General features: G+C 33.3%; 3 protein-coding genes and 1 pseudogene across 19 annotated transcripts; 1 reads left to right on the plus strand and 3 right to left on the minus strand.

Annotated features, from left to right (window-relative positions):
- Nucleotides 1-6883: 6883 nt before the first annotated feature.
- Nucleotides 6884-100954, minus strand: Pfas (phosphoribosylformylglycinamidine synthase). Of its 8 annotated transcripts, none has more exons than XM_076503650.1 (23): nt 100775-100954; nt 87941-88243; nt 78817-78970; nt 75387-75537; nt 69571-69679; nt 55958-56098; nt 52218-52342; nt 50636-50764; nt 47758-48018; nt 40635-40865; nt 38103-38419; nt 36289-36420; nt 36014-36118; nt 32106-32231; nt 31728-31908; nt 27662-27745; nt 25526-25681; nt 19129-19394; nt 16409-16610; nt 11037-11243; nt 10591-10734; nt 8428-8583; nt 6884-7400 (listed from the first exon to the last, which is right to left on the minus strand). In XM_076503650.1, exons 1-23 carry the CDS (start codon nt 100813-100815, stop codon nt 7096-7098), a joined length of 4026 nt encoding a protein of 1341 aa, XP_076359765.1. In that variant the 5' UTR covers nt 100816-100954; the 3' UTR covers nt 6884-7095. The 8 variants fall into 8 exon arrangements, with proteins under 8 accessions (XP_076359765.1, XP_076359766.1, XP_076359764.1 ...); XM_076503651.1 differs by lacking the exon at nt 100775-100954 and adding an exon at nt 93331-93480; XM_076503649.1 differs by lacking the exon at nt 100775-100954 and adding an exon at nt 93220-93330.
- A 77-nt stretch (nt 100955-101031) lies between these two features.
- Nucleotides 101032-177186, plus strand: LOC143252064 (MAP/microtubule affinity-regulating kinase 3-like). 10 transcript variants are annotated; one of them, XM_076503659.1, is made up of 19 exons: nt 101032-101181; nt 116013-116189; nt 118672-118824; nt 122931-122984; nt 124717-124765; nt 127461-127526; nt 141225-141295; nt 142876-142932; nt 144188-144323; nt 148467-148567; nt 151649-151768; nt 152188-152287; nt 156890-157002; nt 159732-159888; nt 167131-167310; nt 169645-169819; nt 173173-173289; nt 174666-174896; nt 175314-177186. In XM_076503659.1, exons 2-19 carry the CDS (start codon nt 116130-116132, stop codon nt 175636-175638), a joined length of 2265 nt encoding a protein of 754 aa, XP_076359774.1. In that variant the 5' UTR covers nt 101032-101181; nt 116013-116129; the 3' UTR covers nt 175639-177186. The 10 variants fall into 10 exon arrangements, with proteins under 10 accessions (XP_076359774.1, XP_076359778.1, XP_076359773.1 ...); XM_076503658.1 differs by lacking the exon at nt 101032-101181 and adding an exon at nt 101272-101598; XM_076503660.1 differs by lacking the exon at nt 101032-101181 and adding an exon at nt 101281-101598 and having other exon boundaries at nt 116055-116189.
- Nucleotides 177187-215203: 38017 nt separating this feature from the next.
- Nucleotides 215204-221833, minus strand: LOC143254496 (globin D, coelomic-like). Its single transcript, XM_076509668.1, has 3 exons — nt 221535-221833; nt 218620-218845; nt 215204-216167 (listed from the first exon to the last, which is right to left on the minus strand). The coding sequence occupies exons 1-3, from the start codon at nt 221735-221737 to the stop codon at nt 215979-215981; spliced, it is 618 nt and encodes a 205-aa protein (XP_076365783.1). The 5' UTR covers nt 221738-221833; the 3' UTR covers nt 215204-215978.
- A 59494-nt stretch (nt 221834-281327) lies between these two features.
- LOC143254666 (U2 spliceosomal RNA) lies at nt 281328-281445 on the minus strand (annotated as a pseudogene).
- Nucleotides 281446-288358: the final 6913 nt, after the last annotated feature.

The following is a 288358-nucleotide window of genomic DNA, read 5'->3' on the forward strand; positions in this document are numbered from 1 at the left end:
TATACAAACTTACAAGTCTTTTCTTCATTTTACAATTTCTCACTACTTACTACACTTAAATTTCAATTCTAATAAAAGTCGCTAGGTTTGTTAGTAGCTTTACTTAAAATTTATCGCTATCTACCCTGTAGTTAAATATTATAAAACGTTGGATATTTGACATGGCAATATTCCCTCAGGTCATGAAAGAGACCAATGAAGTCTTGTTGAAATCCCTGAGTCCTAACACAGTGTGGTTGGGGTAAACTTGTTGCCACCTGCCGGTAATACTGGAAGCAGTTTTTCAAAGAGACTAATGCAGTTTTGCAGACAACCTAAGAGATAGCGTGGTTGGTGTCAACCAAAATTCACTATTATGGTGTATACATAGCTGCAAGATTACAGTATGGTTTAAGCTAACCTTATAAATATTAAACTCATCCAATATGACAGTGGAAGCTTTATCTATTCTCTTGACCATATTGACAAAACTTTCAAGGCGGGTCCAACGTCTCTTGATCTTGACTTTGTCCCCACCCCATAACAAATTTCTTTGGGCATGCTTAACATCAAGTGGCTCTTCAGTAACTTACGTTTTCAGATGTTCAATGTTTAAAATCGTTTTCTCCAATGATCTCTTCACGAGAGGCCTTTCATTATTCGACAGTACACCCTATAGAATAACTACACCGTCTTGATAAGTACCTATCTCCGCCATAAAGTGATTTCTAACGGTTTTAAATTACGTTTAAATCCACCAAATTACAATAACAGCTTCAACTACTACACTATCAAAACGATTTTATTGTTCAGTTCCTTTAAACGTATGCACTCAACCTGAACTACTGTGTGCCAGTGAAGAGACACAGTTACTGCTCAACTTCATCATACATGTTAGGATCTTTATGAACTCTATAATTTCCGTATCGTCTCTACTATCTACAGGTCTGTACATGAATCTAATAGGATATATTGCAACTCTCTTAAAAGTACTAAAGAAATGAAATTATGTAAGCTAGGTATTAAAACACATGATAGTTGTTCAACCAAAATTGTCTTGAAGAAAGTTCTAATTTAGTTCTCAATATTCCTGCTGACTTATCACTGTATGACACAGAAAAATATGGTCCTCAACAAAGATTTTAATTTCGTTGCAACAAGGTCTAATGACATATTCACCCTTTTTGAAATCTTAAGGAAATTTTACTGTAATTTAAAACTATAGGCTCATTTTTCAAAATCACATCTTTTTACAAACGCATATTTGAGTCCTTACATAAATCCTTTACGTGAAGAAACTCATCAATACATCAAAGATAACCAACCTTCAGTTGTGGATCAACAATCCTACTTACACCAAGTAACTACCTTTGAAAGTATTGGTAACCATTTAATTTCAATATGACGTTCACCACATATCAGTTCATCTCCTAATCATGACCTCCATTGTGATTTCAAGAAATACAAGAAAATAAACTTAAAGTGGACAGCATCGATTGGAACATTCACTAGCTTAGAATATTTTGTTCCAAAATATCATAATGATACCGACAAATTGGATTTACTAAGTAAACCTAAGCACAGTATCCTAACCCCTGATGAACACAAAACCTTACTAACAATTTCAAAGCGACAAAAAGTAATTTTTAAACCTACTGATAAAGGTGGCGCTATAGTGGAATGACACAAAGATCTCTACTTTGCTGTAGCTGGAAAACAACTTTATAGCATTAATTTTTATCGTCTAACTAGTGATCTAACTACATTGTTAAATTTGAATATTAAAACTACCATTAACAACTTGATTAATATAGGTAATCTGCCATCAAGTGTTACTAATCTAACTTTTAGTTAACCCAGAACCTTAGATTTTTAACTCCTCTTTAAAATTCATAAACCAGGAAACCCTGGTCACCCAATTACTTCTGCCTTAACTGTCCCACTGAATTAATTTCATCTTTTCTTGATGACGTCCTTAAGCCCATCGGCTTATCTCTTCCTAGTTAATAAAAGACACGACGCATGCACTCCAAACATACAACAGTTTTAAATTCTCTAGTAGTGAACAGTGGCTACTTACAATGGACATAGAAACACTGTACATATTAATTCCCCATAACGATGGATCTGTGTTTTTCACTAACTCCTCTCCACCTCTTATGCCTCATCGAATTTGTATGAACCACGAATGGATTCTCCCTTAATGGCAGATTTTATTAACAAACGAAATGTGTTGTTATGGATACTAAAATGGGTTCTTCTTGTGCTTCACTGTTGGTCACATAGATCATCAGATTTTCACCACTTATCAAGGAACACCACCTACTCTTTACAAACGTTATGCTGATGACATTGATGGTGCTACCAACACACCTTTGTCCAACTTAAATCATTTTTTATATTTTGTTTCCTCCTTCCATCCAGTGATTACCTTCATATGGACAGATAATTGAATGAGTGGCCATTATCATTATAAGAGGTCAACACTTCACAAGAACTTAAGAGAATCAGTTAATTCCCTTAAAATAAATGAAAGTTTTACTTTTCTCTTGGATGAAGTGCAAGAACAACCTTGAAAAATCAGTTCCTTTTTGTCCATAAATCTTTACCTTACAATACATATTGCAGATTTTCTCAGTGCTTTTGCTGAAGCTCTAATCAACTTTGTTGCTCTTAGAATGGTATTAATTGTCTGCTTTAATAATTATATACATGAATATAACGTATTTTCTACTTGCTATACCAAAAATGTCAGTCCATAAGTATTCCTTGCCATCCTTGGGAGGTTCTATTCCAGTCATTAAATAAGTAATTAAGATGGAATTTTTATGTTTGAATATATGTCACTTTAATGTTTATATACAGTTACTGTGTGTTGGACCATGAGTTTTTTTTTCACAACAATCCTCCACTAGTAAACATGGTGTCCCCTCTTCTTGTCGGTGAAGACTTTGTACTGTGATCAAAGAAACGTTTGTAGAAATAATGCAAAATTTATTCCCTTTCAAATATCATTAATAATACGTTAAAAATCGTCCCTTTTCCTCTACAAAAATATGTCTAATTGTATTGATGAATTTAGTGTATAATACAAGACGTTTCTTGTTATGGTTTTTTTATCATTAAGACTTTTATGTACAAGACTTAAATTTCAGTACAGCTGAGAAATTCTGGTAAAATTTTCAGTGCATTGAATACAGGGAACACTTAAAAAAAGCATCTTAAATTGCTGTATTTGTAGCAAATACAGTTGATCATAAGGCAATTGATTTTTTCGTTTAATAGCCACAGTTTGACTGAATGAAGTGAGGGGTCTCTGATCCTGGTTGGCAATATAAGAAATGCAACAGTGGTGTTTCTTCCACAGTCTTACGATGTAATGATGGTACCCACATAGCTTGTCTTCAAAATCATCAAGCATATGTTTCATAACCGAAGTGTGTTGACATATGAATATGCTGTGCCTTTGCTTGAAGAGGTAGCGCCACCTTGGAGGTAACTTATAAGGTGTTACTGGGATCCAAACCTTTCATGATATAAAGGGCTTTGAAATGAGCTTCCACAGTGCTGACTATGCATCCTCTTACTTGACAATAGACAACATATTCCAAAAGTTGTTTCTCAATCAAACTGTAGGTATTGAGCCTTCTTTTCACATCCAAGTGAACTGACTTGCTTATCCTGGGACTTCAGCTTGTCCTTTGACTTTTGCCAAAGTCACATTTATCTCATTAGCATAAAATTTCAATGCTACCATGTTGTTATTGTTTTCAACAACAGTTATAGCTTTAAATTTGAAAGCTACCATGTACTTTGCTTGTTTCACTGCTATTTTAATGGTTGAAATGTATAAATCAAGACAGCAGTACCAAGAACCCTGTCTTGTACACTGCTATCACTCTCTATAATACAGATATTAACTCAGGCAATGCACAATTTTCACAGCTTTCAACCTTATATGTTAAAAGAGACAAAAACTAGGAAGTAAGATCTACTTGTCACATACTCCATTTCACAAATTGCCAAAAGTTCTTTTTGATGTTTCATAATATATTATTTATAACCAATATGTTTCTGATAAAAGTTAGCAAACAGAATTACAAACAAAATTCACTTCATTAATTTGTGTGTAACCCTGTGTGCTAACTCTTTTATCAGAATTGATTTCACTCATGAATTACAAACCACAAATTACTAAAGGTGAATTACATCTTTTTTCACCTTACATTGTCATTTCCTCTCCAGAAATTCATTGTGTGTCTACAAAATGACGTATTATTTTATGCTGTTTTCTGTACAGAGCATTGTCCATTTCTTAGTTCAGTTCAAATCTCTTCTCCATGGGAATTACATCAACAAGCTTAGCATTTTCAAAAGCTCTTATTTCATAGTTAGAAGACCAGAAAAATTACAAGTTATATAGAACTGTTATACAGTTAGAAAAAACAATAGATAATGTATACAAGAAAAAATGTTTAATGTTTATTTAGGTTTTAGATATTACACATGTAAGAGTTAATTTTTTTCAGATGAGTATTATTAATCTTAACATGAAAATAGCTTCATATCCAAAACACTCAACACTTGTTCATATTCAGAGACAAGAGTTCAGTCAGAATATTTCATTCACAATTCTGATTTTTTTCTAAAAAATATTGTGTAATGTTTACTAAAAACTTGAAATATTTTGTGAAGATAAACAATAAAGGCAACTTACAGATACTCTGAAGGGCAGTTTGGGGTTATATGATTGATCAAATCGTTCGAGCCCATAGTGAGAGAGTTAAGACAATTTAAGCTATAAGGTAGGTGGGTTTTTTAAATTGATCTTACAAAACCAAAACAGTCCTGTCCTCTTTGAGTACTTAACTAAATGTCAGTATCTGATTGTAAGCAGCCAATGCAGCTTTGTTGTGACTGGCTGGGATTTCATGCTGTTTTTTCAAATTTTGTGCAAAGCTACATGAGGGCTATCTGCACTAGCCATCCCTAAGTTAGCAGTATAAGACAAGAGGGAAGACAGCTAGTCATTACTATCCATTACTCTTTCACCAATGAATGGTGGGATTGACTGTTACATTATAATGGCCCCATAGCTGAAAGGTCAAGCATATTTAGTGTGACGGAGATTTGAACCCATAACATTCAGGTTACAAATCGAGCACCCTAACTGTGACAACAGGGGGTCAATGATAAGTTAGGGGTTAACGAGTTACAGTACTAAAATTCAGGGGTCAATCCCCCACAGAGAACAAAGGGCAGATTGTACTAAAAAGACCTCATCACATAGGAAGAAAATGTTTCAGAACAAACTTCATGTACTGCATCATAGCAAGCTGTTGCAGAGGATCATAACCAATGAATATCAGTTGTAAATGAATTTTTGAGAATGTTTATTTGTTGGTCATGATTGCAAACATGGCAAGTGTTGAGACAAACTCGCTTTTAGCAAGTTCACAGATACTCTTGACATTCTGACAATGTTTAGTTGCTAACTGCAAATGCAAAAATGTAATTACTCCAACAAACTTGTCATCCAACATCAAAGAGTTACTTTGATTGTACTATTGCAAAAGTCAGTGACTATTATTTATGGTGATTAAGCAAATTCAACTACCTGTTAATGAAAATTACAGTGCACATTATATTTGAGAGGGATATGCAGAAAATCATAGTTGTTGTTATATTAAATATCTATCCTCAGTCTGCCTAAGTTTTAATAGGAGCTTTAAGAGAATTGAATGTTTAAGTATTTATCTCAGTGTATATTTAAGGTAAACATTTGTGATGAATGTCATTTTTGAGGAGAATACAATTAGCACACCTAAAAACAATACAGATCCATTAGATACTTGTTCAAATGTGCATAAGATGAAAATTTTGTGAATCCATATGAAAACCAAACCTATCAAGATCATCACAAATTAACAACAGAACAAAAGTGTTACCGATTCATCTTAACACACAAGTTTAATTTATATATTAAAATAATATAATGCTTAATTTCATTTAACTTAGGTGGTGCCTTTCTGACAGTACAGTTCATTCACATTATCAAAACATAAGAACTGTACAGTTCATCTACATTATCAAAACATAAAAACTGTACAGTTCATCTACATTATCAAAACATAAGAACTGTACAGTTCATCTACATTATCAAAACATAAAAACTGTACAGTTCATCTACATTATCAAAACATAAGAACTGTACAGTTCATCTACATTATCAAAACATAAAAACTGTACAGTTCATCTACATTATCAAAACATAAGAACTGTACAGTTCATCTACATTATCAAAACATAAGAACTGTACAGTTCATCTACATTATCAAAACATAAGAACTGTACAGTTCATCTACATTATCAAAACATAAGAACTTGTCAGTCCATCCACATTATCAAAACATAAGAACTGTTTTTCATTCATTTTATTTTAAATGAGTACATAAGAAACTGCGTTCATATTTTAAGAATGTAGATGATTAAATCAGTATTTAATGCTAAAGTTTAGTGAACTCAATAATTACTTCTGCAGCTGAAACAGTGTAGCATATGGTAGTGCTGTGTAATTATTTTGTGTTGTTCATTACCTAGGCTATAAATATTATACCAAGCACTTTAAGCCATAAGATTACCACTTCTCCCAAGTAAATGACTTTCTGTTGCTGATAGATAAACACTAATTTGGTTACTCAAAATATAAACAAATAACTTCCAGTAAACAAGATATGAAAAACACTTCCCTGATGAAAACCTAAATAATCAGTTATTTTGAAAGTGTTCTAGAATTAGAATTATTAATCCACTTATAATGTGGTAATTTGGATATTTTTGGTAATTTTAAAAAAATATATAAAAAAGTAATTGATTGTGAAGTGAAAATACTACAGACACCATCTAACAATCAATCTTCAAGTATTTATTTTTATGAGGTAGCAGATGAATAATAGATAAAAATTACACAGAAACTACATACAATATCCATATTAATCCATATTGCATGTCAATACACAGTTTGTTCAAAAAGTGACAAAATTAAAAAATAATAAGGTGTGAAACTAACAGTATTATACATAAACACTTAACAAATTTGTAAACTACTCAAACGATTCAATTATCCACACACCAGTCAAAAGCATTCTGAAACATTCTTAACCATGGAGAAACTTTAATGTTCTTCCAATCTTCTGGCATCCAGGCCCATTGCCAAGGAAAGATACAACGCTCAGGATGGGGCATCATGACAAGATGACGACCATCCTGAGAACACAGTCCAGCTATCCCTCTTTCACTTCCATTGGGGTTTAGTGGATACTGTGTTGTTGGTTGTCCATGATCATCTACGTATCTCACAGCAACTAAATTATTAGCTTCTACATCAGCAGAGATGCCATCTTCTTTAAAGATGAATCGTCCTATAAGTAAACCTAACTTTTATCATAAAATAGTGGTATTTTGCATATGACTGAATATATAAAACATTGTAGAATTGAGTGTTCTTACACATGGTTTTGGTTAGTTTTATTCTGAATTTTGCACAAAGCTACACAGAGGGTTATCTGCACTAGCCGTCCCTAATTTAGCAGTGTGAGGCCAGAGGGAAGGCAGCTAGTCATCACCATCTACTGCTAACTCTTAAACTACTCTTTAACCAATGAATAGTGGGATTAACCACACATTATAACACCCTCATGGCTGAAAGGAGGAACATGTTTGGTGTGATGGGAATTCAAACCCGTGACCCTCAGATTACAAGTCAAGTGCCTTAACCACCTGACCATGTCAAGCCACATGGTTTTGAATAATTGATGTGTTGTTTTATTACACTCTAGCTATTTCAGCAAAATTCTGAACATCACTTTACACAAGAAAGATACACAATTATTCTGTTACACTATCCTAAATTGTGTTACATTTCTATAAGATACATCTCAGATGGTTTGTAATTTTGCCTTCTTTAGGAAAAAGCTCACTGAAACATTTTCCAATTTATTAGGTATTGTAGTGTCTTAACCCTGTTTGCTGTTTTTACAACAAACTTCCAAGGAAATTTCTACAGAAGTTGAGGGAAATTGAATAAAATAACAAAATAACCTCATCACATTGAAACTAAAAGAAACAATCACTGAAAATATTTTTTTATATATCTCTGGTTCATTTACCATAAAAAATGATTAATTTAAAATTAACGTTTGGATATCACTACTAAGGTTCAAAACAGATTTTGAATCATTTATATATCGAATATTTAATACTAATTAAACAAACAGAACTTTCAGTTACAAATAATTCCTTTTTTTTTCTTATCAATCTTGTAAACTACCAATAAAAGAAAATTTCTAAAAATAAACAATTTAACTTTAAACCACTGATGAAACTTGATTTGTGAAACTGATAAACTTAATTTATTTTTACGTCTTTCCAGTGAAACTATAAACATACCTTCACCATGAGCAACCCACACCCCCAACACAGAACCTTCCATTCCTTTAAGCATGATACTTGAGCTTTCCTCAATTCGAACAGTTACAAAACGGGACTCAAACCTCTCTGAGAGATTATGAGTCAGAAGAGTTCCTCCAACAGTTTTTCCATTTTCTGCACAAAGTCACATACTGATGAGTTTCTTAAAACAGATGTAGGCGTTTTTAAAGTAGTTATTAGTTTATTTCTGAAATACTACAAACATTAGACATGGGAAACTTGTTGAATTTAATATTGTCATTAAACGTTCTCAAACTAGATTATGTTTGATAAAACATTTTGGGAGCTTAGAAAAAATGTTTTTCTACAGTAAGTATCTTTAAATATGGTAGTACTTAAGAGTAGGGATCACGACAAAGCAAAACAATAACCATAAAACTTGGAAATTTATACCACCTTTAAAATGTCTGCACATTAACAATGACTATTTCACAGTATTGGCTGAGCAAAACTAAATCTTATTGTACTTATAAAGCTACATAAACCTCCATATATATGTTTATGGGGTGAAACAAAATTTCACTATTTCAATGAATGTTATTCTAAGTAAGTAAGTAAGTGACATTTCTAGACAAGCATACAAAAAGTGATGAATCTTATCATTCTAATTCTTTCATGGAACTCTTCTACCTGGTATACCAAAGATTCTTGTTCCATATATATGAAATGGACAATGTATTAATTTAGACATACGGTTAGATTTGAGGGAAGTTGGAGATCCTAATAAGTAATAAAATCAAATTGGGTATACGTGCATCTCACACTTGATATTGCTGGTATGCAGGACTAAAGCTAATAAAGTTCAAAAAACATGTTGATTTTGTTTTTTTTTTCATTTTATCAATGATTTGATTTAGGGATTGATACATACTTCCCTAAACTAGCTAACATAGAAAGTTTTAACACTACAAAAAGTATTGAAACAAAAAAGCCAAAGCTATAAAAAGCAAGTTATAGTTTTTAAGTGAAAAACCACATATCACCAGATGCGAGAAGGTTGGTAGGAATGTTTTTCATAGGGAGAAGGTACCTGTTTGAAATCTACTTTTATTTTGAAATGTACAGTTCAAACCATGTAGACTTTCCTCTAAATACTGAAAGCCAAAATATCCACACTGAAGCCAAATGAATGCCAAAGTTGTGAAATCGTAGCAGAGCCAAGGGAACACGTAAAGAAAAAGTACTGCCCTGACTTTTGATGTAAGCCACAACAAACAAAAAATGGTGGTGCATGTGTGTGTTTGTATATATATATATATGTATGTATGTATAGAAACAGCAGAAACTCAAAAAAAGCATAATGAATGGCTCAAAGTGCTTACACATAGATGTGAACTATTGCTCTGTGAAGAGACTGAGAAATAGAGTGATGCAATTCCAAACAGTATCCACCTAATGAGAATAGCATCTCTAAAAAGATAAGGATCTGCATTATGAGGAAGAAATGAAGATCCCTCTGCAATAAATTCTGAAATCAACAAAAAATGGATACATCTGAGAGAAGAAAGAAACAGTTTTATTGCCTAACAATGGGTCAAAGGCCAGAGGCAAAGAAGGAACAATGATTCACTGGAGTGTCACCTGTGAGCATGACTTCAAAGACATGACATCATAAAGTGAAGCAGTCACCTCCAAAGCAAAAAAGACGTCTTGAAGGGAACTCTCACGTAATTTCACATGTTTAACACAGAATGCATAAGACAGAAAGTATAGGTTATAAAGATTTCTTATTGTATGTGAAATATGTCACATACAATATAGGAGAGTGCACTGCTTTGAGTCACATGATTGTTGACAGTGTGAAAGGAACTAAAAAAGAAATGATTTCAGAATTTGGAGGTTGAACTGGTTGAACATGTAAAAAATTAGTTCTTAATAAAATTATTAAATCCCTAATTGAAATTTCTAACAACTTCTCTGTTATATCTAACAAAATTAGCTTCACTGCTTTATTTCCCTCAAGACTCTTACTTCTAACATAACATCAAAATTTATATACAAAAAATAGATTTAACTTCAAACTTGTGGCATATTTAACAATTTTAACTAAAATAAATTACTACAGTGCTTTCTCTTATACACTCATGGTAAAAAGCATTAGATAGAATCATAAAAACTTGCCATCCTTAGTTGGACTAATCCATCCCAGCCAAGCCATCAACTGGCAGCCATTACAGACTCCAAGGCTAAAAGTATCACACTGGTTGTAAAAAGCTGTAAATTGGCTGTTAAGCTCCTTATGAAATATAAGGCTTCCTGCCCATCCTGTTGAGAAAAAACCAAAAGCACTGCTATATAAACAAAAAATGTATTATTCAAAACAGAAAACGAAAACATTAATTAATATAATAATACAAAACACATAAGTATTACCAACAAAAAGTCACATACTACAATTTCACTGGCTCAATATAGATATCTTAAGCATTCTAGTTTTTGATTTTTTTAATGAAGAAATAATAACTTTATGTTATTTGTAGAAATTTGATTTTTATAGAAAACTAAACTCTCAAATCATGTGTAATTCTAATCAAACTTTGAGCTAATTTAAATTCAATAAAATCTACCTTTAGCTGAACCAAGAACATCTGCAAAGCTAAAACCACCTGGAAAAACCAACCCACGAAACTTGTTTAGAGAGATATCCCCTCTTAGTAGGTCTGTCATAGTTACGTCCCACACATCAAATCCAACCATATATAGGGCTGCTACCATCTCACGATCTCCATTAGTACCTTCTTCCCGAATAACTGCTACTTGAGGATTTGATGTTACTAAAATACAATAAGAAATTAATCTGTTATTGTGACACAAACTCCAAACAGCTGAAGTACTGTTAGTTCAGTAGGCTCATTAAGTTTACACACATTACCAATAAACTTCAAATCAGCTCTTAATATAATGAAGAAAATATATATAAAACTAAACTACTTTTGATAGTTTTATATACTTTTTAAACAGATCCTTGAAAAGTTTCATGCCGATTTTAGAGAAGAAAATACTCGCTTCTTGACAAATTAAGTGAGATGAACGCTACTTTCATGTCAGATTTTGTATTTGCTTTTCACAGACAATGAACAACTCAATACTGTTTTGTAGATTCCAAAAGAAAGCTCAAACTTATACAGATTTTGTATTGTCTTCAGGTTAATAATAAGTTCATACTTTCTTTATAACAAGTGTTGGGTAAACTGAACATGTTGCATGTATCAGAACAAACTTAACAACTGTTTTGCAAGTTTCACAGTAGTTTATGCCTGTGTAACAGTTTAAACTACAAATACTCAAAAGTATTATCCTGCATATCTTTAACACTGTCATTACAGATTGAAGATAAAAGTTTACTCTTTTTGATAGGTTCTGTAAAAGAATAATAGTTTCACTTAATATTCCATATACGCTCATTGCTATTGAGGTTTTGTGAAATCTTATACTTGCTTTATAACAGATTCCACATAAACTCTGAGATCTGTTTGGGATTCAGTATAAATTCTTTTACAGGAAAGTTCTCAATAAAGTTGAAATTGTTCATGTAATCTTTATAGGAATTTATAATTCTACTTTGAAGGGTAGTGATAGGGTTAAATTATTTCTACACGTGCACGAACTAGTTAACTGTTAACTTTATTCATTCAGATCTGGCTTTGATTTGGAAATCACAAATGTATTTTTTAAATGTAAACTTCCTAGATGAAATGTGCAGCGAAATTATATTCAAGAAATAAATGATCATGTTTGCTCAATTTGTTGTTCACCACTGAATGCTCCATTATGTACTTTTCTACCCATCCAGCAGTTGAACGTATACATCTAGAACTACACATACGAGATTTAAATTTGTATACTACATTGGATGATGTTCTTAACTATGAAATTTTATTGTTATACCTTAAAATATGTTGTATTCTATTTTAAGGTTTAAAAACTACTCTTAAGTACGTTTGTTGACAAGTTCTATAAAAGAGCATACACGAGTACATTTACATTTAACACATTTAACTGTATATGGTAATTTTATAGATGCTGTCTATTTTGGACCACTTGGTTTTATTCATTTAAAATATTTTTGTTTTACCTGCACAACTATATATCATATTATTAACCATATTACTTGGGAAATTATTTTTATTGAAGAACATTTTAATATCTACTAGATTCTTATGATAAGAATAACACACGGTATAAAACTGTTAAGAAAACGTTTTCTTACAACAAACCTGCTGTTAACATTAAATATCAACAAAATGTTCTTCACACCTTACTATAAATTTTATATTTTTATGTCTATTATTAAGATATAAAAACTGTTCAGTACGTTAATAATCATTGAAGACGACAAAAGTATCACCAAGAAGCCTTGAATAGTATAAAAACTTGAAAACTGATAGATGATTCTCCAACCATTATATATACATAACGGTAAAGGAACAAATTAGCAAGTGATGGTGCTAGCTTTGGTTTCATTGCAACTTCATCAGTTTGATCACAAATATAATGTGGTTAGATAAAAAATGAGATTCCTTGAAGTGAAATCTCCATATTCCCTGAAAACTATATAGTGAAAACCATATAACACCTTCATCTAAAACATTACTTGTGTAGTCTCTTCTAGAGGAACATTAGTTTAAAATAATGTCAGACAGAAACTTAAACATTCTTAACAAATTATAACTTTATATTTTGTCAAAATATATAATAATGTCTATTTTTCTAAACACTTAACACAGAAACCAACCAATACATGATTGTATGCTTCTATACTAGAAACTTAATCTAACCAAACAATATTCTTTATGCCCTTTATGAAAATTCCATAAAAAATGTCTGATGGTCTAATCTTTAAATATTTTTGTGTTAATAATTACTTTCTTTGGTTTAACACTGTTATGATGGGTCACAGGTCACAGGCCATGCCATCTTGTTTGTTGACTTGGATTCAAAATTTTACTATTTTATGAATTTATGTCAGTGTGTTTGGAGTCAAAATATTAACGATAATTCAAACTTTAATATAAAATACAAGTTAATTTCTTAATCCAAAAGTAAAAATTAAAATTACACATCTAAATACACATTTTAGTGAGCTACATGGTATGTTGAATACAACACTGTCTAAAATTAATATTTGTGATATCAAAATACTAAGTCTATAGTTTTGTGCAAATTAGAAACTCAAATTACATAAATTATTAAGCTATATGTACAACAAGAACCTCATTATTTCTATTTTTCTGAGATATGGTTTATTTACTGAATCACACACAGTGGCTCCATTCACCTCTTTCCATTTTTGGAAATGGTCCCTTATGTACATTTTCTTCAATATACAACATGTGAATAACCAATCAAGTTTGGAATGTCCCAAGAGTGGTTTTCTTAGCTATTTTAATCATTCAATCCAAGATTTCAATGAGGTATGTTGTGTCTTTGGTCTACTCAAAGTTTCATATGTTTTTAAAATCTAAATACATCTCAGTTATTAAGCTAAATAAATTATAGTGGAATTCTATGGAATCAGTGTAAGTTATTTAAGATTTCTTGGTTATTCAACCTAAAAAAAAAATTTTTTTTATATCTTCCATGTACAAAATTCAGCAGCAACTGAGTACAAAAGTCATAGTGAAAAGAGATAATTGTTTGCTTTACTTCTTGTTTTATGTTCTATATTTTAAGACAAATAAGTTTAAAATTTATTTCTAAATAGTAATGATCTACATATATAATGCATAATTGAAATGTGACTGTATATTACAAAATACTAGTCCACTAACGTACAGCCACGACAGGAAAAACTAAAGGTCAGTTTCATATTACTGGATACATAACGTGAGTGCACATGCACTGCATCATTGCAAGTTATGTTAACTTGGCACAAGAGGAAGATCAATATAATAAAAAGAATAAATATACAGTGTTATAAGACTTAAGCTACTTAGATTAAACATTTTTATTTTCACATTATAATATGCAGTTATTCTAGCACAAAAAACACATAATTTATATTTATTTTGTAATTTTATCATTATATTTATGAGGTTGGTAATGTGACAGACCCCACATAAGAATATTGAAAATAACATGAAATGTAGTCTTACTGAAAACAAACATTTGAGATGTATTTAGGGAGGTTTTAGATATTATGCAAATAATATCTGAGGTTTTGGGGAAAGAAGAATAGTTTGTTTTTTTTTCAATCATAACATGAAATAACTTTTCACCCAGACTAGTAATGAAACAGACTCAATATTTTCACAATGAAACCTTTAGAAAAGTATTTCACTAAAAACCTATTTTTTTTATACAAAACGCTCATAATATTTACTAAAAATCTACCAAAGTTTTTGAAGATACACATGCTGTATCAAAAGTTATAGTGCAAATACTTAACACGTGCAAATATGCAGATGAAATCATGTGTATTATACCAAGCCCATAGTGAAAGGGTTAATGCATACTTCTGCAAGTTCATAGGATCCTTTTTCAATTTAATAAACTAAAAACTATTATTGAAAATATGGTAATTTTTGAACTACAGTAAATTTTATACAGTTTGTTTGTTATAAAATTTGTGCAAAGCTGCATGAAGACTTGTCTGCATTAGTTACCCCTAATTTAGAAGTCAAAGACTAAAGGGATTGCACTAAAATAAATAACACTGAATGTTCCAAAACAGTGTCAATAATATTGACACATATAGGCAAACACATAATAAATGTAAAAAAATAATGTATGCAAGCTATTTTTTCAGAATTATGTATATACTACTTTTAAAAGTGATTTGTAAACATTAAGATAGAATACTCCAGTTATCCAAGTATAAAGACAAATCTTCATAATTAAAAACATCCAACTAATTATTTTAAATCTTCTATATGTAATTCAAGATGTGCAGTTTTAACAAAAGAAAGTTAGAGAAACACATAAGAACACATTGAATTTTGTAGTGAAAAAATTATTCATATATGTTTATATTCTCAGTGAATGTGATTTAGTTATATATCAGATTCTTCAAAAGTTCTCACTGAAGGTGACAAGAAGCGTACACACTAAAGAGACAACGCTGATTGACAATTAAGCATTCTAATATGCTGAACCTCTTTTTGTAATGTCTAGATAAGTTTGACACTATATTTATGAATTCCAGGTTACATTACACTCACTTTTTGATAAGATATAGACAAGGTTTGACAAAATATAATACTTGATATTTCTTATCACTGTGTATGATGATTTTATATAAGTTCATACTTGCTTTTTAATAGCCAATCACATGCATGGTATTACTTTCCACATTTTAGATGACACAATATAATATTTTCACAATGAGTTGATAGATTATATTTAAGAAAGGTAATAATAAGCTTACACTATTGTTGAAATTAAGGGTAAGTTTCATTTTCTCTCTCAGAATTTCTACTTATGCCTTTACTGTTGTATTTTCTAGATAAGCTAGGTTCTACCCAAGTTTAACAACTTTTATACTTTGTAAACTTTGGATAAACTTATAGTTGCTTTTGTTGTTTTTTGACGTTCTAAAAAAAAGCCTGGCATTGTTATTGTGTGTTTTAGTTTCTAAAACTATAATTTTGCATTTTAAATCAACAACACAATTTCCTTTTGTTTCAGTTCAGTAATTGTTTATTATGACAAGAAAGCTTTCCAAAATAACAAATATAAGATCTTTCAACATCTCATTGAAATTTTATAATTCATTTGACCAAATTTGGATTTCATTTCTGTGTTTCAAAATATTTAAATTCAGTTCTTACAAAATATGGGGTAAGAACACTCAGACATGAAAATTTTACACTTGTTAAGTAAGCCTTAAAAGTATAAGCAGTAAATTCAGCTTTAAATTCCATCAATTCGTTAGCTAAGATATTCATGGTCACTTAACCAAAGCAAATAAAACTTAAATATAATGATTAGTTTTACTAACTTTGGTATGGTTTTCTTTGAACAGGTTCAAAAGTTTTTTTATATGGTGGGCAGGTTCTTGTAGCTAACCCAGTCTTCTCTTGATTCACACAGTCTGGGTTTGTCTGCCTCAGCTCCAAATGAAAACTGGTTTCTTCCCAAATATCTCGAAGCAATGTCATCTCGTCTTGAAATATTTGAATTCCATTCACAGAAAATGACACCTGCAAGATTAAGAACCATCATGAATCTATTAAGTTTGCCTCTCGTTAATAAAATGTAATGAAAGAGGGGACAACATTACAAGTAACAATGACATCTTTTACTTCTCCCACAACAAAGTTGGTTGAATCAACCGACCTCATAACCACTTTTGTAGTTGTTATAGTTTCCATACTATAAAGTTTAGTACACTTTGTGTATCTTCACAAAGACTTTGGTAGACTTTTAGTAAACACTAGAACTATTTTGCACACAAAAATCAGATTTCAAATGAAGTATCTTTACTAGATAATTATTTGAAAAATATGTATAGCACTTCTTTTTACTCTACTAGTTTGAGTGCTAAGTTACGATTAAAAAATGTTTTGTTTTAAAAAATCTCAAATTTTATGTGTGTAATCACTAAAACCTTCTAAATATGTTTTGAATCTTTTTAGTAAAACTATCTTTTATCTGTTATTTTTCTACCCTGACTTTATATAAAATTGGTCAATTTGAAGTAAATTCGAAATGTATTTAAATTACCATTTTTTCTTCCTAGAATAATTTCAAATTGTAATATGAAACTACATTTGTAGTCTTAAATAGCTTCAAACAGTATATATCTAATTATACTTAAATTTTGTTTTACTGCCCTTTTAACCCTTTTTAATTATTACTTGTTCCATTAAAAGTTGTAAATGACTTGCTGAATACGTAAGCTCATGTTAGGCTATTGAATTACACTACATAAGAGCTGTTCAGGAATATACCTCGTGAAAATATTTTATGATATTATTATTTGTTTTTCCTAACCTAACCTTGAGAAACATAAAATGATTCTCATAAAGCCTTGAACTGAAAGCAAAATTGAAAATACTCTTTACAGATAACAATTTAATATAATACATTATTTAACAGATACCTAGGCTTTCTGCTGGTTATAAATAATATAGTATTGAATGTTAGAGAAAACTACTGGCAACTTCTCAAAAAGAGGATGTGACAGGTGGGCGTGGCAATATGGGTCTAACTTTCTCTTTCAAATAGAATTGAAGTCTATAAAAATTGTGCTTTGCCAAAGTGATGACAATATTATAGAAAGTACTTTACATTAAATATTGTACTCCTTAGAAAGATGGTAAATAAATTAGAAAAGAGGAGATGCCTAGAGAGAAAATGTCACACTCGGGGAAATTCTAGATTTTAATATTGCCTTATAAAAATAAGAACTTAAAATATATATACTATTGGTAATATTTTATAATATTTTCATTGATAAATCATTAAAAGACAGTATTTTGATTAGATTTTGAATGTAACTCACTTAAACCATGACATGCATAGAGAAAGATGTTCAAGGACAGAGAGTGAAAATAGTGAACAGCCATTAAACGATAAAGTCTTTCACAGACAGACAACTCTCTTAGGAATCTAAAAGTGATTATGCTATAAATTATAATTGGAATAATATGATACATAAAAAACTTCAAAAAAACTCCAAACTAATTGCAAACATCTGTGATTAAATGTACTTTATTGAATAAATTTCAGCCTGTAAATATGTATTTATTTATCCATTTTTTATTTTCTTCATAATTACATCTGAAAAAAATGAATCAGTCATTATCCATTTGGTTTTCCAATAAGTATTAAATTTTCTCACCGAATTTTACAACACAAAGTGGATAATACACAGATGACTAGAATCCATCTTATAAATTGGTTGTTTTGGGTTACGGCCAGTTCTTTGTTAAATTTTGCATAAATTGATAACTCTTGCTAATAAAAATTTACTTTGTTACATATTTTTGCATATCTCTCCTCAGTCTGAAATTATCAGATTGTCTTTGATGCAAGTTTGTAAATGTTTAGGAGTGATTTTTATTCTCTGCTCTTGTACATTCTTATTCATCTTTTTTAACAAGTGTGGGACACAAAACTATTAGATTACTTGTATTCGTGTAATCAATATAAATTATATCAAATACGTAACATGGTGAATAAAATTTAATATCTATCATCAGTTGAAATGTTTCTTCTGTAATCAGTTTGTATTGTTTTTTTGAATTTCTCGAGGGCTATCTGCACTAACCGTCCTTAATTTAGGAGTGTAAGACTAAAGGAAAGGAGCTAGTCATCACCACCAACCACCAACTCTTGAGCTACTCTTTTACCAACAAACAGTGGGATTGACCGTCACATTTTAACACCCCCACAGCTAAAAGGGTGAGCAGGTTTGGTGTGACAGGGATTTGAACTGAGATGCAGGCAATAAATATGTATTAAAATTATATAATGTCTATTAAAGCTAAGTCCATGAAAGTTTGTAAGTGATTTTTATGATTTCTACAGTCAATATATCATTTTAAAATTGAAAAAAACGAAAAAAGGAGTTAGTATATGTTTGAACACATGTGGTGAAAGTTTCATTTTTAGGTACAGAAGCTCACTAGCATTTTCAGCCTTGTGCAAGAAGTTAATTTTAACAAAACATGTGCACAAGCAGTCTCTGCTTTCTCAGTAAACTTGAAGACTCACCTCAGATTCTGGTCCAAAACCTTGTGACTGACCAATTACTTGACAAGGAATGCCCTTTGACTGGTAAGCTTCAAGAACATAACTTAGATCTGAGTATCGAGTTTCTATTATCCAACCAACTTCTTCTCCAAACAAGAGAGAAACTGGTGACACAGAAATATTCTTGATATCTACCTTAATACCACAGTTGCCAGCAAAGGCCATCTCTAACAAGCATGTGATAAGTCCCCCATCACTAACATCATGGCCTGCTGTAAGCACAGCATCTGAAAATAGAGTTGCAAAACTGTATAAATTTTTAAACTACTACAAAAAACTTCTTTACATGCACACATACCTTTTAATATAGATGATAATTGAATAATAAACCTACTTGGACATAGAAATTTTCTAGACTTGTATGCTGAAATTTCTAGGATAAACTTACAAACACCATAAATTGCTCATTAATTAAAAATGTCTATATGAAAAACAGTCAGAAAGAGAAGCCTAAAAATATAAAATGCACAAGAAGGCAATATTTCACAAGAAAAAATAAAAGTTATAATTTTCCTATATTTAAAACATAATTCTGATAGGTGCTTCCATTCTCAGCTATTCTCATTCACTGCTGTTCCCTATATGCAAACTTCTTTACACATGCAGCAAGCCTTACACTACCCCTCCCACTATTGGAAACAAGTGATTCCAATGTGCCTCTGATGTAAATCATCATGTACCATCTCTATACCAACAGGAGCATTATATACTCCCATGACATATGTAACTCCCTCTATGCACATCTACCAAACTATCATTTTGAAGTTTTGCAGAAGATGGGGAGGAAGAATGGGAAATGTGAGCAGGGAGGGAAAGTATCAAAAATACATAGGAAATTATAACTTCTGATATGGTACTTTCCTCCTCTCATAAGATTAGCTAGAATTCCATACAGACTAGGAGGAGAAAGGAACAAACACTCCCCCTCCCAAAAAAAAAAAAAATGTCCAAAAGATAACTCTATAATGAGAGTCAGACTGAAAGATCTGAAGAGGGGAACCACACCACTCATGACCAGGTATACTCTTTGCCCATCCATAAACAGTGGATAAAATGGGCAGAAAAGGATAGGTTCACATCCAAGTGGAATACAATTGAAGAAGGATAAGTATCTGAACCTTTAGATAGGTATACACATGTCAATCCCCTGAAGCAGAAAAGTGGATAAACAGAGGATGAGCCCTACAGTATAGAATGACTAGAGTCCAGTGGACCATACTTAGTAAGTCTACTAAGTCCAAAACCCATGGGGCTGGGAACCAACATCCATGCATGGGTAGAATGAGGATCATATCATCTTTCCCTCAAACCCCTTGGAACAAAGGATATCTAGAACCACTCCTCCAATCTCAGGTATGACATACATATTATTTGAGGAATATCTCGATCTGGGAACCTGACTTTTGGTGTCAAAAGGATAGTTATGTAAACAAAATCTACTCCTCCAACAGGGAAACTGATTGGAATCATTCAATAAGCAATAATGTCTTCTCGCAAAGGCACACGAGGGATGGCAAAAGGAAAGAACTGGAACAAATTTCCTTACTCCCACTGTGACCCACAACACACAAGGAGCACAACTGAGACAGGAAGGTTGATAACCTTGAACCTGAGTAAGGGCTTATGTTGATTTGTTCACTATAAATCCAAAGCCCAGCTGCAAGGCAACAAAATCCACACATCGTCTACACCAGCATAACACCACCACACTACTCTGCATTGAACAGTATTGTTTTTTGTTTTTTTGGCAAACACATTCAGCAGGGTGCTTCCACAGTCAACCACCCTAGCAGCTTAAAACTGATAAAGATTCCTACAGTTCACCTGAGACAATACTATGGGTGATCATAAAACCCTACTCTGAAAAACAAACCATCCTGATTTATTCAATCAAGGTATGTCAGAGATGAGAAATTATCCCTTCTGTTTTACCTGTGAAAGTCCATGGGTGGTACAGTTCAAAATGGGCAAGTTTATGTAGCAACACTGCAAAGTTATTCACCTTTAACAATCTTGTGAAACACCCCATCTCAATAGCAAGCATTGCAAAGCCATGAAATGCAAAGCAAGAGTCATCTTGACTGTATAGTGAAGAATTTGAATTCTAGAATACTTAGCCAGACACTACTCATCAGACAGCTGGATGCATGTAATGAAATGAGGAAGGAAGATCCCCAAAATAATAAAAAAAGCATTAATACAGACTTACCCAGTCTTACACTCACACTGAAGCTTGAAGAATAGTCACAGATGGAAGATGAAAACCCAAGGAGGCTAAAACCACACTTTCATGTTAATAATGGGAGATGAATGTGTTAGGTGTGATCCATATACCCAATTGCAGGAATTCCTCCAATTTTTAGTGAAGATGAAAAGTAAGAGAATAGGTGAAGTGTCAAATTTGATGAGATGTTACTCTGAACAAATTTTGTGGGAAGTGGAAAATGAGGAATAAGCCAACTGAATCAAACTACAAACCCAACTTGTGAGAGTAAAAGGGGAAAGATCTCTTGATGAAAAAAACTGCTATGAAATAAAGAGTCAGGAACAGGAATTGAAGAAGGAAGACTTCTGGCAATATGGCATTGAAGAGCGTGCACCAGACATAGAAGTCTTTGTAGAGCCAATAGAGTAGTTCCAACATATGAAAACAGAGGGATATTAACCATGTGCTAGCTTTGAACTGTTGAATAGAATCTTCACCAGACAATGTCTAGTTAGAAGGAGAAAGTGATCTGAAGACAAATGGATGGTTAGAAGCTCAAGGATGTTGATATGCAAGAACTGTTCACAAACAGACCAATGACCTGGTACTAATTGGTGATTAACCCATGAACTCCAGCCCTGAAGGGCTGTGTCCATAAATAGATATAAATTTGGTCAAGAAGTAGAAAGTGCCAATGTACAAGTCGTGTCCAACCACCAAAGCAGATCATCCATTAGGAAAGGAGAAAGCGTAATAGGAGCAGCTAAGGGATCTTGAGCAAGATTTCATTGATCATGTAGATTTCACTATAGGGAATACATATTTGTATGACCAAGGGGGACCAGTCGTGTCACAAAAGACCACATGCCTAAAAGTAACTGAACCTAATGTGCAGAAAGTGAGGGAGAGGACAGGGCATGGTTAACTAAGAATTCCATGGTAGAAAGTTGAAGGTTAGGCCTGACTGAGGCAAGTGTTGAAAAAGATGCCCAAATTAACAACATATTGGGCAGGATAGAGATTGTACCTCTCTAATATGATTAACAAGCCCATCCAAGCAACCATTTGGAGGAGCTGAAAAGTATGACTATCCAACCCCAGTTCAGAATGGTCCAGAAGAAGACAGTTGTCTATATAATAATGAAAATGCAGCCCCAGGGCATGAAAATGAAGAACAAAAGCCCTGACAATATGACACAAAACAAAGTTAAAAAGCAGGCTTGAAACTGCTACACCACCTTATAATGGTTGTGATGAGAATATGCAACTAAGCATTGATGACATCCACCTTAGTCATCCATAAACCTGCAGAAAATGTCCACTGGGTGGTGAGAGAGAACTCCATGGTAAAACAGGGAAGGTGAACAAAGTAATTGTGGTGGGACAAATCAATGACAGGCCTCCATTACCCACTTTTCACGGGAACAATAAATAGTAGGGATAAAAACCCAGTGGTCAATAGGGAACAGGTTTGATGCCTTTTGAATGAGAAGTTCTTGAACTGCCTCTGACAGACACTGATAAACAACAGGATTCCAAGAAGGAGGGAAGGAAATGGGTACAGAAGCCAAGGAAGCTGGGGCAAGAAACGGAATCTTGAATCCTTCCAAGAAAACATCAGAAACGGGGTGCCAGTGATGGAGAAAGGCCACAAGTCAAGCCCCTACTGAACAAGAGCCCACCGGGTAGTCAACTGTATTGTTGGCAACATGACGTATGTCATCGACAAAAATGATGACCTGTAGCACTTCGAGAAGGTGAGGCAAGTAAGGATTGGAAGGTAAGGACACAGTACCATAACAGGAGCCACACCAGATGGGAAAGATAAACTGTTGTTAGACCAATATCACCTGAGATTCCAACAACTTTGAGATTGTTTCAAAAATGATTTGCCATAAAAATAAGGCCATTCGTAAATCCTGGAGATGAGGTGTAGATAATATGGACCCTCAGTAAGACAGCATCCAAATCCAGAAGGTCCCAACAACAGAAAAAACATATATTGAATGCCAGAGCCAAATACAACAAATCAACCAACATGGAAGCAAGGAGGGAGAAAATGTCCCTGGAAAATCTCTCAGGATTCCTGTAAAGAACCTCAGATAGGAGATGAATAGTAGAAAAATACAAAAAAATTGTGAGGGTAAGATGCAAGTGATAAAACTGGGCATGGGTTAAACTGATAGGAGATTCAGGGCCAACCACCAAATAGGTAAAACAGTTGTTGGTTGAGATAAGGATAGTTTTTGCAATGATACATGAGGACAGACTAATTTGCAAACCATAAAGAATGAGGCATGCTAACACCACTGATTAACTGGGGCAAATTGTTTATCATGGGCCTGAATGTCAGGGGAAGGGAGGAAAAGCCTATGAGAGTTGGGAAGAATGTTCATTTAGTAAGGAAGGATGTGGGTCATAAGAAATAGGAGCAAGGAATAAAACATCCACTTTTGGAGTATACTATGCTCCTGCAGGTGAGAAACATGATGGAATCAAGTGATGCATGCATAAAGATAAAGGAAGCATATAGGGGGCAGAAATAAACAATATTTAATCTTGTAAAAGTAGGGAAGTACCATATCAAACTCGGGTATTGTAATATATTCTTGTATACACCTGTACTTTACCAGACTTGCATCATATCTGTAAAGTGGTGTATAATAGATGGAAAATATCAAGCTGACAATATATTTCACTCTTTTGGTAGCTTTCCTTAGCTTTAAGTATATTTTGCATAGTGACAAATTTAAATTCATATTCCTTATGCCTAAACTTATGCTCTCACAATGTAAGAGGTGTTTTGACTGAAAATTATCACATTATAAAATTTTGTTGATTAGTGAATACATATGTATATGTAAAAATGGCTGGTATGGATTGAGAAAATTTTTATGAAGAGGAGCGAACAACATTTCGGCCTTCTTCAGTCATTGTCATCGAAGAAGGTCGAAACATTGTTCACTCCTCTATATAGGGCTTTCTCTACCCATGCCAGCCTTTTTACATATATATTTTTCTCTACAAGTGGGTTTTCTCGTCATTACAGATTAGTAAATACATATTTTCAGCAATGTACAATATAGTAGTAGTTAAAGGTAAAACAACCAAATTAACGTTTGTTTTTTTTTCACTCAAAATGCCTTGCATGAAAATTGATAATTAAATTTTAATCTAAAATTATTGATTTATTTTTTTAACCCTATCTCAGAACTAGTTTATTGTCTGACACTATATATAAAATTAGAGAAAAATAATCTTTTATCCTCAACTCTTTAAACCTGGAATTATTTTCATGATTTCCTAGTAATTATCACCATACCTTACAGAATTCTAATTTTCTTAATTTTGTTTTCCCTTCAGCATCATGGATGCCCATGTAAATCATTTTTGAGTAAACATTTGATGTAACTGTTGAATATGAAAAATTGGGATTTTTGGATAGATGCTGTCAGTGTCCACTCAAGTTTAAGGAGTTAAAAAATTCATCTATTGAACTTGGTTGTGCTCAAAAGTTATTCAGAGCCAAATGAATAATGTGCATACATTACAAAGAGAAATATATGTGTATATATAATGTTTTGCAAATACAAGTCTATGTAAACTCAGGCATCGTCAAACACAATGATTACTTCTGTTCACTGAGCCCACAATTAAACCAGTAATTTAATGAGTCAAAATCTGTCAATTTGCTTAATGTAAGTACTAAACTATGACAGTGTGATAATTCTCCTTTGGTGCTTGGTAACATCAATAAGAAGGCCCAACATCATCAATGTTCTTTGGTTAAGAATGAAAAACATTGCTAGAAGCAAGGGTATCAAATGATGACTTAGAGCAGAATGGTCATAGAAGCTTTTAGTAGTTTGCCTGTTACTCATAATTAAGACAACTTGTTATTAATTGTATTTATTATTTCAGAGTTTAAGCAGCTTTTCTGGTAAAAGTTATATAATATCAGGTTTTATATGGGCACACTTTCAATATTAAGGTGAAAAATCTTAAAGTATTTCCATACAACATCCTAATATTGGCATGTTCTCCATTATTAATTATTCTTAAGATCATAACATGCTTATAAAGTATTGACCATATCTAAAAATAAATGTATTACAAGTCTAAAACATGGTTATAAATATGCAACTAAATTACCTTTGATGAGGTCTTGCGTGACAGAAAAACCATCTTTTAGCAGCTGTGGACTTTCCAAATCTGCAACTTCTTCTCCTAGTTGATTGAAACACTGTGCCAAAGCTGTTCCTCCCAGTCGACCATTTCTTCTGGACAAATTGATGTATACAAGATGTCCTAGTACATAAAGCATTTACTGAGCTTAAAATACCTTGAAACCACTTCATTATAAACCAAGATTTTGAAGTTTCCTGGGGATAAATTTGTGTGCATTGTAAATATTAAAATAATTTGATTTTATGAAAAAAATATGTTATTTCTACAGTAACAATTATTTCACAAACTATTGCTCATTGTAAAACTAAATAAGAAAATGCATAAATGAATGGATTATTTTAAGCATGAATATACACTTATGAGATGTGGTGGGCCACTTGGTAAGTCAACATCCCAGGATGTGGTATTATTCAGTTCAGCAACATTCCTGAATGTGATTGTGGTTAGCCAATATTCCAGAATGTATCATTACACAGACAAAATTAATTAGAACATAGTAGAGATAATTTTATAAAACATGCATGACAATAACATTTTTGTTGTTGTCAGCATCTGAATTTATTTTGTAACAGCTTCATAATCTCTGTTAATGACTATTGATATTCATCTAAGTGTGCTCATTTTAAACTGTTAGAACAGAGGACAAAACACTACATAACATGATTGTCACTTTTCTTCACACTACTAGATGTTTCATGAATGAACTTCTTAATGAGATTTATAAATCCAATCTGATAGACAACACAAGGCCTTACTTCATTTATTTTTAGTTAGCTGATTTCGATTATGATACTTAGGAATGATTAAGGCTCAATTATAACACCTTCCTAAGCATATAATTAAAACAAACAAAACAAAACAAAAACCAAAAACGAATCTACACAACCATCCAATAACCTACAAAATAAGTTTATATAACTTAAGATCATGCGTGGTTATAGAAGCAAGATCTATAGACTAAAAAGTCATGATTACCAAGTTCCAAAGACAAGACCATAAAATGACATACACTATTTGCAAGACTCCAAAGCAAGATTATCAGATTTTAAATCAAACAATAAAAATGTATGTACAGCCTACTGAAGCTAAAATCCTCTAAACAACACAGTTAAAAGTCTGAGAAGCTTTGTAAGAATTTCAACATCTTATGAGTAACCCATGTAAGAGGTATATTATTGATGTTATTTTTTAAATTAAGAAATTTAGTAATATTGATACATATTAATAATTTCTTATCTATTCGACACACAAACATATACAAAGTTTCACTTTTAGGAAGTCGACATTTTAAAATAAAGTACATATGTATTAAAAAGTGTAAAAAACATGTACATTGACTTCCAAGTCAAACATCAATAACAACATATAGAACAATGGCAATATGACACGTGCCAAAATATTCTAAAATAGGCTTAACAAAGACAAGCTTCTTCTAGTTTATCAGTAGCCTTGAGAGTTCACAGAAAAAATAAAAATATCAAACTCACTTAATTTACTCCAAATCTGTTCAATGTATACAAAAATTATAAAATCCACATAATTAAAAACACTGTAGAAACAAACATTAAACTAAATTTTACTTTGTTTTATTTCTTAATAGACTGTATATTCATTAGATACATGTTCTCTCCAGCCAGAACATATGCAATGACAACCAAATAATAGATAGTTGACAGTCTCAAAAGCAAAAGTAACAGTACATTTTGGTGAAAGTTAGACTAATTAACCAATATTTGTAAACCATAAAGTTCTACCTACTGATTTTCTGAGTACTGTTTTTAGTTTGATGTGGCTCTATCATTTATTGAAACTGGTATCATTTCAACCACACTTTAAAAACACATGTTCATTTGAGACAAAGTTTGGAAGGCTGGACAATAAAAACACTGTGTTCGAGGAACGTAAAATAAAAACTGCAATTGGAGAAATTATTTTCAATATCTTAACAAGATTTTACCCAGTTTGAAAGAAGTTAGGTGATTCTTTTATGCATTAACTGGAAAAGTTTAATTCTGTAAGAATGAAAATAATTCCACTTATAATTATATATTTATAGAAGATTTTTTTGACTAATTTTCAACTGTTGTTTAAAACCCTTACCACATCCATCTGGACATTTAAGATCTGGTGTCACAATGGCAGTAATATCAGGACATGGAGCATATGCAGAGATTACAATAGATCCTGTTAACAAAAGAAAATAAACCTTTATACTCTGCTACCATGTCTTTTTTGTTTTGAAACTTAAATTTTATCTAAAGAAAGTGGTCTGATAGCAAAATATGAAATATTATATCAATTCATTTTATATAGATGTTTAATTCTTGAATACTTTAAGTTCAAAAACAGTGTTTTAAAGTTTTCTATTTAACTGCAACAATGCCCTTTGAACTAAATCAATGATATTCAAAGCATTTTTAAAAATTAATATTAGCATTGCTTCTGAAGCTGAAAAAGCAATAATTTCCTTCATAAGCTATCAATGTTAGCTACACCTCCAAAAATACTTCTCTTGTTACAAACCCAAGATAAAAATAAGTTCCTCATGATCAACAGATAAAAATTATTTTGACATAAATTTATGTTATTTACAAGTTATATTTTCCATACTTCCTACAACGTTCCTTCAGTAAATTATTTTGATTTCACCAATTTTTGTACCGTTATTACTTAAGAATCTTAGTATATTTATGATACATTTTGTTTAAGACATTTAATAATAAAAGTGTTTCTTCTTCAAAGTTTCCCAATGTAACCATTAGGTGTAGAAAATATTATGCTTCAATGTTTTACATGATACATCCATCTGGATATGTACAATTTTATTTTTGCCAAGTGCTTCTGCTGTAGCCTCCTGGTGCATTAAAAGTGCATTGTTAAATATTTTTATCAGACTATTATGGGTCAAATCAGTGAGTTTGGTTAATATTTTCCTTACTTGAAGATGTATTTCTGACAAATACTCAATTCTGCACATAAAATAGCTTCTTTTCTTTTGAACTTGCATGTCCTGCCAGAGATTTAAAAGCCAACAGGCTTGTGAAAACTCCCACTTAATTTCAGGGGAAACCATGTGAATTTGCATCACTGCATGATGATGAAAAAATGCAGCAAAACCCTCCATCAAGTTACATGTAACCATGCTTTCCTCTAGATTCACACTCATGAGTCCAAACTATATGATGAGGCAACAAAGAAATTGATATCGTAAAGTGCAGAGGATGGGTGGGAGTGTGTGAAAAGTAAGTGTCTATCAGAAATACAGTTTGAGATAAAGAAAATGTTGAATTCTAAAATCAATTTTCATCTCCACACACACAATAGCTAGAATCCCATGTTGAACTGGTGGAGAGGCCAATGCAAAGGTTACCTAGAAGAGATCCTTTCAATCATCCAAAGAGAAAGCTCATGGAGTATATCAGACCCAATGGAAAGGGTTCCACATGAGGACATACTCGTGATAAATCTCATCTCGTCTTAACCAGGGTGTATTTCTTACCCACGTGTGAGAATAGAAGAGACAGAAAAGCCATAATCATATTGCAAAGATGGGTGGAATAGGTACACAACCATTCAAGTACTCATATGCAAGTTGTCACACAGATAATAAGTGTGTTCCCCAGCAGTAAGTCTGTGATTCATAATACTAAAATCAGGGTTTCGATTCCCTTCAGTGGACACAGCAGACAGCCCAATGTGCCTTTGTTTTTAGAAAACATACACACACTTATATATATGTAGTGAGGTTGTAGCTCATTAGGGCCATATCTTGTGTACTCATCTCCTCTACTGGTAGACTTGACCAGCTGTGGGAGAAAGGCACTATCTTCACCTCCTCTACAATTAAACACTTCAGACCCCAAGCAGCTGTGTGAGAAGAACAATGTATAGAATCATGTTCATATGGATATTTTATAAACTTCTACTTGACTTTATCAGTCATTACAGGCCCTTTGCTCTTTGTCTTCTGTGGGCACAGGGTATCCAAGTGATACATCATTGGTGTATACGGTGTTGCCATCTCAACTCTACTGTCAGTCCCGACATGTCACATGCTAGCTGAGGAAAGAGGGCACTGTATTATATACATGAACAGTCATCCATTAGTCTCTTTACCTGCTATATATACCAGCTGATAAAGTGGGGTTGTTGTTGTTGAACTTTGGCTGCAAGAGGAGGTTTTCTAAGGTGGATATATAAAAGGAGTTTAGTGAGTTTTACAATCAGTACAGTTGTGTGAGGTGACCTGCTCTACATTCCAGTGCCAATCTAGCCTCACTTTTCACTGTAAAGGAACTACTTGTTCTAGCCCCTACGGATAAGTCCCAATAAGTGAGGATTCTCTTTAGTCCACCACCCCAACAGGTAGGAACTGGTTGGGGGAAATCATGTTGAGGAGACCTAGAGAATGTGCCCAGATCCCCATTGTTCCTTCTGCTCAGAAAGATCTTTTAATGAAAACAATGTGTTAGAAACCCTAACTTTTAAAGTTGGTAAGCACCAGCCAAACAATTAGACAGAAACACTGCATTAGTGCTGTTTTTTTTTTTCCTTGATAGTCTATAAAGTGTTACAGGGTGGATTAGAGATGAACAGTAATATATATATATATATAAGTATCATGAGAAAATCTCAAGTGAACTTGCAGAACACCTAATCTCACAGTGAGCACTTGAACAGAGAAGGTGGATGATACGAGTAGCTTCTATATCCAACAAAAGAGGAACCAAGTAAGAGAAGAAATTGCAATATAAGTGGAATGGCCCATAAAAGCAAAAATATAGAAAGGAGATATCACAGGAATCAAGAAGAGCTTTCAACATATGGAGAAGGGAGGATAGGCACTGAGGAAGGTTATTAAGAAAGTCATAAAGATGAGGAAAATGAGGACTTAAAAAGGGAAACAATAAATAACAAAACTGACCATCAAACTAACAAAATGACTTCAAAGACTGGGAGTCTAAGAATGGGAAATATAAATAGAGAACATAAGAGCCAGTTAGGTGGAGAAGACAAGGTACAAACTGCAGGTGCAAAGTTGAACATGGAAGGAAATAGCATATATAGAGGTAACAAGAAAGAGAGGAAATGCAACAAAATAATGATGATATGGTTTATGTAAAAAGTGAATAAAAGGAAACAAAAAACAATGGATCAAGAGAAATAACTAAGTATCTCAGAAATAAGATGAAGAAAGTCAGAGGGTGAATTAATTAGGTATATTAGTTCCTAGTGTTCAAATTCATCTTTAGATTCAGGCTCAAAATAATGAGAGTAGGAGTGAAAGAGACAGGAGTATAATGAACTCCTCTCCACAAATGAAGATGGCCATTAAATCTTCCAAAAAATAAAAAAATTCCACCAGAAATGACAACGATTTGTTCTGTGTAATAATATTCTTCCCTTATAACAGCATTGGAAGCATTTACATTAAACTGTTAATTTACATTGAATATAATAAACTCAATTAAGTGAAAATTGAAAAAGACATTTGTTTACAACAGTACAGAGGAAAAGAATGGAATTCATGAGTGCCTTTGCATGGACATGTGTCACACTCTTACTGGTGGAGGATTCTGTTGCATGATTATATTATCATGCAGTAGTGTGCATTTATGTTGTTTCGTGAGAGATTATGGTGTAAGTTTTCACAGGGCTAGAGGCTTGCAAATCTCTTGCAGATCATGTGAACTCAAGGGAAACTATTCTGTGCAAAGAGGAGAGTATTTGTTTTGGAAGTTTTATATATCAGAGTTTCTTGGATTTTCTCAAACTTAACTGATATATAAGTCTAGTGAAGTAAAGATATTTTGAGCAACAACACTCTGGATGTCTTAAGAGCTCTACTACATAAATCCATGCTGTTACACTTATCCAATGAAAATTATGTTCTGAATAATGTTTTGTCTCTCATCTGCCTCAATGAGTATTTACTGCTAAGATCAAACACACTTTAATGGTTTTTTGAGCAATTTTTTATGTTATACTTATGTAGTGCTTACAAATTATCTTAAACATATTTGCCTGTATATAACTATAATTTTAATAGTTCTTTGAAGAATTCTCTGATAATGGACTTTTAAATTAAATTGCTGAAATCAGCTCCATGCTAACTCACTTGTTTCCTATTTTAATAATTTAAGGCAATAGTTTGTGACATATTAACCTGGTGCTTTGATAGTTTCAGTGCCCAATCTTGCTGCCATGCTCAGTGAATCTTTTCCTCCATCTATGGCAATTCCTAATTTTGACATTGTTTCACACATGGCTTGGCAAGCTTCATATAAAGCAGCACCTTCTCCTGAGAGTTTAGCAGCCCACATCCAATTGGCACTACATTTCACATCCTGCAAACATTATGAAAGTATGAAATAATAAACTAGATGTATATATATATTTTTTAACACTAATGTAAACTTGAATATGAAATAACATTTGCTCATATAATTAACATTTAACACTTATTAACACAAGTAAATGATCACATGACAGCTATCTAACACATTGCTAACAATTTAACTATTTAAGTTTTCTTAAAATTTACTTGAAGTGATGTAATCCTGGCAAACATTAAGTTTGTGACTGCTTCTGCTACAGACATTCTTGCACCAACTGCTGGATTTATAAGCCCTTTGATTGGTTGTTCTCCTATTGAAGTAGCTCCACCAACCTGAAAATGAGATCAATTATGCCTCGTAGAGTGAAAATAAATATTCAAGTAAATTTAACTAACTAAAACAAGTTTCATATCAGAAGCGTACTGTTAATTCAATGAACATTTTGTATATACCCTTCTTTAAAACAAAACCTTGAAGTGTAAGTGGCTCGAACTTTATTAATAAAGAAAATTCCAAGATCCTAGCTTCAACAAACATCTCGGATCACTTTTAAATGTATGAAAAAAAACAAACCTAGTCTAATGGAACATAATAAGTTCAATGGTTAAAAGTACTCCCACATAGGAAGAATTCAAATGCTGTCATTTTCTATTACATTTCACATTTGTTAACTTCAACTAACTAAACCAAAAACTTTTTTTTTCTAATGAAGTTTCAGGTATAACTTTTTTCCTCAATATTTTTTTTATGTTTGAGTTACCTCACTGTAATATCCTTCTTTGGTTTGATTATTTTCCAATCACACTTAAACCAGAAATCCAAATTTAGAATGTTTTTAGTAGCACCTCTTAATGAGCTTTAGGATTTTGCTTGTATTTTTATACATCTTGATTGTGAATGAACTAAAATAACATCATTAATAAATCCAGCACATTAAATCTTACAGTTGTACAATTTTTGTAAAAATACAAGTTTTTGTCTCGTTAAACAAAGGCCTCTACAGACAGATTGTATGCAACTAATCCTTCAGTTGAATGATTTGAATGTTGTCCCTCAGCAACAATGTAAACACAAAAAATGTTCTATGTACCATTTTTATCTCCATTAATAAATCCTGGTAGGACATTAGACAACATCATTTTGAGCATTAAAATTGAAAGTACAACAGCTACATAATAAAGAAAGAATTATTTGATTACTGTAACTTAAGTAAAATGTAAATACAGAAACATGACCTACACATTTTTATCTTCTTTACGATACCTCTCTTTAGTACTTCTAAATATAAGTTCGGAAGATTTATCAGCTTTAATAAATGTTAGTGAAAATAATAAAACATTTATAAATTGGATCATAAAACAGGACAGTTATTCTGGGCAAGATGCAATATTTAAATCAAGTTGATATCTCTGAGTGCCTGAACTAGATTTGTGAAGCTTGATAGAAAGATTTTACTAACAGTATAGAAATAAAATATCCAATGAAATTAACAATAGATAATGTGTTAATAGAGGCACAACCATCAAGGAGTTATTCAACAATTTTCTATGACCTTAAAAATACATGAAGGACCCATATTTAAATATTGCAACTTGAAAACTTGATAAATCATGATTACAAGTTAACATGATAACACATTTGAATTTGCTAATAAAATTCAAAATTTAAAGTTTCATTGTAAATTTGATTTGCTAGTTTTAAATCAATCTATGTATACCGTCATTTCTTCAGAAGAAACAATACAGTTAGATGTACAGGTAATTTTCAATAATATTTCAAATGAGTTTTACACATTCCTAAATCTGCATTTTGAAGTTAATAAGTTTCATAACAAACACCACACATTTCTACTTTAATGGAATTCTTTACAATCAGATTGTTTGTATAGCTATGGGTTCTTTAGTGGCTCCTTCTCTACCTAAGCTTTTCTCTGTTTTCATGAAAAATAATGGTTGGATTATTGTCCAATCTTTTAAACTACTATATTTTTAGGGGTATGTGGATGATTTCTTTATCTTACAGCAAAGCCACATTGGTCTACCATTTGTGTCAACCATGTGGAATTGAACTATGGATTTTTGTGCTGCAAGTCTACAGACTTATCATTGTTCCACCTGGAGATGTACATATATTACACTTTTACTATTTTCAAGGACCAACATTATGTTCCTTAAATTTTGGACCATGTTAGTAGCAAGCATAACATCACTAAACTTACTGCTGAACATCAGCATGATCATAAACCTGTAATTTTGGACACATCAGCTCATAATTGTGGTGGTAAGTTTGAAAATAAGAAACATCAGAAACTAAGTATATAATCATAACCTATTTAAACAATCAAAATAGTAATAAACTATCAAAATATGAAGTTCCTAAATTTCTAGTTTCTATAATTCTTCCTCAGAAGGGTCATAACTATTACATGACCCCATCTGGGGAATGGTATGATTATAAAAATACATACTGTAACTCTGTTAAAACAACAACTATGCACCATACTTCACAGAGTGAATTCACATTTATGATTTTAATTCATTTTAAACATATAACACAAAACGTAAAGATAATAAGGGACCTGTTAGTCCACCTAGGCCATTGTGTCTGCTATACTGAACTCTAAAATAAAACACTAAGCCAGCCTTTATCAATTAGTTACTTATCAAACTTTCTCTACGATATCTTAAATAACTGCACTTTTCAAAACTGACACCAACCCATTCAATAGGCCAATCACCCTGTTAAAAAAATATAACTGTCTTAGCTAAATATGACTCCAAACCTGCCTAAACCTGTATGTACCTCTTAGTTTTACAATTATCCTCACTAGATACAAAAAAATATGATGTATCAACACTACACAATCTCATAAACAATCTTAAAAATATGAAAACCTTTTCATCCAAATATACTCCTAGTCATCCTCCCCTAAACTCACTCAAACAATTCAATGTCCTTTCTAAGGAAAACCCAAAACTAAAAACAGTACTCCAAGTGTGGCCTAACCAATGACCCATATAATGACATTATAACCTCTTTCGCCTTGTATTCAGTATTCCGATACATACAACCATGCCAAGAGCAAAATCATATTGCTTGAATTGTTTAAGAGACCAATCAACCAGAAGACCAAAATCCTTTTTTTCCCAATAACACTTCTCAAGTTACTCCCATAATTCAAACAGTAATGTCCCAAATGCATTACCTTGCCTTTATTATAATGAAAAGCCATCTGTCATTTATTTACCAAATTCATCAAATATTCCAAATCAATCTGTGAAGTGTCGACATTCCTTTCTCAGCCAGCAATACCCAAAACATTAATATTATCAGCAAATTTGAATAATTTACTGACCATTCCTTTTTATTTATGTCATCGTTGTAATTCAAAATGTCAAAGATACTGAGCCCTGACGTACCCCACTAGTGACCTTATTCCAGTTGACTGAAAACCATTTTATAACAACTCTCTGCTTTATTGTATACAACCAGTATTCCATCAACTGAGACAACCTATCTCCCCCTAGCTACAAAGATAACTTTTTTAACAAATCTTTTAACTGGCACCTTATAAAATGCTTTCTAAAAATCCAGATACACCAAATCCACACCCATATCCTCATCTACATAGTCAGTAATCTCTTTAAATAATGTCAAAAGATTAGTAATGCAAGTCTCTCTTCCAGCAAAACCGTGCTAACTATCCAACAATCAGACTTTTTCCATTGAAACCATCATACATAATTTATCAGTTTACTTGTTCATATAGCAAGCAAGGCTATGTCATTTTTTAAAATAAGAAAGCTGTTGATGCAACCAAAAGAACATGCAAACATATCAATGGAAAATAAATCAAATATACTGAATAACATCCTAAGTTCGTGTGAGATTATCATCCATTCAAATTATTTTAAAATCTTATCAAGAGCTAATGATGAACAAAACCATCTGTATAAAAGAAACTCATAAACTGAGGCTGAAACTCAATTACTTCAGCAAATCTTTCAAATTGTTATCTTATAAAGCCAGTAATTATTACAAAAATCGTATGGTGCAATACCATATGACAAAAATACACCTATACAGTATTCAGCTTATGAAATATTGAACTTACTAAATCAAAATAGGATAATGCTACAACAGCTACATCAGCCAATGGAGTATGAAGTGGTCCAACGCACTGTTGTTGAGCTACCAATCCAGTCACACTTCGATCAACCTAAATTTAAAAAAGAAAACAATAATCAAGATTCCATTTCATGAATGTCATGCACTTCTCGTGTGGTTTTATAAATTTCTTTTGATTTAGTTAATTTTGACAAAGAGAATATAATTTACTTTCAAAGGTTTACTGAGTAACTGTAGGATCTAAAGAAAGGCTATAAGTACCTTGTTTGTTAGGTATCGCTTACTGGCCACAGAAGGGAGCCGTAAGACTCGTTCCAGAGCTAGTCGGACAGTTAAGTTTTCGGGTAATGTAAGGGGATGACAGAGTGGTGTCACTTTTTTATCATAGTATACCTGAAGCATGAAATGATTCAAAATAAATTAATCATCCACAATAAACTCACTCAGAACTATAACTGTCTTACATAACTAATAATAATGGAAATTATTTTTTCTCAATTATAAAAAATAAGCTATCTAAAAATTAGTTATTCCTAAGAAGTTTTCAGCTGGATGTTTTTTGAAACTACAAAGCTCTACAAAATTATTTTAATAAAAGTGAATTTTTAAATAATTACAAAGGCATTTATATACTCTTCAAAAAAAGAAACGCAAAAGGCAAAATATGAGACAAATTGTTAACAAGTTTATTCCGGGTAGTTCTGTATGACATGTGTGAAACTTTGCACATTCACTGCTGAACCTCCAAAGTGTGCAAAGGCGAAGTCCACGCTCACTAGTTGAAGTTTAACATCACTCAACGTCAATAACGAGTGTGCCCCCCGTGAGCATCAATAACTGCTTGGCATCTCCTGCCCATGGAAGCGATGAGATGACGAATCACATCCTGTGGAATGGCTGTCCACTCAGCCTGCAAAGCTGCTGCAAGCTAAGGTAGAGTCTGCGGTTGAGGTTGTCTCCGTCGCAGACATCGGTCCAACTCGTCCCAAAGATGTTCGATGAGGTTTAAATCTGGTGATCTGGAGGGCCAGGGAAGAACGTTGATGTTGTGGTGTCTCAAGAAGACAGTGGTGAGTCAGGCTGTGTGAGGACGGGCGTTGTCATGTTGAAAAACGTCGTTGATGTTCACCATGATGGGTTGCACATGGGGCCTAAGAATCTCGTCGACGCATCGTTGAGCCGTAACATTCCCTCGAATGTGCAAAAGGTCTGTTCTGGCATTGTAGGTGATGGCAGCCCACATCATGACGCTGCCACCACCAAATCTGTCAACATCCTGCACACGAGGTCTGCCAGATCGTGGACGGTCACAAGTTGATCCATGTTGTTGGTGATGATTCCATAGCCTTGTGATGGTGCTTGGGTGGACATTCACAGCTCTGACAACATCTGATTGAGATTTGCCTGCTTCCAAGCGACCAATGGTGTTGTTGAATTGTGCTTCAGTCAGTCTTGGCGTAACTGTATTGCGTGTCGGTGGCTTAACATTGAGCTATGGAAACCGAGAACCCGTCACTTTTATAGGGATTTTGGACATGTTGCACTTGCAGAACATGAAGATCTCTCAAACAAATTTATTGGACATGCATGCGTTTTGGCAAAAAATCTGATGTTTTCCTCCGTTTTCAAAGTGCACAACTTTTATTGTCATTTTGGTCTGACAATCAGTGCCTTAACACGTGTAACATCACATACTCTGAGCTTGTAACGTTATTACATATATTTCTCTTTAAAATAACAAAAATATCCCTTTTGTGTTTCTTGTTTTGAAGAGTATATATTTAAAAAAAAAAGAGAAAGTATAATCTTGTGTGTCCTGCATGCAATATTAAGCAGTAAATACAATTGCATTCATGAATTTGTAAAATAAATGAATCCTGTAACTATTCAAAGCAAATCCACTTTATTGGATATGTTAAATTTGGAATCAAATATACATTTGTATATATGGGTAATATAATATGTAATAATTAATACTGAATGCAACTTTTTAAACATAGAAACAAAAACGAAATAATGTACTTCTAGGGTTTCTGCAAAATGTTATGACTTAAGTGTATAATTCAGTAACTTACCTTTCTTGGCATCTTCCCCAACACTAACTCTAAATCCAAGTCAACTGGTTGTCTTCCTACTTTATTACCACAAGATGTTTCAGACAAAACAATTCTACCATCTCCTGTGACTTCTCCTACAAAGCTCACAGGGCATTTTTCCCGACATCCAATCTTCACTAGTATCATTTGTTCTTTGCTATTTATTAAAATAGCATCACTCTCCTGATATTCTGCTCCCCATAATTCCAAAGTGTTTATGGTGGGATCACCAAGCTGAAACTGTGATATGTGGATAATAGCACCAGCTGGTTCCACAATTTCTTTCAAAACATTTCCTACAAAAAAAATATTCTAGTGAACATTCTGCACAGTGGTGAATTCCACTAGGTGATTAGAATAAAATACAATACTTAATTGTGATGTACACTTCCTACATATTGATACTAATATGTAACAGAATATTAAATAATAAATGTGAAGGTTATTTATTTATGATTGAGCTGAAAGATATTTCATTGCTTTACAATTTAAACACCCAGTTATAATTCTTGTAATTAAATGTTACACAATTGGTTAGTTAAGATGATGAGGTATTAACTCTATCACTACAAGCTTGGTCAAACTGACTAATTTTATGACCCTAAATTGACCTGTAAAGTTTCCACAACATAGTTCCTAACATATTTTGTGTATCTTAAAGAAATTTAGCAAGCTCTCAGTTATCATTATGAGCCATTTGTAGGCCTAAAAAATCAGAATTCTTAACTATGTATTTTCACTAAATCTTTCTTAGGAAGTATATCGTGTCAAAGTATTGACTGCTCTGAGTGCAAAATAATTTTCACATTAAGATTAAAAACACTTTTCTTTGCATAATCTTGAAAACCTTCTAAATAAATTTCAAATGTCTTTTTTCAGAAAAACTTTATATTTTCAGCCCTAACTCTTTACAAGGTTGCTCAGTGTGAACAACACTGTAACTAAAAGATAAAAAAAACAAATATAAATTACTCTTTATTTTTGTAGAATGTACAATTTCAAATTGTAATATGAAACTACATTTGTTTATTCTAAATAGCTTAGATCTTGTAGCAGTATACATCTGTTTACACTTACATTCTGTTGTTTTATTGTTCTCTGAGCCACGTCTACATGAGTTGTGAATCAATTGGCAAACACGTAAAAATGTTTATTACTATTATTATTCTTTATTTACAATTATTAAAGGAACTTAAATGTCAGGTAAGATTTTGTAAAATAAAGAACAAACTTTCCCGGATATTTTTTTTCAGCTGTTTATTGTTAATGACTTTTTATACTAGTGGTAGTACTGTACTAAACATTTTTTTTATTTAATTAAATAATGTGCCAAAAAACACAAAATCATAATGTACAAAATGCAGACAATGTTCTATAAATATCACAAATTTTCTAGCTTTTTAATTATGCACCAGTGATCATTGACACTTCATCTAAACTTGTCAATGTATTTCCCATGGAAATCAGTCTTGAACTGAAAGTAAAACTTACATTTCTCTTCATGAAAAATAATGTAACATAATACATCATTTGATAAATACCTTGGCTTTCTATTGATTACAGATAATACAGTATTAAACATCAGAAAGAACTATTCTGTATTATTATAACCAATAGAACTACTGGCAACTTCTGAGAGAAAGGATGCAACAGGTTAGTGTGGGAAAATGCAGTCTGATTTTATAGTTTATTGCTCTTTAGATAAATAAAATTCAAAGCTATAAAATTTATGTTTTGTCTGAACAATGACAATATTATAATGAGTAATTTATATTTAATGTTGTACCTCTTAGAAAGGTGGTAAATAAATTAGAGAGAAGTGGATACCTATGGAGAAAGTGCAAGAATTCTGATACTAAAGGAAATTCAGAATTTTTAAAAAAATATTTCCTTATGAAGTTAAAAACTTTAAAACTTGTATAATATTGAAATTTAGGTTATTAGCTACATATTATGCTAAAGTTATTTGAATACCATGATAAAAAGTGGTTTAATTAAAGTTTGAATTTAACTCACTAATATCTCATAATATGTGCAGAAAAAGATGCCTCCAGCAAAAGTGTTAAATTATTAACATGTACAGTCACAATGGGTATTCAGAGAAAAACAACAAAAGCACACACACACTGGTTATGATTCAATGGCAGCCAATATCTATTCCTTGCTAGAGAAATCATATGTTTTTACAGAACAAGTTCATACATCACTTACATAAAGGACAGAGTGAAAATCATGATGTACTCTTTGAAGTCTGTATTCCCACATACTATATTTTATCCAATATGGAACACAATATGTAATAGTAGTAACTTTTTATGGAGATTAAAGAATAAATATTCAATTAAGATAACAAATTGATATGGTTTCCAAACAAGTTTTTTAAGTCTAGTTTAAATTTTAAGTGTAGTACATTACTGTTGATATACACTACTTCTAAATGGATGGATCACTCACTGAACAATGTCTACATAAGACATGTAAGGTAACCAGAAGATAAGTCTTCAAACTAACCATTTCCTCCAGCACCTTGATCATGAATGCTAAGTATAGGGTTTTTGTCATGTCTTTCAATACATGCTCTGATGACACGATTTAATTTCTGTTCCATCTCTGCATCTCCTCGCTGCACAGCACCAAAGTCCAGTTCTGCTTTTTGATCTCCTTGAACATGGATGGAAGATGCTGCACCACCACCAACACCAATCCTATATACTGGGCCACCAATTTTAACCACAGTCATACCTAAAACAGCCACCATATAGAACAATAAAAAGTTGTGAAAGTTAACATTTTGGGACAACATTGGACATACTAGTTCACCTCAGCTGTTCCACACTGAAAACTAAATTAAATTATAAAACAAAACAAAAACCTTAAAGCCAGCACTATCATCCACACATTTATCAAGCTTTTTCAAAAATTCATTTAAATTTACTGCATCTACAAAGTCTGAAGGCAACACATTCTAAAGGTCAACCATCCTATTAGAAAAAAAAAACTCTCTTAGCTGAAGACAAAATTTATAACAGTATCCCCTAAACCTACTGTTCTCGCCGTTAAATATAAAAAAGATGATGTATCAATACTATCAATTCCCTTTACAATCTTAAACATCTCAATCAGATCCCCTTAACTCTTCTTTTCTATATATATAGAAACAGTTTGAGAGATTTCAGCCTCTCCTCATATGACAACCCCTCCATCTCAGGCACCATTCTAGTAATCCTTCTCTGAGCCATTTCCAACAATGTGATGTCCTTTTAGAAGTAAGAAGCTCAAGACTGAACACAATACTCCAAATGCTACCTAATCAGTGACCCGTACAATGACATTGTAAATTCTTTTGACATGTATTCAGTATTTGTGTACATACAACCTAAAATCCTATTTGCTCTACAACTAGCAATGGCACACTGCTCAGATGGCTTAAGAAACTGATTAACTACTGCACCAAGATCATTTTCTTACACAACACCATTAAGGTTATCTCCATCCAAATTATACTTATAATTCAAATCACGATAACCTGCATGCAAAATAATGCAATTATCATAATTAAAACCAAAGCTGCCATTAAGTTGCCCAACTCACTAAATGATCTAAATTGTTTTGTAAAGAAGCAGCATCCTTTTCACAGCCAGCAACACTCAAGACCTTAATATAAGTAATTTATTGACCATTCCTTCATCTATGTTATTGACACAAATAAAAAAGAGTAAAGGTCCTGAGACTGAGCCCTAAGTTACCCCACTTGTGACATTAATCAGTTTGACTGAACTCCACATGTAAACAAAAACTGTGCTTTCTTCCATGAAGCTGCTCTTCTATCCAATTTTCTAACTTATCCCCCATATCTACAGAGATAATTTTTCAAGTATTTCATGTGGTACTGTGTAAAATACTTTGAGAAAACCCAGATATACAAAATCTAAGCCCTTATCCTCATCTACATAAACAGTAACCTTTTCAAAAAATGTCAAATGGTTTATAAGGCAAGATTTTCCCTTAGTAAAACCACGATGGCAATCCAATAACATTATAAATTACTTTGCAAAACATGTTTTAACAGACTTTCCATTAAGAAGAGGTAGAAGGGAGACAAAAGTAGGAAAAAAGGGGCAGCTATATGATCAGAAAGGTGGACATCCCACATGCAATGATAAGATATTGATGTCATATCCTGAGTAAAAAACAGTTTCTGAGGGTGGATCAGAAGGGATGAAAAGAGGAAGTCATGGATGAATCTCCAGGAAATGGAGAAATAGAAACCAGATTTGGATAGCCTGTGATGGCCCATCAAATGGACTCCTTAAGGTGTTCCAAAACTAAGAGAGACTCTGAGGGAGGAGATGGAAAAGAGGTCATTCATAAAAGAAAGAATTAGACCAAGTTAGACAGCCAAGGATGATGAATGAGACACGGGAGACCACAAAAGAGGAAGTTAGCAAAGTGGGATGTGGAATGGCATTGAAGGGAGGAAGAATTATGAGAAAGCACAATAACAAAAGACCAGTGGATAATAAGACAGTTCATAACAATGTCAAATGCCCCGAAAATGTGATGGTTTATGAATATATTCAAATCTAACAGGCCCAGAAATATATATGAGCACTATCTTCTATATGTATATGTGAAAATAAGATGGAAAATTATATAATAAAATACATGTTATGGAATAAGTAACCACATCTTAACATTGACTATAAGCAATATGGTGTGCAGTAAACAATTATGTGTAAACCATATCTTCTTATGAAATAGTAACTAACCAGATCTAATCATTGCAGTCTATGTGGGCATATGAAAAAGTAAAGAATTTGGACAAAACATTACTTACTGTGTGATCATATTAAGAAGGGATATTACAATTTATGTGTTACGTTTCACAGATAAATGTTCAAAACCCTATTCTCTAATGCTATATGAAGAACCAAATAGTTAGATCTAATCATTATAGATTATGTGTACGTGTGAAGATGTAAAGACACAGAACTAAACATGAACATCTGAGTATGCATGTAAGAGAAGTATTAGACTGAAGTATCATCATCTAGCATGTGTACATATTAAGAAGTAATTAACTATGGCTAAGCAACACCTACTAAGTGTACATGTTAAGAAGGTAATGAAACATTACTGAACAGCATATTCTGTGTAATAAGTAATGAACTAAATAAAACTGAACATAAGACCTATGTATAAATATTAAGAATAAGTAACTATATCTAAGGATAAGACTAAGCACCATCTACCTTACACATATATATGAAGAAATAAGGGCACACATATGAAGAAGTAGAGAACTAGGTGTAAACATTACCTTCTATATGGACATGTTATGGAGTAGTAAACCAGAACAAAATATCAATGAATATATGTTACATGTAAAAGGGAAACAAACTGTAATTAAACATTAAAATCTATGTTTACATGGTAAGGAATAAATAAATATGACCAATCATCAATGTCTATTAAGGATTAAACAGCTAAAAATATAAATGTCAAAACAATATCTTGGAATAAACAAATATGACCAAGCATTAAGTCCCAATAATATAAACAACATGTGATAACATCTACATGTTATCTATATAAGGAAGGATTAAAACAGCTAAAAATAATAAATAAGTCATAAACAATATCTTGTGTGTGAACATATTAAGAAGCAATAAACAATGCCCAAGCATTAAGTCCCATGAGTTGTGTGTCATGAAAAATAAACAACACATAAATGATAACATCTACATGTTATCTATTAAGGAAGGAAGGATGAAGTTCAAAACAGCAGGAGAAAATTCATCCATTGTAGAAATGTAAGATGTGGCACAAACAGGTAAGGGAGAAGGAAGGAAACCACAGGTGTAAGGCAGGCAGGAAAACTTGAGAGATATTTAGTAGGTACAGAAGTATTGGGTAGAACTCCATTTTATTCTCAACTATCTGTGAGAGGAAATGTGTAGCAAGAATGGAAGAAAGTCCAGGCAGTAGTAAGGACACCATTGCATGTTTAACAATGTTACTTTTCTTTTCAATGTAATTGGTATTTTTCAATTTGAGCTGCACCTTTTGCAGTGCAAAATTACTGTTAAAACCTCAAGAGGCAAAGAACTTTGTAAGTTATTGATAATTAGGAGTAATATTTGAACTCACATCAAAATAACAGTAATTTTCATTAATAGGTTGAAACTACAAGGTCAAGTTTCTGAAATAAATTACCTCAAGTCTCAGGAAAACCAAAAACTTTCAGCATGACTGTGTCAAGAAAAAGAATGATGGTTTTCATGTATGAATGAAGAGTGACATTTTTGCAGAGTGGTGTGCTGCATTCCAACTGGTAAATATGATCATGCAGTAATGTAATTTCATGTTTATACATGAAATTTTGCAAAGCTGGCAGAATAGTACAATTTGAAGAGAAAAATAGGTAATTTATGCACCAAGGTGAGTCATAGTATCAAGTTTAATATTTTTTTTTCATGATAGAAAAACATCTAAAGGCCTTACAACAATATAAAGTTGAAACAAGCCAAACCTCTGAGAAGAACCTTCTAAACAAAAGTTTAACCTGACAAGTAATCTGATTTTCACTTTGAATAGTTACCCATTTAGTTATTGGTCAAGGAAACTGCACTTTCAGTTTTCATGTTGATACAACTTTATCCCTAATGATCAAAAGTTTTGCCTTTCTACAATGAAATAAGGCTGGTTTGCATGATGCCCTCTTCCTCACCACTACTTTACTCTTTATATTCTCCTTTCCACTTCTTTGTTTCTCTTATTTTTCTCAAGGTAAATTACATATTAGTAGTATGCACTTTGGGTTTTGGTTATCTCCATCTTATCTACCCTTTCGATATGTCTAGTATGTTCAATGCTGACTTTCACGGCCACCACACTTCAAATCTTGTAAATCTTCTGTTTACATCTGTTGATACACAAGCCTCTTGCTACATCAAGCTTTCCGTGAGACAGCAGTAGAATAATTTTCACTACTTTCCAGATGTGAAGAAATTTATTCTCTTCAGCCCTTCTCTCATGAAATGATGCATCTAATCTTTTATTTATTTTTTGGTCAAATATACTGAGGCTTCCATCACTGGTTGATTCAACTACAATTGCATTTAAGTTGTTAGTAACCTCACATTTAGAGGGATGAAAGCTTCACATCAATAAACATTTGAAAAACCACTGATGACAAGGAACCCACTTGAAATAAAAATGTATCTTAGAATGGCTGGCATGGGTATTAACACTTTTATTGATAAGCAAAGAACATATGTTAACCTGAAGATAACCTATGAAGTTTGAAACGTTGTTCTCTGCTTGTGTGTCTGTATATTACACATGAATAATGAAGTAGTAATTTAGGAAGCAATTTCTTAGAACATGCTACAAGAATAATTTTGCAGTAATCTCAAGAAAGACTTTTTATTAGCTTTGTCCAATTTCTGTAAGTCATCAAGAAAGCTCTTGCCAACAAAATCAATCTACATTTTGTAGCTTAAACACGTTATGATCTTCATCAGATTTAACGTTAACATATCTTTTGTTGAGTCCAATTTTCCAATCAATCTAGGATTCAGGTACAATTTTAGCACACTGCTTGTCTGATTTCATGCCATCATTTGCAAATATCAACATCAATTTGTCCTTCTGGGAATCTAAAAATAAAGGCTAGACTTGTTATTACAGTGAGAGAACAGAACTATTTTTCAAGTAAAAATGGCACCTTGAAATACTGCTTTAGTATTATTGAAAACTGTCTTTGAATGAATTATTTTTCTTCTCAAACTAAATGAATTTAGGTCTCCAAAATTTAATAAAAATCCATTTTATTATTCTGTAGAACATCATTAAGATATTCATCAAACAGAAGAGCACATTCATCTTTCATCCTGTCTGCTTACAGAGCTGATGTAAAGTGAGAGACCAAAGCATACCAAATAAGCTTATAATATGCAAAAAAAAACTCCCTGGCAATATTACTGCTTAGAAATATTCTTTGGAATAGTTCGTTGATAGCAGCATTCAATCTGTAATTATTATCTCTCTCTCTCTCTCTCTGTACTTTGCAAAGTTTCCAAAGAGTTCCTGCAGTTTAAGTGTCTTCCTTAGAATTAATATGTTAATAGCATACAGCTTGACAATTAAATGCTTCTGATGTTGAAGATTAGAATGAAATCAACTAGAATAAATGTTTCTGAACAATTTGTGAAATTTAAATTTCAAAAGTTAACTATAGGGAGAATGGAAGAAGATTTATATTTTAAAAAATAGTTCATTCATTCAGTCTGTTAAAATGTAACTTAATCATATTTAGAAAATGAAATTAAAACAAACCTGAGACTGGTTAATTGTAAAGAAATTCATAACACTAGAGATATTAATTCCTGTTGTTACAAGGTGCAATTTTCAGCTTCAATCCTGCCTCATGACTAGTGTACTACAAGCACACTTCCTCAAAGAAACTTCAAATCAAGTATTTTTGAACAAACAAGGTATCACCAAACAACAGTTTTTAGCACATGACATGACAACATGTATTTATAACACTTTATGAAGTGAGCTTTGCTGGAAATACTAAGTTACTAAGCTTAATGGATGGTGTTGTTACTCTATTAAACTTAGCACAAGACTTATATTGTTAAATCCTTCCAACACCTTCCTGCTTCATTGTCAAATCAACTAGTGCTATTTACAAGATCTGAATGATATTACATTTGTAATGTACTTTTCCTCTAAAGCTACATTTAAATTCTCTTTCCTTTTCCTTTTGAAAAATAGCTATTTTGCACAAAGTAATTATAGATAGAATTCCATATATACATATCACCAAAAGTACTGTAACAGCACATTTCTAAATAGTATTAGAGGGTAGTATTAAGGTATGAGCCTGTTTTAGCTGGTTTCATTACATGCTTAAACAAAAGTTATGAGAATGAACAAATGAACTGATCTTGTATATTTTGGAGTATTGACTGAGGGACAAAAGAGACAGAAATTCAACTCTCACTGCAATAAGGGATGTCTTGTAAGTGCAGCAACCTATTTCATCAAACATGTTTGACAACAAACATCATTATCAGAGACAAAGCCCTGTTTATTGCCAATGTTAAAATCACTCCCTACAAAACAAGGTCCCAATACCAAAATACAGTAGGGCTATTCTCAAGTTGTGCTATTTCAATAATGGTTAGTAACATATGTATATTACAACTTAGTAATAACACAATGTCACGCGTTTTCAAGTGAATTTTAGGTGGAAGCTTCACAAAGCTACTGGCATGCAAATCTCTTAGTCAAAAAAAAACTTCAACAGAAAAATAGCTAAAAATAATTTGTGTATGGAGGCAAGTGATTGAATCAGAAGAAACTATTATTGTAATAAAAACTTAAGCAGAATTTCTGGTACTAAGTATGTTTCAGAAACATAATTGATGATAAAAGTAATTCCTAAATGTTTTGAATAAACCTATGTAATCCAAACTTTGCTATTTAACAATGTTATACAAACAGTGATCTTCCATCTTGAAAATGTTATCAGCCTTATAATGTCTTAAAAAATAACCTAGGGTATCAAAACATTTAATTAAAATAACATAACTTATTAGTAAACACTAATCACTTTAAATACCTTTTTCTGCAACCAATTTTTGGACACACTTTTCATTAATACTTCCAATACCACCAGAAAACATGATAGGTTTCACCCACTCCCGTCGCTGACCATCAGGAAGTTTCATTCCAAAAGACCTTGCAAAACCCAACAAAACAGGTTCCCCAAACTTGTTACCATAATCTGATGCTCCATTACTGGCTTCAACAACTATTTCCACAGGAAGAGCAAAGTTTCTAGGATATTCAAATGTATCATCTTCCCAGGGAAGTTTGTAGCCTTTTTAACGGTAGATAAAATATGATAATGAGCAGTGGAAACAAAATTAACACTATTATCTATGGGCTTCAGAGAGAAAATAGCAATCAGTTGAATTAATAAATATATTAGCATATAGCTGTATGACAGTTCATATTCACATAGACATGATGTTTACTCACCACACCCTATTTCCATTAAGAATTTTTTTTATCAGAAAATTAATTTTTAACAAAAACAAAATATTCCACTAATACCATACTTTTCAAGCTCTTAATCAAAAATACTAAAACTTGTATTCTACCAAAAGCTTTAGATAAACCTATAGGCAAGCATATTTTTCTGATATTAATTTTCAAGATAAATATATTTTTCAGAATTTACACTACAATAATAAATGTATCTGGTATGTAGTTAATGAATGTAAATAATTAGAAATACATTCTATAAAGTTTCATCAATACATTAAATATTTTCAGTACTAATGATTTAAAAAAGCTTTTAATAAAATAATTAAAAAAGGACACTATCTTATCTCAGCCCTTTCACCACAAACGTCTTTTTCTGTGCACCTCAAGAGGTTTTAATGTTATATTGGAAATTTGATTAAACTATTTTATTTAATGATACAGCAATAAATATAGCATAAAAATGTAGCTAATAATCCATATTTTAATTGTTTATAAGTTTTAAATTCTTAAGGCAATATAAAATGAAACCTAGGATTTTCCATAGTGTGAGAATTGTAATACTTGCTCTCTAGGCATCTCCTATTCTCTAATATATTTACTGTGAAGTTTTGATAAAAGTTTCGCTCAACACTATTTATCTATTTTGTATCATGCAATGTTTTAAGAGTCTTCAGCCCAAAACGATAATTTGTATTAGTTAGAAGCAGCCTTGGCCAAATCACCTTTGTGGAATGAGAACCTTACGCATTTAAAAATAGTACCAGTTGTAACTTCAGATTTCTTTCAGATCCCATTATATGCAGTTTTATCCGAATATATAACAATGTTCTATGGCTTACTGTTTAACCAATGATATAATCTTTTGAATGTATTTTCATGTATGAGTGTTGGATCCCAATTATAAACTGATTCAAATGCTGAACATAGTAATACAGTATTGTATAAATAAGGGGTTCATACGTACGCTGGATCAGATCCACGTGACATTGAGACTGTTACAAAAAATAGTGTCATTATTAAGAAGCAGACATGAGAAACTTAAGATATGAATTGTCCCTGTTTTTTGTATTCAAACTACAACTGTATTTACCCCAAAGTGGGTGAGCAACTGTTTAAGTTTTGTTGATCATAAACAAAACTACTGATTTTTGTGGGAATTTCCCCAATTCACCGCATCCGTTTGGATATATAATAGAACTTGCAATTTTGTTCATAAACAATAGTTTAGTGTTCAGTGAATCATAATTTGAAAAGTATGTGTCGATGCTATTCTGAATTCTTCAGAGATTGACATGTTTTCAATTCAATTCTGCATTCATGTCTACTGCACTTTGATAAGTTTTATGCGGTCTTTATGTGTTTTATATATGAGCTACAGGAAGATATGTTGTTCTCACTAACCAGATCAAGTCGTGTATCATGCTACTAAAACGTTTTGTCATATTGTATACATATAATTGTTATTTTTCTTCATTATAGTTGATGGTTGCTTATTACTTAGCACTTGCTATTTAATAAAAAGATCAGTAATACAACACTTGGGTTAAGTTATTGGATCAGAATACATCACACAAGACAGTGGGCAATTACAATTACTACCCCTCCAAGAAGTATGAAAGAAGCCCATAGGTCTCTCTGGCACTCAAAACTGTATTATTTATAATCAACAGAAAGCCAAGATTTTCATCTATCTTTCTGTAAAAAGAATTGTCACTTTGCTTTCAGTTAAAACTTGATTCTCATGGGAAATGCATCAATAAGTTTAGATGAAGTTTAAACAACTCTCATTGCTTATTTAGAAAGCCAGAAAAATTGTGACAGTTATGGGAAATTGTCTGTTTTTTGCATGATTATTCTGTGCTCTTTGATGCATTATTTAATTAAATAAAAATTTTAGTGCAGTGCTGCCATTAGTATAAAAAAAAACATAATTAAAGTGTCATCAACAGTAAAGAAAAAAATGATGATATAGGTAAGTACTTTTTTCTTGATTTTGTATTAAATGTTATATTATGCAAATTATAATTAAAAGAAAATGGACCTCCTAACACACCTATCCTACAACTTCTATACATAATGGAAGGTTCATTTGTTAATAAATTCAATGCTACATAATGGAATATCCATGCTAGTTCCACCAAAAATAATAAAATCCTACTTATATTATAAATGAAAGCACAAAACTTCTATTTACTAAAGACAAAAAAATACATTAAATTATCGAGCTTTATATTAACTCTTTTTAACTAGAACCATCTACTGGAAATGCAAAACTCAAAATTGTGCTTATCTTTCTGTTTAAAGCTAAAAAAATATATCTTAAGTACATATTAAAATGAACAAAAGGTTAACATTACTAACTGATATGGTATAAAATACGGACAATATAGAGACTTTCAAAATTCCAAATGTACAGTCCAAATATGTACGTATAAAGTTGAACCTACCAGGAATATTAAGATTTCCAAAACAATATGCAGCTGTTCCAGCAATCACACGAGCACCTCTTCCTGCAGCGTGAACATCTCTTATTCTGCCACCAGTACCAGTAGCAGCTCCACTGAATGGAGCAACTCCTGCAAAAAATAAACTTATTCATATTCATTAAATGTATGTAAAAAATGTCTTCTATATCCAAATTATAGCTCCAATCACTAACTAGTTTTCATTCAATTTTACCTAACAATGGAAAACTGAAATGATACTGGAAACTACAATGAAAAGAAATTGAAATTCTAAAAAAAAAAATTTTCTATAAATGTATTGTCACAGTTGAATGTTTTACTTTCAGTGAATGAAAACAACACATTAATATTTGCAAATACAAACTTTAGAATATCATTATGATGTACCTACTTTCACTGTCAAGTGGTAGAACTGTTAGATATTTATTTTATTGCAAGCAAAATCAAAACATTCTATAACAGCTTATTAACTATCTAGTTTACCAATGGCCAAGAAAATCTTTATTAAAGATCCATAGTTCATAATGAAGATTGCAAGGAATTGCACAAAACACAAGTAGAACATTCAGGTAAAAATCACCTTAATCAATAATGATTCACTTAAAAAGAGTACTTTAAAACATATACTATTTACTGCTAAGACTGTAGGGACACAAAAAGCACGTATGATAAACTTACACAAAAAAGAAAATCCACTCAAAACTGCCCATTTATAATTTCTATTATTATTATTATTCTCTTGTCAGCCTACAACAAAACTGACTTGGTGTATTGCACCGAAACCTTGCAGAATATTAAATAAGGTACTAAAAGGATTGTAGGGGTACTGAAAAGTCAACTTATTTCTTGTATATTTTGCATAAGCTCATAAGCACCACAAGTCTAGTGTAAATAATGCTATCATTACTTCTTGAATATAGTTTGTTTGTTTGTTTTTACAAATATCTGGTTTTCCTTGAAAAAAAACTTAAGTAGAGTGTGAAACAAGAAGTACTAGTCAGTAACATGACTAACATGTACACACTCAATGCTTTGAACATTATACAGCTGGATTCTGTGGGGTGTGAACTTTTTCTATGGGTAATATTTTATATGTGAGGGTTGTGTTTTAGCCTAAGCATACATTTACACATTACAATGCATTATATATAAAAAAAAATACCTTAACATTTTATATCTTTCATCTGGGATTGTATTTGGTGGAGTTAATATAGGGATTTGTAGTTTGAGTACATTAATTCCCCAGTATCTTATGTTTCTTTTACAACTCTTATTTGCAGCTTTTCAAATTCCCAATTTTTAAAAATTATTTTGCTTAATAAAAAGCTACTATGTATTAAAACCTATTTAAAAAATGAAATTATTCTGTTTTATGGTATATATCTAAAATACAATATACAGGAAGGAGAAAAGTCAAGATTATTACATATATGACCCATAAAATAAATATATAACCTTTTTTTTTTGGTAATTTCATGGGCGATCTTTAAGTTTCACTTTTTCCTTCCTATAAACAATATTTCGAACAAATACAAAAATCAAACAACAAAAATAAAAATTTCACCTGTTGGAAAGTTATGAGTTTCTGCTGTAAAAATGATATGATGTTTTTCAGATCTGGTTTGAAAGACACTGGATTCAGTAGAATCAGAAGGAAATAATTCTGTGACTTTGTAACCCAAAATGGCACTACATAGAAAAACAACAACAATGATTTAGTTTATCCATCTATCCTAAAATGAACAAACCAATACCTTGACATTAAATTAAAAACTGAAAAACAAAATTAATTTATAAATTAATAAAATTAACAAAATGAATACTTCTGCCTGCTGTATATCCATCTAACTACTTTGCAGGGTGTGGATGGATCTTCACTAAAGTTGGTAAGGAAGTTCACTAGATCCATGCAGGGTATGTACAAATTTTCAGAATTACATTGCCCATGTGCTTGCATTGTGAAACATTATATTATTTATTTCACCTAATCTAATCTAACCTAACTTAAAAGGATCCCTATTTATATATTTTAGTTATTTTTATAATAATAACTAATAAATAAACATGAAAAATAAAGTGTTTATTCAACATTTTTTCTTGCCTTTGATTGTCAAGGACATTTAAGCCTACTTTTTATACTAACGATAGTAATATACTAAATAATTTTTATTTAATTAAATAATGCACCAAAGAAAAGACTAATACCATGCAAGATACAGACAATTTCTCTGACCTCTCACAATTTTTTTGGCTTTCTGGCTATGCAACAAGAGCCATTATAAATTCATCCAAGCTAGTTATTAAGTTTCTCATGGAAATGTTGTTTGTACTCTGAGTGAGACAGACTATTACCTGTTCAGAATACAGTATTATGCAATATTTCATTTGACAAATGAAACCTTAGATTTCTATCAATTAAATGTAATAAATAACTAAAAGTAAGAAAGAACTATGAACATATCCTAAAAGAAAAAATCTGAAAGGTAGGTGTGAAAGTACGGGTCTACTTTCTAACTGATAGCTCTATAATCAAACAAAAGTGAAGGCTACAAAAATTATGGTTTATCTGAGCATTGACAATTTTATAGTTAGTGATATACACCTGATCTCATACCTTTGGAAAGAATAGAGGATAAAAAATAGAAGGTACATAAAGAAAATATTTATCATGTCCCAGTGGGGAAACTTCAGGATTTTTAAAAATATTTACTTACACAATCAGAAACTGATTACTTGTATACTACTGAAATATGGAATATTAGCCAAAATGTTATACTATATTAATTTGATGTAACATAAACAAAAAATAGTTTAATAATTGTTTAAATGTAAAACGTTAAACCTTTGTGTCATACATAGTAAATGAAACCTAGGATGAGAGGGTGAAGTCCTGCATGTGTAAAGAGTGTGAGTATCCAATTACTTATTCCTTCCTCACCATTCTTATAATATTGGATCCCAATAAGTGGCCACAGTTGCCTTACAGAGAAAACCCAAAAGTCTGTATCAGACCAGGATAATTTAAAGTGCTTAGGTCATCTACTCTGACACAGTAAGTGCCCACTGTGTCATGTATAGTAAAGGACACTCAGGTTGAAAGAGTTAATACATTATATAATGTGCAATATAAATGCAAAACAAATTCTATAGTGTGACTATTTGTAGTGATTTTTGCTCAAAAAATATTTTAACATATTTTTTTATATACAAGCCTCTAAGTCACAACCTTTCATAATGAGATAATAACAACAATCATAATAAAAAGGAACTAATACATGTTTTTAAAAAGGAAATTCAGGACTGTTAGAAGTTATATTTTTAATTAAACATTCCTGTTTTTGAACTATCACAAAATAACAAAGAAATATATATATACATATATACACACACACACATGTATGTATAAATTTCAGCTAGCAGCAACAACCTTAGACTGAAAGTAGTACTTAAAAAGAAATAACATTCTTACCACTTAGTGGCATCTTCACTGAGAAAATTCCTCACAAGGAATGTTCACCTTTTGAAAGTAAAATCATTTCCTTTCATTGAATTTGTATACATTCCTTTCACTGAAATTTCTCCCAAGTAAAGTTTGAAAAGACAATTTTTTTATTCATTCCTACACTTGTAAAAGAAACTGAGACAGGATAGACTTAACCTGGTAAATATGAATTCTTAGTTATATTATATATTAATAAATTTATAATTATGAAGAAACAGTATGTACATGAACAATGTACAAACGAGTTTACATACAATCAGGAAACAAGAATTGAGATAAGAAAAATTATACAATACAATATGAAAAGGAACTGAAGAGTATAGACAAAAAACTTAAAGAAATATAGAAAAATATATAATAGTGTAAACAAAAACGTTAGAGTACAAAAACCAAAAAACAATACACAAAAATAACTGGAAAAGCTTCATATTTTATTTCATATTGTTTCTACCACAATATTGATTGTTACTAAATCACAGTTTAAGTGAAACAACAGGAAATATGATGAATCGTGTCAATTTCTTCTTCCTCTGCACTGATTTCAAATGAGAGCTCCAAGTTACAGTTAGTTTCAACTGCTATCATTTGCACTTTTGATTTTATTTTTTATATTGCTCTCTTTTGTAGTTGTACCCCTTCAAGTAGTTACTGACAATTGAAAAGCCAAAAAAACAAAATGAAGGTCCATTAGCTGTTTCTTATAGAGCTAAAATAAACATCATATGATTGTGAGGTTGACTTTAAAGTGTCCTGTTACATAAAATCAAAGTAAGTGATCTTAGACATTTTACTTTTCTGAAGTTTTATTATGCTAATCTGAAAAGTTTAAATTTCTTACCTTTAAATTACTTTTGTCAAAAAATATATAACAATAATAAATATACATAGACACATTGAAAAAAAAGACTTATAATACTCACTGATGCTTAGGGTCGCTTGTGCTCCATTAGACATCAAGTCTCACAAATTTGAGTGACCACAAAACAAATCATGTAGCTTTCAAATATGCACTTTAGATGAGTATGTCTTAGAATTACTAAAATTTATCCAGCTTTCAATGTAACCTGTAAATAGTTTAATATGATTCTGTTTGGCTTTCTAAGTAGCAATATAATGTACATGCAGCTAAAGACTTTGGTCAAGTGAATACTAAAGCTGCCAAAACTGAGCAACTGATAGCTAGCTTTGTATGCAGTAAATACCATTCTTCCCACTGGTTTTAATCATGTCTATGAGCCATATAATGTTAATTAATAACTAGCATCAAAAGTTAAAGTCAAAGTGAAGTGCCTTCTTATAAATCAAGAAAATGGGAGGTGCAGCTTTTAGATTCTTACTTGTAATTATGTATAATGTGTGATTCTAACTGGTTAGAAACTGCAGCAGTCTATTCTTGATGTTACAAAATTCTGAAAGAAGTCTGAGGTCAGACTTTTCATGTGACACCAAAAGGAGGAATGACAATTATTAATTTTTTTTTTTTAAATTAAGAAGATAAAACTCAGCTAATTAAAAAAGTTGAATTATAAACTTTGCTTCAATGCCAAGTTTATTGACAAACATTGATAACAATGACTTAACTGAATTTTGACTGTAACATTGTAAAAAATGTTATGACATGTGCACTTTGACCTGATTGTAACAGAAGAGTTAGTACAAAGAAGAACAGAGAACTGCACAAAAAGAACACAGTACAGTCCTGTAACAAAAAAACAAATAAATGGAGAGATGATAAGAAGTAGGTACATTAAATATTTATAAAAAACAAGGAAATACATTTTTGTTGAAACTTTAAGTTATACCTGCTATTGTCTGAAAACTTGATAATATTATTATCATTGCTAGATAGCTGAGTTTCCATTACTGTATCAATCAGTGACTTTTCTATCACATGTCCATCGATAACTAGTTGTCCTTTAAAGAACCAATGTCGGCTGTGCTCACTGAAGTGGAAATATAAAAGAAAACTGGTTACAAAAACATCATTCAAATTATATCTTCTATCTCTACACAACTACACATAATATTACAAAAATCACACACAGGCAAATATCTTGAATAACAGAAAATTTATCCAACCATAAATCTAAGATATTACATTCACTGTATTATTAAATTAAAAAAAAGAAGTTTGTTTTTCTTTCATTCATAAATCAAGTACAGAAAGGTAAAATATGGAATAATAAAAATATGATAACTGTTTCAGTCTGGGTTCCATATTTAACACAGTTTGAAAACTGCATCCAATAAATGCAGTTTCTGATTTAAAAAAAAAAACACAAACTAAAATGTTTCTAAAAATATTTAAAAACTGAAAACAAATTACTAAATACAAACTTCTAACACTAAAGTGATAATAAACACAAACAGACTATAAGCACATGTATTTAATTCTGAATGCAAAATCTTAAAACAGTAAAGCTGTTACAAAACACTATATAAGTGTTTAAATTTTTATGTTCCTTTTATTTTTAATACAGGTATTAAAATATGCAAAATATTTGTACCAACGTATCTTAACCAAGGTTTACAACAAATGAGCCTCAATAGAAAACCTTTTATAGCTCTAAGAGCTTTCATTATGAAAGTAACAACTGGATATATTTTTATACCTGGATTACACACAGATTTTGTGTTTATACACACCAACACATTTCTCATCTTTCAAGCAAAAGTATCTTCACAGTTCTTCACCTTATAATAATGTAAACTATAATATACCCACATTATGCCCAAGTATAAACTGTCTGAATGAGTAAATATCATCCTCACAGGAAACAAGAATAAGCTATTCAATATCAAATATACTATGATGTGAATGTGCTTTGTAGTCACTAAAAGTAAAACCTAAACATAACATAGGTGAAGTGAGGAATGTCACTGGCCACTAAGTTTATTTATTATATCTGCTACTGTTTAGCTGTTTAGGTTACTGATGAGGACTGGAATTCTCCAAAACTAGTACAACTCAATAACACACACTGATCAATGTGTAGACTGAACTGGACCTCTCTTGAGCTCAGACTTTGAATTTAAACAGTTTTTGGACTTAAGTTTATTTATTTATTTTAAGCTAGTTCACCCTACACCAAGTATACCTTCTGACTATTCCTACATTACTTTAATCAATCTTAACATTGTGGGCATTTTCCATCACACCTGACATGTATTACAATGAGATTTGAAATCTATATCAGGCTTACTCACTTCTGTTCTTTCAACCCTGCTTATGTAACTTCCTTAAAATGCATAGTTCTTTTTATCACATTTTTCATACAGTGTACCTGGTTGCTGTCATGGAAACACACTTGTTTTCTTATGTCTGATTAAAAATGTACTCATTACCTTAACACTTGATTCCCAAATCAAAAAACTCTGTTTTCAGTCTTATAATGGACATTTCTTACTTAGTTCTTATACGTAATTCCCTGTAATCTGCCACTGAACATCAATTTTGAAGTTTTTCAAAAGGAAAATGGTACATCATTTATATCAGTTTTTTGTCAATCCATATCAGCTTACATACTTGTATATAGTAAAATTGGTCTTTTTGTGACAGAAGTCCATGAAGACAATACACACTCTCATGTTTTCTCTACTAATCAGAATAGTTACTAGTTACATTCCCAACAGTAACATTTGACCCTGAAAATTTAGAGTAATTGAATATCACAGCTTACGTTTTTACCATTGGTAAGTATCACACCTAAATGTATATGACATTAAATATTTATGAGCAACGTGTAGATGCACACACATGGATACAAAGTCAGTTTCAAATGATGAACAATATGAATGAATCAAAACACTAAAAACAGAGCTATCACACAACATATGAGTAAAGGACAAAGGATATGATCCAAATGTTATGACTCTGAGACAAAATAAACTGGGGTTACTGGTCTGTAAAATAGTATTTGAAGATACTTTGCAACCGATATTTTCACTACTTCTGATAATAGAATGTTTAGATGTTGAAGTATTCAGCAGGTAATGAATTTTCAAAAAATGTTGGTTGGTTGGTTGGTTGGTTGGTTGATTTGGTGTTTTATGCACAAAGCAGCTAGGCTATCTGTGCCAAACATCCAGTATAAAGTTAAAATTAAAGTAAAATTGGGAAATTTATAGAATGAAATTAAGGTAAACAAAGTTAAAAAAAAGCATAAAATCAATGTTTACATCTAGTCTACAGCATTAAGAGAAAAACTACAGTAATACAAGTTGTAGAGGACTATTTGTAGCATAACTGTAATTACCATAACTAGTCAGAAAGACTAACAGGAAAGTACAAAAAACCACCATCAGTCACCTAAAGTTGGCCTTTCCAGTCCTGGTTCTGAGTTATCTGATTTTACGGCCATTTTCTAATTCCAAATCAAACTAGATGGACTTTGATTCTTAAAATGAAATCTCATTAAAAAAGGTCTAATGTATGAATTAAAAAACTTAAATGGCATTAAAATGATTAATGGCCTTTACAAAACTAAAAACATTTCCAAGGTGGACAGTGTCACCATCACCAATAACACTGTCTACCATTATGGACAAACCTTGGGACAGAATATGGTGAAAATGGCACCATTGTTGAGAGTCATAATGACAGCAAGAAAGTAATATTGTGGTTTAATGTGACCTGAGTATCACACAGACCAATCAGTGGTGTATCAGTTCTAGATAAAAGAAAACAATGAGTTATAAAACTGTGATCAATGTGTAGTCCAGTTAGAACAATTTCCTCTTTCCAATCCTTACAGAAGCAAGATGGCCAAAGTCTAATATGGGGTTCTATTTGGAAAAGCTTGTTGTACATTGCTCATTCCAAGTCGACTATCAACTGGCATGGAGCCGAGCCTTGAATACAGGACCATAGTCCATGTATGGAACAGGCACAGCAGTGATAGTGCCAGAGCAAATAGATTTTGCTGTGGCATCAGCGAGCTCATTCCCACAAATACCAACATGGCCCAGTATCCAGAAAAACTGGATAAAAGTAGATGTTAAAGATAATTGGGCCATTTGGTGTTGAATATTGGTGAGAACAGGGTGTGAACTAATGTGAAGTGATTCCAGGGCAAGAGAAATGGCATACAGTTCAGCAGTGAACACAGAAGATGTAGAGGGGATTATGCGCATAACCACCAAACCACAACAAACCATGGCAGAGCACACACAGTCACCTGATTTCGAGCCATTTGTATAAATAGGAGTGCAAGGATGGTTCAAAAAATGTTCAGCAAATGACAGACAGTATTTCCAATCAGGAGTGTTTGCTTTTCTCAGATGACTTAAAAATAGGTCACATATGGGGAACGTGAGAAGCCATGGTGGGATGGGCTGACCGACGGATACAGCAATGTTATCCAAGGACAGACCCAATTCATCTAACTGTGCCTGGATACAATGGCCAAAAGGAGCAATGGTAAACTGTCTGGTCTGCAAAAGTATGGGTCACCAAGGAAGGAAAATGCAAACCCAGAGGGGATACTTTTGTAAGGAACAAAGTTTCAAAGCATATAGTAAAGACAACTACAAATGGCAGAAGTGTAAAGAAAGTTCATGAGACTATGTATAAGCTCTGAACTAGGGAAGTGCAGAAAGCCCCAGTGCAGAGCCAAAGTCCTTGATGATGAATGGGGTACAGCATCTTTAAGGCCAAGGTCCTGGCAGAGCCATATACCAGTGATCCATAGTCGAGTTTCGATCAAATAAGAGCATGCTATATTTTTAGCATAGAATGTCAATCTGCTACCAAAGTGGTGGAAGAGAGGACATGGACGATGTTCAATGCTCTTGTACATTTGACCTGTAGCTGCTTGATGTGCAGTATAAAGGTCAGCTAATGGTCACAAATAAGTACCAAGAACTTTGTCTCAGGGACCACAAGCAGCACAACTTCATCAATATGGAATTCAGGATCAGGGTAAATATCCTGTTGGTGGAAAAAGTGCATGCAAATGGTTTAGAGAGAGAGAAGTTAAAGCTATTTGCTGTGGTCCACTTCAGTAAATGATTGAGGGCAGTCTGTACCTGCCACTCGACTAACATGAGATGTAAAAATTGTCGACAAAGAACCCATTTGCAACAGTAAGAGGGAGTTGTTCAGTGATGGCATTAACCTTTATACTGAAAAGTGTGACACTCAAAACACAGCCCTGAGGGACTCCAAATTTCTATAGTAAAGAAGGGGAAAGTGTCAAACCCATACAGACTTGGAATCGCCTGTCCATTAAAAAAAATTAATAAAAACGGGCAAATAGCCACATAACCCACATGTATGGAGGTCTCGCAAAATGCCATACCTCCATGTTGTATAATAAGCCTTCTCAATGTCAAAGAATATTGATATAAGATGTTGTTGTTTGAGAAAGGCTTCTCTGATTGACGTTTCAAGTCGAATCACATGGTCCATGATGGAGCACTGTGGTCAGAACACACACTAGGTGGGTGAGAGGAGATTGTTTGGTTTGAGAAACTGAACAAGACAAGCATTAATCATCCTCTCTAAGGTCTCACAGAAACAGCTCGTCAAAGCAATTGAGCAGTAGTTAGAAGGAATCTTGGGATCCTTCCCAGGCTTAGAAAAAGGTAGGACAAGAGCCTAGTGCCAGACATCAGGAAAAACATTCTTCTGCCAGATCCAGTTAAAAAAAGCAGAAGAATATATATGTAAAAGTTCACAAAAAAACCTGTGAACTTGATGATGACCAAAGATAGTCAAAATGTTGTTCCCTCCTCTACGTAAAAAATTTTCTCAACCCAAACGAAGAGTTTTTACATATATACTTTTCTCTACATCACTGAAACCCAAGGTTTGTATAATAACCAGAGAATACTGAAAACAATATGGTAAAGTCCTAGGGTAACTGTATTAGCTGTTGTCATGGTGATGATGACAGATGGTAGTGATGCAAAGTGTTAGTCAAGCTTGAGACCCAACCAGAATATCCACAGGTGCAAAGGATATATTGTCTACAGTCCAATCTTTTGAACAATCATCTGTGTCATTTAGTTCCTATTCTGCAGTAAATTGCATTTATTTTAAATTTTGAATTCAACACTATGTCCTGTCTCTTTCAATCCACCAATGAAAATCACTACACCTGTATCTCTACGTACCAAGTTCTCAAATGCCCAATTGTTGCAGATACCAAGTAACTGTACACTTGGGTTTTTAAAGCATAATATAGTATTTATTTTTATACTGTTTTAAAGAATTGTGGACATAGCAGGTTACTCTTCAAACAAACAAGTGATCTGCTGATGGAAATGCCTGTCTCACTTTTCCTCAGTGACATTTATATTGAGAACTTGAAACCAAAACATTACAGACAAGTATCCTACTATCCAAGATATAGAAAACTTAGACAATACCTTTGTAATTTGGTCACAAAGAAAAACAACCATTCATCCAGACTTTCACAAATATCCAAATTTCATCAACCCAGACATAAAACTCATCATGCACATAAAATATAATATAATCCTGTTTTCTGGACTTCTTCATTCACAGACAAGATGATCACTTCATCAATATAGTACATAAAAAAAAAAACATATATTCAAATAGTTACTTGCATGATGAATTCACAGGCTATTAAACAAAGAATCATTATAATTATGTTTCACAAAGCCAGAAAAATTTGCTTTGGATACTAAACTGAAGGAGAACTTTGCTTCATGGGAAAAAGTTTTAAAAACAATGGTTACTCATTTCAGCTTTTAAGAAAAACATGAGTTCACAGCACTAACAACACGACCAATACAACACCAAAATAATTTACCATACATCCCTTAGTAAGGAGGAAAAAAAAAGGAATATTAGCAACCTGTTCAGCCTAAGTTTTTTGAAGTGTGGAAAAACTCTTCAAGGGTTCCTACAGAAAATGAAATAACCCATCAATAAATTAAAACAAAAAAAATTAATCTTTAAACTATCATGTTCATGCTGAACTACACATACTGGAAAAAGACAGAAGTTTGTTTGCACTTAACTCTTCTGCTGAATGGCATTAGTAACATAGGGTTTGGTTGGATCCCAACCAGAAAAAAAAAATAAAATAAAATATGACTTATTATTATAGCAAAATCATAATTATGTATGCTTGTAAATTAAGTATCTTGTGACTGATTCCATGGTATGGTTAATGTCAGTAGAGTAATAATGAAGTTATTACAAATAGATTGTTCATATTTTATTTAATAAACACCATCTAAACATTAACATTTTTCTCACAGTGAAAATGTATTTCCAATATGTACTTCCTCTCTCACAAAGCTAACTAGCTGTTTGTCTGCTCTCTAAATGCTGCTAAAACATTTTTGCAATCAGCACAACAGTCTATATATCCATGATGACAAGAAACACACTTGAAGTAAAAATGTTTTATCAAGACAGTTGATATGGATATTATTTTAATTAAAGTTTTAAAGTACAGAATAATATTTTGACCTCTTTAGGTCATCTTCAGCCTGAAAAAAGATGACATGAGAAGGTAAAAATATTGTTCTGTACTTTACTTTAATTAAAGTTTTAATATCTAAACCAGCCATCTTGATAATACAGTATATATACCCCATCAATTTCATTTCTGGACATGCACATACCATGTTACTACTCTTCACCACAGTATTGTGTTACCTATGCTGGTGCAGCTGGCTCCCTCTACTGTTACTACTCAATCATCTCTTCTGAAAATACAGAGAGAGTGGGAAATGCAAGAAGTAAGAAATAACCTATTGGAATTACATTTTCAGTACAATAAAAATGTTAACTTCTGATACAGTCTTTATAAAAAGCTGGAATCCCACATTGTAAGTACACAAATATCAAACCAAGTGGAAAGCAACTGCCCAGAATGAACGGACATGCTCAGTGATGAAAAACAATGTTCATCTGTGGACTAAGTACCACACAATACCTGGAATAGGTATACTCTTCATCCAGGAGGCAGGAAATTAATCTAAAATGGGTGGAAAAGAAATATAATTGCACAAGCGCAATATGTTTTGAGAGGCACAAGCTGTAGCAACTTATAAAAAATAGCAACAATATTGTGGTGAGAACATGTTGACTGTGCTATATACGTACATACACATTCATCAATCCCAACTGTAAGTAAACAGAATGCCATACGTCAGTTTAAGCAACCAGAATTTCGAAGAGAAACTATGTTTTCAGTCAAAATTGGAAAAATTCTCAAAACAACCACAGAAGCAATCCAAAAAGTATGACAAACCAAACCCATCATAACAAGATCATGGCATTGATCTGTAAAAGCAGAATAATATCTGTAATCAGTATTATGAGCAAAATAATTCATAACTGTAAATGCAGGGAAAGAGACATCCTGCAAAAAACAGGAAATATTCATCTAACCGTAGTAACAGAGCACTAGTCCTGTTATCAGTGTTACAAGGCAGATGAAGTCCCTCAAACTCAATCATAGAAGCAGAGAAAAAACCTCATGCAGCCAGAAATAACAAGAAGAGAGACATCTACTGCACACAACCATATGAACAGGGAATTGTCATACCAAACCTAGAAGATCACAGGAAATGGAAGAGTTTCAGAGAATAAAAGGTCAGGAACACGAACCCCAAAAGTAGGCAATATGTGTCACATGTTAACATAAAGATTTAATAAAACAAAGAAGCCAATCAGAATAGAAGTGCAGGGGAAAATGGAAGGTAAGAAAATAGGCAGGAAAGCCAAGCCACCTAAATCGATAGCATAGGCCTTACGAAGGAAGGACAAGTTAGGGTAGAGGATGACATTGGAGGAAAAAAAGATAAAACCCTGGTTAAGAATCCAAGTTCAGAAGTTAAACAATCGTCTATGGTAAATTGATACAGAAAATGGTCCAATGAATCAGGAATAGAAAGATGCAACACAGGTAGTCAGTCCCAGGGCTAAGACAACGTACATAATAAAGCCATGCACAAAGACACAGAGTGGGAACATCTGGAGAATGAGGAACCACTCTGTAAGAACCTTGTTGGGAGAAGATAAATGATTGACAATCAGATTTAGGGAGCCAGGAATCTGGCAAGCTAAGACCAAAATGTGGTGACTGCAGACCCAGAAAAAGATATCCAGAACCTGAATGTACAGAGACCTAGAACTAGTATTTCCCCTAGCTCAATGATACATGTGATCACCATGAAGATGTCAGAATGTGCCATAACCATCACCACCCAAAGGAGGTGGGACAAAGCTCTACAAACTACAAAAGGCTGATTGAAATACAGCACCCCCACTATGGTCTGCACTAAGCCAGAGATTTGAGGAGAACTTCCACTGATTAAAGAGTATCCACCAAAGGGAACTCGCATGAGCCCAACCAATGGAAATGACAGCTTCCAAGGAACTGCTCACTCCAAACCTGAAGATTAAAAGGAGAATGTTGAGTTCAAATAAGGTTGGAAAGAAGAAATCTCCCAAAATAATGAAGTATCAAAAGGAGGGAAAAATGAGCTTCCAAACTGTAATCAGGAATCTCATCCATTCTGCATCCCTAAAAAGCAAAGGAGAATGGTTTCTGGATTTTGAATTGGAGGAAGCCAGCAAAAGCCAGTCATGCATTGAAGAAAGAGTGGAAAGATTCATAGCGAAAATGTTGGGCAAGAGTTTGTACTCCCCAATAAAACACTTAAAGAGCCAAGGTTAGTCCAAAAGGTAAAGCCATGCAGTGGAAAAACTTGACTTATAGCAATAAATAATTATTGACAAAGGGGGAACTATGTTGAAGAACTCTGAATTGTAGATTACTATGAGAAAATGAAATTTCTAGGATCACGAATGTAAGAAAAAGAGCCAAAGCCAAGTTCAGCCCTACAAATGGAAAAGAAAGAACCACATCAGCAATGTAACAAAGCAACAATTTTAAGTTCTTTACTGAGGAAAATTAGGATAATAAGACACATAGATGAAATGTAGAAAAAAATTCAGATACAGGGTGTTTGGAAAGTCACTGTACACTTATATATTTATTAACAGACATGTTTCAATATAGAATACAGGAGGTAAATATGAATGACAATTACAAACAATGTTGAAAGTGACCCCTGTTGGCATCAATACAGGCTTGGATCCTTCTTATTTTGTTTCTAAACACTGCTATCAGTTGCTGGCTTGAAATAGACTGAATTAATACTGATTACAAAACTGCACAGTGACTTTTTGAACACTCTGTAGAACAATGTATTAGATATTATTAGAAATAATGATATGTAATATCCACGTTTAGTTAAAAAAGTACCGAGAAGTATGAAATGGACAAACTATCATAATTTATCTATTCCACAAAGTTCATAATAATAACAAACTTTCAAACTGATGAAAATTACATAGAAAACACGTGAACAACCAATATCTAATGCACAATCTCTCAAAATTAGCTACAACAACCGATGAAAATGGAAAAATGAATTAGATGTTTTTAGTAGTAATGATATATAAATGATACACAATATAAACATACTTAGATAAAGTACTTATTAATAAAAACTAATGAACCCAGAAAAGTTGACAAGTCTACAAATTATATAATATTAAAAAACACAAAAAATGATTAAATATAGCAAAAAAAAAAAAATAATCAACATCTGACATACATCCCATGAAAAGTATCTTAGATGACAAAGTACTGTAAATATCTAAATTACTAAAGTCAGAGCACTGGCATATGGAATAAGTAATTTTCCTGTGTATAAATAAGGGCAAAACCATACAAATAGCATATGAACTAGGCTGACCATTAGTATATCAACCAAATGTGAAGTGTACATGCTGGAAAACTTTACAGAGATCTCCTATGAGAACTGGGAGTAATAGGAATAAAGGAGGAGAAGAAAAATTATCCATTAAGGCAAAAGCAACTGGTGAAAGACTACACTAAAACAACCAGGTGTGTGACATCAGCAACCACCTGATCATCTCTATCATCAAATTTTACAGAATGAATGATGTCATCAAACACTTCCAGATACAGTCACATATAGTATAATATATATAAAAGTATATAGGAAAGAAATCTATCACAGATCTCTAACCAACAAGAAAAATATATTATACAGTTTACAATTTTGTCCCATATTTTCTTTTTTAGTAGTATCTATATTGTAATTTAAATATATGGGTGTGTTGGGCTAAGGATTCTTCTATAGTAGGTATCTGTAACTTGTTGGCAATAAATTCAACAATAAACAAACAGCACGTACTCCACTTGTTTTTAAAATAATATATGTATATATATTTGAAACAAGTTAAGCATATGTACAAAAATTCTTTACACTACTGGGATCATACTCATATCTTTAACATTATACAGTTCTCTTCTTCTTGTCAAAAGTATATTTAACTTAAGCTAATTCAGCTGCTTTAGAATTCAGTTGACAAGCCAAAATATTTTTTCTCTATTTTTATCACAATAGTATTTGTGTATGATTCACTTACAATGTCATTTGAGTTACTGTAGTTGTATCCTGAACTTCCAATAATCATCCACCTTTTGTCAAAATCCACACAGGGGGGGGTTCAATTAGTATAGAACACCCTTTGAAAAGACAAATTATTCTCCTTATTTCTTTCAAACTGTTAATCTCAATGTAACATATCAACTGTTAGATCATTCACTTCTGTGATGATTAAGTTTTCTAACTTTTCTATGCCCCAAACTTCTCTTTCTGCTCATCTGATCACAACTACTTATACATCTATCACTTAGGTCTAATAGAAATCTCCATAGCTTACACATCAGTGGATTGCAAATACAACATTTGATTGCCTCAACATCAATAAACTACAAACACAAAATTAACTAACTGATAATACTACCTACAGTAAACAGTCTTTTATATCTGACAAATTTCAACTTTGAACTGAAAAAGCCAGAGTACAAAATATTATCAATTCTAGAAACAAGGCAGAAGCAGTTTATAAAAAAACCAAAACCCAAGTGTGTGCTGGATTTAATTTTGAATTAAGATAATTCCATACAGAATTTATTGAATAAAAATTAAGATGAATAAAAAAAGAAGGTCAAAACAGTACCACAATATGACGGACGACACAAGCAACAAATAAGTGTCCACTTCTGATGTAACATAACAAGAGTAAGTGCTGTGTAACAAGTTTTCTACATCATATGCTGCTATAAGTTAGAATACCTGGGCTCACATTAAGTTTGCCAGTGTGTATACTTTTTAAGTTTTTTTTTTAACATGAACCATTTACTGCATCACATTTAGATAATCAAAGTCTCCACAAAATTCTAATTCTACCAATATCATACTTGTTAAAAATTATCATTTATAGTATGTCTGCAACAATTAATTTTGAATAAAATAACCTGCTCATTATGGATACTGTAACAGTTAGGTTTGTTTTTTGAATATCACACAAAGCTACTCGAGGGCTATCTGCACTAGCCATCCATAATTTAGCAGTGTAAGACTAAAGGGAAGGCAGCTAGTCATCATCACCAACTACCAACTCTTGGGCTACTCTTTTACCAATGAATAGTGGGATTGACCATCATATTATAAAGTCCCCACAGCTGAAAGGGCAAGCATGGTTGGTGCGACTGGGATTCGAACCTGCAACCCTCAAATTACGAGTCAAACAACTTAACCCACCTGGTCATGCTGTGTCATACCAGTTACAAAGGAGATTTAAAGATGTATTCTTGGAATTTGAGTACTGGTATCTCAGTTGGTAAGATTTGTCTCAACATACTAGCATGGACCCAGAGTTTTAGTCTTAAGTCTGTCAGGGTATATTTTGACATTTTAACATTATATTGGCATCTAACAAGAGCTCTGCCATTCCTGAGATTACTTGATGAGGGTAGATGGTAAATTACACTATATGTTTAGTGCCTGACTCAGCTATTTGTAGATGTTAGATACTGTTTCCAGGTTGGAAGTGCTATTTTGTGGATTGGCAACTAAAGATGTTGGGTTGTGTGTAATATGTCTGGACTCTAGGAAAAGCTTTATCTGTGTGTGTATGTATTGAGGAAATTGGGACTCATAACAATCAGGTAGAAAGTTGTCTTGCTCAGAACGTGAACCCAAGTAGCTCAAAAGGTAAGGAAATTAGTTCCATAACATCAGTGAGCCGAAGGTCCCGAGCTATAAATGTCTTGATGCACTATCAAACCTGAGATAAATATGATAAAAATAACCAGAAAATTTTGTATAATATAGGTAGAAAACACTCACATCTGACTAGCAGAAATAAACACAATGAATATAGTCTGTTATGCATGTTTTAAGTAGGTCTTCACTGCTGCTGTAATAATGTATACTTTGATATTATTTGAAATAATGCAAGATCAAGAACTGCTTAAGGTATTTTTCAATAATACTTACACTGCTATAATATATAAAGGTGTTTTCATAAATCTATAATGCAGCAATGTGGATGAATAAGCAGACACAATGCAATAAGGTATTAAAAAATAAGCAAAACTAAGTATATGCATTTAGAATCACATTTCACTGAGTGACACACCATAGAATTAATTTAATGAAAACACCTAACGAAATCTTTAAACTGCTAGTTATTTATATTTTTGAATAATATTTGTTACTATTCAGATTTACCTCTATTTTAACCTTTGCCAATATTTGTAGACAATAATTATATAAAAAGGAGATATAACAGTACAGCTTATTATTTTAATGAAAATTTAATGGAGCAAGTTATAAAGTCATACAGTACGATAGTACAGCATGCACTCAATTCGTATATATACCAGTATGATGTTATATTGGAAAATAGCATATATTTTGTAATATATTATGACTTATTTATTTTTCCAAATTATTTTTTATGCACAAAAGTTCTAATGAGTCTATGACTTTATTGATTTTTGGTTTGAAATACCATCAATATTGATATTATTCCCACTAATTACAAAAAGTCCTCTATGTAATTTTGGTTTAAAAAATTAGCAAGTTCACCACACATTTTCAAGCAGTTCTTTGAAATATTGTAGGAGGGTAAAACAAATAATTATTTGATATAATGCCATGTGTGTTAAACTGTTTGATTAAAGTTTCTTCTAAGAGATGTACAAGTTATATTAGGATATCCTAGAATATTTCTGTAAGGTCTAGTATGATAAGTTTGACTGTGAATTTTACCTGAAAACCTAGTTCTTTGTAAAGCTATATATCTTACAATCACATAACCTTGTTGTTAGTAATTAGTATAAAATTACTTTATACATTTTATATGATTTATACTGGTTGAGGATAGGAAGAATGTAAAAAAAAAACATTTTTAAATTCAAATAACTCAAGCATTTTATTAATAAAAGTACCACTAAAATTAAGCAAATTAATGAAACTTAATTTCCTTATAAGCTCATTTAACTGTCATTAACAATATAAAGTTGTATCAAATCACCTGTTAGACTGAGCAAGATCAAAGCATTCTACTGTAGTAGGGTTCCTTTTCAAATGGTCACGAAAAAGACTTGTGTAGTGATTTAAGTCCCAATCATCAAAACCAAGACCTAAGAAACAACAGAAAAACATGAAATTTGATATTAAAGCAAGGAACAATGTCGTATTAAAATGTTTTCAAATTAACCACTTTGTGAAAGTTAACATTTTCTTAACTCAAAAATGTAGTTCCAATAATAATTTCTTCTGCTCACGCTACAGCTATTACATGACTGGTAGGATTTCCTTTCTTTGCCCACCTAAGAATTGATCCAATTTTTTTTCTCGCTTCTTCCAGTTTTTTATTCTCAACTTAATTGCCCTTGGTGATATCTGTCGAGTGATATTCTCCATGTATGTCAATGTACCCTCTATCTTGGTACTGCATATAAGCACCTCATTCAAATAATATCATCACTTTTTTGAGACTGACCCAATCTGCAATCTCTGGCACTGGCTCTGAGTGGGGAAGAAAGGTAGGAAAATGTGATGGGAGATAAGTATTATTGGAAATACATTTTTGATTTAAGAAAATGTTAACTCCCAAACAATACTCACTTCTCTCACACTACAGCTAGAGTCACAAACTGATAAGTTAAAAAGGCTAGTGAGGGAATTATCAACATGGAATGTGTCTGCATAAATCATGGGCATGTCAGTGGAAGACTAGCTCTTCACTGGAGGAAGCACATTAGATCCAGAACCTAATTTATGTACTGCAGATGGAATTTGACATGATTCATCATCAATACTGGTCAGGTCCCAACCAGATAGCTGAGGTTATACTGCACATGGTTTGAATTATAGGGCCATGGACCCTAAATCACACATTGGTGATTACAGCATTTCCACCACAGTGTACATACTTGTGACTAGATCCCAATCTGTGGTAATAAAGTGATGAATTCCAAGCCACTAGAATCATGATGAAAAGGTAAACAACAATGAAGTGGGCAAACCTTCTCCTCAACCTGAAGAAGTCCAAAAGAAAACACTCCAAACTTGGAATAATGAAATCCTCTATGACATAATCAACCTGAAGAAACAGAAATCAACGGGTCTGGAATTACCAACACTCATCCTAACTCCCCAACCACATGGCTGTGGAAAGTTTTGCTTGTCCCTAGAATTATGGAGAGGACATGGAACAAGCTGTGCTCAAAGAAAGATCCAGGATGGGACCACTCTGAATTCAGAATTACAAAAAGATAATGGACTTTCCTTCACAAACAATGCACTGTACTAATATTGATCCAAAAGAAGGACCACACTAAACCCAACCAGACAGCTGAGAGTTAAATATGAACCAATATCATGACTCTGCTTCCACACAGATGGGTACCCCTCCTACTAATATCTTGGAAAAAACACCCAAGTAGGAGGGCCCTCAACTTTTCCCTCTTCTCCAAAAGTGGAGGAAATTCCCTCAAATAGGTTAGAGAATTAACTGATGTCTATCACTGCAGTAGCTAGAAGTTGGGTGTAGTAAGGACATCCTAGCTGCTCAAATAGGATATGGGAAGAATTTGCATTGGAGAGTACTAAAGAATAATGCTCTGGAAACAGGGGCAATAGGTGAACCAAGTTCCCTAAATTTTTAAAAGGAAACTTATCCCTATTTCTTCAATCTAATGATCAGCAGGGAGAGAGGAAACCCTTTTATGCTTCACTCATAATAACCCATGAGTGGCTGTTCAGTACAGTACAGTAATACCAACTAGTCTGCCTCTAACTAGTCTTATGGAACATCTCATTTCTATAGAGCATGTTGCAACCCATATAAAGTATATTGTGTTAGTAGTTCCTAGTGTGGATTTGGTTCAGTAAAAGCACACCTGGCTGAGCAAAATTTGCCTGAAGTGGGGAATCAAAGAGGAGATGAATTTCTGAATGAGGTGGCAGCAGAGGAACACCTATCATAATATTTTTCTAATATAACCAGCATTCAAGATTGAAAATGTTTATCCTGAATATGAAGACTTGGGAAATCTCTGTTCACAATCCACTAGTTGTGTATAGACCACTGAGGGATAAGGGATTCAAGTATTGCCCATATCCCAAAAAAGAGAAAGAACTATCCATGGAGTGGGAGAAGGAAAGGTGAATAAAAGATGGACCACCTGTTCCATAGTGTGGAGCCATATGGGAGTCAGCTGAGCCTGACCGAAACACATGCTGAAAAAGACATCCAGATGAATAATATTTTGTGGTGGAATGAAAACAAATGTTTTAGCTCTGATAAGAAAGCGTATTTTATTGCTTCTGAAAGTGGAATTTGAGTGTGACATTCTACCAACTCACAAAATGTGCCAGCAACAGCCAGTCATATAACTAATGGAGTAAGCACAAGTCTAGAGAATGGAGATGATGAGAAAAGGTTCATACAATTCAGCAGAGCAAAAATGGTGCCAATACAAGTCCAAAGGGCAGAGCCGTGAACTGCAACACACAACCTTTGTGCATAAAATATAAACATTGACGAGATAATTCCACTATGGGAATATGCAGATAAGTGTCAGTGATATAAAATTTGGTCAATCACAATACTGGTAAAAAAAAAAAAAAAGCCAACAAAGAGTGAGGAATGACCCAATTGGGGACATCAAAGGATTTAGGAACTGATGTAGATGAGAAAGATCAATGATCAGACACAAAACTCTTGCCTTCATGAGAACAACAAAAAGAGAATAAAATCTGGAAAAATGGAATGATTTTCTCCAATACCTTCTTGACTAACAAATCGCTGATAACCCTGGAACAAAATTCTGAAATATGAGGATCTTCTGGAAGCAGAAACACTAAAGGTTTGGTAAATAATAGTGTTCCAAGACCCCAAAGATGTACAGTAACACCATCACCATTGGCAGCAATCTTAATGAATGGAGGAACCTTGTGAATATGGACTTAATCCAATCTGGATACCAAACGACCAAGAGGCTGATGTCAAACTCTGAGATGCTAGAATAAGGGCAGAACTATGAGTCCCTATAGGAGCTGAGGAAAGTTGAAAAGCCAATGACATGGATAAATGCAAATTGGTATATCATCTCTTGATTCTAAGGAATTTGGAACACCTGCAAAAATTGAGGGTAAGAAAAAAGCAGCCTCACATAACTCATGAATAACAGCATACCAGCCAAGAGACTAGAAAAGGTATAGAAGCTGACAATCATACCAAGGAAAGAGCTAACAATGACCCCAACACATCGTCAAATAGATGTGGCAATCACTGAAAGGCTTCCAACAAAATGTGAAAGGATGATAAATATCTTAGCACCACAATTAAGATCAGATGAATCCTACAAAAAGTGTGATCTATTCAAATTGGTCACACACTCCATTCTGGGAACTCAAGTTTCCAGGAGCAAGTCTATTCCTTTACAATCAGGTGGTGGTAAACTAAGACATGGTAATCCAACAAATATGGCAAATGAGGCATAGCTGTTCCTCCATGTGACTGGACAGTAGATCTTCAAACATGAACAACAACATCAAGTGATGGAGAGAGAACTAAGTATTCACTCTCAGTCCTGTTTGCCATCAAGGAAAGCATAGACACAAAAGCAACTGGGAAAAAGGCATTATAAAACACTACACACTCAATTTGTCAACTGAGGAAAAGGAGGTGAAGGTAGCTGATCCTAATTTGCCCAGAATAAATTAAGGCACTGGAAAAAGTGATCACAATAAAAATTCTTTCCACAATGTCCAGGATTGTCCATAAATGCAGCTTCACAGCTTCCAAAAGTAACACTTCCAGAATGAATATATGTCTCCACCTCACCAAAGAAAAGGTACTGGACAGCCTCAACCACGAGTAGCTTCACCTACCCTATCTTCCAACTGTTGAGTGAAGCTTGACATCAGAAGTTGGATAACAGAGACTCAATTTGCCTTGCTCTGGAAACAGTAATCCATGAAATTCATGTCATACATCAGCTTGCCAAACAAAATTTTCTTTTTTTAATGAATAACAACTAGGTAACACAAAGAACACTCAAGCACTTCCAATGGTCATAGTACATAAATCCATTCATGAATGTTTTGTCAAGAAAAAGATACTATTATCTGAATGAGGTGCTTATGTACAGTACTAGAATAGAGTGCAATGATGTGGATGGAGAGTGTCATGAGATAGATACTGTCAAGGATAACTGAATGAGGAGTAAAAGAATGGAGCACATGAGAAAAAAATCAGCACAATCCTTAGGAAGGAAACCCTAGCAATCAAGTAATGGCTGTAGTGTGAGAAAAGGTATGCTTTGGAAAATACTATTTTCTTTTTTGAATAAAACATTTTTAAAAACTAAATAACATTAATGCAAAGCTACAATACCTAATTACTACATTGTAAATACCCATTTTCATAAGGAGCTTAAGCAAAAAAATGTTGAAATCAACTGACAGCACAGATTGAAAACATCAGTTTCAGGCTTGGGACACGTGCCCACAAAGCATTAAGTTTATTGCTACTTTGTTGAAGAGTGAACAAAGCACAAAACATTATGTATCTTAGCTTTCTATAGTAATGTATGTGTTGCATTATGTTTGTGCATTTAAAAAAAAAAGTGTTGGATTGTCTTACATGTTTATTTGAAATAAGAAATGTCTCATTTCAAGAATTAACTTTCATTTGCATTATAGATGACAATATACTAAGATCATTTTCTTTTAATGTGTAATGTACCAGTTTATGTAGAGTAACATAAACTGAACAGTTGTCTTCAAGTCACATGATTGATGAAGCCAATAAATTAAGAGTCAAGCCAATAATTCCTGCAAGGGTATAAGGATCCCACTCTAGTCTAAGTCATTGCAAACTGGGAAGAAAAGCAGGAAATAGCAATCACAGTTGAATGTGGGCCAATTAACCATAAAAGCTCTTTGATGTGATCAGATTAACCACAAAGAAACAAATATAACAAGAAAAATATACATATATAATACTGTAGAAGCCAAACATCTAAATTACATGGCAGGATAATGTGACAAGATTCAATGTGAGCTCTACCTTTACACTTAAAATCTTAGAATTTTATGTTACTTCAAATTATTAATTCCACATTTCTTGTGCAAAATTCAGTGTACTCAATATCTAAAGTATCTAATATTCAGTTTATGGATATTTCTGCTGTTATTTACTTAAAAAAATATTTTAAACTCAAATCATCTAACTCTGTGGTTTTTCTAGAAATTTACAAAAACGTTTCCCTTGCAATATTTCATTGTTATTAAAAAATTATATAAATATACAAAATCCTGTACATTTTATACTAATTCCCCAGAATCACTCGAATGGGACATCCATATCTTAATTTCAAAACAATATTATTACTACAAATTTACACTTCAGTACTTCCTTCAATAAGAAAAATTTGAAAACCAGTGCCATCGTTTTTTAATATAACCAAAAAAACTTATGTCCTAATACTATTCCACATCTTAGACTATTTATTGACAAAAAAAGATTTTATTTTAAATAGTAAAATATAAATTTTATTTTTCATGAAATTATTTTACATTAACTAATCTATCTAGTCTTTCTTCAGAGTTTTATTAATGAATGTTAAGAGTTTGTTTGTTAGTTTTAGAGGTAAGTCATATTGCAATATCTGCTGTGTCCACTGCAAGGAATCAAACTCCAGATTCTAGTAGAGCAAGTCCATAGACTTATCAATGTGTCACTCGAAAACCATTGGTAAGAAAAAGATTAACATGTATCAATAACAAGTACAATTATTTACTATGAGATAACACAATTACTGAAATCAAATATACCTAACTCTTGATTAGTTTCTTCCAGAGCCTTTTGTCCTTTCTCAAGAACATTGACTTCAGTCCATGGATGTGGAGTCACTTTCATGTCAAAACTCCTGACTGGCTCTAAATATCTACATTCTGTCATGCGATCATGCAATGCATCACACATCTGCCAATAATCAGAAAATGTTTATCAGACATGCATTTTTTCTTTGTATTAGTTTTCTTTATACTATGCATGTGATGAAGTATTTTCTCACTTTAGAATTATAACAATTCTAATGTCCTTTATTTTACTTCAGGATATATGTAACTTAAAAACATCTTAGATGTTATATAATATAAAAATTTAAAAATAATATTTCATAAGTCTAAAATCATAAGAATTATCCAATACTTTGAAACAGGTTTAAGCGTGTAGAACTTGAAGTAACCTTAGGCAAGACTTGATAACTAAAAAAAAAAAAAAAACAAAACAAATACTAAAATGGAATACGTCAAATACATTTCAAAGTAAAGATAAAAAAATAAAATTAAATTAAACAATTCCCAATATTAGGATTTCTCTAATAAAGGTAACAAAAATCTCAATTATCCAATTTTATCCAATATTTCATTATAAATGTACTTATTAGTGACAAAAGCAAAATCTAATAAAACACATGACAAACTGATGAAAGTTGTCAATCAACAGCATGACTTTATGATAAGGTTGAAAAGTGGGCTTTTTTGAGGAGAAACAATGCAGTTGTTTGAGTTGTTAAAAAAATGACTTATGACAGTTGACAGAGCACATACTTGGTGTACAAGAGGTCTTGGGTTCAATCTTACTTGCGGGAGATGCATAAATTGGTTTACTATGTACATGTACATCAGGTAGTACCATCCCATTATTTATTAAATATATTAAGAAAAAGGTTGTAAAAAGTCTTTCAACAAACCAAGAAGTAAGAGAATGAAAAATTAAGTAAAACCACACAATCACCAACTGTTTGTACATGCACTAGCTAACAAATAACTTATAGTTAAAAACTTTTACATGTATAGCATTATGGAACCACAACTACTGCAAACTATCCTTGTTGTATAATAAGTTCTTTAAAATTCTAAAGCATTTATATCAAAATGCACATAAACTCTAGAGTCAAATATATTTAATAAATAATTTCCAATAGTTAGATACAACTTACAAAATAAAATGACAAAAGCAAAACCTTATCAAGCTGCAGCCATTCTTGTGTGTTGTTATTTTAATGTACAATTAGCTTAACACGGTTAGGTTTTTAATAGTTTATAATATCATAACAGCAGTCTCAGAAGTAACATTTCAAAAACATTTTGAAACCAGTCTATGTATTTTGGGATAAAAGTACAACAGAAATAAATTAACATTTTAATTAATAGTCCATTATAACTAATTTTAAGGTTCATCCAAATTGAATGCAAGTCAACAAACGTAATGACGTGGCCTTTGACCCATGACCCATAGTAAAAGGGTTAAAGGCCATGCCATTACATTTAACTTGCATTCAAAGTTTCATTGAACGACTATTTTATGAATTTATGTCAATTATTTTGGAATCAAATTGTAGATTACAATTTAAGCTTTAATTTCAAGTTAATTTCTTAATTTAAAAATAAATATTAAAATAACACATTTAGATATATATGTACAATATATGGCATGTGAATAACCAATCAGCAGCTTAAAATGTCCTCAGAGTGGTTTCTTCATTCATTTTACTCTTTTAAAAGGCTACCAAGTTCTTTCGAGCCAAGATTTCAATGAAGTTGGTTGTGTCTCTATTTAGTCTGTGCAAAGTTTAATTTTTTTAAATCTAAATACATCCTAGTTACTAAGCTTAATAAATTATAGTGAAATTCTATGGTACTAGTGTAGGTATTTATGATTTTATTCAACTGTACATATAAAACTTGAAAAAATTTTGTTTGATATATTCACCACATGCGAAATTTTAAAAGGCTTAGCAACCTATGATCATCAATGATAAGTACAAAGTTTGTGACAAGAAGTCATAATTCTTTGCTTAACTTCTTGATTTATTTTAAAAAAATAAGTTCAATAATTTATTTCTAAAAGTAATAATCTATGTACACATATACAGGGTGTTCAGAAAGTCACTGTGCACTTATATATTTATTAACAGACATGTTTCAATATAGAATACAGGAGGTAAATATGAATGACAATTATAAACAATGTTGAAAGTGACCCCTGTTTGCATCAATACAGGCCTGGATCCTTCTTATTTTGTTTCTAAAAACTGCTATCAGTTGCTGGCTTGAAATAGACTGAATAAAATATGATTACAAAACTGCACAGTGACTTTCCAAACACCCTGTATCATTTAAAATAATTGAAATTTGACTATATAGTACAAAATACTAGTCCACTAAAACACAGCTAAGACAGGGAAGACTATGAGGTCAGTTATATGTTACTGAATACATAACATGAATGCACTTGTACCACGTCAATGCAAGTTATGTAGTGCTGGCTAGATATGACTGGAAGGTCAATATAATAAATATATATGTAAGTATATAGCATTATGAGGCTTAAGCTACTCAGACTAAACATTTGTATTTTTGTACTATAATATATAGCCATTCTAGCAGGAAGAAAGCATAATTTGTGTTTATTTACTAATTTGTTATGATGATTGTGAGGTTGGACAGGTCACAGACCCCACATAATTAGAGTATTGAAAATAACATAAAATATAAAGTATTACTGAAAACAAACATTTAAAATGTATTTAAAAGGTTTTAGAGATTACAGAAATATTTGAGATAAAGAATTTTTTTTAATCATAACATGAAATCATTTTGCACTCAGACTAGCAATGACAAAAGACTATTTTCACAAACAAATCTTTGGTAAAAGTACTTCATTAAAAAATGTAATTTTCTGTATACAAAATACATGTAATCTTTACTAAAAGTCTATCAAAGTTTATGAAGATAGACATGCTATATCAAAAGTTATGATGCAAATACTTAACCTGTGCAAATATGTAGATGACCTTGTATATATTATACCAAACCTCTACGAAAAGGTTAAACAAATGGTATACAGTCATGTCACTGAAAGCGAAGTTATATTATGCAGTAGATAAATATAGTTTTACATTAAATATCTTGACATTAATGCAAAAGAAAAGCTTAGTTACAAAAAATATGTGTTTATAACGTCTTATGAATGCAAAGTTTACTGTTGTTCTTCATACAGACTAAAGTAATTAGGGATCCAATTTTTCTAATTATCATAAATTCTCCACAGATCTGTTTACATGTTTAAGCCCAACATAAGTGTGAGTGTGGTGAACAATTCCATGCAGATTTTACAGATTCTACTTTATTTTAAAACATTTGTTTAAGATTTGAAACTACTGAATAATTAGTATTAGTTTGATATAATGTTAACCTGTTTTATATCTTCCGATGATAGACAAGAGTCTGCTAAAGGTTGATAGGAAACAAGGTAATGAGTGGATCGTTCAATCCTTACAACACTGGTCAATCCAACAGCATGGCATATAGAAACGGCATTTGTTGAGAAGGGAGTTGAGAAGTTCAGCCTATATAATTTGTAAAGTATTGTATTAAAAAATACAAACGTACAAAAGTTATACAACTTCAGATATATTTGTACTTTAAGTTCATTTGATCATAATTTTTATCATAATTATAAACATGAAAATGTTTCATTTCCTTTGTGTTTTGCATTTTACTTATTTAACCATTAACTGAATGGTAATATTTTGTACCACACATAGAAGCAGAGATTGGACACTGAGCACATACCACTGACTATGTACATCTTTTATAATTTCTTCACCATCTGCTCACTCACAAACATCAGATTTGGATTTGAAGTTATTTCAAAACAGCTTCTTAAGACAAATAAAGGTTAAAAAATGTTGCAGTTAATGTATTCCAAGTGGCAGACTTCTTCCATGATAAAAAAAAGAGAAAAATGAAAGCTGGTTAGTGGCAGGATATACAAAACAAAAGTATGCAGGTTAATGAGATGTAATTAGCCAGAATAAGTGCATGATTTACCAGAATTCAACACCCTAGCATAACCCTTAAAGTTTCTTGTTTTTTACTTTCAACTATTTGAGCATGAATGTAGAAGATACAGTTTTGATGTATAGTAACTTATACATACTACTATTTGGAAAGTTTTCTTTATTAGTAATGTAATAATATCAATTATTGCACTGGGATTGTTATAATTTTTCAAATTATCTGTCAACACTAAAATTCAGAATGTTTATTTAATTCAGAAAGCTTGGAGAATTTCTCAGAGAGTGGGTAAGATCATGAAAGGCAGTTTTGTTAATCCAAGTATAAAAATGCCATTTTAGTGCTCAAGGTATGAAAAACCTTTCTTTCTCTATAAAAAAAACACAGTAACTGGAAAAGGCATTATGCTGGGTATGTAATAATAATGAAATGTTTAAAAAAAGTTGAGTAATTAAACTAGGAGCTAAGAAACCAAGGCCTCATGAAATACTGTATGCAGTTTTATTACTTTGTAAGTACATCAGCTAGTAAAACTGATACAAAAATGAACTGCTAAACCATAAGGTCATAGCTCATTTAAGAAGATCTAAAAATAAAAAGGCTCTTAAAAGTTTGAATTTATTTTACAAAAAAAAACATAGTTTAAATGTTTCAAGTCTAAGCAGCATGAATAATCTGCCTACGAGTGATCTATTTAGCTCATACAAATGAAGAAAATGTTCAAAATAAAAAGTAAACAGAAGTGGATGTACAAGCTCTAGCAACTCAGATCCAGACCTATTCATACCTTTTCTGTTTGTTTAAATTATTAAAAATGTATTTGACTGGATACTGCTAAAATTTAAGGACATAAAGGCATCAAATGGTTTCTCTAGTTTATTCCATCTGCTATAAAATAAAATAAAGATAATTTAAATTTACTACACCCACTACATCTGAAAGCAATTCATTTCAAAGTTTAATTACCCCATTATCACTAAACATGGTATGCTTGGTAAAAAGGAATGAACAAAGACAAAATGGCTGTCTCATTTAATCTATTACTCTATGATGCTTACAAATACTTGCTAAAGTGGAGATATAGACTTATTTCAGTGTTTCACAGCCTGTGAGTCTCCCAATACCATTAAAAAGTGTTGCTAAAGTGGAGAACTGTGAACTAGATAAATAGCGAAAGTGCATATCTTCCTTTTTTCTTTTCCCATACCAGACACAAAATCTGTGAAGGTTTTGCAAAGGCTTTAGCACAACAGAAAAGCATTTTAAAGTACCTGGGAACAGGCTATCAATAAACATGGTAGAACTTGTTGTAAGCTACAAACATCATAATTCTGGTGTAAATGATGTTATCATTACTCCTTGAAGTTAGCTTTCTACAAAAAATGTTATTTTAAAAAACTTAAGTATAGGGTGAAACAAGAATTATCAACCAATAATAAATGAGCTTTAAATAACCACAGCATGCAGAATACTCAATGCTTTGCACACTACATAAACAAGTCTTTAGAGAGCTAACTCTTATATTACGTGTGAAGTGAAATAACAAAAAGTCAGTACACATGATATCAAATTTTAAGAGACACATTCATAGAATGCACTAACATTCAGTCAGAAGAAAAAAATGTCACAAAACAAGTAATAAAAAATATTCCATAAATGCAAAATGATGTAGGGATAGCAGTACCAAAAATGAAATAAATGTGAACACAAGGATGATACAGCTATACATTTTTCATGTGCTCTTTCCTTACTGTAGGTTCCTCAACATTACTTCCCAAGTAGTCAAGTTATGACCAGTGATGTTTAATAATCTGTTGCAATCCACTTTATCATATAACATCAGTATCCGAGTTTGTATTATAATTGCAATGAAGAAATTGACAAAACAACATATACTACCATTGAATTTTAACATTCACTTGACAACTTACTTCAATAAAATTATTATAAAATAAAAAGAGAGGGGAAACAAATAATAAAACAAAATTGCAAACAATTAAGCATGATGTAGGATTGACTAATGTCAAAAGGTAAAGAAACAAGGTAGAATGAATATACAAAACCATGCAAAAGTTTATATTTTCTAACACTGAAATATATTTCCAATAGACACCTCCTCTTAACATAATAACTTTTTTCATTCAGTGATGCCCCCTGGATGTGCAAATTGTTTCACTTGTGTGACACACTCTCCTGTTGCAGGTGGCTCCCTCTATACTGTAAAAGCCAATTTTCAAAATGAGAAAGAAAAGAAACACTGGAAGTGGGAAGGAAGGGTGAGGTATATGAGAGGAAGTAAGCATGCACTGGAAATATATTTTCAGTGTAAGAATATATTAACTTCAATAAAATATTTCACCTCTACTCTTAAAATAGCTTGAATCCCATACTGACCTGGTGGAGGGACCACTGCAAAATTTACCAAGATGATCACCCTTTGGAAAGTATCTGAAGAATGTCCACTAAGTGTTTCTTTTGTTAGAAGGACACACTTGTGGAAGGCTGAATTCACATCTATACCTGGTATACTCTTCATCCTCAATGAATTAATGTGTCAATAAATGGGTGGCAAATATGAAAATTAGTTAAATGAGCCTCAAATATAGAATGGAAAGGGCATGTCAGACCATACACAGGAGATCAACTCCAGCCCAAAATCAGTGGAACTGAGAATGAATCGTTCCATCCATGGTAGAAAGAAGGTCTTCAACCACCTTTATAAACTCCAGTCCAAAACCAACACATTCCAGTATAAGTCACTCAATCCACAGTACAAAGAGGGTTTTTGATCAGCTGTAACTGGACATGCTTAAGTTATAGAGTGTGTGTGTGTGTTTTTCTTGTAGCTAAGCCACATTTGGCTATCTGCTGAGCCCACCGAGGGGAATTGAACCCCTGATTTTTGCGTTGTAAATCTAGAAACATACCGCTGTACTAGTGGGGGGGTAAGTTACAGAGTGGCTAGGACATATTAGACATTAATCAAGAGATCAACTCTAGTTCAAAACCAGCACTACTGGTAATAGATCATCAAGATCACAGTAAGAGGAGAGTTTTCTGCCATTTCACTTCAGGTTTAGGAAAAGAATGAGAGTAGTGCTTCTTTTCTAAGAACCCAAGCTAACAAAGTGCATTGCTAACACAACCAAGACCTATCCAACATCCAGACAACTGTAGGAAGGTGAAATGAAAAATGGAGGGTCAACTCCAGACCAAAACTATTCAGCTCTGGGAACTTATCATCCTGTCCATGGTAGGAGTAAGGCACCAGCCCACCCAAATGTGAGTACTTACATTGGTTAGTCCAACTCCAACAAGCATCACTCATGTAGGAACTGACAACCAGGTTGTGGAAAAAGGGAAAGTTTGCAGTCAGAGGGGTGAACTGCATGTGATGGGAAAACTTCAGTACAAAACCGTACAATTCTAGGTTCATGTTAGGAAGATACTGATGTCATCTGCACCAGCAAAACATCACTGCCCTACTCTCAACTAATTGGAATTGAGCAAGCTCAAGAGAAAGTCTCCATGGTCTACCATTCCAGCAGCTAGGATCCTGTAAGTGGTAACGACTTCTGTAATCCACTAAAATGAAGAGGGGAAACTAATACATTGGAGAGGCTGGAGGAGACAGCATTAGAGAAATTGTAGTGGATGATCCTGAAACTCATTTGTTTAAAAACAGATCATTCCTGACTTAGCCAATTAAAAAAGAGGTGGGGATGGATAGCAATTCCCTTCTGCTTTACTCGTGTTAGTCCATGAATATACAGTCTGGATGAACAAATTTATGATACAAAACACCTTAAGGAACATTGTACCAGTTGATGAGCATTACTGGCTATATGGAGCAAATTTAAAAATAAGTACACCCAGACAGGCATCACTTGTCACAGAGTAGGATCTAATACATAAAAGGAGTGTGAAACTCTATGGAAAAATAAATAAATTAATAAATGTATCAATTTCCATTTCAACCAATGTGTACAGTATAGCTACAAGCATAATGTGAAATCTGGATGAGGACAAAGTGCCACCCAATGGGCTTAATGGAAGATAAACATGTTGAGTGTGATCCACCTGAGAGTCTGGATGATTTCCCATAAATGGCAATCAAGATGGGCAGCCAGAAAATTAAACATTATCTGCATATCAGTGAGAAGTGAAAGAATCCTCACATAGAATGATTCTACCTAGATTGTTGTGCAAGTCTGAACCCTAGGTGTCATTGATGTAAAAGTATCCACAAAGTACCAATAATGCAGCAACAAATGTCATCTGGTCAGAAAGGTGTTCACATAAGACAGACTAGAAAGGATGAAAAATTGTATACACAGGTAACCTTTCTTGTAACCTTTTATGTCATTTGATGTCCCTGACATCAGCGAGTCACAACTTCAAGGTCGCTCTAAAGGGTTCCAGGTTTTGTTGTCCCAAATGGTGCTCTTTCAATCCCATGATAGAGCAGTCTATTACAGAATGAACCCCAATTCCTGTCTAAAACCATGACAACAGCAGCCAAAAGTGTAAGGCCTGTAACCTGAAACACAGCAGGTTAAAATGTCATAATATTCATCACTAACACCACTTTAACCACTTAGTTGTTTTTTGCTTATTTTATACAGTGACAATCTCACTGTAGTTTCTTTATTTCAAACTTTACCCCCACTGAAGTAAAGAAACTACAGTGAAATTATAGCTACATAAAATAAAGCAAAAAAACAACTGAGTGGTTTAATAAACTGCACAAAGAAAAAAATACACCCAAAAATCAACTACACTGATTAATAGACACTATAAAAATTGATAATCATAAACTAAATAGAAAGCACAAACAAAAATTAGCACATGTTAATACTAGTGATACTAGTGAGCCAAATTGAAAAGTGAAAAATGGGTTCGGTAATGTAGGGAGCCAGCTGCAACAGAAGAATGTATCACACTCTTATTGGTGGAGGGTCTTCACATGCTCATTTGTATTGTACAGAGCAGCTGAAACATAAAAAATGTGTGGTGAGAGCTTGAATGGTAGTATCAAGAGAAAAATATATGCATATATATGAGGCAGCAATGAGCGAGAAAAACTTTTTGTAATATGTTGCATCACAAACTACTACATAAGTAACTAAATCTTTCTTAGAAAATTTTTTATCTTGATTTAAATCAAAAATTCTTGTCAGCTGCATGAATTCAGGTTTGAATGAAAGCATTTAAACTGAATAGTACTATACAGTCTTATAGTGGCTAATAACCATGAGCTTGTAAGACTGACTCAGTACTGACTGACTACATATGTCGGGATTATTTTATGATCTTGTGCATTGTTTTCGTACTTTCTGACATTGCCATCTCTACAACATACTTAATTTTTGCAAAATAAAACTGCCTCAGCTGAAGAGAACTTCTATTCCACCAAAATATTTGCCTCCCTAAGTCTTACCATTAAGTATGAAAAAAAGATTATTTATAAACACTATCAATACCCTACACAAACTTGAACACCTCAATCAGGTCCCCTCTAGTTTTGTTGGATGTTTTTCCATAAAACCATTTCAAAAATCAAAATGAACCTCATATGACAACCTTTCCATCCCAGGCATCATCCTAGTAAAACTTCTCTCAATTCTTTCCAACAATTCATTGTCCCTCCTAGGTTAAGGAAGCCAAAACTAAACACAATACTCCAAATGAAACCTAATCACTGACATTACAATAAAATTAAGATATCTTTAGAATTGTATTCAACATTTCTGTAGATACAATCTCAAACCTTATTGTCATGCTATTAGCATTGACACACTGCTTGGATGGCTTAAAAGACTGATCAACCATTACACCAAGATCCTTTTCTATCATGACACTGTTAAGGTTATTTTTATCAAAACTCTACTTGTAATTTAAATCATGACATATCATCTTATATTTGTGTGTAATTTTATAGGGGATCATTATTCCCCTCAAATTTTATTGTTATAAACTTTATATTGCTCTATACATATAGCATTAATTGGGGGAGGGGACAAAGTGAGGCAAGAGAACACTTGAGTGTGAAAATGACCCTGTGGCACCATCTTTGACATAATTAAGTTACTAGTGCCTTGTTGCTTAGTTACCTTGCACAACAATAAGAAAATGTAATTCTAAATATTGAAGGTTTAATAAACAAAAAGGGTCAAACAATGAATCTGTTAAAGAATAATCTATGATTTTAAAACACAATTGAGACTGTAGTAAGTTCATTCAATAATAAAATTGAATAGCTCATGTCTAGTGTGTATACTTGGAGCTGACACTAGGAATACACAAAATCACTCAGAAATAAATAGCCTAGATCCTCCAACTGTTTCTAGTGTTCTGGATTGCTTCCAATTTACATCTGGTATGGGCAGACACTTTGCCTCCTTGTCTATACTCATAAAATCCAATGTTGATGGAGCTTTACATTTTCCTGCCAGTGGATTAAGTGTCCTGAAATTCTTGAACAATAGTTATCCCCTCCTCCCCCAATGAAGAATTGAATAATATTAGCTACCCCCCAATCTCTTGGCATCTGACTTCTGTCTAACAACTTAAAACAAATGGCTGTTTTAAAACTGTTGAATAAATATTATCAGACCTCAAGTTTTCTTTCTAAGAAATTCTTGGTTAATGTCCATATTATATACTCCACAATATTTAACCCAAAAGAAATTCTCTAGTTCTGGAATCCAGTCAAGATCTTCCTGGAGAAAACACCATTTTGAAATTTTCCAGTACTAGTTACGAACAAACACACACTGCACCCCTATGCTTCATAAGCCTACTTCCCTTTCTCACATTCTGCTTACCTAAAATGTATCTCAAAAAATCTTTATAGTTAACATTATGTTCTTCATAAGCCATTTTTAATATCTTAATTTCCTTTTAATTTACTCCTTAGCTCTACTGCAATTGTACTAAGGTCAACTCTTGATTGGGTCACTTATTTTGATTGGTAAACTCTTTTGTTACTCCTATGTTCTAAATTGTTTACTCCTATTCAACCTTTTATTAGCTGTCTTTTTCATTTAAGATGGTTTTCTTCACCAACTAGTCAGGAAACCTACTAGGAACAGTGCTATTTAGATTCATTGTTTCTAACATGGAAATGGCTAAAAGGATGAAAAATGGAGAACATATGGGTACACATGATCACTGCCCCACTAAGATTGATATTTCACTGTAGGAACATGTGGGTACACTTGATCACTGCCCCACTAAGATTGATATTTCACAGTATGAACATATGGGTACACATGATCACTGCCACACTAAGATTGATATTTCACTGTATGAACATATGGGTACACATGATCACTGCCACACTAAGATTGATATTTCACTGTATGTGAAAATCAAGAACAGTGGTATTTGGTTACATATTTCAGGAGTAGTAATTATATGGTTAGGCCATATTTAGAGTGCTGTGTTCAGTCTTGGGTTTCTCACCTTAGGAAGAACATTAAATTGTTTAAAAAAGGTTATCTGGTGTGTATATGTTGTCATAAAATGACAGATTGAGATCTCTGAGTTCTCTTGATAAAAAAAGAAAAGTTGAGAGTTCTAACTGAGGTGTTTAAGACTTCGAATGGAATTGATAGTGTCAACGCATCGTTTTTTTTGTAATTAATTGTGAGAATGGTAGGGCCAAGGGACACAATTATACATTTTGGCAAATTTGGAGTCATTGTCAGCTTTTACAATTACTTTTCTAACAGAATAGTTTTGCCTTGGAAACAAGCTACCTTCAGATGTGGTACATACAGTTAAGTTTTAGGAAGTTCAAGAAAAATCTGATAAATATTTGAGTGATAAGGACTTGAACTGGGTTGTTATAATTTAAAGTTCAGTTTAAAATAGTGGATGAGATAACATAGATGAACCAAAAGGTCTGTTGTTGTTCTTAAATTTTCTGCTATGACATTTTGACATTACTATTGTAAATATTTTCATGGTATTTATTGTAAAAATCAATTGGAACTGACTAGGATGTTCTGATTGGTCCATCATTGTAATCTGAAACAGTTCCAACATATGAACTATAATAAAATTATTTTATCAAAAACATCATATATGTCACACATCCAAGATCATAGTCAAAAATATTTATTACAAAAATAATAAAAAAAATGTTATTACAGCACTATGGAACATTACTATTCAACAGTATATCCATTTGTTGATTATACAAACCACTTCACTGATTTATCATACTGTTGAGTTAACAACAAATAACATTAAAAACTAAGTCAATAATCAATCATTATGATCATTATGACACTTATTTTCTTTTCATATGCATCTTAAAGGTATACTATGCTACCACCTGTGTATTTATACTATATGAATATTAGAGTATCAATTACATCCAAAAAACAGACTCACATTGTATTTAATGTTTTCAATAATTTCTTTAAATGAAATGTTTTCATTTTAAAATAAATATGTTAACTGATACATTCAAATGCATTATAACACTCAAAAACAAAACTAAAACTTACCTTGGGCCAATTTCTATCAAAATACTATTTGGCTCTTTACCAAAAAGTTTAGGTTCAGTGAACACACTAGAACCAAAGCCTGGGTTAAGAAGCCAAAATAGATGAGATTGTTGATCAGCATTTAATGTGTCACATCCTCTTTGGAGTTGCACATAGTAACAATATTCTGTTTGAAGGCCTGTGACAATGGCTTGTGTCTTCTGCTGTTGGAGGGAACATAGGATTTGTCTTGTCTTGCCAGCACTTAAAGCTGGATGTTGATATAAACATATGACTGCCATTACAAGATTAAAAACAAGGCAGCTGAAAGAAAAAAGTAAAAAGCACAACAATAACTATTTGTATGAAAACATTTAAATAAAAACAACAATACTAAGCTGACTAACTGTTCAGCTTGTTATGACATATAAAACAATTCTCATACTTTGATTGTAATTATGGTATGTTATAGCCTAAAATATAATGTGTGCAAAAAATTATTATATAATTTTTTGTGTGCTTTACGGAAAGACTACTAAAGCTACCTGCCACCATCCTTAACTAAGAGGGAAGGAAACCAGCTTGCAGTATTTACTGCCAACTCTTGAACAACTTTTCCCAATGAATAATAGGAGGGGCCCTTTGCTTTACAATACCCTTCCAATTGAAATGGGAAGTATGGTTGGTTCAAATCCCTGACCCTACAACCTACAAATTAAGTTGAATGTGATAGCCACTTGAACAAAATAACTGATAAGAAAAAAATATCCAATAAATCAAAATATATTTGAGAGAAACATCCTGTGGTAAGAATTCTATATTAAAATCTCATATAAAAGATTGGGAGAAAAGGTTTTTTTTAGCTTAACTCATAATAGGGGTAAGCTTATTCAATGAATTAGTTTATTTATTTTTATTAGCCACAGCATAATAACTCACAGAATGGCTACATGTTTTTGTTGTTGCTTTTTGACCAGTTTGAGGTTTAAACTCAGGAGGTCATAACCTTTTGATTGATGCAATTGACCATGACCAAGGCATCATAAAATAATTTAATCTCATCTAAAAGAATTTAAATTTAAAGATAGGCCAGTAAAGATCCTGAAAAATAATAAAACTGAAATGTTTGGTATTATTGGAGCACAAAAATATAGTTAATTACAAAGAAAAAATGGCCTCACAAATAAGGTTTTGATGAAGGTTAAAGATTGGACATGCTAACCACTTACTGCTATTGTTTGTCAGTCCTTGAACAGTGGGCAGGTGTCAGAGGATTGGAAGTCAGGTAATGTAACTCCTTTTCAAGGAGGGTGATAAAAATTGTCCCAGTAATTAAAGACCCATTAGTCTTACATCCGTTGTGGGAAAAGTTTTGGAAAGTCTGTTAAAAGATGCTTTGCAAAGTCATTTAACAAAGTTTTCAATTTTGTTAGATAGTAAAATTGGTTTCAATAAGAGAAAATCTTGCATTACAAATCCTTTAACATACTTTTCAAATGTTATTGCTTATGAAGACGAGGATAAGGGTGCATATTTCGTGTATGTAGATTTTCAGAAAGCTCTTTACAATGATAAAGCTTATACATAAGAAGGCTTGTATAAACATTCTTTCTATAGGTGTGGGGAATAAATTAGCAAATTGGATAGAAGATGGGCTGGATGTATGAAAGCAGGGGATCATTACAAATGGAAATCAGTCAAATTAGATTAATGTCAAAAGTGGGGTGCCCCAGGACTCAGTCTTAAGACCTTTGCTCTTTTGATTCATATCAATGATATAAATGTATTACTTAAATCTGAAGAGCATTTTAAGGTCTTAAGTGTTGCTGGCCGAGGAAAGGATGTTGATTTATAAATGGTTTTAGATCATTTAGTGAGATGGTCAAATAAATGGTGGCTAAGTTTTAATTATAATAAATGCAAGATATTACATCTGGGTTATCAAAATTTGAATTATGAGTATAATTTGGATGGAATTAAACTTAACAGTGTCATGAAAGAAAAGGGTCTTGGTATAATAGTTGATAAGTTTCTTAAGCCATCCAAGCAGTTTGCTGTTGATAAGCCAAATAGGATTTTGGGTTGTATCTACAGAAATATTGAATACATGTCCAAAGACGTTATAATTTCAGTGTACAGATCAATGGTTAGGCTACATTTTGAGTATTGTGTTCAGGATTAGGCTTGTTAGCAAAGGAAATACATTGAATTGTTGGAAAGGGTTAAAGAAAGGGTTACTAGAATGATGCCTAAGAAAGAAGGATTGTCATATAAGGAGGCTGAAATATGTTTTTTTTTCTTGAAAAAAAAAAGAATTAGGTTGGATCTGATTGAAGTGTTTAAGATTGTAAAGAGTAGAAATAGTGTTAATACACCATCTTTTTTTGTTATTTAACAGCAAAAATTGTAAGACTAAAGTATATGAGTATAAATTTTGGCAAAGTAGGAGTCATTTTCAAATAAAACAATTTTATTTTTCTAACATGGTGGTTTGCCTTTATAATGGGTTCCTTCAAATGTTGTAGAGGCAGTAAATTTGAGTTTAAGAAAAAACTTGATAAGTATATGAATGATAATGGTTGGTTTTAATTTTTTTAAATTTATTTTAGAGTGTGGAATAGCCAAAATGGACTAATAAATAATGTTGTTCCAAAACATTATACAAGAGTAATTTGCTGTAACAGTGCCAAAAATAATTTCAAGTATTATATCTACTGAGGATTACCTCATTTTTTGTTTGTATGTTTTTGTAAGTACAATTCACTGGATTCATGTATGTTGTTTTGCTGATAATTTGGTACAACTGAATTAATTATTTCAGTTTGCAGAATTCTTGTCATGTCTATAGAAGGTCATGGGTTCAAGACCAAGAATTTAATTGTTATTACACCTTCAACCTTCTTTTGTTCTTCCCTCTCTCTACCATTGTATTTTCATCATAAAAGTGAAGAAAAATACTGTAAATTTGTTTGATCCCTATATCCTTACACCATCTTACACAAAAGTTCAAAATTTCTTTACATCAGGTTATAGCTATCATTTTTATTCTACTTGTAAAAGTCCAAAAATAAAACAAGTACTAATATTCTCTACTCTGCCCATTATAAATGAAGCTATTCCACACAATAAAAATTCCGAGGTCAAAATAATTGATCTCCATCATAAATCTTTTTTCTAAAGTGCATTTCTAACATGTCAGTCATTATTACTAACGAACACATATAAATACAAAAAATATATAAAAATTTCTTATCTATTGAATGTCCTACCACTTTTATACAAACTGAAACAAAAATCATTTCATGATATAGTGAAAATACAAATGTCTACGTTTACCTTGAAGTTTAAATAAGCTACTGCTGTACAATTATAACTAATAGCAATAACAGAATATTGAGAGTACATGTTTAAAAATTCCAGCACATCTATAGTGAAATTATTATAATACAAAAACAAAGTAAACATAATACTTTTTCATTACCTTTTCCCTAAATATAGACTTAATTAATAACAAAATTCTACAAGGAACAGAGATTTTCATTGTCTGGAACAGAACTTTGCAAAAGCAATATTCCATATTAATTATAAATTTTGTCATGTCCGTTAATATTTGAAAAGAAACAAGTAGTAACAAAGAGAAAAACAATTAATAACAACGAATACTCCTGATCAATAACAATCACACCAGGTCAATATATAAGGCAAAATACACAGTTCTCTCTTTTCAAACTCTGTATAACATAACCTTGACACACATCTCAAACTCTTCTTATCAGCAACATAATATCTACACTTACACCACTATTACAAATACTAAAGTATTTAATTATATTAATAACGTCATTCACGCTTAAAACTTACCATTAGTGTTATGATATGGTTTAATTTACGCAAGATTTTTTTTTTTTTCATTTCAGAGTTCTTAACATTCCTAAAATTATAGAGTAACGTACGTTTGATAAATTGAAAACTACAACTTTCAATTACATATGTTTATAAACCTTAATTAAAAATTTTAAGCAAGTTTTCTTTCAATGTATTGCTATTTGGCCCTGTGCAAGTATAAAATTTAAACCACTGATGAACTTCGCCCTGTATTCTGCGAGTTCTACTAACTTATAACTCTATTCACAAATAACAATGTGTAAAGTAGAACTTATTTTGTGCTGTACAACTTCATCATATAAAAATATGTTAGGATCATATGTTAAAAGTTTGTTTTCTTATCATATATACCTACATGAATGTATCGTATTCACTCCTTTAATCTTAAAAAAAAAGTGTTTGTCTGGCTCCTGAATTTTGAAAGTTCAACGAAGTGTATAATTTCAAAACAATAACAACAGAGACCTGAACAATTTAACTCCTCGTTAACTATTATTTCTGACACAACAATTATGTTTTCCTTCTTTTGGTCTCCAATGAGGTTTTTCACTTACTGACTTTTTTTTATCTGTGAATTTTGAATTAATTTACTACCCGTTAAGTTCCAAATTACATTTAAGTATTTATAATACGCTTTATACACATTTATCTTTCCTACCTTTACTCCCTTACTTTCCAAGTATGAATTCAAACTCACGATTAACCAGCCCCACATGATGTATGTGTGAAACACTTGCAAGTAATAGAAACTTATGGTATGAAGACATAAGAAAAAAAACGAAAAAAGAGGACAACTAATAGCAACAGCTTAAATTTTATTATTGTGTTAAAGATTATTTTATATTTTCCTTGGTTCTTATAACTAAAGCCCATTTTTGGTTGCATTTTGAATTTGTAAGTTGGACATACCAATTACGCTAATACTATAAGATATTGTACATAAAAACATATCGCAAAGTCGTGAGCGTTACCTCACTGAAATAAAAAATGCTGAAATCGAGGAAGGGACAAAATAAGAGTTCCAATACAAATAAACTTAACTTTCTAAGACTAATACTGAAAATTTGATTACCATCACAACATTACAAGTTTAAAGCTTTACCACAGTTCTTATGTATCTAGGCATTTGGTTCGTTTGTTTCATCGATCACAGCCAATACTACATAAATTCAGATAAATGTTTCTTCTAACGAGCATTTAGTTCAAAATAAGTTGGACGTGTGCAATTTAACTTCACTCTGTTTTTAAACAATAATTCAACTTCTGCATGAAACAGGACGAAGTAAGAATAAATTTTATACAAGTAAGGTTGTTATAAGGTAAGTTCTATTTAATGTAGAGGATTAGAAAAGTTTAGTGCAAATTTATTTAAGACACTTCCACATCCATTTTACTATAATGTTGTAACTACTTACAGAACATATTTGTGCGCTAATTTAGAAGTTATAACATCTAGAGTCATATATTAACAGACTATATATACTACAGACACTTATCACAAAAAGGAAGGATATGGTTATCTTTACCGTTATCACAAGGTGATAAATATATTTGTTTGTTGTTAAATACAAAGCTACTCAACAGGTTATCCACCTGAAGGAGGAGCTAAAAAATGTTTAGTCTACTTAAAAGTGTGCGTGTCTTTAGGATTAAGCACAAAGCTACACAATGGGCTATCTGTGCTCTGCCCACCAGGGGTTTCAAAATCCGGTTTCTAGCGGTGTGAGTCCGCAGACATTCACTGTGCCATTGGAGGGAAGGGGGCTACTAAAAGATGTATCGGCTAAAAACAATATGAAGTTCCAAACTAGCTATTTGTAGCCTCTGCGACATTTTACTGACGTAATAAATGAATGCCAAAATTCATTTTACTGTCGACAAAGAGATGCAGCAATTAATTATTTCATTTTAAGATTTTGTACATGCAGAGAAACTATATTATCGGAATGTTATAAAAGCAGTCACTGTCATGGCAAAACCTTTGAACACTGAAATTACGTCATAAAATGTGTTTTGGTGCAAGCATAAATACTAGTGTCCGTATTTGCTATATAATGAGAGTCTTTCCCCCTCCTATTGTATTATTTGATTACCATATTATATACTTTTATTTTTTATCATGTTTAGTGCGATAGTGTATTAATTCACCATAATTTCTGAGAATAAAGTCGTTCACTGTGCTAGAAAATGTTTTGTTTGAAAAACAAAATTATTTGTCGGCAGTAACATGTACTAGTATTCGTTCACTATGGCAGTAAAATGACTCGAGTAACATGTTCTACTCTGTGGTCACTCAGAGATGTATCAGTTGTGCGACCTTTCTCAACCAAAACCTCGTTCAAGGCAGTGTACTACACTTCTAAAATTTTATTTAGTTTCGAATTCAGACTTGAAAAATGTTCCAGTTTAGATTTTACATTTTTAACATCTAGGTGTGGAATGAGCTGACCTATTTTATTCAGTGAACCGGCAAGCAGCCGTTTGGTTTTGAATTTCGCGCAAAGCTACACGAGGGCTATCTACGCTAGCCGTTCCTAATTTAGCAGTGTAAGACTAGAGGGAAAGCAAGTAGTCGTCACCATCCGCCGCCAACTCTTGGGCTACTCTTTTACCAACGAAGCATCCTCGTTTTCTTCGTGCCAGCAAAACGCTTTGGGTCAAACACTGCATGTCGGCATATAACTCTTCTCATTCGGCAAACCATCTTGTCGGATTTCCTATTTCTTGATTAAGTACCACATTGAAATTATCAACACTGTAAGAGGTCAGGTGATGTAGCTATTTCATCTTCTACAGATGTTAATTCATCATACTTTACACTTGGCTTTCTCTTCCTTTGTTCAGGGAATTTAGCTGACACATTGACTTCATCAAAATTGATCTGGTCATCCAATGACCCGAAAATATTTGTCTGCTCTATCAACAATGTTTTACACGTCCTCCCTCGGTGCTCTCAGTTGAACTGTAGACTCTTGTATATGCCTCCAAACCTGAATTAAATCAAGTTTACTGGTTAGAATGTATTCTGTTACAGATTTGATATGACGGAAAATGGGCATGGATGTATATGTGGTCAAAATTATTTAATTCGTCAGAAAGCATCCCTCTAGCGGCTAGCCTCTGTTATTGTGTCAGCAGCGTGTTACTTTAAATGCTGCAATTTAACCAGAGTAAATGTTCTGGTTGTTTGTTTGTTTTTTGGGATTTCGCACAAAGCTACTCGAGGGCTATCTGTGCTAGCCGTTCCTAATTTAGCAGTGTAAAACTAGAGGGAAGACAGCTAGTCATCACCACCCACCGCCAACTCTTGGGCTACTCTTTTACCAACGAATAGTGGGATTGACCGTAACACTATAACGCCCTCACGGCTGGGAGGGGGAGCATGTTTGGCGCGACGCGGATACGAACCCGCGACCCTCAGATTACGAGTCGCACGCTTTAACGCGCTTGGCCATGCCGGACCATAGTAAATGTTCTAAAATTATTTATATTTCTTCCGAGAACTATGCTAATAATAGAGATGACGAATCAAAGCTGATATAATCAGTAAAATCTAAAATTAAAGACGATAGTTTAATTATCACAAAAGCAAACAAAGGTTATATGACTGTTATACAGTTGAATCTTGGCTAACGGGCACCTTGCTATTAAGAGCAGACTTTTTTAGTTTATTTCTTTTTTCTACTATTTATAATCAAAATAAATCTTGCAAAAACGGGCACCTCGATATTCCAAATAAAGAGCTGTGTCTTTAATATCATTGTCTATACGAGCGTTCGATAAAGTGGGTAGTTATCTTTGTATACTTGTGCGGTATGCCACTAAACTCCAAACAACCCAGAAGGATGACCAGTTTCGAGCACTTGAATCATCAGCTTCGAAACATATACGGTAACAAACCTTTTCACATATTCAAAGTGCAATATTATTTTTCTGGGGAATTCTCGTTGTACATTTTAGAATACATAAGCTAATACATTCCACATCATGTTCTCAGAGCAAAGATAAAGTTGTCTTATTTCTCTGTGTTTGCTTTATTGCTCTCGAGAGTATCGTATTACAGTGTTACGTAAATAATCTAATCACTGAGGCATTTTTTTGCCACCTTTCAGTGGCACTACAGAATGTATGCGGACTTACAGTGTTTGAAAGTCGATTTTGATACCCGTAGTGAGAAGACCACAAATAGCCCATTGTGTAACTTTGTGCTTAAAAACAAACAAACAAGCGGTTATTTGTTGCTTTATTTTCAGTAGATTTTTACTCAAGTCATTGACAGCAAAATAAATACATAAAATAAATGTGAAATGTTTAGCATTTTAAATTCTGAAGAGAGGTACTTGGAAACCATGTGAATAATAATAAAAAATAAATGACACAGATAATCCATCGCTGAGACATGCTGTTGACAATGCTCCATATCATGGCAACGTGTAACTCATGGACATTTGTGTCCTGCATACACGAAACAAAATGAGGGCTTTAATTTTAAGAAGTTTAGTAAGTTCAATACGAAATCCAACATTGTATGGCTCACTTTGATATAAAGAGATTTTGGACGCAGTTGTAATGATGTCCCTAATGTCGGGGTTCTTTTGTATTTTAAAAACAAATTTATCACATAAAATCAACAACTTCCTTGATTCTAACAATTTCACGCTTCTAAACATAGACCCCACCAAAATCTTTAACACAACGTTAAATCCTTGTTGAATAACAGCAGAAACTCTATTTAATAAACTTCAAGCTAAGTCGTAAAGTGTTATGAGCCCTCTCTGGCCGTATCTGTATGATACTTGAACCTCGTGGCAAAGTACGGCTCTGAACCTATGGGAAACCCAGAGGCTATCATGACGAAACTAGCCGGGGACAAGTTCTTGTCCAAGATCGATGTCAGTAAAGGTTACTAGCAGATCCAGATGGAAACAGTATCCAGAGAGAAAACAGCCTTTTTAATGCCAGACAAATGCTATCAGTTCAAGAGGATGCCATTTGGACTAGTCAAATCGGCAGTGACATTCAGTCACATAATAACAATGATGTTGCAGAAAACCAACAATGTGAGCATTATGTGGCAACTTTCTGACCTACACAACCAGACGGGAAGACCACCTGAAGAAACTCAGGTAGTTTTGGGGCAAGTGATAGCAGCAGGTCTAAGTGCTACGTTAATTATACTGTGATTGACTTTGTTTGACACAGGGTTGGTAACTAACAATGGAAAAGATGAAGCTAATGTGGAATGTCATTTGTTGTGGTTGTTCATACTTTACCTTGTTGAAGAACATATTAGGAAATTCGCCAATATTTAGAACACTAGACTTCAACAGACTGTATCAGACATTGAAACTGGAGAAGCACTTCTACAAGAGAATCAAGATGGAATCCTGTAATTAATGTATATCATCAAAATGCTGTTGAAGGGTAAAAAGGAATACTCTGTGACTGAACAAGAGTGTTTGTCCATCATTTTTGCCATTCCAAGATTAAGAAACTATCTGTATAGGAAGGAATTCATCATCCAGAGAAACCTTCAGCCACTTGCACACATTAAGAGGTGCAAGATCGACAGTGCAAGGATCATGAGGTAGATATTTCCATTTAAGTATAGCGTGAGTGTTAAAATTATTCTTAGAAACGATAGATTATATGCTGTCTAGTTCAATTGTTCTGAATTGATACTTGTTTGTAGTCAGTATATCAGAACTTTTTTTTGTTGCTTTAGAGTCCTTTCTTTTAGCCACTGATTCATGCCTAAGCAGTATCAATACTTGAAATCACTTGTAATTGGGTAATGTTATGAAATATTCACAAACTTAAGACCAGCTTGTTGTTTTCTTAAAACCCTGAACTAGAGTACTTGACTATCACCAGCGTATAAATGATAGTGAGTTATCAGTTAGTTTCCGTAAATGAAATAGCTTATGGCAAAGGTAGTTGAGGTGGTACGAATAGGCTGAAGAATTTTTATGCCATACCTATAGCCGGCCTTCCCCCATATAAGGCCAGACATGACTAGGTGGTTAAGACACTCGACTCGTAATCTGAGTGTCGCGGGATTGAATCCCCGTCACACCAAACATGCTCGCCCTTTCAGTTGTGTGGGCGCTATAATGTGATGGTCAATCCCACTATTCAGTGGTGAAAGAGTAGCCCAACAGTTGGCAGTGGGTGGTGATGACTAGCTGCCTTCCCTCTTGTCTTACACTGCAAAATTAAGGAAGGCTAGCGCAGATAGCCCTCGTGTAGCTTTGCGCGAAATTCTAAACAAACAATTATCCTATACATGTCTACATTTTCTCACAGAGCTTCTGGATATATCGTATAAAACACCGAAGTTCCAAAGAACAGAGTTTGGGAAATGCTAACTTTGTAGTTAATAACATACATACGGAACAGAATGTAAACAGTTTAGCTAGTAATGGATATGGAAACTATCCCGTTGAAGAAACAGTATGATTTAGGCTGTGGAAAAAGATGTATATGTTCTTTGCTGTTGTGGCCTAGATAATGTGGACACCCTAACCAACTGAGAACCAATGAAACAGGTAACAGTTGATTTTTTAAGTTGAGATTATGTATACTATGTCTCCTGCAGATCTTAGATTGTCCTTCAAAAATCACTTTTTTTCTTTTTTTTTTACTGTAACAGCTAAACGTTGCGTTTTGTTTGCGCGAACTTTTGTACAGACCTATATGGGCTGGCGTGACCAGGTGGTTAAGACATTCGACTCGTAATCTGAGGGTTGCGGGTTCGAATTCTCGTCACACCAAACATGCTCGCCCTCTTAATCATGGGGGCGTTATAATGTGACGATCAATCCCATTCTTCGTTGGTAAAAGAGTAGCCCAAGATATGCGATGGGTGGTGATGACTAGCTGCCTTCCCTCTAGTCTTACACTACTAAATTAGGGACGGCTAGTGCATATAGCCCTCGTGTAGCTTTACGCAAAATTCAAACAAACAGTAAAATACATGGATGTAGAACTAAGTTACAGATAACTGAAAATCGCAATTCGCTGGTTCCTTGTAAATAACACAGCGTGTCGCGCGTCCCCAGTTTTTGGTTTTTACCTCACAACACACTACCATGTGTTTTTATAATATTAGGTCTACGAATATCTTGAAAATGCCTGCGTACTCTACTATCTAAATGTGTATGCGTGCTTCCCTTACTCTTCAAATACGCATACGTGCGCACTTTTTTCAATAGACGTAGACACAAAAAGAACAGATATAAATATTTTCAGTAGACATTTTGTTCAATATCATATTAAAAGCTTCTCAAAGTTCTTAAAAATGCTTAACGTTAAGAACTACTTAAGTTTATATACTGCACTGTTAAGCTTTTTTGTGACACAGTGATATGTCTACGGACTTACATTTCTAGCAGGCCCCGCATGGCCAGATGGATAAGGAACTCGACTCATAATCTGAGGGTCGCGGGTTCAAATCCAAACATGCTTACCCTTTCAGCCGTGGGGGGATTATAATGTGACGGTCAATCCCACTATTCGTTGGTAAAAGAGTAGTTCAAGAGTTGGCGGTGGGTGGATGACTAACTGTTTTCCCTCTAGTATTATACTGCAAAATTATGGACGGCTAGCGCAGAAAAAAGCCCTGGTGTAGCTAGCTTAGCGTGAAATTCAAAACAAAAGGCAATTCAAGAAACCGGTTTTCAATGCCCTTAGTGGGAAGAGCACGGCGAACCCATTGTGCAGCTTTGTGCTTCAAGGAAAATATGAAATATAATACTAATATTAAATACGGTAAAGTGTAGCTCTAACTAAACTAAAGCAAAAAACGTATATATGTTACAATGTTAATTTATCCCTTTATCGATATAGACCGTTGTTAATAAAGATTTAACCAATGCTAGGCCTATGACAACAAGAGATAGATTTCAGTGTCTGCGATTAGACTTTGATTTTGTATTATTTCAGATTTCCTGTATTTCAAATAATGATGCATAAAGATACTGACTTGACCACAAACGCTTTGTGGGTCTCTGCTAGTAATTGATTATAATCATGCTTCTTCAGTTTTGAAAAGGCGTTTACACCATAACAACAGTGGTTGCAGCTTTAAAAGTTTAAGTATATGAGGTAAATTTGTGTCAATGTGGAAGGAACTCTTGCACATTAAACAGCTTTTAGCATTCAGCTCTCCAGTATTTTTAGAGTTGCTTGTATAAGGCTATGCTACCAACCAAGTCCATAGCTATTACCTGTTTCAAGGCTGCTTGCCACAACCTTATAAGTACGTTACTTTATATTGGGTATTCGCAAACTTTGTTCCTTACAATACTGCCGTGCAAGGTCGTATTAAAAAGGGAGCTACTGGGGCTGTAGGCCTAGGTTAAAGAAAAAGGCCGGTTATGAGTTTTTGATTCTTGCCTTTGTCTTTAGTCGCGATCTTAATAGACCCAGTAAAAAAAAAAAAAAAAAAAAAGCCCTAAGTCCATCTGATCCTTTAATCGCCACCAAATGTTACTTGTTATTCCGTTTTTACAAACATACATCTGGTTATTCTTGTTTAGCGCTTAGAGTCTGGTTGAAAATGCCTTTAAGTACTACTTATAAGGTATATCTCTTCGATAACTAAATATTAAGTATGCTTAACTCAACATGGTGAAGATTTTAATGTCGTTAAATTTGTGTAATGATAATTAACACTTTTTACATTAAAGTGTATGATAAACAAAAAGGTATTATGAATATCCTCAAAACTCTGAAGGAAAACAAAAATAAGAAAACGTACAACCCGAACGTTTTCAAATGGTAGATTTTTCCTTATAGGGAATTTGTTTTTATATACATTTGAAAATTTTCCTTTTTCTTCTTCTTTTTCACCTCTGGTGAAATTGAAATGACAATATGTGATATAGAGACTTAATGCACTTCTGGCGACAAAAAGAAATATTTAACATATATGTACAACCACTAAATGTCATTACATTATTCACATACCTGATGTAACTTAGGTTACTATATGGTGAAATAAAACGCATTCAAAACCCCATAGATATAGGAACTCGTTTGTCTTTCATTGCCTCTTTTGAACTTACGTGTTTTCTTAACAAAATGACTGGGAACTACGATGATGTTCTGAATCATCACAACTGCTACCTGAGTACTGCTTCGTACATTTAACAGCTATAGGGGCTGGAAATGACCTTATGCCCAGTTAAAGTTAGCAGTGCGGGCTACGATTTGAAGGCCCTTTGTTTGTGTTTTGGTTCATTCACTCCTAAAAAACATCACGCTCTGCACTTTGGGCCGTGGGCCACTTGTCCTTCAATCTCTCAGCTCAGAATTAAAGATGGCTCGCTTTGCTTGATTTTCTGACAAAAACAAGACAACAAAAAGATTAAAAAGTATGGCAAGTTCAGCTTCTTTAATGACGTCATTATGTTAAATAACATAGTGATTGGCTACGCTAAACGCTTATTAATTTTCTGCGCAGGTTTTCTTGCTCTTGTGTGTGGTTTTTTTATGATACTCAGTTTTATCATTACATGGAAGGAAGGTGTGATTATTCGAGTAATAGTTATAATTGAGATTTAAAAGCTGGCTTCAACTTACAATTTACTGTAAGAAGTTGAATATTATTATATAATTTGCACAAATGTCAAATATAAAATAATAAACAAAATTAACATGTAAGTAGTGTTACACTTAAGTTTTAGCGAGAAGTTTTATTAGTAAAAAAGATACAAACTAATCTTAGAGCCGACTAGTTCAGCTGTCAGTGTTGGTGTCATTTCTTAGGAATACCATTTCTCCATTTGCAGGTAAGCCTAAGCATCTTAAGTAGGCGATTATGACTATTTTCCTTTATCACAAATAAAAGTCGTTTATTTTTATGTGTTTTTAGCACAAAGCTGAGCAGTGGGCTGTCTTCGTCCAAAGTAGCGGTTGTATTTAACTTTAATAATAATTCCTACCACGATATTATAAATTATAAGTTGTAACTTAATGTTAATTGTTATTTTTTAATTTTAATTTCGAATGGATTGCATTTAAATTTTAAATTATCCAATTTCTTTTGTCAAATAAACTATTAGTGCTATTAGATCTAGCAAGCTTAATCTTTACTCAGATTACGTTTTTTTTTAACGTTATGAATTTCCTTTGTCCATAACGACGTTATGATATTCATTAACGCACAATACTTCATGTTATTGCAGTTAACAAAAGCAAAATTAATTTTCATGTCTTTAACTGAAATGTAATGATTTCATGCGCTGAGAAACTCAGTGCTATATTTTAATAAGTTTGTTTTTAAATTTGAGCACATAAGTGCTAGAAGTTAGAGGCCTGTTACTATTATGTGTAATTTGATGATTTGTTGACGTAGTTATATGATATGTTTTAGAGTCATGGGGTATTAACAGATTTGGCAAGGCCACCAGTAAAACTGAAATTGAAAACATTAAGCTTTCTAAGTGGAAAAAAACTTTTATTTGAACAAATTACTTAGTGACAATTTTATTATTCGGTAACATTAACAAGGAAGATGAGTTTATGTTGATCAACAGAATAATACAGTTACAAGTAAAACTGTTTGTAAACTTTAATCACAATTTTATGAAATAAGGTTAAGCTTCATTCAGAGTTAAATTTGTTATTTTTTTCCTTTTTTTTAGTTCATTGATTGTTTGCTTGTGAAATTGTTTTGGGTATTTGAAATACCTATTTTATATATTAATAAGATTTGAATCAATCAAAATGGATATAAGCATAAAAATTTCAATTTGAATAATATTTTGTGTTTTAGAGTATGTTGAAGAAAATATTTGCATTTTAAAGGTCAAAGTATGTGAAATTGTTTCACAGTGATTCTCACAATGCTTACATTCGTGTACAGTGTAACGTTTCAAAATATTTATGAAAACAATGTATATTACATTTTTTTTATCATTTTGTGGAGAAGCCTTAATTTTTTTTACTTAAAATGCTGATATCATGTTTTAAATACATTCTGATTTTTAAAACCTGCCATAAGTAGGCAAAGAAGCACTGAAGCTTCTGAACTATTGATAAATTTTTAAAATTACAACTGAGTTAGTGACAAAAACACTAAAGTAAATTTAGCAGAATGTACCATTTGAAGGACCACATTATAATCAGTAAGTCATTTCTTGAATCTAGAGCTCCCCAGTGATTTAGAGAAGTTGTAAGACTTATGATGCTTAAAACTGCACTTAAAATTCAAATATGTGTGGTGGGCACAACACAGATATCCCATTGTGTAGTTTTATGCTCAGCTACAAAACAAATGCACTTGAATCCATTGCTGTATGTTGTTCCTATCTTGAAAACTTTCTCATACCTTGTGTTTTTTATGTTTATTATTTTATTTTTACTGTTGCCTCTGTAATGCTCTTTACAGCTGATTTTACAGTACGTTTAGTACTGTATTGTGAAATAATAATTGAAATATAGAGACTTGTATTGTACTTAAGAAACTTGTATGCAAATCAGTATCATTTATGTGTTATTGAAAGTATGATTGTGACTTGTAATAAGCATTTGTGGTGATCAGAATAACATTTATTTCAAATAGTATATCATATTTATAATAGTTGAATTTTTTTATTTTAATACATTTTAGTTAATAAAATAAATTTAGATGATTGTTTAATACATACTGTTTTATAAAATTTGAAGCATAAATTAAAAGATGAAATAAAATATATTATTTAAAAGTTAAGTAATACCTTTCAGAGTATATTTTGTAACAAAGTGCACTTTTATCAGGTACAAGGTTATAGCATTATAAGTACTATTGTCATTCACTATAAAAGAATTATCTTGATGCAACACATTGATGATGAATAGGAGAATGCTAGAGATGTGATCGACATTTTCAAACAAGGCTTGAGTTAGGACTTGAGAAGTAGCATTACTGGTCTGTTAATTTAACTTCTGCATTTCACTGAAATTGTAATTTGTTTTCATTGTTCTTATAAAAAGGTATCTAGAAAACTGACACTAAATAATGGGGTAGCCATGAACTTTCAGTTTAAAATTAGAGAATGTTTAATGGTTATCAAAGGATAGAAAATACTGTGTTCCTTTTTTCTTAGAATCTACATACATTCTCATGTTGCTTATCTATGCTAGTTAATGGTATATTTAACATAATTCTGATCAGTGATTGTGTTATTTTATTATTTTATCTAGCAATAATTTTTTAATTCCTTTTATTTGATGATAGATTAAATTAAGTATTCATTTATAAAAAAGGCAATATCATATTATCTACTGTTCAATTGTAATCAAAAATGACGTTTTTACTTATTTCAAAGGATGCTTTATTACACTTTATAATTAGATTCCTAGCTAAAATGGTGTTAACTAGGATTATGAGGCAAAGTTGATATATTAGTATACCTTATGTGCATGTGTGCACATTTAAAGTGTGGAATTTTGCATAATGTGCAAGGAAAAGTTTTGGGAGGAATGTAAAATTTCTGAGAAAACACTCTACATGTTTGTTTGGAATAGATGGTGAAAAATTGAACATTTTCAGAAATTTGATGTGTGGGATCCTGGAGGTTTCAGTTGAATTTTTTGTTGTTCAAACAACCATTTTGATAGTTTCATTTAACTTTAATGTTTCTAAATTTGTTGCTGATAGTAAAAAGGAAGGTATGATACTACAAATAGTGTTTTATTCAGAGGAACCTGGATAGCCTTAGTGACTGGCCATAATTTGTAAAATGAGTTTCAGAACTCTTACATGTGAATTTAAAGTTTGGAAGAGACTTACCTGTCATGTGGAGGTGTAGAAAAAAAATCATTTGTAGTTATTAAGAATCACATGTTAAGCTAACAGAATTCTGAGATCAGAGAACATGTAAGCAAGTTTATATAATCTTGTATAAGACTTGAGGCCCTGTTAAGAATACTGAATCACTTTGGGCTTTTTCTAGAGAAATGACATTAACTTGTTGGAAGAATGCTTAATTTGGCTACCAGTAACTTAATTTTTGTGTCTAAGGTTGTTAAGAGCTAGAGTTATGCACTTGTGGTAGTGTTGGACAATTAATTTGATTAATTGACCTGAGTGATTATCAGCATTGATTACATTAATTAAAGTTACAAACATGATCAACTAATTTGGATTGATGTTTCCGATCCTTAAAATTATAGTATCAAGCCCACAGTAAAAAAAAAAGTCACCGTTAATGTATCAACCAGATAATGTGACAGCAAATGCTATTGTTCATTATAAAGCGGTTCTTTGCTCTGAAACACTATTTTTTATTCTTCAAATAATATAAAATGAACTTTTCTGTTTGCTCTATATGAAGAATACTCTAAAATATGTCAAACTTATAAATGTTCCTTGGTGGAATAGCGTTAAGTCTATTGATTTACAACACTAAACACTAAAATCAGGGGTTCAGTTCTCCTTGATGGATCAGATAACCATATGTTGCTTTGTTATTAAAAACACACTACTGTAAATTTAAAGTAATAAATTTCATTGGGCCTACTGTTATTGGGACATGTATTATCCAAAATGAAACTAAACATGATTTGACAGAATGTATGTTTGTTCTAATTTTGAATCATATTTTGATAAAAACAAGTGTTTTTATTAACTAATGTGGTATAAAAGCTACAAGATGAGGAATTATCAATATTTTTAGCAGTTTATACAAAATATTAAATTATGTATGAGAACTGATAAGTTTTTTTGGTCCTTAACTTTTTTGCTTGATAAACTTTCCAGAATGATAAAATTGTGGACAATTTTGAAGTGTAAGGTTTATTCTCAAATTCAGCTGTGAATTGTCTTTAAGCTGGTATTTCATTTAAGTAATTTCTTGGAATTTAAAATTGTGTTACAAAAATACAGTACTTTTATGCTATCTATAAATTTATGTCTGAGGCATAACTATGGCTGTGTGGGTTCTACACTTTGTTGTCTTAGTTCAAGGATTGATGAGCATGCACAAAACACAGAATTGTCTTGAGGACAAGTAGAAAGACCAATTTTACATAAAACACAATTAGGAAAATTAAAGGATTTTAATGGATGGTACTGTTAGATACTGTAATGGTGAATGGAATTAATCTTAATCCCATGATTGTTGACATTTCTGCATCTCTGAAACAAAGTTGTAAGTAAATTTATTTTTTAGAATAAGTATTATTGATATTTTTATTCATGTTTTTATTTTTCTCTATCAGTATTATTTCCTGTATGTTGTATTACATTGGCATTTTCTCTCATATCCATCTCCTTTGGTGCCCCCCAGTGGCTCAGCGGTGTGTCTGCGGACTTATAATGCTAAAATCCGGGTTTCGATACCCATGGTGGGCAGAGCACAGATAGCCCATTGTGTAGCTTTGTGCTTAATTCCAAACAACAACAACCATCTCCTTTGGTTTCATATTTTTCGTTTTTTTTTAACTATTACCACTCATTTCTTTCGTGTAAAGTATACATTTCTTTTGTACAAGCTAAATCTAACACCAGTGTCTCTAGTTATGATTTGGTGGTCTACAGGTTTAACTCATCTGAAAAGTCTGGCTTGTGTGACATCAACTTCTGCACCTATATATTACAATGTACTTACTGGTCATTACTCTTTATTTTCCTGAAGAAGAATAGTCAGTTACTCTAAAGGGCTCAGTTCCCTTTACAACCTTAATCACATCTTCCTTAACTCTTCTTTTCTCAAGAGAAAAATTTGAGAGACTTCAGCCTCTTCTCACATGGCAACTCCTCCATCCCAGGCACCATTCCAGTAACACTTCTCTGAATTTTTTCCAGTAATTCAATGCCATTCTTAAGGTAAGACTAAATATAATGATCCAAATGTGGCCCAACAAGTGACCTATACAATGGAATTATAACCTCTTCAGACTTGTATTCAAATTTTTTGCAGATACAACCTAAAATCCTATTTGCCATACCACTGTCAACAGCACATTGCTTTGATGGCTTAAGAGACAGATTCAGCCATAACACTAAGGTCCATTTCTTTTTACATTGTTAAGGTTATTCTCATCTAAATTATACTTATAATTCAAATTGTGATAGCCCACACCTATAATAATTAAAACCCATCTCCCATTTATTAACTCAACTCACCAAATGATCTAAATTCCTTTGTCAATCGAGACGTCTCTTTCATAGCTGGTAACATTCAAACCTTAATATCATCAGCATTTAAGAATTTTATTGTCATTCCTTCTCCCTCAGTGTGGATTCCTGTACGTGGTGAGGGGGCCTCCCAGGGAAGGTTCTGTTTTTTCAGTTTACCTCCTCTGGGATCTAAACATCCACCCACATGTTTGTTGTGTGTGGTGACCCGTGAAGGGGAGGAGAGGATCTTGGTGGTTGAGGGGTCCAACCCTAACACCACTTTGGCCTTGAATTTCTGTAGACGAACAGCCTTGGGGTGGCCCCCTAGGGTCAATCGGTTGGACCACTTGGGCTAGGGTCAACCAAGTACCAGTGTTGGATGTTCTCAAAGGGTGTTGTGGACATTGTATCTGATGCTGGTGTTTGGGTATAGTGCTCACGAAACACTGGTATTGTTGCAGTGACCTTGTTTGGCATTGTAATGCATTCCCTTGTAGAGCTCAAAGGTGGGTGAAGCCAGTAGGCTCTGAAATATTCATTTTTTTATTGTGAATCCTACAAATAAAAACTTAGGTTGGAAAAAGGTTGGAAGAAAAAGAGGTGCAGCATTTAAAATTAATTCATAATATTACTTATCCTGAGGCTCAAAAGTTGATGTCCACCACTTCATCTCGGACGTATACTAGTGCACTTTGTTTTACTACTACAGTGGGAGGCAGACAGATCTCTCTGTTCCTCCAAAAGAATTGTTCTCAAAACAGATGAAAAATCTTTTGACCTTCCTGGTTAAAAAGGTTGATGAATCAATTTCAACACCCATCTCTATCCTTAACGTACATTTCAGCAAATCCCAAGATCCATTTCCTTTGGTTCTGGGTATAGGCATTTCCTTGGATACATCTTCTTGAGTACAAGATGCAAAATGATTATTTGTTCATGTCCTCAGTCACTGGAATCCTCTTCCAACAGCAAAGTCCTGCCCAATTGACCATGGGAGGATCCATGGAGGTCAATACACCTCCCTTGAATAAAGACAATAAAGAAAAAAGACGTGGCCATGAACAGAAGGGTTCTCCATCCAGTTCACCTACACATAAATAAAAATGGCCACCCTGATACAATGGAATTGTCTAGGTTTACGTTCTAATCTGGATGACATCAAAAAACTGATTGCTTCCTACCATCCTGTATGTGTTTCTTTACAGGAAACATTTCTGAAACTTGCTAATACAGTCTCCTTTTGGCACTTTTATTTATACAGAGATGACAGGCTGTTTGATGTTTGAGTGCATAGAGGGGTGGCACTGTTGGTTGATCAGCATGTGCTCACTCTGTCTTTGCCACTCGACACACCCTTGGAGGCCATAGCCATCCGTGTTTCCTTGGGTTGTACCATCACTGTTTTTTCTCTCTACCTGCTGCCTGGAGAGACATATGATCAATTAGACCTTGATGCTTTCATTGAACAGTTTCCATCTCCCTTGTTAATCCTGGGGGACTTTAATAGGCATCATTCCCTCTGGGGAAGTGCTGATATTGGTAGGAGGGGTCACTTCATAGAGCGTATGCTCTCAAATCACAACCTTTCTCTTTTCAGTACTGGTTCTTATACTTGTTTTCACACACCTGGTCAGTCCTTTACTGCTATTGATCTCTCAGTTTGATTCTCTTCACTCTTCTCCCATTTTTCATGGAGGGTTGACAATAATCCAATTATCCAAAAATATTGAGAGAGACTAGCCATGGTCAGTGCCACTCAACCCATGTGTCTTGGTAGAAGCTGGAATAAGCAAACTGGCCCTCTTTAACTGCTCTTGCAGAACTTGATCCTGTCATTGTCTGTAAGTCATCAATAGACGACTGTGTGGCAGCAGTAACTGACTGTATTATATAAGCAGCTGCTCAGTGTATTCCTAAAACCTCAACACGTTTTCCACTGTATCCTTGCCCATGGTGGAATCCTGCCTGCCACATGGCACAGAAGGCTCAAAAACAGGTCTGGGATACTTTCCATATATATTTCCACACTCTCGAATCACATCGTTTTACAGTGGGCCCATTCACGTGCTCGGTGGGTAAGACGTCAAAGCCAGAAGGAATTTTGGATTAAGTTTGCAACCAGAATATCTTTTGCCACCAGTTTCAAGGTCATATGGGACAATGAAAATTAAGTGGGCAATATAATACTGTCCCCTTCTTGATCTTGCTCCCTAATGGCTAGGAAGTAGCTGATACTCTAAGTGAAAGCTTTTTCTGGGTATCTAGCACTTCTGCTTCTTCCTCCACCTTCTTAGCCATCAAGACTTGGGCAAAATGATCACCTCTTTCCTTTTGATCTGATTGTCTCTCTGACTTTAATTGTTCCTTTACACTGGTGGAACTAAAACTGGCCCTTCATTGGTCTAACAGTACATTGGTTGGACGTGGTGATGTACACTATGAAATGTTGTGCCATCTATCTCGTGCTTCTCTTGTTATTCTTCTGCTTTTTTAACTGGATCTGGCAGGAGAATGTTTTTCCTGATGCCTGGCACTAGGCTCTTGTCCTACCTTTTTCTAAGCCTGGGAAGGATTCCAAGATTCCTTCTAACTACTGCTCAATTGCTTTGATGAGCTGTCTCTGTGAGACCTTAGAGAGGATGATTAATGCTTGTCTTGTTCGGTGAACACCTAGTGTGTGTTCTGACCACAGCGCTCCATTGTGGACCATGTGATTCGACTTGAAACATCAATCAGAGAAGCCTTTCTCAAACAACAACATCTTATCTCAATATTCTTTGACATTGAGAAGGCTTATTATACAACATGGAGGTATGTCATTTTGCGAGACCTCCATACATGTGGGTTATGTGGCTATTTGCCCATTTTTATTAAATTTTTTTAATGGAGAGGCGATTCCAAGTCTGTATGGGTTTGACACTTTCCCCTTCTTTACTGTAGAAATTTGGATTCCTTCAGGGCTGTGTTTTGAGTGTCACATTTTTCAGTATAAAGGTTAATGCCATCACTGAACAACTCCCTCTTACTGTTGCAAACGGGTTATATGTCGATGATTTTTTACATCTCATGTCAGTCGTCGAACGTAAGGTATATTGGCAGGTACAGACTGCCCTCAATCATTTACTGAAGTGGACCACAGCAAATGGCTTTAACTTTTCTCTCTCTAAACCATTTGCATGCACTTTTTCCACCAACAGGGTATTTACCCTGATCCTGAATTCCATATTGATGAAGTTGTGCTGCTTGTGGTCCCTGAGACAAAGTTCTTGGGACTTATTTTTGACCATTAGCAGCTACAGGTCAAATGTACAAGAGCACTGAACATCGTTTATGTCCTCTCTTCCACCACTTTGGTAGCGGATTGATATTCTGTGCTAAAGATATAGCATGCTCTTATTTGATCAAAACTCGACTATGGATCACTGGTATATGGCTCTGCCAGGACCTTGGCCTTAAAGATGCTGTACCCCATTCATCATCAAGGACTTTGGCTCTGCACTGGGGCTTTCTGCACTTCCCCAGTTCAGAGCTTGTACATAGTCTCATGAACTTTCTTTACACTTCTGCCATTTGCAGCTTTCTTTACTATATGCTATGAAACTTTGTTCCTTACAAAAGTATCCCCTCTGGGTTTGCATTTTCCTTCCTTGGTGACCCATACTTTTGCAGACCAGACAGTTTGCCATTGCTTCTTTTGGCCATCGTATCCAGGCACAGTTAGATGAATTGGGTCTGTCCTTGGATAACATTGCTGTATCTGCTGGTTAGCCCATCCCACCATGGCTTCTTATATTCCCCAAATGTAACCTATCTTTAAGGCATCTTGGAAAAGCAGACACTCCCAATTGGAAATATGGTCTGTTATTTACTGAACATTTTATGAACCATCTTTCCATTCCTATTTATACAGATGGCTTGAGATCAGGTGACTGTGTGGGCTCTGCCATGGTGTATTGTGGTTCAGTGGTAATGTGCAGAATCCCCTCTACAGCTTCTATGTTCACTGCTGAACTATATGCCATTTCTCTTGCCTGGATCATATAGAAGCTAAGCAGTACTCAAACTGCACTGTTTTTTTTTTTTTTTTTAATTTTTGCACAAAGCTACTCAAGGGCTATCTGCACTAGTTGTTCCTAATTTAGCAGTGTGAGATTAGAAGGAAGGCAGTTAGTCATCACCATTCACTGCCAACTCTTGGGCTACTCTTTTACCAACAAATAGTGGGATTGACCGTCACATTATAATGCCCCCACGGTTAAAAGGGTGGGTATGTTTGGTGTGACTGGGATTCGAACCGCCACCCTTGGATTACAAGTCAAATGCCTTAACATGCTTGGTGATGCTGGGGTCCAAACTGCACTGTTTATACTGACTTGCTTAGTTCTCTACTGGCCCTGGAATTGCTTCACGCTAGTTCTTGCCAATATTCAAAACCGACTGGCCTATTTTTATTTAACATTTACTTCTATACAGTTTTTCTGGATACCTGGCCGTGATGGTACTTGCAGAAATGAGCTCACCGACACCGCAGCTAAATCTGTCTGCTCTGGCACTATCACTGCTGTGCCTGTTCGATACATGGGTTATGGTCCTATATTCAAAGCTCATCTCTGTACCAGTTGCCAGTTGACTTGGAATGAGCAATGTGAAAACAAGCTTCCCCAAATAAAATTTTCTGTTGGACTTTGGCCATCTTGCTTCGATTAGGATCGGAAAGAGGAAGTTGTTCTAACTAGATTACGCATTGGTCACAGTTTACTCATTGTTTTCTTTTATCTGGGCCTTTAAAAAACTAAGAACATTTCTAAGGTGGACAGTATCACCATCGTCAATAACACTGTCTAACATTACAGATAAACCTTAGGACAGAACATGTTTAAAATGGTACCATCATTGAGAGTCATAATGACAGCAAGATGGTAAAATGAAGTTTATTGTGACACTGTCCACCTGAGAAATGTTCTTAGTTTTTAAGGCCATTCATCTTTTTGATGCTGTTTAAGTCTTTTAATTAAACCTTATTTAAATGTGATTCCCTTTTAAGGTACATTTAGTTCAATTTGAAATGAGAAAATGGCTGTAATGTCAAATAACACAAAACCAGGACTGGAAAGGCCAACTTCAGGTGACTGACACTGCTGTTTGAATTACACATTAGTCATCCTGTGAGTTATAATTAAAATTTTGCTACAAGTATTTTAAAACTTTTATTACTTTACTTTTTGAGAAGGGCCATAATGTCAAATAATTCAGAACCAGGACTGGAAAGGTCAACTTCAAGTGACTCACGGTGGTTTTTGTACTTACATGTTAGTCTTCCTGGCAAGTTATGATAATTACAGTTATGCTACAGAAAGTTCGTTACAACTTGTATTACTGTAGTTTTTCTCTTACTGCTGTAGGCTAGATGTAAACATTGGATTTAATGCTATTTATGTTTTTAATTCAAAAATTAAACTTTGTCATGTTTTACCTTAACATCCTTTTATGAAATTTACTAATTTTACTTTAATTTTAACCTTTTACCAGATGTTTGGTGCAGATAGCCTAGTTGCTTTGTGCAATAAAACACCAAACCAATTAAACATACAAACAGCCATTCCTTCATCTGTCATTGGTGTAAGTCACAAAGATCAAAAGTCCTAAGACTGAGCCTTGTGGTACCTGCTTGTGATGTTAATGTAGTTTGACTGAACTCCATTTATAATTATCTTCTACTTTCTTCCAGTCAGCCACATTTTTATCCTTCTATCCAATTATCTAGCTTATCCTCCATACCTATAGAGATAAGTTTTTACAAGCCTTTCATATGGTACCTTGTCAGTTGCACTGTCAAAATCCATATACACCAAAACTACACCTTTATCCTCATCTATATAAATAGTAACCTTTTCAAAGAATATGAAAACATTTGTAAGGCAAGATTTTCCCTTAGTGAAACCATGTGAACTATCCAAAAAATTCTAAGCTTTATGAAATGATTTTGCAAAGCATCTTTTGTCTGATTTTCAAAAACTTTTCCCACAACTGATGTAAGACTAATGGGACTAATTACTGGGACAATTTTGATTACCTCCCTTGAAATGAGGAGTGACATTATCCAATCCTTAATCTTCTTCAACATCCTTGGGGAAATAATATCTGGCCTGAGGAGTTTTATCATTCTTTAAACTTTTCAATTTTTTTCCAATATCATCTTTTTTCAAGACAACCTCTTTCTACCTATTAACTGTTAAAGATGAGGAATACTACTTGAAATTATAATTTGGAAAAACTGAAGAAAAAGCAGAATTTAATAACATAGGCACCTCAGTCACCGTATTCAACCTTTCCTGTACTATCTCACAATGGTCCTACCATCATCATAATATTTTATCGTTAATGTATATAAAAAATCCTTACTGTTAATGTTTACATTTTCTGCCGACCTTTTTTCCTGCTTACGTTTTGATATCCAGTTTCCTTTTTGATAGACAAACTTGATATGTAATCTTCTCACTCATGCATCGTACCAGTCAATTTTAATTTCTTAAATTTTTTCTGATTTTCTTTAATGCTATCACATATCTTTTGTGCACCAACTTGGTTTCTTACTTGCACAAAACTATACCTGTTGTAACTTCTAGTAGAGAAAGTGTATTTTTCACAAAAAATTGGCAAGTTTACTACAGACTCATTTTTTTTTTGTACATGAAAACAGTCAAATTTGTTAATTGCATATTTAACAAAAAATATATCTGCACTTGTGGGGTTAGGGACATTTGCTGTTTAGCCTGGGTGCAAGTGATTGTCATGTTAAGGTAAATTTTCTTTTTATTTTACAGTTTTTAAATTTCATTTGTATAACAACTAGAACCTCATAAATGAATATCAAACGTTTTGTGCATTAGAGTTTACATTAACCGTTCTTTTCCCTTCCATAACAGTGTATGTGGACTTGGTCCATTTGACAGAACTTGTAACCACTATGTAACACTATCAGTATATGTGTATATAAACACTTGCATACACTAAATCTTTGTTAGTTTACAACACTAGTAACAGAGTACTGCTTTGATCACTTTGAGCAACTTATCGGTATCCTTTTAGTATGTCAAAATTCTTTAATCCCATCAAGGTAATGATGAGTTAGTTTACATCTGTATTCAAAGTGTGATATTAATTATGTGTTAAATACATTAAATTGCACTTATTGTGATTAAGTCATTTATTCAAACATTTTCTCAACTTTCCAGTTAATCCAAGTCATTCTGCAATACCTTAACATCCTTAGTATAACTAGGAAAAACCAAGAGTGTAATGTGATTAGCAAACTTTACTATTTATGCTCAAGTTGATAAAATTTGCTTACGTATATTAATAATATTAATAAGGCTAGGGTCTGATGGTGGTTGTGCTAATTTTGTAATGTAGTGACTTTGTAGCAAACTACTTTGCTTCAAAATGAGGGTTTTGTGTAATATAAAGCATCATGAAATTACAGTGGACAATAGTAAATAGTTGATTAATTGTGTACAATATATTCATAGTTTATACATTAGTTTGGTTGAGTTTAGTTTCTGAAAAAAATCATGGTTATGTTTTTTGGCCATACTTGGAGATTGTGTTAATTTCATTCTTGTTGGCCTGGCATGGCCAGATGGTTAAGGCACTCGACTCTTAATCTGAGGGTCATGGGTTTGAATCCCTGTCACACCAAACATGCTTGCTCTTTCAGCTGTGGGAGTATTATATTGTGACTGTTACTCCCACTATTCGTTGGTAAAAGAGTAGCCCAAGAGTTGGTGGTCGGTGGTGATGACTTGCAGCCTTCCCTCACTGCTAAATTAGGGATGGCTAGTGCAGATAGCTCTTGAGTAGCTTTGTATGAAATTCAAAACAAACCAAACCAATAATTCTTGTTAATCTAAAAATTTAAAGTGTAGTGCTGAGGAAATAATGTACTAAATTGTAATGTTTCTAAAGAATATAAAAGAACAAATTTATTCTTAAAGATTCTTCAGGCAGTGTTGATATTTTGTGTGTCTTATGTGCTTTGGTATTGTAGCAAAGTAAATTTTTAAATAAACTGTCTTTAAATATTAAGCTTGCAAAAGTTGTTTGCAATGAATTGGAATCATCAACATACTTGCAAGAAATAATAAATGATGCAAGTTTTCGAATACTTTTTTAGATAAGGTTAGACACATTGAACATGTTTGTGATAAAACCATTCTTTGAAAGAAGAAACATCAAGCATATTTTTTGTGTGTATAATTTACAAACTTGTCATTATGTAGTGGCCTATATCTGGTGTCTGGAAGTTCCTGTGAAATTGCTAACTAGTTTGTTGTAGTCATTTACACTATTTTGTAATAGAATGTAAATGATTCTATGATTGTTAAGTTGTACTAGTTTTTTAATAATTTGTAAGAATTTCTATGTTAGGAAAATAAATTAATCTAGTATCATAAAAACTAATGATTAATAACATTAAGAAAGGTAGTTGTAATCATGCTATGCATTGCACCTTGTCATTTTATAATATTTTGTTTCTAAAAACATCTGTAGGTATATCTGTATAAACTATGATTCAGAATGATAAAAATTGTATGAGCCAAGTGCTTTTGAATGGTGGACCTTTCTTCTTGAAGGACATTCCTAGTTTGCCCCTGAAGAAAAAAGATGCATCTTTCAAAAGCTTCTGGGTTACAGGGTTTTATCATTTTGTATCAAGACTTGCTGAACCTATTTGTTTTTCTAATATAAATATGATTCAGGATATTCTGCTACAAAACTATTTCTTGTTTTTGTATTTATATATTTAATATAGTGTTTGTATTTACTTTTTAAGCTGGTAATTAAATATTTTGTAATTTCTCACTATTTTGTTAATATTGCATAATTAATTTAGTTGTTCATTTTTTATTGTTTTTTTTAATGTTACTGTAAAAAAACAGTAGAAATGAAATTATATTTGTAATGAATGAGAACCTAAGTTGTAAGATTGTCACTTAATAATACAGATATAAGGATACAAATAACTTGGAAATGAAATGTGAACTTGTTAATTAATAATCTGTGAAGTGAATCTTGCTGAAAGTTTTCTTTTTATTTCAGATTTTTTAAAAACTACATCTTGTAATGATTGATTGATTGCAGTTTACAAAAATCTACAAACAGCATCATAGTGCTGATGAAGGATCTTATCTAGAATTTTATTCTTTATACTTGAAGATGGCAGCTGTGATAAAAGCACCACTGCAAACTGTTCATGAGTCAGTAACTGCTGATAATGTAAGATTCTTTTGTAAAATTAAGATCTAATGTATATTTGTGCTTAATTTGTCACCAAAAGATTTTAAATGTTTTTGTAAATGTATATAAAGATAAAAAATCATATTATAAAATCAAGAACAGAACAAATTAACCCTACATTCATAAAGTTGACTCAGAACAGAGCCTATGTTGGAAAAATTGATGTTTACTCTAAATTCTATAATTTGAGTGTACAGAAAATATTAGGATTTTTATCAAAGCAATTCTTCTGAAGATAATTCTGAGCTTCTGTTAGTCTGTTTCAAACTGACTGACTGCCCTAAGTGCAAGAAAATTTTCTTGTTAAGCATAATAGTTTTTTATTTCACTTACATAATTTCTAGAACTTCCTAAATGAATATCAAAAATACTCTTTCAGTAAAACATTGCATGTTATTTTCACTATCCTAACTTTCTATGGACTTGATTCATTTGATGACTACAAAAAGGTAAAATTAAATGTAAATTATCCTTTATCTTCATAGAATAAATGCAGGTTGGAATAGAAAATAACTTATCCTAAACAGCTTCAGGCTTGTAACAGTTTACATCTGCTTTCATTTGATTTCATATTATTTAATATATCTTTAAACCACGTCTGACTTTACACAAATGGCAAAACATCACATAGCAGGAGTGTGGAGAGTAGTAGGTTAAATACAATTTCAGGTTAGATTATGTAACAACTCTGTTGGTCGTGCATTTCTCAAAGTGTAAAAAATGTCTGCCATTTCATTGTTTTTATCTAACCAATAAGTTTTTCATTTTTACATTTGATTTACTTTTGTTAGAAAAAAAAATATATATATATATCAATAAGTAAAAAATATACTTAACAAACTAAGAAATTTTTACATTTCAGGATTAAGGCCCTTTTGCTTTACGAAGCTGATTTTCATTAACTCTGATTTTTTTTCTCTTTAGCTGGTTGTCCAAAAAATAATTCATGTAACTTTCAGAAAATGAATTTTAAAACACCAACAATAAAACTGAATCCTCCCAAGCTATTGTAATTTATCTGACTCTCTAACTGACCTGTAAAAAGGCTTAATTTTTTATTGCTTATCAGTATTCTGATTTCAGTCTCATTTGGTCAAATCTGTTGTGGAAATGGTGTCTTCTTCTGAAATAAATTAGCATGAAGATATTATAATCATGTGATTCACAAAATGCCCTTTCTGTTTGTTATAAATATGTAATATAGATAAATAAGTGGCAGTGAACAATTATTTTAAGAAGCATAAAAGAGTTGGGAGGTTTTTGGTGGCTGTATATAACATGTTAATATTTCAGAAAATAAAATGGGTGGGAACAGTTCTTATGAAATTTTGGTATCTCAGTATCTAGTTGATTTATCTAATTGATGAAAATACACATAATACAAGAAAGAAAATATAAAATGGAGAATTAAGAGCAGAAAGAGACATCATGTGGCACATAGACATTAAAATTGAGTATATATAAATATTTACTACTTAACCCTGTTGTGACAGATAAAAGGCCAACTAGTATGGGTATTAACACTTTTACTGATAATGCAGAGAACAACATTTCGACCTTCCTAGGTCATCTTCAATGTAGTTAGGATAGAAAAAATAACAGGCATAATATAAAGTTTGACATAAAACAAATGTTTGAAATGTATTCAGGAGGTTTTAGAGACTGTATAAATAATATTTGAGGTACTTGGGATGAAGATAAGTTTTTAATTGTAACATGAAAACCACTTTGCACTTGGAGTAATAATAAAAAAACTATTTCCACAAACAAATCTTTAGCAAAAATACTTCATTATAAAATTTGAGTTTCTGTGTACAAAAACTTTCAACCTTTATTAAAAGTCCTCCAAATTTTGTGAAGGTACACAAATACCACATGTACTTCATCAAAAATTGTGCTTTAAATACTTAGCTTGTGTGTCTAATACCAAGCTTATCACAAAAAGTTAAATTTTGAATGTAATTTTAATGAAAGTTGTGACATGCACTTTGACCTCCCCATTCATGAACATAAGGTTATATATTGAAATCAATAAATGTCTGTTGTGTGGTTTTGTTTAAAAGAATTTAACATTTAACTAAATATTATTTTTAGCCTTAAAGAAAACATTTACATTGTGCCATTTTATATTTTCATTTCAAGAAGGGTAATTGTACAAGGTTTTGTACTAGTTTTGAAAAAAATCACCTTATAAAATAAATGTTATTAAATAAAATGGTTTGAAATGAGAAAAGCAAGTACATTTGAAAACACAAATTGACATGTATTTATATATACAAAGTTATTCAGTTTAAGAACAGTTAAAAACGTGTTTTAGGCCATGTAAGGTCTGTTTTTTCTTATGAAATAAATGTTTAATTGTTTTTGTATTACATGGTAATCACATAAGATTTTTTTTTAGTTCTTTAACATCTCCAGACTGTTTATTGCTTACAGTAATTTTCTCCTTTTGACCCACTAGGCTAAAAAATCAAGTTCAGTCTCACACAGTGGAATTTCACGTGGTATATCCTTGGAAGAACCACATGTTGGAAGATATAAGCTTTCAAAAACTATAGGCAGAGGAAATTTTGCAAAGGTGAAGCTAGCAGAACATTTACTAACTGGGAAGGAGGTATGTTAACAACTTTGTTCTGTTATTAAAAAATAGTATAATGAATTATCTCACTATATTCTGAATCAGATTTTGGAGAGTTGCATTAATGATAGTCAAGAATAAATGAAAACTTTATAATGCATATTATTTGTTGTTCAAACTTTTAATATTCTATCAAGTTTAGGAGTATTTTTTGAATTTCTAAAAACTCTCTTAGGACAGGGTACCACTACTGTAATATTTGTAAAGGGGCTTGCTGATTTATGCATTGGAAGTTTCTTTTTAAAAAAATTCACTTTTGTTACTAGGATACCACAATGATTATTATAGTTTGTTTTTTTTTAAACTTTTTGATAAGAATACATCTTTAAACTGTTTTTCTGTGCAAGTCATTGTTTTAAATTTAATATTTAATTAAACTCCATTACTATCAAGGTTTGTGAATGAAATTAATATTGTAATTTGTCATCATTTAAAGTTTTATGTTATCTAAGTGTGAAGTCCTTTATTTCAAACTAAACCTTTAAAAACCCTATAATATAGTAACAATAATGCCAGTTGTGTAGATTTACCTTCAAACAATAACATGTTTACTTAATCTGTTGACATAACATTTCAAAGCTCTGAATGAATGTAGTTGAAAAAAGTAATAAATTTTGTCAACCCCTGACTGGTGCCATATCCACCTTCACTAGATGTGTTTGAGGTTTATAAGCCTACACATAGAAGTTGCATACACAGGTATACAGTCTTTATAATAGACATTTTGTAGGCTGTTAATTATATTTTATACTTAAAATGAAAATCAACTTGCACTCAAATTATTCAGTGTTTGAGTGCAAATAACTACTATAGACAGACGATATTTTTGTTAAAAAGATAATTAAAATAATTTGATTTTTTTTTTGTACAAGACACTTATCTTTAATGAAATATTACCAGGTTTTGTGAGAATGTCTCAGAGTTATCATATGTGTTGTTCCATAAATGTTCTTTCTCAGTTGAGGTCATGAAATGTATCACCTTATTGTGAAAGGGTTAAGATTTTATACAAAACCTATCAGGTTATACAGGAGTAAGTATATAATGTAGAAAAATATCTATGCTAGTAAACTATATTTTATTTATGTTTTAGGATTCGTGTGTATTAATTTTTTTTGAAAGATAAAACATTTTCTTATGTTATTGTTCTGTGAAATACCATATAAAAAATATCTTGTATATTTTTCTTGCTCTTTTAAGCTTTACATAATCAGATGAAAGACATTTACAAGAAGCTAAGAAAGAATAACAAAAATACAGAAGAGAAGAAACTGCACATAAAATAATGACAATTAATAGTTTTATTTTGAGTTTCCATACTGTTTAAGTATATTTATTACAAGTTGCAGCTTTTACAATATGCCAGATATGTTTTTAGAACAGGCACAACATTTTTCTCATTGGTGTGATTGTTTTCAAGTACATGAGTTTTAACAGTAAAGAATATATCAGTATATTTAACTTAACATTCAGTGATAACTTGAGTGAGTTATCCATCAATGTGCTAAAACCATTTTTTCCAGCCAAACTGTTGAACTAGTTTCCAACCGTATTAAATGTATGACATAAATTATGTGACAAATGCATTAATTTACACTTGCTGTAATTAAACCATTTGTTAAGTTTTTTTTCAAATTACTGATTGATCCAAGTTATTCTGTCATATCCCAAAATTCTCATAACAGCTAGGAATAGCCACGAGTTTAATGTAATCTACAAATTGTTACCACTTGTGGTCCTGTAATGTCATTAATATAAGTGAGAACATTATATTAGTTGGGGCGTGAGTAGTAAAGTTTACTGATGACATTAAATATTCTAATCTTTGGTGCTGGTGTTACATTTATAATCACTTTATAGTAAATCGTAGCATTATATTGGTTTAAAATGGGAGTTTGTTTTTGATTCTTCAGGTGGAATTTGAAGTTTTATAAGAGAAACTATCGTGTTTTATCATTGTATTGTCACCATTTAAGTCTGTTCTTTATAAACTTCTGATTGAATATGAAAGCTCACTCAGTGCTAATGTTTTTTATAGTTTGAATATTATAAACTAATTTTTTTTAGATGTTAATGCTGATGATAAAATTTAAGGAAATTACAAATTGTCCATATTAGGTGCTTTTTGGTATTACTATGTTTTTAATATTTATATTAAAACTTCATTTTCTGCCTGATGATTCAATAACAAAATACTCATTTTGAAGTGATATAATACTGTGGTTTACAACATGATTACAAAAGTAACAAGACTGGAAAGTTTAATATCTTCATACCTTATATTAATATTAATACCTCATCATTCCTGATACAGTTACAAATACTCAAAGGTTTAATTTAAGGAGCGAACTTTCTTAGTTATTTTCCTAATCATATCATCAATCTAAATAAGAATGACCAAAGGCTAGAACAGTGATTTCTAAGATGTTTCCCTGGTAACAGTTGTCTAGTTTGACAGGATTTCATTAATAAAAACATTTGATTTCTGTCATCTGTTCATCCATAATCCAATTAAATAATCTTCCTCAATGCTCCTGACGTGATTTCACAATCAATCTTTTGTGTGATTCCTTATCAAAAGCTTTCTGACAAATCTAAGTAACCCAAGTCCACATTCTGTTTTTTGTCCAGATAACAAGTAACGTCCTACAAAAAAGATAATAGATTAGTAAGGGAGGTTTTCCATAGGGTGAAATTATGTTAGTTTTCATGAATATCATATTTCAATAAATTATTTTTAAAAGCTCCATTAATCAGACTTCCTACAGTTTTCTCACTATAGAGCTAATATTAACTGGTATAACTTACAGGGTAACACTTGTCAAACCCTTAAATAAACTAGTAATATAAGCAACTCTCTAGTCCTGTTTACTTCCTGAAAGAGAGAGAGACTTGCATATTTGATCTTCATCCTCTAAAACTCTTAGGGAAATATTGTCTAGTTCTGGTTCTTTATGTACTTCTAATCTGTCAGTTATTTATCATCAACAGATTAATATCTGTATCAAGGGTTCTTGACCTTTTTTCCAGTTTAGAGGAGCAGCCACTTCAAGTTCCAACATTTTATGGATCACTTCAAACAATTTTACTTTTACAATTTAAATTAAAAGTACTTTAAAAACAATATATACCAGTAACTACATTTTAAAACTTTTTTTTTTCAACTCTCTTGTAGACTGGCTGAAACCTTTCTGTGAACTAGCAGTTGGGAACCACTTATCAACATGATTCACACCTATCCCAATATTTCCCAACAGAAATTATGTGAATATCTGTGAAATGTTGTATTCATAAATTCTATTCAAAATGAAAATGTGAATTACTTGAGGCAATTATTATTTCTTAGAATCATGATCAACAGAAAAGAACAGCCAAAGCTTGTTTCCAGCATGTGATGAACATGTTCTATTGTGGTTAAGAGCAAAGGATATCTTGCAAAGTAATATATACACACACAGTTTACCACATTATAATAGTATTACTTGTGCTTTAAACCCAAGTTTAAATTTACACTTTTGCTATAACTGTCCTTAAATTTTCATGATACTTAATGTTTTGATTTATAACTTGACTTCTATAGAACTGTTGAAGAACTTTACTTTCAGAATATGTATAATTTATGTGACTGTAAACATATCTGTAAAAAATAAAAAATAAGAAAAAAATTAGTATTTGTTAGTTGATAAAGAACTTTGGCCAATCATTGTATAACTAGCATCACACATACACGTTGAAATTTAGATGAATAGTAACAGTTTGGTATCAAATCTTTTGGAATTTGACTTGTGCCTTTGTGTGGCAAACATTTCTTGTTATTCTCTGACTACGTTATAGTTATCAAAACGACTGATCTCGAAGTGGTTGATCTGTGAAAATTAGAAAATATAGTAAAAAGTGTGTTTATGACATTCATTGAACTGACTGAAACTCTTATACTATAAAATAATGTTTGAAATATTGCTCATAATTGTAACAGTTGATAATCGCAGTTAACGTTGGTATTTTAGACTAGAAAATACAATTTGTAGCATAGCTTTTTAGAGTTTCAAGATCATGTAATAACATGTATATTTATGTTGTAGGTAGCCATTAAAATAATTGATAAAACTCAGCTTAACCCTTCAAGTCTTCAGAAGGTAGGATTTTTTTTATTGGTAGAAAAGTTTTATTTTGCAGTTTTTAGAATATCTCAAGTCGTTGTCTGTTTTAATTTAAGATTCATTTAGTGCAAAGAGATAAATTGTTAAAAGTTTATTCAGTAAGTAAGTGCATCTAAACTTTTAGACATTTTCCATTTAATTATCTTATTGTTAATTAAAAACATTTATACCAATTGTTTGTTTTTAAGAAAAAATTTCATAAAAAACTTTTCATCTGCAAGTCCTGTTGTACTGAACAAGTTCAGCCTCCAGTTAATTATAAAATAATTGATATAATAATGTAATATTTCATAAAAATGAGATTTTATTCAAGCCTGAGCATGACCCAGTATTGTAGTGCAATAACTGTCACTTTTGTGAGCACATGATTTGTGTTCCATCGCTGCAAAATTACACTCTGTAGTTTTGAACTGTAGTGCATTGTAAGAGAAGCAGACAAATTTATCATTCATTTAAAGTTAGTCAAGAGTTAATGGTGAGTATTGTTGACTTCCTGCCATTCCTGTAGCTTATCAGGTCAAAATATGGAATGATTATTGCAGATAGCCTATGTATAAATTTATTTGAGTCTGTGAAGAGAACAGGAACTTTTGCAGTTATAATAGTAATGTGTGGTATACACTTTGATACCTCTAACATATTTTAAAACTTCTATACATTGATATGCTGTTCTGCTGCAATTGGATATGCTTACATTATAAATATTTATGTTGATTTCACTGTCTGTGATTATTCAGTTATATTTTTTTTTAACAATCATGTCACAGTAATGTGAAATTAGAGTAAAAAGTTTCCATGTACTGATAGTGATGCAAAGTTTGAAACGTGCTAGATCTGTGCTTTAGAGTCCAAAAATGTGTGATATCTAGATTATTTTTCACTTTGTGTAGAAACTGTTTACATATTTCACCTTGGAATCCCACTCTCAAGGCTAAATGATATCAGTAATATAATAACAAGTTAATAAGTCAGCCTTGATGCAGGGCAGTTGATTAGGGTTTTTGGTGTGGGGATCGGCATCAATATATTTTTATTGATAATTAAAACTGAAGCTGCAACATAGTTAACCCATTAAAAATTGTGTCATCATTCTGTTCCACAGTTCCCATCACATTTTCTTATTGTCAGTTATTGTGAGGAGCCTTGCACTCTGTATATTGGCTGTGGCCATGCCATGGCTAAGTTCAGCTCTTACTGTTAGGTATTCTTGTGTTGCAGTAATTATATGTATCTTGTGTAAAAATAAGAAAAAGACTCTTTCTTACTTAGGATAATGTAGTTTGTGATATTGTTGAACAAAAACTAGTTTTTACCCTATGCAACTTATTTTTTATGACAGTTATACAAAGTAGTGTGTATTTTGATGGAAGAAAATTAATTTTTTGACTATATTTGAGTAATTGGAGCTCATTTTTTAACTTACGAATGAGGTAGAAAGTTAAGACTACGGGAAACTCTAAAATATGAATGAAGAAAGATTTTGTTGTTTCTATAATAAACTGTTAATTGTCATTTAAATTAAAAGAATATACTAGGTTAATTAAAATACTATGATATACAAGTTATTAATTACATAATGAGTAGTATAGTGAAAGTAATATATTTTTTTTATATTTACAGTTGCAAAATGCTATATTTTTTGTTCAAAGCATTATTCAGCTTTGATCAGGTAATTTACAATTTACTACAGATTTTGCTCTTTTTATAGATATATAGAGAAGTGAAAATAATGAAAATGCTAGACCATCCAAATGTAGGTAAGTGATCAGTTGTATGGAATTTTGTTGAATTGTATTAACACAATAATATTTAATGAATAAATTGCTTTAAAACTGATAAATTGATTATGTTAATCTGGTAGAACTTAACCTAGTTTTTGTTTTCCAGATAAATTAGTTATACATATATCTGCTGTTATATTGAAACTATGCAAGTCTATTTTATTTTGGGATTTGTATTGTACATAAGTTTTGCCAGAATGTTACCCTACATTCTGTCAAAACTGTGTATGCACCTTCCAATTACAAATGTCACATTTGTTGCATTATCAAAGTCTTGTTGTTAAGATGACCTAATATTTCATGTTATCCCTGGATTTGTAAATTTGGCAGTTTTACACACAATAGTTGCCATACACTGGTATATGGAAATTCATTGAAAGTTAAAGAAAATATAAAACAACTATATATTCTATTTTCGTGTTATTAGAGATTTATTTTAATTTGGTTAACTTGGCAAGCCATGTCCATTTCCAAAATCTTTCATCATGTATTTGTATAAATTTATAGATGACATGCGTAAACATTTTATTTAGTAAAGAAAAATGAAAATTGACTCATTGTTTAGATGAAAGGGCTATTGTATTTTTAAGAAATGTTAAAAGTAAAATTAATTTTATTTAAAGACTAAGAGAAGTTAACTTTGAGTAGCAAGGTTGAATAAAAGAATTATCTGTTTTGTGTGAAAGTCACAGAAGCATCCCTCACATGCAGTGTCAAGCAAGATACAATGTAGGTATTGAATGAAACAGAAGATAAGATTCTTGACAGGTCAAACTACAAAAATAATACTTCAGGCTGAAGTGTTGCACATGATCTGAAACAGATTTAATATGTTCCAAATTTAGAATTTAGAAAGAGCTAAGAATTTTGTAGATAAGAAAGGCATATTATGATATAGTAATATACATGGCATTTACATACTGTAATTTATTTTATCAGATTGACACAGCTATATTAATTAATGTAATTAACAAATACCTATTGTGGGACAGAAAGATTTGCAGTACATACTAAAAAAAAACTACCATCAGATTGTGACATTAACCGTATTAATTACTGTAGATAAGAACTGCATAGTATAGAATAGGAAGATATGTAGTATTTAAAAACTAAAATTGCAGTTATCAGATTGTGATATCAGTCATAACAGCTATCAAGTTTTTAAATTTTTACTTAGCATGGGCTCAGTCAATTAGACCAACCATGTGACCTCTTTGTACTAGTTTAGTCTTTTATAGATTTAATACTTCTGACTTGTAATGTGTTATGTATATCTTCATAAAATTTGGCATTTTTTCAGTTAACATTATAAGTCTTTCACATACAAAAAATTATATTTTTAATGAAGTATTTTTATTAAACTAAAATAAAGATTTAATCATGAATATATTGAGCATTTATTTTGAATAGTCTGTTTGCAAAGTAATTTTCAAGTTAAGATTAAAAATACTTTATCTCATCTAAAAAAAAAATCTTAAATTTCTTTTGTGTAATCTCCAAGTCCACCTAAATATATTTTAAACCTTTTCCTTTTTACCCAATCTCAAAATGGTTTCATCAATTTGAGCAACCTCTTAACCACCAAAAAAAAAGTCAAAATAAATCTGAATTACACTTTTTTCTTTCTACAATGATTTCAAATTGTAGTATGAAACTGCATTCATTTATCCTAAATAGTTTTAAGCTTATAGCAGTGAACATTTATTGATATTAAATTTTGTTTTATTACCCTTTTAATTACTCTTTGAACCATGTCTGACTACTATCTGCACAATAAGTTGTGAATCTCTTGACACGTGCATTTTCCATTATACTGTTGAATTACATTACCTATGTTCTGCTCACGTGTGTGTCTTGTAAACATTTTTATTATATTATTATTTACTTTACCTAATCTAATTATAACTAAACTAAATAGATCCACATCTTTACATTTTAGTTACTTTTATAATAATAAAAAATAAAGTGAAAACATAAAAAACCAGAAATAAAGTACTTGCACAACCTATTGGTTGTCGAGGATGTGTAAGCCTACTGTTTCATACTGATGATGGTAATGCACTAAATTTTTATTTAGTTAAATAATTCACCAAAGAACATATACTAATAACATGCAAAAAATAGACAATTTTACCTACTTTCAACATTTTTCTGGCTTTCTCTCTGTGCAACAAGAGCCATTTACAAATTCATCCATGCTAGTTGTTAAGTTTCTCATGCATACATTGTTTGAACGCCAAGTGAAATCAATTGTTATAATTGATATATTGTTGTTTTATATTGTGTTACTTAAAACTAATTTGTAAATTCATTCATTTATTTATACCTTTGGAAAAGACTGATGAAAAAAGTGTTTTGTGTTGTTTGCTTTGAAATTTACTTAAAGTTGACAACATAAAATTGACATGTTTTTTATTTTGAAAGCTTGTAAATGTAGGTTCTATAAATTTGGGATTTATGTGTGTGTGTGCATGAGTGCATAGTTGTACATAATATTCTTTAGGTACTAATTTCAAATAAGTTTAGGGGCATTTCTCAATTCATTGTCAATATAAAATGTTTATATAATTTTTTTTGTGGTAAATTTATATATGTGGAAAGCTAAATTAAAGTTGTTTAATATGCAAATCTTTGTTTATTTTACCTGATTGAAATATTTGTATATTTTTAGTGAAACTTTATCAAGTCATAGAAACTGATAAAACTTTGTACCTCGTGATGGAGTATGCCAGTGGAGGTAAAATATATTTTTAAAGTCTTAGATTTATTTATTAATTAAACATAGTTATATATGTTTGTAGAATAAATAAAATCTTATTAAAATTGACTTGAATGTTTGATTTTGCTGTAGTAATTTTTGACAATTTTGAAATGTGTAGGGCATTCATGTTTGTTTACAGTGATCATAAGTAGATTTATGATACTTGATGTGCTACTCAGTAGTTGACACTAAGAATGATTTAACCCTGTCTATATACAGTCTTCCTGTGGTCATGAGTGAAATACCATCATGTCATGTTTATAGCCTCAGATACAAAACTTTATTAAACTACAATTTTATGAATTTATGTGAATAAATTTGTATAAAATTGTAGATTATAATTCAAATTTTAGTATTATACAGAGTGTCCATAAATTATTTATCTCATTATAAGCCTTTATAAATTCTCTATTATGAATTATCTTAAAACAGTTTATGGCAGTTAATAATGCAACTCAAGAAAATTTTGTTTTAATTATGTAAACTACCACAGTTCAGTCAGTAAATTCAGTAAACTTCCACGTGAGTCCCACTGGTAGCATGCATAACATCAAGGCGGTAGATGATTTCATTCCCAACATTAAGAAGCACATCTTGCATGAATATTCTGCAAAAATAAAAACGTTTCTTGAGTTGTGTTATTAATTGCTGCAAACTGTTTTAAGATAACTCCTATAATAATGAACTTAAAAAGGCCTATAATGGGAGTGAGTAATTTATGGACACCCTGTATATTAGTTAACTTATTATTTTAAAAATAAATATTAAACAAATCTTAAATATCAGTTTTTGCGAGTTATGTAGGCATGTTGAGTGCAGCATTTGTTCAAATTAAATGTTTGTGATGTTCAAACACCAAGTTTATAGCTTCTTAGGAATTAGAAACAAAAATTACTGATATTTATAAGCTAGACTAGAAAATAAGAACCTATTGTATTTTCTGTTTGCTGAGATACTACAGTAGCCCTGTCCACTTCTATCCTTAGTGGCTTTCTCGGCCTACTTTAAAATATTCTAGCTAAACTCATTGTTTTGATGCCAGATTTAAAGTGGTAAGTAAGCTTGAAATTTTGTGTTTTTTTTAGACTCGTATACAGCTTAATTGTAAAACTTGATAACTTATAGTGTAATTCTGTGATATTGATTTAATAATTGAAGATTTGTTATTTTAAAATGTTTACATAAAACTTAAAAAAAAATTTCATTTCATATCCTCCACATGCAAAATGTGATAAAGCTCTGAAACCAACAGCAAGCAGCAGACGAGCATAAGATTCATGACTGGAAGAGATAATTGTTTGTTTTTAATTCTTTATTTACTTTTATATGTTTCAATAAAACTGAAATTTAAAAATTTATTTGTAAATAGTAATGTATGTACATATAACTGAAGTGTAACTATTCTACAGAATACTAATCCACTCAAATCTAGCTAAGACAGTTTGTGAAGGTTTCTCTTATATTCTTGGATATGGTAACATGTGCTGCATCATTGCAACTTCTATGTTATCCAGGCATGGATGAAAAGTCTATGTAATAAAATTAATTTATATAAATGCATAATATATATCATGAACCTTAAGCTATTTAGACTAAACATTTGTGATTTCATATATTGTAATTCATAGTCATTCTAGAATGAAAAAACGTAATTTATATTTATTTCCCAATTCTTTTATGGTGGGTACGGGAGTGGTCAAAACAACCCAGCATGTAAGTGGATACAGTAGTGAAAATTATAAATAAATTACGAAGTTTTTTTACAATAAAACTGTTTTATAATTGTATGGAGGTTTTAAAGAATTTGCATGTGAAATTTGAAAAATGTCTGATGTATATAAGTATTTTTTAATCTTAAAATCAAAATTATTTTGTATGTTTGATAATGAACAACCTGAAAGAAAAAATATATATGTAAAAACCGCTGATATGGGTTGAGGAAACATACTAGCCGTTTTTACATGTATATTTTACTTTACAAGTGGGTTTTCTTATCATCATGGATTAACCTGAAAGAAAAAAATTCATAGAAAAATTTTTAATTAGAAAGACTTTATATTTAATGTAGAAACCTGATATTTTCTGTAGGAAGGCTTTGTAATATTTACCAATAACTTGCAAAATTTTGTAAAGGTATGCTTACATTATGAAAAATGATAGTATAATTACACTTGTGGATATTTTTGTGATTATGTGCCAGGTGGATCTCATCCAGATATTAGTGATAGGGTTAATATTGTTGATCATTGATATATTCACAAGCAAATGTTTGTAGAATAGTGAGCTCATTATTATGAAAGTGGATTTGAAATTTATTTTGATGGTATGGTTAAATTTAGTTTGTTTTGATGATGGAGAAGGAGAGAAAGATGATAAATACATTGCCACTAATTATAGTTTGTGAGCTAAAACCAAAATCTATCTCTATACTTAGGATAAGCATGCACATGCACTCGCACACACAATGGAAGTTGGAAGAAATATTTAATTGGTTAACATAGGTAGCAGATGCTGCTGAAACTAGTGATGACTGCTTGAAATGTAGGAGTTTCTTTTCTGGTCATTTCACTCTTGCAAAGCACAAGGACATGTTTAGGTTAAAAATACCAATGTTTTTATCAAGCAAGAGAAATAACAGATCCTGAAAATTTCTGTATATTTGAAGCTGACTTGGAATTCTGTGATCATGTGTATTGATGATTGGTAACAACTGTTCAGCAACAGTCCATGCTTTGGTTATTCTGAAATTAAATCTTATAATGTGTTTTTCAAGTGAGACTAACTGCCTAAAGCACTATCAGTTCTTACATTTTTTGGACCTAGGAAGGAATTCTTGGTGTCTTTTTATTTTAATATTTTTATTATGATTTATTTGTGCACCTGATACAATATCATACATACTTAAAGAAATGTTATTGATATTCTAAGAGAAAACTTGATAGCTGCTACATTTAATACTACCTCTTATACTTTAACTTTCAATTAAGGATAAATCTAATTTACAAAATGGCTACCCAGAGAGTAATGAAAACAAGGTTCATCACAAAATGTTTACTTTTCTTTAAAGTTGTGTGCTCTGCATTGAATTCATGCCATAGTATTTAGCAAAAAATGACTATTATAAAAAAGAAAATGATAATTGGGTAGACATTTTCCATGTTCACTGACTTCTGAATGATTAGTGTAGTTATTAGAACTTGCAAATTTTACTAATTTCAACTGTCATGATTTATCTCTGTAGACATCTTTTACCTGTCTACAAAGTTTTTTATGTAATATATTTGACACCTTATACTATAACATGATATATTCACCAAATATAATAACATGTAACAAAATGTATAGGGACAGCAATAAGCCTGTTGCTTGCTCTCAGCTATCCCATCGTCTAAATCAAACTAAAATTATTAAAAAATTTAAAGACAACCTTTATCATTCATATATGTATCAAACTTTCTTTTAAAGGCAATTCATTCTATAGGTAAACCACCTTATTTGAAAAATTAAATTGTCTTAGCTGAAGAATGCTTCTACCTTGCCTGAATCTATATTTGTGTCTCCTAGTTCTATATTTCATGCTCTTAAGTATGAGAAATGCTGAAAATTTTTACATTATTAAACATTTCATTCAGATCCACTCTAACTCTAAATTTTTCAAGAGAAAACAATCTTAAGGATCTTAATTTCTCATATGATAACCCCTTCCATCCTGGGTACCATTTTAGTCATCCTTCTTCGAACCCTTTCCTACAATTCAATGCCTTTCCTAAGATAAGGAGTCCAAGACTGAATTCAATACTCCAAGTGTGGCCTAACCAGTGATTTACAGAATGAAATTATGACTTCTTTAGACTTGTGTTCAATATTTCTGTAGATACAACCTAAAATCCTATTTGCCCTAACATTAACAACAGCTAACTGCTTGGATGGCTTAATCCTTTCACTGTAGGCTCTGTGTAATATACATAAGTTTATATATATATATTTGCACATGTTAAGTATTTACTTTATAACTTTTGATACAACGTGTATCTTTACAAAATTTGATAGACTTTTGGTAAAGATTACAAGTTTTTTTGTACAAAAAATCAGCTTTTTTAATGAAATATTTTTACTAAAGATTTGCTTGTTAAAATATTGAGTCTGTTTTGTTACTAGTTTGAGTGTGAAGTGATTTCATGTTATGATTAAAAAAAATTATTATTCCCCCAAAATCTCAAATATTATTCATGTAATTTCTAAAACTTCCTAAATACATTCCAAATGTTTGTTTTCAGTAAAACTATTTTATGTTGTTTTCTATACCCTAACTGTCTAGGGGTCTGTCAATTGACTGATTATTAACCATAATAAAAAAAATGTAGAAAATAAATTATACTGTTTTTTTGTACTAGAATGACTACACATTATAATACAAATACAAATGTTTAGTCTAGATAGTTTAAGTCTCATAATGCTATATATTTATGTAGCTTTATTGTTTATCATATTGATCTTCTAGTCATGCCTAGCAAACATTACATAACTTGCATTGATGTAGTGCATGTGCATTCGTGTGACGTATCCCATAATATAAAACTGACCTTTAGTCTTTCCTGTCTTGGCTGCATTTTAGTGGAATAGTATTTTGTAATATACAGTTACATTTCAAGTAATATACAATATATATAGATTATTACTATTTGGAAATAAATAATGAAATTTAATTTTTCGTAAAATATAGAATATTTATTAAGAAGTAAAGCAAACAATTATCTCTTCTGGCTATGAACTTTGAACTCAGTTACTGCAGGACATTGGTTGCTAAGCATTTTAAAATTTTGCACATGAAGGATGTTAAGTAAATTTTTTTTAGGTTTTATATATATACAGTTTAATGTTCAAAAATTCATAAATAACTATACTGATACCATAGAATTCCACTATAATTTATTAAGCTGAGTAACTAAGCTCTGAGTATGTTTTAAAATAAAAACCTCATATCTTTTTATTTTATATTCTAGCTTGTCAGTATTGGTAATTTGAGTCCCTAATTTGTATAAAACTATAGACGTAGTATTTTAACATCACAGACAATTATTTTTAAACAGTGCTGCATTCAATGTAACATTTGATTGACTAAAAATTATATCTATGTGTGTTCTTTTAATATTTACTTTTAAATTAAGAAATTAGCTCATGATATTAAACTTTAAATTATAACCTACAATTTGATTTTAAAGTTATTCATAAAATAGTTGTTTTATAAAATTTTGAATGCAAGTGAACAATCCCAATGACATGGTCTCTGACCCATGACCTGTTGGGAAAGGGTTAAAAGACTGATCAACCATTACACCAAGATCCTTTCATTTCATGACACTATTATGGTAATTTCCATCCGAATTGTATATATAATTCAAATTTTGATAACCCACTTTGGCAGATGCTTTCTGAAAATCCAAATACACCTGATACACACCTTTTACCTTCATCTGTATATGCAGTAACATTTTCAAAGCGTGTCAAACAATTTGTAAGTCAATATTTTCCCTTAGTGAAACCATGTTGACTATCCAATAAAATTCTTTGTTAAATGACTTCTTCAAAGTACCTTTTCTCAAACTTTCCAAAACTGTTCCTACAACTTATGTAAGACTAATAGTCCTATAAATAATGGGACAACTTCTCTTATCTTCCAAGAACACAGGAGTGGCATTAGCTAATTTCCAGTCTGTTGGTGCTTGTTCAGTATTCAAGGACTTACAAGGAAGTGTGGCTTGTGGCTCACATGCCCAATCCTTGACCTCCTTTATAACCCTCACGGAAATATCTGGCCCAGGAATCTTATTGTTTTATAAACTTCCTCATTTTATTTTAACAGTCTTGGAATTTATGGAGTTATTGCATTGAACTTTGTTTTCATCTATCAGCTGTTCAAGATAAGGAATACTATTTAAGTCTATTAGTAAAAACTGAAGAAAAACCAGAATTTAATAACCTATTCATTTGATAATCATCAGATACAAGCTTTCTCTTTCAGGACTGTGACATTTATTATTGCTACAGTTCAGCATGTCATAAGCCAGGTTATTTTTTTTTCAATCTCTCAGTTGAGTTCAGTTGTCTCCCTGCCAAGTGCCATAGAATAAGATGCCACACTCTTGCTTCCTTCTACCATTACATGGATGGTTCTTTGTCTTCTGGGAGTGCTGTTATAATTCAAATTCTTCATTTTTTTGGAATGAGAACACAAGCAATCTTTTCAGTAGTCTTTAACACTCCTACGAAAAGTGGGGCCTAATAGGCCCCAGAGCAACTTGAAAGGTTAATATTAGGCTAATAATTTTGTATTTAAATGAAATTGCCATTTAAATCCATTAATGAATGGATTAACGAGATTCCCACTGTCCCTATCTACTATCTAGTGAAACCACAGCCAGGGGAACGGGCTTGGAGAAATCAGGACTAGAAACGTCTTTTCGTAGGAGTGTTAAGTGACTAGGGATCATACATATCTATTTCTTGGTTTCCACATTTTTTTTATTCAGGATCATTCTTCAATCGTGAAGAATTAAGTTTGTACACTACTGCATCGTTGTCCAGAGTTCCATTCTCTTCGTGATTGACTTGCTTGAAGGATATGGTACATATATTAAAAGTTAGGAATTCTAGAGTATGCAAGGATGATGAGAATTCTCTACACAGTGTTTTTATCCTTCTTGCTCTTCAACAGACAAGATTTCATGGTCTGGGCTTCTTAAGTGGTAGATTATCAGGCTTCACTCTGACAATTCCATGGTGGTATCTTTTGTTTCTCATCAAGGAGGTGTGTGATATAGGGCTTTTTATTCTCTATTTTTGGGACCTCCTTTTTTAGGGCTAGTATTATCACCCTACAAGCTTGCCACATTTCACAGGTGATGCTTGTCTGTGGTAGTAGATCTATTGTCTCAATCCTGACAGATTCACCCCACATAAGAGATGCTTTCCATATGGACAGGATGTGATTACTGCTCTCAATCTTCTATCCACTTCATATACTACCCCTGATATGAAATGTGATTTGTTTCAAACTATTGTCAGATTTTGTTGATCACACTAGATTGGTGGCTACATCTGAGGTTCTGTTTCTGTGGTCCTCTACAGTATGTCCAACTCTTCCACTTCTTTTTAGGCTCTTTCTGTAGAGGCAGCCATGATTGGCTATGGTATCTGGCTATCCAGAAGCTCAAGCTTTTAGCAAAAAAGTTACGATATCTTTCAAGCAACTTTGAGGTTTAATTTTCTGAGGTTGATATGTATCTGAATCTCTTACTGGCTTAGTGTTTCTCATAAGTCAGTACCTGGATATTGGCAGTGTTGTGTTGATAGGAAATTGAACCCTTTTCAATCAGTGTTGTCAGCCATAACTCATTTTGTGAATTAGCTTTTTGACAGAGGTTTTTGCATTTTCCATCAATCAACATTATATACAGAGGCCTGATAGACTATCATTTTATTATTGCAATTACATAATATTGAGTCCTTCCTGAAGAAAATTAGTGAACTGTTTGAAAGTGCTCAAGTTTTGAGTTTCTTTTTAAAACCATTGCAACTTTTGAGTCCTTAGTATTCTCCAGATTTATCACATTGTTTTGGGGTAATTGGTCCAAATGATCATTCTAGTCATGTGACAAATTCAGGTTACGTGTTCTTTCTTTACACCTGTTTGTGACTTGACTGTTACATTCCATGTATCCCATTTACCTGCAAATATATTTTTTGTGACTGCTGAACTATGGACATTACTTGTTGAAATTATCTGCTCTGTTTGTTCACAGACCACCTTCTCATTTTCTCTACTTCTTCAGACCAGTTATTCTTACACAGCACCCATCTTCTCATTCTTTCACTCTGTCCAGTCAGGTTTTGTTTATGGTCATGTTCAGTGAGGATCTTGTAGTTTTTGCTACATGCACTTGTACTTTGATTCTAGGCTCTATTTGAAGGCATAATATCTTTTGTGAGCCACAACTAATCAAGTTTCTCTTTTCTATGTCTTTAGCAGCCCAGTTGAATTGCCTGCTGGAGATCACTATGTGGGCTGGTGTGTGGACCTCTTTCAATACTTTTATGTCATATAATTTGCTTGATCTGGCAGCCTTTTCATATCAGGGTTTTGCCTGTTCCCTGTAGCTATATTAACTATTTGTACAAGATTATCAAGAAGGGTGAATATTTTTATTTTTACCTTTCAGGGTTCCCTTACCTTGTTTTCACAGGATCTTTCTTTGTTGCAAGTGTTGTTCAGACAAGTGTGCTTTTTGCAAACTGACCTGTTCTAATAACCACTATTTTACTATAATTACTATCTATTGCAACAATCTTTGTGAAAATGAGGCATTCTTTGAGATCATCTGGAAACTCTCCATGCAGTATTACCATACTTTACCATACTATGTGGGACTGCCACTCATGGACTATTATAAATAACATTAAAGGGGATCCTGTCTATTCTTACTGATTATCAGATTGAATAACCCAGGGTCATTTTCCCTTTAACAAAAAATTTAGATCAACTGTTGCATAGTTTCCATAGTACTGTTTCTCAGGGCTCTCCCTTGTGCATTATCCCCCATATTCTACTAGTGGAACTAGAGAGTCCTTATGACACAGTTTCCATTCACTTTTCCTCCATAGTGTTTGAATGAATCCTTCCACTCTTGGGAGCCCTCCCATCTTCAGCTCCTTGATGTTTTTTTCCGGATGTTGGTAGAAACAGTGCAAGACTGTGAGGAACCCTGCTAATAATACTGGCCAACTGTGTGCATGGCCCTTCTTTTGTGATCACTATCAATTCAGTATATTGTTCATGGAACGAGATCTGCTATCTTGTTGTAATTCAGAACATTGAGTGGTTCCATCCTGGATCCTTGATTAAGCATAATTGTTCCACACCTGCCCATAATTTTGGGGGCAAGTGGAAGGGTCCTTACCCATTTGGTTTCAGAGTGAGGATGAATGTTCATAATTTCAGATTGAATGATTTCAGTTCCTTTAGTTGAGTGAGACATTCATGATCTCATCATTCTAAGTCTGGGATGTTGCCTTACAGGCTTCTTCAGGTGGAGGAGAAGGTTTGTCTGCTTCAGTGTTACTTACTTTCTCTTTGTGATTCCAGTGGTTAGGAATCATCACTTTATGGTTAGAGGTTGGAATTCAATTAAAAGTACACCTACATGTATAATGTGCAGTCCAATTTCTTAGTCATCAATGTGGGATATAGGGACCTAAACCACTTACTTCTACCTTTGAGTGGTGAAACCTCAGCTATTTGATTGGGGCTGGCCTATAGTGATGATTACTTATGTACAGTTCTATCCTTGATACAAGTACTAAGTTTAAAGTGAAGAGCACATTTGTTCTGGATGTATGTTGTTCCTCCATTTGAGTACCACCCTTATCTTGGTACACCCATGATCTATGCAGATGCTTTCTGTTTGGATAATGTTTTCACTGGTCCCTTCATCTTCTCAGTTTGGGATTCTAGCTGTAAATGGCAGCAAAGGTAAGTATGTTTTGGATGTTAACATTTTTCGAAATTGAAAATATATTTCCAGTAATACTTACCTTTCTTACACTCTAAGGCCTTTTCTTTCCACTAAGAGTCAGTGTTAGAGGGCTGGAATGGTCTTAGTTTTGAATGAGGTGCTTATATGTGGTACCAGGGTAGAGGGTGCATTGACAAAGGCAGAGAATAATCATGCAACAAATATTGTTGAAGGTAGTTGAGTGGTGGTATAAAAGACTGCATCATGTGAGAAGAAATTAGACTAATGCTTAGATGGGCAAAGAAGAAACCATGGTGGTTAGGTAATAGCTATAAATGGTATTATATAAAACATATTACATAAAATACATTTTTAGTTTTGGAAAATATTAACTTTTAATGATATACCAGCTTTGTGTTTAAAAAATAATTTTTTACAATGTAATTTGGTTAATAAGCAATAATATTACATGTATAATATTAAAAATCTTAAAAACAATCACTGTTAAAATGTATTGAGTAGATACTTCTGTCAAACTACTTTTTTACATTAGTTAATGACATGCAGTGATGAAAAAGTGAAGAGAACATGGCATGCTTACATTGGAAGTAATGCACCATAGTTCTTTGTATTTTTATGCTAGCCCATCTGCCAATCACTTCTTCAAACCTATGCTACTTTGGTGGAATTTTTGCCTTTAAACCATATGTTTAGTGAGTGCAGAGAACCCTTGAGTAGCTTTGTGCAAAATTCAAAACAAACAAATATATTTAGTGTTTTTTTTAGAATTTCTTCTACCAATAGGTTGTCGAGTAGTCAATGACTAATGCACTGACAAATTTCATTACATAAAATTCATATTTAACTAATAAGTGTCTTTATTTGCAAACAGATTCACATAATTGTTTGAACAGAAACCCTCAATTTGTACACCATATTTGCAAACAGATTCACATAATTGTTTGTACAGAAACCCCCAACTTATACACCAAGTCTAGAAACTATAAAAAATAGGTAGTCCTAGATATGCAGTTTACTGCATTTGGTCAGTGCAGAAATGCAACAGTTGAACTTAAAATGTGGATGTTACCTGTTTCCATAGTCTTTGTTTAATGTTTAAATTGAAGTGAGTATTGATTTTTGGTTGTTGTGATAAAGTTTGAAAGTATTTGGCTAAGTGCAAAAACAAGACTTCATCCACTTTGTCCATCTTCAGTGCTGCATTGTCCTTTGCCATATGTGGCTTATGGCTGAAAAAACGTTTTTCAGGTGGCACAGATGTTGGTGGTCAGCATAGCATCTTCTCAAGGAAAGCAGTATTTCAAAATATGTTATTGTTGCATTCATACAACTTCAAGATGTTGCCCTTGAACCCTGGTTCTACTTTTGTAGCATTCACCCATCAAATATTTCATTACATTTTCACTGTTCCAGTGATTCCTTCTTCACTTTTCTAGACTGAGATTCATTTGTAACATTTTTTTGATGGTTTCTGGTTTGCTAACTGACTTTCCCATACACTTTACTGCAGACTAAACCTGGTTTTAGATTTTTAAGACAACATCCTTCTTAAGGAATTTGAGTTTTTTGAAATGTGTGAGGAACACTTCTGCCAGTATTTCATCATGCTCCTCTACTGCTTTTGCAATGAATTGTTTTCCCAATGAAGCTGTACATTTGTGTTGAAGTATTTCAGTGATTCTAAATCATCTGCTAGCTGCTGAAAGTGCTTAGTGATAATAGTATTGATCAATGGGTAGAAACTCCCAAGAATAAAGTTCTACACTTATTTGTTCAATAGCAACATCATATTACTTCAAAATAAAAGTTTTGAGATGCACTGATGGAGCAATGAATTTTTTTTTAAACAAGTGCTATTCCAATAGGTAGCACTGTTTTGTTAGAGTGCTATAAGGTCAGAATCACCTTTTCATTGTTTTTGTCACTTCTGCAGCTTTCTTGTGGCCAAGGTAGATGATAGAAGTTTGGAGTAAGATTTTCTTATGTACCTACACAGTTCTTCATCTCATAACTAGCCAAAACTCTTGGGTGTAACACACATCCCAACTTATGACATAGTTACTTGTAACATTATCATGTGTGATCCCCACTCTCTGAAATTTCTGTTTTGGACTGTATTTTGTTTGCTGTTTTCTTTCTTGTGTGATGTTCTGGGATGTGTCTGACAGGCAACATGTTCCTTTGTTTTTGTCAATTAAAATTAAAGTGACAGTTATTTGTCCATGGTTAGCTTGACTTTACCAGATGTTGTTACTGTAACAGTTTTGCTTTAAAGTGTGGGTTTGATTTATTCTTTCTTTTCTTGATACTTAAACCTGAAGTACATTCTTTCTGTTTTGTTGGATGATGGGTCATATCTTTCTTCCAAACTTTTACTCTAGGAATTGAATTGCTGTCCCAGGTGAATAGTCAGAGGTTGGATGCTTACAGCATATAATTGTTACAGAGAGGTTTGCTGCAGGTTTTCTTAGGTTCCAAGAATACTTTTTTCCGATTTCTCTGTTGCTCCTGTCTTTTTTTAAGTGAACTTTTCATTAAACACATTTATGTAATGTGAAATATGCTATATTAACAGCAGGTTTTAGACAATCTTTTGACCTTCAGTAACTTAATGTCTATTTTCAGGTCATTAATAGCATCCAACAATTAAATAAACCTATTTCAATGAATAGTCAATTACATATGAACATTTTTCAACACTTATAGTAGGTTCATCTTCTATTCAGCAGTATGCTTTGAGTGAAGATGGTTTTATGGCTGATGTGTTACTGTTATATGATAAGCCAAACAAACTTGTTTTGGGCATAATAAACAAATCACTTTCTTCTTCTTTGTAAATTCACCTTCTTAAGTTTGACAGATTTTCAATGTTTTCCTTTTAGAGGAATTTTAGCAGATTAGTTTGGTTGATTGAAACTTGATTTACTGAATACAGGACCTTCGTCCACACCTTCTTTTCTGGAAACATAAACTTTAGAGAAACCCCATAGAAGTATACTGACAACCTTATTTTCAAATGAGTATACTGACAACCTTATTTTCAAATGAAGCCTTAACATTTCTTTGTTTTGAGAAGTCATGAAGCTATTGCCCTAAAATTCACCTTCCCTCATATTCAGATCAGAGTGCACTGGTGTAAAGATAGAAATAGCCAGTTTTGCTTTAGCAACATAACTTGTTATTATAACAATTAAGTAATTAGTTTTGAACTTGTGATAAATGGTGTAAAAAATTTAAATAAAATTGCAATTTGCAACCTAAATGTCAGATAAATTGCATAATCCAAGACTTATGACTAGTTGTGTAGGTAAAAAATAGTTGAATAGTTTGGTGTTTACTAGTTGTAGTTGACAATTATGACTAGTTAGTCATCCCAGCCCTATTATCTACTAATTTTCAAGTCAAAGTACTAGCATTATGTTAGAAAATTAAGCTGGTTGTAATCAACACAGGCCTGCAAATGTAAACTTCATAAAATTTGTTTGGTTTTAATGACTAAGTTTCCATAATTCAGCCATGCAGATTTTGGAAATATTAAAAATTCTTGCCACAATGAACATTTTTTATTTCTTACATTGTCACGTTCATGTTCTAGAACAATCAATAAGACTCGCATCATGATTGGCCTAGAAGAATCTATGGCCAGTGGTTTTTAACATTTTAAGCATAACAAAATGTGATCCAATTTCAAGGAAAATGATTCATTTGTGTAAAAATGCTATTGATGTTTTGTGAAAGATCTCTACATGATGGAGAAAAGTGGATATCATTTTTCAGGTTCATTGTGAAGGAACTACTGTAGAATGTGTAAAATGTTGAAGACTAAAACTGTTGCAGGCCTGTGTAATTAGTGCCATGGATAACTTCTGAACACAAGAAGCTGAAATACGAGTAAAATAACATATATAAATACAAAACTGAATAATAGTCAGTGAGAAATATATGCAAGTTTGAATTTTGGCTAGTAATTCAGGTTTAATTTAGAAGACTAGTCATTAGAGTTGAAGTTTAGATAGTGAAACTAAAATTGAACTTAACCATTAAGTTATAGTAACTTTAGTCAATTATGATTTAAAAAGATGATAGTACAGTATTTCCCTCTCTCATTATTGCACTTTTTGAATAATGACTATAATTTTAGGTGAGTTATTTGATTATTTGGTTGCTCATGGAAGAATGAAAGAAAGAGAGTCAAGAGCTAAGTTTAGACAGGTAAATTTCATGTGATCATTGTTAGACAAGGCATTTGATTAAATAATTGTATTCTTTGGATAGTTTTAGCCCTTCAAATGCTCTTTAATTATAACTGTCAGGCATTTTTTATGTTTTACCAGTTTTCTAAACTTTGATTTTAATTTAGAAACCAGGGTTTAAAGACAAATCTGCAAATTGTAATTTCAAGCTAATTCTCAGTTATGTTAAACTAAATTTTACAACAAAATGCCTATATCTTGATTTATGTTATACCATTAGTGAAATTGAATATTTTGTTTTCAAAGGTGTATAATTTTTCTCTTCTGAAATCACTGAGAAGTAAAAGATGAGATTTTATAGTTTTAATAGAAATAGGGATATATTAAAAATATCTTAACTGTGCTTAAATATCCAGTTAAACTATTTTTTTTTAAGTTTTTTGTGTAATTTTCTGGACACAACAAAATTAAAATGATTTAGTTAAATTTATGTTTGGCTCAGCATGGCCCGGTGGTTAAGACTGTTGATGCCTGAGGGTCATGGGCTCAAATCCCTGTCACACGAAACATGCTTGCTCTTTGAGCCGTGGGGGCATTATAATGTTCTGGTCAATCCCACTATTCAATGGTAAAAGAGTAGCCCAAGAGTTGGCAGTGGGTGGTGATGACTAGCTGCCTTCCTCTAGTCTTACACTACTAAATTAGGGACGGCTAGATAGCTCTCGAGCAGCTTTGCGAGAAATTCAAAACAAACAAACAAATTTGTGTTTTGTGGTGAATCTCTTAAGTGTTTGAAAACATTTTAATATACTTCAAAATTCACTTTGTAATTTTTAATAATTATCTATACTGGAAAGCTGGCAAAGAGAATGAAATCATAGTATTGGATATCTATAATTATGACCTCTGCTCTTGAACTTTTAAATTAGTGTGAAAGTCGGGAAACAATTACAAAAGCAGTATTAGGTGAGATGGGACAATAATGTCAAGTAAAAATCCAAAATTTATATCTTGCTTGGGTAACTGGTGTGTGTGTGTGTATAAAATAAAAAAAATAATAACAGTAATGTTTTTTAAATATGTAAGCTTAATTGGCTAAGTTAGGCATGTAACTTAAAATGGTAGTAGTTTCATAAATAAAACAAGCAGGAATAATATCTCAAAATGTACAATAAAAACTTTATTTGGCCAACAGTCAATGTGAATAACTAAATATTGTGGCAGCTTTATAATTCTCTTTATAGGACCACAGAATTAAGTTCCATGCAATTTTTTTCCCAAATATTTTGTGAATATTAGGAACTCCAAGAAATGTATAGAACTTCCACGTGCTTAAGAAATAATATAACAAACTTGGAATAAGATTTTGCAGCATTGCAACAACAGTATTAAAGTTTTGAGTGCAAGTTCTTTAATATATTTTTAGGATTTATACATCTAGGCTATTTTATCATATGGTAGTAATGTTTTTAATTATATTTATTGAAAATTAATTCTACTGGCTACAAACATATTTCATAGGCCAGTTAGGTTTCACTTTTTACATTAAGAAATGTTGTTTAGTTCCTAGTATTTTATTGTGCTTTTTTTATCTTCCAGATTGTGTCAGCTGTACAGTACTGTCATCAGAATAAAATAATACATCGGGACTTAAAAGTATGTACACATACTTTTGTGTTAGAATACTTGTTAAACCTTTCGCATTTTGTGGGTTAAAGTGTGCATCTCACAGTTTACTACAGAGTTTCATTTAAAAATTTAAACTTTATTATTATCAATGTATGCAAATAAGCTTGTCATCAAAGCATAGCTAGTAAACCAAATTTTAATATTATATTGATTTTTACTTTTATTAGGAAGTATTTAAAGAATGTCAATACCCTTTAGTATGAAAATTATGACACTTGCTCTCTGTCTTCTTTCTTTTCTAATTTGTTTACTACCTGTCTGAGAAGTAAGGAATTTATTTAAATTGGTCATAATGATGTAGTTATTACCCAGGCAAAGCATACTTTTTTAGGCTTTAATCTTAATTGGTTATAGAGTTATAAGATAGAAAGTCCATACCTCTTGTACTATTTCCACACGTCACATCCTGTCTTACAAGTTACCAGAAGTTTTTTTTTCTGATACTTAACACAATATTATTTATAACCAATAAAGATCCAAAGTTTTAATCTATCAAAATTGTTTATTTTGTTTCCAGTTCGTAGTTTATTCCAATGTCAAACTTATGTTTGTGTGATAAACTTTTACCAGCAGACAACCATATATTCATCCAAGAATTTATGGATTATACTTTATTACTAGATTTTACTACGTTAGGGAACTTACAGTGAAAAATATTTTTATTAAACATAGCAGCACTCCACATTTATTAGAATATCAAAATTATTCTTCGTTTTTTTGGTTTCAATTTCAAAAATGAATGTAACTATATATAATAAGCATTTGTTTCACAGTGATTATAGACTTCTGGTTTAAAATGAAAAACCTGTATTAGATGTGAAGAGTGTGTGTGACTAGTACATGTTCAAAGTGACATTGTATTGTTTTATTGTAGTTAGAAGTAACTGAAAATACTGCAAAAAAAATGTATTGATGTATGATGCTAATTATGTTCATATTAAAGTTCTTACATTTGAGTTTTGTGTCACATTTGTTTCATTTCAATTTAAATTTTTTAACTAAAATATTTGTAAAGTGGAAATTGAAGATGTCAAAATGTTACTTGAAATACTTAAGCGTTAATAGTGTTAATGCTAATGGAAGAACATTAACATTAATAATATTTAAATGTTAATTGAAATACTTCAACATTAACAGTATTAAAATATTAACTATAATATTTCATAATTAACAGTGTTAAAATAGTAACTTAAATATTTCAATATTTTAATGTTTTTTTGAGGCTGAGAACCTGCTGTTGGATGGAGAGATGAATATTAAAATAGCAGACTTTGGATTTAGTAATGAATTTTCTCCTGGTCAGAAGCTGGACACATTCTGTGGTAGTCCACCTTATGCTGCCCCAGAATTGTTTCAAGGTGTTTTATTCTCTTTTTGAATTTTTAAATATATTACTATGTTTTTAAGCTGGAATTTAACATATGTTCAACACATGTCTTGAACAGATTTTGGCTAGAGTACTGTAAGGAATTGTTTCTAAGCCCTGTTACCTAACTGAGTGAATTTCTGTTCATCTACACATATCTTAGTTTAAATATTCAATAGAGGAATTTGTGGAAGTTTTACTTCTTCCACATTCAAAACATATAATTTATCTTAAAATAATCACTATTCTAATAAATTGTCTACTGTCACTTATCATTGGTGCTGTACATGTGTAACTTTAAATTTTTTTCTTTTAAAGTGAATGGTGTTATACTTTCACTGTACACACTTATTTTAATGTTAAAACAGCTCCTTGCTAACTTCTGATTCATTCTTATTTCAAATTGACACTTTTACAGCATAAATACTTTTGCCAGTTTTATACAAACATTATAGATTTGACCTGGTTATTGTGGTGTTCCAAATTATTTTTAGTTTATATAATGCCTTAATCAGTCAGACTCAACATCAACAAGAAATACAAATACAAAGATTAATTAGTGAAAATTAAAGTACAAATTGGTAGTTCCAATTTGGATATTAGTTTCCAACTTTTGATAAAATTTAAACTGATTTTGAAACAGTTTGGTGTGCTAGTTACTCTGTGCTAAAATTGCTCTAATCTGTGTTTTGTTAATTAGAAGACCTGTATAAAGAAAGTTTTGGAAATACACATCAATTCCAAATTCTGAAAGAAAATAGTTTCTTACTGTATACTGCAAATGATATAAATCTTCCACTGTTTCGTGAACTTGCAGTGCTCTGTATTTATTATTCATTTGTAAGGAATTGTGGGAAAAACATAACATAAATAAAGACTGTCTAAGAATATAATGTGGACTTTATCATAGGATTAAAACTTTTTCCATACAGTCATCTTTTTCTGTGCATGTCATGTTTTCTCGAGTTACATTCAAAATTGAGTTAAACTACTTTATTATCATGGTATATGGATAAACTTGGCATCAAAACATAGCTATTAATTTAAATTTTATTATAATATAAGTTGTACATTTTAATTTTGTAATGCAATATTGAAAAGCAAATCTTCAATTTGCTAGTATGAGAATTGTGAAATTTGCTCTCTAGGTCTTTTCTTTAATTTACTTACCACTCCTCTAAGAATTATGGAATTTAACAGAAATTACTCATTATATTATATTAAATATTCAGGCAAAGCATAATTTTTATAGCTTTCACTTTTATTTGGTTACAGAGCCATAAACTAAAAAAAACAGATTCATCTCACTATGGGGCCTTCCTCTCTTGACACCCTAAAAATTAAACAACCCATTCGTTCATGTCCTCAATCACTGGAATGTATGTCTACAAACTCTGACTTGCCTACTCAATCCAGAGCAGGATCACTAGAGAGTGACTGACCCACATCCAGTAAAGAATAAAAGTGCAGTTGCAAGCAGAAGGTCTCCATGCCATATTCTCCTTCAAAATAAAGACAAATGGCCATGGTAATCCAATGGAGCTGTTGAGGTTTTCAATCAAATGTTAATGACATCAAGGATTTGATTGACTTTTATCGTTCCAAATATCTTTCTTTACAGGAAAACATTTTCAAAACTTACTAATACAGTCAAAATTTGACAATACTCCTTATACCTTATTTAATGCTTCTGTCTTTCTGGCAGGTCTTAATTTTACATATATTTACCTTCATTTCCATATACCATTATAGTGTACTACATCTTGTTTGGTACAGATAGCCTAGTAGCTTTGTGCCAAATGAACATGAAATACCAACCTACCAACCCAATCTTACCCATCAGTCACATGCTTTCTTTCAGAAATTTCCAATGGTTTTCTCTGACATTTAATACCATATTACATATAACATATAGAAAGCTAAAGTTTTAATCCGTTAGATTATGAATTATTCTGTTTTTTATGCAGAAAATTGTCTATTTTGATTCTAGTGCAAACTTTGTTTTTATGGGAAACGCATTGATTTTTTAACAGCTCTTATCATGTAATTAGAAACCCAGAAAAATTATGAGAGACATAGAAGATTTTCTGTTCAAGTGTGATTATTCTGTGTTCTTGGATGCATTCTTTAGTTAAATAAAACATTATTTTGTGCAGTAGTATCATTAATATAAAAAAGTAAAGTTTCTTTGAAAGTTGACAGGAAAAAAAAGAACCAAGTAAGTACCTTATTTCTTGTTTTTCCAAGGTAGTTTTTATTACTATTATTACGGGAACATTTCTAGGTTAGATAAGGTTAATTTAAGTAAATAAAAACAATAATAATGGAAATAAAAAATTTTCTTAAGGTATGTTCTGAAGCAGCTCACAAGTTCCATGTGCATTACATTATTTGAAAAGGAAATGTTACCTACACATTGTTGAAATGATTTACAACTTGTGTTGTGGGATTATTAGTTAGACATGGTTCAAAGGACAATAAAACAATAACATTTAAATAGAAACAGGTGTACATTGTTACAAGTTTTAAGCTATTTAGAATAAACAAATATAACTTCATATTACAGTTTGAAGTCATTCTAGAAATAAAAGGTAATTGAGATTTATTTTGTAATTTTTTATGATGGTTATTAAGTCAGTAAATTCAAATGTGGATATACAGTAGTGAAAACAACAGACAAAATGTAAATGTTTGCTGAAAAAACATTTGAAATTTATTCAGGAAGTTTTATAGATTATTCAAATAAAATATGATAATATTGAGAAAAGTATTTTTAATCATAACATGAAAGTAAATCACTTTGCATTCAGAAGAGTCAACATTATGGGTTTGATTTTATATATTCAAAGAGATAAAAAGGCTTAATGGTTATTAAAAGCTTCAGACATTTCATGGAGATATGCAAAATATATTATTTTTATAGTATGGAAACTGTAAAGGTTAACTTTGGGTCATGAACTGGAACAATTCAACTAAGCTCATAGTGGCATTGTTAATGATATAAGCAATAATGTGTAAAAGTAAGAATGTGAAGCTGTAACATTAACATTTTGAACCACAAAGTATTTATACCTTGCCAAACTCTAAAGTAGGCTGGTTTTATTTCACAAGTTGTGTGACTAACATCTGCAAGTTAAACATACAGTATAAACCACTGAGAAAAAGGAAACATGAATTCACTGTCTAAAATGCATGATATTCAAAAACATATAAAAATAGCTAGTCTCAGAGCTACTTGTTTATTTTGAATTCTGCTCAAAGCTACTCTAGGGCTATTTGGGCTAGCCATCTCCAATTTAGCAGGAAAACGACTATAGGGAAGGCAGCTAGCCATCACCACCCACTGCCAACTCTTGGGCTACTCTTTTACCAATGAATAGTGGGATTGATCATCACATTATAATGCCCCCATGGCTGAAAGGGCAAACATGTTTGGTGCAACAGGAATTTGAATTCGCGACCCTCGGATTACGAGTTGAATACCTTAATCCACCTGGCCATGCTGGGTCTCAGAGCTACTTATCTCACTTTTTATTGTGGAATTTATGAACAATTACTTTTATACTTTTATTTTCATCCTTTATATAATTGTCTCAAAAATTCATATATCATTTAGTAAATGTAAGAAAAGCTCTGAATTTAGTTTAAAAAAAGATATTCAAGAGGTAAAGTATGGAATAAAATAACAGAACATTGAGTTAAATTTTATGATATCAAAAATAATCACTAAAGGCATTCTAATAAAAATACCTCAATTAAAAAAGAAGTTGAAAATAGAGACCATTTTGGAATTGTTCATCATTTTGACAAGTCTGTGTTGTAATAACCACAACTAAGTTCTGTTTATTCAAAAATCAAATAGGTGTTCATGTTTTTCATAATTCAATTTTTCTGTTAACTTTTGTGTGGGGTGTGTAGTAACATTAGAGTGATTAATTGTAGTTTATAGAATTTGTATTTCTTGTAGTAATTTGCTGAAGATGGAATTACGTATATTTTGAAATGTCTGATAAATATTCTTTTATTTGCCTCATTTTGGTTGTGTGGTTTATCATGTTCAGTAACCTTGATATAAAATATTCTGATTGAAATGTAAAGTGTAATTAAGCAATTCTTTTTTTCCTTTTTCTTTTAGGTAAAAAGTATGATGGTCCAGAAGTAGATGTGTGGAGTCTTGGAGTGATCCTCTACACACTAGTCAGTGGTTCTCTGCCTTTTGATGGAGCTAATTTGAGGGTATAAGTTTACTAACAAGTACTTATGATTAGCATTTTCTAAATGATCTGTACTAAGTGACACAAAAATTTAATTAAATTGCTGATCTTGCTTTGATATTTGTTTCCACCTTTGTTTTTGCTTCTACTTCTACTGACCTCTCCTCATCCCCTTTGACCCACTCTCCTCAGACAACTTCAGTTGAGTGTACCACATCTTCCCTTTGTAAACACTGTTTTAATGGGTGGCTTTTGTCTGATCCTTTGCCATATTGGTTGGACTTGCTGCTTCCCTTGTTTCTCATTCTCTTCACTCTTCCTCTATCTCAATTTGTGAATAGTTTGTCTACTGCCATTGATATTCTCATGTAGTTCTTCTGTTTGTCTTCCCTCCTTATCTGGCTTTTTGCCAATGAGCTGGTTATTGTGCAGACTTGTCGGTCATTTTCCATTCCACAAGATTATTCTGTGTTTTTATTCTCAAGTTCTCATCCTATTATTTCATTCTTTCTGCTTTTGCTGTCACTCTTGTCCTTCTCTCCTCACTCCATCTCTGATTGGAACCTCAGTGTCATTTTCCATGCCATCAGATTTCCTCCCTTTAAGTCTATGCCATCCTGTTCCTTATGTTATTTTTTTCTTAAAGACCTTTTCCCTCCTTTTAGTGGCATGTGAATGTTGATGGTCCATTTTGTTGTGTGTGATGTATCTTGCATCTTATATTACAGTACCTGTGCCATTCTCTTTCCAAGTTGGTTTTTCTCCCCAAAATGTAGGCCACACATGAGGCAATTTTGTCTGAACCCCAATTTCCCTACCTTCTCTTTCTCACTTTTATTATTGTTTTTATCTGAATTGCTTCTCATATCTTGTACAGACTCTTTGCTGTTATATGGCTTGTACTGCTTGCTTCAAGAGCTCAGAAGTGGTATGCTCTTCCATGGGTGTGTCTTGTATACTTTTTATTTTTCTTATTGTGTTTGTGTTGTATTTGCCATCTTAATAATTTGACTTATTTTTCCCTGTCTTTTAATGATTGTTGTCTATTCCAAGCCTCATTTCATCAAATCTGTCACCTTTATATACCACTGGCTGCCTGATTTCATTGTTCATTGAAGGATATAGTTTGTGTCACCATGTTGATCACACCCCTCACTTTTATTTCATGCTGTCTTCATCATCTGGTCACTTGCTGCTCTATAGGTTACTGTCTACCTCCCATTGCCATTCTTGAGCTCCACAGTCTCCTTATCAGTGAGTAGGTGCCACACTATATAACCATTCAGGCCAATAATGATAGTATATTTCAAGACTGCTTGTAGGTTTTTACTTGTGGTGCTTTGCATCATAAGTATGTGTTGCCCAGAAACCTACACTCATCGGCTAACAGGAGCAAATCGGAAAAGGATTGCTGCTCATTCCTGCCATTTCTTTATTTGTTTGTTTCAGGAAGAGTCTACCTTTCAAAATAAGGTTTTGCAGTCACCTGTTGTACAGTTCCTGATGCTGAATTTTTCTAGATTCTCTAATGCATTTTTCCTCTCTTTTTCCAGTGCAGTAATGGATTACTTACCACTTACTAACTCCTAGCCACTGGATTGGTGGACCACGGAGGCTTCCTTTTGAATATACTCAATTCTGCTTGTTTGAGAGTTGGGAGTTGGTGTTCTGCCATTTTAGATGGTGCATAGATACTACTCCTTCAGCATACTTTATAAAATATTCCAGATACCATCTGATTAATGACTTTATGATATCTGCCATTATGCAGTTCACCTATTCTGCTGGGCTCCCTCCTTTCTGCTGGGTGTTGGTTTTTAGGGGTTTATAGGTGTTGGTTGAAACTGGACCAGTTCCATAAAAGTCCACAAATGTGAGTGGCCCAGGTACCCTCCTCCTACTGAAGGCTGAATGATTCATCTTCAGTGCTTCCTGGTATTGAACTGCCATGTTGCTGTCCGACTTCTTACCAGCTCTGGTTTTGGCAATCTTCTTCCCTTCCATTTCTCATATCTGAGGTGAATGGTAAAGGACACTTTTTCTCCCATTGGCTGGATAATTCCCACTTGTTTCTTTTGATGCTAGTTAAGAGTGAATTTCCTCTAATGGTTCAATACACCAAGGGGACTCTTCATTTCATATACAAGGTCCTTTCAATGTTTTTGCCCTTATTGCAACACTTCATTTTCATGGGTGAAGAGTATACCTGGTTCAGAATTGGTTTAGTCTCCTGCAGGTATGCCATAAATACCTTTTATTCACACACTTTGTTAACTTCCTTTGGACACGCTCTAAATGGGGATCATATAGAGAATGCTACACCCCTCCCTCTACATGTCAGTGTTGGATTCTATTTATTCTGTAAATTGAGGTAAGATAATGAATTGGAAGCTAACATTTTCTTGTGCTGAAAATGTATTTCCAATGGATTTTTACCTCCTCTCACACTTCTCATTTTTTTTGTCTTTATTCCTTTTCTGTTGCTCAGTCTTGAATTGATTTTAGGTTAAGCTCCATAAAGGGAGTCATATATGTTGGGAACTGTATTGCACTTCTGTTGGTGGAGGACTGTCACATGCTCATGTCGATGCTATTGCACATCTGCCTTACTTGAAACCATTTGAGGGTAGGTGGGAGTATCAAGGCTAGAGGCAAATGAAAACTTGTGCAAATAGAATGGAGTACAAGTTGGTAAAAGTTATTGTATGAGAAGAGGTAAGTATCTATTGAAAATATATTTCTTGTGTAGGGAAATGTTAACATTACAAAATGTAAAATTTATGTAGTTGCTTTTTCAATGGAATTATTAGTTTTCTGTTTTTCAACCAAATAATATTCAACTGTATATAATTTGTTATAGACGTGTTTTGAAGATCAAATTTATTCTGACAGTTTGAGTTGTGTTGTAGATTTTATTTGATCATAAATTGAGATGATAGTTTTGGGTTGAACATCTTTCAACTAGCCATTTTTCATAAAGATTTTTTTTATAATAACATGGGAAGATTATTTTATGAAATAGTAAGTACTTTTTTTAAAATTTCAATTGTATGTAGAGAAATAACAAAACAAATTAAAATTTATTTATGAATTTTGTTTTCAGGAGCTGAGGGAAAGGGTGTTGCGAGGAAAATATAGAATACCTTTCTATATGACAACAGATTGTGAAAACCTTCTTAAGAAATTCTTAGTTCTTAATCCAACAAAACGGATGTTGCTTGAAGTATGTTCACTTTGGCATTTTATTATTTTACTTAGATTTTATTGTATGTAAATTATTTTGTAATGGATTATTATATATATATTGTCATGCTAGGCACTTTTTGTATATTATAGTTAGGATGTTGCATTTCTGTTACTCATAAGTAATTTTTACACTATATTTGTACAACATAAAGTGGAAGTTAAAATGTGTTGATTTTTTTACAAAGTATTTTATCTTTCTGTAAGTGGAATCTGTCTACAAAATGAAAAATGATTCACATAATTATAATAAGTGTTTTTAGACAGTGAGACACTAGCTACGAAGTGGTATTTTGATGGGGTTTTAAAAGATGTAAATTCTAACATTTTTGTATGACAATTATTATGTTTTTCAAGTTTTTTTAAATTCTATTTGTTTTAATATTTGTAATTGTTTAGAATATAATGAAAGATAAGTGGATGAACATTGGATATGAAGACGAACAACTTGAACCTTATGTGCAGCCAGAACCTGACTTACAAGATACCAGAAGAATAAGTAATAGTTATGTTTTATGTGTATTAAAAAAAAAAGCATTCTAAATATTTTTCTTTACTTAATACTCTCATTATAGGTTTAGGGTATTAACTGAGTTTGTGATCCCAAATTGACCTTTGTATTATTACTTGTAGTACATTTTAGGTATCTTAAAATTTCACAACCTTTTAAAAATTGTTAAGAGTTATTTGTACCAAAAAAAAACAGAATTTTTATCAAGTATTTTTACTAAAAATGTTTCCATGAATATGTGGAGTCAATGTTAACTGTTCCGACGTTTCTTTCAATATTTCTTGCTTTAGTTTTACTCGCACTTAAATGGTATTTTACAATGAATTTTTTTTTTAAACTATAATGTCTGTGCATGTGCATGTACGCATGCATGTATACATCTGGATGTATTGGCATGTTTGTGTGTACGCACAACTTTCTATTGTTTCAAGTGTTCGTAAACATTGTTACACACTTTCGTTTGTTATCTTGTCACGTGGTCTTATATACAGGATTGACCAATGTGATCAGCTACATCACCATCAAGAAGAGTTTAGAATAAATCTTAACTTTCCAGAATGACATCAAATTGTAACATGAAACTTGTTTTTACTCTTTAAACTCATAGCAATACAACTGTTCATATTTAAATAATAAGGTTTTATAGTCCTTTGAACTGCATCTAAGTGATATTACCATTATAAAATTTGTAAGTCATTCTGTGAATGTGAAGCTGGCATTACCCTATCAAATTACATAATGCACAAATTGCTTGTGAGTTTACCTTTTAAAAAGCATTATTATTCTTTACTTTGTCTAATCTAACCTAAAAAGGTTTTAAATTTTTTACACTTTTGCTAATTTTTGTAATAACAAATCAAAAATACACATAAAAAACCAGAAATAAAATGCCTCTATCTTAGTTTTTGCTGTTGACTGTTGATAACACTTTACCTTTTAATTTTTTTATACTAATAATACTATTGCACAAAATATTTTTTATTTAATAAGATAATGTATCAAATACAGAATAATCATGTGCAAAAAAAGATAATGTTCCTTAACTATCACAGTTCAGCTAAGCTCATCGATGTACAGAGCATCCCAAATGTTTGGACCTATAGGGAAAAATACACAGTCTCTTCTCAGTTTAGTTATTATTGAAATTGCATGCCATTAACACACACACACACACACACTCACACATGAATGCTTGCGAGCGAGATATACTATACCATTAGGGTAATGTTGCCTGAAATATGTACCTCAGACACTGGATACAAGGTTTACTTTTAAAATACAATGTCTTTTTCCTATGTGTCCAGACTTCTGGGACACATTGTATTTCTCCTGGGAATAAAGTCTAAACTGGAAGTGATCTTGGCTTTCTGTTGGTCATAAATAATTTATAATTCAATGTTAAGGGGGAACTACTCCTTAATTTATTATAGAGAGGATGTGATGAGTGTGTAACAAGATGGGTCTCAATTTCTATTTTATTGCTCTCTAACTAAATCAGGGTGAAGACCATAAAAATTATACTTTGCCTGAACAGTGACAATATTATAATGAGTAATTTGTGTGAAGTTTTATACTTTTTGGAGGGGTGTTAAATGAATTATAGACGAGGGAATGCCTTAAGAGAAAAGGTCAGTTCCTATACCAGAGGAAATTCAAGATTTCTTTTAAATAGTGCTATATATACTTGTTAATTCTTTGGTTTTATGTATTAGAATTTGGCTTATTAGCTACATTTTGGTGACATGTTTATTTGTATATCATAATAATAATAATAATAATGTAATTTAATTAAAGTTTGAATCTAACTCTCTAAAACTTATGCACAGCAAAAGATATTTGTAGTGAAAAAAAATTGTTTAAGCAAATTAGCAAAGTATATGAAACTAAACAATTTAAGGCCTTTAGAGCTAAGTAAATTTTATTATAGATATTGATGTTGCTAATGACTATCAAACAGTATAATATAGACTTATTAATCAGAATTTGATAGTACAAGATATAAAAAATAATTATTACGGTTCAGATAGAGTTACAAAGAGTTTCATCTAAGGCAAGGAAAAAACAGTAGTTTCTTTGTTTTAGAATGCATTATCTAACTAAGTGGAAAAAAGTGTTTTTAAGTGTGCAAAATGCTGCCTTGTTGTATTGAATAAAATCAGAAAATTTTGAAAAAACTGTTATTTATCTTTTCTACTGATTTGGTATATTGCACCTGCCATGTGACCCCAAATTGACCATCAAAATTTCCATGTTATAATATTTAATATGTTTTGTGTCTTCATAAATTTTTTCAGGTTTTTAGTAAACATTACAAGTCTTTTGGAAACAAAAAATCAGAATTCTAAATTAAATATTTGTACTGAAAGTTTGTCCATGAATATGTAAGATAGTATTCACTGCTTTGACTGCAAAAAGTGATATTCATGTTGAGGTTAAAATTATTATTTTTTTCTTAAAAGTTTCAATAATCAACAAATCAGCAAAGATACCAATTTTTTTTCCCCATAACACCACTTATGTTATTCACACAAATCAAACTGTGATATCCCACATCCATTGGCCAGGTGGGTTAAGGTGTTATAAAGTGATGGTCAATCCCACTATTCATTGGTAAAAAGTAGCCCAAGAGTTGGCAGTGGGTGGTGATAACTAACTGCTTTCTCTCTTGACTTACACTACTAAACTAGGGATAGCTAATGCAGATGGCCCTTGTGTAGCTTTGTGCAAAATTTAAAACAAACCACATGCATTACCTTGTCTTTATTAAAATTAATCTTCCATTCATTTGCTCAACTCAACAAATATTGAAATAATTTGATTGAGCATCAACAATCCCCCCCATGGCCAGTAACAACCAAAATTTAATGTCATCAATAAATTTAAATAATGATCATTCCTTCATCTATGTCACTGACATAAATCAACAAGAATAAAGGCTCTAACACTGTGCCCTGAGGTACTCCACCTGTGACATGAATCCAAAGAAAGAAATATTTTAGTTCATAGGAAGGTTTAAAATGTGTAATTAAAATATACAACAAAGGCAAGAATTTTGAATTTTATAAAGAAAAATTACATTGAAATCTTTTTGAACTTTCAAAGATGGGAATAAATACAAATTACATATATAAATAAGATATTTTATTTGTACAAGCCACATCATCAAATGAAACAGTGAATTTAATTGTGGTACGAGAAGGACTGTTTGAACATGAACCGGTGTTAAGCATTTTTAATTATTAATTTGAAAATTATATGCTCTACCAAAACTGTGTATATATTTTAGTTGATAAAAATTGTTCATATATAATCATTTTGTTTGTGTTTTGGCATTTGGATTTTTTTAAGATGATGTACAAGTTTTAAATAATTGTGAAAAGTATTACAAAAGTATGAAAAATTCTATGAAAAATATCCCATAATGGATTTTTTTACATACCGTATGAATGGAACAGATGAAAAAGTGCTGTAAGAAAAGAATCATACACTTAAAGAAAAAATGTTTGAAACTGTATTAATGCAGGCCCACAATCCCTTTTCCAAAACCCTTGGGGCCAGTTCTGTTTTGGAATTCGGAATTTTTCAGATTTTAGAACAAATGTATCAGCCCAATAAGGTCCAGAGCAGCATCCCATAATCTTATACAGTGGTAGTTCTGATACCACATTCTTCAGTAAGATACTGCACAGACACCTGGATCAAGCTTCTGCAATAACTCCACTTTCTGTGTTATTGATAATGTCGGATGCTTCCTTTTTCTCACTGTTACCCATAGGGGGTATCCGCAGCTCTTTTTGACATTTTCACAGTGAAATTAAACACAAAGTCACAAAATGAAAAGCAAAAGTGAAGAGCAAATACACGTGTGACCAGTAGGAGTGCTGAGACCCAACTGACGTACCTGTCAGACTGCTGGGCTATGCTGCCATGTCACACCTGAGTGATGTGGGTCAAGCGGGTTTGGAGTTGGGTCAGCTGTTATACTGATGCTCCACACTCCATGACAAAAACTTGTCAGAGCTTTTTGAATTTCGGAACTTCGGATACGGGATTGTGGACCTGTATCACCAAAAATACAGAATAAAAGTAAATGTGATGAAATCATTTCATAAAAGTAGTGAGAAACCTGTTAGTTTGATATATAATCCTACCAACAGTGTTGTGCATGAAAGCCTTACAAATGTTATTAAAATGTATTTATGTTGTATAAGACTAAAAAATCAACATTCAAGAATTTTTATTTTACGCACAATAGTTAAATGGTAATATCAATAGTAAATTTCTGTCTTAGATGTTTTATACTTTTAAAATATTAAAAACAAATGTGTGATAAAGAGTATTATATGAATATTAAAAATGAGTAAGTATTTCTACTGGATACGAGGTGAAAAATATTCTACAAAAACATCTTTAGATAACTGCATCTACTGTTGATTTGACAGTTAGGTTTAGAAGGTATTTACAAGATAAAATTTGTTTGAAGATTTTTCATACAAACAAAATGCATATAGTTTTGTAATATATTACATTTTTTATAAATGTTTGAATTTACTAATTTTTGTTTTCTTTCATTGTGCTGTTTTTTGTCAGATATGTTACAAAACTTGGGTTTCTCCAGAGATGATATAGAAGATTCACTTCGAAATAAAAAATATGACGACATAATGGCAAACTATTTATTGATTGATAAAAGGACAACTGAAGTGAGTATTGCTTCACTTTGTGGCTTTGGAAATTATGGAGACATGGTTTGCACTTTGTTGAAACTAAGATGCTTGTGAATTCAAGGCATATCACAGTTACAATTATAGATTATTTGGAAATTTTTCTTCAAGGAAAGTGTAGAGTAAAAAAAATCTTTCTGTGTTAAGACGTTAGTGTATTCCTAGTAATAATGCATCATTATCCATGGAATGTTTCATATCTTCTCTCATTATTAATGTGTTTAATCATCAGAAGAAAACACTAGTGGTGAGAACTTGCTAGACCAATGATAAACGGTCTTTCTAAATAAGGCTTGATTCTGCTTCATACATTGGTACTGTATTAAAGTGAATACATTTGTTTCGTTGTTGGGCTTATTTTGAGATGAAAATATTGTTAAAAGCAATTATAAAAATGCAACAATTTGCATGGAATTATTAAAGGTTTAAGTAAATAGTCCTTCTCTGGAAAAGAACATCATATTGAAAGAATAATATCAATGCAAGAAATTGATATTTTGTTGTGAAAAATTAGTGTTTTCTTTACTGTTATTAAAGCACAAATATAGGACATACTCGATTATAGAAGTAGTAATGTTGATACTAACATCGGGCCTGCATAAGTATTTAACAATGCACTAGATTTTCACTAGAATGATACACTATTCCCCTCCTTTGCCCTTCCTTCCATACTGTGGTACTGATCATGGAAATGGCTGTTGTTAACATTAAGCTCCATATTTTACACCATAATCTATTTTCATACCTTATGTTTGGGCATGTACATTTAAAATTAATTGATACGTGTTTTTCAGCTTTCTGTACATATAGTCTCTCTTGTATTAGCTGTTGAATGAAATCTATAATGACTGTTTGCTAACAAAATTATCATTATTTTATTCTTTGAATGCATAATGACAATAATTTTATAGTAATATACAGTTACGACAGAAAGTGTTCATACCCCTGCGTCCTGAGTGGTATTTTGCTCATAACTTTAAAAGTATCACAATTAGGCTAATAGAAGTACAATGTAAGTACAAAGCTTATGTAAATTAAATGACAAATAAACTGTTTATAAACAAATAACCAAAAATAGGAGGAGCAGAAAGTGTTCGTACAGTTCAGAACGTGTGAAAAAACTGATATTCCTCTAAAAATTTTGTTTAGTTTGGCAAATAAACTACATTATACTATTCCAGAACCAGACATTGGGTTCATAATTATTGGAATTTAGCCAGCAAAAAATGTACTTCCACAATTTAGCACCATCTCTGTCATTATCTGCTTGGTCATCATGGTGAACAGGAAACAACTGTCCAGTGATTAAAAAACTGAATTATTGTAAAATACAAGTCTCGTGTGTCTCTTTCCGGTATTGTTACACAACTTATGCCGAAAACTTCTGTTCAAAGCATAATTGCCAAGTTTAAGCTTACAGAATCAACTGCTAACCTCCCTTATTCTGGACGCTCCACCAAAATTCCAGAGAGAACCAAGAGGAAGGTTCTCAGAGAAGTTAGTGGGAACCCTCGTTTAATACGTAATGACATAAAGAAACTGATAAGGGAAACTGGGGTTGAAGTAAGCACCTCTACAGTTATGAACATGTTAGGTTCTTTTGGGTTCAAAGCATGCTGCCCTCGTAGAACTCCATATTTAAAGCCTGTTAATTTAGAAGCATGATTGAGGTATACAAGAAAGCATGTAGATAAACCCTTTACCTATTGGAAAGTATTATTTTATCAAATGAGTCTAAAATTGTGCTTTTTGGCCACAGTGATGTTTACTATATTTTCCATAAGAACACTGTCCCTACAGTTAAACACGGAGGTAGCTCGATCATGCTATGGGGTTCCTTCACTTCTTCTGGTGTAGGCAACCTTCACTGTGTCAACGGAACCATGAAAAAAGAAGAGTACATTGATATATTAGGCTCTTATATCAAAAATGATACTTGGAACTTGCAGCTTGGGCATCGTTGGATCTTCCAGCATGACAATGACCCCAAGCACACATCAAAATGTGTGCAATCCTGGTTGCAGAGGAACCATATAAGCATTCTGGAGTTGCCATTGCAGTCACCCGATCTCAACCCAATTGAAAACGTTTGGCATGAATTGAAGACCAGGGTTCATCAGCATCATCTGAAAAACTTGCAAGAGTTGGAGGCCTTCTGTAAAGAAGAATGGAAGAAAATACCAGTTGAGTACTGTCAAACGATCATGGAGGGCTATGAGAAGAGATTGCGCCAAGTAATTCACCTGAAAGGCTACACAACTGACCATTAAAGTAGACGCACAAACGCTTTCTGCCCCTCCTATGTTTGGTTATTTGTTTATAAACAGTTTATTTGTTGTTCAATTTACATAAAACTTTATGTAGATGTGTGTTACTATAATATTTATAATACACTATACTTACATTATCCTATTCGTGATACTTTTTAAGTTATGACGAAAAAACTACTCACGATGCAGGGGTACGAACACTTTCTGTTATAACTATATGTATGGAGTAAAACTGAAATTTTATAGACATATTTTTGTATACTACCAGGATTTTATAAGGAAAAATATAAACATTTTCTTCCTTTTAATAAAACTAGCTGTTAGGAAAATCCAGTAAATTTTTACACATAGTATTTGTTATTGTTACAGTACAAAGTATTTAATAAGTTGTATTTAAGCATTGAAGGTGGAAATAACTGTATGCCAGTGTAATTGCAGAATGAAATTTGTGACTTGAGATTGGGATCCAATTTATCACTTCAAGTTTTGCGTCGTACAGGAGAGAGCTCTGCAGGCGACACTTCTTCACACAGCAAAGTTCAGAGAAGTATTTCAACAACAAAGTCTCGTCAAAGTGGTCGTGTAGAAACAGGAGGTAAATTGCAAGTTCTGTTTATTAATGTTAATTTGATTGTATAGTATATTTTTTAATATTCAATCTTTATTTTTTTTGTACTTGAATTCTTATTCTGATGAATGTGAAAATGGTACTGGTGCTGCTCCTGTTTTTATGATACAGCACTAAACTTCAGCTTACATAACAGCTCTCTTTGATTTATGTTGATCTCTGTTCACGATATTTTTGTTTGCTGCTTGCTTTAAGACTCCCATCTAACATCACATGTTTACGTACGGTATAAGTGCATTGCAGCATGCAGTTGGACGAGCAGTAATCCTCTGCCAATAAGAGTGTGACACATCATCCAAGCACAACTAACTCTTTTTATACACCTTAAAACATAGTAGTCACTTCTTGATTTGAAATTCTTTGTTACAGTGTGTATTTTTGTTGTTGTTTTACACTTGTGAGCTCTTCAGGCATAGCCTTTTTTAGTAGAAGTATCTACAAAGGCATTGTTACACAATCTGTCTGGTGTGAAATAACATGACTTTGTCCACACTAGCCGACCAACTACATTAGTGTTGGGTTTATCTTTGTTGGGAAAGGGGATAATTTTTTTTTGTGGTGGGTGATGCAGTATTTCATGAGGCTTTTTATGTTTCTTTTTACTTTCTATGTTTGTTTTTCATGTCAGAAAGGAATTTGCTTTTTGTTTTCCTACCTACCTTTGCTTCATCTTATATATGTGTTGTCTTTACCCTGAGCCTTCTTTCATGATTTTATAACTAGGTTTCTCGGGTTTGTTTATGACACATTCAATTATTTTTACTGCTACTTTGGGGCATGTGTGCCTCATCATCATCATCTTTTGTTACCTCGTATAACTAAGCATGCTTTATCACTCATTCTAGATTTTTTTTCTTTAGACATGGGTGGAGGTCAGGTCCTGTTTTTTGTTTGTCTTACTTGGGCATAGATTTTCCTACTTCCATTTTACATATGCTACTTTTTTCTATTATATTTGCTTCTTTAACCTTCACCCTCCAGTGGCTCAGCAGTATGTCTGTGGACTTACAATGCTAAAAACTGGGTTTTGATACCTGTGGTGGGCAGAGCACAGATAGCCCATTGTGTGGCTTTGTGCTTAATTAAAAAAAAAACAAAAAACGAAAACATCTTTAATCTTCTTTTTATGGTAATCCACCATTAACCTGTAGGGATTTTGGTAGATGCTCATTCACTTATATTTTCTACATTGGCATCGTCACTTTTTATTTATTTGATCTTTTCCAGAAATGGTAGGGACATAATGCCCTTGTTACTTCAGTGCTTTTGTCTTCCTTTTATTTCACATGCTTTCTTTTGGCTCGTTTTATCTTAGTGCCTGTATGATTTTACTGGTATGCTTGCTTTTCTGGTGTCACATATTGGAGCTACATGCCAATGTCTTATCCTCACTGGTTTACTATTTCTGATGCTCCTTCATTTCCTCCTGTTCCCTCTTCTTTCTCTGTAATCTCTTCTTATTCCTCATCTCATTCATCTTTTTACTACTTGTAAACTTTGGTACTGTCAGTTTTGGCAGTGTCTGTTTCATTTGATTTATGGACCTTTGCCTGCTACTTGCAGCAAGTTGTTGTGTGTTGGGATTTTTATCAAAAAACCAACACTTTTATTGTTTCCTCCAATGCCACCTCTATCCATTGTTTTACATCATCAAAGATATCTTGTTTCTTGTCAGCATTGGTCTGTAGCAATGTTGGTTCTAATGGTGCCAATTCTTATTAGATAGGTTTCTCTTCCTGTCTTTTCTTATGATTTCCAGGGAATGTGTAGATAGGTGTTGAGTCTTGCACCTTTCACGTCTCAGTCAACTTCTCGTTTTTTCACTTTTCCATTGTGAATTTCTCACCATACAGTGGTTTTTTTCAACTCAGGTTTTGGGATAACCGAGATGGATGTCTTAGATACTTCTTTGCTTGTTTGGCTCTGTTGCAATACATTTCTTACAGCCATCCTCTTCTCATCCTTCAAGAGGTGGTATATATGAGTTTGTTGCTTCAATTTGAAGGAGCCACATCTCCCACACACACATCATTCATCATTTATTTGGGTGTTTTTCTGGATGAGTGACATTTCTCTTAACTCTCTCACTAATTTTGGTCATTTAAGTACAACACAGTGTTATCCCATCAAATCCATCTCTTAGAATCTTCAGTGGTGCATCAAATTTTGATTTTTTTTTTTTTTTTGTAGGATGGTTCATAGACATTTCATGATGTTACATACAGTCAACTCCATAGTTGTCTTTTTTTATCAATCATCAGAGGGACACTTGGTTTCACTCTCTTTATTTACACACTATTCACCCTTTTATGGGCCCATTCTATACAAGCAAATCTCATAAACTGTTCTATTTTTGGTGCTCCAAGTCTTGTAGTGTATCATCTCTCCAGTCCTGCCAAGGTGCTTCCTATGGATTGGTCCCTTGATCTTCTGGACATGTTTTCTTCTTGATGTTTTTGCTACTTTTCTCAACACCCTATTTCCCCCTTTTCTTGACCCCTGTTCCTCATTCCTTAGCTTTAGCTGGGGAGGTATTCTGTCAGGACAGTTCCAACATTTTTTTCTCCATGCTTACCCTTACACTTGTCTTTTCTTTCATGTTTTCCCCTATTATGGATAATCTGTACTGAGTCCTCCTGATGCTCCTTCCTCTACCTCTGTTACTCTTTCTACTCCTTCAACATCACACCTCCCTCTCCCATCTAGCATTGTTATAACAAAATGTTCCAGACCCTCTTCATATATACCCTTCTTTCTTGTTCAGTCCCCACCCCCACCTCTCCAAATGTCTTCATTGGCTGTTTGAATGAGGCCTATTGCTTTTGATCATTCCTGCCTTTCCTATGATTTTTTTGCTACTGTTTTACTCCTTGTCTTGCAGTCCTTCCCGATTAGGACCTGAATACTGTTTTCCACACCCTAACCATTCTTTTCTTTGATCCTGTAGTCTTTTGTTCTCTGTACTATCTTTCACTTTGGTTCTACTTGTTACTTTTTTGCCTGTGGTCATAGGAGATATGATGTGTGTGCCATTGCTGTTTCATGTATTTTCTCCATCTATTTCTCAGTATTATTCTTGCTTTGTTCTGAATTGTTTTCTGTCTCTTTCACATAGTTCATTGTTTTTTTGGCCTGCTCAGTTTCTTTTCACAGTTTACACTCTCATCTATTTATTTTTTGAGATTCTTTATCTCCCTGAAATATTTCTCCTATTTTTCTCAAGGGATTGTTACAGTATCTCATCCATTTATCTTATGTTTTAATGGATGTCAGTTCATATTGACCTTATCTCTTCTCACCAAGTCTGATACCCGTCTTTCTCTCTGGTTCTTCACTGATATCATCCATTGGAGTTCATGTGAGTTGGTGTGTTGACTACCCCACTTACTTTAATTGCAGACTTTCTTTTTCCATATACTGACATCCTACTGTCACCATTCTACATACCCCTTACGAGCTCTAAATGGGCAAGTTCTTTTTTATATATAACATGCTTACAGTTGCCTATTTCTAAATCTTTGGATCCCACTCAGTGGTGAGTGACATCTGTCTGGGTATAATTAACTTTCAGTCTGCACTGTGTAACATTTAAAGGTCTATAATGCTCACTAACGAGATGAAGGTTCCTTGTGGTATATTACTTAATAAATAAGGTCTGTTCCAGACCATATCAACTTATGGATCATCATGAATAAAGCAGTGTCAGGATTGCTGCCTGTCTCTCTAATTCCAGTTGAATAAACTTGGACAGACCTGCTTTTCAAAATAGGTTTTCACATTCACCCATTGCACAGTCTTAAGGTGTTGTATTCCTTTTTATTCTTCACTCATTGTTTTATCCCCTCTTCTAGTTGAAAATAGAAATCCTTGCAAGTTACTAGTTTCTTGTTGCTGAGGGGTGGACTATGAAGGTTTTTTCGTGAATGTGACATCTTCCACTGAGTCAAGAGTTGGGTGGTGGTGTTCCAATGATGTAGATGGTATTTACGCTTCTCCTAATGTCACCTGGTTCTAGACTGGACAAATCCACCATTTGTATTTAATTCTTTTGGCTAGCTTTCCCCCATCCTACTACTGTCTAGAGGTCAGTTCCAGGGTGGTCTGGTGTTGGATTGGCACAGGACCAGTCAACACAAGTCATCATATGTGGTTGGTAGGGACCATCCTCTTGTCTTGGACCAGTTGCAAACTTCTGCCTGGTTTTGGTTTGGAGTTGACCCACCATGTTTGCATTTCCTCTTTCAGCAGTTGTTCAGATATCCTTTTTCCTGGTGGCCCGATGTTGATTGTGTAATGGGTCTGCACACTTGTGTCCTGCCTGGATTGTTGGAATGGAAGTTGCATTTTTTTTTCTACTTCTTGGTTATGAGATGAAGATGGTTTGGAACCTCCTCCTACTGTGGAATGGAAATCAAATACCCGATGCTGTCTGGTATTATATGCTCCATTGAACATAGTCTGATGTGCCTTAGTCACTCCATACCATCTGGAACATCCATTTACTGATTGGACTAGCATCTTGTCTACCCATATTGGTGACACATATCTTTACAGTTGGCAGAGAGTACATACTGATACATATCTGATGCAGCCTTCCTTACATATTAGGATATAAAATTGTATATGCTCTCTTTGTATGCTTTCCAAAGAGTGCTTGTATAGGTAATTTTTGTACTGGTCTCTCTACTGTTTCAGTTTGGGGTTCTAGCTGTTATGTAAGCGAAGATAAAGTATTATGGTGGATGTTCAAATTTTACAACACTGAAAATGTATTTTCAATAGATTTTTACTCCACTCACACTTCTCACATGTCCTCTCCACATCTGGTGCACCTTTTTTTTTTTTTTGCTTAATCACAAAGTGATGATTGTGCTGCACTAGGAGGGTATTTTGCACTGGTGTTGGTGTTGCTCATTTGCTATAGCAGGTGTAAACACGTGATGTTAGGTGGAAGTGTTAAGGTAAGTGCCAAATGAAAATTCAGGTGTAGAGGGCATTACAAATCAAGAAAGCTATTGTGTGAGAATTAGTGAGTGTCAGAAATACATTTTTGGTATTGGAAAATGCGACCTTTCAGTATGCCTCTAGTATTTGACAGTTAAATGCAATGTGACAAAAGTTTTACTGAAGAGAAAATGGAAGGCTCAGAAACTATTTCTTTACTGTAAATATTAATTATTCTTGTGTTTTATTCTTACACAAAACATATTTAGATGTGTTATTATAAACATGTATAATAAAAAAAAAAACAAGTAAAATGGCATTAAATATAAATTCTGTTTGGCTGGAACAAATCATTTTTGAAAAGAATGAGACTGTGTTGAAAGTTTGTTAAAATTATAAGAGGTAATATAAGGTAAATAAGTAAATAAAGTAAATTATAAGCCCAATATAGAATTATAAAAATATATAAAACACTTGTTACTTCCAAATAGATAAAAATAAGTAACTTTATCTAATTTAAAATTGGTTCAGGAACTTGAACAAAAGTTTTACTAATATCTTATAAACAAATTATCAAATTAATAAATCTGTTAACAGTGTCTCACCGTCCATTGATATTGGTGAATCTGTTTTCTTATTTAGTTTAGTGACAAGTGCCTGTGGTGTTTTATTTTTTTTCTGTGCAAATAAATATTGAAAGAGGATTATTTATATTCATATTATTAACTAAAAATCATGTCTACTGCAGTTTTGTGGTTATACTCTAGGTAAAACATATAAATTATATGTCATATTTATTCCATGGAAATGTATTTTACATGTGGATGTTCATTTGGTTGAAGAGTATGAAGCAGGTGTACAGCATTTCTGTGATTACATTTGATAAAAGATGCAAGATGCTTGTTTGTTTGTGGTAAATATTCACTGAAAAATAATTTGCCAGATACTTAAGTATCTTCTGTGTTTTATAGAATATTAAACTACATTCTTTAAGTTGAAAAACCTATTTTTTCTAATCATGGAAACTGTTAATAGATTATGAAGTATTATTCATTCTGTAGGACTTTTCAAAACATTTATTTGTGTAAACAGTTAATTTGTTTTACTTCCCCGTTTTACTATAGCTTATATTAAGTATGTTTAGTGTTATTCTAAATTGATTGTGAAGTAAATAAACCTTGGGACATTCCATTAAATTCTAAAATTTGTATTAATGCAAGTTTTAAAAGTCATAGTATTTTAATACGTATTTTCATTGCCTATTTGTACATTTTGTTTATCACTTTGTAGTTCTTAATGAAAGAACAAGGCCAGAGCTCCTTCTCTTACTCTAGTTTTCCACAGTTTATTTTTAATGCTTTTAGTGTGCAGTTTTTATTGTTTAGTCATTTAAAATTTTCTGTCAAATTATTTATTATTTTGTTCTTGAATTTCCCAAGTTTAATCTACTATTGTTACTGTATCTATGTATTCGTTGCTCTCTTTGCCACTTTTATCTTGTACTTAAATTTCTTGCACTTATCTTCCCTCGGCTTTTGTTTGAGTTTCCAATAAATGGTTCAGTGATTCATTAACAATTGCTTGAGTCATTTGTTATTTCACTGCTATGTTTCATGATATTATTGTATCCTTGAATTCATTGTATTAGTAAGATTGGAGAATATCCATCTTCTTTCTAGCTATCACAAGTTATCAGCTGGTTCTATCACTGATATTATTTCTTAGCTTTCATGTTTTTTCACTGCAAAGACTCCTCCCTATATCAAACTGTACTCCTTTTTCAAGCATTTCTTACACGGTCTTTGTTTGTTAAAACTTGTATGTTGTTCCATACTTCTGCTCTACTAATTTTTTTAAACCAATGACAAGATACTCGCATTGATTTCTGTTAAATATAGACCTGAGAGGTTAAAGGTTGTCTCAGTATTATCATAGTTAGAATCTAGCCATGCTCTAAGTGTGATAGAACAAAATGATTTAACATAATTTTGGATCACGTGTCTTTTAATCTCACACGTACGATTCTCGAGAGGGTAATGAGTACTTGTGTAAATGATTATACATAGAAATTGAAAAATACATTACATTCTTCTGTTATACTTTAGAACTAAACAACTAAACTGATCCTAGCATAAAGTACAAGAACTAAATATCTTGTTGAGGACATGGGAATGAAAGTAAGTAGGATTTAAAATTTTCGAATTTGCTTTTTTAATCAGATCTTATAGATATGTCTTTTAGTACACTGTGTGATTATTTTAATAGAAAAACATAATGCTAAGACAGCAAGTGTTGGACTTCCGTCGTTCAGAAGACAGAACACTATGGATGCCACAGGAACAAAGACTGTGAATGTTAATGTCACAGCACAAGTGAATTCATCAGATTTGAACAGTGACAAAACTGCTCCTTTTGTTTTGGAAAATCGTGGAATTGGAAAGTTTGGTATTGAATGCTTATTTCTTATTTTATTATAAGATGATTATATTATTACTGAAAAAAGAGGATTTCATTTTTAAGACTGGTTTTTATTAGTCTGTAAAATTCATGCCATTTTTGAGAATTTTTAAGATTTAAATTACTGTATGCTTGTTTTAAAAATAGTTATTTTCAAGTGAATAAAATTTTGTGGATACATATATCTGGAATAATTTCTGTCTGTGGTTTCAGAAGTTCAAGTAATACTTGTAATCTTAATAAATATTGGAGAAGCATGTTAAGACTTTGCTTAATATTGATATATTTATTGTAATATATCATAATACTTCGCTTAACATGAATGAACTAATGATTGAGTAACTTTAGATAATTTAAATCTGAAACTTAATAGAAGTTTAACTCGACCATATTTGCATATGTGAGCACTTGAATAGTGACATCAATGGTGAGGTAATTGTATGATTTAGGATGTTGTAAAGGGAGAAAAAATTACAGCTAATTGGTGCAAAAGTAGGTAAATGTAATTTCAGTTGCTAGAGGTCTGTAACTTCAAATTATAAAAATATCAAACAAATAAAAATGATCAGGTCTGAAATTATTTTGGTTGATATTTAAGTAAACTGGACTTTAATGTGACCGCTGTGTTAGCCTAATAACATTTTAGGTATGGAAATTTTAGATAAATTCCAGGTTATAAATTAATTCCTATTACCATTGTTGTTCAAGTCTAATGTGTTTAATTCCTGTTGTATGTTCTCGGTGGGTCAACGATAAATGTACAGACTTCCAACAATAAATTCCGAATGATTCACTATGGTTGAGAGAATGCAGATAGCCACTGTGTAGCATTTTGCCAACAAAAATAACACCAACACCATGTGTTGTATCATAGTCTTCATTTTAACTGGGGCCTAAGACTTACCCGTTTCATACCTTTTTTTCCTAACATTTAAAAATAAACTTGTTTGCTATTTATATTTGAAAACTTAAATTTAATAATGTTATTTAACTTGTTATGCTCTTTTCCAATCTACATTTTTCCTGTTATGCTGTTGTTTGTTTAAACTCAATTTCTCAAGTATCTTTTCCATGTGAGTTTAGTTTAAATTATCATTAATGAAATTCTTTGGCTTTCTCAAACACGTTTCTGCTTAATCTGTTTAAGTGGAGCCCACCTCTAGAATATAATTCACCCCTGACTTGAAAAATATTCACAATCCACATGTTATTGTAAGCATATCCCTGAGAATCTTTCATTTAAACCTTGGATGCTGTTAAGTAATTCATTCTTGCATCTAACCCAAAGAAGCAGTCTTGAAAAAACAAAAACATCACATCTGTTTATATCCCCAAATCTCTGAAGTTCTTTATACTTGTAAGCAGCTTTTCATATGTATAACATATAACATCCATATTATAACATATATAACATCCAGTATCACTCAGTGTTGAATACACAGACAGTTGATTTACTAGAATTTTAGCTCATCATATCAGGTTTCACAAACTTGAAAAAAGGAACTTCAGTTATATTCAAGTTTAACTGTTAGAGATTTTAATGTTTTCCTTTTGAGAAAATGTTAACCAGTCTACTGATCCTGTATGCTGGAAGAATTGGTGTAGTAATTTTGTTATTAGAGAAAACATTTGATTCATAAATTAACAAAGGTTTTCATAACTTTTACAGAAGGATTGCTGTGATGATAATTTTCAGGGTCATTTAATTAAAAACTTTTCTGTTTCAAAATGTTGGGACAGCAAGATTCCATTTGGAACATTGTGTCCAGCCCTTAAGAAAGAGATTGAATTGTCAGCAAAGTTTTAGAGGAGGGCTAATAGGTATACCTTGCATGAACAGGTTATTATAGTAGGACAATTTAATGTTTTCCAAGTTACTTTTTTCAAGAGAAAATAATTGGAGTGGATCTGATTGAGGTGTTTAAGGTTATAAATGGAATTGATGGTGTCATTGCACCCTCTTTATGTTTTATTTTTTTCCCACTTAGTTGTGGGAACGGTAGGACTCGTGGACAAACAAATATACATGATGGTAGGGTAGGAGACATTTTATTAACAGGGTAGTTGACCTTTGGAATGGGTTGCCTTCAGATATGGTGCAAGCAGTACATTTAAAGGAAGGTTTGATAAATGTTTGAGTAATAAAGCCTGACTTTCAACTTTGAAAATATAGGTGCCACAATCATAACTTTATAATTAAAGAGATGTTTAAGTTATGTATAGTGTGAAGTTTAATCTGTAAGTTCAAGAGTAAAATGATCCTACTCTCTTATATTAAACTAATTTTGGTAGGCTTACATATATCTACTTCAAACATTCTAGGAACAACAATTAGTACTGCTAGAGCATACAGTTCAGTCAGAAAACCTCCAGCCTCTGCTGGGACAAACATTACCCCAGGACAAAACCTTCCAAGTGGAATCCCAAGACGTAAAACATGTGACATAAAAACCACCAGCAGTGAAAAGAACACTGATCTGGAGTCTCAGGTTGGAAGGTATGTTTTTGTTTTAATTTCCAAAGATCTTTTAGTAATATGAAATAAATAAAACTGAATATGTATTTACAGTGGAAAATGTTTTTGCTTCTACACTGTTCATAGGATATGTTAAATATATTTTGTTTTATAAAACAATGAGTTTGTGGCTAAAACGAAGTATGTTAAACTGTGTAATGTAACCTAAAAAAGAACTTTCATTATAGTTGTATTTTGTTAACCCTTACATCATTGTTGGCAAGCCAAGTGCTGTGTTTTTTGTAGGGGTTAAATAAAAACATTTCTGAAACATAATTTAAATAACATATATATTAACTAGTTTATAAGTATATGTACATATATCTATTAGTCAGCCATATGTATGTATGTATACACACATATATACTGTGATGGATTTACTATTATATATTTATTTTAATGTCAATGTTTTCAGTTAAATTTGTATTTAGAAAGGTACTGTTAAATATGTATTTCAAAACTCTCACCTATCCACTAAAGCTCTACAAGATCAAGTGTTAGAATCAACAGTATGTGTGTACGTGAACACTGTCGTGTTGTTTATACTGTTTCATACATTGAAATGTTGAGAAAAACACCTCTTTACACCTATAAATATAACCAATGAAAAATAGTAAGAGACTATATATATTATTAGTTTGCTGTAGTTGGTACACGATAAACCTCAGAAACTGTAACTGTGATTAATGCTTATTAATTGGGAACTTTGACCAGGAAAGTTGGTAGACCTCAAACATTACAAACCATTTAACTTCAACAGATTCACATTGGACATTAGTATTTTTATGAAAACATTATATAACTACAGGGGTGATATTCAATGTGTGATTAGTGAAGAACAGAGCTTGCTAGCTCCCTGTTAAGTGAATTGTAGCTACATCGAGTCACAATTAATTTGCTCACTGTGAACCTTCAATAAGATATCAAGGAAGTTCCAGACCAGAAAGAAGACTCAGTATTGTTTGTAAGTTTGTAAAAACCTTTGTACATAGATCGTTGTTTGTAATAACTGTTATTATAAATTGTATTATTGTTTATATATTAAAATATATTTTTATTAAAAAAAAGTGTGTCAATCTTGTTGGCAAGTGCCATAAATTGGATACATATCAACATTTAACTTCAAAATCTAAATTACAGTTTCAGTCTGTTTTAAACTATTTGACACTGTAATACCTAACAGTACACTCACTCACCCACCCACCCACCCATGAAAGAAATAGTTATTTTCTCCACCTTTTACATATACCATTTATGATGCTTGTTAGAGCTTGTTGAAGTACCACATGCAAATGTCTGTGAAGTGTTTAAGTTGTAAGACTATATCAATAAATTATCAGTTTTTTTACTGTTTTTCATTATCCAGCGTTATCTCTGCTATTGACTGAAATTTCCTAATCTTAGAAGCTCCAACTAGCAAGGAAAGCTTTGACGCAAAATGTAAATTTCTTTGTGATATGCTATTCCAGGTAATATTGATTCGTGCTTATAATAGGTTATGTGTTTTTATGTTTTCCTGTAATTGAAAAACGGTACAATATTGTCATCTAGTACTCAGTGAATGTCATTTCTTTCATTCATCAGTGATGTTCTGTGTGATAGTCCTGGCTGTAGATACTTGCTCCAGTTTCCATTGCAAGAGACTTTTGCTTAATATGCTGGGGTAAAATCCTTCATCTTTACTTGCTTTTCAAAGTCAATCAATGTTGTATGGACAACTGTTATATGAGGGCATACTTGAGCCCTCACCCCTCTTCCAAAGAAACAAGTCTGTGGGAGATACCTGAAAGTGGTAAAGCATAAGCTTCCATTTGTACTTAAATTATGATAAAGAACTAGTATGTTGACTCTGGCGTGTAGCAGGGTACTTTTTATTGATGGAACCGTATCTTACTGATATGTATTCCATATAGATACGGTGTTTTGTTAAAGCGTACTGGTACATTAGACTTATAGTATGTATAGTTCACTGTTATTTTATTTGATTCTTGGGATTTTTATTATAGCATTATAGCTGCAATATCTAACCACTATAAATCCTTTTGAAAAACTTTTGTAACACAATCAACATAATTTTGTAATGCTGCATCCATTACAAAATAATGTAGTTTCTCAGACACTAAAGTAAATGTAAGATTCATTCTGTTTGTCACAGGTCAGATGCTGCTCTTACAATTGTCTACGGCTAGTCTTTCTGTTGTGTGCTGCGAGAGAAACTGTAACATATAATTCTTTTGTTACATTCATAGATATACCTTGGTTTACAATTCAAAAGGAAGGCTTCTGCTTTAGCTGCAACAGACTGCTGTGTTATTGGATTATTTTCAGTGACAAAGCGTTTACCTTTCTTCACTATTTCTGTTGTGAGCCTGGTAACTAGTAATGGAGCTTTTGTTTTTCCTGTTGGAATCACATTTTTCCTTTTTTTTTAATATGATTTAATATTACAGATTATCCTTTTCTTTTAAACACTGAAATATCATATTTTGCATGGTTTTAAAATCAAAGAATAAGAGAACTGTGGATCAGAAAGTCCTGTAAAGTGATCAAGAAAAGGTCTGTTTGACTACCTGCACTTGTACATTTTAACACTTAAACTTACTTACTGTTAAGATATGTAACCATAGGCCACAAAAATAGCCAATTTGAGCATGATTGGATGTATTATCAAAGATAATTAATAACCTTATACTGATGCTATTTTAAATGGCACGTAAACTGGAAAGTTTGAAGTCATAGATTTATTATGTTTCAGTAGTGATTTAAGTATTCTAAATGTGTATCCAAAGTGTGTATGAATAATTGTGAATGCATAAAATTTATCTTGCACTTTTAAAAACCAGCAAATCCGATTGTATAATAATTTTTCACAAGATCCATTTCAAACACATTGATACTCATACCAGTGATGAGATGATTTTATGTACTAACTTTATATACATTAAATTTGTTTTATTTACCTATATGCATTTTACAATGTTAGTTCTGTGTTATATTCTTCCAATAAATTGTATGTACTCTTCTGAAAACAGTCTTAGTAACATAGTGTCTTTCCATAAGCATAAATAGAGACCATTTTTAGAATTGGCTTCACATAAGAATGATCGCAGAAATAGCTTTGTAAGAGATTAGTAGAGTGACATTGGTTTGTGAAAAAGATTCTTGTAATAAACCTCTTCTCAACATCCAGACTTTCTTTGAAAAGTATCTGTATATATAACCTTCTTTGTAGTACTTTCTCTCATAACTTTAATAAATGTAGAACTAATAACCTGTTTGAGATAATGCATGCCAGCTTTTCAGACTCAATACTAATTAGAAAACATTTGTAACAGTGTTACTACTAAGAATGGTGACCTGCCTTCTCCAAGGTTAAAGGGTCATGTGAAGTCTGCTTCTATTTCATATACCAGTTATGCTGATACATTAGTAGGAGACCCACATCGAATCAGGTACACTAACATGCCTGTATGCATTGTCCACTGTCTTGTTGTTTTGTTGCTTATTACCTACTTTTACAACAGCAGTTTGTAGCCTTATATGTAAAGTTAACATGACCTTTTCTCACCTGTCACTTTCAAGTAAGGAGTTATGTTCTCAAGGTTTAAAAGTGCTTTTATAGTATAGCACTTCTAAAATCTTTGTGTTTCTTTACATTATCGTAGCTGTTTATAATTGTTCATAAACATGTTATCATATTACTAATTTTTTATCTGTACTATGAAGCCTTCTTTAATTGTTCACTGTATGTTTGTATACTTTCCAATTAGTTGGTTTATATTACTACTTTAGCAAATTATCTTAATGTGAAATTAATTTTTTTTTATATAAAAATTGTGAGTTAATTTGTCAATTTAATTTTTCACTTTTATTCGGTTGATTTATACAAAGTAGAGAATGACTTTAGTTCATCTAATTAAGCCTTTTTTTTTCTTTTGCTGTTTTCTCTCCAGGTTGTTTTATAAGGCAACACTTAATACAATTTTGAACGTAGAATAACATTTGTTACAAATAAATCATTTTGTTGGTGTGTTTAATTGTGTTCTAATTGAAAATTCTGCCATATGTTTGTTGACTTTCTTCTTGCATGTTAAACTTATTACAAGTAATCAGAGAGGAAACCTTATAACCTGAACACTTTTGTAAAGTTGACTTTCATCAAGGGTAAATGGGGAGGGGGGGGAGATAAAATTACCACACTACATATGATAATAACTTTATCTTGAAAAACTTTTCCATAGGAGAGGGCAACTTGTGGGGGTGTGTTGATAGTTAAGTACAAAAGATACACAATGGGCTGTCTGTGCTATAACCATCACAGGTATGAAAACCCAATTTCTCCAGTTATAAAACTTGAGTGGGGTTAAAAGAAATGACTGGTTAAAAAGCATGTTATTCGTTATAGTTGATATAACTCTTTTTCAGTTTAATAAAAACACTATCCAGTTTTGTCCAGCTAAAACATACAATGTCATTAAGTTTGCAGTATTGTGTTGTCTTGCTTGAGTTGTATAATAAAAATCTTCAAAATTTTATTCTTTAAATACCCCAAAGTGGCTCAGTGGTAAGTCTGAAGGTTTATAATGATTTTGCTGCTCATTGTGTAGCTTTGTGTTTATCAAAAAATTCTTTAAACAGTAATAAGGACTTTAAAATAAAAATTATAACTTTTTTTTATTGAGGCTTTCATTGTACGTATTAATAGTTTATTGTTTAATATTTACTTTGGATCTGTGTCAAAGTATTTGTTTCATTAGTAACTTTAAGTGGTATATTTTATGTATTTTATCTGCTTATATAATACGTTTGAGATCAATAACATTTACAGTTCACCAGAACCTGCATTACGAAACGAGTCATTAGTACCCACTACAAGTAGACCATTTCCCCGAGGCACTGCCAACCGTAGCACTTTCCACAGTGGACAGACACGAGAAAGACATTACACTAGGGCACAGAGTGGCCCAGGGACTGTAGCTGTTCATACTCAGGATCCCTCTTGTTCACCTGGTGGTAGATCCTCTTTATTGAGCAAAATTTCATCAAAATTTAGTAAAAGGTTAGGACTGTTGTTTAATTCTTTATTTTAATGTTGTTTTTATTGAGAAGAGATTGAAATTTGTGTATAGGTTTTTTTTCTTCTTAAAATTAGAATGAGTATTTCCTTTTCAAGTAGTTTTTAGCAGAGATCAATGTAACTGGTAATTGTTTCATATTTTTGTAACATAAATACCTTAGCAGTATGTTATTGTCATGTTAACAAGGGGTGCCGAGTGATTCATTTTCATTATGTTGCACAAGTAATTGCATCTCTGGAGAGGTATATTGAAGTATATTGCTACAGTAAATTTTTAACTGTATATGTGTGCACTTACCCATTTGTTTACCCGTGTATAAAGTGTGCTGATTTGTTGAGTTGATGGTTATGTTTTTTGTTGCATGTATTTGTTAACAAATTAACTTTATTTTTCTCTAGATCCATAAATGAAGAGCAAGTAAAGCCACGTTCCTTAAGATTCACTTGGAATATGAAGACCACTTCTTCACGTGATCCAAATGGAATAATTCAAGAATTATGCAAAGTTTTAGAAAAGAACTGTTGTGCCTATGAGCACCGAGAAAAATACCTTCTGCTTTGTTTACACGGTGATCCGATTTCCAATTCTCTTGTTCAATGGGAGATTGAAGTATGCAGGTTACCTCGGCTTTCTCTGAATGGGGTCAGATTTAAGCGTATTTCGGGAACATCCATTGGGTTTAAAAATATAGCTTCTAAAATTGTGGATGACCTTAAGTTGTAAAGACTATAAGAGAGAAATAGAAAATGATCTAAAGCTATGAAGACTATATCAAAGACTATATTTGAATGTTTTGACGGGAAACACAAATGTTATGTTTTTATAATGGATGGAAATGAGGGAACACTTGACCAGTGGTGTATTTCATTAACATCTTTAAAAGGTTACTGATATAAATTATTAAAGAAAGACTTAATTTATCAATGCAAAACTTAATGTAGGTGTATTACTTGCATTGTTTTCACTTTTGAAATTATATTAAGCTCTGTATTGTTAAATGTAATCTTGCTTGAAAATATTAAAGAAAACATGTTTACTGAAAATTTGAAGTTGTAAACTACCAAAATATGTTGCTTTCTCCAATGTGGAGCAAATATATAATTAATGTTTTCATTTCTTCTATTCTCAGAGTTAAAAGTAGGAAGAGATGTTAAAACTTGTATTCTGTAATGAAAGGACAGAATATTTCACTGTCTTTAAATAAAATGCTGTGTGAAAGATTTATTGAAATATCCCTGTAAAGTTGAATTCTCTCAAATGTTTTTTATATCCACTGCTTATTGCTGTGGGACTTGTTGGATACTATGAAGCTTGATTATTTTGACAGTTATGCAAGTATGTAGAATAGTTCTATTGGGGGCCATTTAAAGTTCACATCTTCCATAGTAGGTATTAACTGATGGTTTCACGCATTTTGATTGTGTACTATTCTTTATGATATAGTGGATGTGCTAATGGTTTTTTCTCATAAGTATTAAACTGCAAGACAATGGTTAAAACACCAATGGTTATAAAGCCGATATAATATAAAAGTAGTTCAAGTTTTAAAGAAATGTGCATCATTGAACATTTAATTCTAAAGATGCTATTAAACAATTTTAGAATGTTGTATTTTCAGTTCTTCATTCTTTTTTTATTCTGTTTTACCAGTTTTTTTTCTTTATTAAATGTTTACAAAATTATATAGTTATGAATTGCAGAGTTGATTTTCTGGTATTATAATATTGTTTTAAATATGAAAAATAAAAACAAAACAAAATTAGTTTAATAATTATTTCAATTGTTACACTGAGGAAAATTAATACTTTGACATTTTCTAAGAATCAGGCAAATGGTAATCTGTCTGGTGTATTACATCTATAACAAATCAAGTATTTTTCATAAAATTAATAAAAATATTTTACCATAATGCTGAATAGAGAATCTTAAAGTTCTGTCAAAGACAAATATACTCTAAGGTATTTTAGTAGAAATCAGTTTAAGCAAAAGATTTGAATGTATTATCTACAAAATAAGGTAAGTCCTTTATGTTTGTAAAACACATTTTGTGAGCTCAGTGTTGTAAGTTCTGACAGATAAGTTGTGACTGTAGAAGTATGTTCATAAAGTTTTTTGTTTTGATTTTTTACAATGTTGCAATTTTGGATCAAGGTTAATTTTTCAGGTTAAGCAATGAAACACCTAGGGTTATTTGACTCAAGATAATCAAAATATTTACAATTCTGGATATTTTAGTTAAAATGCCTTTTAATAAAAATTTTGATAAATGTTTATCTTGAGGTTTTGAATTCGTTATTATACAAAAAAGTATCTAATCTCTGAGAGAAGATTGTGGTGAACCCAGAACCAAAGACAATGGGTAGTTTATAGAGCCTCAGGCTAAATAATCTTTAAATGTATATTTACAGTTGGTATGAGTACACTGTATTACCGTACTGACTTCTTTCTATGTGTTTCAATTAATACGTGTTTGATACTAGAAGGAAACTGACACTTAACTACTGACCTGTGCACTGATATAGGACGAAGAAATAAGTACATACATTGTATTAAAGTATTTTATTTTGACATAGTGTAAGGCAATTGGTGACCATTTTAACCTTTGATATTAATAGAGTAATACTGAAACAGTAATAATGTGACTTATAGTTCTGTTAAATTTAGACACAAAAACATAAGTAACAAAGCAAAAAACGTAACTTTTTTTCAAAATTTAGGTGGTATTTAATTCTTAAAGAAAATTAATAACTTTTGGTTTTACTTATTGTTAGTGTATTTTTACAGATATTATTTAATATTTTGATTTTATTTATGGTTGTTAAACTTAGTTTGCTTCTGTAAGTGCAGAAGATATCCAAACATTATTACTATGACAGTATTGGTAAAATAGTTCCAAGAATCTGTGGGCCTGGCATAACCAGGTGGTTAAGGTACTCGACTCGTAATCCGAGGGTCACGGGTTCGAATCCCCGTCGCACCAAACATTCTCGCCATTTCAGCCATGGGGGCGTTATAATGGGACGGTCAATTCTACTATTTGTTGGTAAAAGAGTAGCCCAAGAGTTGGCGGTGGGTAGTGATGACTAGCTGCCTTCCCTTCAGCTTTACACTGCTAAATTAGGGATGACTAGCGCAGTTAGCCATCGTGTAGCTTTGCCCGAAATTCAAAACAAAACAAACCAAGAATTTGTGTATGTGTAAAGAACTGGATGAGAACTCTGGAAAAAGTTCTAAGTTTGGATTCTTCCATTTTGTTTTCTATAGCTTTTGTCAGGATAAGAACTATAATGATTATTATGTTTATTTAGACCTATATTAGGCTAAAGGACTGATATTCTGACTTGTGTATTAGTTGTGACTGTGGTCAGCATTTTACAAAATTAATTGCAAAAACAAAGAATAAACTGGTTACTTTCGTAATGGGAGATTCATTGGACAGGTCTTTCTTTTACTATGTATTATACTAGAAGCTATGCAGTTTATTTAGCTTTCGGCCTTTTTTACCAACACTTATGTCATTAATAATGGCTTCTAATAAAATTACATAATTCTAAGATATAATTTGTATAAGAAAATGAATAATAGTTAAAAAAATAAGTACCAGGTGAGTCCCAGACAATGAAACTTCCTGTTCCAAGATGTCTTTTAAGGCGCTTGACTTGTGATGTGAGGGTCGCAGCTTCGAATCCCCGTCGCACCAAACATGCTCGCCCTTTCAGCCGTGGGGGCGTTATAATGTTACGGTCAATCTCACTATTCGTGGGATGTTTCTTAGTTTGTGTTAGCGGTGGGTGCTGATGACTAGCTGCCTTCCCTCTAGTCTTACACTGCTAAATTAGGGACGGCTAGCACAGATAGCCCTCGTGTAGCTTTGCGCGAAATTAAAAAACACAAACGAACAAATCAAGGTGCATTCATTTATTTAAAATTTCCTATTTGTGTTCTTTTTTCTTTCACATTAGTACAATTTTCTTTTTCATATTTAACCATACCCCGAATATTTCATTTGCCTTTTCGGTCTTATCCACCAGCACTGTATATGTAGATTATCAACATTGTTTGCCATTAATGCTGTATCATCTAGGCCATTATCTTCTAGACATTATTTCAGTTTTTTAATGCAAAAGCCTTTTCACAGTCAATGAATCGTGTGCATATTTCCAGTGCCATCCAAATGTACCTTACTGGTTCCTTATCGTGGACCTCTTCTGTCTACATCACTACCAACAATTTCCAAAACAAGGCAAGAAACCATAGCTAAGATACTAAACCAGAAATTGTCCAACTCCCAGAAATATCATCTTTATTATCATTATTGCAGTCGAGATAACTACAAATTAACACTAATATCAGTTTAAACCTAAATATACTCTGTGTTTATAGGCAGTGCACGATGTCATAATAACTAATAGACGAGTAGACTGTAGTGGTAATTTTAAAACGTGTATTACACAATAATAGATTAACTTTTAGACAGAGGAAAAAATGTCACAAAATAAGTATGTGTGTGTGTTTTTTTTTTTTATAGCGAAACCACAATAGGCTATCTGCTGTGTCCACCGAGGGGAATCTAACTCCTGCACAAAATAAGTAATAAAAACATTTTGTAAATATAAAACAATGTAAGGATGGACACGATGATCTGTAATAACCAAGACATGTTCTGATACAACTTCGTCTTTTCTTGTCTTAAGTCCTAGGCTGTTAGTTACGGTACATTTACATTGACATGGCAAAGACACTATGATAAGCTACATGCCAAGAGTTAGGAATATACAACTTTCAGTTGCAATAACGTTAAATTTTAATATTGAAAAGTGTTGTAGAAGATGATCTATGTATAGTTGTATAATCTCTATATTCTTGTTTACATTCATTTTGTCAGAACCATTCCTACATCATTTTACATTTAAGAAACGATTTTTTTTACTTGTTACATTGATTCTTTCAAGAATAACCACAGCAAAAGTTTTGTAACATTAAATGAAGGAGGTTCGATTGTCTGCAAAATAGTGGAACCATACTTTACAGTATTCCAAGTCCATGCAACTAACCTCGTTTCTAATAACTGTAGAGCTAGTAAATCACGTTAGGATACTTTTTCAATAGATTATGCAAGTTTTATTTTCGCCTAAGAGTGTGATAGGTACACGATTTTAAAACTTAATGTGTTCTTCATAATCCTTATCTCGTTTCTGAGAAACCTCTTTGAGTAAATTGATGGTATAATAAATTTAAGAGTTCAAATATCTTTTGCCAGTATTGAACAGAGTGGAAACTTTGTTATATCGCATACACAGTACATCTAGTAGTGGTGTTACGTTAAAGCAATGATTATAATAACAAAACATTAATGAAGGGATGTGCAGTTTCATACAAAACTGTTACAGTCTCTGAGCGTCAAATTTTATTTACATCATCCGCCGCTTCGGAGGAAATACGTGATGCATCTCGCGTAACGCTGAGGTAAGTTATATATCGCAATGCTGTCTATTTTGAGATAAACGGATTAACGTTATTTCTCTGCTCACTGTTGGCGTAGAAAGCTTAATGATTGCATTGGAATTCTAGGATTGAATTTACACTTGATCAGGGACAGCACACCATATGATTATTCTAAATTAATTAGCAGTGTTTGTACCAGTTCGGCAGGAACATATATAATACTGTTTTATCACAAATACAGTGCAAACACACACACCCGCGCATGTATTTATTAAAGAGCGCTATTTGAAAAGAAAAGAAAGCTAAGTTCTTATAATATTATGGAATTTTGAAAATTATTAAGTTTTATTATTTTTATTTATATAAATGACAGTTGAATAACAAAAAATAACTGGATTTTTTTTTTAAGATTGAGGACTAAAATAGTAGTGTAATGTGTAGTATAGCGTTAGATTTGACTCGGTATGTGTAACTGTTTTTAGGCTTAGACATACATAATTCAACTTACAGTGAGACTGCAAGACAAATTAAATAGTTTTATTTAATAAATGCAGTCCAAAAGAGCTAGTTAGTTATTGAACTTCGGCTTAACATGGTGAACAACGGGCTTACTGGCGTTTAAGGATGATATCGAATGTTTATTTTAATTCTACAAATAATACAAGGGTTAAGACTAGTTCACAGGTTAAGAATTCTCGCTATGTTAGGTCCAGTGAAAAGATTTTATCTGGGAACTCTGGACTACTATGCACTTTTATGAAAGTAATAGAGATGATCAATTCATATGTAGAACTTGCAAGTTGGAGAATATCATAACTAAAGTTGAAATAGAAAAAGAGAAATATAAACTGTGGGAAATTACAGCAGGTTTTCAGGAGGACCTTAAGTTCATACATGCAATGAAAGCATCAGCTAAGATTAAAAATGACATTCAGGAAGTTAGATAGAGTAGTATTAGGGTTAAAAGTAGGGAACTTAATTGTAAACATCCTATTTTACTGAGCAAAGATTTCAGCAATTGGCTTATGTACATGAGGAACTACGAGAGAAGGGAAAGCAAAGGGAATGTAAAAGAATATGTATTATAGGATTACAGTCTTTACTGTGCACGTGTAGGGTAGTGATATAAGGAAGAGTAAATCAGAGGAACTAATTAATAAGTACAAGGGGCTAATAAAAACATTTGAAGATAAAGAGTGAGTTTAATTTAAAAAATCTTGATTGAGAAATGTTTAAGTCAAACCTTGAGGAAGAGAGGTTTCTGGAGACTGTTCAAGATGGAGTTTTTCACCAGTTGGTCAAGGAACCTACTATAAATAATTATATCTTAGATTTATTGTTAACTTCTAATATATAAATTGTTGAGAGAGTGTAAATTTGGGAACACCGAGTTATAAGTGACTATTACTGTGTCAGATATGATGATTTGTTTGCTTTTTTGAATATTGCAGCAAAGCTACATGAGGACTATCTGCGCTAGTCATCTTTAATTTAGCAGTATAAGACTAGAGGGGAGGCAGCTAGTTACCACCACCAACTGACAACTCTTGGGCTACTTTTTTACCAACGAATAGTGGGATTGACCGTCATATTATGACATTCCAACGGCTGAAAGGACGAGCATGTTTGATGTGATGGGGATTCGAACCCTCGACCCTGAGATGACTAGTCAAGCGTTCTAACCTTCTGGCCATGCCGAGCTCTTGATGCTTTACTGCATATAGAAATAAGGAATAATGATATTTTGATTTAAAATTAGAAAAAAAAAAGAACTTTGGAAGAGATGCCACGAGAATTATTATTTGTGAATTGGGCAGCTCAGTTATTTGGAGACACTGAGCAAATGAGGAAAATTTGTACATACAGTTTTATTCAATATTCAAAACACATATATTCTTTACAGAAAGAAAAACGTAGCTGTAAGAAAACAAAACAAAACAGATTTCCTCACAAAGAAATAAAATGAAAAGCATCACAAATTTAAATAAATTGATATTAAAGAAAATCAAGAGAGTTGGTCAAACAGGAAATTATAATATCCAAAAGGATATATGAAAAAAATTTGGCTGAAAATCTAAAAATTAACAGTAAGGATTTTTAAAAGTACATTAGTGGTAAACAAAATGTTAGGATGAGGATAGGACTCTTCAGAAGTGATAAAGGAAGGCTTGTAAATGATTGTTATAAAATGGGTAGGTTATGTATTTACCTAGCATTCATCATATTGAGAAGTTGATAGGTGAAAAAAAAGTTGAACAGATAACTGTATAAATTCTGAGCTTGTTAAAAACAATTGGGAATTTTAAATAATGATAAGGTGTTTCAGTCAGATAATATTTCTCCGAGGGTTTTAAATGAAGTCAAGCATTGGATATCTCAGCCACTTGCCACAATTTTTTGTTATAAGTCCTTGAATAGTAGATAAGTACTAACAGATTGGAAATGAGCTAATGTCACTCCTATTTTCAAGGGAGGTAATACAAGTGATTCCAATAATTATAGGCCTATTGGTTTTACATAAGTTGTGGAAAGAGTTTTAGAAAGTCTGATAAACTATACTTTGCAAAGCCATTTAACAAAGTTTAGAATTTTATCAGATAGTCAACATGGTTTCACCAAGGAAAAATCTTGCCGTACAAATCTTTTGATATGCTTTGAAAAAGTTACTGTTTATATAGATGAAGGTAAAGGTGTAGATTTGGTGTATCTGGATTTTCAGAAAGTATTTGACAATGTGCCACACAAAAGGCTTGCAAAGAAATTTAGCTTTATAAGTTTGGTGGATAAGTTAATCAATTGGATAGAAGAGTGGCTTGATGGAAGAAACCAGAGGGTTGTCATAAAAGGAGTTCAGTCAAACAGGATTACTGTTGTAAGTGGTGTACCACATGGCTCAGTCTTAGGACCACTGCTCTTTTTTTTATTTACATTAATGACATAGATAAAGGAATAGTAAATAATATGTAGTACAAAAAGTTTGTTTGTTTGTTGTTGAATTTCGCACAAAGCTACCCGAGGGCTATCTGTGCTAGCCGTTCCTAATTTAGTAGTGTAAGACTAAAGGGAAGGCAGCTAGTCATCACCATCCACCGCCAACTCTTGAGCTACTCTTTTATCAACGAATAGTGGGACTGACCGTCACATTATAACGCCCCCACGGCTGGGAGGGCGAGCATGTTTGGTATGACGGGAATTCGAACCCGCGACCCTTAGATTATGAGTCGAGATCCTTAACCACCTGGCTATGTCGGGCCAAGTACAAAAAGTACCGATATTTAGGAGTTACCTACTCCTTTCCTAGCGACTAAATTAAAGTAAAATGGGAACGGACAATTAAAAGATGATGTATTATAAAAAAAAAAGGTGGAATTGGGCTCGCGTAATTCACGAAATTCGGAAAAATCGAGTGGGACCGACTGAATGACCGACAGACACTTGAATTATATATATATTAATATTAATTTTAGAGACGTAATATATAATAGGATTGTGCAATGTTTATTTTTATGCACTCATGACACATTTAAAAGTCTAAAAATGGATCTATTTCCTGTGTGTTTTGACGTGATTTTACTATCTGTTACGTATTACAATTTGAAATAGCCTGAAACTGAGTTAAACGATAATTTAAATTTGTGAGTTAATTGAATGTCGATATGTATCAAATTCATGATATATATGTAAAACCGCTCGTTTAGTTGAGAAAATATTTTACGTAGAGGAGCGAACAACATAATTTTGTGAACCTGACGATGACCGAAGAAGGTCGAAACGTTGTGCGCTCCTTTACATAAAATATTTTCTCCACCCGAACGAACCGTTTTTACATATATATTTTTCGCTACAAGTGGGTTTTCTGGACATCACTGATTATTAAATTCATGTTATTTGCCAACAAGATTGATAAACAAAATTTTCTTTCTTAACACAAATACATTTTAACATACAAACAACAATACAATTCATGATAACGGTTATTATAAATAATGATTTATGTACAGAAGTTTTACAAATTTATAAACAATATTGATCTTCTATATGGTCTGGAATTAGATATATTATCGAGGATTCACGAATTAACTTAGGTACAATTTACTTAACGGAGAAACTAGCCAGGTCTGCCTTTTTCTTTTTTCCTTTGGTCATATGTCGAGTTTTTCCATCGATAAAGTTTTGTGTAGTAGCGTAAAAATATTGATGTTCGATATGAATCTGCTGAAGTTAAACAGTTTGTAATGTTAAAAATCTATAAACGTTCGTGATCAAATATCTGATGTTCTCGATTAATAAGCATTAATAACAGTTAGAGCTTCCAAGGTTTATAGTATACGAATTATAGCAAAACAATAACATACATTGTGTCTTGGCGCTTCGAGTTGGTTACATTTATAGGCGTGAGAGAAGAGTTTCTAGTAATTTCAGGCTGTACAACAATATAGACAATACTCTAGTGGTTTACGTACAGACATGTGTTGTTGATTCTTACACTCGAGAATCTTCTACTCTTTTAGTGAATAGGTGAGAATTTCGTAATATAGATTTAACTGTACAAGTTATGCACATTTTAAAATATAAATTTAACTTAAATAAATATCGATATTGAAAAAGATATATGACAAATCCATCATACATCGAACTGACAAATTATTATTATTACTTGCAGGAACTCCGAAACTAAAAAAAAAAAAAAAAGCTTCACTTAAGTAACTGGGTTCTTAGTAGATTTTATTTTCTAGCTGCTTGACTAAGCTTGCTCAAGAGAAACATCAACGTTACAATAGGTTTTCCACGATTAACCAGATCCTCAGTAGAATTCACTTACTAGTCAGTAGAATGATTTTCCTCAGTCTAATCGTCTCAACAGAAAAAAGAGAGCACGAGATAAAAAAGAGACCTGAAGTTAGATATAACTTTACGTAGTCATAAGTTTTCGTCTTTCTACCAGTTTTACCCACAAATAAATGTAAAATTAAAACAATGTTATAATATGGTAAGAAGTTATGTTACAACTTGATGAAAAAATTAGTACTCTAAGGTACAGCAGCATAAACTGTTCAGTTTTTTGTTGTATAACACGAGGCAACAAAACGGGTATTTGTGTTCTGTTCATAGTAGGTATCGAACCAGAATTTTAACGATGTTAGTCCGCTGACTTACCGCTTGGGGCTTTCAGTTTGTAAATAACACACACACCATATAATTAGAACGTGCAGTGATAAAATAAATAATATATATAAAGACAATTAATCACAACCGAAGATTATCATTTTGTATCATTTTTGTTTGATGTAAATCTGGCGGGTTTTTAAAAGTTTGACGTTTGGTGAAATCTTGTGCAAAATTTTTGTTGGACTAAGCGAATGTTTACAAAAACACAATGAACCGAGTAAGTTTACATAAAACTCTGAGAGCACATGAAATACAAAATACAAGTGTTTCAAACAAGTAGTTGCTTTTGTTGCCAGTCAAAGTGTCCGACAATGTTTTGTAAATGCAGTATTATAAATACCTGATAGGTGTTTTCATAGTGAAGCTAAATGCTTCTATGTGTCAGTGACTATGAATGTTGTACTTGTTGTACATCAGATGTGTGGGAAGACCAAGATAGAAATATTAAGATTCTTGAATCCTGAGTTTGTTCTGTACAAAGTCACATTGAGCAATCTGCTGTGTCCAGTGCGAACTCTGTAAAGTTATCGCTGACTCATCGTTGTTGCTTAGTAACGAATTAAGACTGTTCTCTTATCTACTCATTGGTGTTGTTTGACACCACATTAAACACAAAACTAATTTTCTGATGTACTAATCATTACTACTTAGTGACCTCCCCCCTTAGTAGCACAGCAGCATGTCTGCGGACTCACACCCCTAAAACTGGGTATCGATACCGTAGTAGGCAGAGCACAGATAGCTCATTGTGTAGCTTTGTGCTTAATTCAAAACAAACAAACTATACTACTTAGCAATAACCTAAAAGACTCCCAAACAGTTTCTCCTAATTGTAATATAATTTTTGTCGTACTAATTATGTAGTTTATTGATAAATACAAAAACTAACTCATAATATATTCTTCTGATATTAAGCTAATACATCCTCTGTTTATTTTAATATCATTTAAAAGATAACTGGATACTTCTTGTCCATTAAAACGTATTGACTCACATGTTTAGTGGAGCTCCTTTCCAGTGTATTTTACTTCCAATAATACACATTTTTGTGACGTGAAATTCCCCATACTTTTCACACTTTGTTGAGTGAAAGTGACATTGACGAAAAGCTGTTGGATATCTTTTGAAGCGAACCGTTCACCTATCTCAGTGTGCTTGTATTTTTCAGCAAGGACTTCAAATAACTAAAATGTTATATTTCTCAGGTGATTGAGTATTAAGGATGGAATGTCATTCGTCTTGAGTTTATGTCACTCAGCTTGTAATGTTTAGGAATTATTTGTTGTTATGGTAACGGAAAGAGTAAGACTTATTTTTTGTTTCTTTTTCACTGTAGAAATATTTTATGGTGGTACTGAGATTTTAAAATGTTCTCCTTAAGTAGTAAGAATTAGGAGCTGGCGGCAGGGCACGGCATGGCTAGGTGGTTAAGACACTCAACTCGTAATTCGAGGGTCGCAAGTTCTAATCCCCGTCACACCAAACCTGCTCGTCCTTTCAGCCGTGGGGCGTTATGATGTCACGGTCAATCCCACTATTCTTTGGGAAAAGAGTAGACCTAGAGTTGGCGGTAGGTCGTGATGACTAGGTGCCCTCCTTCTAGCCTTGCACTGCTAAATTAGGGACGGCTACCGCAGATAGCCCTCGTGTAGCTTTGCACGAAATTCAAACCAAACCACAAACAAAAGTGTGTTAAAACAATTTCTGTATATAACTCACGGATATATATAAACGTTATCGGATTGAAACACAGAAAAATACAATTCTGATGGAACTACTTCTCATTGGTTGTGAAGTAGAGTGGACTTAGTATATCGCCATTACTACGTTTTTTAACAGAATGTATAAATCCGGTTAATCCTCAACACTGTTAAGACGCGAATAGTTTCCTGCAAACAAGAGTAATGGAATACACGCCACTAACAGACTTTCTGTGGCACGAATAGCCCTTGCGGCTCGAGAAGCTTTCAAAAATGTGCTGTTGTTCTATATATACTATATGCGTTTGCTAGGTTAGACATATAACCAACAACATAATATGATTTGTTTTGTATAAACGTGCGGCCCTACATGGCCAGGTGGTTAAGGCACTCGACTCGTAATCCAAGGGTCGCGGGTTCAAATTCCCGTCACACCAAACATGCTCGGCCTTTCAGCCGTGGGAGCGTTATAATTTAACGGTCAATTCCATTATTCGTTGGTAAAAAAGTAGTCCAAGAATTGGCGGTGGGTGATGATGACTAGTCTTACACTCCTAAATTAGGGACGGTTAACGCAGATAGCCCTCGTGTAACTTTACTCGAAATTCAAACCAAAGTAATTTAGGATTTTAGATGAAGAACTATGTCCCCAGAGACTCGTGGCTGTGCATCAAAAATTTTCGCTGTTTAATGGAAACCTTTGATGTAGATCTCTACTTAAGTTTGTTATAGCCAAAGCTGAAAGTATCTCAACCCTTTAACGACTGTTTAAAGTTTCACTAATGATAATAATAATGAAGTTGACAAAGTTAATAAATTCATTAGCATTCAATATTTTATCTTTTTTTTATAAAGAATGTTTAAGATGAATAATATTCCGTCTTTCAGCTCTGAATGCTTCGCATTTTTCTTCAATCTTCTAAAGAAATCTTCTAAAGAACACCTAACTATAAATTGCAGATGGATTGTATTATAAACTGGCGTTGTAATAATTTTAAAACTTTATTAATAGTAGCTCCAATCTCTTTTAAAGCATTTTTTAATATTTGAATAGAACCGTACAGCTAATAAGCAACTCGACTTCTTCAGTCAAATTTTATGTTATAAGCGTATTATATTCAAAACATTTGATTTTATATTATAAGTTTTGTTGTGTTTGTTTTTAAATTCCGCGCAAAGTTACTCGAAGGCTATCTGCGCTAGCCGTCCTTAATTTAGCAGTGCAGGACTAGAGGGAAGGCCACTAGTCATCACCACCCACCGATAACTCTTGAGCCACTCCTTTACCAACGAATAGTGGTACTGAACACATTTTATAACGCCTCCACGGCTGAAGGACGAGTGTGTTTGATGCGACGGGGATTTGAACTCGTGACCCTCAGATTATGATTCGAGCACCATAACCACCCGGTATATTATAAGTAAAATGGATATGTAACAGAAATATCAATTTTGCTTTAACATTTTGTTTAAACATAGTTGTAAGTTTGCTTGTTTGTAATTAAGCACAAAGCTACACAATGGGCTAACTGTTCTCTGCTCATTCCAGCTATCGAGTCCCTGTCGTTGGCGTTGTAAGTCTGCAGTCATGCCGCTGTGCTACTGGGGCCGCCTATTGGTAAGAAAATTAATATATTTCTCTCTCATGTACACATATAAATATTTATTTTTATAAATTAAGAATACTCTGACAAAATATTCGCACCTGATGGAAAGTCCACAAATCTCAGCTCTTACGTTTCTGTATGAAACAACCAAGAAACTAGTCAGTTTACGCTATCAATTTAAGAAAATTATTATTATTTATACCTGACCATGATACTTATATCATACAGAATGATTGATATATGCTTTTACTGAAACTTTCTTTCAATACAAAGGACGCTGACTGGCCTTGTGGCTTACTGGATTTTTAAGCTGTCGAACCGGTTTCAAATCTCTGATATATCACAAAACATCCTTCCTACACAAACGAGATTGTAGGTACGTTATAAGAGTGGTAGTCAGTCCCTTAGCGTGAATGGTTGGTGGTAAGGTGCTGTCGACTGGCTGCCTTTCCTCCGGTCAACAGTTCAGAATTAAAGATGGCGACAGCTTTAGTGGCTTTCCCACAAATGTAAGTATTTCAGTGCAACTGTTATTACCCGGATACGATACCTGTGATTTGCAAGCTTAGATGGATGTGTAATGTAAACCGTGAACTTGAGCGTATCAAGAGCTGAATGTCCAATCTGGAACAACTAACACACGTAATTAAAGTTTCGTGAGACTTTGTCCAATACGTCATGAACACAAGTTCCGGAAAACAATAACATTTACTTGACAGTTATTACGTTTAATATATTAACAACATTCTGTAGACACTTTGTTGACTTTAAGATTTTTAGTGTTTGATAACAGGGTTTCTTATACCACTTTTAATGTACGTTATTAATTTTCCTGAAGAGAAAAGACAGTTCCGACCACACATTTTACATCGAGAATTAAAGAGTAAATTGTATTAAGTTTTTTGTTTAATTTCGCGCAAAGCTGCATGAGAGCTCTCTGCGCTAGCCATTCCTAATTTAGCAGTGTAAAACTAGAGGTAAGGCAGCTAGTCGTCACCACCCACCACCAACTCTTGGGCTACTCTTTTACCAACGAATAGTGGGATTGACCGTCACATTATAACGTCCCCACAGCTGAAAGGGCGAGCATGTTTGGTGCAACGGGGATTCAAACCCGCGACCCTTAGATGATGAGTCGAACGCCTTAACCCACCTGGCCATGCCGGACAGATTCAGTTTATTAAGATATTTTTGACCGGTGTTGCGGAATAAATACTTCTTTCTTCACTAACTAATTTATTTTTGTGTCACTTAAAGATCTGTTGCTTTTTTTAAAAATTTGGACAGCTTTGATATAGTAATTTTGTAGAAAGCGGTAAATCGTGCTGAATAAAATAATAGAAACGAGAAACTGTACACAATAAAAACACTGGTAAAATAAAATATTTGTGTGATAAATAATATTAGTCGTAGTGAGTTTTACAAACAAAACAAACTTGCAAAACTAGAGTGGATATATTAAACCAGTCTTCACAACTAGTCAGTGCTTCTCAATCTTTTCCAATACAGTCCACCCTTATAAATTTTCTCAACATCTCTTTAATCCAACTTAGAAGTCCTCCGCTGGTACAACGGTACGTCTACGGATTTAGAACGCTAAGATTAGTGGTTCGATTCTCCTCAGTTGATTCAGCAAACGGCCAGATGTGTCTTTGCTATGACTTAAATATATATCAAACTATAATTAGAATGAACACAGCGTAAAATCAACAAAAATTAAATGCATTTGTCAAATTACAACCAGAATACACAATAATAATTAATGGTTGTTTTTCTTCTTTACTTCATTCAACCTCTTTAAACTGGGTGAATCATTCAAACAACTGAGAAGCACTGTTATAAGTTATGCTTGAAAACAAACTCTACAATGACTCTACAAACTCTACATGAGTTGTAGTTTTTTTTTTTTTTACGTTTGTTTTTGAATTTCTCGCAAATTTACACGAGGGCTATCTGCGCTAGCTGTCCCTAATTTAGCAGTGTAAGGCAGCTTGTTATCACCACCCACCGCCAACTCTTGGGCGACTCTTTAACCAACAAATAGTACGAGCCCGTGAGAATCTGCAGATGTTTACTGCTAAGTTAACATGATGTATTTCAACTAATATATTTGTAATTTTTATTTTCTAGTTACAGCAAGATCATGACAATGTTTTACATTAAATCACTCAAGATATTATCAGTTTTACTTATTCTGTTTTAACAAAATTCCTACTATATTCTTTATAAGATTTAGTAATAACTCTATTGTTACAAGGCTTTTTTGAGCTTACACGTCGTCCTTGTATTCTTTTTAGAGTTGGTATTTATAGTTGATTATGTGAAAAATCTTAGAGCTATTCCAATAATTTGAGGGTTAATATCTCTAAATGACACGTTAAGATTAAAATTCTTGATAATATGTTTAACTATTTCCACTTATTCAAGAATGGATATGCACCATTTTTTTGTAATCATATATCAACTTAGAGTTTATAGAATGTCAGGATTATGATACTTGATGAATTTGTAACAAATTGTAGTTTGTTTTTTGACAGCCAATCACAGTTCAGTATTGTATGTTGACATTATTTCTAAATTCTGATAAGCCAGAAGTTAAATCCACAATTAATGTAACAAAAATATTATTTTGTAAATGTAGCTGTTAAAAGCTACATAATGGGCTCTCTGTGCTCTGCACACCAGGCGTTGTTAGCCGCCTGTAACTTGATTCACATTTAAAATACTGCATTTATATAGCTTAAAGTTATTTGATTATTTTTAAAAACATCACTGTTACAGCTGTAGAGATACAGTACTTTAGATTATTAAGAAAATGTAAAAAAGGTTTCTATTAAACAACCGTGAAGGTAAACGCTTTCGCATTTAAAGTTTTCATCCACTTGAAATGCTCAGGTCTGGCACATGGCAAGTGATGAAACTGTCAGTGTTTTGGGCACCTATTTATCGCACCTCAGTATAATTTCTTTTACAGTTGTAAACACAAAGAGCTTAGTGATATCATTTTTTTTACAAACAAAAGGTTTAATCGGCTATCACTTGTAGGGAAGTCTTATATTTGGTCAGTTATACGTAAGGTAGTTTTCTTGCTATGCCTAAAGAATGAACGAACTGTGTCAAAGTCACTATCATACATTACTTGAACAAAATATAACTTCTAAGAAAAGCATAGTTGCTTTCATGACATGCCAGTACTTAGATCTGGTTTGCACTGATTGAAGTTTCATAAAGCAGTGAGTTCAAGATTAGAACCTCTCAAGACAGATAATTTAGTTCCAATGTTTGCTTAATCATTGTAGCACAAGACACACGTTTGCGATTTTTTTGTAGTTGGAGCTGAGATAAGGGACATCTGCGACTCCATATTTTATGTCTTTATTTGTTATTCAATGGCATTAGAAAACAAAAGGATTATGGATCAACTTGGGAGACAAAGACCACTCAGAAGGACATGTTACAAGTCGTACCCCAGCCGTGGTAAACGAGGTGTGGTGTTTTATAACATGTGAGAATCCACGTATATAAAGGTCAATGAATAAACCTTTATAGTGCCTTAGGCAAACAGTACGCAACATAAACTAGAAGCTGAACTAAAGTTATTTGCTCTCTTGGAACTTGAGAAGACTATTTATAATTTAAATGTATGGTAAAGTTACTAAAGCTATCTGCTACCGTCTAATTTTTAACTGCTGACAATAAAGAAGGTATCCAGTCAGCTGTACGTATGAAGCACAATCCACCTTAAGAGAGTAACTCTTACTTTTATGACGCACCCACAGCTTACGGTACAAGGTAGAATATATGTGGAACTCGACTATAAGCTCCGAACTTCATAAATCTATTACAGCGCCAGCTACTGCTCTTTTCAGAAGTCAATAAAGTTTATTTTTCAATATTCATACAAAGATGCCTAAGGATATATATATATAGCTACATTAGCCATCTGTACTTAATTTAAGAAACATACTAGAGGGAAGGCATCTAGACAACACCCACCGCCAACTCTTTAACTTCTCCGGTTTGGTCGAATAGTATGATTTGATTGTCACATTTGTCACGCACCTACTGTCCTAAAGTGTTTAGCGCAAATATATGGTAATAGGACACGAACACACACAGATCCACAGTGTGTGACACAACTATAAGACCATGCGCACTCCATACAATAAAGGAAAGAAGTGTAGAGGAAAATAAAAACAGTTTTGAAATCCACTTTGCTGTCAGAGTAGTTTAAATCAGGATCACATGAAACTGGAAACAAAAACTGTCGACAGACTCTGGACATTATGGTAATTGCTCTAAATCAGAGAAGGTACATATATGCATAACTGGTTAAGATGTTTGAAATATTTCTGAACGACGTGTAGCGATAAGTAATCCGTATAATTAGTATCGCAATATTTGTTTGTAATTAAGCACAAAGCTACACAATGGGCTATCAGTGCTCTGTCTGCCACGTGTGTCGAAACCTAGTTTCTAATATTGTCCGCACCGCTGTGCTGCTGAAGACTTGAGTAGAGTGAAGAGTGAAGGTTGTGACAGAAGTCGTCATACATTAAGTTAATCTAAGAGGAATAATTCCATAATCTAGTTTTGGTCATAACTTTTGTATTTTAGAATCGCAACGATGTTATTATGGGCTCAATTCTAATATTTTAATCCATTGCATGTATTTTTATTATTTTGACATCTGTTAAAAAAAACTCCTTGAAATATACGATTTAGACAACACAATATGGCGATTTTTTGTTCATTATTTTGTTTGCTAGTCATAACGTTATTGGAAATTCATGATACTTGTCAGCGAAAATTATCTTCATTTTAAAAATCAAAGCATTTCATAGTGTTTGTGATGTTCTAGTACAATATTTAGGAATAAACTAACTCTGAAAGAAAATATATTTAAAACAGGAATATAAATTTGAGAGAGAGCGAGCGAAAACGAAGAGTACATTTTGACGCACAGTGAAAACATTAATGACAGATACTAAATATCCCATCTTAAACGGCTAGCACAGATAGCCCTCGAGTAGCTTTGTGCGAAATTCAAAGAAACAAACAAACCTTTCAGTGATCGATATTTCGCCGTTAGGGACGATATCTTGGACTGTTCATTGGAAGGATAATAATAGCATGTGTTTTGGCCTAAAACTCCTCTAACATGAAGGAATAACCATATACGGATGTGGCAACTAGATGATATCTAGGTATTTGTTGATCTGTAAAGTGCATTCAAGCACTTCCACAATTGTGTACGAACATAATTTAAACATGACGTGTGTTTGTGTTTCATTTTACAAATTTAATAACACAAGTTTATAATAACGGAGGAAGTTATGTCTTACCAAGTTTTGAGCCGAACATTAGCATTACCACGATGTTCCCAGTCAAGAAGCATGCGTGAAAGGATGAACGAGAGTTCGCTAGAAAGGTTATCTATCGTCTGGTCAATGGACAGAGAGCAAATAGCTTATTGTGTAGCTTTGCGCTAAAACAACAGTAATCGCTATTCTTTAAGCAGCTTGTGTTGGACCAAATAGTTGGTGACCATCCGAAGTAATATAAAGTAACTGTTATATCTGTGCAATGTGAACAATTTAAATAACAAGAGGGAATAATCAGTAGCCGAGGCACTTCAAAGCATTTAAAGCAAGGCTAGAGTTCTTTCTCTTTTTCATTGGCTATATTTTTGTGTGACAGCAACACCAAATATGGGCATGCATATACCCGATTCACTTTTGTTACTCAATAGGATCTCTACGAGCATAGCCTCAAATTTAAATTATTTTACTGAAGGTTAAAGTAAATTAGAGACATTGAGCATGGCTGAGTAGATCGATCAAAAGAGTTTGACATCCTGAGTCCAAAACTGTAATTAGGTGTCAAATCGCTCAAGAGATGACTAAATTATGAGTTAAAAGTTTGTAGTTAAAACAAAAAAACGCAGAGCCATTCCATGAGTCCCTAAAACCGGTTAACTGCACTCTTTCACAAAAAATATCCAAATTTAACTAATGAGCGCTATTGTAGAAGTTATTAATTTTTCTATTACCAGGTTTTTGAATATATATTAGTAAGGTCAGTACACAGTTCTGTTTCAGTTTATACATACAGTAGTTTCATTTTTGTGATTTTAATTAAAATTAAATGTACGGTAAAATTAGATGTACGGTCTAATTTTACATATTAGAAACATCTCGTACAAAATAGATGAAGGTAACTGCAGATGAAAAGGTAACAGTAGTGTACTCATATGTTAATCACTTTAATAAGTACTAATGGTTGTTTCGTTTTGTCCAATAAAATAGTTTTTAACATTGTGATACGCAGGCGCATGTCCTCACGTTTGAAGCACGCCATTTTGACGCTTATTCGTCTGCTTTTGAACTTATACGAAGATAGTTGGTAGATTAGACTTCTAATTCGACAAGCTTTTCTTTATTTTACATTCTTATGGCAAGGAATAAATAATAAGTAACGATACTTATGATGATAAATCATATGACATTTTTAATCTCAATAAAATTAATAGTACCAGTTAACTGTTTATTATATTATATACACACGTACACAGTTATTTATTTTTATTGATTTCAGTTTATTACATAAATAAATAATAACCGAGATGTGTATTATGAGGTCAAGAAAGGAAAAGAAACTTGTCAGTTGCCAATTTCTGTCAGCATCATTTAACATATAACGAAAAATGTCTGTGGATACAGCACCAAAATGCGTTGGGAATACTCCATCTATCAGATATGATCCAAACACAAGTTTCAAACTTCTTAGCTGTTACAGAAAATCAAATAAGGTGATCAGAGTTGAGCGTTTCTACACCCATAACGTCACCATTCTCACTGTCTTTCACTGTCCGCTTCTGTCATATTTTGACATACAATGCAAGTGTTAAAGAAACCTTATAGTAGAAATAAACCAACCTATGTTTCCACACGTCTTGATACTTCTGTAATAATTACACACCGAATCTCCTTGACAAAGTTTATTCAAGTACATTCCAGGCAAGCTGAGAACGATCCAGATACAAGAAGATGGTCTTTCTGCTCAGATATACTGTTTGTTTTGTTTTTGAATTTCGCGCAAAGCTACACGAGGGCTACCTGCGATAACCATCCCTAATTTAACAGTGTAAGACTAGAAGGAAGACAGCTAGTCATCACCACTCACCGCCAACTCTTGAACTACTCTTTTATCAACGAATAATGGAATATACCGTCACATTATAACGACCCCACCACTGAAAGGGTGAGCATGTTTGGTGTGATGGGGATTCGAACCTGAGACCTTCAGATTACGAGCGGAATATCTTAACCACCTCTCCATACCGGGCCTACTGGACAGTAATAGATGTTTCTGTGATGAAAGCATTATAAACTTTTTCTAGAGGGGGTTAATAGATTCGTATAAAAATAACCTTAGTAACTCAAATGAAACGGTAAACAAAGGCTTGATAAATAATAAATAATCTGTGTTTTTTATATCTGTTAAAAACGTGATTTTTTATAACGTAGGCTTGTCGTAAGCCTGAAGACCCTCGTTTGCAAAAGCCAGATCGGTCTTAACGCATCAAAGTGTGAGCCCCAAACACTTAAACAATAAGTTATTTGAGTATAGAAGATGACATAGTAGATTTAATAGAAGACTCGATACAATCTTTCGGTATATTATTATAAAAACAACTCTCGAGAGGTTATTCTAAATAACAACTCCAAGAACCTTAGTTGAATCAGCCTTAGTTATAGTAATGCCATTAAAACTCAAATAATCCTTTATCTGTTCCCTGGACATTATCATATATTATGACTTTCAAATGCTTATAACCAGGAAGTTCTCATGAAGCGAAGTAACAGTAAAAACAACTCATATTCTTTACTGTAAAACAGCAAGAGTATTAGCCACTATAGTAAGAGCCATTTATCGGCATACAGATTGTATAATTTTGGAGATACCGAAATTAAAGCATTTACATAGATAATAAACAAGAGGGGGCCAAGGACTTAGTTCTGAGGAACCCCATAATGAATAATATGGAATTGAGACATTATTCCATTAATAATGGTGTAACACTGTTTATTTATCAGATGTGTTTTAAGAATATGATAAATATTACCTCATAAAGCGTAATGAGAACATTTATAAGATAAAATTGTATTGTGAGCACTGTTAAATGTTAAACTGTTAAATGCCTTGGCAATTTCTAGGGTAGAAATTAAAACAAATGTTTTGGAGTTATAAGTCTTAATAAGCTTTGCAGAGATTATAAATAGATACTTTTCGGTAGATATGTGATTACTGAAACCAAACTGTGAAATTGTTGAGACTTATTGTTCTGGAGAAACATAATTCCGCAGTAAAATATACCTTCAATATTACGAGAGAATGTAGACAAGATGGAAGTAGGCTGAATTATCATTAGGATAATCATCCTTGTAGATTGGTAGGATCGTAACACTTTGAAGAATCTTACAAGATTTACAAATTGTGCATACTTTATTAACAAGTACAGTTAATGCTTTAATAAGTGAGTCATTAGGCGATTTAACCATTAATGGCCAAAAAGAACTTGCTTGTTTAGTTTGTTTTAAGTTTCGTGCAAAACTACACGAGGACTATCTGCGCAAGCCGTTCTTAATTTAGTAGTCTAAGACTATAAGGAAGGCAGCTAGTCATCACCACCTACCGCCAACTCTTGGGCTACTTTTTTACCAGCGAATAGTGGCATTAACTGTCACATTATAACGCCCCCACGGCTGAAAGGGCGAGCATGTTTGATGTAACGGGGATTCGAACCCACGACCCTTGGATTATGAGTCGAGTGCCTTAACCACCTGGCCATGCCAGGCCCTGGGTAAGGGAAACAAGTGATGATGATAGTGTTACAAAAGGGTTCATAATTGTTATTATGGTTAATAGTCTATACGACTACCTAAGCCTAATTGCTGATTAGTTACTCCTCAGATTTCAACCTTATAACAGTAAAATCAAAATTTAAAAACAATGATCTTTAATCGCAATTTAGTCTAGAATTTAAAGCTATAAAGAAATTAACGTTGTTGCTTGTGCAGAAGTATATATAAAAGTATTCGTACTTTTTTTACTTTAAACAGATCAGTTTAATCAAAGTTTGGTGCCAAAGAGTGAGACTTAAAACAGCTTTTTTATATTAAAAGATATATATATATGAAGGCTTTTTGCAATGATGGAAAATATTTTAGGAGATCTTATAACGAAACGCTCAGAGATTAGAAAACTTCCGACCTACTTTTATTAATTTGGATCCATCTGAGCATCTCAGGATTTCGGCGAAATGTTTGTGTTGCATATAATAATATTACAGTTTATCAGACTATCAGTTAATGTGAAACCTAACCAATGTCATGTTTCTCTCTGAAATGTTATTTGTAAACACTTAGATAATGTATATAGTAGCTAGCACAAGGTTATTACGTCGAGCTCCTGTATAGGGTGTTCATACTTAGGATGGCCACTTTAACACCCTGTTTATACATTAACTAGCATAGGTCATTACATTTATCTCCTGTACAGACTGTTCATTATCAGGACGACTCTGTGCGTTTAGTAGTTGTTCTTGGTTAATACGTCGAACTTTGTATAAATTTTCCATTAACAGAAACTCTTGTGAGACGTTTTGTATGCAGTATCTGACCTAGGGTATTTCTCAGAGGTCTTATGTATTTTGCTGAGACAGATGTTTATACCAACATATAGATCACGTAGTCGCTAAGCTAAAGTTTCTTAATACCGTTATTTGTATGTGGCAGTCGGACTGAGTGATCACTGTAATTTTGTGAATAGTAGCTAGTTTGGATGAACACATCGAAATAACATACGTACAGTATACAAGCTGAGTGACTGCATTATAACCTAATTATGTTAGTTAGTTTCTAAGCTGATTAATCACATTGTAACCCTGTGAATAGTAGATGGATTCCACGATCACATCAACTGGAGTGCGTAGACATTTGCATCTAATTGATTACATTGTAACTCTGTGTACAGTAGCATGTCCAGATGATTACATCGAGATGATTTGCATACAGCTTCTGAGCTAATTTGTCGTATTAGAACTTTGTGTATAATAGATAGTTTTGCTGCATTTTTCTGGTAAGAGGCCCGAAAACATGTTTTTTTATGCTTTTAGTTTGCACCTGAGGCAATTATTTTCACACAAGGTCAGTGACTGCCCGCAGCTTTTATGTTATCTATTCATACATTTATGTGGTAGTAATGGTAAGTAAATATTACTTCAATTATCTTTTGACAGTTTTAAATTTCATTACCTGAACCGACAAAACGACTGCAATCTATATTCTGATTGCCCAACAAATTCGTTAAAATATCAAAGTTATTTAGAAAATCGGTTTGTTTTTTGTGAACATGTAAAATGATAAGATTTTGTTCAATCTCTGCTGAGACATTTCAGTATTTCAGAGGTAACTTTTCACTCTACGCAATGCAATAAGAGAACGCTCAGTAGCTGCGTAGCTACCATAATGACCATTAATTTCACAGTCCTGCAAAACTGATCAAGATGACCCTTCTGCCTGAGAGGTAGAAATTGAATATATGTTATAGAAGGTACTTCTAAATCACGAGAAGGTAAACAGAGCTCTTCAAAGCTACACGTGAGGTTAGCATGAAGACTGAGTAGCTGGACACGCACCAAGTCTTGGCCCAAAACATTTTTGTAAAATTCACATATCAACTGCAACTCTTCAGTCTTTTAATCCTGGTATGTTTTGATCACTAGATGCTCATGGTTTGAACGTACCTCGTAACTACATTACCCAAAACGATCCTTTATGCAATTTACTATGGTATATTTTCCTTCATTATAAAGATAGTATTGATAAAACATAGGAGATTCATGGAACTGGTAACTCGCCAATACATCCTCATAGAGGGTTAGCAACCTGTATCAAAGAGGCAGTTGTGGTTGTGCTACACTAAAAGATCTAGCCACTGAATTAAGTTTTTGCCAAAATAAAAAGCACAATTTTTTCTGTTCGTAAAGTGTTAAAAGTGTGAATGACCATTTCGGCTCCAGAAATTGTATTCTTCTATAACGCTTTATTCCTATTATCGGAATGACTTAGTAACCTTTCACCAAAGAATAAAACCAAAAAGAGGGTAAATGTTTTTCATTTGTAACAAAACTCCTTTAGTTTTAGCATCGGTTTTGGTGTCTCTCAGCTTCTTCTCAAGTAACTTGTAACTGTTTATAATGATGCACAAGAAATCAGCATGAAATGTGCATCTAGAAGGACACGGTACTCGAATTTCTGGTGTGTGATTTCTAGTCTCCACATTGCTTACTTGCTTCAAGTATTGAAAAACTGCTTCGTAAGGAATTAAATATTTTATAACTTGTGTTATTACATGTGTCATCCTTCATTACCTTAATTACTTTTAATGTATCCCTGGCTGCAAGACTGATGGACTATATATAACAGTGTGTGCAAACTGATGGACTATATATAACAGTGTGTGCAAACTGATGGACTATGTATAACAGCGTGTGCAAACTGATCTTGGTTCTTCTTACTGAATTTTTAGACCCAATCCAGATCGAAAACCTTTCATTATACTGGCTCCATCATAACGCTGCCTTCCTACTTTAGACATGAATATATTTTATTTTTGTATGTATATCTTAAGCAAATGCAGTCAATGTTGCAGCAGCAATAGAAAGTACATGATACAAGCCAATAAAATTTCCCATTAACCTCAAAACTCTGGGATTTCCATCAAATAACAAAAGCCACCTACTCTTTGTTAGAATTATCAGTTGTTTCATCAATCATCAGCGTTAGGAAATGGGATGTGTTGTAGAAAACGGTTATGTTTCTAAGCACGTGCAATGCCATAACCTTAGTTACGTCATTTTGTGTGTTAGTCTACTACCACTTGATTCAATCAATCATAGTTGAATCATCTTCACCTTTCAGTCTTGTAAATTCATCAAAGTGGCTATCTTCTTGACTTTCATCACCTTGTAATACCAAGCCTGGTCAGGAGAGAAACCTGATTCTAGAATAATCTTCAAACACATTCTGTGATTATATTCTTTCTATTTTGTAATCTCTTGATTGCAGCTCACCGAACATCTGTAATACTGACTTAAATGACAACCATTATTTCCACAACTTATGAGATATGCTTTGTTGGTGTTTTGGAAACAGTACAGTTGCATTTTCCTTTTCATAATTATACAGTAAAACCAAACTAAGGCTGTAAAGGTATCTCAAAATTTTAACACATTCTTATGCGTACAACTTGCATGATGCTTGTAGATACACACATGTCATGAAGTGAGTGACCCATATAATACACATTATCAACTGTAATTGTTGTGGCTTGTCATAGTCTAGGTGAATAATAATAATATTTATATGGTATAGCTATACATGTATCACGGTAAAATGATGTGTAGTTACATAGCTCATGAAGTAGCTATAAACTTACAAAAAATGGTTCTGGGTTAGAACATTTTCTTCTCTTATTTATAAGGAGAGACTCAAGTGTGACAAAATACACCATCAGCCTCTTGATGGTGTAAAAGCGGCTACTGCATATGCTACATAGGCTGGAAGGAATGTTGTACGATAGTCTTCTTACCAAACGAATGGTCGGGAAACAAAAATTGAGCCAGTTCATGAGAAGATGAAGGAAATATCAGAATATTAATGCAGCAAGAGAAACTAGTCATATTATAAAAACCACAAGACAAAATAGCAACCTAAAAATATTTTATAATGTTTACATTGCCATGCAAAGCATATTTTTCATAGCCTTTAATCTTGCTTAGTTACAGAGCCATCAAATAGTAAATAAGACCTCTCTTGCCACACCCACCAATCAAATACTGTCTTTCAGGGTATGTCAGTAGTTCTTTCTTATATTTAATACTATATTATTTATATCCAATAAAAAGCCAAGAATTTCATACATCAAATGAATTATTATATTACGTAATTTTTGTATAAAAATACTAATTTTTCTTTCAGTTAAAACAGTTTTCCCACGGGAAACACATGGAATAACTTGGATAAGTTTGTAACGGCTCTTGTCACATAATTATAAAGCCAGGAATAATTGTGATGGTTATGAGATGTTTTCTGCATGTTATTATTCTATGCTCTTTGATGCTTTATTTAATACACTAACAGTATAAAAAAATAGGGTTAAACGTCATTGATAGTCGACATCAAGAAAAGAAGCTCAGATAAGTAATTTATTTCTTGTTTTTCATGTGTATTATTTATTTAGTATTATAAAATTAACTAAATTGTAAAAGTAATTGACTCTTTTTAGGATAGCTATGGTTAGATTAGGTAAACACTCGAGAAGCTCCAAGCAGCTTTTAAGTACGTATTTAGATAGGTAACATGAGACACATGCACATACCCCGAGTGACTTAAAACATAAAGGTGCGAATCATAGACACGGTTTAAAGGGAAGAAAAAAGTAAACTTTAATTTTAAATAGATCTATAATGTTAGAAGTTTAAAGTTACTTAGGATAAACAAATGCTTAATGTTATAAGTTGAAGCCATTCTAGAATAAAAAGAAGGGTAATTTAGAGTTATTTAGATTTTTTGTTGGTTACGAGGTCGGTCAAGTTAACCAGTGTTGTATAGAGTTAGAGTAAAGGAAATAATAAACAAAATATGAAGTTTTACTGAAGAAAAATCGTTAGATAATTTATTTAGGAGGTTTTAGAGAGTCCGCAAATGAAATTTGAGATTTTTGAGATGAAGAAAATCACTTTGCACTCGGACTAGTAAATGAAAAAAAACTGGATATATTCATGGGCATATCTTCAGTAAAAATACTTCATAAAAATTTGAGTTTTTGTATATAAAATAATCGTAATGTTTACTGAGAGACTGCAAAATTTTGCGAAGACACACATAATATATTAAAAATTAGTAGTATCGAAACTATAACAAACACAAAGTGGCCATGTAGTCATCAACTTAGCCAAATCCCTGTTGAAAGAGTTAAAATTTTGCAACTTAAATCTAATTGACACACTGATAACAAGATTTTTTGTTCAATATATGTTTATAAAACACGAAAGAAGTAAAAAGAAAACAAGAAGTTAAGGATAATAAAACAATGCATGTAAAAGCCAGCTTTCATAGACTGGAAGTTTTTACATTAAAGAAATCATTTCAAATATTCAACTTTCGATGAGTATTAATTAAAGCAATTATTACAACATTATCAAAACAATGTTAGATCGCGTCATTGTCGAATAATTTTAATCAATGTCTAACAGTATCAAAGCAATGTTAGATCACGTCATTGTCGAATAATTTTAATTAATGTCTGCAGTGATACCTGTTATTATTTCAAACAGTGTAATGAATTAGCCTAATCTGATTGTTATTCAACAAAAAGAACTATATGATCTAGCAAAACAAGAATTAATTTGGATCATGACTAAAACAAAATTCCACTTGATGAATTTTTGCTTAGATATAACTCAAACTTCTTCATAATTAGAACTAATAGGGTAATCTAGCACTAGATCCTTACTGTAAAAATAAAAATGAGCAATTACTATTTTGTTGAAAAACATAGTTTATAGTTCTTTTATACATGAAAGTCGTTCCGATTATTCAGCTCACTTTGGTTAATATTCCTGGATTGTGAACCTGTGATTCTGGGACAGTGAATGTACTATCAGAGTAACTGCTAAATCTCACTACTCGGTCAGCCAAGAGTGGCTCAGGATTTAAATGCCACTGTTTTTGACTAGCTGTCTGCTTTCTAGTCTATGAGTTTGAAATTAATGACGTCTTTTCAGAGATAGTCCTTTGTGAAAGTACAGAGTGGGCAGAACCAAGTGTTGGTGATAGCGAAAATATGGTGTGCGCAGGAATAAGCACTGGTAAGAGTGAAAGTGTAGTGTGGGCAGGAATAAGCACTGGTAAGAGTGAAAGTGTAGTGTGGGCAGGAATAAGCACTGGTAAGAGTGAAAGTGTAGTGTGGGCAGGAATAAGCACTGGTAAGAGTGAAAGTCTAGTGGGGGCAGGAATAAGCTGGTAAGAATGAAAGTGTAGTGTGGGCAGGAATAAGCTGGTAAGAGTGAAAGTGTAGTGTGGGCAGGAATAAGCTCGGTAAGATGAAAGTCCAGTGTGAATAGAAAAGCTCCGGCAAGAACGAGCGCAGCGCGGGCATGAACACGTCGGTAAGATGAGCGCAGTGTAAGGCGGAACAAACGTTAACCGGCAAGAGTGAGTGCAGCAGCGGGCGAATGAACGCCAACCGGCAAGATGAGCGCAGTGCAGCGCAAGAAACGCTAACCGGCAAGATGAAAGTCCAGTAAAGGCGAACGTCGGCAAGAACGAGCCGCAGCGCGAATATGGAACGCTCGGCAAGATGAGCGCAGTGCGTGGCGAACGAACGCCAACCGGCAAGATGAGCGCAGCGCGGGCAAGCGAACGTTAACCGGCAAGATGAGCTGCGCGGCGTAAGGCGAACGTTAACCGGCAAGATGAGCGCAGTCCAGGCGAACACAACGCGAACGTCGGCAAGAAACGAGCGCAGCAGCGCGCCGCTAAGAACGAGCTGCAGCGCGGGCAAGATGGCGCCGGCACGAACAGGAACAGCTTAACCGGCGAGATGGTATGAACGAACCGGCAAGATGAGCAGATGATTATGAACGTTAACCGGCAAGATGAGCGCAGCGTGCGGGCATGAACGTAACCGGCAAGATGAGCGCAGTGCGGGCTATGAACGCTAACCGGCAAGATGGTTTGTCACAGATGGGGCTATGAACGCCAAACCGGCAAGATGAGCCACAGATGGGGCAGGCGGAACAAGCCAACCGGCAAGATGAGCCGCAGCGCGGGCGAACGTTAACCGGCAAGATTTTGAGCATAAGCGCGTAAAATATGAACGCCAACCGGCAAGATGAGCTGCAGCGCGGGCGAACGTATGAACGCTAACCGGCAAGATGAGCCACAGATGGGCTATGAACGTTAACCGGCAAGATGAGCGCAGCGTGCGGCTATGAACAAATAACCGGCAAGATGAGCGCAGCGCAGATGGGCTATGAACGCTAACCGGCAAGATGAGCCACAGATGGGGCTATGAACGTTAACCGGCAAGATGAGCGCAGTGCGGGCTATGAACGTTAACCGGCAAGATGAGCTATTACAGCGCGGCATGAACGCCAACCGGCAAGATGAGCGCAGCGCGGGGCATGAACGGCCAACCGGCAAGATGGCTCACAGATGCGGCGAAGAACGTTAACCGGCAAGATGAAAGCCGCAGCGCGGGCATGAACAAAAACCGGCAAGATGAGCGTATAAGCGGGCTGGCTGAACGTTAACCGGCAAGATGAAAGCTTGTCACAGATGCGGCTATGAACAAATTAACCGGCAAGATTTTGCCATAATAGAAGCGGGGCATGAACGCTAACCGGCAAGATGAGCGCGCAGTGCGGGCATGAACGTTAACCGGCAATATTTGTTTCACAGATGGGCTATGAACGCTAACCGGCAAGATTTGCGCAGCGCGGGCGAAACGCCAACCGGCAAGATTTGTTTCGCAGCGCGGGCTATGAACGTCAACCGGCAAATATTTGCTCACAGATGGGGCATGAACGGGCCAACCGGCAAATATTTGCCGCGCAGCGCGGGCTATGAACGGGCCAACCGGCAAATATTTTGTTTATAAGATGGGCCATGAACAAAATAACCGGCAAGATTTTTGCAGCGCAGCGTGCGTACATGAACGCATTAACCGGCAAGATGAGCAGCAGCGCGGGCTATGAACGCTTAACCGGCAAGTATGAATGCGCAGCAGGAATAAACAAGCTGGCAAGAGTGAAAGCGCAGTGTGGGCAGGAATAACGCTCGGCAAGATTTGCAGGAATAAGCAGATAAAGCGGGGGCAGGAACGCTCGGCAAGAGTGAAAGTGTAGTACGGGCAGGAAATAAGCACTGGTAAGATGAAAGCCATAGAGGGCAGTGGGCGTTATAAGATGGTAAGCAAACGACAGTAGCGTGGGCAGGAACATGTGTCGGTGATGATGAAAGTATAGAGTGGGCAGTGTTAGCGATGGTGTAAACATAGTGTGGGCAGGAACATGTGTTGGTAATGGTGACAGTATAGTGTAGGAGGGAACATGTGACTGTGATGATGAAAGTATAGTGTGAGCAGGAATAAGTTTTAGTGGACGTATGAAATTTTACGTCTTCTCAGTGCCATTAGTGGCACACGTTATAGAGATAATACCAATCCTTTCTTTGCTAAATATTGGTAAATTTGGCTTAATCAAAGCCATTATTAACTGCATGATACAGTTCTTATATAAAAAGAAAGTTGACAGAATTTAATGACCTACACTTTCCTAAGATTCATTCAAAGCTCTTGGGAAACACATCGCTTCCTCTCAAGTAATTCCAAGTACTAAAATGCGCTTGAAACAGATCCTGGGACTTTATGAACATATTAACTAAGCATTCAACGTTAATGCTCGGGTTCTCTTGCTGTTCATATTAATAATACCCCGTAATACTGAAAATATTATTATTTTTTAGCATTTTTAATGACGTAGCTGATTAACAACTGCCTGGCTCCCCTCAGTGGCACAGCAGTATGTCTGCTGACTCAAAACGTTAGAATCCTGGTAGCCCATTGCATTGCTTTGTACTTAACTTAAAACAAACAAACAAACAAAATAAATAACTGACTGGTTTGTATGGAAATAAAGATACGAATATTTAACACTAATTTACAAAAGTACCCTCTTATAAATAAATTATTTTAAATGTGAAACTTTAAAATACTTTTCAATTAATTTTCAACACAGTGAAACTGAGCTGATGTAACCAATTTCTTCTTAAGATTTCTACCAATTAAGAAGTGAAGACACATTACGTACTGTTTGCCATGGTATGTTTATTTGATGATTATACTATGTTAGACACTAATCTCCATATCAAGTACATTGTATAATTGTCGTCGTGCTCTTTCATTGTTCCTGCTTCAACCACTGTGTTCCATATCAAGTATGTTTTATAATTGTCGTCGTGTTATTTCGTTGTTCCTGCTTGAACCACTGTATTCCGTATCGAGTATATTCTATAACTGTGGTCGTGTTCTTTCATTATTCCTGCTTCAACCACTGTGTTCCGTATCGAGTATGTTTTATAACTGTGGTCGTGTTCTTTCTTTATTTCTGCTTCAACCACTGTGTTCCGTATCGAGTATGTTTTATAACTGTGGTCGTGTTCTTTCATTGCTCCTGCTTGAACCACTGTGTTCCGTATCGAGTATGTTTTATAACTGTGGTCGTGTTCTTTCATTATTCCTGCTTCAACCACTGTGTTCCATATCAAGTATGTTTTATAATTGTCGTCGTGTTATTTCGTTGTTCCTGCTTGAACCACTGTGTTCCGTATCGAGTATGTTCTATAACTGTGGTCGTGTTCTTTCATTATTCCTGCTTCAACCACTGTGTTCCGTATCGAGTATGTTTTATAACTGTGGTCGTGTTCTTTCATTATTCCTGCTTCAACCACTGTGTTCCGTATCGAGTATGTTTTATAACTGTGGTCGTGTTCTTTCTTTATTTCTGCTTCAACCACTGTGTTCCATATCAAGTATGTTTTATAACTGTGGTTGTGTTGTTTCATTATTCCTGCTTCAATCACTGTGTTCCGTATCGAGTATGTTTATAACTGTGGTTGTGTTGTTTCATTATTCCTGCTTCAACCACTGTGTTCCGTATCGAGTATGTTTTATAACTGTGGTCGTGTTCTTTCATTGTTCCTGCTTGAACCACTGTGTTCCGTATCGAGTATGTTTTATAACTGTGGTCGTGTTCTTTCATTGCTCCTGCTTGAACCACTGTGTTCCGTATCGAGTATGTTTTATAACTGTGGTCGTGTTCTTTCATTATTCCTGCTTCAACCACTGTGTTCCATATCAAGTATGTTTTATAATTGTCGTCGTGTTCTTTCATTATTCCTGCTTCAACCACTGTGTTCCGTATCGAGTATGTTTTATAACTGTGGTCGTGTTCTTTCTTTATTTCTGCTTCAACCACTGTGTTCCATATCAAGTATGTTTTATAACTGTGGTTGTGTTGTTTCATTATTCCTGCTTCAATCACTGTGTTCCGTATCGAGTATGTTTTATAATTGTGGTCGTGTTCTTTCTTTATTTCTGCTTCAACCACTGTGTTCCATATCAAGTATGTTTTATAACTGTGGTCGTGTTCTTTCATTGCTCCTGCTTGAACCACTGTGTTCCGTATCGAGTATGTTTTATAACTGTGGTCGTGTTCTTTCATTATTCCTGCTTCAACCACTGTGTTCCGTATCGAGTATGTTTTATAACTGTGGTCGTGTTCTTTCATTATTCCTGCTTCAACCACTGTGTTCCGTATCGAGTATGTTTTATAACTGTAGTCGTGTTCTTTCATTATTCCTGCTTCAACCACTGTGTTCCGTATCGAGTATGTTTTATAACTGTAGTCGTGTTCTTTCATTGTTCCTGCTTCAACCACTGTGTTCCGTATCGAGTATGTTTTATAACTGTGGTCGTGTTCTTTCATTATTCCTGCTTCAACCACTGTGTTCCATATCAAGTATGATTTATAATTGTCGTCGTGTTCTTTCATTGTTCCTGCTTCAACCACTGTGTTCCGTATCGAGTATGTTTTATAACTGTGGTCGTGTTCTTTCATTATTCCTGCTTCAACCACTGTGTTCCGTATCGAGTATGTTTTATAACTGTAGTCGTGTTCTTTCATTATTCCTGCTTCAACCACTGTGTTCCGTATCGAGTATGTTTTATAACTGTAGTCGTGTTCTTTCATTATTCCTGCTTCAACCACTGTGTTCCGTATCGAGTATGTTTTATAACTGTGGTCGTGTTCTTTCATTGTTCCTGCTTCAACCACTGTGTTCCGTATAGAGTATGTTTTATAACTGTCGTTATTCCTGCTTCAGTCGTGATGTTCCGAATCAGATGTATACAGTATAAACTACTCATTGTTTATATATATGTATAAAGATGACTGTTTGTTTAATATATGTCCGTACGAGGATCACAATTGCATTTATATCCTAAAAATCAAGAATACGCTGTTTTGATTTTGATATTCATCATTAAACAATAATTTCGAATTATTTTCCCAATGCAACAATATAAATGTCTTTTTCCTTACTCTCATTGGTCAGCAGGTTTAAAAAAAAAACACCATATAAAGTACAAATATTTAAATACTCTATAAGCTTTAAGCTATTTTAGCTTACTGGTGAATAAACATATTGTCACGTAGCCTGTGTTTGACATATGTTTGAAGTAACGTATCACTACACTTTGTATTTACATGCCTAAATTCCACTCTCATGTATATACGAGTTATATTTATCCTTTGGGTAAAATATGAATCTTTTGACATTTATTTACCATACAACAGAAGGACAAGGCCTAAACGTAACCTCTGTGACTGGTATTTTTAATATAATGCCACTGGAAATAATAACATCTTGGATAACTACCCATTATACAAACAGGTTCAATAATTAGCAACTGATAATAATTTACAGGCGTTATTTAATATCACACAACTTTATTTGGATGGACTTCAGAAAACATACATTTTTTTTATAAACATGAACATCAATAACACACTTTTAACATTACGATACCATTATTGTCACTTTGACCCATTAGGTCTAGGTTTTAGATTGATTATAACGAATTACAATTAAACGTGAATGAAAATACCTCAAAAGTATTAATACTTGTATTCTAACCATACGTGCTATTTTACTGAGTAGTGTACAACTGCAGGAAAATGTAAAATATTTTAAGTAAAACGAAATGTAACTGACGTGTACTGAAAGTAATATATTAGACTTTAGAGCGTGAACAATCCCACGGGTATATTGCACTTTTATGAACATAATACAATGTAAGTGGTAGATGTATAACAGTAGAGAATTTGTAACACTTCTTTCACTTTAAGAAAGAAATGGCCTTCTTTAACAAAATTACAAAGTCTGGGAAATAAATTTCTTTCCACACGGTTTTCCTGTCATAATGTAATCGCTACCCTATAGTGTTTCTCAATAGCTGGGATACAATAACAACACCCGAATGCTATGCAACAATATCAGAACAACAATAAAATCAGCTATGTTATACAACAGTAAGCATAAAGTCTGACAACTTCGTTTAATGTCAACATTATATCAATATTTACAAAGCTTTAATGAACCAATAATGACTTTCTGTAAGCTCACATTCCATTGTGATCGTATTTAATACAGACTGATACTGAACACAGTCCCTTCATAAAGCTTTCCTCATAAAATAGGATCCAACATTATCACAACTTTTAAAACACTGTTCATCTCATAATTCTATCATTGCTGAATTTCGACTTATTGGAATATACAAAAGGTCGATGGTCAATTTCAAGAATAAACTCCATCAATTAAGGGTACACAATGCACATCATATAACAGTTATACACATTTTACCTTTCTCTCTTACAGTGTCTTGCTAGTAAAGCTGATGGGAATCAACTTGCCATCAAATTCTTTTAGCAAATGCCTCCAATTTTACTGTCAGAAGCATCAGATCTAAGAATGGATTGGTTGTCTTCGTTTGGTAACATGAGAATAGGCTCACTGCTATGCTTGGTTGACTGTTCTTTGTCAAACCTGTAAGAAAGGCTACTGTGGCTTCGTAAGTAGGAATGAAATATTATAATAATTCAATTAATATCCTGATCTCACTCCTAGTTTGGGATCTTTATGGTTCCCTTATTTTAAATATGTTGTTCTCAAGCAAGCCAATATTCCTCTCATTTATTTGGTGGACCCAAAATTCCACATTTAAAACACCAAACATTCACACTGTGGGTTTAACTGCAAGATTACACATAAACATTTTGTAAAATAAGTGTTTAGGTACTGTTGAGCCATCCTTCCAAGTTTTCGTTTGCACAACGATATCATCAACCTGGTTATGTGGGCTATCCATACCATTCACGAACTTCTACATTTTTACAATAAGAGATACCTTAAGGAACTCATACATCCACATTACAAATGCGGTTCTTCTCAGCACTAGAACCTGCCAATGTTCCTTATTTAAGTCAATATTTTTAAAGAGTTTTACTTTGTTGGTTTTCTGAAATAAATCTTTATACATGAACGTTGGCTCTTGATAAAAATGGTTACCTTAGCAGTTTTTTCTATTCTTTGTACATACATTTGGAATTATCTTTCTTTCATACAGTCAACAGTGAAGATGTATATGGTGAATTCAACAGTGAAGATGTATGTGGTGAAGTCAACAGTGAAGATGTATGTGGTGAAGTCAACAGTGAAGATGTATATGGTAAAGTCAACAGTGAAGATGTATGTGGTGAAGTCAACAGTGAAGATGTATGTGTTGAAGTCAACAGTGAAGATGTATGTGGTGAAGTGAACAGTGAAGATGTATATGGTAAAGTCAACAGTGAAGATGTATATGGTGAAGTTGAATTATTGATAGCGCCAGTTTTTATCTTATGTTGAATGTTTTGCTTTAGGGATTTTTATAGGAAGGACAGAGAATAATATTTGGAAACACTGAGTTGAATGTGCTACTATAGAACATTGGAATATTATTAAAATATATATATAAAATGAGTAGTGAGTGAATGCATCTCATGTCTCTGGGGATCAGCCAATTTTTTTCTTTACAGTAGTTACATACCTGTATCTCTTCTTGAAATTATCATATCCCAGGTTCATAGAGTCTTCAACACCAACTGCCAACTACATCATCCCATTAAGCAACAATACTTTCAATGATAATTGCAGATGACATTTATGAAAGCAGGTCACAGGCATTTATTTCTACTACCATCACCTTCGTGCTTCCATTGACCTTTAGCTGATCATCATATTGAATGTTCTGATACATAATATTATAGTAGGTGTTGACCTTACCTTTGAACTCATCCCTTTATTCTGCATAAACAGCTTTCTATTTTCGAAAGTTTCTCAAGTGTGCAATCTGCAAAGTTTGGTCAAACTTGTCCCTTAGTTCAAAACCTTATAATTAGTCTTAACTATAAGCTTCTCCACCTCTATTGTTCAAAATTCTTTGAAGATATGTTCAACCCTTGAAGAGATATACCATACAATAAATGAAAAGAGGAAAATTCTGTTGATTCTTTATGAAACTCATGGTAATAAAATAATAATATCTATCCAACTGTTTAGGTTGATCACTCTACAGTCTTTTAAACACGATTCTGAGAGTATTATTGACATTTTCAACAAGATCATTAACCCAAGTGTGATATGAGGATATAGTATAGTGAACTACTGTATGATTAGTAGCCATCTTTAGTGCATCAAGAAATAAACTTTGTTTGAATATCACTAATAACCTGTTTCTGTATATATCACTAATAACCTGTTTCTGTATTTTGGCTATATATCACTAATAACCTGTTTCTGTATTTTGGCTATATATCACTAATAACCTGTTTCTGTATTTTGACTATTGTTTCTGTATTTTGGCTATATATCACTAATAACCTGTTTCTGTATTTTGGCTATATATCACTAATAACCTGTTTCTGTATTTTGGCTATATATCACTAATAACCTGTTTCTGTATTTTGGCTATATATCACTAATAATCTGTTTCTGTATTTTGGCTATATATCACTAATAACCTGTTTCTGTATTTTGGCTATATATCACTAATAACCTGTTTCTGTATATATTGACCAGTGCTCTGATTACGCTGTCAGCGGCTATATTTTGTCCGTTGTAAGAATCAGAATACCTTGTCGCATGGGTCACAAAGATTATTATGTACGTATGACTATTTTTGAAAGATATATCAATCACTGGCACTTTTACAGTGGAGCCTTTGGGATCTTTTCCTTGTATGGGTTCTCTAGTAGACGTAGCACAATCTACAAAGATGAGCCATATCACATTGTACCTCAGGTAATTAGAATATATCCATATTATATCATATCGAAAATACAACACAAAGAAAGATCTTGGTGAATATATTATAAAGATATAATAACTTTGTTTAATGTAATATAAAGACTAAATATAGTAGATATTCTCCAGATTATAACTGAAGAATAATTTCCAAATAATTATGCCAGACAACGCATTTCAGATAACAAACCTGCACAGCTTATTCCAAACAATAACTTTAGCAAATAATTTGGGTAAGTCTGTTTCACAGAATATTTCCAGGGAGATATACCGTAAGTGATAACTTTGGTAAGTGTATATTAGATATTAAACCTTGTAAGCATGTATTCAATATTCGCCCCCTTTATGATATCGGGCGAATCTATTCATACTACTAATTACACAGGTAGAAAAGTCTAATATAGCAGGTTTTGTGAACATGTACGATAAAATAATCCTGGTGAATATATATATATATATATACACATCTATTAATCTATTTCACTTCAGGAGACAAGTTATAGTGTGTGAATCTATCCTACATAACTGTATTTATAAATATCTTCGAAAATAGGTTCTCCCATTAGTGAAGGTACACCGTACACTAGAATTTTTCATACCAATAATTAAAAACGATAAAGAAAAATTGTTTGAGGATGATAAGAAAAATCTTAGATCTTAAAGTTGTTCTAACAGCTCCAAATATGTCCGATTAAAGATCAGAATCTTATGTCCAACGAGTAAACTAGTAGCAGTAGTCTTACTATGTCTTCTGCCCTTGTTATATTGCTACTAAATTACCTAGAAAATAATTTTGATGAACTAATATTCACATATATGCTAGATGGGGAATATACCCTCGACAATATTATTCATTAATCTGATAAGCATATCCTAGATAGTAGTTTATTTTCAAATCCTAAATGATAAAGCTAGTGGGCATATCCCAGATAAATAGTTTGGTGAACAAATCTTAGACAGTAGACCCGATTTGGCCAGATGATTTGAGAACTTGACTCGCAATATGAGGGTCGCGGGTTTGAATCCCCGTCACATCAAACGTCCTTATCATTTCAGCCGTGTGGGCGTTATTATGTTCGATCAATCCCACCATTCGCTGGTGAAAGAGTAGCTCCAGAATTGGCGGTGGGTGATGATGACTAGCTACCTTCCCTCTAATCTTACACTGCTAAATTAGGGACGGCTAGCACAGATAGCCCATCGTGTAGCTTTGTGCGAAATTCAAAACAAACAAACTTAATATCCGTAGTGGACAGAGCACAGATAGCCCATCGTGTAGCTTTGTGCTGTGTTCCAAATAAAGAAACAAATTATTCAGAAATTAAATATAATTTTTCTCTTTCAGCTTTATAAGTGCACCATATCAAAATTATAAGCAGACAGATACATGAAGAGTGACTTCTTATGACAGAATATAGCATTTATTGATGATGTACATGGCTATAGTTTTGGACATATTTCTGTATGTGTATGTGTGTTTGGTTTTGTTTGCACTTAGAAAAGCTATTTTAATCTTGCTAATAATGAGTCCGCTAAAAAAAAAGTGCTAACTTTAAGCTTGTAGTCGAATCTTATTTTTTCGTAATTTCACTTGTGATCCAGTGAGCTAACTGTATGCATTGATGCCATATGGAAGTCTTTCTACTCGAGGTTGTTTTGTAGATTAGTCCCCCAAGAATTTTTTTAATGTCACTCTGGAATATGCACCTATTGCCCATTTTAATTTTTGTTGATGCAACAGAAACACAGTGCATAAATGATCTATAGAAAATAATTCATACACGTGTTGATAATGTCCTTATAATACAAATTTATTTGCCACCAAAAGAGTTCGCTTTTAAAAACTAGTTTTGTGATATTGTTTTTATTCAAAGTTAGTTTTGTTGATATTATGTTACTACAACATAAAGTTTGTTTTGTTAATATTATGTTACTACAACATAAAGTTAGTTTTGTTAATATTATGTTACTGCAACATAAAGTTTGTTTTGTTAATATTATATTACTGCAACATAAAGTTAGTTTTGTTAATATTATGTTACTGCAACATAAAGTTTGTTTTGTTAATATTATGCTACTACAACATAAAGTTTATTTTGTTAATATTATGTTACTACAACATAAAGTTTGTTTTGTTAATATTATGTTACTGCAACATAAAGTTTGTTTCGTTAATATGTTACTAAACATAAAGTTAGTTTTGTTAATATTATGTTACTGCAACATAAAGTTTGTTTTGTTAATATGTTACTAAACATAAAGTTAGTTTTGTTAATATTATGTTACTGCAACATAAAGTTTGTTTTGTTAATATTATGTTACTACAACAACATAAAGTTTGTTTTGTTAATATTATGTTACTACAACATAAAGTTTATTTTGTTAATATTATGTTACTACAATATTTCAAATTAAATTAACATTTTAATACCCATACCAGCCGTCTTGACAATACATTTTTACTTCAACGGGTTTGTCGTCATCACTGTATTCTCAAGACGGCTAATATGGGTGTTAAACGTTTAATTAGAATATAGTACAAAACAACGTTTTAACTTCATGGTGATACGGTGCACTTGTAAAGCAATACATTCCCTTACAAGTTTGCCTATGTTTAAAAAGTATCGCGGAAGATAAGTGGATGGAAGAAGCGCAGAGTTGCAAACTTTCTTTGTTAACCTGAAGATGACCTTAGAAGGTCAACACTTTGTTATGTACTTTATTTTAATTAAAGTTTTAACACCCATACCAGCCGTCTTGAGAATACATTTTTACTTCAAATGGGTTTCTCGTCATTAATAAGCTCTTGAATATAAGTTAATTCCAGGTTGAAAATGGTGCTTCAGTGTTCACCATCTGATAACCATGCATTACAAAATGTATGATATAAAAGATCTTCTGGATGCTGCTTTAAATTTCAAGAGAGCAACTGTAATCATTTATGTCACTGTTAGTGCAAGAGATTTCTGCAGAGACTCTCGAGTGTGTGAACTCGATTTTCTGATGAAAGTTCAATGAGTAAAAGTTTACTTGCAGAGATAAACCTTGTCAGTAATCTCAAGTAAAATATTAAAGAGTTAGTGAACTTTTATGTTCAGAACATTTTACAGTTGTGTTTGTGTGTGAAGATTTTGGAGAGGCAACTGATCAGATTCGGAATGTTGTTCCATCATGGCGGTTTTCATTACCCACGCCACGTATCGGAAAAGTTGACACCAAGCTCCTTCTATCTCTGTTGTCCAATGAGCTTCTAACGACGGTCTGATGGCGTTAACGAACTGAGGACCTATCCACTGAAGAATCAATGAAAAATTGAGGTAAGGAAAAGAATGATTTTAATTTTTATTTAATAAAAAAACTTATCTCATTGTTAAAACTTTACAACACTGAAAGAAGGTTATACAATCAATTACTCGTATGTGGTCAGTTGGAAAGAAAATATAAAAGCTACCTTTTACTTGCATTTTTCTTTCTTTTTTTTCTTATATGAAAGAATCACCTTCACGTTTTGATTTTTAAAGCATTCCGGATGAATGAACAAAGGGTTTTGAAAACCACTGGCATGGTATCAGTGACAAAATATCAATGTAGTTTTATGTATAGGAGGGTAGTGTTTCTTCGTTTATGATTTCTTGCTTGGTTTTTACTTCCAGTTTTGTTGTTCGATGTGAAATACTGATAATACTCGAGCACTTACATAGAGGATTCGTTTACTGGTTTTGTGATATTGTTTTTATTCAAAATTAATTTTGTTAATTCTACGTTTTTTTGTTAATGGTACTACAGCATAAAGTTAGTTTTGTTAATATTACGTTACTGCAACATAAAGTTAGTTTTGTTAATATTATATTACTACAATATAAAGCTAGTTTTGTTATACACGTATTACGTCACAACAACATAAAGTTAGTTTTGTTAATACTATGTTACTACATTATTTCAAATTAAACTAAAATTTAACGCCTGAAAACAATAACAACTTACTGGGCCAAATACAAGTGTGAATGAAAATAACAGAAGACAAAAGGAATGGAAAATGAATCGTGCAGTATTTAATTTTCTCACAGGTATTTTCCCAGAATTCTTGTTTAATTTGTCAAGAAGCGAAAACAAAGAATTGTTTAAAAGTAACCAGATTTCCTTGTGGTAGAGAAATAAACAGCATAGTAAAAATGTTATTTATTTATTTACTGTTAAAAAACAACAACTTATTTCACACTGAAAGCTACACACTGTTAAAAACAACTTATTTCACACTGAAAGCTACACACTGTTAAAAAACAACTTATTTCACACTGAAAGCTACACACTGTTAAAAAACAACTTATTTCACACTGAAAGCTACACACTGTTAAAAAACAACAACTTATTTCACACTGAAAGCTACACACTGTTTAAAACAACTTATTTCACACTGAAAGCTACACACTGTTTAAAACAACTTATTTCACACTGAAAGCTACACACTGTTAAAAAAACTTATTTCACACTGAAAGCTACACAGGATTAAAAAACAACAACTTATTTCACACTGAAAGCTACACACTGTTAAAAGAACAACTTATTTCACACTGAAAGTGACACACTGTTTAAAATTGTGCTTATTTCACACTGAAAGCTACACACTGTTTAAAAAAACAACTTATTTCACACTGAAAGCTACACACTGTTAAAAAAAACAACTTATTTCACACTGAAAGCTACACACTGTTAAAAACAACTTATTTCACACTGAAAGCTACACACTGTTAAAAAACAACAACTTATTTCACACTGAAAGCTACACACTGTTTAAAAAAACAACAACTTATTTCACACTGAAAGCTACACACTGTTTAAAAAACAACTTATTTCACACTGAAAGCTACACACTGTTTAAAAAAACAACAACTTATTTTACACTGAAAGCTACACACTGTTTAAAAAAACAACTTATTTCACACTGAAAGCTACACACTGTTTAAAAAACAACTTATTTCACACTGAAAGCTACACACTGTTAAAAAAACAACTTATTTCACACTGAAAGCTACACACTGTTTAAAAAAACAACAACTTATTTCACACTGAAAGCTACACACTGTTTAAAAAACAACTTATTTCACACTGAAAGCTACACACTGTTTAAAAAAACAACTTATTTCACACTGAAAGCTACACACTGTTTAAAAACAACTTATTTCACACTGAAAGCTACACACTGTTAAAAAACAACTTATTTCACACTGAAAGCTACACACTGTTAAAAAAACAACTTATTTCACACTGAAAGCTACACACTGTTAAAAACAACAACTTATTTCACACTGAAAGTTACACACTGTTTAAAAAAACAACTTATTTCACACTGAAAGCTACACACTGTTTAAAAAAACAACTTATTTCAAACTGAAAGCTACACACTGTTAAAAACAACAACTTATTTCACACTGAAAGCTACACACTGTTAAAAAACAACTTATTTCACACTGAAAGCTACACACTGTTAAGGTTTCCAACGTTTAATATCTACGTTTTAACTTTCTATCTCTCTTTTTTACAGCTTGTAACGTACGAAAAACATGAAATTGGAGAAACCGTTCAGTCACTCTCAATTTTATGTCAAACATTGAAAATTTAGTAATTTTTACTGTTTTTTTTTTCAAGAAGAAAGAGAGCATCAATCAGTATTATCTATGCCTTTCTTATTTTGTCAATATCGTACGTTGTTGTAAAATGAAAGTAGATTTAAATATACAAACTCACATCAATATACTCAGGTTTTGCTCCATAATAGATGTGTTTTCTTCCAAGGTCTGTGAGTAACTGGTCCATCTTTTTTTCCTCGTTCAAGCGTGCCATTATTTTTTGAACAAACCCCATCACTCGAAGCGCATGCGCTCTCAATTCCTTGCTGTAACGGAGCTCATTTTGAGACAGCCCCTTGAAGGGTAAGAAAACTTCTTGGACATCTGGATGAGTTTCAAATAAGCTGTTTACACAAGGGGTGTTAATAAATTACATATTAAATAAATTCAATGAAACAAACAGAGACGAAAGTTAAATAACACAAAGTCAGTGTCATTATAACATTACACAATGTACATGTAGTGTTATCTACGTACAAAGTAATAATTTATATTCATCTTCTTAAACATAACAGGTTGATTAAAATTCATAATATTATATTATCAGTTTAACTGTTCTCTTTCCTTATACTAAAAACAGATAGTAAATAATCGAATATTTATGAATCAAACCTCTATTTTTGAAGTATCATTTGAATATGAAACGTTAAAATATGTATTCAACCATTATTTTTATCTCTGAAATATCACACTGAATGTAAACAGTGATGTAGGACATGTTTGAAGTGGCTGAATATGTTACTCTTTTGTAATGTTTCCTTATAACACTAGGATTTGCTACACGATAAACAGTTTTTTTTGGAACACTAAACTTTGTCGAAAGTTTTTGGATAACTCAAAGTAAATTTCTTATAAAATATATGTAAGAAGTTATTGAAACCATCCATTAGTTATGCTGTATGAACAAGGATAAATGCAAATATAAAATAGTTACATGTTTAATAAATTTAGATATTTCATTTATTGAAAACGATAATCGCAAGGCTTAACATATTTACGTAAGAGTTTGTTTGTTGCTAAGTCCAAATTTGCAAAAAGGGCTATCTTTGCTCTGGCCACCATAGGAATTGAGTGCCGAATTTTAGCTAAGCTACAGGAGGACCATAAAAACAAAAGCTATTAACGCTAAATAAATTGATTATAGTTTCGTAACACAAGTTATAAAGCTTACATGACTGATGTTTTTAGTAGCTCTTGTATATTAACATACAAGCTGTCTTTTGAACTTAAAACTCTCAATGATTGTTTATAGCGATTTATTTTAAACGTTATTGCAACAATACATTTCATTATAACAATTTTGAACAATGTTTTCCTCGGAACATTTTAAACAATACATTTCGTTATAACAATTTTGAACAATGTTTTCATCGGAACATTTTAAACAATACAACAAATTTCTTTAACATACTCCAGTTAGCGTTTCTTTTACAGACGTTTTATTGTAAACATTATTATATTAGGCTTTTACTAGCATCTTCTATGTGGTACCTTTACTGTAATATAATAATGTAATATAAAATAATAATAATATCATTACACTTAAAACTGTGTATAAGAATATTCTTTTTAAAATAATTATTTTAAGTGATTTGGTAAACAATGAATACGATTTTCAACAGACCTTTGTAGTTAAGATCATTGGACTAACTCGCGATTTTACTATGAAAATAATAATTTGATCAGGCCTTTTATTTCAAAATTAAAAGTAAATGCTGCCATCCTTGTTTACGCAGTTTTGCAAATTTTTTAATAACAAAATAGATCAAATACGTTTACTCAAATTTTGTGGGTGTATATATATATATATTTAATCAGTCAGTAAACTGTTATGTATATGATAGACAACCTTTGGATTTACAGCCTCCCAAGTTTCGTGCCAGTTCCTTCTTTTCACGTGCCATAACCACTTTGGTTGAGGTAAACAAGACATGTATACTCTACTAGTGTACTAGAGGGTGGTGGTTGAACATAATGAACCATACACACACGTATGAGCTTGTTCGCTTCTTCTTTGTGAGTATTTGTGCATGTTGGATTTTCGATACCTAGGAGGGTCAGGTGCAAAATACCTCTTCCTCCTGTGAGCTTGTGTATTTGTTTGTTTGTTTGTTTTGAATTTCGTGCAAAGCTACACGAGGGCTATCTGCGCTAGCCGTCCCTAATTTAGCAGTGTAAGACTAGAGGGAAGGCAGCTAGTCATCACCACCCACCGCCAACTCTTGGGCTACTCTTTTACCAACGAATAGTGGGATTGACCGTCACATTATAACGCCCCCACGGCTGAAAGGGGGAGCATGTTTGGCGCGACGCGGATACGAACCCGCGACTCTCAGATTACGAGTCGCACGCTTTAACAAAACATACCAGTAATACTGTTTTCTCTCAGGCGTTTCTTGAATTGCTTTGTTAATATCATCTGTTTCCCAAAAGTTCAGTACCTGCTGAATATTTCAGTATCTAAACTGAATGGCCAGGTGTGTTAAGGCGTGCGACTCCTAATCCGAGGGTCGTGGGTTCGCGCCCGCGTCGCGCCAAACATGCTCGCCCTCCCAGCCGTGGGGGCGTTATAATGTGACGGTCAATCCCACTATTCGTTGGTAAAAGAGTAGCCCAAGAGTTGGCGGTGGGTGGTGATGACTAGCTGCCTTCCCTCTAGTCTTACACTGCTAAATTAGGGACGGCTAGCGCAGATAGCCCTTGCGTAGCTTTGTGCGAAATTCAAAAACAAAAAACAAACCATTTAAAATATATTTCGTTTCGTTTTCACAATGGTACTAGTAATTAGTACCACAATGTGGAACATTTACATTGTATTGATTTAATTCTTCTAGTAATACGTTTCTCAAAGTGTTTAACCACTGTTAGTCTGCTAATTGAGTACAGTGTTGTTTTTTTTTACGTGATTTGATACAACGGGTCGAAAATGTTTAGTTCTATGTACAGTAGAATATGTGATGTTTGTGTGTGCTTAGGCGTTATTGTCAAAGATTGTTTATTTCTGTGGAACTCTCTAATAATATACGAGCTTACTTCATAAAGGCAATAACTCCTACACGGGAAATATTTTCAACCAGAAGATTCCACGTGTTGGTCAGAAGAGCTATCTGGTTACTTGTCAGTTCAGGCCGTTCCATTGGATATGCAGTTTCACTGGACACAGGTCCATTATGTTGCTGTGGGAAGCTGCTTCCTTTCTTCTTCAAAGATACAGCTTTGGTCAGTTTACACCCCATGTTGCGTTAGATTTGAACTGAGAGATAAATATGTTATTCTTTATACACTAAGTTGTAGTGACACGCTGTTTAGCTACAACTGTAATTTTCAGTAGAAAAACAGTTTGTATTATATTTTAGCCTGAAACCAAACTCATGTCTATTCATTATCTGCAGAAAAAAACACAAATTGAGTTCTATTCCGAAACATATTCAAGATGTCCACGCTTACCTAATTTTCGGAGTTCAACACATTTTTGTGGTAGTTTTAATCAGCCAGTTTTGGTGTCTAACACTACATATCCATAGCAGAAATGCTTTGCCAGTTCTCGGTGTACAACACTGTATATTAATTTCTAAATATTCCAAACTACAGTATGACATGTTAACATGTTTCATATCGTACATTTTAAAATTGTTTTACATTATTTCTCGTTCTGATCGCTAAAAACCAAAACCACAATAATAATTTTATGTATTATCTTAAACGAAGTACATACTGTATACAAATGTAATCAACATATAAAAAAGTGCCAAGTGAGAGAAAATTCAGTTTCATTCAAATATTACTTACACTAAAGCTGACTAAACACATAAGGGTTTTTAATTGTCTTTCACCACAATGTGCTTATATTTATATAACATATAAATATATAAGAATGAAGTTTATTCTTATGAAGAAGGGCTAATAAAGACGAATATTTCTTGAATCTGTGAATCACATGTTTGTAATGTTACATTTTGTAAAAAATAAGTTTTTTATTTTAGTATTTTCGCGCAAAATTTCATAAATGACTGTCTGCACAGTCTTTAATATTTTGAAGTGGTTTGGTTTGTTTTGAATTTTCGCGCGAAGGTGCACGAGGGTTATCTGTGCTCACCGTCCCTAATTTAGCGGTAAAAAACAGATCAAATAGATCACTTTTTCACATAACAAATATCAATGCGCAAAATTATTTAAAAATCACTAATGTAATGAAATACACCATTTTATAGGTTATTATGTGACATGCTATAAACCACGATTGAAACCCTCAATTATAATAAAACTTGACTGATCAACAAAAATATCAAACATTCACAAAGATGTAAATTGCTTTATTATAATTTAACAGCGATATTGAACTTTAAATTTATTATTTGATTATGTCAGGGACATTAATTTTATAACAAATTATTGAAGAGTTAAACACACACTAGGGTTAATTTTGTTCAATGTGCTGTTTTATCTCCACCACGTCATGTGTAATGTCGTACTTTACTCTTACTGTTTCCATAATTAATTAAGTTTGTTTGTTTTTTTAATTTCGCGCAAAGCTACACGAGGGCTATCTGTGTTAGCCGTCCCTAATTTAGCAATGTAATACCAGAAGGAAGACAACTAGTTATCACTGCCCACTGCCAGCTCTTGGGCTATTCTTTCACCAACGAATAGTGGGATTGACCATGATTATATAACGCCCCAACGGTTGAAAGGGCGAAAATGTTTGGTGTGACGGGGATTTGAACCCGCGTCATTCAGAATACGAGTCGAATACCTTAACCACCAGACCATGCGGGGCCTGTTATAAGACCTGTCAATAACATAAAGATTAAATACTCTACCATTGACAACAATATCAAATCCTATATTACATCTTTACAACAAATAGAAACAGTTAAAGCTTTAAAAACAAACGTAGAGAAAACAAGTTTCTGCGGCCATGGTTCATACGATTTCACGTATAACAGCACAGCAAAGGAAAATTACTATAAAAACACCGAGACGAAAGAAACGGTAACACGAAAAAAACAACAACAACAAACAAACCAAAAACCATTTCAATTTGTGGACTAAATGCAAAAGGTAACAGAATGTACTTGGATTTTAAAATACACGTGTCATCCACGTGTCGTAACCTAAGGTATCAAAATAAAGTGTGTTAACAAATGTACAAACACCTCACACAGAAGGGAAGACAAGCTGAGCTCACAATTTTACTTCAGAAGTTTCCCCAAGATTAAAACAAACGTTAGAGAAACTCAGCGTTGTGTTAAGATTTACAATATAAAAAGCATTAATCAACGGAGTTTATTTCCCGATATTAATTTGTATTCAAAGCAACTTAAAGCATCTTATGCAAGCACATTTGTGAAAGAACAAATATCAAATAACACTAAATGTTCGGCTGCTTTCAAATTAACTTTTTAATTTTTTGTGCGTAAAATATCGTGTATGTTTTACCACATCAATATAAAAGTTAGTTAAAGGGAGAACATAATTGGGTAATAATTTAAGAACCAAACGAGTGGAAGAAACAATTATGGACTTTCGAGCGAGCATAAAGCCGAAGAAAGTCGCGTGAATGTTAAGATAGTTCTTTCGTTATGAGTGAAAAAGACAATTTCTCACAACATTATTTCACCGTATTGTAAAGAAATGCAATTGAATACATTTTAACTTCAGAATGGGAACTATGTTTCAACAGTTTCTTACTGTTAGTGTTGTAATAACTTTTATCTAAAATAACACATTAGTCATTTTTATCAGTATTTGTAACTACAATATTTTAACACAATCACCTTGAAGTTTTATTACTTTAAGGTTATATATACGTTACATTCAGCGTTAAAAGTAGAAGTTGGTAGTTTGTTGGTCGTCATTAAGTTTTCATAATATAATTATCAGTTGTCTTAAGAACATTTCAGTATAAAAAAATCACATCTTTAATTTACAAATAATTACTAACAAAAACTCAAACCTGAAACAAAATTTCTCAGGATTAGCCATTAAATTATGGATGTGGTTTAATATCATCATAGCCCTCTGTGGCTGAAAATTAAATTACTTTGAGCAGAATTCAAATGACAAGTAAATGACTAATTCAGGTTTGGTTTGAGTTACGCGCAAAGCTACACGAGGGCTATCTGCGCTAACCATACCAATTTTAGCAGTGTGAGACTAGATGGAAGACAGATAGTCATCATCACCCACCGCCAACTCTTGGGATACTCTTTTACCAACGTATAGTGAGATTGGTCGTAAAATTATAACGCCCTCACGGCTAAACAGGCGAACATGTTTGTTGCGACGGGTCTGGAACCAGCGACCCTAAGATTACGAGTCGAGTGCCTTAACCACCTGGGTATGCCGGGCCTGACTAATTCAGGTCCTGCGTCGCTCGAATATTTTAAGAGAAGGAGGAGAATTACATCTCAGTTTTCCGGGTCTTAAAGACCTAAACTCTGATGAGGATATATACAGACGCATAGTGCCACTTGGAGAAATTATCTTCAAAAGTAGCTTAGTCCATCATTACTTTTATCTGCAGATGGTTGTTTATATTGAGGTGTTTTTAATTTTTTACCCCAGGAGATGAACAATAATGTTTATTTTTACTCTGGTAGTAGATAATTTCACCTGAAGATTAAAGACAAAAGTTTTTCGTAACGTCATCCTTTCCATCTGAGCTACTTTGGTAGATTAAACCTACAATATTTTCTTCAAATGTCACATGTTGCCTCTTTCAACTTTGTTCATTATGAAGTTCACGCCCAAATCGGCCCGGCATAGCCATGTGGTTAAGGCGCTCAACTCGTAATCCGAGGGTTGTGGGTTCGAATCCCGTCACATCAAACGTGCTTGTCCTTTCAGCCGTAGGAGTGTTATAATGTTACAGTCAATCCCACTATTCATTGGTAAAAGAGTAGCCCAAGAGTTGGCGGTGGGTGGTGATGACTAGCTGCTTTCCCTCTAGTCTTACATTGCTAAATTAGGGATGGCTAGCACAGATAGCCCTCGTGTAGCTTTGCGGAAATCCAAAACAGACCAAACCACGCCTAAATCATGAATAAAAGGAAAGAACAATTATCTTTCTTAATGAAATAACTAAATTTAGTTATCAGTTTTATCTTATATTTCAATCTCGAATGTTTTCATAGATTGACTACTAAATGCTTCATAAGTTTTCATAACAAAGTGGGGCTACTAATTTCAAATATAAATAATAAAGTACACCCTCAGAATAAATCAACAATGAAACATGGAGACAATGTCCATCAAGGCTAATGCCTCTTTGTTTTATTAAAGTTGTATTATACAATACATTTTAGTGTATTAAAGTGTGACTTTAATATTATATAAAAAGCATAATTTTATTTTATGATTAACTACTGTTACTTTTGATAACTACTTGACCTGGAAAGTTAACTTATCTTTACTTAATTACAGTATTTCTCAACCTTCTGCAAGACATATCTAGATCAATCTGGAGACTAAATCCAGAACTGCCATCTACTCTTGTCTCAACCTAATTATGCTTTGTTGATTTTGGTCTCCTTTCCCTTTTATAGTCATCTAAAGATCAATTAGTGTGCCATGTATTGATCTAGTCTTTCGCAACAAGTTACCTAATTCAACTGGTGAATTATGTGATTATATCACTTTTCCGTCTACCATCAAACACCTTCGTACTCGATGTATTATTTGAAGTTTACAAATCAGACATGCTGTTACTGACGACATGCTCAACAAAATAGTTTATTCTTCAAGAAATCCACTGTCCACCACTTTATCAGATTCCAATTGTTTACTTCACGATTCCACACCATTGTGTCCACAACAGAGGATGTTGCTAATCAAAGATTACATTAAGATTTTACATCAGATATTACTTTTCAGTTTTTATAATAAAAGAAATCTGTAACATAATCATTACCATACCAGAACGTTGTAATATTATGCACATACCTAAAGTAGTTCATATTACTGAATGGGAAATTTAAAGGACCTGACGAATATTTCATACACAACGCTATAATAAAAGCGTTTTATAGTATTTATTTGAAATTATATATTACTTACCATTTTACCATCATATATGTATCACACACTGTTTCAAAGTCACAATACTAAGCTCTATAGTTCACTTCCTATCTTTGATATATTATTTAGGCAGAGTATTCATAATGAAACTTTGTAGAATGGACAGCAACTGCCTGTTGTGGAGACACAAATGTAGAGGACGACGTTTCAAAACTCGTCCGCCTTTCGTCTTCAGGTCAGTGTGTGTGTGTAAGGTGTTGTTGGTCTTTTATGGTGTTCTGATGGATTGTGGAGAGCGTGTTATGATTGGTTGGGTTATCACTGTTTCTGATTGGAGGAGAGATTTACTGTAGATTCAACCAAAGACATCTATCCAAGCAGAACGTCAAAATATCGTAGAGATTTTAAAACAGAATGGTTACACTTCCTCTTTCATCAAAAACTCCTTGAAGATCACGACAGAAAGAAAGGATAAGAAAGTCACCACCACTTCCACCATTTATCTACCATACCTACAACATTTCAGTAAAAAACTCAAACGCATAGCCAAGAAATTCAACATAGATGGACCGATGGAAGTTCTATAGTACGTTAAGGTCCATTCTGGTAAAAAAAGAAACAGCGACCTACCAAAGAGATTCTCAAAATCGTCATATATGAAATTCCATGTTCCTGAAACGATACAAACATAAGAGAAACGGAAAGAAAACTCGCGAAAAGAATAAAAGAACATAAAGATAGTACAAAACTCATGAAAACACAAAATTCAGCCATTGCAGAGCACGACACGTCAATTGGACACAGAATGACTGGCAAAAAACTAGAAACATCGACACAGACAAATTCTGGAAGACAAGAAAAAACAAAGAATCGTTTTATATTAACACTATTAAACCTTCACTAAACAGAGATTCCGGATTAAAGATGAGTTATCTGTGGCTGCCATTGGTTGAATCTACAGGAAATCTCTCCTCCAATCAGAAACAGTGATTATCCAAATAATCATAACACGCTCCCCACAATCCACAAGGACACTATAAAAAACCGACGACACCTAACACACACACTGACCTACCACCGACCTCAACACCAGTAGTTCTTCAACCACCGGAATTAGTTCATCCGCTGTATCTCCTACCAACCGACAAGATAAAGAAAGTCGTCCACAGCAAGAAGTAACAAATAACCTCAAGACAGTCAACAAAGGCACCCCAGTGGTTCAGCGGTATGTCTGCGGACTGACAACGCTAAAAACCGGGTTTCAATACCCGTGGTGGGTAAAGCACAGATAGCCCATTGAGTAGCTTTGTGCTTAATTCAAAACAATAACAGTCAACAAAGATATGCCACCGACTTCAGTTAATGATACCGTTACGAGACAACCAGCACCACCACCAGCCATCATCGTAGAAGGTATACCAGCATCAGTTCGTCAACCTGAAATCGCCAAACACCTTCAATCTGTATTCCCACCAGTGACTTTTACCGAAGTTCGACGCCTACCACGTGGAGGCTTGGTCATAAAGTGCTAACACCCGAAAGACTGCGCCAAACTATTAAAACCATGGCTATCCCAAGCTTCTGACGGCGCTAAACTTAATATCCATGTACCAGAAGACCAGTCCCTTTCTAAACAAGTCGTAATACGAGGGATTGACAGTGATATCAGTCCCCAAGAAATAAAAGAAGAATTAGCACGCCAGGACATCCAGACAATCAACATTGAACGCATCAAAGCCACCAAGACTGGTCACCCAACACCACTGATCCGTATCTACCTTAAAGCCATCGAGTTAGCTGAGAAGCTGATCAAGGAAGGAGTTACACTATGGATTCTTAAGCTCCAAGTAGAAGAATCAAAGCAACCCGCTACAGTTAAAGTCCTCCAATGCTTTAACTGCTAAAAATTCGGACATGCTCGTGCTGCTTGCAAAACAACCCCAAGGTGTGTAAGGTGCAGCGGACCACACATAACAGCAGAGTGCCCAAAAAATTCCAGAAGAAACCTGTTGTGCCAACTGCAGTGGTCCACACGCAGCTTCATATCGTGGTTGCCACGAATACCCGAAAGTCCTCACTTTGAAATGACACATATCCTGAACATATAAAGTCAAAGAATTCCACCAATCACACAGATCAACCCAATAACCCACCAAGTGTCAGTGCAAAACCACTCACGCAACCGAAGGCTCCCCAGACCCAGCCAGCGCCTCACTCTGCTCCTTCATCATAGAAACGGACCTATGCCGAAGCAACAGGCCACTCTCGAGAAAACATTAAACAACTCAGCATATCACTCCCAGATACTAACTTCAACCCAACCAACGAACACATATTAGCAATAATACAACAACCAAATAGAATAAAAACAGTAATTCTCACAATCTATACCTCCCTTTCCACTACACCAGACCTGAACTTATATGCAAAAACGGCTCGTTTTGGGTTGAGAAAATATTTTACATAGAAAATATTGTATGTAAAATATTGTATGTAAATATTCTATGTAAAATATTTTCTCAACCCAAAACGAGCCGTTTTTGCATATAAATTTCTCAACAAGTGGGTTTCTCGACATCACTGAGACCTGAACTTATTTCTACAAGTAATAAACTGGTACCCACGTGCAATAATAGGTTACCTTAATTCCAAGCACCACAATTTCAACTGTAGAATTAACAACAGGAACGGTTATATCCTCAATTCTATTTAAGAAGAATCAGTAACATTGTGAAGGGCTGCAGAACCAACACTATCCTTATCGTTTACAAAGTATACATTCGCCCCATCACAGAATACGCAAACATGATTACAGACAAACGCTCCCCTTAAACATCTAAAAAAACTACAACAAACCCAGAATCTCACCATTCGAGTGGACTATCATCTCCCTATACACACACATTACCCCGAGGAAGCAAGCATCATTCCCCACCCTCAAGAATAGACTACTCTCTCTAGCATCACAATACTATAAAATAGCATGTAACCGTACCCAGTTGACAAAGCAATTTCTGTACAACTTTATTTACGTCCTGAATGAAAACTCAAGTATTTAATCATACATGTCATTTAGCTTTGAGTATTGGGCACCGGTAAGGGAAATTATTAGGCGCCCCACCAGTGAAAGTGGGGTTTCTTGGAGTACTCCTGTTCCCCCCCACCACCACACACACAGCAAAATTTCTGTTTCATTGGATCTATAGATCCCAGCCCTGAAAAGAGGTCCGTCTTTAAGTTTCTAAATTTTTGTAAACTATAGTCAAGTGTGTTCACTGTGCTGGCTTTGCATCTCCCTGTTCTTTCCGCTATGGCCACAACTACACCAATAAATATCTTCGCGAGAGAATGTGAGCTGTAGCTACTTGACTGACTCTTCACACGTTACCGGCCCTTTTCGCAGCTTCGACCGACGCGCCTCAAAGAGATCGTAAACCTGTCAACGACAACCAAAGTAATTTATTACCGCCACTCTGGTTTAGTAAGTAAGTGTTACTCCAGTTCAGTTAATACGTTTCAAATTGTGTGCTAAATTAACTCTAGCTGCATGTGGGGTGAAGAGACGCGAGAGTTTCTGACCGCCCCGGGTTATTTTTCGCCCCCTTTCGGGGGAACAAAATAATAATTTAATAATTAATAATTTAATTATTAATTTATTAATAATTTAATACCTACCAAGAAATGACAGACACACACTGACCTGAAGACGAAAGGCGGAAGACTTTCGAAACGTCTTCCTCTGTACTTGTGTCTCCAGAACAGGCAGTTGCCGTCCATTCTACAAAGTTTCTTCATGAATACTCTCATTGAACACATCTTTAACATGTATGAGAATTCAGTAGGCGATCCAAAACATGAAACTTCTTCTATTTTTAAATTACAGCATTTTATTAAACTTTGCACAAGTGGGATTTTAATATTACATAAAAAGTGTAATTTTACTTATGACAGTAAAATAATGGCTTAGTTGTTAGCTTGTTTTAGATAAATTAGAACAAATTAACTTTACAACTGTTAGTTGTAACACACTAACAGTTACAACTGTTAGGGATACCACAGGATATTACCGTGATACAAATAGGTTATTTTAGCGTGTGACAAATAATGTCAAACATTAGTAACATGCCTGAGAGTTACTTATCGGGCAAATATTTATTCTGTCTGAAGGCGGTTTTTTTTTCGTATATTTTCCTTTCATTGGTACCCGACTCAATAAAATTTTGAGCACACGACTAGCATAATTTAATACAATTCAGTTTCTGATTTGAAATATATTCACGATATATTAATATAGTATATCTACTAATCTGTTATTGATAGACACTATAGCTTACAGTTATACCTCATAGCTGAAGAGAGGGTGTAACCCTCTGCTGACCCACCAACCATATATGCTGGAATGAAATCACATAATGGACTGAACGAATTCTTTGTTTTGCTGGCCTAAACTTTAATGATGAATCTTGATTAGGTGAAACTGCAATCCGTACTTCAAATATTATATTCTAATTTTTATCTCTAGAGAAAAAAAGGTTATAACATCAAACTCCAAGAGGTTTCTACATTGATTTAGATGTAGATTGTGCTTCATGTACAGTAAATAACGCAACACAATCTTTTGTGTTGAAGACGATGCGTTAAACAGGAATGAAAGTAAACCCAGTTTCTATAACGGATGTTACCTATTGACAAGACGAATATGAACAATAAGCATCAACAATTTTTTAAGAAACCGAAATGAAATCCGAGTTCATAAGTTTAGTATACATTTCATATATGCTTGAACTGACAAACTAACAAGTAGGAAACATCTAATCAATACATGATACTGCTGATATCATGCACGTTCGATTTCGCACGTGTGTTTGTGAATTACCGTAATAATTATTTTAAAATGTTTTGCTGCATTTTTGTACATTTTCTGTATTTAACATTCTTAGCACAAAATGCCTATTATGTTGCTAGGCTTTCTGTTAGAGAGACACTAATGTATGCATTTAGTTATACCATTATATCCTGTTAAACATATATACAATTCAATTATATATTTAAACCCGCCAGTGGTACCTAAGCATACGTACCACGTTTGGTCCCGTTGACTTGTAGATGGTGGTGATGAGAGTATAAAAACAGTTTCAAAAATGGCGACCTCTGGTTCCTATGGACCACCATGATCACAAGGTTTGTTTCTTGATTCCAGTTCAACAACTTAGTAAACCTATCTCTAGACTCTCATAATACTTTTTGACCTTGTGGACGTGTATCACGACATTTGACTGTTACGAAATTTCACTGAACATAATATTTCTTAGCACAGTGAACAATTTTATTCTCAAACATTATAATGAGCTATTAGGAATAAAATTGAAAAAAAATAAAGTAACTGAATAAGCTGCTGGAAAAAAACAAACAAAACACCAGAATAATAAAATATTTGTATAATTTGCTAGGGAGAAAAGGTTACCATAAAAAATACGTTCATTACATAAAAAAATATTTTTTGTACGGGCAAAATTTTATGACATAATTTAATAAGCAAGCTGACTTTTCTCTGTTCATTCATGCCAAAATAAGCTCCAAAGCTGTAGCTGGTTGTTTGTGTGTGGAAGGATGGTTGAGGAGAGATAATCTTTTAATAGCACAACAGACTCACAGTAACTGTATTGTTCCGTGTATGCTCACACAACAGAAATAGAGTTAAACATAAATTCTAGATGTTTGTCGTACATGACTCCCCTCCCAGCCGTGGGGGCGTTATAATGTGACGGTCAATCCCATTTTTCGTTGGTAAAAGAGTAGCCCAAGAGTTGGCGGTGGGTGGTAATGACTAGCTGCCTTCCCTCTAGTCTTACACTGCTAAATTAGGGACGGCTAGCACAGATAACCCTCGAGTAGCTTTGTGCGAAATTCCAAAACAAACAAACAAATCCAACCAGGAGAGAAGTTCAATGACGAGGCATTACATTAGCAATTGTTAGGCAGAAGAAATAATAATAATAGTGGAAAAGGTGTCACTCACAATAGGTGAAAATAAGGAGAGTGCAGGATACGATTATAGAATGGAATCATGAGGGTCTACAGTTTGAAGTATTCAATCTTAGGACTGATAAATATATAGTGGTAAGTCTCCCATGGGGATATTATTACGGTCAGGAACCCCTTTCCCTTCCTAGCAGGATAATGTCATGTCGAAACATACACATGGTGAATAATTTGGTATACAAAGTACACAAGTTTAGGATGATATGTGACATATCAAAACAAGCATGAAGTTCTTGGTTTGAATTAGATAATTTAATACAAAAGACTAGCTGAAGTTTATGATGCTTTTCAAAACCTGTAGTTGACTGTACCGAAATGAAGGAACGAAAATCCATCTTTATGTCTGTATGTTAGACAATTTTAGATGAACATTATACGTGTAGGAAAGTGACGGAGAGTTCAAACTTCAGAAGTTTCTTATCAAATGACAAAGGGTTCAATACGATGACTGACTCTTTGCTAGAGAACTGACATTTGGGTGTTCCACGTGAGGAGTTTATACACCATAACACCGAAATATCTGAGAGTGTCAAATAGCTGGGATGGAACAACATAATACAGAAGGGATTGCAAAAACATTCTATGTATAACGTTTGAAATCAACAGTCATGGCTTTGCATTGTGAAAAAATGTTTTGAATATAACTATCATCTAGTTGTGAAAAGTCATATTAACCAATCTGTTTTCACTGTAGTGGCTCCATAACACCCACCAATGTACTTACGGACTCACTCTTGTTTGGTAAAATTATCATCTCATTTATTTACCTTACTCTTATACACTACAGCCAAACAATTCCATCATTATCATTCCTGTAAGTTCTACTGATTTGGTCATATTGTACTTAATCTCTTTCATTAAGTATCACATGATAAAATATGGTAATTTGTCACTTTCAACACTTCTTCATTTTGAGTGCGAAAAAGCCAAAATATCATTAGCTTCAACAGAACTAAATGTCCCATAAAATATAACCAGCAAGCTTTATTATAGTGCATTGGTTTATTCGTGTGCTGTAAAACTGAATTTACATTCAGCCAACTTCTAACTTATCGCGACCCGGCATGGCCAGGTGGTTAAGGCACTCGACTCCTAATCCAAGGGTTGCAGGTTCGAGTCCCAGTCATACCAAACATGCTCGCCATTTCAGCCGTGGGGGCGTTATAATATGACGGTAAATCCCACTAATTGGCGGTGGGTGGTGATGACTAGTTGCCTTTTCTCTAGTCTTACACTGCTAAATTAGGGGCGACTAGCGCAGATAGCCTTCGTGAAGCTTTACGCGAAATTCAAAACAAACTCTAACTTATCTCATTACAATTTACTAAGTGTAATAGAGTGATTATTCATATGTGAACTTCGAGTCAAATTGAATGCAACATATAAATAAAACAATGGAATGTAAGTGATATTAAGTTTCTTTGTTTTAACGTGTTTATAGTTTAATTAAACGTTTAAAGGGTTTGTTTATATGTTTTGTTTTTTGAATTTAGCGAATAGTGGAATTGACCGTCACATTATAACGCCCCCGCGGCTGAAAGGGCGAGCATGTTTGATGCGACCGGGATTCGATTCTGCGACCCTTGGATTACGAATCGAACGCCTTAACACGCTTGGCCATGCCGGGCCCCGTTTAAAAGGAAACAACAAATATAGGAAAGTAACAGACATTATTAAGCATATTACATATAACTTGAAAAAGGTTTGGAGTAATAAGCGACTATGTAAACAAGAAAGACGACCAGAAGTTTTGTTTCTTCCATTCATATTTTATTTTGGTTACAAAACTGCTGTCTTCACTGCTTTTCTATACTTTATTTTATCTTGTCTGACTATGGGCATTATCCTGTAATTTTGTGTTCTCATTCCGTTACAATCAAACACATGGATTGCGTCTAGCTTGACACGTTGAATGAAACAGAACTGTCTGTTCACACAGGTTAAGATCTTCATGCTGAGATACGTTTCCCACTATTATCTCACTCTTACGTATTTTTATGTACCTAGATTCATCACCGCCTACATGCGCTTTGTTTGCTAAGAATTTGTATTTCGGACTAACTTACTTCTATTACTGAGTTGAAGGCCGAAAATATCGTTAACAATCGAACTACCCAATTGATGAAACAAAGCATTTTAACATTGACTAGTAGAAACATTTCTTGTATTGTGAGCAATACCTTCTTCATTGTTGGAGCTGTTCATTTTCGAACTTCTCTCATAATAGGATGTTGTGATGAATGGATAAAAGTTTTCGGTTCTTCCAACATCCAGCTCCAGTTACGATACCTGTTATTGAACGAAAGACCTCTTTGACAGTTACCTTCAGAAGACAAAAGAACTGAAATGATATTTTAAACATTTAAGATTTTAAATCCGAAATGGGTAAACTAAGAAATGAATATAAAAAAGAGAAATAAATTGCTTAACTTTACTTATTCTTCTGCTGGGTGTGTCTTTTATGATGTCAACAACACTAAGAATTTGTGTTACAAATTCCAACCGGAGAACGTCAAGTTGCGAATCAACTGATCTACCACCACGCTTTGTCAGGATTTCCCATCACCTCTCACAAAAACGGATCTTCGTCCTTAACGCCGTGGCTAGTTTATAAAAGTAAGGGTAAAATCTTACTTTTTAGTTTGAGTAGTCCAACAGTTAGAGGTGGGTGGTTTTCGCTAGTTACCTTTCTGTTTGTCAACCATTTTAAAACTGCAGGTAACTAATGCAGACTAGGTAGTCCTTCCGTAGCCTAACGCGAAATCCAACAAAGAGTGACACCTTTAGTTATTTATAAGGTTTTAAGTAATATAGTGTTTCAAAATTATTAACAGCACATTCCTTTTATAAACTAGTAAGACTTATTTGATTTCAGTATTACCAATAGGAATATATATTATCGCTATAAATTACATATTGTTTATACAGTACTAACGGTATATTTAACTTATAAACTACGTGTTATTTTAACACTACTAATAATTTGTTTATCCTACCAGTATAAACTATATGTTATTTCAACACTAGTAATAGTTTGTTTATCTTATCACTAACAGCTTATTCGTGTGTCGTTTTAACGTTATTTCAACTAGTAATAGTTTGTTTATCCTATCGGTATAAACTATATGTTATATCACTATAAATTACGTGTTATTTTAATACTACTAATAATTTGTTTATCCTATCGGTATAAACTGTACGTTATTTTAACACTAGTAATAGTTTGTTTATCCTATCGGTGTAAACATATATGTTATTTCAACACTAGTAATAGTTTGTTTATCCTATCGGTATAAACTATATGTTATATCAACACTAGTAATAGTTTGTTTATCCTATCGGTATAAACTATATGTTATTTCAACACTAGTAATAGTTTGTTTATCTTATCACTTTTTCGTGTGTCGTTTTAACGAAACTAACAGCTTACAGATTTTATCACTATAAACTACGTGTTATTTTAATACTACTAATAATTTGTTTATCCTATCGGTATAAACCGTACGTTATTTTAACACTAGTAATAGTTTGTTTATCCTATCGGTGTAACATATATGTTATTTCAACACTAGAAATAGTTTGTTTATCCTATCGGTATAAACTATATGTTATATCAACACTAGTAATAGTTTGTTTATCCTATCGGTATAAACTATATGTTATTTCAACACTAGTAATAGTTTGTTTATCCTATTGGTATAAACTATATGTTATTTCAACACTAGTAATAGTTTGTTTATCCTATCGGTTTAAACTATATGTTATTTCAACACTAGTAATAGTTTGTTTATCCTATCGGTATAAACTATATGTTATTTCAACACTAGTAATTGTTTGTTTATCCTATCGGTATAAACTATGTGCTATTTCAGCATACCTTATAGTTTAGTTAGGTTGTCATAATGAAGTTCATTATTTCAACACTACTAATAATTTATTTATTTTCTATCACTAAAAACTATGTGTTATTTCAACATACTAATACAGGGGTGGGCAGTTTATTTTTCATAGTGGCCACAACTGTGGCTAATAAAAACAACGTTGGCCGCACTATTAAAAAAAAGAATTGAATGATGTTAGTTTAATCAAAATAATTACATTTAAACTAATCTTCAATATGACAAAAGATGAGGGTTTTCATCAACAAGTTTCGTGAAATTTGCTTAATATCTGTGTTCAATGAGCATCTTAGCTCTACCTCTAAATTTTTGTCAGTAAGCCGAGATCTGTGTCTGGACTTCAGAAAATCTAGCGTAGAAAATGTTGGCTCACACACCCATGTGGATCCAAACATGGAAAATAATTTTGAAATTGCTATCTGTAAATTTGGAAGACTCTCATTTATCAGTATAGTGAGCCACATCTCTCTGATAGAACAGTTTTGTTTATCTATATATGTAAAAAACGGTTGGTTTGGGTTGAGAAAAGTTTTTATGCAGAGGAGCGAACATTCCAGTTGATACCAAATTTATTCAAAAACCCGGCACAAAACTGAGGTCTATACTATGTAAAAACTACACTGACAAACACCACACCAACATTATTTATAAAATACAATGTGATAACTGCCACGACTTCTGTATTGGAGAAACAAGTAGAAAAATGGAAACCAGATTCAAAGAACATAAAAAGTCACTTTCACACGTTTTCGAACACTGCAAGTCAAATAAACACAACATAACCATAGAAAACACTCAAATACTAAATAAAGAAACAAACATAAACAAACGCAAAATTAAAGAAGCCTTACCTATACAACAACTCAAGCCCAAAATAAACCAATACAATTCATGATATATATGTAAAAACGACTCGTTTAGTTGAGAAAATATTTTACGTAGAGGACCGAACAACATAATTTTGTGAACCTGACGATGACCGAAGAAGGTCGAAGCGTTGTGCGCTCCTCCGCATAAAATATTTTCTCAACCCAAACCAACCGTTTTTACATATATATTTTTCTCTACAAGTGGGTTTTCTCGTCATCACTGATTACTTTTGTTTATCTTTTATATGTTTTACGCTTTGCAGGGTAAACATCTTGTCTTCAAATCCAAGCTTATTCAAAGACAAAAAGATATAATTTCCTTACTAAAATTTTCCAAGTGAAATTCAAATGAATCGTGCAAAAATTCAAATATCAATTTCAACTTTTTAAATTCGGAGAAACGTGATTCAAATTTTTGAGATAGATTTCTGATCCAGTGTACATAGAGTTTACTTTAACATCAGACAAATCATAGTCTTTATTATTTTCTAGGAAAACTATTCAACTTTGCAAAATGTGTCAAATCATTCTTTTGTAATTGTTCCACAAGGATGTTTAGATTTAATTAAAGTTCATGAATAGACTGTGATTGCTCTTTTATTATTTTACCTCTTCCCTGAAGATTCGTATTGAAATTATTCAAGTGAACCATCATGTCGAACAGAAAGTACACATCACACTGCATGACAAAGTTTGAATTTCAGAAAAAAACTTTAAATCTTACCTTTTTCAACAAGATACTCTTTTATTTGAGGAAATAATGAAGTAAATCGTTCCAAGACATTTCCTCTACTTAATCATCTTACGTTTGCAAAATCAGTAAGATTATCAAAAGTACAGTCACTGCTTTTCTTCAAAGATGAGAGAGCTTCCACTTCTAATACAATTCCGAGATTTTACAACAATGTCCATCAAATTTTTCAGTTCATCACTTTTAGACATCTGAGCACATACATTTTCCTGATGCAAAATACAATCGACAAATAGCAGCGTGGACTTCACATTATTTTCAATTAAATACTGCTTCAAAAGAGAAGCAATTCCTAACTTCGCCCCATTCATGGCGGGAGCACCGTCTGTTGTGACAGAAACTAGTTTTTACAAATCCAGATTGAATTTTCGGCAATTCAAGCACTTCTCAAAGATATGTTTTCCACATGTTCGATTTCGTAATGCACAAAGGCCAAACGTTTCTTTCCTTACCTAAAGATCTGAAGTTATATATCGAACCCAAAATATCAACTGTACAGTGTCACTAACAACTGTTGACTCATCTAGTGCTAAAGAAAAATGCAAACAGTCTTTTAGTTGTTCAAGCAACTGATTTTCTATGTCTTTTGCTAACCCTAGCATTCTGTGGACAATTGTTCTTCTACTTAATTTCAAATTATTTTCCTTTTAAAAAATATATATTTTTTTATTTATGAATCATAATTCTTCAGTTACCACAATCAATACTTCTTTTACACGTTCAGCATCAGAAAATGATTTATTTTTTGAGCTAGATTGATTGTTTGTTTTTTGAATTTCGCACAAAGCTAATCAAGGGCTATCTGCGCTAGCCGTCCCTAATTTAGGAGTATAAGACTAAAACTAGATTGATTGTTTGTTTTTTGAATTTCGCACAAAGCTACTCAAGGGCTATCTGCGCTAACCGTCCCTAATTTAGCAGTGTAAGACTAGAGGGAAGGCAGCTAGTCATCACCACCCACCGCCAACTCTTGGGCTACTCTTTTACCAACGAATAGTCACATTATAACGCCCCCACGGCTGAAAGAGCAAGCATGTTTGATGCGACCGGGATTCGAACCAACGACCCTCAGATTGCGAGTCGCACGCCTTAACCCACCTGGCCTAGTTTACTTATACCATCACTATAAACTATGTGTTAATTCAATACATTAATAGTTTGTTTATTTTATTGTTATCAAGTATATATATTTTATAAACTATGTGTTAATTCAATACATTAATAGTTTGTTTATTTTATTGTTATCAAGTATATATATTTTATAAACTATGTGTTAATTCAATACATTAATAGTTTGTTTATTTTATTGTTATCAAGTATATATATTTTATAAACTATGTGTTAATTCAATACATTAATAGTTTGTTTATTTTATTGTTATCAAGTATATATATTTTATAAACTATGTGTTAATTCAATACATTAATAGTTTGTTTATTTTATTGTTATCAAGTATATATATTTTATAAACTATGTGTTAATTCAATACATTAATAGTTTGTTTATTTTATTGTTATCAAGTATATATATTTTATAAACTATGTGTTAATTCAATACATTAATAGTTTGTTTATTTTATTGTTATCAAGTATATATATTTTATAAACTATGTGTTAATTCAATACATTAATAGTTTGTTTATTTTATTGTTATCAAGTATATATATTTTATAAACTATGTGTTAATTCAATACATTAATAGTTTGTTTATTTTATTGTTATCAAGTATATATATTTTATAAACTATGTGTTAATTCAATACATTAATAGTTTGTTTATTTTATTGTTATCAAGTATATATATTTTATAAACTATGTGTTAATTCAATACATTAATAGTTTGTTTATTTTATTGTTATCAAGTATATATATTTTATAAACTATGTGTTAATTCAATACATTAATAGTTTGTTTATTTTATTGTTATCAAGTATATATATTTTATAAACTATGTGTTAATTCAATACATTAATAGTTTGTTTATTTTATTGTTATCAAGTATATATATTTTATAAACTATGTGTTAATTCAATACATTAATAGTTTGTTTATTTTATTGTTATCAAGTATATATATTTTATATGTTTCTGATAACAGTTTATTTAGCTTATCACCATAAATTACTCTTTATTTCAACGCACTAATAGTTTATTTATTCTGTCACAATAAGTTGTGAGTTATTTCACTACTAGTAAATGTTTATCTATCCTATCGCAACAATCTACTTGCAGTTTCAGCACTACTAGTACTTTATTTGTCCTATCATTAGATACTACGAGTTATTTCAACACTACTAATAACTTATATGTCCTATAATCTATGTGTTATTTCAATATTACCAATAGCTTAATTATCATATCAATACCCTCATGTGTTATTTCAATGACACTAACAGTTTACTTATTACACCACTGTAAGCCTTGTTATTTAACCTATTACTATTAACCACGTGCTATTAGAACGCCAGTAACTATTTATTTATAATCTGAGTTATTTCAAAGATACTAATAGATTATTTATTCTAACATTGCCAAGTGATTGACTGTGTGTTACTTTAAAAGAACTGATACGTATAGCTTATTACTTCTGCCATTATAGACAATGCGTTATTTCAACACTACCAATATTTGAATTATCATATCATTATTTACACGACGTGTTTATCGCCCAGTTTCGTTGTCTATAGTAAATAGTATGACAAAGTTTGGCCACTCGAACTTGCCGTTGGTACTGTTACTAGCGGCGGATAGTTCCTTCTGTACCTTTCCGTGTAGTTAGTAGCAGTCTAAATGTAGTAACAACTTCCCCTTCTAGGAGCTAATATTTGATATATTAGTTCAATAACCTATTTATGCCGCCATTGTAAACTGTGCGTTACTGCAACATTGATAATAATTTACTTTATCCCTCTAAACTTTGTATAATATAACAGTGGTAAAAGCTTATCTGTTCTATTGCTATAAACCTTGTGTTATTTTGATACTATTAATAACTGGCATATTCTCTCAGTGTCGCGGGTAAGGCGCTTTTCACACAACAATGTATTCTTCCTCGGCAGCAGTAACTGATTCAGTTTGAATATTGCGTAGTAATAAGTAACCAGTGAACGATATTCTGAGGACAAAGAAAGAAAGACGCTATTTTTCAGCTACTTTGAGGTTATTAAACTTATTTTTCAAACTTACCCAGGCAGTGTTTTTATCCTTGAAATAAGGACATTCCAGAGAGAGTTAAGTTCGTGTAAGGTGCTTGTTATAAAGAGGTAAGCCCTCTCGTGGACGATCTGTCAACAGAAGTAAACTTTCTTTTCTTTTTTGTTTAACCTACTAGGAAGGTACTTTATAAACCGTAAAGAAACCGTCAGCATGCGCCAACCGAAGCTAACTGGTGGTCAAAACAGCTCGAGGTTAGCTAAACTGTCGTATATGAAGCAATAGGATACGTCATCGAAGACCCCGAATGTCTTCACAGATCGATTCGTACGCACACAAACACACAGCGGCTTCTGCTCGATAGATGCTCATTTCAGTTGCTTGGAGTATAGGAAAATGACTTTCTTTTTCTCACAAGATGTCGTCATGTTCTGAGCGGACATGTTGTAATATTTAAGGTATCTTAGATACGTGTTTATTTAAAGAAGTATGCTTGAGAGTAATGACTTGGTGACGTTTATGAAGCATTTGTTTTATAATCGAATGTAATACATTTTCATTAGTTATTTTCTAAAACGTTAAGTGCAAAAAATTGTTTGTTTTTTTGTTTTTTAATTTCGCACAAAGCTACTCGAGGGCTATCTGTGCTAGCCGTCCCTAATTTTGCAGTGTAAGACTAAAGCGAAGGCAGCTAGACATCACCACCCACCGCCACCTCTTGGGCTACTCTTTTACCAACGAATAGTGGGATTGACCGCACATTATAACGCCCCCACGGCTGAAAGGGCGACCATGTTTGGCGCGACGGGGATGCGAACCCGCGACCCTCGGATTACGAGTCGCACGCCTTAACCCACCTGGCCCTGCCGGGCCACGTGCAAAAAATAAATAAATAAAATTTTGAAAGGAATTGGAACTTGCAATCTAAACGGCACGTTTTACGCTCACCAACTAAATGTAGATTATTGTAAATCCACAGATTTATGGTTCGTGACTCATTTGTCGTAAAGAAGTGCTTCGAACATTGGTATTGTCGATCTACTTATCCTTCGAAGAAAAGTGGAAGAATTATTGGCGTTGAAATGTTTTGACTAATTACCTTCCTTTTATTCACAGTTCAGAATTACTGGCAGCCATGTTGAAAATTGCCTTGCGTAGTTTTGTGTAGAATCCTGAAACAAACAATCTTGTTTTTACTGGGAAGCCAAGAAGTATCAGTTCATATTACGTATCTGAAGATCTTTCTGGAAAGGCTCGGCATGTCCAGGTGGTTAAGGCACTCGACTCGTAATCTGAGGGTTGCAGGTTCGAATTTTCGTGTTTTCAGCCGTGGGAGCGTTATAATGTTACGGTCAGTCGCACTCTTCGTTGGTAAAAGAGTAGCCCAAGAGTTGGCGATGGATGAAGATGAGTACCTGTCTTCCCTCTAGTCTTACACTGCTAAATTAAAGACGGTTAACGCACATTTTAACGCCCTCACGGCTGAAAAGACGAGCATATTTGGTGCGACGGGGATGCGAACCCACGCCCCTCAGATTACGAATCGCACGCCTTAACTCACCTGGCTATGCCGGGCCTCATGGCCAAGAGGGCGAGCAGGTTTGGTGTGTCGAGGATTTGTACCTACGACCCTCGGATTACGAATGAGCACGATGATCACCTTGGTCCCACCGGGAAATCGCGTTATTGTTGACATCTGTATCAACTAGAAATTCTGTTAATATTTCATTATGTTGTTTGACAGTGTCATTTGCATTGGTTTTAACATTTTTCCTGAATGTCACAATGTTTGAACATAATAACCGAGTTCGTTTTAGAGTGTAATAATATCGAATTTTATTTTAATTAAAAACTAAAGTAACTGCTGCTTTATTTGCTGTTGAATTGAATTGCAGCAAATACAAAAAGAATTGGAAGCTTCATCTGCTACTCAATTTTACTGCAAGTAAAAACTAAAGTAATTAATTGTTATATCGGTTGTTATGAAATATTTTTCACATAGATATTTCATAGACGATTTGTTGTCATTTTGAAGTATTTGTGAAAAAGTATTTGGCTTAACGTTTTCATTTGATTTGACCAAGTTCAATAAAAAGGTTAAGCGCTTCGAAATATCGATTGAGTAGCTTTCGCTGAATATAGGCCAAAGGTCAAGTTCACACTGAGAATCATTCACTTTTGTTACAATGGTCACAAGATGGAATTTTGTGAACTTGACCTTTGACCAAATTTAATAAAAAGGTTAAATATTCCCCAAATATTGATTGAGTAAATTTTGCTAAATATAGGTCAAGGGTCAAGTTCACACTGAGGGTCAACAATTTTCGTTACAGTGGTAACAAGATGGGATTTTGTGAAACACTGAAAGCTCAAGAACAAACTGAGACTAAAAGATTTTTGCACGTATACCTACAGTTCTGGAGGTAAGAAACTGTCTGATGGATGTTTTATATCGGCAACTGCAAAAGTAGTAAATAAAGGCCGTTAACGTCTCTAACTACCTTTTTACTGTCAAAGATTATTGTTATATACATATTTGTGTATACAATAAATCACTCATCGTAACTGCGTATTGTCACTTTTCGTCGATTCATTTCGTTGAGTATTTCTGAAAAAATACACACACATCGATTTCACTTAGTTATCGTTTGTTTGAGAACTGTCTTGTAAGGCTATCTTGTCATAATTTTGCAATGACAGGCTAGAAGGAACACACCTTTTACACCATATCCGCCGCCAATTCGTGGGTAGCGTATTCGCATAGTAGAATTTATCCTTCTGTAATGGCCTAACTTCGGCCCCAAAGTGGGAAGCATATTTTTGCAACTACAGGTAACAAACAATGAATTCTCGAATTTACGATCTGGGCGGGCTAACCATCTGGATGTACGTAAACCCGACTAGTGTGAGTAACATTCACATTCTGGGCGCATGAACCAGTCAGCCACTCCTAACCTGGGCCAGTGTAAATAGGACCACTTTTCAGACACACAAGTCATTAGGCTTATCCCTAGTCTATTTCCGGCTCCTCAGCAATACATGTATCGACCATGTAGTTTTTAATATACACTGCTGTTTGCACTGATATTATTGGTCTCTGATCCTTGTGTTTTTTGTCCATAACTGCCTACTTCTAAGAGTGTTCAGTTGCTCGTCAATTCTCAATTTTGAATTTTGACAGTTTTTCGAAATGCCAATTAGTTAAAATTGTAATAAAAGTAATTGACCTTGAACTTTGCCTTAAATTTATCCCTAAATAACGAATTTGTCCTTGGAGGAACTCAACAATTTGTACCAAGTTTGATCCATTTGTACAAAATTTAATTAAAACTAGATTAAAACGTGTATAGTTCAGTACGCATACACACACACACAGAGAAATGCAAACCCGTCTTCCGCCATCAGGAATGGAGTTGGACATAAAATGCGTTTGGTAATTTTTTTTTTCAAAACAGAAGAAAACAACAACTAAGTTAAGAGAATGTTTTAATGAGGTTCCAAAAATAACACAATATTTTTGTACAGTTTGAATACAAAAATGCAAATTATAAGACAGAAAACATCCATATTAAATTAACGTCTACTTATTTGAAATTTGTTCATTTAATTTCATGATCTTTTCTTGAAATATAAAGGTCTGTAGAAGACCAACCATTACCAATCATGATTTGCGTTGTTTTACAAATAAGAAAATCATGAGCACGTGCTTAGCATTTTGATAAGAGACATTGAAATGTAAATTTGTAAACAGTTTAATTCTTTAATAACTTGAGAATTCAAAGGTCACTTTAATAAAGTTTAGAAAACAATTGTGTGTAATTCTGGCATAGAACATCTATTGTCCGTACTAAGCCCTGTTATTACGCTAATTTGCGTCTTTAATTTAAATAATAATTTATGTCGTTAGAAATGGTTGCCTGCAACAGTATATTTACATGTCGTATTTAGATTATTAATCTAGTTCTATTGTTAATTATCTTGTGAATTTCTACTTTAAATTGTAATTACTTTCAAAACATGCCAATAACGACGATCGAAAGTTTATATTTTTCCGGCTAATATTTTCAATTTGTAGCTTATTAAGTTGCTAAATAGAATACGTTTGTGTTCGTCGATTATTTACGGCATTGATAGCATAAAAATTGTGAGTTGTTATTCTGAGATAGATTTGTTTTTTTTTTTTTTAATTTCGCGCAAAGTTACACGAAGGTTATCTGCGCCAGCCGTCCCTAATTTTGCAGTGTAAACCTAGGGGGAAGGCAGCTAATCATCACCACCTACCGCCAAATCTTGGACTACTCTTTTACCAATGAATATTGGGATTGTCCGTCACATTATAATGCCTCAACGGCTGAAAGAGCTAGCATGTTTAATGTGATGGGGATTCGAACCCGCGACCCTCGGAATACGAGTCGAGTGCCTTAACCACTTAGCCACGTCACGCATATATTACATAACATTAATGGGATATGGCTCAGCAGTTGTAAGCACTATTTGTGAAAGTTTCACTGTGGTTCACCCTCAAGTATTTCAAGAAATTGATCAGAATACGAAATCAATATATTAGTAGTCATTGCACACTTGTCAGGAGGAAGAGTGAAATTATTACATGCCAGGTATATTTCTATCTACAGGGTATATGATGGATATGGTCTAATATCACGTCACTTACATTTATGCCATTACTAGAAAATAGAAAGGTTAGATCAGTTATTATACACACAAAATGTTTATAATAACGTGTATTATTCTAATAAATAATTATCTTGTAACTTAGAAAACAAAACAAAACAGATTAACATAGCCCTTCAGGTTATGTCAGGTTTTAACGACTTTGTTTCTTAACCAATCCACTTTTATTTCGAAACCCTAAATAAATTTACATATTAACTATATTGTCGACGTTTACGTTGACTTTATAACTGTATGCATCTAAAATAAGATTAATTATCACAGATTAGTGATTGCTTTATATAAGTATTAAAGAAATACAAATAACTTAAGTAAGGTAATTACTTGTGTGTGTACTTCAATGTGTTTTAGGTTTTAATTTTGATATTTTACTTTGGTTAATCTCTTTTACATTTAGATCTATGGTCAAAACGCATTGAATTTATATTTAATACAATGACACAATTATTAAAACACGAACCGTTTATTGATATTAGAAAGCTATGTATTAACAATTCAACGTTTCTCCTGGTTGGCGTAAATTTATTGTTTTGTGCGCCATCTGCATTTTGAGACCGTGGATAGAGTGTAAGAGTGATGGCCAAATTCCACTAGTGTCTTAGGCAAGAGTATCTCAAGTGTTAGCGGTGAGTGTTGATGACTAACTCTCTTTTTTTTAGCTTATAAACAGCAAATTAGGGAAGGTCATATGCAGAAAGCCTTTATTTCAGCAAAAGTTCATTGGAAGGAAAATATAGTATTTCTCCCAAGACTTACGAGCGCTAATTAAAGCGTTTTAATATAAATGCAAAGAATGTCAAGAAATTCCATACACAAATCTATTGAAAGTGTAAAAATTACACATCATGTAAGACCAACTTTGTGATAAACGTAAACATACGACATCAAGTGTCATGTAAAGAATATAGCAGTTTCCAAAACTTTTCACAGACATATTTCAAAAGCAACATAAACATTAAAACGTTGATTTCTCACGAAACTACTTTTGTAACCTGTGTTGTATGTGTAGATGCTTAAATAAAATAAGGTATTAGAATAAGATGCTTTATTTATATTTCAATTCGACCCTGAAAACAAGGCAAATAATACATTACAACAACTAAGTAGGGATACATTTTTATCCAATTTGCTTAGCCTAATCCTTAAACCTCGTGAAACATTTTACTTTAGTTTTCAACAGATCATGCTCACACACGCCAGATTTTCACAAATCTTTTCGAATATTCGGAGTAAAATATTCTTATTTTTAGAAACAAATTGAAAGGCGTAAGGTTTTGCCTCTCAGGTTTCATTTTTGGTTGTTTCATATAACAATAAACTAAGTTAAACAGAGATTAACAGTGACAAAATCCTTGCTTTGCAACGTACGTTAGAAAAATGACGCTCACGAAAAATCAAAAGTCAAACTCGTTCTAATGGCTCCATAAAGAGAGAGCACGCGCATTGAATGTGACACATTTTCTGGATAAAACTAAAAACGTTTTACTGAAAAGTACTTCACTAAGCCTTTCGAAAGTGAGTTTTTTTTTTTTAAAAAAAACGTCTGTGAGCATCCCATGAGACTTCTTTATATTTTACTACACATACTTAAAACAACCAATATGACTGGTTTGGTTTGAATTTCCCACAAAGCTACTCGAGGGCTATCTGCGCTAGCCGTCCCTAATTTAGTAGTATAAGACTAGAGGAAAAGCAACTAGTTATCACTACTAACCGCCAACTCTTGGGCTACTCTTTTATCAACGAATATTTGGATTGACCGCACTATGTAACCAGTGGCGTAGAGCTAGGGTTTTCAGCGTCCGGGGACAAAGTCAGTTTTCGCGCCTCCTCGTGACAAAATGTAAGCCATAATTCCTAATAATGCAACATCAATTTTCGCCTCCCCTCGATGCTGCGCCCGAGGACAGATGTATCCCCTTGCTCCCCTAGCTATGCCACTGTATATAACGTCCCTACAGCTGAAAGGACGAGCATGTTTGGTGTGACGGGGATTCCAACCCGCCACCCTCAGATTACGAGTCGAGTGCCTTAACCACCTGGCCATGCCGGGCCGCAACTTATATGATAAATATGGGTTTACTCAATGGTTCAGCGGTAAGTCTGATGATTTATAACCCTAAAATTAGGTTTTGATACATTCTGTGGGCGCAGCACAAATAACCCATTGTGTAGCTCTGTGCTCAATAACAAACAAACAATGACAAATATAATATTTATTATATAAAAAAGCAAAATAAATTTATAGTAATGATTAACTGAAAATACCCATAGCAACAACTAAAGAACTTAGGTAGTCTAAATTACATTTACAAATGTTTAGTTCAATGAAATTACAAGATTCAGTCATGATGGTGCAGTCTTGAGTGCAGACCTTGGTTAATTTAGGTCTGCAAAGGAATTATAATTTTGTTAATAATTTGCGATTTAAGATCTGTATTCATGATCTTCAGCTTTTAATGTTTACAAGACAATGTTTTGGACTTTATTTAGAATTTTACTTTAATAGATAGGAGGATAGGCTTTTTTGTTTGTTTTGAATTTCGCGCAAAGCTACACGAAATCTGTCTGCGCTAGCCGTCCCTAATTTAGCAGTGTAAGACTAGAGGGAAAGCAACTAGTCATCACCACCCACCGCCAACTCTTGGACTACTCTTTTACCAACGCATAGTGGGATTGACCGTTACATTATAACGCTTCCATGGCTGAAAAGGCGAGCATGTTTGGTGCGACGGGGATTCGAACCCGCGACCCTCGGATTGCGAGTCGAACGCCTTAACCCACTTGACTATACCAGGCCAGTTTAATAGATAGTAGGATAGGTAAATGCCTAAGGCGACAAAAATCCAGAAAGCATTTATATACTTAGTTTCATTTCATCAAAATTGACTATCTCGATTTCTGTAGCCTTTAACTCGGAAACTGTGTCCACAAGCACAAACATTGTAAAATAAACAAATTCAAGGTGTAAAACAAGTTTTTACTCAGATACCTCGGAAACTATAACACGCAAAAATGCCCGGAATATTATTTCATCAGAACATTTTTATGCCTCTTTTCCGTAAATGGCATTTTCCTGGATAAATTACATATGTTTCGATTTGCAAGTTAAAGATTCTAATATCCTTGTATTAACTTTTGTTTTTGTAGATGCTTTTGATAAAACTTTGTACAAACCTTATTCGAAATGCCAAATAAACTACATTTCAAAGATTCTGGGCAATCTGGAGTGTAACACTAGCTGAGGCATCAATGCAAGTTCAAGAACCTTTGTAGTTGAATAAAAAATACAATATAGAAGTAAAATCAAGTTCTTTGTGATTGAAACAGTTCGAAGTGAAGCAGAAATATGCTTGCTGAAGTTACGACATTTTTTTATGTAACGTAACACTTAAAAATATCTTTATCGATGATAATTGGTACAGTAGTTCCGTTGATGTTGACACTTTAGAATATTCCCTTACCGGAAGTTGGACCTGTACCAGTTTATAACTGTTTAATGAGATGCTTACTTCCGATGTATTCACGGGAACATCACTGCCGGCAGTAAAATACATTAGTAAAAGTAAAGTAAGAAACTTTTGAGAAATATTGTCCTTTTCTAGCTTTTTGGTCGTTTTGTAATGATTCGTAGTGCTATACGACTTTAAATCAACTATTCTCAATGATCTATCTAACATACAAAAGCAAATTATGTTGAGTTAATATAGCATTAAGTCTATGGACTGTTCTTTATGTCTAATGAAGATTGAACTCTATTGGTGGTTTAATGGATAAACTATTTATTGGGATGTATTAATTTAAACTAGATAAACAAGTCACTTTTTACATGTAAATAACGGTGTTTGAACCGTTTCGAATGGGTCCTCCGAATTAAGTTTATGGAATTTCATAGCTAAAATCCATGGTTCGATTCCCCACGTTGAACACAACGAAGATAGCCCTCGTGTAGTTTTGCGCAAAATTCAAAACAAACAAGCAAACATTTTATTCTTAGAGGAGTTATGATTCATCAGTCTTGACGTTACACGCACTACAAATTAAATAATTCAGCTCTATCTATTTAGAGCTTCTGCAGAAGTAACATTATTTGTGTTATACAAGAGTCACTAGAATAATCTGTTTGTTATTCACTTTTAAACTTTAGTAACGTTGTTAAAAATAAGGTTAATATGCTAGAGTTTGTCTCAGATTAGTCCACATTTACTTATAGTTCGTCCCTTCCAACATGTGATATTATCTATCTTATATTAACTATACTATTGTCATCTCGTCCCTTCCAACATGTGTTGTTACCTATCTTATATTAACTATATTATCGTCATCTCGTCCCTTCCAATATGTGTTGTTACCTATGTTATATTAACTATACTATCGTCATCGCATCCTTCCAACATGTGTTGTTACCTATCTTATATTAACTATATTATCGTCATCTCGTCCCTTCCAATATGTGTTGTTACCTATGTTATATTAACTATACTATCGTCATCGCATCCTCCCAACATGTGCTGTGACCTAACTTATATTAACTATACTATCGTCATCGCGTCCTTCCAACATGTGCTGTGACCTAACTTATATTAACTATACTATCATCATCGCGTCCTTCCAACATGTGCTGTGACCTAACTTATATTAACTATACTATCATCATCGCGTCCTTCCAACATGTGCTGTAACCTAACTTATATTAACTATACTATCGTCATCGCATCCTTCCAACATGTGCTGTGACCTAACTTATATTAACTATACTATCGTCATCGCATCCTTCCAACATGTGCTGTGACCTAACTTATATTAACTATACTATTGTCATCGCGTCCTTCCAACATGTGCTGTGACCTAACTTATATTAACTATACTATTGTCATCGCGTCCCTTCCAACATGTGCTGTGACCTAACTTATATTAACTATACTATTGTCATCGCGTCCCTTCCAACATATACTATTATTTATCACACATTCACTATAACGCTGTCATTATTGTACAAGTTTTTTCTTGTTAAAATATTCTTCTTTACATAACTATGTGTTGATATTTTTAAAATTATGAATTACTGGTTTGTCTGATTGAGTTAACCTTCTTTTAAACAACATTTATATGTACTATATATAAATATATACTATATATATATATATACTAAGTATGTATATATATATAACATTAGATTAAATTACTTAGACCACGAATACGAGTGCTTCTAAAATGAGTAACTGAAAGTCAGGGTTAACCACGTCAGCGGAAAATAGAGAGTCTGCTAATTCATCATATGATTAGTTAGATTTCAGCACTGTTTTTATAATTCGTATTGTGGAGCATCGCAATTATTCTTCTGTTTTTATTCTGTGAGAAAGTTGAACCATATAGACTTAATTTTGTCTGGTTATGTTTGTAAGTAGAGTAAGTCTTAACTTTGATGAGATATGCAGTTGTGTTTTCTTATGAGAAAGTGAAACGTCTTCCATTTGTTATACTGGATTTAAAATCTTATAGGTATGAATGTGAGAAATATGTAATATTTTTATTTCTTGAATAGATCATCAAGTTATATTTCTCATTGCGTGAACCAACTGAAAATCGAAACTAATTGGTTCTAAATATACGCTAGTGAATAATAATAAGTTAAAAAATATTTATTAACAAGGATGAGATGTAAGGTTGGCCCGGTTGATCGATTCCATTTTACAAGTGAAACATGTGATATCTGGCTTTACAAGAACCTGATGAAGACAGACTTTCGGTTTGTCTCTGCAACTACCGCTTGAATGCGTACTAATTATTTTACTTCAGAATTAATACGTAGAATGATTAACTAAAGGACGTGACCTGTGTTGGGTTAAAATGAAGCATTAGATGTTAAATTATAGTATAACACAACAAAATTAAAATCTTGAAAAATTTGTACCACAAACCTTATTCTATAGATTTGTATCTCTGCAACATTTACGTTTTGTTTTTGATGTCAGTTGCCTTTGGTAAACTTAACATTTATTTAAAAAAGAAAATTCAAATATATATATTTAAATTAGTATTTAGTTTTGCTGTTGCCCTCTTGTGGAGTTTACATAACCAACAAACAAAATAAATCGTTACATGATAGCATGCAATAAAGAGCTTGAATTTCATGTTGACTGAACAAAATGTTTAAGTATGAATATTGATTGACTGATAATGTAATGTTCTAATGATGTTCTAATCTAGGAAAATAGCTCTTACCTTATGATCTAAGAAATATATATCTCCAGTTTGGTAATTCAGTTTTCAGAAGTACTTTTAACCTGTATGACATTTTATTCGATACATTGGCTAAATAGCTAGAGCGAAAGACCCGGAGGTTCAGATATAGCCATCCATGATTTAGAATAGTTACAAGCGAGAGAACAACCAGTCAGCAGCACGTGCCATCTACACAAATTTTGTTACCCGCATAGACAGATTTGGTCATAACGCCTCCAAGCACACAAAATGTATGTACGTGTGATTTCTTACAACAAAGCCGCATCGGGTTTTCTGCTGAGTCCACCGAGGGGAATCGAACCAGCACAAAATAGTAAACTTAATCAGCACCATACTACAGTTCACATGTTAGACCTTCAGATTCTGTACGTTAACTACCAGAATATGCCCGGCCAAACTACATAGAGACGTAGGATTATTTAATATTCAATAACTTTTGTTGCTTTTACAGTTAAGTTATACATACTTTTTTAAATAAACTATCTTATATAGAATATACACCATTTTGAAAAGCACATGAAATCTTAACGTATGTACGTCATGTTTTGGGTGTATAAAAGATTTACTATTAGATATTTATTTTAATAGCGATGCTCGTTTTAGTTAAATATATATCTGGAAATGCATGTAACTTAGATGTTAAATCTCTATTGTTAAATTACCCCCTATTTATTAAAGCTGAAGAAGATTCTCGAGTGTAACAATCAACAATGTATGATGTGTGTAACAATCAACAATGCATAATGTGTGTAACAATCAACAATGCATGATGTGTGTAACAATCAACAATGTATGATGTGTGTAATAATCAACAATGTATGATGTGTGTAACAATCAACAATGTATGATGTGTGTAACAATCAACAATGTATGATGTGTGTAATAATCAACAATGTATGATGTGTGTAATAATCAACAATGTATGATGTGTGTAACAATCAACAATGTATGATGTGTGTAACAATCAACAATGCATAATGTGTGTAACAATCAACAATGCATGATGTGTGTAACAATCAACAATGTATGATGTGTGTAATAATCAACAATGCATGATGTGTGTAACAATCAACAATGTATGATGTGTGTAATAATCAACAATGTATGATGTGTGTAACAATCAACAATGTATGATGTGTGTAACAATCAACAATGTATGATGTGTGTAATAATCAACAATGTATGATGTGTGTAATAATCAACAATGTATGATGTGTGTAACAATCAACAATGTATGATGTGTGTAACAATCAACAATGCATAATGTGTGTAACAATCAACAATGCATGATGTGTGTAACAATCAACAATGTATGATGTGTGTAATAATCAACAATGTATGATGTGTGTAACAATCAACAATGTATGATGTGTGTAACAATCAACAATGTATGATGTGTGTAATAATCAACAATGTATGATGTGTGTAACAATCAACAATGTATGATGTGTGTAATAATCAACAATGTATGATGTGTGTAACAATCAACAATGTATGATGTGTGTAACAATCAACAATGTATGATGTGTGTAATAATCAACAATGTATGATGTGCGTAACAATCAACAATGTATGATGTGTGTAACAATCAACAATGCATGATGTAAATACAAGTGACTACCAGTATTCTTGTCTTAAATTTCTAGAAACTTTTATTGGGAAACTACAGATATTTGACCGGGAACATTTACAGATTTTGAACATTACAAACTATTTAACTTCAGCGAATTAGCATCGGACATTAGTATTTTAACGAAGAAATTGAATAATTTCAGCAGTGAAAAACTCGCTTGTGATAAGCTAATAGTTAGCTAGCTTTCTGTTAAGTGAATTATATCTCTATCAATACAGAATTAATTCGTTCGTCCTGAACCGTCGATAAGGCTCAATATTGTTTATATGTTTGTAAAACTTTTGTATATAAATCATTATTTGTAATAACCGTTATTATAAATTGCATTGTTGGTTGTATATTAACATATTTGTCTTGAGAAAGAAAACAGTTTGATAAAACAAATATCAGTAATAAAATATCAATATGACGCATGTCAACGATTAATTAACTCCTAATTCCAAATTATAATTTAATTTAGTTTTAGGCTATTTTAAATCGTAATATATAACATAATAAATTGGATGCTAGTTCGATTAAACTTACAATACGTAATGGGCAAGAAATACGATATCTTGTTAATCCAAGCGTTGGAAACTCCTGATAGTTCTAACGAATACTTATATGCGCACTGGAAAAAATAAATCAAATAAAGACAAGGTGTTTTTCTAGTATGCTACTGATGTTCAAAGAGTTCCTACTTGATATTGTTTCTGGGTAAACAAGATTCAAGAAATGAACTTCAAATCGTATTTGTTGAATATCGTAATAAGATCAATGGTATTATGGCACTTTCTAAGAGATTTTTTTTATTTTCTTTTGAGCAAATGCTATGGAAAATTGAAAGATGGTATAACAACAGCGTATTTTTACATGAAAAAATAAGGAAAACAGCTTGTAGAAGTTTATTCCACGGAACTATTTTGTCCTAGATATTGAAGGTATGTTTGTTTGTTTTCTTACAGCAAAGCCACACCGGGCTATCTGCTGAGCCCACCGAGCGGAATCGAACCCCCTGATTTTAGCGTTGTAAATCCGTAGACTACCGCTGTACTAGCGGAGGGCAGATATTGTAGAACTGGAGGATTAAGTTTTCCGACAAGTACAACTTCAGTTCTCGTGGCCTGGCATGGCCTAGCGCGTAAGGCGTGCGACTCGTAATCCGAGGGTCGCGTGTTCGCATCCCCGTCGCGCTAAACATACTCGTCCTCCCAGCCGTGGGGGTGTATAATGTGACGGTCAATCCCACTATTCGTTGGTAAAAGAGTAGCTCAAGAGTTGGCGGTGGGTGGTGATGACTAACTGCCTTCCCTCTAGTCTTACACTGCTAAATTAGGGACGGCTAGCACAGATAGCCCTCGTGTAGCTTTGCGCGAAATTCAAAAAGCAAATAAACAAATAAATCTATTACCAACGACATCTCCTGTGTTACATTGGGTAAAAACATGGCAAAGGCTAAAAAGTTGATAGAGTTTGAACGTGGCAGAATTGTCGAGCTGCAAAAGCATGATCTCTCTCAACGTGCCATCGCTGGTGAGATTGGGCGTAGTGAAACTACTGTTTCAAATTTCTTAAAAGACGATGAGGGATACGGAACGAGAATTTCAAGCGGTCGGCCCAAGAAAATTTCGCCGGCGTTGAGCAGGAGGATTCGACGGGTTGCTCAGTAAGACACCAGCCGATCGTCGAACCAGATTAAGGCCCTTATGGATGCAGAATGCAGCTCAAGAACAATAAGACAGCATCTACGAGAGAAAACCGTTAACGTCTTCAAAGGCCACGCCTCCCTTCACACCACGAAACAGCTCGGTTAAACTTTTTTGAGAAGCACCAAACATGGGACGTATGAAAGTGGACGAAGGTTTATTTCTCTGATGAGAAAAAAATTCACCTGGATGGTCCAGATGGCTTCCAACGTTACTGGCACGATAAGGATATCCTATCGGAGACATTTTCTACACGACAAAGTGATGGAGCTTCCATAATGATCTGGGATGCTTTCTTCTTTCATGGAATAATGGAACAGGTCATACAGTGGCGTCAAACAGCAGTTGGATACATTGGTATGTTGGAGAGAGCATTCTTATTGACTGAAGGCCCTCGCTTGTGTGGAAATGACTGGATCTTTCAGCAGGACAACGCTGAAATCCATAATGCCCGCAGGACAAAGGACTTTTTCATGGCGAATAACGTGATTTTTTTTACTATCCAGCGTGTTCGCCCGAACTGAATCCCATTGAAAATTGTTGGGGCTGGATGGCAAGGGAAGTCTATAAAAATGGACGTCAATTTCAAACAGTGCATGATCTTCGTGAAGCCATCTTCATCACTTGGAATAACATTCTAGCCAGTCTTCTGCAAACGCTTATATCGACCATGCCAAAGCAAAAGTTTGAAGTTATTTGTAATGACGGCCGTGCAACTCACTACTGAGACCTCTTGTTGGACATTTTTTACCCTGTTTAGAACTTCTTTTTGGTATGGTCTTAAACTTTAGACCAGCTAGTTTTTAGGCTAATTTCATAGTGTTCACCTTTTCCCTATTAAATGCTAATTTTTTTTTTATCTTTATTTTCCCTTTTCTTATTTTCCTCTTTACGCCTTCTTGTTCTTCACAGCGAAGAACAAGAAAGCGTATTTATTTATTCATAAAACATTAAAAATGCATAAACTGAAAAACTGTGTATTAAAATATTATGATGTGTCAAAATAGGTAATAATTGCATGAAATGTAATGGAAGAAATATTAATTAATTAATTAATTGTTTAATAATATATAAGATCGACAATTGGGTAACTTCATGAATATTTTTTGTTATTAAAATGTATAAAAAGTATGAAACATTATTATGGGCTGAATTAAAATACTAAAATGCTATGAAATAAAATAAAAATTGAATGCTATTAATTTCTGTTAAGTACCTGATACATTATTTATGTTTTATACGTATCAAAAGAAAACCTTTTCTTTTATGAAAGAAATTTTAATTTTTGAACCGAATAGTACCCTATGAACATATAGGTGAAACGGCCTGGTAAAAATTCCCTGAAGTTTAGATATAACTGTCCTTAGTATTGAATAATAGCAAGAGGGAAAAAAGTAGTCAGTTAGCAATATCCAACAACAACAAGAGTTTTGTCTTTGATTCGAATAACTGAAATAACTGTCACAATAATAACGCACTCTTTTGAGTCTGAACATCCGAAACATCAACTTTTAAAAACGAATTTACTAGCTGTTTTCCTTTGTTTTGTAACATTCTACAGCAAGCAACTGTATCTTTTTTTTACATTTTACAACGCTAAAATCAGGGGTTCGATTCCCTTCCGCGGGCTCAGCAGATAGCCCGATGTGGCTTTGCTATAAGAAAACAAACACTTCTTTACACATTCACATGCACCAGAGCAAACATTTTAAAGACAAAGCCTCGTGTCATGCATTCTTATTAACATAGGAAAAGTGAACCTTCTTCACAAGGTCTCAAGCCAAGCATCTGCATCTAGTGTTTCATATTGGTTCCCAGCAAGTGAATCTTTTAGTAATAAGGTTTCAAGTCATGAAATTGTATCTATTCATACATGTTAATATCAGTAATAAGTTCTTCACTACGACATGCAAAGGATGCTGCCAAACCGAGTGGTTGGAGGAGATTTTTTTATGACAAATTTACAGTGTGTGACAAGGTTCTGGTACATGTGACGCGTCGTTATGGGTGATAGGCGGCCGTGGTGGATGATTGTATAACAGTAACATAAAGTAGAGAATGTATTTCTAGGTAGCCTTGATTCACAAAATGCATTTTTCAGTATCAGTATAATTGATCATTACTTCAATAGTTAATAAAATCATTTACAATTAATTTGTCCTAGAAATGAGACTTAACAATGATGAATTAAATCACTGTAGTGCATTCATTAAATCAGTTTTGTTTGTTTTGTTTTGAATTTCGCACAAAGCTACTCGAGACTATCTGCACTAGCCGTCCCTAATTTAGCAGTGTAAGACTAGAGGGAAGGCAGCTAGTCATCGCCACCCACCGCTAACTCTTAGGCTACTCTTTTACAAACGAATAGTGGGATTGACCGTAACATTATAACGCCTCCACGGCTGAAAGAGTGAGCATGTTTGATATCACAGGGATTGGAACCCGCGGCCCTCAAATTACGAGTCGAATGCTTTATCCCACCTTAATTAGAGTTAATAAACTCTAATTGATATTTATTTATAACAATAATAAACTCTAATTGATGTTTATTTATAACAATAATAAACTATAATTGATGTTTATTTATAACAATAATAAACTATAATTGATGTTTATTTATAACAATAATAAACTCTAATTGATATTTATTTGTAACAATAATAAACTCTAATTGATATTTATTTATAACAATAATAAACTCTAATTGATATTTATTTGCAACAACAATAAACTCAAATTGATATTTATTTTAAACCAGTTTTCAAAGTTTTCTTTGTTTTAGAAATAATATAGAAATTGCTTAATTACACGGTGTATAACATTAGAAACATAAATCAGCTATGAAATTTACTTACAGTTCAAAATAACCCTTCAATATACAGATCAAGACTTGTAAAGTGTCACACAGATGCTCAAACATTAAAGAATATTCAAATGTTGACTCATATGATGGTGTAAATAAAACAAATCCGTTAGACATAAAATGCTTCGCGAACAACAAGTATTTCAGTTATGTATATAAAAGAAACAAATAACCTAGAAATTATTTTGTAATATCTTTCAAGTTTCTTACGATAAAAGATAATACATATTTTTTCTTACACGCTTTATAAATCCATTATGTTTACAATCCAAATAAGCAGGTTACATCCTTCCTACCAAGTTTGATCTGTCTCACACATCTGTCACATCCCTCATACTAAGTTCGATTTATCTCACATATCTGTTACACCCCTCATACTAAGTTCGATTTATCTCACACATCTGTTACATCCCTCATACTAAGTTTGATCAATCTCACACATCTGTCACACCCCTCATACTAAGTTTGATCTATCTCACACATCTGTCACATCCCTCATACTAAGTTCGATTTATCTCACACATCTGTCACACCCCTCATACTAAGTTCGATTTATCTCACACATCTGTTACATCCCTCATACTAAGTTTGATCTATCTCACACATCTGTTACATCCCTCATACTAAGTTCGATTTATCTCACATATCCGTTACACCCCTCATACTAAGTTCGATTTATCTCACACATCTGTTACATCCCTCATACTAAGTTTGATCTATCTCACACATCTGTTACACCCCTCATACTAAGTTTGATCTATCTCACACATCTGTCACACCCCTCATACTAAGTTCGATTTATCTCACATATCCGTTACATCCCTCATACTAAGTTTGATCTATCTCACACATCTGTCATTTAAATATAGTACACAAAGTTAGATACATAGTCTTACCTTGTTGAATGTGTAATAATTTAAGAACATAAAGAAATATTAGTATCATCCGTTTTACAGGTTAGACACTTTTTATCTGATAGCATAATATTCTGTAATATGTATGAATAGAATTAATTTTAATACGAGCTAGTGTACATTCTTTGCTATACTTCTATTGTTACTTAGTAAGGTCAATCCACTTAGAGTAAAATGAAATTTGAATTCTACTTAAAGTGTGACATTAATTATTATAGTAAGTTTCATGTTTTTGAAACAGTGAATTTATACCCAGACATAATGCTACCTAAAATGGAATATTGTCAATCCTCAACCTTGGTCTAATTATTATAGTAAGTTTCATGTTTTTGAAACAGTGAATTTATACCCAGACATAATGCTACCTAAAATGGAATATTGACAATCCTCAACCTTGGTCTAATTATTATAGTAAGTTTCATGTTTTTGAAATAGTGAATTTATACCCAGACATAATGCTACCTAAAATGGAATATTGACAGTCCTCAACTTTGGTCTAATCCCTACTTCTTCTACCTTATTCCCTGGAATTTTATGATTCACCCTGACATAATCAGTGACCACTGTCCTAGTTCATTTAATATTGGGCCTGGCATGGCCAAGCGCGTAAGGCGTGCGACTCGTAATCCGAGGGACGCGGGTTCGCGCCCGCGTCGCGCTAAACATGCTTGCCCTCCCAGCAGTGGGGGCGTATAATGTGACGGTCAATCCCACTATTTGTTAGTAAAAGAGTAGCCCAATAGTTGGCGGTGGGTGGTGATGACTAGCTGCCTTCCCTCTAGTCTTACACTGCTAAATTAGGGACGGCTAGCACAGATAGCCCTCGAGTAGCTTTGTGCGAAATTCCAAAACAAACAAAAAAGACTTGATTTAGTTATAAATGTGTTAATAATTTAGTACTCAAAATCTTTAAACAATAAGTTTTAATTATTATGTCATTCTTTTTGGTATGAATTAATTATAAATGTATTAATGAATTAGTGCTAATGGTCCTTTTCAGGACTTGATTTAATTATAAATGTGTTAATAATTTAATACTGAGAATCTTTAATCACTTCATCCCATAAGTTTTGATTACAATATTATCCTTTTATGACTATTTAAATGGTAAGGAAATGTAATTATTTTAATGATACGCGTAATTTTATGACAGATTGGTTATAAATGTATTAATGAATCAGTGTTAAGAATACTTTTTATGACGACTTAATTAATTGACGATAAACATCCTTTCTAGGAGAAATTAATTACAGATGATTTAATAATTTATTATGGCGATAATGAAATATACATTGTATGAGATGTGGTGTTGTAGAAACATACGTCTATATTTTTGTTACAATAATATAATCATCCATCATGCCTGTCAGCGGTCTAACAACTCATTGCTCGTGATGCTCTTCATGAAAACTTGATATTACGCCATCTTCCGATAACAATTGAAACTATGACATCACCCCTTTTTACCCAACCCATTGCTGAGACAACTTTCTTAAGTTGCATATTAACATCCAACAGGTGTACCTTCGTAACAACAATACTTCAACTCATGCAGCTGTATCTAGTCTTGCATATTGTTATTCAGTAGGTGAACCTTTCACTTTATTGTTTCAAGTGATGTGTGTTTATTCACCATCAAACCTGAGGTTATACATCTATACAGCTGAATAACGGCACATGTAAAGACGTATCACGTGGTGAAATAGGGGACAGGCTAATTATTTAACGACCTCTACTGCAAAATAATTTATTCAGTACAAGTTGTTTGATAACGTATAGATTCGCTATTTCTTTTTGCTAGCGAAAGCTTTTTTCAATTAAGTGAAACAGAGAGAAACACCTGTAATGAATTTCTGCTAGGCCTGTCATAAAGATCGTTTCTGCCTGATTTGCTAAGATCGTTTCTTGTCACTAATCACTGTGCTTATATAAAAGATGGCATGTATACACACGAAACAACTGTTGGGCACATACTCCATTCTCACCATTACCAAAATACGTGACTACTTCAGGGTTTTTCACAGTTCAATGGCTTTAAATTGTATTGCCTAATAAAGCAATTACAAAGTAAACGTAGTATTCATTACCTTAGTTAAATTACCATATAATACCTGTTTCAAGAACGTCTAGATTACTTCAAGGTTTACGTGATAGATTACAGTTCCGTGTGATAATCTTACAATCACACTAATTGGATATTCTTCAAAACATTGCTTCTCACATAGAACATTATTGGTAATATTCCTATCTTTATTTATCTCTATGATTTTTTGATGTCGTAGTTAACTACAGACATTTGAATTAACGTTACAGTTACGAAAATTGATGTCTATATTATATTTAGGAGTCATACTATTTCCACAATAGGGAACTGTACAGAGAGTTTAATTTAAATACAAAATAAAACCAAAATATGAATCTTTATGTATAATTCTCAAGTGATGCTTTCTTTATTAAGGCCTGGGATGGCTAGATGGTTATATCAGCTTAGTCGTAATATTAAGGTCGCAGGTTCGAATCCCTGTCACACTAAACATATCCCCCCTTTCAGTCGTGGGGGCGTTAAAACGTACAGTTAATCTCGCTATTCTTTGGTAAAGGAGTAGTCCAAGAGTTGCTAGTGGATGGTGATGACTAGCTGCCTTCCCTCTAGCCTTACACTCCTGTATTTAGGACGGTTAGCTCAAATAACCGTCTTAGAGCTTTGCGCGAAATTCAAAAATAATTTTTTTTTATGAAATGTTCATAAGGAAACTTGAATTCACGCATCAAGATCCAAACTTATATTCTGACACCGAATGAAATGGAATATCCTCTCCAAAGTTCCTACTTACTTTACCAAATCTATAATTGCATATACACGGCTTTAAGTTGTGTCCACCTTCAAGCTTCCATATTAATACCTAATGGCTGATTATGTTAAACAAGTTATCCAATTATGCCTTCAAATTCTTTCTTCCATATGAACATCAGCACATGATTCTTTTCTTGTCACTTTAAGCCATTCGTCTATTTCTACTTACATTTATTTTAGTAATGGAACTAGAGTAATAATAATAATAATTTTAGTTTCATACTTTTACATCACTATTACTCTCAAGCAAAAGATAGAAAACAGGTGATACTATATAACAGATAATAAGATTCTAAGTTGGTATTAGATTCTTATGACACAATTTGCGTATAAGCAAACATCTGATTTTATATCATTATAATGAAAAAATGTTGTCAAATAGACTCTCTAGAATTTTGAAAAAAACAAACCAGAATTGTTGAATTCTCAATATAATTCTTTTTTATTCTAAACAGAACCGTTAAGACCTGATATACCTGAATCATTTACAGCAAAGAAGACAGTATACAAGACATATAGCTGAAGTTAGAGGCTAATTCCATGCGTTCTTATATTTAAGAAAGTACACGTGTGACTTCAAGCGTGATGCTTGTTTTCAGCTGTTGTGCACTAAACTCGTATTATATATTCAACTGTTGTTTTTCAGAAAAACCTGTATTTGTAAGCTCATTAGTTTTTTAATCGAAGGAATGTTTGAACCTCTGAACCACGACTTTCGTTTAAATTATATACAGAATTTAAAAAAAATTATCTTATAATTATATTGCTGTAGTTCTCAACTTTTACACACACACACATATATAGGACTTTCACACTTTATATTGACAGCTCACTCAGTAGCATCTCTTTATTAAAATTCCTCTCTCAGACGCGAAACTTCCCACATTTTCAGCCAGAAGAAAACCTTTAAAGAACTTTTATTTTATTTACATTAAAATATAAATTATTGTTATTGTAATTATTATAATAATCGCGCATGACCTCACAAATACTGCAATAAAATATTCTAACACTTGATAGAATTAATATTTTAACGTGAAAAAGGCCCACAAGTATTTTCAATTAATTAAGAATAATCAGAGTTTTTCAATGTATAGTGTACTCAGACGTTTCATCACAATTCTGTACTTCATGAGAATAGACCTTTCTATTTCTTCTGACACAGTGTTTTAAACATGAAAAGAATCTGGCAATTTTATTTGACAAGTATCATAAAACTTCTAAAATGTAGGTTACATATGGTATTTCTTTATACCTTTCAAATTGTTCAAAATTCCAAGGTTTCAGGAAAAAAAATCCATAAAATATAACACTAAAAGTATTGAAGGACAATTTGTTTGTTTGTTTGTTTGTGAATTTCGCACAAAGCTACTTGAGGGCTATCTGTGCTAGCCGTCCCTAATTTAGCAGTGTAAGACTAGAGGGAAGGCAGCTAGTCATCACCACCCACCACCAACTCTTGGGCTACTCTTTTACCAACGAATAGTGGGATTGACCGTCACATTATAACGCCCCCACGGCTGGGAGGGCGAGCATGTTCGGCGCAACTGGGATGCGAACACGAGGCCCTCAGATTACGAGTCGCACGCCTTAACACGCTTGGCCATGCCGGGCCTGAAAGGCAAAACAAACTGAAATTTATTAACATTCTAATATTATAGCACATTGTGAATATTTAGTCATAAAAGGGAACCTGGCTGATATGTATTTTAGTATGCAATACGCACACGGTAAAAACATTGTAAAGTGGTATCAACACAAATCTCTTCTAATACGATGTAGCAGACAGTAAACATATGAAAATCTGACTCGAAAGGTAGACGAAAGTCACTACTCTCTGCTAACAGATGGCGGCACATGACATGATAAAGTTTCGATAATCAGGACGTCTAAACCATTGTATCTTTTTCATACTGCCTGTACATTAATCAATTTGTTTCATGTTGGTAGAAGGACATTAAACACTAGTAACTGTTTCCCTAGTATTAAATATCAGGCAGTCTTTTTATCAGAAATCTCTTTTTTTTTCCCACTATGTAACTCACTTCAGGATTACCTTTATCCAACAATCCACTTGATGTAGTATCTTGTAACCCTGGTTTCAGGATTTTGTTTTCACCATGATTATTTATAGAATATATTCTAATCTTTATTTCAAGATGTTTTTTATCCGATATATCATGCTGTGCAAATATCTGATAATTCTGGTTTCAGTTGTTGTTTCTTCAATAACTCATGCAGACACTATGCGTTAACTATAAACTCAGGATATGTTTTCTTTAGCATTTGACACTGTGAAATACCAGATAATTGTTTCCAGGCGTTTGATTTCCGTTTAACCCATGATGAACTGTTTCTTACAAACCCTGATTTCAGACACGTGTTTCTTCAGTATATCACGGTACACGATGTTTAATAGTTCTGAATTCAGCCGCTAGTTTCTGCAGACTCCTATGTTGTGGAGTCGTTGAATCTTGAATTTCATGAGCCTCTTTATTAGTGTCTCATAGTGTGCAATCACTTTTAAGTGAAAATTGTGAATTCAGTTTGACTCCACTTATTCGAAAAAAGATCTCTAGAATCCATTGACCATACATATTTGTCTATACCTCAAGGTTCTTTACGAGTTATTCGTTTCTAGGAAACTCTATTAATCATTCGTGACAGGTCACGTGATAGTTGTATTTCAAAATAGCTTTTATAATATCTCACATATTTCTACAACTGCTAAAACACAATTACATTTCAGGTTCAATTCAGGAGTATTAGCTGTTGGTTAATAATTCATGGATATGAAAGTCAGTGATCGAAACTCTATTACAAATATCACAGACTCAATTTATCTTCTATAATTCCCTAAAGTAATATGCTTATAATTATTCTTCAATTACAGTAACATGACATGTTTTACACTTATAATACTGTTTAAGATAAATGACGTGAAACAACATGAATAATTTTTCCTAGTTTAAAATTTTTTAAATGGCATCTATTCGTATTTAATTTATATTCATTTAGAAACTAATCTTTAAATAAGTTCATGTCTTTTTTTCTTTGTCAGCGTGTTAGTTTCATTCACATGATCGTCATAACTCTGTTTGAGGCCCGGCACGGCCAGGTGGTTAAGGAACTCAGCTTGTGATCCGTGGGGGCGTGAAAATGTGACGGTCAATCCCACTATTCGTTGATAAAGGAGTAGCCCAAGAGTTGGCGGTGGGTGGTGATGACTAGCTGCCTTCATCTAGTCTTACACTGCTAAATTAGAGACGGCAAGCGCAGATAGACCTCGTGTAGCTTTGCGCGAAATTCAAAACAAATCAAACCAAACTCTGTTTGTCGAATTGAAAGCACACAATTATGGCATATTAACATGAAACACCACAATGTGCGTTAAATGCATATATTCTACTTTGCAATGTGAGGCATTGGAAAGACACCGGCATCGTTTCAAATTGTGGCAATTTAAAGACGGGGATAACAATATATTTTTAAGAGATGTTGTTAATTAAATCTACCTGTAACTTTCAAAATACGTGTGCATGCAAATATGTTGGTCCGGTATTCTCAGATACCCGCGATTTTCAATGTATATGTTCGTATGTATAGACTAGCCTAGTTTTCTTTGCTGTATATGATTTTCATTATATATGTACATCCGTATTTATGTGTCTTCTTTTTTAATTACATTATGTAACATAAATTTTGTTCCTGGATATTATGTGTTATTTCTCAATTGCTTATGTTGTAAAAGTACAGAAAATGGCCGTTATTCCCTTCAAACTTTGCTTTTGTGATCTGGACAATGAAATTTAGAAATTAACCTATTTTCTATGTAAAAACGGGCAAATTTGCACATTTTCATTTACATAAAGTCTGAATAAAACAACATATGAATCAACATTTACATGTATTTATACTAAAGTTATACAAAAATGTTTAGAAGTGGGTAGTTTTTTCGAGATTTGCGACTGTAATGTAAATCACTTTTATGTATCAGTCCCCAGATATAGTCTCTCATCGCGTTTTCATTATACGCTCCTTGGTATCGGCGTTCACAATTCATTATATCTTGGTGGAAGCGCTCGCCTTGCTCCTCTGAGTATGTTCTCATGGTCTCCTTGAATTTATCAAGATGAGCGTCAAGGATATGGACTTTTAGGGACATCCTGCAACCCATTTTGCCGTAGTTCTTCACCAGATCCTCAACCAGTTCCACATAGCTTTCGGCCTTGTGATTTCCCAATAAGCCTCGAATCACAGCGACAAAGTTTCCTTCCTACTGAGCTTCTTGGGGACTTCTGTGCACTCCAGACAGTTTAGAGAAGACGTCTCGAATGTGCTTGAAGGCTGCAGACTCCTTATCAAGAGCTGTGAAAAATTGTTTTATAAGACCCAATTTTATGTGCAATGATGGGAGCAGCACCTTATGGAGGCCCACTAGTGGCTCACACTTTACATTGTGTCTCCCCACAGAGAACTCGGTCCGTTGCGGCCAGTGGTTCCTATTGTAGTGCGCTAACAGAGAAACTTGGTAAAGCCTACTTGGAGACCCATCAGCAATGGTACCATTGCTCAGGGCAGTGTGGCACTGGGATGATGGAAGATCCAGACAATTGATAGAAGATGCATTCTTGCCAGCTCAACATTTGGAATGGTCCACCATGCAGAAGTAGCAATTGCTTGAGTGGTTAGTTAGTTCACGCCAAATTATTGGAATAGTGAACTTCATGGTTCTCTTTTACTCTCTGTACCATCCTACAAAAGAGCAAAATAAAATTGTTATTATGAAGAATAAATTTATTTCATCCACAACTAATGTGTAAGAGGTTCATGCAAAATATTTTGTATGTGATATTTTTCTATACTATTGGAAATTAAAAATAAGATATTTAACTTTTAAAGGGTCTAAAATTTGTATAATATAAAATCTTAGTATTCAAGCAAGCAAAAATGTCCGTCTTACCTTCTAGAGTTTTTTTTGCAGTGCTCGCAGGTAAAACGAGGTGCCCAGAGTTTGTCTTGATCCCTGACAGGCATGTTGAAATATGCTCTTAGGCCTAGCACATGTTAGCAGATGCTGTCACAGAGCACATTTTCGCTTTTGTCTTGATAAATTGGCTACATACTTAGCAGAATGTGTTTGGAGAATACTTGCAGCCTCTTGATGCTAACTCTGATAAAATCAGATCGGTCTATGTGTTCACTTTGGCAGCTAGAACTACTCTCATTAGGTGTATGATGAGCCCCTGTATATATATTACTATGGAAAGTTCTAGAATATTCTAGTAAATTTTACAACATTCTAGAAAATTCTTGGAAGTTGTTGTAAGTTTGAGAAAATTTTTCTATCAGCGACTGAGCACTGAGTCTACCTGGAATGTTTTGGAAAATGGGTAAATTTTAAAATTTCATTACCCAGGTCACAAAAGCGAAGTTTGAAGAGAAAAATAGGTCTTTTCCATTTACTTTAGGCAAAAGCAATTGGGAAATTACACATTCTGCCCAGGAGCAAGAAAAAGTACAAATTTTGTTACACAGTGTTATTTATGTTTTTGTTAAGGTGTACGTATGCCTGTGTAATTCGACGATTACTTATAGTGTTATTTATTTTATTATATCGTTGTTATTATGTATTAATGATAAAACTTTAGAACGTAATCTTAAGCAATTTTTACGAGAATTAAAAACTTAGTTCTGTCCGATAATCATAGATAACATCAGACATCTTCAGTTCGTTTCTATCTTTAAAACTCAACGTTCAGTTATATTGAAACATATAGGATTACATTGAAGGATGAAACATATAGGATTACATTGGAAGAATGATTATGATTATTTCACTACCCAGAATTCCAAACATCACGACCAAGTTTTCCTCCAGAGAAATAATTTTGCCTGGCGTAAATATACATTTAAGTACTTGTCAGTGTATGCTTGATGTTCGTTGTGTTTCTAGTAAAATAAATATTTACTGAGAGTTGGCGTAATTTAAGTTACATCTTTACTATATTACAGTCGGCATTACGCTACTTTCTTTAATGTTGATGGTTTTGTTCCCTTGATATGTGTTTTTTTTTTTTTTATGGAAAGCAATCTACAACGTGTTATTTTTTTTTTCTGTCTAAGCCACAACAGAAGAAAATACCACAAAACACGATGAAGGAAGAGAAGCAGAATTTTACCTTAGGAAAACTTGTTTTTACTTTATATTAACGAACATTTCACCTACGTTCTACTTGGTTTTATATAGAGTTCAGTAATCAGTAGTTACGTCAACTTCTCTACACTGCACTATAATAGAGTTCACTCATGATATCTACTATACAGAGTTCAGCTAAACAAATAGGTTTATTTTTACTACGCAAGTGCTGCTGTCTCTACACTACGATATGAATAGTTCAAATTTATTTCTGCCACATACATACCCTTATATTTATGCTGCACTATTGAGAATAAAGCCATTAGGTTTACTTTTACAACTTTATAGTTGTCTTTATACTGAACTATGCAGAGTTCAATTATCCATTTCAAGTATATTTCTTAATTGTTGTCTTCTGAGTGGATCAGGAGTTATTTGAGCAGGTTCCTTACCACTGGATGCATGATATGTCAAACAGATTTCACTCATTTCAGCAGATTTACGTCTACTATATATCATTTGACTCTACACTTTATCACTAACTCCACACTGCACCATTTAGAGGGCACTATTCTATATAGGTTTATAGGTGATGAATCGTTGGTTTTGCGTTGCACCATTCACCATCTGTGCAGGTTTTATTTCTCTTACGAATCACTATTCCTACACTGCACACCTTATATACTTCAATCATCTGTGCTGATTAACTTCCACCGTTATTACACTGCACACCTTATATACTTCAATCATCTGTGCTGGTTAACTTCCACCGTTATTACACTGCACACCTTATATACCTCAATCATCTGTGCTGATTAACTTCCACCGTTATTACACTGCACACCTTATATACTTCAATCATCTGTGCTGGTTAACTTCCACCGTTATTACACTGCACACCTTATATACTTCAATCATCTGTGCTGATTAACTTCCACCGTTATTACACTGCACACCTTATATACTTCAATTCTGTGCTCATTAACTTCCACCGTTATTACACTGCACACCTTATATACTTCAATCATCTGTGCTGGTTAACTTCCACCGTTATTACACTGCACCACGTAGAGTTCGGATATCTGTGAATATTTGTTTCTATCAGGTTCTACCGTTATTACACTGCATTACGTAGAGTTCGGATATCTGTGAATATTTGTTTCTATCAGGTTCTACCGTTATTACACTGCATTACGTAGAGTTCGGCTATCTGTGAATATTTGTTTCTATCAGGTTCTACCGTTATTACACTGCACCACGTAGAGTTCGGATATCTGTGAATATTTGTTTCTATCAGGTTCTACCGTTATTACACTGCACCACATAGAGTTCGGATATCTGTGAATATTTGTTTCTACCAGGTTCTACCGTTATTACACTGCACCACGTAGAGTTCGGATATCTGTGAATATTTGTTTCTACCAGGTTCTACCGTTATTACACTGCACCACGTAGAGTTCGGATATCTGTGAATATTTGTTTCTACCAGGTTCTACCGTTATTACACTGCACCACGTAGAGTTGGATATCTGTGAATATTTGTTTCTACCAGGTTCTACCGTTATTACACTGCACCACGTAGAGTTGGATATCTGTGAATATTTGTTTCTACCAGGTTCTACCGTTATTACACTGCACCACGTAGAGTTGGATATCTGTGAATATTTGTTTCTACCAGGTTCTACCGTTATTACACTGCACCACGTAGAGTTGGATATCTGTGAATATTTGTTTCTACCAGGTTCTACCGTTATTACACTGCACCACGTAGAGTTGGATATCTGTGAATATTTGTTTCTACCAGGTTCTACCGTTATTACACTGCACCACGTAGAGTTGGATATCTGTGAATATTTGTTTCTACCAGGTTCTACCGTTATTACACTGCACCACGTAGAGTTCGGATATCTGTGATTATTTGTTTCTACCAGGTTCTACCGTTATTACACTGCACCACGTGGAGTTCGGCTATCTGTGAATATTTGTTTCTACCAGGTTCTACCGTTATTACACTGCACCACGTAGAGTTCGGATATCTGTGAATATTTGTTTCTACCAGGTTCTACCGTTATTACACTGCACCACGTGGAGTTCGGCTATCTGTGAATATTTGTTTCTACCAGGTTCTACCGTTATTACACTGCACCACGTAGAGTTCGGATATCTGTGATTATTTGTTTCTACCAGGTTCTACCGTTATTACACTGCACCACGTGGAGTTCGGCTATCTGTGAATATTTGTTTCTACCAGGTTCTACCGTTATTACACTGCACCACGTGGAGTTCGGCTATCTGTGAATATTTGTTTCTACCAGGTTCTACCGTTATTACACTGCACCACGTAGAGTTGGATATCTGTGAATATTTGTTTCTACCAGGTTCTACCGTTATTACACTGCACCACGTAGAGTTCGGCTATCTGTGAATATTTGTTTCTACCAGGTTCTACCGTTATTACACTGCACCACGTAGAGTTCGGATATCTGTGAATATTTGTTTCTACCAGGTTCTACCGTTATTACACTGCACCACGTAGAGTTCGGCTATCTGTGAATATTTGTTTCTACCAGGTTCTACCGTTATTACACTGCACCACGTAGAGTTCGGATATCTGTGAATATTTGTTTCTACCAGGTTCTACCGTTATTACACTGCACCACGTAGAGTTCGGCTATCTGTGAATATTTGTTTCTACCAGGTTCTACCGTTATTACACTGCACCACGTAGAGTTCGGCTATCTGTGAATATTTGTTTCTACCAGGTTCTACCGTTATTACACTGCACCACGTAGAGTTCGGCTATCTGTGAATATTTGTTTCTACCAGGTTCTACCGTTATTACACTGCACCACGTGGAGAGTTCGGATATCTGTGAATATTTGTTTCTACCAGGTTCTACCGTTATTACACTGCACCACGTAGAGTTCGGATATCTGTGAATATTTGTTTCTACCAGGTTCTACCGTTATTACACTGCACCACGTAGAGTTCGGATATCTGTGAATATTTGTTTCTACCAGGTTCTACCGTTATTACACTGCACCACGTAGAGTTCGGATATCTGTGAATATTTGTTTCTACCAGGTTCTACCGTTATTACACTGCACCACGTAGAGTTCGGATATCTGTGAATATTTGTTTCTACCAGGTTCTACCGTTATTACACTGCACCACGTAGAGTTCGGATATCTGTGAATATTTGTTTCTACCAGGTTCTACCGTTATTACACTGCACCACGTAGAGTTCGGATATCTGTGAATATTTGTTTCTACCAGGTTCTACCGTTATTACACTGCACCACGTAGAGTTCGGATATCTGTGAATATTTGTTTCTACCAGGTTCTACCGTTATTACACTGCACCACGTAGAGTTGGATATCTGTGAATATTTGTTTCTACCAGGTTCTACCGTTATTACACTGCACCACGTAGAGTTCTGGATATCTGTGAATATTTGTTTCTACCAGGTTCTACCGTTATTACACTGCACCACGTAGAGTTGGATATCTGTGAATATTTGTTTCTACCAGGTTCTACCGTTATTACACTGCACCACGTAGAGTTGGATATCTGTGAATATTTGTTTCTACCAGGTTCTACCGTTATTACACTGCACCACGTAGAGTTGGATATCTGTGAATATTTGTTTCTACCAGGTTCTACCGTTATTACACTGCACCACGTAGAGTTGGATATCTGTGAATATTTGTTTCTACCAGGTTCTACCGTTATTACACTGCACCACGTAGAGTTGGATATCTGTGAATATTTGTTTCTACCAGGTTCTACCGTTATTACACTGCACCACGTAGAGTTCGGATATCTGTGAATATTTGTTTCTACCAGGTTCTACCGTTATTACACTGCACCACGTAGAGTTCGGATATCTGTGAATATTTGTTTCTACCAGGTTCTACCGTTATTACACTGCACCACGTAGAGTTCGGCTATCTGTGAATATTTGTTTCTACCAGGTTCTACCGTTATTACACTGCACCACGTAGAGTTCGGATATCTGTGAATATTTGTTTCTACCAGGTTCTACCGTTATTACACTGCACCACGTGGAGTTCGGCTATCTGTGAATATTTGTTTCTACCAGGTTCTACCGTTATTACACTGCACCACGTAGAGTTCGGATATCTGTGAATATTTGTTTCTACCAGGTTCTACCGTTATTACACTGCACCACGTAGAGTTCGGATATCTGTGAATATTTGTTTCTACCAGGTTCTACCGTTATTACACTGCACCACGTAGAGTTCGGATATCTGTGAATATTTGTTTCTACCAGGTTCTACCGTTATTACACTGCACCACGTAGAGTTCGGATATCTGTGAATATTTGTTTCTACCAGGTTCTACCGTTATTACACTGCACCACGTAGAGTTCGGATATCTGTGAATATTTGTTTCTACCAGGTTCTACCGTTATTACACTGCACCACGTAGAGTTCGGCTATCTGTGAATATTTGTTTCTACCAGGTTCTACCGTTATTACACTGCACCACGTAGAGTTCGGATATCTGTGAATATTTGTTTCTACCAGGTTCTACCGTTATTACACTGCACCACGTAGAGTTCGGATATCTGTGAATATTTGTTTCTACCAGGTTCTACCGTTATTACACTGCACCACGTAGAGTTCGGCTATCTGTGAATATTTGTTTCTACCAGGTTCTACCGTTATTACACTGCACCACGTAGAGTTCGGATATCTGTGAATATTTGTTTCTACCAGGTTCTACCGTTATTACACTGCACCACGTAGAGTTCGGATATCTGTGAATATTTGTTTCTACCAGGTTCTACCGTTATTACACTGCACCACGTGGAGTTCGGCTATCTGTGAATATTTGTTTCTACCAGGTTCTACCGTTATTATACTGCACCACGTAGAGTTGGATATCTGTGAATATTTGTTTCTACCAGGTATTACCGTTATTACACTGCACCACGTGGAGTTCGGCTATCTGTGAATATTTGTTTCTACCAGGTTCTACCGTTATTACACTGCACCACGTAGAGTTCGGATATCTGTGATTATTTGTTTCTACCAGGTTCTACCGTTATTACACTGCACCACGTAGAGTTCGGCTATCTGTGAATATTTGTTTCTACCAGGTTCTACCGTTATTACACTGCACCACGTAGAGTTCGGCTATCTGTGAATATTTGTTTCTACCAGGTTCTACCGTTATTACACTGCACCACGTAGAGTTCGGCTATCTGTGAATATTTGTTTCTACCAGGTTCTACCGTTATTACACTGCACCACGTGGAGTTCGGCTATCTGTGAATATTTGTTTCTGCCAGGTTCTACCGTTATTACACTGCACCACGTAGAGTTCGGATATCTGTGAATATTTGTTTCTACCAGGTTCTACCGTTATTACACTGCACCACGTAGAGTTCGGCTATCTGTGAATATTTGTTTCTACCAGGTTCTACCGTTATTACACTGCACCACGTAGAGTTCGGATATCTGTGCATATTTGTTTCTACCAGGTTCTACCGTTATTACACTGCACCACGTAGAGTTCGGCTATCTGTGAATATTTGTTTCTGCCAGGTTCTACCGTTATTACACTGCACCACGTAGAGTTCGGATATCTGTGAATATTTGTTTCTACCAGGTTCTACCGTTATTACACTGCACCACGTAGAGTTCGGATATCTGTGAATATTTGTTTCTACCAGGTTCTACCGTTATTACACTGCACCACGTAGAGTTCGGATATCTGTGAATATTTGTTTCTGCCAGGTTCTACCGTTATTACACTGCACCACGTAGAGTTCGGATATCTGTGAATATTTGTTTCTACCAGGTTCTACCGTTATTACACTGCACCACGTAGAGTTCGGATATCTGTGAATATTTGTTTCTACCAGGTTCTACCGTTATTACACTGCACCACGTAGAGTTCGGATATCTGTAAATATTTGTTTCTATCAGATTCTACCGTTATTACACTGCACCACATAGAGTTCGGATATCTGTAAATATTTGTTTCTATCAGATTCTACCGTTATTACACTGCACCACATAGAGTTCGGATATCTGTAAATATTTGTTTCTATCAGATTCTACCGTTATTACACTGCACCACATAGAGTTCGGATATCTGTAAATATTTGTTTCTATCAGGTTCTACCGTTATTACACTGCACCACGTAGAGTTGGATATCTGTGATTATTTGTTTCTACCAGGTTCTACCGTTATTACACTGCACCACGTAGAGTTGGATATCTGTGATTATTTGTTTCTACCAGGTTCTACCGTTATTACACTGCACCACGTAGAGTTCGGATATCTGTGAATATTTGTTTCTACCAGGTTCTTCTGTTATTACACTGCACCACGTAGAGTTCGGATATCTGTGAATATTTGTTTCTACCAGGTTCTACCGTTATTACACTGCACCACGTAGAGTTGGATATCTGTGATTATTTGTTTCTATCAGATTCTACCGTTATTACACTGCACCACGTAGAGTTGGATATCTGTGAATATTTGTTTCTACCAGGTTCTTCTGTTATTACACTGCACCACGTAGAGTTCGGATATCTGTGAATATTTGTTTCTACCAGGTTCTACCGTTATTACACTGCACCACGTAGAGTTGGATATCTGTGAATATTTGTTTCTACCAGGTTCTACCGTTATTACACTGCACCACGTAGAGTTGGATATCTGTGAATATTTGTTTCTACCAGGTTCTACCGTTATTACACTGCATTACGTAGAGTTCGGTATGAAGAAGAGAAAAAAATCTTCAATATTGGAAATTAAACTGTATAAAAATAACACATAAGAATTCTCACAAATATAATATATATATATATATAGAGAGAAAAGCGTTGATTCTGCAGGGCAAACAAGGTAAAAACAAGAATTTAAATTACAATGAGAATTATGTATTGTTACCCAATGTCTTTCTCTTTGAATAACAAGTGCAAGCATTTTAAACTTGTATGTTAGACAGATTTGTAATTCGGTTTAGTACAGATAAACTTGTAAATTATTTGTCTTTGAAGCAACGTCTTGAAACCATTATACTCATCTTGTAGTGGTACCCAGCATTTGTAAATGACACACCTCTAAAACGTATTTTGTTGAAAAAGAATCTTACATAACTTATAATGTAAGTACATATTTCTTAAATATAAAAGGCTCGGCATGGTTAGGTGGTTAAGGCACTCGGGTCGGAGGTTCGAATTCTCATCAAACCACCATTTTAACCCTAGGGACGTCATAATGCGACAATCAATCCCACTGTTCATTGGTAGAAGAATAGCCCAAGAGTTGATGGTAGGTGGTGATGACTAGCTGCCTTTCCTCTAGCCTTGCACTGGTAAGTTAGGGATGACTAGCGCAAATATCTCTGGTGAAGACTTGTGCGAAATGCAAAACAACCCAAATCTTTGCCTGAAATGAGCCTAAGGTCGAACCGTTACACAATAATTTCATTCAGAAAGAGTGTAATAAACATTTTTATTTATTTATTTAATTTTACAAAGGAAATCACTCTAGCCTGTGTGTACAACTTATTAAATATATCCGTAAGAAACATTAAACCAGTGTTATAGTGGTTTGTATTAACTTCTTATCTTTTTGTTGACTTACACTATTTATGTTACTTTTATATCGATGCAATTGTACCTACTGTTAAACTGTGTCAGGGCAGGGCATGGTCAGGTGGTTAAGGCACTCGACTTGTAGCCTGAGGGTCGCAGGTTTGAATTTCCGGCACACCAAACATGCTCGCCCTTCCAGTTGTAGGGGCGTTATAATGTGACGGTTAATTACACTATTCGTTGGTGAAAGAGTAGCCGAAGAGTTGGCGGTGGGTGGTGATGACTAGCTGCCTTCACTCTAATCTAACACTGCTAAATTAGGAACGGCTGGCGCAGATAGCCCTCGAGTAGCTTTGCGCGAAATTTAACAACAAACAAAGAAAAACTGCCATTAAAACATGCTATCCTTTTGTTTTGGGTGTATAAGAAATTAAGTTTTCGCACTTGTATATATTTTTCGTTAAATTTTATAATTTTTCCTTTTTTTCTCATTTTCAACTTTCAATTGTGGACTCAAAGAAGAATCAGTGGAAGTGAGTTTAGCGATTTTCTATCTTAATGTAAACCCTACTGTCATGTTTTTACTACTTAATGCACCCCGGTAGTACAGCGGTATGTCTTCGTATTTACAATGCTAAAATCAGAGGTTCGATTCCCTCCTGGGCTCAGCAGATAACCCGATGTGGCTTTTCTTTAAGAAAACACAAACACTTTACTTAATATAAACCCTGCCGTCATGAATTTCTTGTTGCTGTCTTTTGACTTGTAGGAACAATTAAATTTTACTGTTTTATGTTTTGCTTCTTGATTTATGAGCTGTAAAGGTTGTTTGTTTCAAGTGCTCATCTTGACTAATGGACTTTAGAAGTGTCTATAAAATGTTGTTCTTCATTTTTGAAGTGTACAATGTCCATTTGAAATATTTTACTGTTACTCATTTTTTTCCAGTAGCTGTCCGTCCATCAAGAATCTTCACTTTATAAATATTATTAAAATTATGTTAATTAAACTTTACTGTTATAAGTATATATATAAACAGAAGTTCTTTTATTGATAGAATATTTTAACTTGAGTTCATGTATGCTTTCAAATTCGTAGCGCCATCTAGCACTTAATCAAATAAAATGTGGTGAGCATTTTAGGACAGACAAATGGATATTTTAAGAAGCGAAATAAAGTAAATTATTTTGAAATATGTCTCAGAGTGAATGTGATGTATTTTTCTAACCACGTTATTTTAAGACTCCAACTACAGTCAATGATAAATTCAGAATCTATGTAAAATGGTTCTCTGATTGAAAGCTTCAGGGGCCACAACTTTGTCAGCCCAGCTTAGTTGTGAATTTTGTTGCTTTACAACTGAAATGAATATAATTATTACATTCCTTTTAGAACTTCTTCTATTTATTGACAATTGAACATATTTTACTGAGTCATATAATATCTGAATGTTGTTTTTCGTGTATATATCATTTTAGAAATAAAAACAAAGAACAATTATTATTTTCTGCCCTTCTCACCAGGTGCAATCGTTTCCATTTGAAGTCAGCCCGGCGTTGCCAGGTGGTTAAGGTAATCAACTCGTAATATGAGGGTCACGGGTTCGAATCCCCGTGATACCAAACATGCTTACCATTTCTGCCGTGGGGACGTTATATGTGACGATTAATCCCACTATTCGTTGGTAAAAGAGTAGCTCACGAGTGGCACTGAGTGGTCATGACTAGCTGTCTTCTCTTTAGTCTTACACTACTAAATTAGGAATGACTAATGCAAATAGCCCACGTGTGGCTTTGAGCGAAATTAAAAACAAACCAAAACCGTTTGAAGTCACTTATTTTAATAAAATATTACAAGACAGTTTACAATGTTAAACATATTTGATTTCTTAATAGAAGGTTTACAGATGAAAGAGGTAGAACGCAGGTTTATTTGCAAAGCATTCACTTTCTGGCGTTTTTTGTGAGTCTAACTCAACACAACAAAGAAACTCGCCCATTTTCACAAACTGATACATTTTCTTATACCTATTATATAAACTATTCGTTATGGGATGGCCACTATCAGTTGTCCTTTTCATAACTGCATACTGCCGCTAAGACAACTATTCAATATAAATGTGTTCCAGATCTCACAAGACAATATTTTAAAAAGCTGGAAACATTGCAAAGTGTGTTTCTTTTACCACGGCTCACTGACACATCTTCAAAGAGGAAATTCAGAAGTGTTCTTATAAAAATACTCATTACTGAACGATATTATATTATTTTGTAGATGTGCAATATTTAGCAGGCGTGGCCAGCTCCTCTAAATCAAGATGATGTGCTATTACAGTGAAGTAACAAGGAGCTCCTGGTATTCAGCTTGCGATTTTGAAAGCTTTTTCAAAGTATTATATAGCACAGACTTTTAGTCTCCGTTTCGCTATTAAGAATTGAGGACGAATTTATTGCAGATGTCAACTTCCATCACGATAAATTATTTCTTGGTTAATAGTTGAAGAAATATCTTTAACGGTATACCATGGTCTTTATATATGTCTGTGTAAAAATGCACTTTATTCGAATAAACTTTATCTATTTCATGTTTATTGCAAAACAAATAAAATAAAGGATGATATAAAAATATGAGAAACGCTTTTCATGAAATTTTCCTGTGAAACGTTTTGACTTTAAAAAAAGCCAACAAAATTAATACTGCTTGTATTACGAAAGTAAAATAACGGAACTTTGCCTATTAAATTGAGTTAAAATATAAAAACAAACAAACTCTATAACATTTTCAGGGATGATTCAATCGGTCTCTCAACTCAAAGTGAAGTTACAAACGTCTAGATTTCAAGTATTATATTATGTAGGCGAATTACATATCATGTAATAACACGAATGAATTTTCGATAGGGTCCTATATAAGGTAAGTACTAATATAAAAAAGGATTTAGATGAATTTTTATTCATTGGAAAAAAAACACCACGTTTAAAAGGATTTTTTATTTGATTAAAAACTCTTATGATGAACAATTGTTTTTGATACTAGGTTCTACATCTGTAATAGAACCACGATTGTTCTGCAGCATTAACTTAAAACCGTTATTTAAGAACAGAGTATCGAAACCGAACATATGGAAACATAACTTCAAGTTTTATATCACTTTATGATTGTATTATGATTACGAGATAAAGATAAGAGCTGAGGTTTTAACTGTGTTTGTTCTGTGTGCAACTATTGTAAAGCAGTTTCAAACATCTGTGTATGATGTGACTACATTACATCGTCAAGAGAAAAAGTCCATACAAATATATTTATGGAAATTATATTTCGATACGCAACTACCTCACCCTTCTTTCCAGTGCAATGTCTTTCCTCACTGACTTGTATCTTGGACTAACACGTTCTGAACAGTTTAACCGTGTCCCAGTTACTGAGGGGGTAGCAAAGGTTAGAGTAACATGAAAGTAATTTAAAATTAAAATTTTTATGAAAGAAGTTGTTATGCATATTATAAGTCATGCGATACAAATTAACACAGACCTTATGCAAAGAAGAATTTTATGAAAAACTAAAAACAATATACAAAACGCGAAAACTCTGACAGGGAAACGATTTCAGGCTATTTACGTAAAATTATAAATTAGTTAAAAAAGTAAATACCCAAAACCATAAGCTATACATTTAATGAGACTTTGGATTAACAATTTCCTATGTGTCCAAGGGTTGTTGTTGTTTTGAATTAACCACAAAGCTACACAATGGGCTATCTGTGCTCTGCCCACCACGGGTGTCGAAACCCGGTTTTTAGCGTTGTAAGTCCGCAGACATACCGCTGAGCCACTGGGGGTCATGTCCAAGGGAAACGAACGAGTACAGTGATAACACCTGTCCCCCGCTAGTAGTGATAAGTCTACGGATTTACAACGCACAAAATCAGGGGTTCGGTTCTTCTCGGTGGACTCAGCAGATAGCCTAATATGGCTTTGCTGTAAGAAAACACACTTACAAACAGCGATAACACCACGTGACAGGTAATTTATACAGGAGTTACAAGCTATAAGTTAAAAAAACAATTATAGAAAATAGTTCTGAAACGAAGAAGAAAGATTTGTTTGAAGACAAAGTCAAACATTTTAATGTATTTGCTTTCTTCGGATAATTAGTAGTATGCAATAACGGAGAAAAGAAAAACAGAAAATCAAACCCACCCATTTCATAACTTTTGTGGCCCGGCATGGCCTAGCGCGTAAGGCGTGCGACTCGTAATCCGAGGGTCGCGGGTTCGCGCCCGCGTCGCGCTAAACATGCTCGCCCTCCCAGCCGTGGGGGTGTATAATGTGACGGTCAATCCCACTATTCGTTGGTAAAGAGTAGCCCAAGAGTTGGCGGTGGGTGGTAATGACTAGCTGCCTTCCCTCTAGTCTTACACTGCTAAATTAGGGACGGCTAGCACAGATAGCTCTCGAGTAGCTTTGTGCGAAATTCCCAAACAAACAAACAAACATAACTTTTGTTCAATCGCCTAAAGTTGATATAAACTGAATTTGAGGCGAAACATGTAACGTATTTAACGTAAGAGTTAAATCCAATTTTCAGTTAAGTGATTCGTTAATAAGGGCAGAATCAGTCCTCAAATGATCATTTATTATAATACATGTGGAGTCCACATGTAGCATCATACTGGTATCTGTAACAACACTGGTGGAAAAAAAAAAAAACTGTTGGCGAAATCAATATTTCTATGTGTGAAATATCAGAAATAATTACTATTATGAACCGCAGTATTTGTGTTTGAATACGTTTTGTGAATCACATGTTATTAGGGGAACTGTCAAAATCTCCACGTGTCTAAAAGCTATTTGCAGTTTATTAAGTTTCAGAAAGCTTGTGTGAAAAAGTCAATAGAGCTCATTCTTTCATTACTTGTTTTATGTTAAGACTACAAGAGCCATGTTCACTGCAAAGGTAGGAAGTTTCTTTTTAGTAACGAAAGCTTTCAATTTCTGGAGGACCGGGGTTACTGTAGTTTGAATGAGCTTCTGGTTAATTTTGGAATCTTCACAGTTCACCTCTTCAAAATGTTGTATCATTTCACTGATCTTCGTGCGTATATTTCTCTTTCAGCAAACTAGTCTATATTTCTTAAGCCATTGTGACATCACGCTGTCAAATTGATGAAACTTTACCAAAAAAATCAAATATATATATATATATTGCAGGAGCAAAACGTGTCGCACGTGAAGGTGTACACTTCGAATTTACCAAGAATCACATATATATAGAAGCTAAACATGTTACTCGTAACGATAAGTGTCCAATATATAGTGATATGTCCATATGCTAACTTCTATAAATTGTTGCAATGAAATATTATTGTCCTTCTTCATCGTTCTATATGATTGAGGTTTGTTCCATGTACTATTATAGCAGCAAAATCGATTTTCTCAAGTAAATTATTTAACAAACTTTTAATGCAGTAAAATACTAGTTTTGAGCATTTAAGCTGTAAACTATTTTTTTAAATTAATGTACAACAATGGGAATCGTATCAGATATTAAGCTGATAAGAACAGATATTACACTTTGATCTTAGCCAAAAGGCCGATTGGAAGTAATTACGAAAACAGTGAACAAAATAGGTTTGGTTTGAATTTCGCGCAAAGCTACTCGACGGCTGTCTGTGCTAACCGTCCCTAATTTAGCGGTGTAAGACTAGAGGGAAGGCAGCTAGTCATCACCACCCACCGCCAACTCTTGGGCTACTCTTCTACCAACGAATAGTAGGATTGACCGTCACATTATTACATTCCCACTGCTGAAAGGGCGAGTATGTTTGGTGTGACGGGGATTCGAACCTGCGACCCTGAGATTGCGAGTCGAACGCTCTAACCACCTAGCCATGTCGGGCCTTAGATATGTATACACAAAAGGCATTACCCATCATTCTGAAAGAACCAAATTTCTACTATAAAGACACTCCTGGGATGCTTTCCTCGATTTTGACGAACGACTGGATGATACAGTTTTTTGAGTAGTAATAATAAACATTTTCGTTTGCAACTGTTCATGTATTATGATAACACACTCTTTGAAAGTCCTGTCAAATAAGAACTGATCTTTAATAATGACGAAGAATTAATTGGACTTACTTATTGTTTTGCAGGTTAGTTATGTGATGATTAGATCTACGTGTTCATAGTACACCCAACATTCAAAAGCTCCACTTATTTTACACGTTAAAGTGAACACAATGCCCTACAAATTGTTACCAAAGGGTTTCAGTAAATCGACCAACGTTTGCGTCATTTAACATGTAGATATTGTAAAATTCAATATATAAAACTCTAAATGGTTTGTTAAAAGTATCATGTTAATAACATTAACTGTCTTATGAAATGTTACAGTTCTAAAGTTTGGTAATGTGGTAGTTCAATAATATAGTACTAATTCTGGTTAAACTGTTGAAAGAGTCAAAATGAAGGAATCTTCTGTTATGCCACTTGTTTGTAAATGGAGTCAGTTTAAATAGCATCTTTCACAGTATGAATAAAATTATAATAGATATCGTTAAAATAGGTGTAGTATGTGATATGTTTTCCACAATAACATATGGTACGTGTAGTTGTTTGTTATGAAGGACAAAACTACAAAGAGGGCTATCTGTGATCTGCCCATCATGGATATCAAAACCCAGTTTATAGTAGCATAAGTCCGCAGACGTGTCACTGCGTCAGTGATGGGAGACATATAGTATTTAGTACACGAGGTTAGCAAAACACGACCCCCTCAGTGGCTCAGCGGTATGTCTGCGGATTTACAACGCTAAAAACCGGGTTTCGATACTCGTGGTGGGCAGAGTACAGATAGCCCATTGTGTAGCTTTGTGCTTAATTCAAAACAATAACAACAAGCCAACAGGATTATTTTTGTTTGAAGCAAAATATTTACCAGTATTTGTTATCATCGCATATTACTTGTTAAGTTTGGTTTGAATGTTTCAGCATACCAAGTATAGTGAAATCAGATGTTTTTAAATTTAACTGTGTGAAAGCTAAGTTATTCGTGATGACGAGAAACACACTTGCAGTAAAAATATATTCTAAAGACGGCTGGTATGGGTGTCAAAACTTTACTCAAAATAAAGTAGAGAAAAACGTTTTGACCTTCGTAGTTAACAAAGAGTTAACGAAATTATAGAAATACAAGATGATGCACCTGTATTTTCTCCTGATTCTAAACTTCAAAAAAATTGTGTGGGCGTGAGTGCCGTAGTAACTAATATAAAAGTGTCATCATTCATACAATTTATTTAGAACATAAACTATTATTATAGTATTCATTATTATCTCGTCCAAAGTTTGTATACAAGCTTTAAGAACTGGTTATCTGTGGACTTAAAATATGTGCGATGGTCAGGACGTGGTAAGGGTTACATTCTGTTATCTGATTTCAACACCCTTCCACAGTGTCTCGCACGATTAATTAATTGACGGTCATTGTCCACAGAAGTTTATTACGGGTGGAAATTGAAAGATCGCGGATTAAAGTACGAAGTGGGTATAACTTAAGAATTGTTTGTTTGTTTGTTTGTTTTTGAATTTCGCACAAAGCTACTCGAGGGCTATCTGTGCTAGCCGTCCCTAATTTAGCAGTGTAAGACTAGAGGGAAGGCAGCTAGTCATCACCACCCACCACCAACTTTTGGGCTACTCTTTTACCAACAAATAGTGGGATTGACCGGCACATTACAACGCCCCCACGGATGGGAGGGCGAGCATGTCTGGGGCGACCGGGATTCGAACCCGCGACCCTCATATTACGAGTCGAGTGCCTTAACACGCTTGGCCATGCAGGGCCCATAACGTAAGAAACGGATCTTCATATCAGCCTCACGATGGCTGTGATCATTGATGCTTCACCTGAATTTATGTAGTATTACAATAATGATGGACATTTATTTTCATTGCATTATTTCATAAAAATGACAGCTCACTTTCTGATATATATATATAAGATATTTATATGTCTTCTACCACACTTTGTGTATATTGTGTTTCAGGAAGCTTAATATTTTTTTTTCTGTGAGAACGTGGCGCCACCTACGAATGTAGTAAGCGTTAACTTATGTCAAACATAATAAATGCTAAATAACAGCAATAATCCGGGTGCAGATGGTTCTTAACACGTATTATGTAAACTAGGATTAGACCTCGAACATTTTGTTTTTCATTTTTGTATTGTTGGAGCCAGAAATTAAATCTCTATATTATATTCACGTGCCTCCTGTTCCAAACCGTCTTACAATAAAGTTTAGTTGAGACTGGCACACAGTGACTTGGAAGAAGTTAGATAAAAGACACACACAGTTATTTTCGTGTATATAATTACAATATTTAATATTATATAACCATAAGTTTTGTATAACCTTTAAAAACTCAATATGTATATGGTCGGTGATGGTCGGTGCGACTTTGTAGAAGGAGGTGCACCCTACACTTAGCAACAAAGTATCTCCATTAATAAATGTAATTAACGTTAATTTACGTTAGAAGTAATAAATGCTTAATAACAGCAATAAAGGGGTGCAATTAGTTGTAAGTCCTCCTTAATATGTTCCAAACTATCATTCCACAAAATATAGTTGAGATTAGCCCAGAGAGTGTATTGATGAGGAACAAACAGACAGACATATGCACAGATTTTGGCACTTTACATATAAATATTAATGTGGCTGTAGTGTTTGTTTATAATTAAGCACAAAGCTACACGATGGGTTTTCTGTGCTCCGCCCACCACGGGTATCGAATCCCTGATTTTTAGCGATGTGAATCCGCAGACATAACGCTGTGCCACTGGAGGTTGGCTGGTGTGACATTTGAATATTTTCGAGAATTGAGATCACTTTAAAACTGTGATCTTGTTAAGTTGGCTGAGGAGGTTTCGACCAAGCTATTAGTATAATCGTTGAAGGCCTAAACCTGGAACATTTTATTAAAATTTTGTACTGTTGGAGACAAAAATGTAATCACCGTAAAATATTGAAATCTAGAAAAAACCACTATGTAAGAATATTTGAATATGCAAATGATCTAATTAGTTTTATTCCATATAATGTAGCCAAAATGTGCTTTTAGTGGAAGAAAGAATTCCAGAAAATGACATCGCAATATACATTGTTTGTTCGCCATATTTTGCCTCTGAGTAGTCTATACTAGAAATTGATTGGTTGATATGTTGTTAGGCGTCTATTGGTGCAAAGCAACTAGGCTATCTGCGTCCAACAACCGGTAAAAAAAATAAAAGGTAAAAAAAAATCAAATTAAAATAGAACGATACCCAATATTTGGATAAAAGATATAAATAGAATGAATAAGGTCAATGGAGCGTAAGAAGTTAAAAACACATGAAAGTTGGACAGTGTCACAGTCGTCAATGACATTATCCAATGTCAGGAGTAAATCCATAGAAAAGGCCTCAAAAATTATCCGTCCTTCGTGGTCGTAATGACGACACGACAGTAATACGTGAGATATTATGACTTGAGAGCCACAAAGTGCCACATTGATGGATCAGTCCTAGATGGAAGAAAATGATGAGTTAAAATTTGTGACCGATGCGTGTAGAAGTTAGGACAACTTCCTCCTTCCAATCTTTACAGGAACAAGATGGCCAAAGAACAACAAGAGGTTTAATCTGGAAAAGTGAGTTACGATGTTACTCACTGGCGCGAAGCTAAGCCTTTAATACAGGACTGTAACCCATACACGAGATAGATATGGCTGTGATGGCAGACTGACACAGCAGCGGTACCAGCGATCTTGTTTCCGCAGATACAGACATGAGAAGGTATCCAGAAAAAGTGGATAGAAACAAAAGATAAAAAAAGTGGGCTAATCAGGGCTAATCATTTTAAAATATTCACGAGAACAGGGTGCGAAATAACGCTAAGTAATTCAAGAGCAGAGCTAATAGAGTCAGTGTAAATAGAACAGTTGGTCTACTGAATAGCTTCTACGCGATCCAGATGAAGTGAAATGGCACACAAGTCGGCAGTGAACACAGAAACTGTCGAGGGGATCATGTGAACAACCATTGAGTCACAACAAAACGGTGGCAGATCCCACAGAATCACATGATCTCGAACCATCTATATAAATGAAAATGGAAGAATGGTTCGAAAAGTGTTCAGCATACAGACGACAGTACTTCCAATATAGAGTATCTGGCTTCCTTAAATGACTCAAAAATGTTATAGCTGGGGATGGTAATAAGCGATAGCAGGATGGACTGATCAGTAGAGACAGCAATAACATCCAATGACACACCCAATTCAGCCAGCTGCACTTGTATACGAAGGCCAAAGGGAAGAATGGCAGATCATTTATTCCAGAAATTCACAACTCACCAAGGAAGAAAGACACAACCCCAGCTGTGGTAAGGATCGAAGTTTACTGAAAAAAAAAGTTGTAGATGTTGAATAGGAAGAGGAGGTTTGTGGGACTCAATATACAAACCCTGGACGGGATAAGTGAAGAAAGCTCCAGTTGGCCTGGACCAGCTTCTACAAAGACACGTGGGTCTGGTGGCATCGACCATGGCCAGTATCCCTCAAAGTGATAGGAAAATTATCACTGTCACATGGATCACTGTTAACCCTCCAAGAAAACTGAAATGGATCAGACAGAGATATCAATAGCAGTAAAAACTGACTAGGTGCATGAAAATAAATATGGAAACTGATACTGATGAGAGAAAGATTGTGACTTGAGAGCATATTATGAATGGAACGAGCCCTTATATTAATAGCAACACTACCCAAAATGGGTGTGTCCATTAGAGTCTACTTGGGTTAAAAAGGGGAGACAACATCTGTTCAATGAGAGTATCGAGGTACGATTGACAGACATAAGTCTCTCCAGGAGACAGAGCAAACAGTAATTGTACGACCCAAGGAAACACCAATGGTGACGGACTCCAAGGGTGTATCGTTGGTAAACACGTGTTGGTCGACCAGCATTGCTCCCCTCCATGCACTCGTCCATCACACAACATGTAATTTCTGTACAAAGAAAACTGCTGAAAGGTGACTGTATCAGCAGTTTTCAGAAATGTTTCCTGTAAGGAAAAACACACAGGATGATAGGAATTAATGAGGTCTTAATGTCACCCATATTAGAATGGATGCAGTTCACTGCATCAAAGTAGCCATTTTTATTTAGGTGGAGAATCATTTGGATCACGATCACGTCGTTTTTATTTATTGAAAGAAGGTTTGTCGATCTCCATGGATAATGCCCTGGGTCTAGTGGGTAGGTCTCTGTCGGTAGATGGAGATTTCAGTGATTAAGGACGTGACCGATTATTCGTTCTACATCTCGGAGACGAAGGAAGTGAGCCCGGGTAGTTACTGGAAGGAACGATGGGAACAGAGAGAGGAGCAGACATTGAATCATCAACTCGCTTATCCATAAACTACAAGTCACTCAGCTATAAAGCGGAAAAAGCTAAGACTAATTCTTAAACTTACTAAGTCTTTAGAGTCGTAAACTAAAACTAGTAATAGTTTATAACATAAACATACGATTAATATCTAGGTTCAAAAATTCTTTAGAGTTTGATTCGAAAACAAATGGCCACTTGAACTAAACAGTACAAAACTTCTCAAAAACACTGCTTGTCGTAAGAGAAACTTAAGAAAGTTTATATAGAACACACACACGCAAACACACACAAAAGAACGCTATAGAGAGCGCTCGTGCAAAAAACCGGTAGTTACTTCAGAGATAAGACGATACGCTGACAGCGAATAACAAGCACGTTTTTACAAGAATGGAGCATAGTAACGATATAGAGGGAAAACTTCAAGATATTACAATAAAACATTACATATATGTACACATCTGTATACTTCATAAATTCAGATGTCTATTTCTATGTGTCAGTTTCAGTAAACATTACTTTAACGGTGTATGAGAAAGAAATGCTATTTTAAAGAAATATTTGCAACCTAGATGGAAAATATAGTATATGAAAAATCCAAGACTAGAGTGTCACCATTTCGTACTCTAAATTTATTTTCTGAATCTTTTTAATACAAAATGTATTCTAAAGTGCTTTGTTAGCACCTGAGAGTGTTAAGTGACATTTTAAACAGTATGAAAGTGTGTTCTTTTGAAACATATATTCAAAACAGTGTTATTCTCGAGATACGTTACTATAAAAGTAAGTGATAAAGTAGCATTCCGTGAAAGAACATTTGTTTATCTCTCAAACATATATCAAGTTTGGCTTGTTCGAAAACAAACTGTTTGGTTTTATGCGTTCTTTTCACTCCTCCGGTTTCCATGGTGAACGTTTAAGGGATTTCGAAGAAGCAAGGCGCTCTATATAAAAAATAACAAAAAACAGATTGTCCAAAATACCTATCATAGTGAGCCCCACAGGACGTGACATCTTACAAACGTTAACAGCTTTTCGAGATTATAGGTCTTATGGCAGACACTATTCATTCACTGCCTGTCTTGGCTTA

The sequence above is a fragment of the Tachypleus tridentatus genome, chromosome 6 (assembly GCF_004210375.1).
Source record: "Tachypleus tridentatus isolate NWPU-2018 chromosome 6, ASM421037v1, whole genome shotgun sequence".
Taxonomy (NCBI): domain Eukaryota; kingdom Metazoa; phylum Arthropoda; class Merostomata; order Xiphosura; family Limulidae; genus Tachypleus; species Tachypleus tridentatus.

Excerpts from the sequence above, each read along its gene's own strand:
- Pfas (XM_076503649.1), bottom strand. The coding sequence starts at position 93,266 with ATGACTCTAGATGTTATAACTTCTAAATTAGCGCACAAATATGTTCT. Across the intron at positions 52,343-55,957 it reads AAGTTTTCAGACAATAGCAG|TGCCATTTTGGGTTACAAAG; the intron begins GTATAACTTAAA and ends TTTTCTATGTAG. Across the intron at positions 40,866-47,757 it reads AAAATTGGTTGCAGAAAAAG|GTATGACTGTGGTTAAAATT; the intron begins GTATTTAAAGTG and ends TGGCTGTTTTAG.
- LOC143252064 (XM_076503659.1), top strand. The coding sequence starts at position 116,130 with ATGGCAGCTGTGATAAAAGCACCACTGCAAACTGTTCATGAGTCAGTA. Across the intron at positions 118,825-122,930 it reads ATTTACTAACTGGGAAGGAG|GTAGCCATTAAAATAATTGA; the intron begins GTATGTTAACAA and ends TTTATGTTGTAG. Across the intron at positions 174,897-175,313 it reads TCATCAAAATTTAGTAAAAG|ATCCATAAATGAAGAGCAAG; the intron begins GTTAGGACTGTT and ends ATTTTTCTCTAG.
- LOC143254496 (XM_076509668.1), bottom strand. The coding sequence starts at position 221,737 with ATGGGGTGTAAACTGACCAAAGCTGTATCTTTGAAGAAGAAAGGAAGC. Across the intron at positions 218,846-221,534 it reads GGAGTTATTGCCTTTATGAA|CTTATTTGAAACTCATCCAG; the intron begins GTAAGCTCGTAT and ends TTGTGTAAACAG. Across the intron at positions 216,168-218,619 it reads CAAAACCTGAGTATATTGAT|TGGATAGGTCCTCAGTTCGT; the intron begins GTGAGTTTGTAT and ends TTGATTCTTCAG.